Source organism: Oreochromis niloticus, linkage group LG1 (assembly GCF_001858045.2).
Source record: "Oreochromis niloticus isolate F11D_XX linkage group LG1, O_niloticus_UMD_NMBU, whole genome shotgun sequence".
Lineage (NCBI taxonomy): Eukaryota > Metazoa > Chordata > Actinopteri > Cichliformes > Cichlidae > Oreochromis > Oreochromis niloticus.
In genome coordinates this window covers 9,735,832-10,024,189 of record NC_031965.2, presented here as the reverse complement: position 1 = coordinate 10,024,189, position 288,358 = coordinate 9,735,832, and the positions used below count along the sequence as shown (strand labels likewise).

Genomic DNA, 288,358 nt, shown 5'->3' with positions numbered 1-288,358 from the left:
TGTGAAAATTGGGAATCTGCTCCTGCTGTGCCCGTTAATGGTGTCCCGTTGCAGGTGAAGAGTCTGCAATATTTAATTGCTACAGTAATTCACTCTCTAACACACCTTTAGCCTGGTGACAGAAACCCATCGTTAAGATCAGTAGCTGTGCAAATTGGCTGGAATTAAACTTTGCAGTCAAGGAAACCACTGGAAATGCTGCAACCTTCAAAACGGCCTGGTAACAGCTCTGACACAACAAATATTCATGTTTTTGTCAGCTGTGGTGCTCCTGTTTCAGGTCTTTAAAGTGTTTAGTCTCAACCATTTAGATGTGTTCCTTGCCTGTAAGTATATGGCAATTGAACTGCACTGTACTCTAAAGCAGATGGGTTTCGTCCTCTGCTTAACAACATGCATCTCAGCAGTGAGCCTCTCTCTGTGTGGTAGCAGAACTTGTGACTCAGTAGGTTCAGAGAAGAAGAAGCACAGTGTGCTCAGAGGCTACAGGTAAAAAGGGGTGGTGAGAGGATGAGACGGGGACCAATTTGCATACAAGGAATTGGTGTAGAAGAAGAAAAAACATAAGAAACTTCTTTTAAACCTTCAGCCTCAACCAAAAACACCCCAGGACCAAACCAAACCAACAAAAACAAGTATTTAGACAGTGGTTACCAGCAGAAGAAAGCAATACTAAATGTTCAGTATTGGTACTCTTACCTGAGAGTTTTTTATCACCATTATTTTGTAAAAATAAGAAATGCATAAGTTTCTCTATTGATATATTTTGATAATTCTTTGCATTAGTGTGAGTGCTTCAGCCTAATCAATGGAATATGTCTATGCAAAGTAATCCAGTGAAAAGGTGTACATTTAATAGAGTTGAAGTGTCTCCCTTCAGCAACTACAACATTTAAACCAGTGGTTTTTATTTTCATACCACTGACTACAAAGTAACAACATTCAAAAAATGTGAGCAAAGTCATTCTTCAGAGCTTTTTAATGTTACTGGAATTTTTATCCATCTGAATGATAATGTGCCCTCAGGTAATAGCAAAAAGTTCATGTGGTACTTTTAACTTTATTCAGGCACTTCTCCGTGTTGATGTAGTCCAATCACAAATAGTCTTTAATCGAATGCATTTTCTGAAGCACAATATTGTGGATCAGTTCCTACAACTGCTTTTTGACAATTCTCACCTCTTCATGTCTCTTAGAATCAATCCTTTTTAAAGATGATGGATGTTCAGCTTTTACTACAATAAAAGACTGCAGTTAGTAGTTCACATTTATCTTAATGTACCCCAAAATAAACATGAAATATTCACTCCCAAACCTACTTACAGTGCAAACTTAAATATTCTTAAATGTGTTAAAAACACTGAACTTCTAAATCTTCCAGATAAGGCATAGTGTTCTTATTTGACTTTAGCACATTAATATACATCAATCAGTAAATGAGCAGTTGGCTAAATATGCTCTTTGGTCTTGAAAGTTGAGCACCATCGAGGGGATCACATGTGATAACACGCGCTGGGGGGGTTTTTCAGTCAAAACCCCCCAAAAGGAGGATGTGCTTGGTGCTGTTCCAGCTCATGTGCTCTTTGAAGCTCAGAGCAGACTGAATCAACATACATGTGCATTTCAGGGTTGTGTTAAATTATAGGGCTCTCATGAGCGTCAACAGACACATCCCGTTTCCCACGGCACATCAGTGCAAGCCTACTTTACTGGATGGAAACAGCTCTATCTGTTTAATTACCCTCCTCTGAGGCGTCAACACATTTCAACTGCCACCCCCACCACTCATGAATTAATGATGCACATCTCTAGTTGTTATCAGTAAGCTGCACTGGGAAAAAAGACTGGTCCAAGTTCACTGAGATTCAGCTCTAAAAAAAACTTAAGAAAACTTTTGTTTATGTTTTGTTTATGCATATACATTTGATTTGTTACTGTAAGTTATGTTTGCCTTAAGGGTTTAGCAGTACATCTGGATACAAGGTCTTCCTAACTTCAAAAGTAATGTGTGGATACATGTATATGTTATATGAATAAAAATAATTATTCATGCTTGATGAGTATTGCAGATGAAGACGTATTTCTGAGTAATCTGAGGATTATTTCTGTGGCGTGTCAGTGTGTTACAGCAGCTACCTCTGCTCTCATCGATTTGCCTGTGTTGGCTCTGCATTCAGCAACGCTCTGCCTTGCACACACAACTGCATTTCTACTAACTCACTCAGTCCCTACCATTCAACACCTGACCACCAGATGCCCTCAGACTTCCCCAGTGGTGTAAATCACCTGCTCACCTGTTTCCTATTCCCCAGTCACCCCAGCATTCAGCATTTGCTCCAACCATTTCCACCTGCTTTCTGTTAGATTGTGTTGTTTTGTGCCCCGAGGCCCGTAGACTTAGATTCATGTGGGCCTTTGGTTTTTACATGTTTTATACCTGTTGTACATCATTCAGATGTAGCTGAATACATTTGTGAGCAGAGTGACAACAGATCTTTTTCACATTATATTAGTAGGTAAACAGAGATATTTACCTATGATTACTATTACCTGGATTTCTGTAGAAATGTATGTAATAGGTGTACCGTTTCATGTAGATGGAAATGTTAATATCAAACTAGTTCATTATCTAAGTTTTTGCCTTCCATAAGGAGGCTGTGACCCAGCCTTTTCACAGGTCAAATTCATATAAATATTACATTAAAGTCAAACATAAGGTCAAAGTATAAGATCCATTTGTAAACACATTGTTATCTAGAGTTTTTTGTAATCTTTAGTAAATTAATATATAGAGGATTAAAATTTCCCATTTATGCAATAATAATTCCCAGTGAAAGATAATAATTAGCAAATGTTACAGCTGAATGCCATTGGTTTGGTTAATTTCCTTATCTTCCAAAATGTTTTTTTGCAGTATAAATAGAAAATGGATGCATATAAACACAGGATGAATACATGTGTGCATGTCTTTTACATTACATTTGTGTTTCTTTATGTTTTTAGCTCTTGCCGTTGCTTTTAATTCCTTCGTTCTCATAGCTTAGCCACAGCTCTCTCCTAGAACATAAGCTTTAAGCTATACAAAGGCCAAGTTAAAGACTTTGTTTTATTTTCAAATAAAATATGTCTATTGTCCATTCAGTTTAGGCCCACATTATACTGTGGGCAGTTTTTCTATGATCTTGATGTATCACAGCAATAGTGAGGAAAGCCTTTGGCTGATGAAAAGGTGTGGGAGATAAATTTCACAGGATTACCTGGCACGTCTTAATGCAGGCAGATCAAATTCATTACAACTCTAGCACACTGTAATAAAGAAGTAATTACTGAGCAACAGAGACCTCGGATCTTTTTGAACTTTGCTGCACAATTTTTCAAATGATACCCAGATCTGATTTCAATATTAGTATGCAGAGTTCATTAAAGTGTTTGGTTCCTGCAGGGTTAAGCTGCTCTCGAGGTGCAGCATCGAGCCTCGGCTAATACATGGTAATTTCTGACAAGAGAGGAGTTCTGTGGCAATTTAGCTTTGTACGATAAATGGAAAATGTTTTCAGATTCAGAGTAAGATGTGATTAAAATAGCAGGCAACATACGTGTTTGGGATGCAATAACATGGAAAATTAGTTTATTAGCTGTTTAATGGTATCGCTTTTAGCCAATATCAAACAACTCTGTTATTCAGGCAGATCAAGGAGAGCTGTTGGTGGAACTCTTGATCACAGTACAGCTACAGCACAAGCCTGCCATCATCTTATCCTGCTGTCAATAGTTTGTCAAGAAAAACCTTAGAATTTCAGCCACAAATGTATCATTTCTATTTCTAAAATTGAACTGAAATTTTGAAGTGTGAGGGAATATCCTCTAAGATGACAGGACGGCTATTGAGGGCATGTTTCTGGAAGCAGCGTCTGTGCTTCCAGTCTCTCTGTGGGCATTTTCCATTTCCAGTTCTTGAACATTTGATGATTGGAGATGTGCTGTCAGTGCTCCTGGTGCAAATTAGCTCTGTATGGTCTTTGAATGTTGATTCAGATCACTTTCCATTTTTCAAAGGCTACTCATGGTTTGGTTTTTAAAAAACTTACACATAACAGACTTGCCCATCTATTTGGCAAACAAACAAATAAAAACAAATTATTTTATTCATCACAGGATTGGTTATTAATCTTAGTGATTAATTGACATGCAGTACTGTAACACTTATGTTTATGTTAAATTCATCTGATTTCACAGAGGTTTTTAAGACAAAACCATAAAGCTAAAATCTAAAATGTCAGTTCTTGGTCTCGGGGTGGTAATGGATGATGTCACCACAGAAAATTTGATGACACTTACATTAAATGTCTTCTTTTTAGTGCAAGTAATTTTTGACCAGGTATGTCACACCAAACACTAATTGCTACTGAAATATTATCTTCATTTCGTTCCATTCATTAGGGACTATTTTCATGTGACAATCAATGCTAAATTTATATTTGTGGCCTTTCAGCAGCTTCACACTGTACTGACTTCAAAAGAAGCTTCAGTATCTATTTTTCTTGTAATGCTGAAACATACCAGGCTTGTATCTCATGAATAGTGTGAATCATAACACCTACACTCATTATTTATAATACCATAACCCAAAATAGTTTTATAGCACTCCTTTATATGTAAAGGAGACGCTATTCTGCAAGGACAGATTATCTACACAGACAGGATTTCTAATTTATAAAGTAAAAATTGATATATATGACTGGCAACAACAGAAGCAAACGTTTTATTTAGACTGATGCACAGACTGCTTAAACTATGTTTGCCCCCATATTAGACATTGACTGTATGATAGTATACAACACTTATTGCTGTGAAATGTCATGTCTCTGCTACAAAGCTTCGAGAAAAGCTTGAGTGACTTGGCATTTTTTCCTCCTATCAATTCTCCCTGATACTGTAGTAAAATTAGCTGTGAGGAAAAAGGCTAAATTCACTCATGCCTATCTTGGAGCTGTGCGCAAAACACATTACAATTCAAGGCTGAATTGGCAGTCTGTACCCTTGATTACTTGTTCTCATTTAAAATACCCTGCAAAACCTCACAATTAAAGTGCACAAGCTGCACTTGAATATTAACAACTTGGTGACTTTCCACTCTTCCAGGTTATAAGAAGACATATATGAATAGCTCACCACCCGGCATGTCTTTGACTCTGTCTGGGTCACTTTAATAAACTCTTTATTTTGTCTTTTCTTTCACACAATAATGAAGCAACTTGTATAATGTCAAATGCTTATATGTAAAAGTTAACAAACATGACCTTTCTCTAACAAATTCCCCAGATGCAGATCATTCAGGGACAGACTGTGCCTGTGGAATGATGGGTAGATAAAAGTAAAGGTCAGAGCTGATATCCGTGTTGCAGATTTTAAAATACTCTGTTGCTTGTCGTTATAATAAAATTCGCTAAAGTTAACTCCCCACAGTGTAGACTTCTAAGGGGGGGAAGAAATCCTATTGATCGAGATAGTTGTGGGGATTCTCCCAAGCTTTTTCACAGCACATTTCTCCGCATCAGCATTGCCTCAGGGCATCATAGTGAAAGCAGCAGACTAGTGTAGCTCTTGAGAAGCAGGGTGGAGGAACTTGATACAGGTGAAGTGAATATAATGACTTATCTCTTGACATACCGGGGAGACTGGAGCACTTCAGGGCTTGGTAACAACATCCCAGTGCCTTGATCCCTTGTTAGAGCACAGAGTTTAATAGATATCAAAATACATTTGAACTTTTTTACAATCTGATTTTCCCAAATTGAAGCACGAAACCAGTTCTGATATTTTAATATCAGAACTAGTTTAAATAACAAAGGGATTCCTAAGATGGAATTTCTAAACAACTATTTGAATGAATGATAATTACCATTAGTAATGTTAAAGTACTAAGTACACCCTTACTGGACCTTTTAGGAAGTAAGTAGGTGAAGTAGACACCAGGTGCTATTAACCAAGTACAGCTGATCATCAAAAAAACATAAACAAAACATTCACACCAGCACTTTTTATATGTTTTTTCTATCTAAGTACTTTCTCTTGAACATTTACACACTTTTGTACTTTGATGGATAGATCACAGTAGTTTCTTGCCTAATGATGTTTGGGAGACTGGAGCACTTCAGGGCTTGGCATGCAGACTTGAGCACCCAGGGATCAAACCAACAACCTTCTGATTAGTAGAGGACCTGCTCCACCTCCTGAGCTGCAGCCACATGTTAAATGAAGTTCATGACAGCCCAATTAGAAAATTGCCTGAATGGGTTTGGCTTGTTTGGAGAAAGCCTCTTGTCTCTAAAAAGAACATGACAGTACAGCTTAGGTTTACAAAGTTGCATCTGAGAAAACCCAGCAGGACTTCTAAAACAATGGCCTTTGGACAGATGGGAGCAAAGTGGAGATGTTTGGCCAGAATGCACAGCTACACGTTTGTCTGACAGCTAAAGCTCTGCCAAGACTGGGTCAGGCAACACAACAGTGACCCCAAGCACAACAACAGAATGGCTGAAAAAGCAAAGAATCAAGGTGTTGCAATGACCCAGTCCAGGTCCAGACCTCAGCCTGATTGAAATGCTGTGGTAGAACTTTAAGAGAGCTGTGTCTGCAAACCTCAGTGAACTGAAGCAACTGATGTTGTAAAAAAAGAAGAAGAGTGGGTCAAAATACTTTTACAATTTTGTAAATTTCTACATATTAATCATTTAAACAATGATTAACATGTATTTAAAACAAACAAATCTACAATACAATGCTACACAATGTTATTGCATCATAGCTAGTACTAGTTTGCTACAGACAATAAAAATCAGAGTGGTCATATGCTCCTTGAACTCATACTAGTAATGTGAAATAACATACATTTAAAATATACATTTACACACACAGAGTACACTAATAATAATATCACATACAGAACAGAATATTAACAAAGAACAGCTTTCAGTGTAGCAGGATATATATTTCAGTTTATAATATAAAATTTTATTTATTTATTTATTTTTCCTGAATGTTGATTTTTGATTGTAAGAAGAAACATGGACACACATTCAAGATGTCTGCCAAGTAACGAGAGTTGCTACTAGAGGGTACTTGGTATTAAAGTGGTATCCAAATAGTTCTAGTAGGAAATAGCAATGGAAATGTTGTGTAATGTGTGTTTTATGTATAATATGACCACTCTATATGTCATGATCCTGGGTCCTTTTGACCCAGCGTTTTGTGTTTTCTATTATTGTGATTTTGGTTCTGTTCTTCCTCTGTTTAGTGTTACTCTGTGCTGCCCGTGTGTTCCTGTGTCATGTCCACGTTTCTTAGTCTGTGTCCTTGCATGTGTAAGTTCCTGTTTTATTGTAAAGGTCTGTGTCCTATGTGAGTGTTTTCAGTTTGCCTCCCTAGTCTCGTCACGTTAATCACTCTCAGCTGTGTCCTCCACCTGTGTGTAATCTCCCTTTGTTCTCTGAGTGTTTTTAAGTCGTGTCTTCTGTCTTAGTGGTTGCTGGTTCGTCTGCGTTAGTCCCTTCCGTCATTCTGTGTTGTTCCCCTCGGTCTCCCTGCGTCTCACCGTCCGTCTTGTGTGGATTTTCCTGTGGCCCCCTGCACCTACGTTTCTGGTTTGTTTTGTTAGTTTGCCCTGTTTAGGTTTTCCAGTTTCATGTTCACCCGCCTCTATTGTTTGTATCTACTCCGGTTCAATAAATACTCACCTGCACCAGAGCTGCCGCATTTTGGGTCCTATCTTCAATTCCACACGTCCGCCACACCGGACGTGACACTATATGATGTTAATAGTGTGCAGCTGTAGAACACAAATGAATACAGAAGACTTCAAAACATACTGCGTAGAGTTACAGTATAGTACATCATAGTATATCTCTGCACACATTCTGATTTTGTTTAATAATTCAAAAATAAGTTATTGTTTAAGATGAGGAAAGATGAAACAGTGCTTGAAAATGGTCGGGATTGCCGGTGTGCTTATAGAGCGGCCCTAAAAGCAGAAATGGGAGAACGGGAGACGAAGTGTAACAAAAAGCGAGCCATTTTATTGGGCTGAATATGAAAAAACAAAAACACAAGGTGAAACAAGAGACGGAACTAAACTGAAACCTAAAGAAAACTGAACAGACGAGGGAGACGGGGAATAATCGAAACATGAGCATGAACATGAATCTGAACCTGAACAGCTGTAACAAAACACTGTGACCTGACGTGACTTGACATGATGAAAACAGGCGACCCAACAAAGAACAAAGGAAGACAGAGGGCTTAAATACACAGGAGGGTAATGAGGGAAGTAGAAACACCCAGGGAAACACAGCTGACACAAATGACCCTGAACGCCACAAAGAAAATAGAACTAAACACACTGAACATGAAAACACTAGACCTGACAAAATAAAACAGGAAACATGGAGAGACACAGACATGACAACCAAACTTGACAACAGGACGTAGAACACACAGGCATAAATTACATGATAGACTGGGGGAACAGAAAAGAACACAGGGAGAAGAACATGGAAACAGATAAGGAGGACGAGGCCCCTAAAACACACACACATAGAGAGAGTAGAGAGACATAAAGGTGAAAGACACAAGCACAACCTGCATAGACAAAGAGACATAAAGGAAACATCAACCAGACTAAAACTCAACTACGACAAACTAATAGTAATACCAGAACTTAACGTCATCTTATTAGTAATCAGAAATACAAAATAACTCAACTACATCCTTAACTAAGAATAACACACAAATCTAACATAAGAAATCAACGATACAAAATAAACTCGAGACACTGGGTCACAGACCCAGCCCCTTAAAGAAAATAGATTTGCTAAGCTTGAAAGATTTTCTAAACATTTTAGTTTTTGATGAATGAATTTAAACGTTTAGCAAAGACTGCTATATACAATACATTTTTTTAGTTATCTTTATTGCAGTTAACTACATTGTCAGTTTTAGAGCAATCTGCCAACTCACACTTACAAGTTGGCTCTGAGGAGTGCTGGTGAAGCAGTTAAAAGAAAGTGCATGCTGACAAATACTACAAGACGAAGGTTAAACAAAACAGTTTTGGCCCCAGAACAGAGCGTGAAGATGCATAATCACCGATGGAGACTAAACATTTCCTGTTTGATGGGTAGAAGATGAGCCAGGCTTTCATGGCCCTAGTTATACCAACTTTATTCCCTAGTCTATCAATTACTGCATGATTAATCACATGTGCGGTGGGGCTTAGGTCAAGTAGCGCTAACACTGAGCACCTACTGGAGTATACATTAATCAGATGATAATTAATAACCCAGAGAATGGAGGTTTTGGTCCTGTAGGGCTTAAAATGTTTCTTCTTCTTCTTCCTCAACCTCTATATTTTGGAACGGAACATTTTTTGATAAATACAAAGAGCTTAATTATGCATCTCATTCCAAGTGCTTATATTCAGAAAAACAGTTTTAATGGGCTAACAGCCCTTTAAAACTCTTCTACATTTGTTTACACCATCATAAACACATCTCCACTGACCTGACAAAAGGTTGGTGGCAGTCTTGACTTTCCCAGGTTACACAGCAACAAGGGTAAGTCTTCATCCTCCTGTGACTCTCAAATTCTACCAGATCACATAAATGAGACGTATTTATGAACTACGAGCAAGAAAAAGTATTAACCACTTTTATGGTCTCTCATTCAAGCCGTTCCCTTGCTCGCAAAGATCATTCATCGCTTGCTCTGCTCAGGAATGAGATAATTGCTTTAACAGCTCTGTGCAGATTTGATATGACCATGTAGTGTGTGTACTAAAACCACTGAAGTAATTTCCCCTGTCCCGTTGATGATATAGGGAAATGCACAGGTAATTAAAGTGTAATTTAATTGTACCTTGAGCTGCCATTTTCTGAGCATGCAAGTCTCTAATCATTCTGGAATGCTCATCGGATACATTTATGTATCCGCTTAAGATGAATGACATGAATACGCGAATATGCAGTTAAAGAACGTGAACGTGTTCCATGAGTCAGCCGATCTTTCTCCGATCGATGAGTAGACCTTTTTGAAGGAGGAACCCGAGGTCTTTCAGTGGCATCGAAGATGAGCGTCTTAACAAGTGAGCTCTCGAGTAAATAAGCTTTAACGGGGGAACCGATGTGCTGATAATTGCACGGTTAATAATTTCTCTAAGTTAACATTCAGAGCAGCAGGAACACCTGTCAGGGCAACGATTACAAAGTGATTAAGGGAAGTGAATAAAAACCTGCAGAGGTAAGTTCACAAAAATTTAATTTAGGTCCAGATGATCTAATTGCTGATTGTTTCCTGGATGGAGCAATAATATGCACAGCTGGGTAAAATCATTAACAGATTCATTGTGGGGGAGACTGAGCCATTTGCTGCTCAAACTGACAAAGGAAAGACTATTCTGTGGGATGTTCATTAAAGATGTGATAGCACACAGCATGCTCATCATGTGTAATGGCTGTTGTAAAAAGGAATGAAATAACAATATACTTGTGATCAAAGACAGAAATGGATGGTGTCCCTTAGGGGCATTTAGAAAAAGACCAGACACACACAAAAATGGCATGGTGTTTGATTTAAACTAACAGCGATATATAAATCCAAATAAAACTTTCTAAACTAAACCCCTGTATTAAAAACCTTCAGCCCTGACTCATTGACTTTATGAAATCTGGCGGCAAGGCGACAGATAAAAATAAAGCAAACAGCTACATAAAACAGCCGGTGATAATGACATTTAAACAGTGTATCAGGATTCCATAGTAAACCTTGAGCCCACTGAACTTTCCAGCAGTCTTTGATGATCAAGAGGTATAAAGCATGGACAATGTGCAGGTCTACTCCATATATACCTCTCACACAAGGAGAATACGCCACGTAAAGAATACAAAGATGTTTTTGTTGCTGGCATATTGCCACCAAACCACCAACACCATCTAATTTTGCAGGGGCTCTTTGTCCACAATAGAAGAGTTTTACTTACAAGAACTAAACTTGCAAGAGAAATGGTTCACTGGCCTCTCAATACAGGCTGCTTCCTGTTATAACACTCCAACTCCAGCACACAATTTTCTAGCATCTACTTTCAGTTGTGAAACTTTTCCAAAACAGGAAGCAGCAAGCACTGGACCAGCAATCTTTTGACATGCCAGGGCATGTTCACACCAGTTTTAAGTTTATGTCCTGTATAGGCAAGAGATCTGTAAGGATGGATCTAAAGAACAGTCAACGTAAACACCAGTTGTTTCTTAGCTCATTTTCTCCAGGGATTGTGTAATGATGTGATTATTTAAGATTATAAAAAAAAAACTGTCTATTGGCATTTCCAGCTTTGCTCACCATATTTTATATGCCCTGTCCTGGCACTCTCCTCCTCTTTTTCCTCTCTCGCTCGCCTTCTCCTCCTCTGTTACCTTCACTCAGGTGGAAAAGCTTTCCTTATCCCATCTCTTCCCTGCTCGAGGCGGGCCTTCCAGTCAGCCGCAGGTTGCTCCGCCTGCAGGCGCTCACTAACCGTGCCTTCATCAACCTTGTGAATCGAAACAATGGTTCATTCTGCCACTATTCACCAGATTGTTGTCGCTTCTTCAAGTGATTACGGTTCAAGTTTAATTACTTACCCTGCCTCTGCGTCTCCTTCTCCTACACTCCTGTGGTGCATCTCTGGCGGTTTTGGTGGCTGGACTGGAGTCTGCCCTGCTGTAAATAAACTGTCTTAAACATTACTTGGTTTGTGGGTTTGCATATGAGTCCTCTTGGTTATGACATATTTGTTTAGGTGAAGGTTACTTCATAAACACACAAGACTAACATAAAATATTTGAAATATATACCATAAACTTTGATTGATAGTTTATTTCTATTAGTATGCAGGTTGTGAACATGATAATATTCCAGCTTGTGCTTATATTCTGCCACGGATCACACTGGAGGACCAGTTTCCTCTTTTCATGACACACTAGTTTGTCACTGCAGTATTTCACATGTTATGCCCCTAGGAAGAGTTTAGCTTTGCAACTTAAGAAGGGAAAGGAACTGTGAGTTGAATTTCAACTCTCACTTTTTCCCTCTCTATAAAATTTTCTTGGAAGTATTCTTTTAATGACTTTTATTATGTGGTGAGCTTTTGCTACTTTTTCCCCTGCATATTTACTAAGTTTACTTTCAACACCTTTTGCATAAGGAATGGCTTTTAAATCTCAGACGTCATGTTTGTATTGTCATTTCCAGTTTCACCTCTTATGCCGCTGGAGGGAACCTGCTCTGTACAATCTGATCCGTGCATAATTATTCCACTTACCATTACGTATCCTTGCCCATGCATTATTTAGCATGAGGATTTAGCATGAAATAACACTTGCCTTAATAAATACCTTACTTCTCACATTTCCTATTGTGCCTCACTGTCCTCACCAAAACATATATATATATATTTCCTTGGATGATTTTACTGCTGGCTTTAAAAATATCCAACCCTTTGACAAAAACATTATTTTTTCATGCTTTCCCTTCTGTTAGATAACCCTCATATAACACTGCAAGATCCCATCTCAGCCTGGTGCTCTGTCCTGTTATGGATCCCTTGAAAGTCCATTTTCAATGCAACACTGGTCAAAAATACTCCCCTCATAAAACGTGATGCTCTCTGAAGTCGGTGACTTTGCCACTCTCTGTGTCTGACAGATCAGCTGGATAATTGCAACCTGTCTCTTTCCGATGACTCTAAATATTGCTACTGCTTCTAATATGTTTTGCCAAATACATTTTGCAGGAAACTAGTAGATTGAATTTCTTGAAAATGAATTTGTTGTAGTTGCATCATTCCCAGAAATGAGCAATATTCCCACCCTTTGCCAAAAAGGGGATCCATTAGAAAGAAGAAATCCATTTCCTCATTTTGAGAGATGCTGTTAAGGGTTTTTTGTTGTTGTTGTTGTTTTCACCATACCGCTAAAATCGTTGTCATTTTGTTAGGGCTCTCTTAGCATCTCTCCACTGCTGTTAGCCATGGATTTGTCCATCACAAACATTCACCAACCAAAAGAAGCTGTGAAATCCGTGTCCGTACTTCTGCCCTGGCAGAGCTGGACTGGAGTATCACCTGAAGAGGAGGACATCACAGTAAGTAGTGTGCTTTTGGTGGACTCGGAACAGATGGCATCAATTACGTTTTCATCCACAAGTAGAATGAGGCTGAATCCCAGGAGGAAAAAATGCTGAGGATGGCCTTGCCTGCCATTAGAGGGAAGTCAATGGATTTTAAATTTATTTAACAGAAAGCCTGATGGTGCACTATTTTCCATTCCTTTTCCCCTCTCACTAAATCTATCATTTTTACTCAGCATTTTGTCTCTGTCGCTTTAAACTGTAAGTGTTGCCCTTAAACTGTCTTTATTTTTTTTCTCCTAATGTGACACTTTATCAGTTTGGCAAACAAAAAGGAAAAATTACAGTCAGCAGTTTATTCATAGAAAGTAAGACAATAAATTAATGGATGGCCTCAGCTGAAATTTCTAACCTCAAAGCTATTTTTCTGCCCCGAAGTGTAACGCGTGTAATTTATTCAGTTCAGAACTCGCTCTATAATTGTCTCAGTGAGATTCATCTAATGACTTCTGTGAATATTACTGCTGACAGCTGCTGAAAGACCAAGCAGAAACAATAACAATAGCAGTAGCTGATTGTAGGGAAAAGGCTCAGCTGAGGTTGTAATGGGTTTGCGACCCATGAGACCTGTAGTCAAGGCTGGTTTAACATGCTACCTAAATCCAAACTATGACAGCTGTGAGTTTGATGGTTACTTACAGGACTGCAAATGACATGAAAATGACCACAAATGTGGAGTAAAAGAAAAGTAGAAAAAAATATAACAGAAAACGTCTGCCCTTAGCTTTGTTAGAAAACAACAACCTGAAAAGACCTGGAAAAAAGAAGGAAATCTAAAGTCCTTGACCAAATCCAGACCTCACATCACAGCACCTTGTGAGATGTCAAAGATAAAATACATTCAAGTAAAGTGACACACAGCAAACCACACTGTCCATACAAATGAAAAGAAAAGTGGAAAAAAAGAAAAAAATGGGGGTGGAGAGTCAAAAGTTTAAGCAGCCAAAGAAGGAAGTGACCAGCAGGCAGAAACCGCCAAAGTAAAATAGCCTAGGGCTATACACGAAGGGGAATTGTGAAACAATGCTAGATTGGCTAAAAGAAAGGATGGGAGACTCGATAAGATGGAGCACGCAGAGGATGTCACACAGTGTATGACCCAGGAGAAGAAAAGGTGAGTTCACAGAAACAAAGAGGTGGCGTCAGCGAGGCAGCAGAATTAAAGTGGTATAAGTGACAGCGAACCATTGTAGTGTGAAAGAGACGCAGCTCAAAAATGCAGCGGAGAAGGGAGGATCAGACAGATCAGAATCCAAGTGTCAATAAACTACAAGTAAACAAAGATTTATTTGATACTGACAAGAGTCTTTGAGGGAAAAGAAAAAAAGAAGCGACAGTGAAGAAAGGAGTTATGACAGTATTTTACAAGCACCTCTTTAAATATGCAGAGCATCTCCGCAAAGGATCGGGCTGCTGTTTTCTTTTCTTTTTGTCATTAACAATGATTCCCCTGTAATTTTCTTTCCATTATATGTTGCCTGCATTGCCATAGCTTAAGTTTGATTAGGCTAAAACATAAAAAATGCTGCATTATTTGTGTTCTTTCACCGAGATTCATTTAGGTAGTGTAGTTCATCGGACAGTGCAAGGAAACTAAATAACTATCGTATCAAACATAACCTAATCTCTGCTTTGTGGAACTGTGCTTTCTATATTGTAACTGGGCGCTTATCAATGATCAAATGTAGATCCTTAAACAGTAGTTGTTCTCAAGCAGTGGGGCAGGGACACCAAGCCACTGGAGGTCTGGAGGTGGGCTGCAAACAACTGGTTGAAAAAAGATGATTTTCTTAAAAGAAAAATTACTAAGAGTTTTCAGATGCCATTGCCCTGACCTTTTTGCCTTTTTAATGTGAATTTTTGATAGAAAGTGTGGGAGTTTTCTCCAAGTGATTCATGCCAGAAAAAGTCATGAGGACTATTCGGCATACTTCTTCTGTGTTTAGTTTTAGCCAGTTAAAAAGACAAGATTCCTGACAACTGGTGAGCAAATCCTATACTAGGATTAAATAATGATAATAATAAAAACATGTACTGTCTTCGAAAAAAGAAACCTGTGGTTTTTCAGTTATGTTCTCATGAAAATTACAATCATACATGAAGGTAAAATTCTTGCTTTAAGTTGTCTTGTTTAGTGTAACATGTACAGCAAAAGCAGGTGTAGGAAAAGCCGTCACACTCAGGAGACTTGGTTAGTTAGTATCTTTTAGAGTGCATCCAAAAGACTTTTAAAAGTTACGTGGACATCCTTGAAAACAAAGTTTCTGTTTACATTCAGTGTTGTGTCCTTGCAGCATCTTTGTAAACTTACAATGAATTTTCTTTGTTGTAGAACATTTTTGAAAATACCGAAAACCAGCATTGTAGATTTACAGTTGACAGTGATCTTCTTACTGGGATTTTCACTGGGTTCATTGCGGGTTTCTCCCACCCGTGGAGTATCTCTGCACCTTAGTTGGGAATGTGTTTTGCATCACCTGTGTGTAAGTGCACCAGAACATAGCAGCGTGTTCCATTCAGAAATCCATCACAAAAGCTCCAAAGGATACCTTTAGGACATTTTTGAAATCTTTAAGTAAAGTGTTACAGTGGCATTTCAGTGAATTTATTCCTAACACTGCTTACTTATACTTTCATCATTCTTCATTGTCATTCAAAATAGAAGTAAGTGCTGCTAAATCCAAACCATTATGCTTGTAAATGCCTCAGTCTTTGTAACGTACTGTATAAATAAATTACAATGTATCCCTGGGAACACTGCAAAATTGAGCAAAAAATACAGTCAACACTGTGGCAGCTTGTTCCAGCACCTTGTTGCGGACTGGCACAGGCAGCCACTCTGCCACCCTTGAGCTGCTTCTCTGCCACTCTGCTATAGTACATCTTGTCTGCTGAGCCTCCACCACTCTATCACTGCTTCTCTGACACCCGTTGTGTGGTTTTCTCTCTTTCTCTCTCTTTTCCGCCAGTGCCAGACCACCATGAAGCTGTTTCTTTACACCTTTTTCTACTCTTAAAGCGAAGACTAGAAGCAAAAGCGAAATATTAAACACCCTAATGGTTTTCTGTGTGAAATAAGGACACCAGTGAATAAGATAACATGCTGTGAAAACACTCCAAGTGTTCCTGCTACAACCTTAGGATCACTGAAAGTTGCATTTTGCTTGTATTTGAATTTGCATGGTGTTAATTTAGTGAAACAAATGCTTTGATTTTTGTTTTTTAATCCCAGCCCTTAAAATGATTTTATATGGACTTATAAATATGCTACAATTGATGCCAATACTCGAATCCAGCAATTTCAAATTGAACCATCAGAAACCTTTCAGTATTTGGCAAGATTTGGGCACTCAAGGAACATAAATACATACTGCTAATCAAATAGCTTTTTAGGCAAACAGGAGCACCGAGGTCTTAATAGGGATAGTGAAAGACAAAGGTAGATAACAAGAGGCTGAAATGCCAGACTGAAGTATGCCACATAATCTCCTGCTTCTGTTTTTCTCTTAAACAACTAAAAAGGCAATGAAACACACCTCCACAGGCAATTGCTCTTCGCATACATGTGTAGGTGGTTCTGGAAGTTTATGTATTTTGCAGGTTTGCTCACGAATTCTGTCTTTGATATGTCAAAGTCCCTTTTTCTGAATATATTTGCAATATTAGAAAATAAGAAAAAATAAATACATAAAAACAAAATCTTTATTAACCATTATTTCTGGCTTAATGTGCTTTGAAAATAGCTCAAACACGTTTGACATTTCAACTGAAAAAAAAAAAAAAAAAAATCAAGCACACGGCACAGCGCAGCAAAGCTTGATATGAAAAATGCACAGTACTTCTTGACAGCTACCGAATCTCCTGCTTGAATCACCTGAAACATGATGTAATAATCATGCAAAAGGTATAAAAAGCAATGGAGAAGAGCCGAGTCTAAATGGAAGAAAGATATATGATGTGTTAAAAAAAAAAACTTATGTTGGCCCGTAATCATGCAGTCATATTCATGTTTCTCTAAATTAATCTCAAGTACCTGCCACTGCCCCAGGGACTTATTCCAGGCAATAAACATGATGGTCAGCCCACAGCCAGCAAAGGAAAGCATCCACCGAGGTACATGAACAGTTTCTTAACCATGTTAAAGTATATATATATATATATATATATATATATATATATATATATATATATATATATATATATATATATATATATGTATGTATATATGTATATATATGTGTGTACAATATTTACTAAACCCTCAGACCATTTTTCCTCCAAATCTTTCCTTAAGAAATTTACTTCTTTCTAATTTACTTCTTACTAATTTAGTTCTTACTAATTTCTAAATACGAGTTTTGCATTTACAGTTGGCCGTGATTTCCTTATAAAACACCATGAATGCTGTGTTGGCATCAAGGACACTTGATGAAAGGACACTCTCTCCTATTTATCTGACAGATTCTTGTCTGTCGTAATGACATGTGGCAGTCCCCAGGGCTCAGTTGTGGGTCCCAATTTATTCTCCATGTATATGCTTCTGCTGGGGCAGAAAATGCAGCATTAATTTTCACAGTTTTGAGGATGATATGCACCTATTTGTACCAGTAACAAATAGTAACATGCATACAATCTCAAATCACACAGCCCTTAAAAGCTGAATATTCTTTCTTTGGGCCCCTTGAAAGAATTTAGTAATTTGGAAAGAAAGCTGCAAATCTGTACTCCATATTAGGAATTTTTCTTGAAACTGGAGTGTAATCTTGTAATGTCTGACCTTTGTTTTCCTCAGAAATGACTGATTTTTTACATTCATGCTTTCTCCAATTAAGAAATGTTGCAATAAATTAATTTTTTTTTAACTCAAGCATTCCTTGTCTTCATACTTAGATTACTATAATTTCCCTCTACTTGGGTCTCAGCCAAAGTCTATCCCCTGCCTCCAGCTTGTTCAAAACTCAGCTGCTAAATGTTTAACAAAATCAGAGACACAAGATGACATCACTTCCATCCTTGCCACTGCATTCATTCCTCAGGTCACACACACCTAAGTGATCCAACAGGCCTCTCATCATGATGCCAATCACATCTTTTTTAAACACTTTTTTCCCCTAATGAAACAGTTATTATTAATATCTCACTGCAAAAGATGTGAAAGAGAGTGGAAGATGAATTTGTGACTGTGTGTGTGTTTTGATGTATGAATTTTACTGAGTAAAATTACATGTGAAATATTACTATGGTAAAATCATATTTAAAAGCATTATATGGAAATGCCAAGAGCCTTACTGCATTATGTCCCATTTTCTGATTTACTTTATATGACTTAAGAGTGAAATCAATACAGGAAAGGCACAAAGTGAAATAAAAGTCACCAGAATGCAGAAAATGTGACTGATGCTAAAACTAAAACATGGATTATACTGTAGGGACAAATATTATGCGTGTTTGAGCCCAAAGTGATGGCAGAGGGGGAGGACGTCAGCTCTGACTGTACACACCCTCTGTATTGCCCTGTGTTTGACATGCCCAAAATTGACAAAAGCAAAAAAAAAAAAAAAAAGCAAAAAAAAGGGGGGGAGGGGAGTATTTACATGAATCATACAAATCTTATTTACCACAATTTTAGTGCAAATTCTACCAATATTTGCCGGAATAAGTGCATAATCGGTGTGGGTGGATTGCTCAAAGCCCTGAGTGCAGTGCCAAAATTTTGGCTTAGTCCTGTAGCTCTTCATCCTGTATGTTTTGAGCTGCGCCCTGCATATTTCTGGTCCTCAATACTGAAATTTTAATGTAACAGAACAAAGCTTGACGTCAAGCATCAGAGAGAAGGGGAGAATAGCAAGAGAGAACAGGCCATACAAGCCACGGCGGTATCACAGGCAACAAAATAATTTTTTGCAGTGAGCAGAGTGGTTTGCAGTGCTTCAGAGATCACTCCATAATAAAATCTGCAGAGGGCACAAAAGTCTCAGTGTGTTTTTACTCAGCAGAGCACATTCCCAACACTCTGCATCATGACAAATGAACTTTATTTTTCTCTGTTATTAGATATATTACATATTGAAATACCTGCTAAATTACAGCTGCCGATGTAACTCTGGTAGATCATGGGCATGGTGGAATAACTTTGAGAATCAATACTACTACTACTACTATTACAACTACTACTAATGATAATAATATCTGGCAGATGTCTCTCTTTGTATAGAAAAATTGCAGATATTTCAGTTCAGACGTTACCCAAGGCATATACATATTTTTCAGATGTCACTGAGAGGTTTTTTTTTTATGGATTGGTCAGAAATCGTTTAACACCCACAGGTGGCTGTGTAATTTTTTTTTCACTGACTTCAATAAATTGAAGTAGAACTTGAATAGTAACATGTCGATAGGCCTGATTCTGAAAGTAGATGATGTTTTGTGTCCTTTTACCTACTTCACAGGTGGTTTATAGATTTATAAACAGCACAGAACTTCATTTAAGATTTGTCAAGAGAACAGCTGCACCTACCTCCCAGACCTCAAGTCATCTCCAATAATTTCAAGGAGTTCACACTCAGAGCATGTCAATTCTTCTTCAGCTGCCACTTCTTGATCTTAGTTGCCAAGTGTGAAGTCTGCACTTATACTGTGTTATTTTTGTTACTCATACTCTGTTTTGGACCTGACTTGACTTACTTGAGCTGCTGTTGGTAGATAGCATTAGTCATTGCTAATGAAATGAAGCTGCATCTGTGTTGTTATATTAGTAAGCTAATTGTTAGCGGATCACTTTCCGCTCCCGTGAGTGTTTTTGATTGCTGTATCATGCCCTGTCTGGTAAATCAGGCCACAAGTTTCAACAGCTTTTATATTTTTATCCTCATATTTTTTTCATGGACATTACAGTTTTGGATGCTTGAAAACAAAAGAAACAAACAAAAAAAACAAACAAACAAAAAAATATGGGCATGATTGCAGAAGCGTCTGAGCGAGGAACAGCTGTTTAAAAAAAGAAGAAGGAGACTTCATCATCCCACTCCAGAAGATCAGATAATTTTAACAATAAAGGTAGGATTTTGCAGGGGGGGCAAGAGATATCTGAAAATCAGTGTGAAGTAGATGGAATAAACACCTGTTCTGAAGGTAGACTGCACCCACCAGTCAATCTCTTTGCTATCCTAGCATCATCTGATGCTTAACCTGCAACCCTTGACTTCACTTTGGGTGTTCAGCTTCACACAGAGGCTGTCATCACTCTTCTGACAGGATAAGTGGCAAGACAGTGCCAAAGGTCAAACGTGGTGGAATAAAAGAGGAGTAGTAGGAGCATGATGGAAAATGAGATGGGTTTGTCAGTTACTTAGACCAACTGGGCAGCAGAGCCACACCAGTTAGCTGTTTAGCCATGAATGAATAAATGGGAAAAGTCACATTTACACACACACATACAAAGAAAAACTGAAAAGTGTTCACTTTCTGGTCAGATTAGAGCTGAAAATCTGTTACTGGAGTTGCTACTATGTGGCTACCAGCTTGTCACTCATTAGATGAGTGCTGGTTTAGTTTTCTTGGGTGTATATTAGTCCAACTTCATGAGCTAAAAATAGCCAGTGGAATGGATCAGGTCAGTGGTCTCTGCTTTGCCACTCAACAAAAATTCATGCTTTAATTTTCCCACTAATGGAAATTTTAATATTTCGATTACCTTACAGCTTTGATCTGGATGTTAATGCTGTTTTGCAGTAAAGCATCAATCTTCATTTATTAACTGTTTTAGGCTATATACATATCTCTGGTTTAACACAGCCCATGCTTACCCTTCATCTTACCTGTCATCACGGACACTGTGCTCTGTAGCTGTCTTTCTCTCATCCATGTGCTGAAACAGACTTCATGATAATTTTGGGAGGCTTGACTTACATATCAATTGATTGTTTGTGCTCTGGTGCTTATTATTATAATCATTTGTTTGTTTTACATACCAAATCTCTAATGAAGTTGTGAACTCAATCATATTGTCTCATTTAAAGAGATTTCTTAAATTCTTTGGCACAGCAAATGCAAATCTAAAGTAGTTGAACTTTACCTGTCACTCACAGCAACCAGCCATGCAAAACAGTAACATTGGAAAAATTTACTGTGACAGTCAAAATGAGTTAAGGTCTCTACTGGTTCACCTGCTTTTCATTTTTCATTTGCCAGGTAAAGTACATTCAACCAAAAAGTCAGAGACCCATACGAATATGTACAGAACTGGAGCTAATCACAGGTTACAGCTTCTGAGTGGAAATTTGCCTCCAACTTGGCAGATGTGGCAACGTGAATAGTCAGTGAAAAACTCATTTTTCCTTCTTTGGGTAGGAAAGTTTCTCTGGAATGCAGTTTTCTGCACATCTGTGGCAAATGCAGTATTCAGTAATATTAGAATATCTGCAGCTTCAAAGACAATTACATCAGGATTTAAATGAAAATATTACCATCAAAACTAAAACCTTTGCGTATATCATCTTTTCCCATTCATTAAAGCAGTGAAAGTCATGATATGCTTTCATGATAAAGGTATATGTACTATAAATGCATGTAAAGTGATGAGAACAAAATGGATTAAAAGCATAATAAAACCCACCACTGAGTTTTTAGATCTTAGAATCTTCCTTCTGGTGACATCCATCCTTCCATCCATTCAGCTTATCTTTTTCAGGGTCGCGCGGGGGGAGGTGGGGTGCTGGTGCCTATCCCAGCTGTCTTAGGGTGAGAGGCAGGGTACACCCTGGACAGGTCGCCAGTCTGTCGCAGGGCTAACACGTAGACAGGAGACGACCAGTCGCACTCACATTCACTCCCGCATTCACACCTATGGCCAATTTAGTGTTTCCAATTAACCTATCCCCACTAACTGCAAGTCTTTGGACTGTGGGAGGAAGCCAGTGTACCCGCATAGAACCCACACAAACATGCAGAGAACTCACGACCTTCTTGCTGTGAGACAACAGTGCTAACCGTCTGGTGGCACTGCAACTTTAATGACATTAGCAGGAAGACATTTTTTCTGTGGGCTCATTGTGTCTTTTTAGGGAATATTGAAGTCAACTGGCCTACCCTTTATGTTGAAATTGAAACTAATGGTATACCTACACAAAAATGGGATGCTAGGGGTCCCAATCAAGCTTAAATATAGTATGTGAATCAAGGAAGGGGCCTAAGGGTACATCTTTCGCCATCCTACAATGCTGTGATTGCAGCCATTCCCCAACGCTCTGTGAATAGTATGTGATGAGTTAGTTGGCCTCACAGGAGCAATCTCAACACCTATAATGTAACAATAATTATGAAAGAGTCAAAGACTATGAAACACAGAAAACAGAAACTAAAATAACTCACAGTTTTCCTGTTTCTAAATCTGGAACTATGTAACAATTACTGATTAAGAATCTAATGATTTTTTTACACAGTAAAAGCAAAATCAAAGCTATATTTGAATTCCAGCATCATGACACTCATGCAGGGGAAACACTGGACAAAGTGATACATCCCACCAGATTCTTGACTGCTACAGGCTCATCTTCAAAGTGCAGACACACACATTTATGTGTCTAATTCATATTCAGAGTATGACACTCGCATACTTCAGCCATATCTTGTCGTATACCACACTCTTTCTAGTAGTCACCTAATTTGTCATTTTGCCTTTCAAATAATGGTTTGCGGGAATAGAGAGACAGGCAAATCATTTGATTAAAGTGGGACATTACAGTGAGTGTGGAAATCAAGCTGACAGAGAAATGTCCCAGATGTTATGTTTTGGACAATGAATATGCAGAGGGGGGTGAGACTCTTGGCAGTTGCCACAGGTTTATTCCCTGCATTCGGATGGCCTCATTCCTGTCAGCCACACAATGTCCGTCTGGAGAGCTAAAAATAGTGACAGAGGCAAAGAACACCGGAGAACTGTGCTCTCTTAAGACTGTTCTGACCTGAGCATATTCAACTAAGTTGCGCTGTCATACATCACAACTTTTTTTCAGTTGAGTTCGTTGTACAGAAAACTGTACAAATGACCAGATTAGGCACTGAAAAGTACAATGTGTCTTCTTCTATAATCACTTGTTTTTTGTTTTTTTCCCCTGTCAGGCGCTCAGCTGCCCTAGATAGAAAAACATCAGAAAGTCCCTCGAGCTCAACTAGCTTCTGCTTAAGTCACAAACGGTCCAAAGATCAGTCCTCTCCTGATCATTAAAACGACTGCAGCATTTGAGTTTTGATGGCGCCACGCTTTTGTGCTGAAGAGATGACCGTCGGGCTGTCGACCATCTGCAGTCACGACTGCCTGGAGCTCCCATTCTTTGGGTTTTCATAGTTGGCTCTCCTCCCCATTGTTGCCTCTACCATTTCTCCAGAACAGCCAGCTTTCAAGTGTGAATGCTGCAGACAGCTGTAAAATATTCGGCCTGTCCATGCATTGTCGCTACAGTGGTTTTCAGGAATTTGCACAGCTTTCTTAGGTCAACTTAAGATACACAATTGGTATTCTTAGCTGAGGCAGCAGCTTTCCCCCCTGCTTTTCTCCCTCACTGCAGATAGTATCTGTTTCATCCTTCACTACCCGCTTGAAGAACCTCTTCTACTCAATGTCACTTTTGCCTTTCATCCAGATAATAAACTGAATAGTTGGGAGGCTGTTAAGTTCGTTCCCTATGCCACTACCTGTCCCAATCCACAGTGGTACAGTTGATCCTACTGAGCTGGCTCCTGAACCTTTTAACTTCCTACCACTCTTCACTTTTAAGTGAAAACTGTCAAACTTTATGCTTAAACTTAAACACTGGGATGGTGTAGAGTAGCTAAGTCATTCCTTAAAAACTCTATGCACTCTATTGTAATGCAGTAATTATAATGGCAATATAAGCCTGAAATTACCATCCAACAGGCATATCAGGAGAAAAAAAAAGAGCTTTGAATGTGACTGCATATGCCTTTTTACTGGATGCTGCGTCTTGTAGAAGAATAAAACTTGACTTTAACCCCGCTGGTTAATAGGATTGCTGCCATCTTGGTCTTTTGGCAGCATCACGCACATCGCTTCATGTTGATTATTCTTGGATCTACAAACAATCTTGGCATGATTAATTTAATCAGCTGTGACATATTGTTATATGTTGTTGTTTCTGGGCAGAAGACGATTAAAATCTTAGGAGATGTAAGACAGCATCAATTAGTAAAACGAAACCAACAAAGAAATGATTAAAAACTAGAGTTCTTTGAAACTGGCACTAAAATACAGGCGTTATATAAAAGATGGATGTAAAGTGATGAAAATGTGAAACGGGTCCATCTAATCACTGCGAACAGTAGGAAATGACTTCTCTGGTTGCAAAAAGAAATCTTTTGCATGGTAGTATATGGGTAAATGACTCAAAGACACAATATTCATAACCTCAATAAGTATCTGTCAAGTGTTCTTTGTCTGTGAAGTGCCCACACATGAAAAAGACCAGACTTTGAATTTCACTCAATTAATTTTTTTTGACCAGTTTCAGGTTCATTAAGTCAATCAGGTAGTTAGCCAGTTAGATAGCTGTTTGCTAGATAGGTAGGTGAAAAACCTTTAAACACAAAGAATAAAGACCATTCCATTAATCATTCAGATAAATTAAATGCATTATACAGAATACAAATAAAATAACAAAAATATATACACTTCAGTAAAGCCTACCTTGCATTTTATACCTTTTATAAACAATTACATTTTTAAAGTATACATTTTAAAGTTTGCAAATATTTTAATAGAAACTTTAACCAAGGATTTGGGGTAGCTGTTTTTAGTATTAATTAACATAAATATGAATATAAATATCTATATTCATTTTAATATCAATATGATTTGTTTGTTTCTTTTTGGGTTTTTTTTTTTTTTTTAACTTAAATGCAGTAACTATTTCCCAAAGCATAAATACATTTCCACAATTGAGCTTCCATAGTTCCCAAACATATAAGCAGAAAATATGAGTCCAAGAGCTTACCGATAGCCCGTCTAGCTCAAAATCTTCCTCACAGTGGAAAGTGGATTGTGCTTTGTTTGCTGTCCTCTCAGTATGTCGCACACGGGTCAAACGACTGCTGCATGCATTTTAAGGTCTACTAGGCACGCCAGCCCTTGATTGCTCTAATTCAGCTCACCTGGCGGAGCGGCGCGCACCAGGCTGCGCTTAGTTGTAGATTGCACACAAGGTCTAATCAGCAGCAGCACAGAGCAGGTAGCGGGCAGGAGGAGGAAGAGAAGAGTAACAGCCACACCTACTAGGTCAGCGCGACACCTCCCACTCAATCTTTGCTCAGCACTGCCTGGAAAGATTGCACTCAGGTGGGCTGGTCCCTGGCTTGATCTTCCACCGGCAAAAGGACCACAAGACGCCGGATGTCCCGATGTAAAATGGTGCTCAGCTCAGGACTTCTGGTAGCGGATTTTGGACTCTTGACTGCAATGCTGGAACTTGGAGAGACCCTCACATGCACATCTTGAACGATCCCTCTGGAATCAGGATTCACGCTGATGACTTTTACAAGTCTGAACTGCCCTCTAAGGGCATTTTGGTCGCAGAGCCAAACTATGTCTCCAACAGCAATGTTTCTCTCTGCAGTATGCCACTTACTGCGGATGAACAGGTTTGGTCCAGCGAGTTGGCTCCAGGACCTCCAGAAGTTGTTGACCATGGTTTGTACTTCTTTCAGCCTTTCGAAAGCGTAATTTGTGAAGTCGATAGTTTTGAAGTCCCCACTTTGCGTGGCTCGACCAAGCAACAGATTATTCGGCGTGATGTAGTCAATGCGATCTTCTCGGCTCTGAATTCTGGCATCAATGGGTCTCTCATTTGCAAGATTGGCAGCTAGCTGGAGTGCTGTCAGAAACTCACTGAAGGTAAGAGCCTCTGCGTTGCCAAGAGTATGAAGTGCTCTCTTGGTAACTCTGACAGCAGCTTCGGCGGCCCCATTTCGGTGAGGTGAGTCGGCGGGAAGAATCTTCCATGCCCAGGTGGTCTCATTTTTGGCAGAGTATTCTTCAAGCGACTCCTTGTTTTTGTTGTCTCAGGTAAGCATACATTTCCTCTAATACAGGTTTGGCGCTGACAAAGTTTGTGCCAGGATCTGACCAGATTTTTCGGGGATAGCCTCGGACAGAAGTGAACCTCTCGTAGGCAAGCAGGAAGCTCTCTGTTGATAGTGTGCTCGCTAGTTCGACATGAATGGCTCGGCTTGCCATACAGCAAAACACAACTCCCCAAACTTTCATGGTCACTCTTCTCTTGACATCATCCCTCACATGATAGGGTCCAAACAGGTCGACAGATGTGAATTCGAATGGTGCAGCAGGATTTGACCTCTTTTCAGGTAAGTTTCCCCATTACTTGCTTCCAGGTTCTTGCCTTTGCCTTCTTGCAGACGATGCACTGGTCAACGACCTTTTGGGCAATAATTCTTCCTCTGACAACCCAAGCCTTCGTTCTCATCTGCAGTAAGGTTCCTGCCACTCCGTCATGTCCCTCACTGTGTGCTTCTCTGGCAAGGAGGGTGGATAACCAGGCTTGGAATGGTAGAAGGGGAACGGCTCTGCGGTCTTCTTTGAAGGTCTGGATTCTGCCACCACAGACTAGAAGTCCACTTGTTTGGTCTCTGTAAACGACTAGTCTGTCTGTTGTGGTGCTTGGGGAAGTTGACGCCCTCTTGTGCTGCTAGGCAAAGGTCTTGAAAAGCATCTCATCTCTCGCTGACTGTGAGGACACCCGAAGATGGTACTACTTCCCACTTTTCTTGGTTTCTGGTCTTGGATCTCATAAACTTTCTGGCAACCCTCCAGACCCACGCCACGGTCCCAATCAGCCTTCTCAGGTTGCTGAACCGCCTTTCATCAATTAGCTGTTGGGTTGCTACTCCTGCCAGTGGTCTTCTCGACTCTACGTGTGCTGAGTCCTGAGCTGCCTTGGTGCGGATTCTGGTAAGGACCGCAACAAAAGCCTTTTTCTGTAGCTTTGTGACCTTTTCTCGAGCTTGGGCAGCGACTTCTCCGGCAGATTTCTTCAGCCACTCATCTTCAGGAAGTTGGAGAAACTTTGGACCCGACTGCCACTCGGAGTCCTTGGTTAGGGCATTTCGACTGGCCCCTCTGGTGAGAATGTCTGCAATGTTTGCTGACCCGGGAATCCACCACCAATCTTGGACATCAGTGCTACTCTGGATTTCACCAACGCGGTTTGCGAAGGTCTGGAAACCATAGCTGTCACGCTGGATTGCATCCAGGACAGTCTGGCTGTCGACGAGGTGGTACCATTTTTTGACCTGGATTCCGCAGTGCCTCTGGAAGTAGGTCTTCAGACGGGCAGCAAAGACGGCGCCACACATCTCTGCTTTAACAGGATCGCCTTTATGGTTGAGAGGCGTCAGTTTGGCTTTAGACTCTACTAGTCTCACGATGACACTATGGCTGCAGCTCCAGCGAAGGTACATCACTGCGCCATATGCGTGTTCACTGCCATCAGAGAATGTGATGGCACTGGGCTCTGCACAGGGATCTGGTGGAGTCAGGGCTCTAGTGAAATGCAGTTGCTTCAGGTCAGCATACTCTTCCATGAGCTTTATGGCGTCTTCTCGGAGACCTTCAGACAAAGCTACATCCCATGTGTCTTCAAGGCAGTACTTTACTTTTGCTTCTTGGAAAGCTCTCCTTACCAGAATGGCACCCTTCTGTTTGACAGGAGTCACAAGACCGAGTGAGTCATATAGGCCGGAGACTTGGTTTAGCAGTTCTTGCCTGGCGAGTGGATCAGGTGTTTGCTCTCCGACTTCTTCTCAGAGCAGGTCTTGACCAAGGTGCATTTTCCTCCTTTTCTTTGAAAAGTTCACTGCAACCATGACATGAAGTTTGTCATCATTGATGGTGTAGCCAAGGCCAAGGGCTTTGTTGTCATCATCCGTCAGCTGGTTTGGCAGGATCATAGTCTTTGGCTCTGATCGAGGCAACTCTTTCTTTGACTCCTCCCTCCCACTTTGACTGGAGTAGACCCAAGGCTTCATGTAGAATCCTCCAGCTCTCAGGATATGCTCGATGTTGGCCGTTAGGCGTCTTAAATGGTCGAGGTCATTGTGTGATGTCAGGATGTCATCGACATAAGCATCTTCTTCCAGCACACGTTTCTCTTCTTTGAAGCGACTGAATGAAGGTAGGTTTGCAGTTTCTCTCATGGCGACTTGGGCTACGCAACCAGCAGGTTTGTCTCCAATGTTGACTCTTGTTATGGCATAGTCTTCTATACCTGCATCTTCTGTGTCACGCCACAAGAATCTGTGCAAGTGGACCTCTCGATCTTCCAGCCAGACAGAGTTGTACATCTTGCGGATGTCACCAAGGGCGGCGTAGACTCGGAACCTCAGCAGAACAGCTCTTATCGGGTTCAGGACATCAGGACCTTTGATGAGGATGTCATTCAGGCTGAGGCCTCTGTACTTCTGGCTGCTGTTCCACACCAACCTCACTGGGGTAGAGACCGAGTGTGGATTTGGCGCGATGAGGTGGCTTATATACCATACTGGCCCAGTCCAACTCTGCAGGACTTCTTTGGACAGCTTCACTGCAGCTCTGCGGTTTACCATCTCATGAACTTGTGCAGCATAGGCCGTCTTCCACTCAGGTTCTTTAGATAGCTTCATCTCGGTTCTGATGAATGTTGCTTCTACTGCTTTCCTGTTATTTGGCAAGGTTGCTGGATCTTCTACCCATGGGTACTTGGCATGCCAATGCGGTTCACTGCTGTGGTCATCTCCAGCTGAATAAGTCAGGCCATTTCTCACGATCTCCATCTCCCTCTCTTCTGCGAGCGTCATTTCTTTACCCCCTGGCTGGCAGTTCCCACAACGACACCCTCCACATTTTGGCTGGCAAGCGGCTCAGATGCTTTCCCACCTCCACCACTTCAGAAAGTCTCTGCTGCTGGTAGCTGTGGTGGATAGAGTCTCAGGGTGATCAGGATGCTGACAGGAAGCTAGGTCTTTAGTGAACTCTTGGTACTTGAATGCAGCAGCTCTCATTGATCTTGCGAAGTGAGTCTTGGAGGTGTGGGCCACCAAAGTGACTTCCTCAAAGAGGTCTGGATGCGTGCCCCCGATTGTCTTGCCAAGTGGACCGTCCCAGAGCACCAGGTCACCGATGGAACGGATCTTTTGGGGCACCAGCTGGCCTTCTTTATGGCTGATTAGAAGCTGGATCTCCCTGGGTCTGATGAGGTCTTGGAGAGGGACGTCAGGGAAGATCTCCTGTAGCTTCTGAGGTGGAACATGTCTTTTCACTTCAGCAATCTTGTCAAGACCATAGCAGACTAACTGGTGAGGCTTTAAAGTTCCTCTTGAGGTGTTGACACGGATCTTGAGAAGGTAGCGCTTGGTTGCCACAGACACCTTCATACCTCTGACACCCTGGATGACAAGCATGATGTCTTCACTACGAAGGTTGAGCTTACTTGCAGCTTTATGGGTTATGTAGTTTGTGTCAGATGCTAGATCAATTAGTGTCCCAATTCTCTGCCCATCATTGGCGATGACATCAAGGAGCATCAGGATCACAGGGTACTCTTTTAGACCAGTCTCCTCCAGTAGACCTCTTTCTGCTGCCATGGAGTTGAAGGCTCGTGAGACGTTGCAGAAAGCTTCCTGACACTGCTGTGCTAGTTCTGGCGATAGTTTAGAGATGAACTCTTGAACCTCTGTGTACCTCCTCCCCTCAGCTCTCACCGGACCAGACTTGGACCTTTGTGATAAGGGTCGTGGCAAGGGACAAAGAAGGTAATGATGCTGGTCTTTGCATTCTGGATTTCCACACAGGTAAGTCATCTTTCTGCAGGGTTCGTCGTGGATCTTGAAGCACCTCCAAGTTGCTGCACTGCATCTTTTTTCTCCTGTGACTTTGTGTTGGTTCTAAACCGTCTGCAGATGTAGAGCTTTCTCTTGTGCTTCAGGTCCCCACAGATGATGCAGCCTGCTGGATCGGTATTGGATTTAACTAACTTGGTACGGGCGTACTTTATTGGGAACTTTGTTCTCTCCTTGGCAGGGTTGATGTCTCTCAGCTGGTCTAACTGCTCGTAGATGGACTCTTGAGATTGGAGGTAGGCGAGTAGCTTGTCAATTCGGTTCTGATGAGTCACAGCATTCTTTGGATCAGCAGCGTGGGTAAGCCAGTCTTTCTTTAGGGACTCCGGCAGCTTGCTTTCAATAGACTTTACTACTAATAGGTTCTTTATGGCATTTGCTCTATCCAGCTCATTCAAATCATAGAGGGCCTTTTCAACTGCTTGGATAAGCTCTATAATTCTTCTAGGCTGGTTGCTATGGACAGGAGGGATAGCTTGAAGCTCCTCAATGATTTCAATGGCGATGGTGGCTTGGTTTCCATAGCGGTTCTCAAGGACTCTGAAGATCTCATCTGCCGAGGTGTATGTGGACAGGCGCAGATCTTTAGCCACTTTATCATCGAGGCTATCGAGAAGTTTGAATTTCTTTACTTCCATGGACCTGGTTGGTTCACCTTGCTTTTGCAGAGCCTCCCATTCCTTCCACCATCTGTAGAACTCACGCTGGCTGCCGGTGAACTTTGGTAAGGCTGTGGCTTTCAGTTTTATGGCTGCGACCGGGGCTGCATTGCGGACTGTGACAACTGCTTGGTCGGCATCTCTTTTAATTCTCTCTGCTTTGATCAGGGCTGCCTTCCCTGACACCAGCTTTGGAAGGCAGGTTTCGAGCTCCATTAGTCGACGATCACAATCTCGCCTCTCAGCAGGTGGAGCCCAGCGGTTCCATGTCTGGTGTGCCTGCTTAGCTTTCTTCACCAGTTCTTCTAGATGGTGGAGCATAAAATCATATGCCTCCAGGGGCGTATTAGGCTGAGTGGATGAGACGTTCTCACACTCCATTTCTGCTGATTTTAGAGCAAGGGTCAATTCTCTTTCACCATATGATGTCCACAGTGTCCCACAGTGTGCTTCGCCTCCTTCAACTTCTGCTCACATTCTTTCTCCGTTTTCTCGGCGTCTGCTCTCTGTTGGCCCATCAGCTCCGGTGTGCCCTCTGCTTCACACTGCGTGATGTAGGCGGCCTCAAGCTCCTCATTCACATCAATCACTTTGGAGCCCTCTGCTGTGAGTCTCTTGAAGGAATCCTGCAGCTCCTCTACAGACATATCCATGTGGGTCCTTACTATATGGTTGGTGAGTCTGGAAAACAGTCTTTTTGCAGTGGTTCGCTCTATTTTCAGCTCTTCGAGTGACTTGGACTCAGCCATGCTGCTTTCTTGATTATTGGTCGGACAGGCAAATGGCAAGTTGCGATTTCCTCCAGGCCACCAGGTGGAGTCTTCTCCGTCTTTGTGGTGAGCTCTTGTGGAGTCTTCACTGGTCAAGGCCGGTTTCTTTACTGGCCAGGCCGGCTTTTCACTGTCAAGTGTTCTTTGTCTGTGAGGTGCCCACACATGAAAAAGACCAGACTTTGAATTTCACTCAATTTATTTATTTTTTGACCAGTTTCAGGTTCATTAAGTCAATCAGGTAGTTAGCCAGTTAGATAGCTGTTTGCTAGATAGGTAGGTGAAAAACCTTTAAACACAAAGAATAAAGACCATTCCATTAATCATTCAGATAAATTAAATGCATTATACAAAATACAAATAAAATAACAAAAATATATACACTTCAGTAAAGCCTACCTTGCATTTTATACCTTTTATAAACAATTACATTTTTAAAGTATACATTTTAAAGTTTGCAAATATTTTAATAGAAACTTTAACCAAGGATTTGGGGTAGCTGTTTTTAGTATTAATTAACATAAATATGTGGGAAACACTATCTACATTCATTTTAATATCAATATGATTTGTTTTTTTCTTTTGTTTTTTTGAACTTAAATGCAGTAACTAATTCTCAAAGCATAAATACATTTCCACAATTGAGCTTCCAAAGTTCCCAAACATATAAGCAGAAAATATGAGTCCAAGAGCTTACCGATAGCCCGTCTAGCTCAAAATCTTCCTCACAGTGGAAAGTGGATTGTGCTTTGTTTGCTGTCCTCTCAGTATGTCGCACACGGGTCAAACGACTGCTGCATGCATTTTAAGGTCTACTAGGCATGCCAGCCCTTGATTGCTCTAATTCAGCTCACCTGGCAGAGCGGCGCGCACCAGGCCGCGCTTAGATGTAGATTGCACACAAGGTCTAATCAGCAGCAGCAGCACAGAGCAGGTAGCTATGGAGGACCACAAGAGCCACACGCATCGAAATAAAAATTTCTGTGCTTTAATAATGAATTGTAGAATAAATTCTGCAATTGTAAATTCATTTTTGAATTCCAATTTAATAAACTGCATTTCAAAATCCTTTTTCCAATTGCATTTCAAAATCCTTTTTCCAATTGCACTTTAATAAACTGCATTTTAAAATCCTTTTTTCAGTTGCAATTTAATAAACTGCAGTTCAAAATCCTTTTTCCACTTGCAATTTAATAAACTGCAGTTCAAAATCCTTTTTCCACCTGCAATTTAATAAACTGCAGTTGAAAATCCTTTTTCCACTTGCAATTTAATAAACTGCAGTTCAAAATCCTTTTTCCACCTGCAATTTAATAAACTGCAGTTCAAAATCCTTTTTCCACTTGCAATTTAATAAACTGCAGTTGAAAATCCTTTTTCCACCTGCAATTTAATAAACTGCAGTTCAAAATCCTTTTTCCACTTGCAATTTAATAAACTGCAGTTCAAAATCCATTTCCCTTTCCTGTTCGCTCCGGGATTAGCTGCTGGATTAGCTCCTGGATTAGCTGCTGGATTAGCTCTTCGATTAACAATTTGCTGGAGGCTATTCAAATTAGCCACACCGTGGGATGTAAGGAGCTCTCTGATTGGTTGGTCAGACACAGGCTGTCTGCCAGCCTGGATTTTTCTAGCTCATAGCTTCTCCCTGCTAGGAAGCGTGTGTGCTTGTACAAAGGCCGTTCAGCCTCGGGATTTACACTCGGCTCGACACGGATATGTGAAGAATGAAGGGACCCTGCAGCGAAACGGAGAGCCAACCTCTGACTGAGTGCCTGTCTACACATTCTGACCACCTGTTGAAGGTAAGGTGCTAACGTGGCTAACGCTAGCATCACCGCACGTAGCCCCGTTATTTTAAGATCATCTTAGCTAATGAAAGTTTTACGTCGCAGCTGTACGAGCTCGCTACGTGTTTTGTAAGCTGCTGTGCTCTTCACAAATAAAGCTGGAAGCAGCTCAGACTGTTAGAACCAGCACTGAGCCCTGTTACATTTATACGGTGTTAGAGCAATGGCTGCAACCTACAGCCTTTAAACTAGCGATTACAATGCTGACAGTAAACTCGTCAGTCCAGATGTTACCACATTACTCTATGGTACTTAGAGTTAAAACAACTGAGACAGGCTGATTAAAATAACAGCTGTCAGTTCTCTCATTCAACATATAAAGACTGGAGATCACACTACTGATTTCAGTTCATTTAATATGTGAGTGCACAGATTCATTCTCAACTGGACATAAATGATGATCAAAGGTTGTTTAAATGATGAATTCATCAAATCCCAGCCTCTAACACAGTGCACTGAATCTTAGCTTTAAATGTCCAGTATATTCTAATCAGTGCAATGTAAGCATTCACCGAACCTATAGTATCTACACCTGTGTGGCAAATGTGTGGTAAAGATACAGATAATGAAATTTAATTATTAATACAATATACATCATGAAAAATGAAAGCTGAAATTGATTCAGTTTAGTACTTTTCTCTGTATGCTCTGTGATTATAAAGGCCTTAAATTCTGTGATATATACTGTAAATGATTTTCACAGAGGTCTTAAAGTACTTAAATCACTGCTGATAGTCTGGTTGTTTATATTTTCACATGTTTTTGTGTCTGTAGGGCTGTTTGATGACGATTTGGACTCCTCTGGGAGATGAGGACACACCCACATCTGTTCCATACTGCAGCCATTGATGGTGTTACAGCTCTGAGTCAGCTTTGGGCCATCAGACGCACACACTGGAAAACCAGCACCTGGACTTCATGCAGGAGAGACGGCCTCAGTGATGTAGGTTCATAAGCGAGTTCAAACATTTCTGGCCTCTTATCACTTAGATTTTGAATGCATTTAAAGCAGGAACTGCACATTAGGGGTGGGTTTTAATAATCGATTCATCGATTAAAATCGCCTGGCTTGGATAACGTGAAATCAATTAATTAAAATCCTGAATCGATTTTTTAATATAAATTTATTTTGCCCGAAACGCCAGAATCTCAGGTGAAACCTCACAAAATTTCAACAACCACCAAACAGCAAAGACAGTAAATGAGAGCAGGTACACGGATTCTGCACAAGGACGTAAACACACAGCGCGGACCCGCGGATCAGAATCAGTGAGATGTCGCCTTTCTCACCCGACGGGCGCTGCAGCTTTAAGCGTCTGCGCGCGTTCCCGCGGACGGCAATCACTTTCTGGCACAACAACTGCACGGACACGGTCGGTGCTGAAAGCCGACAGCACGCTGATTCTGATGTTTCGGCGGGTCCGCACTTTGTGTTCACGCCCTTTTTGCGCTGATTCTAAAGCTGTTAGTTTTATCTCTCTCCAAACAATATTGACTGAACCAGCAGCAAAAGAAGATCCAAACTACGCTTCACGTAAACATCGTCATGAATTCCTTCTGACTTTTACTGTTTTGCTTCATCCACGATAAAATCACACTTCATGCACAGCTCTCTCTCTCTCTCTGTACGTGTTACGTGCAACTCTACCGTTGTTTACAGCGCTGTCAGCCGCTGTTTTTTTCCCTTTTTTTCGTTTTACATACTTCCGAAAAGAAAACCTAATTTCTGCCGTTCAATACTGAACAAATTTAAACTTTTTAAAATTATGCAAAATGCAAAACGCTTAGCCGTGTCTCTAATAAAACCGCTGTAACGTCAGAGGTAACGTTCATATGTTGATTAATGGTTTTCTTTCGTTTTTGATGTACTGCAGATACATATTTTTATAAAATCCCAGGCCAGGAAAACCACCTTCATGTTTTTCTGTTTTATCTTCAGCTACTTTGACACAAAGGCATCTGCTGTGACGCTCACACCTTTGATAAAGTCTTGCGTGTGTCAGCTTCCTTTTTATAGATACAAAAATATGTCAATGAAATCTGAATTATAATATTTCTGACTGTCAAAATTTCCCAGATTCAAATCGAATTTAATCGAATCGTGGATCGATTCGATTCGGGACCTTGTGAATCGGAAATGAATCGATTCTAGAAATCAGTGACGATACCCAGCCCTACTGCACACCTGTCAAAAGTTTGGCAGTATGAGTACTGTAAAGTTTTGTAGGGTCCTTGTTAAAAATTCCACAAGCACCACACCACATTTGTCATATACAGTTCCATTTTGTACAGGACATTTTTGAAATTATATCTATATATATATATATTATATATCCTAGTTATCCACTTGTCAGTAATTTTTGAGTAAATGGATGTCAGTGATAAATCAGTGGTGATTCACCTGCAAATGTTTTTAACAAACTTTGTTTTTTGTAGAATTCATCAGCAGCTGTGGAGAGATGCATTTGAATATCTTCTGGTTCCACTTTTCCTTACCTGGAAGCTGAGTATTGCTGATTTCTGACAAGGACACAAACCTCAGTGCTTATCATGGGTGTTACATCCTCTGTGCAGCAATTCCAGAGAAAACGAGAGAGCAACGACCACTCATTAAGACCAGCCAGAAATCTGTCCCTTTCTGGCAGCTGTGGAAACTTCCAATAATAAAGTTTGCATTCTTAGAACAACGCTGGATCATGTGTGATGTGTCATCATATGAGGATATTACATTTTGCCTTAATTCTGCTCAATTAAGTGTTTTGATCGTTGATCCAGTATGGCAGCTTTGTGTTGTGCTGCAAGTTAAAACCCATTGTCCTCAAGACCACAGCATCTAACAACTCTCCTTAAAAAAAGTCGATTGACTTTAACTGGACACAATGGTTTCCAGTGGGAGATACATTCATCACTCATCCGTGACACTGGAGAAGTCACCTGGATGAGTGATAAAACAATTTTCCGTGGAAAATCCAGAGGAACTAAACTTTGTTGTTGTTTCTTTGGGCTCAATTTTGCCTGAGGCTGAAATTGAGCCCAAAATGTTTTCTTCTTTCAGAAGAATGTTTTCTGAAAGAAGAAAACATTTTGCCAATAATCAGATAAAAAGATTGTTGAACCAGGTGGTATTCTCTGGAGTTTAAGACCAAAACTGAACTCAGTGAATTGACATTAGACTGGAATTCATAAGATGAATAGAAATACTGCTGAAGCTGAATGATATGTGTGTGTGTGTGTGATCTTTGTTTTCTCCAATTCACCAGGTCTGTAAAGTTCAGTATGACTGTGGTACATGATACAAAAGAATAAATACAGAAGAATAACAACTTTATGTGAATAACTTTACTCTTCTTAAAAATAACTCATAAAACAAGTAAAAGTACAAATGTGTACAAGTTAGAGACTTCCTCAGTAAGTTTACACTCTTTTGGAGTGATTTTAATTGTGTGTTAAAGAAGAAAGAGATTAGAGGTAAAGTAGAGGATGCAGAGTCCATCACTGAGGCGGTCTCTCCTGCATGAAGTCCAGGTGCTGGTTTTCCAGTGTGTGCGTCTGATGGCCCAAAGCTGACTCAGAGCTGTCAATCAATGGCTGCAGTATGGAACAGATGTGGGTGTGTCCTCATCTCCCAGAGGAGTCCAAATCGTCATCAAACAGCCCTACAGACACAAAAACATGTGAAAATATAAACAACCAGACTATCAGCAGTGATTTAAGTACTTTAAGACCTCTGTGAAAATCATTTACAGTATATATCACAGAATTTAAGGCCTTTATAATCACAGAGCATACAGAGAAAAGTACTAAACTGAATCAATTTCAGCTTTCATTTTTCATGATGTATATTGTATTAATAATTAAACTTCATTATCTGTATCTTTACCACACATTTGCCACACAGGTGTAGATACTATAGGTTCGGTGAATGCTTACATTGCACTGATTAGAATATACTGGACATTTAAAGCTAAGATTCAGTGCACTGTGTTAGAGGCTGGGATTTGATGAATTCATCATTTAAACAACCTTTGATCATCATTTATGTCCAGTTGAGAATGAATCTGTGCACTCACATATTAAATGAACTGAAATCAGTAGTGTGATCTCCAGTCTTTATATGTTGAATGAGAGAACTGACAGCTGTTATTTTAATCAGCCTGTCTCAGTTGTTTTAACTCTAAGTACCATAGAGTAATGTGGTAACATCTGGACTGACGAGTTTACTGTCAGCATTGTAATCGCTAGTTTAAAGGCTGTAGGTTGCAGCCATTGCTCTAACACCGTATAAATGTAACAGGGCTCAGTGCTGGTTCTAACAGTCTGAGCTGCTTCCAGCTTTATTTGTGAAGAGCACAGCAGCTTACAAAACACGTAGCGAGCTCGTACAGCTGCGACGTAAAACTTTCATTAGCTAAGATGATCTTAAAATAACGGGGCTACGTGCGGTGATGCTAGCGTTAGCCACGTTAGCACCTTACCTTCAACAGGTGGTCAGAATGTGTAGACAGGCACTCAGTCAGAGGTTGGCTCTCCGTTTCGCTGCAGGGTCCCTTCATTCTTCACATATCCGTGTCGAGCCGAGTGTAAATCCCGAGGCTGAACGGCCTTTGTACAAGCACACACGCTTCCTAGCAGGGAGAAGCTATGAGCTAGAAAAATCCAGGCTGGCAGACAGCCTGTGTCTGACCAACCAATCAGAGAGCTCCTTACATCCCACGGTGTGGCTAATTTGAATAGCCTCCAGCAAATTGTTAATCGAAGAGCTAATCCAGCAGCTAATCCAGCAGCTAATCCCGGAGCGAACAGGAAAGGGAAATGGATTTTGAACTGCAGTTTATTAAATTGCAAGTGGAAAAAGGATTTTGAACTGCAGTTTATTAAATTGCAGGTGGAAAAAGGATTTTCAACTGCAGTTTATTAAATTGCAAGTGGAAAAAGGATTTTCAACTGCAGTTTATTAAATTGCAGGTGGAAAAAGGATTTTGAACTGCAGTTTATTAAATTGCAAGTGGAAAAAGGATTTTGAACTGCAGTTTATTAAATTGCAACTGAAAAAAGGATTTTAAAATGCAGTTTATTAAATTGCAATTGGAAAAAGGATTTTGAAATGCAGTTTATTAAATTGGAATTCAAAAATGAATTTACAATTGCAGAATTTATTCTACAATTCATTATTAAAGCACAGAAATTTTTATTTCGATGCGCGTGGCTCTTGTGGTCCTCCATAGGTAGCGGGCAGGAGGAGGAAGAGAAGAGTAACAGCCACACCTACTAGGTCAGCGCAACAGTATCATTTGCTAGTTTTCAGTCTTTTTTCGTACAACATGGTGCTCTTTTCATTTATGCTCCATTTCAAATAAAAGAAATAAATGAAGAAGAATGTGCTCAGGACTTCTAATTAACACGTTACTACCTTAGATGCAGTGTCCTTAGTTCCTCTGACGTATAGACCCCTTGCTCATGACATTTGATGCCATAGTTAAAATAACAACAAAGCATTTTTCTCCATAGCCAACCTCTTCCCTCTTTCTTAATTGGTTGCTTAACATGTATCATGGCTAGATTAGTGCCTTTTTTAAGTCACTTGCACCAGCAGCTAACCAAACTAGCTATCTGACGATAGTATTTGCTGACAGCTTCATAAACCAAAAGATTAGTGGTAAAAGTGCTAAAGTTGAACAATCATAATGAGAGTACAATAGCCAGGGTGGCATCCTGACATCTTTACGTGCACGTAATGAAACCACAGCTCATCCCTAACATGCTGTATATATTTAACCTTTTATCATCCCATTTTTTTCTTGCATTATGTTTGTATTTATTAATAACTACTAATAATTTATCAACAGTGGTCTGCATTAATGATCTAAAAACAGATAAAAGGGACACTGTTTAGTATTAAATTCTGCGGCACTTATTTAAATATAGGACATATTATTTAAATTTATGTGGAATATTCATAATTTGTAGCTGGTGTAGTAACTACAGACAAACATGTTTTAGTCATGACATTGTTTTCAGTGGCCAAACTGAATGCACACAACTAAAGCAGCTTCTTATGCTTCTTATCTTGTGCCGTTCTGTAATAAACTATTTGTTGAGGTGCAGCGTGTACATATGTTTTTTAGAGTTGTGACTGCAATCACCTGCTGCACACATTCGTTAATGGGCTTCTTGAGTGACTTGCAGCAGCCAATTAATGTAGATAAGTTGGAACGCCTACGTTGTGAGGTTGATGGATTTTTATGCAGGAAAAACTTGTATTGCGGCCATCTGGTGTGCATTATCGAGTCTACTGTGTCATCTCATGTTGTTTTTTTGGCAATTATTCTTTGTTATTGTTTTAGTTGAATCTGGACTTGCCGTATAGCCAGCTACAGGTGCTTATGAGTATACCCTTGCCTAAAAACATTCATGTGTGTATTTGTTAGTATTACGCTTGTGTTGCGTGTGCTTTGCCGTCAAACAGCACAGATTTTACAGACCACCAATATTAGGTTAGGCTCTCTGCATAGGCTCACAGAGCTCTAGCCCGCATCTGTGATTAATGGTTGCCTCATCTGTTATACCGTGTTATACTGGGACACTGCAGAGACAAAGTAAACATTAGAGAAAACAGAGATTGCATGTTTGAAGCTATACATCATGTGTATGCTCTTCATTAATATATATCCAAGATTCACGATCAATTGTTATCATTTTTTAACACAAGGTTTAACGATGAAATTGTAGACGTAGTTCCCCATACTGCTTAGCAAAAAGCATAAATCATAAAAGAAGTTTGGTCATTAAAAGACCAGAATTGTGAAGGATGAGCTCAGTAATGTCATTGCCTGAAGAAAGAAACTGCTTCAATGTCTCGTGATACTTCAGCAGGATACTGCTGTATGTCTTGCCAGATGGCAGCAGGTTGAACAGGTTGTGGCTGTGCTGGCTGGGTAATCTTTTAGTATCCTCTGGGCTCTGCACAGACACCTCACCTCACTGATATCATTGATGCTCTTAGTTTCATTGCATATACGTGCGTGTACGTCTGTGTGTGTGTGTGTGTGTGTGTGTGTGTGTGTGTGTGTGTGTGTTGCTACTGGATTCAGGAAAATCCAAGAGCCAGTATTAGCTCAAATGATGTCAAAGTTGTCTGTAATTTGCTCAGGGCAGTGTGCTGGACACAAGCAGTGATATTACAGCATTATTATTTTATTATAGGAAGTTAAAAAAAGGGGGGGAAATTGAAGACAGATTGAATAGAAATATGTATACGCTGTAAAATAATCTTTTCAAACAAAACACATACAACTTTTGCTGCAGTGAAAAAGTGGATTTGGGATTTTTAAAATTAGAGTTGGCAGAGCAGAAGAATTGCTGCTTTGATGTGTTCTGAGTTGTGTTCAATACTAATTACCCTCACTTCTCTACTGAACTAGAACTTGTTGCTAGTATGACCTCAATAATGGCTTGTATGAGTCCTCTTTTGAACTAGAAGTGGGAACATTTAGAGATTTTGATGCCAGGGGAAAAACTGTTGCTGTTGCTGGCAGAGTACTCTTGTTTATTGCGGTTTTCATAACTTATTTAAGCTGTGTTTTCCCGTTTTCTTTGAGACCAGGAAACAATCAAATCCTAAAAATGTTTTTCTAGGCACTCTCTTTTCAATAATAGTTAAAATGCCTTTATCTCATGTACTGTATAACCTGTTTAAACTAAAAGTTTCGTTTTGGCTTGAAAGCACTTATTCATGGAGCAAAAGGCTCGTTTCTAATAATGTTCCAACTATTAGGGCATGTAATAGGCCACTGATCTGTCTGATCTGTAATAGATAACATAACAGGTTTACACATGGACATTACAACATTACATAAGTTGTGTGATGAGATGAATGGATAAATGGTAAATGGCCTGCATTTGTATAGCGCTTTACTCAGTCCCTAAGGACCCCAAAGCGCTTTACACTACATTCAGTCATTCACCCATTCACACACACATTCACACACTGGCAATGGCAAGCTACATTGTAGCCACAGCTGCCCTGGGGCGCACTGACAGAGGTGAGGCTGCCCGACACTGGCGCCACCGGGCCCTCTGACCACCACCAGTAGGCAAACATGGGGTTAGTATCTTGCCCAAGGATAAAGATACAGGTGAGCACAGGGAGATAAGACACCTGTTTGACTGCCAGTAAATCACATGGCAGCAACTTGGTGCATGTAGATATGGTCATGATGACCCACTGAAGCTCGAACTGCATATCAGAATGTGGAAGAAAGGTGATATAAGTCACTGTAAAGGCGGTATTGTTGTTTGAGCCAGATGGGCAGGTTTGAGTATTTCTGAAACTGCTGATCTTGCTGGGATTTTCCTCCATGACCATGTTTGGGGTTTACAGAGAATGATCATAAAAAAGAGAAAACATTTAGTGAGTGGCAGCTATCTGCTGCTTCCAGCAGGATAACGCACCATGCCACAAAGCTCAAATCACCTCAAACAGGTTTCTTGAACATGACAATGAGTTCATTGTACTCAAATGGCCTGTACAGCCACTAGCTTTCAATCCAGTAGAGCACCTTTGGGATGTGGTGGAGTGGGAGATTCACAGGTCATATCAGCACGGACCAAAAATCTCTGAGGAATGTTTCCAGCAACTGTGCCATGAAGACTTATTAAGCTATTTCTTAAGGCAAAACAGGGTCCAAACCCAGAGCCTTTTGAAGTGGCCTGGTGGGTGTATAATTACAGCATTCAAAGATCACCTCAAACAAATCAAATTTAAATCCACTCACCTCACTCATATATTTCCTAATATCAAATATATGTCTTCTAAACAGGTCCACTTAGTCTATAAGTGAAGCTTCATGATTTTACACAACATAACAAACATGAAAGCAAGTTAGAAGTGAAGGCCGGGGGAACTTCCAAACCAGTCCTGATAAATTTTATAAGATACAGTAAAGTCGGTATGAAATACCTGAATTCTTTATTCACAAACGATTGAGCACAAAGCCAAAGGCGTTTCAGTATACATGAAATCATTCTGTAGCATCAACATGATTTATTACTCACTGTGGCGCTTTGGTAATGACATGCATAAAGCAAATTCTGTGGTTCTGATGTAAATCTAACTGGGCTTTTAGATAAACATCAAAGACTTCAAAACCTTGCATCTGTTTCTCAGACACGCAAACAATAAACACACACATGTGCGCACGCACACACACACACACACACACAGATCCTGCATTTTATTGGATGCTCTGAGCCACAGAGGGCCTCTTGCAGGGAATAAAAAACTTTAGGAAGGGCCTAAACATGAAGTGATGCAATTTATCTGACATATCCTTCAATTGGTGTGATTGGAGAAGCTAACAATTCACTCTTTTTCCCGGTTGAAACCCCGTGCTTGTGCCTCTTGCCTCTCTTCCAGTGCCTGACTGATGAGGGTGCAGTGAGCATTAAAGGGCTGCTTTGAACAAAAAGATTCAGTATGAAAAGGAATGGGATATTAGGCACCATGAAGGGATCGCAGAGCTGCAGCTCTCCCTCCCTTGAAGCTGTCATATAATTAGATAAAGGTAGATTCTCTAGAGTCCATCCCCACTGAGAATTTCCTGCGACCTACAGGTCAGCCTGCAGACAGAACGGCAGGGAGAATGCAAGACGTTTCTACCTTCATGTCAAGGTGACATAACCTCACAGGAAAGAAACACAAATGATTACTGTATAAGGATTATTTGATAATAAAAAAAAAAAATCAGAAAAAAGGACCCCTCTGCATTTACCTTACAAATGACATCTCTGTGAGTTAAAAGAAAACACGTTGAAGTGGTCTCACCACTGTGCTACATGCAGTCTGATTGCTTTACAGTCCAGGTCACAGTTTACACTGAAGCCCCAGCGGCATGAAAATGATTTTTATCATCCTCTCCTAACAATGAAGGAATGATTTATTAGTGGCGAGGCAACGCCACCGAGGAATATTTGGTCAAAAACTTCACTTGACGGGTGTAATCTCTCACTTGGCAATTGCTGTTCACTGCGAGCAATCGATGTAATGCTCAGTGAAATATCTTTATCTGAAAATCTCAAAATATAAATGTTCAGTGCCACAAGTCAGACACCCCGTGTAGTTCAATCAAACCAGAATGCTTGGCATGCTTTAATAAGCATAGGTGCACATTTTCCACTTTCAAGTCTTTTGCCTCATTGTGACCCAGTTTTCCCAAACCTAATGTGATGTACTGACAAATGAGCTCCTCTTCTGCACACAAAGTGCACTGAAACTTGTAGAATTGCAGGCCTTTGGGCAATCGTTTTCTTTTGGATATAAATTCCTGGATATTCAGAAAAGCAAACTAAAAATTTACCTTAACTCAGAATCGTTCATATATATGAACAACTTAAATATTTATTTGAAAGTATACCCTTGAATAACTCTAATTTCTTCACACTTTTGAAAGTTGTGCATTGCACAAATTAATTCATATCCCCAGTACCAAAGAAGAGATGTTTGATTTAATGATGTTCACCAAAAACTTTTAGGTAATTATATTATCTTTGGTCTTTGGTTTCTTGTTTCTGCGATTTAGATACTCTTAACTTCGTTCATTCTAAATTAGCTGGCCAAGATCACAATAATACCTGGATGTTTATTAGTTTATATACTGAAAAGGGTTTTTTAATCACAATGAAATAAGAAAGAAATATGAAATGGGGTAACCAGATTTTAAGTGAGTGCACAAAGTTAAATAAGTATATATCATCAAATATGGCTTTCACAGTTCATTAAAAATTAATTAACATGCCACAATTTTGGGGATCACAAGTTTAATTTACCCTGAGAAATGACAAAAGCCTTCCTTAGGCACTTGGTAAAGCATATTACTGAAACGTCAAATGACTGCTGACAGTTGCTTTACTGATCCCCAAATGTGCCTGCAAAGTGACTTTTTGGTACTTGTGATCTTTTCAGAAAATAAACAGTTACAAAAAAAGAAACCAGGCTAAAGATTGATGTGTCTTTTACCTTTAAAATACACCAGCAAGCATTAGTGAACAGGCAAATGTCCAGGAGGACAAGGGGACTACATCACCTAAAATGATTGTAGTTCTCGTTTCCACTTTATCTCATGCCTTCTGTAAAAAGATTTATAAGTATAGACTACCAAGAACCAAGGAGGGGGGGAAAAAAACCTCTCACGAACACGACAGTGCCACTATGTCTTTGATGCTTAGTCTTCTAATAATGATCAAAAGTAGACTGGAAGATCTCTCACGTTGGCAGGGAATTGAGTTGCATGACTTTCTCACTAAAGTCACTAATCTCCCTCCTTTTGTTCTTTAAAGTTTGCCAGGTTCAGACAGCATGCTGAAATTCAAGGCTCAAATAAAAGTGACAGCAGATGCAGTAATATTTTGAAATTATCTGGGGTTAACAAATTTTTTTTAAAGTTATTTTTTGGAGAACTCTGAGCTCTTATATAAGGAACTTATATGTATAACACCGCCTCGTGGCACATTTTATGTTCTTTTTCCTCAAGGTTGCTATATATCCCTGGTCAAGATTAAGACCTAGATGTGCTAATAGTCTATGCTAGTATGAAACCTTTTGATATATATATATGAAAAGAAAAATCCCACTGCCAGGACTTACATTGTCAGTTTTGGGACATAAATGCATGGACAGAGTTCTTAAGCTAGGTTCTCTTTCAGAGTACAAAAAGGGGCACCGTTTAAAACCTCCCTGTTGTGTTCGGGTCATATCCGACTGATTTACAAATTAAAACACTCATAAATATTGTGTTTTACATCTGATTGTCTCAAGGCCTTATGACATCCTCCAAACTATAAACTTGAACATATAAAAGTGATAAGCACCTCTTTCATAGAATTTTGAGTGTTTTAATCAACCTTGTTACATCTGTGATGTTCCCGGTCAAAAGTGACTGCCATAGGAAGTGAATGGGAATCCACCCCCCACCCTCACCCCACCTTTGGACTCTGACCCCCTGAATGGCCCACTGAATGACCCACTGAACGACCCACTGAACTACTCACTGAGCTGAATTTGGTGGTAAAAAATGTTTCTTATGTTAATTTAAGAGCTGTTAAAACTGACCGGTCAATTGTAATCGGGAACACTTAAGTAAGGGGGGTGGGGGTGCACACAACTGGAGGGTTAACTTAATCATACAAACTGACTGCAATTTAGACTTGAATAAATGATTGCAATCTACTGCAAATTGTTCCATCAATAGAAAAAGGTTATCAGAAAAGTAAGCGTATGCCATATTTTTGCCTGTGACATACAAAGCTGTGACTATTGTGGAATACCAGAAGGAGATGTTATCACACCAGCTGCATAACTGCTGTAAGTTGATGGTTCAGCGCTTTGGCTGTATCCTGTAGCTCTTCATTGAGTTTTCACCCAAAATATTTAGAGAAGAAATCTACATTTTCTGTTCCTTAATATTGCAATTGTAATGTGACAGAGCAAAGCTTAAGCTGAAGCATCAGAAGGAGCAGGCAAATACATGATGCACATAGTCCATGGATGTAAAACAAGCCATTAAACATGACTGAGACAGCTATGTTACTTCCCGGGCCACCGTTCAACACTGTCTGTGTTGTGATGGTAACCACTGCATCACAGAAGGCCAAACATTAAATTATTTATTCAAATGAAGAAAAAAAAGTATCTGTGTTTTTAAATATAATGTTATCTGATTGGCAGGTTTTTGGGTTATGATGTAGTTGTATTGTTTCAGGTTTTAAGTCACATCTCTACAGAGGTGAGTGACAAATCAACTATCATGTACTTCTACACGTGAGAACACTTTGGATCCATGAGAAAAAAAAAGTTCTATTTTCTGCACATCTGACCGATCAGCTGTAATACACACAAATCAGGTTTATAGCTTTTCGTAATATAGCAACCCTTCTCTCGATAAATCATGTGCATTCACTGAGCTAAATTTATCCTGAGAATAGCTGCCCCAATCTCCAAGACCTGAGATAGTCTCTATCCACTTCTAATGGAAGAGTTCACCCTTGTATCAGAACATATTGATTCCTTTTTTTTAGCTGCCTCCTGTTTATTTGAATTGCCATGCTGTTTCCAGAGAGAAACACAACATCCACACTTCAACTGTGTTTTGTTAGTAGTTACTTGCTCCCTCATCAGGCCTGCTTGTTTTTGATCCACTTATTTGATCTCATGTTGGTCATTTTTGAAATGAACTGACTGCATCTGTTTTCATAAATTTGTACATTTTAAGCAGATCAACCACAGAACTTTCCACTCCCATCATACTAATTTACCCTGCTTTGTAAATCTGGCCCCAAGTGTTTTTACTTAATTTTCCAGATGAGACCCCTTCTGTAGGGCTCTGCAATTATAGATTCACTCTTTCCTTATTTGATTCATGGCCTTTTCCATTGTGAATGTAGGTGAATGTCAAATGTTTCATTAATAAATCACACAATGTCAGGTAGTGAGGCAAATGTTGCAATACATCTTATTGTAACTCGGGCAGTTTGAAAAGGCTAAATATCAGATAGCATTATATGCATGTTAACACTGTATGTTATAGCTTGTGCAGTTAATGCATTGACTTTTGTACCGCTTGTAAGTCGTATGAAATCAGACAGTTTCATTGTTTAATTTGCAGTTAATACATTTTCAGCTTCTTTTGCCCATTTTTATTCTGTCATTATGGTTCTGGGTCGTTGATCCACTGCTTTGTGTTTATGAACTTCTTGACTAATCATTATGGTGTTTCTAGAGCGACTAGTTTAGTTTTTCTTATATTTATTAGTTTTTCTTGTGGTTTATACCTTGTGGTTCTGGTTTAGTTCCCTTATTGTTTTCCTTGTGTGTTGTCCGCAGTGTTTCCTGTGTTTGTCAGTCTTGTTGTCATGTCCCATCCATTATTGTCTTTGTCTCTGTGTTCTGTCTTAAGCACACTCCTTAGTGTCTCCCTTGCCCTCTGTGTGTCCCCCTCCTATTGTTAATCTTGCTTGTGGGGTGGCTGTAGCTCAGGAGGTAGAGCTGGTCACCTACTGATTGGAAGGTCGGTGGTTCGATCCCTGGGTCCTCCAGTCTGCATGTCAAGTATCCTTGGGCAAGATACTAACCCCAACTTGCTCTCCGATGCATCCATCGGAGTATGAATGTGTATGAATGTCGTTAGAAAGCACTGAGTGTAAATAAAGTGCTTGTGAGAATGGGTGTGATTGGGTGAATGAGGCATGTTGTATAGAGCGCTTTGAGTACTCCGTGAGAGTAGAAAAGCGCTATATAAGAATCAGTCCATTTGTCTTTGCCTGGGTCTCATAGTGGGGTCACTTCCTGTTTTATTTTGAAGCTACCTTGTCTCATGTGTGTTATGTTCAGTTTTGCTTCCCCTGATCTGTTACTCAGATGTGTTCCTGCTGTGTTTCTACCTGTTGCCCATCTTCTCATTATCCTGTGTATTTAGGTCTCCAGTTTGTCTCTGCTTCTTGTCACGTCGTCAGTCTTTATGTCCTCCCGCCATGTTTCCCACCCGTGCTGTGTGCTTCATGTTTTGCAGCTTAGTTACAATGCCAGAAATTTGTTTTGTACTTTGAGTTTGTAGTTCATGGAGCTGGCCAGATCTGAATAGTGTAAATGCTGTGTTAATATGGAACAAATACATTTCTTGACGCAGGATGTAGGATGTTTTATATTGTGAAATGTTGCGATATAAGTTGAGCCATTTAACCCCTTTTGTTGCAAGGCCTCCACAATTTATTTATATTTATAATGCTGCTAAGCTAACACTACACCAATACTTTAATAACAGACTAAAAACCAACACATCCATTGTGTCATAGACGAGTTGTGGAGTGGAGTGGAGATACGGTTTTCCTCTAATACTACAAACACTTATCCAATAAATATGGATACGATAAAATCGTATAGATATACAAAAAATGGTAATTGTATTATAATTGTGCTGAAAATGGTTAAAAGATAATAAAAAGCAAGTGTGCAGTGTGCAGTTAAGGTACAATGGAAAAAAAGATTTATTCAAACTAAAAGTAAAGTGCTAAAAGGGGCCACTGTGGCTCCTAAATGTAAAGGAGAAATCTGTTGAGGCACATCAATAACCATTCTCCTTTACACATGCAAACTGGAAAGAATAACATGCAATATGCTTAAAATTGCAAACCAAAATATCTGGAATCAACACGCCGCCGACAAATACACAGTATGATTAAGTACTGTGTGGTGGTTCAAGAGAGTTAAATGCTTAGCACAAACCTGTAGCATGCCACAAATGAAGAACTAGCAGTAAACAACTACACAGCAACTTAATGTGGAAGTGGGGAACCTACCAGAGCATGCTGAGACCTCCAATATCACAGCAGGAGCCAGAATAAAGCAGCATCCCAGTTGATCCCAAGTCCTAACCTGGTCCTTATCAATCAAGGCAAATTATGAGGAATTTAGGGGGTTGACCTACAGTAGCCTAAGATAATAATACTCTCCTACTCTAATAACTATTGAACAACTACTGAACAAGAACTTACAGCAATGCACAAAAAGGAAAAGAAGACTTTGGGTTCAATGAGTCTATGCACAGATTGACAAGAAAAGAAGAGAGCAAACGGCTGATAATGTACATTTGATCTTTTTGGTGTTCAGTCACTTCTTCTACCTATTCAGTTTAGGGTAATGAGACAGTTGTAGATTATCCCTGCTGTTATACAAGGCGAGAGCGGTCCAACCTGGACTGGTTGGCAGATTGTGGCACTGTACGTGTTGCACGTGTTTAATAAAATTAAAAAGACTAACCCTCATAGATCACTATTGTTAATGGACAACTATGGAACTGTCAAAAAATCACAAATGAATTTCATTTTAAGAGATTAAGTTCACCATAAATACATCTCTAACAATAATTCTTACACGAAAATCTGGGAGACTTCATACTGAAGGAATGGTGAAGTGCATGCAGACAAACCAAAAGGTCCAGAGAAAAAAAAGAATCATTGTTGTTACTTTCACAAAGAAAAGAAAAGCTGTGTTTTCAGTTCAGGTCACCTTGGTTGCATTTATATGACACCAAATCCCAACAATAGACACCTCAAGCCACTTTATACTGTAAGGTAAAAATCCTACAACATTAAAAAGAAAACCCCAATTATTATACAGTCCCCTATGAACAAGCACTGGGCAACAGTGGGAAGAACAATCCCCCTTTTAACAGGAAAAGGACGGAGTCAGACTTGAGAGGGTGAAGCCATCTCTTGTGGCTGGTTGGGGTTGAAGGGAAAGAGAAAAGGAGAGCAGGTTAAACCACAGACTATGTGAGAGAGAAGACAGAAGCATAAGACTGGTGTAGCTGGAAATTAGAATTGGGTGATGTAGCACCATAATTCACTAAGCATGTGTTGCACAGTCTGACATCCCTCAAATAGATTTTGTACAGATTTCATTTGATCCATCTTGCACAGTGTGACATGAAACGTACACAACTGTTGCTGTTACACAGTCTAAGGATTCGTTCAGGGAGAGATCACCTTCATGGTTAAAGGAAAACATTGTTAACTTTAGAAGGAATAAAATACCTTTTACCTGCAGTTTTTCAACCTAACAGTCTTTCCTGCGTTGGTACTGAACAGAAAGATTTAACCAAGTGGTCCCCGCTGTACAAGAAAACAAAAATAAAAATGATCATGTCAACATATCACATAAATGTTAACGCAGCTGCATGAGGAATGATACTAAATCTACTCTAATGCACTCTGGTAGAAGAATTTCTCAAGAAAGAAGTTACAGAATAAATGAAATTAAATGAAGTGAATGTATAAAATTACACAAGTGAGCAATACAGGCTTGTCCTCTGTTTTACTACCCGAAGAGCTGATTGCTGCTTACAAGTCCCTTCCAGTGGGATGTCCTTGCGTAAGAAGTGTAAGCTAACATGCACTGCATTAGCAGCTGAGTCACAACAACCCTGCTGGAAAAACCTTTTTGAATGTTTGGTGCTGTGCAATCCTACCCACTGATAACTCACTGTTCTAGTGACAACAGGAAAAGCAGCTGGCAGCTGTATAAGCTATGAAACAACAACAATAATAATGCAAATAATAACTGCAATAGATGCTTATTTTTATCATTTACTTTTACTTTTGCAAAAACTGAATTATGAAGCATGTCAGTGCAAACAAACCCTGTTATATTTATTTATTTTAGCTAAGTACAGTAAACATATGTTTTCTCTAGTTTTAGATCAGTATTTAGAGGATACTAAATGTGCTCTGTATTATCCTTATATGAATACTTCAGGTTGTAGATGTCTTACTACATTTCATCACTCATCCATGTGACTGCTTGTGACTGAAGAAGTCACTTGGATTACGAAACAGTTCTCCCACTGAAAACGCTACGTCCAAACGAACAGAATAAACTTTTGGGGGTCCAGATTGTAGAGTAACATGCTACTATTTAGTCCAAAGATGTGAACAGTGGAAAATTGTGGAAATCAGAATATGAAACTTATTATGGGGGTCTTGCTTCTACAGGGTTGCCTGAAAGGCAAAAAAGATAGTTGTCATAGAATAAACAGAATACAAAATATATATGTTTAATATTAGTATACGTGTTACAGCATGGAAATCTTGTTAAATAATTTGTTATTATTAATAATTATGATCAAATTATTTTTTAAAAAAATATAGCTGCCTAAGAGCTTCTTGACAGCACTTTTAATTATTTTGCACCAAAACAATAGTTTGGGCCTTGTTGCTCTTTTACCATGAACAGCGGAGATGAATATAGCGAGGTATTTATGATTCTATTACTGCTGGATCCATCCATTCAACAGGATATTTTAGTTTGTGAGGTTTATAGTAAGGCCAGCTTTTGCTGGCAACATAAATAAGCAGGAGTCAGAATACATTCCTTTCTTGCTGATGGCCTTTCAGCTCAATAAACAGGAGGAAGAGGGGGAGATGCAGAGGCTTGACTTGCTCTACTGTCCCCTTCCATCAAAACAGAATGCTAAATCAAAGCCCAAAGCTTTCCCTAACTTTATTTCATTTCTGTTTCCATCACAGAAGTTTTTGTGGGCTTTTTTTTTCATACCTAAACATCATCCTAATGGATGATTGGATAACTGTGCATGGTGAGATATGGCTAACCTTTTACGTTCCTATTTTAAATTTGGTTCAACCAGAGTATTTATTCACAATAAATAAATATAAGTCTCTCTCTCTGACATACGTACACACAAGTGAAAGTGCTTAAAACTAATACTGAAAAACAAGCCCTTTTCACATGTGTTATTATAACTAATCCCAGTATTTACAAATGTTGGTTTATTTGTAAGTGCCAGGAAGCATCAGCAGTAATTATCAAGAGGACCTCAAAGTGCACTATCAAGTATAGGAAAACACCAACTCAATGTCAAAGACTCGGAAGTACCAGAGTAGGTAGGTAGGTAGGTAGGTAGGTAGATAGATAGATAGATAGATAGATAGATAGATAGATAGATAGATAGATAGATAGATAGATAGATGAATTTGCATTAATCCAGGGCTTTTTAAGTAAAACAAAAGACATGACATGCTTTAGGAAACTTTTTTTCTTTTTGTATTGTCTTGGCCCTGAATGTGTGAACCACTAACATCCTGTTAATAATCCCTTTGTTTGGCCTCGTCAAACATCAAAGGATAAAACACCACAGGCGTAGCCTAGTTTTGGATGGGGGTTTCATCTGGGGAACTTTAACACTTACAACTGGGAGAAGGGTATGTAATTGGTATTGAAGGCTTGTTTTTAATTATGTCATTTATTTATAAAATTCCAGTCAACTACAAGATTCTCCGAAAACATGAACTTGTCTGTAGCTGGCTTAAACAATGCCACATTCTTGGAATACTGTAACAGGGGCGTGTTTGGTCTGCTGTAGGGCTGCAGCACTTTGTAAGGAGGCTAGAACAGTAGACTCCTTGTTTCCATGGTAACTGTGTGAGTGAATAGGAGGGGAACATGGTGGAGATGCTTTAGGTGAGTTCATTTTGCAAAATTATGTGACTGCTTACTTTTCCTTTCTTAATCACTGGGCGTTTGGCATCGCAGTGTGCATGTATGCCTGTGTTTGTGTGTGCATGTGTGTGTGTGTTGTTTTTTTCACATGATGTCACATGTGACTCACACTTACTGTACTTTAGTTTTCTCTTAAAATCATTCTTGAGGCTGAATAATGCTGATGGTACATTCAAGGTGGCAGACTGACAATCCTGATGAGGTTATCTTCACTATTTTTCCTTCCTCATTATTTCAGAAAGGAGAAGAGCTTTGATGTGTAAGAAAAAACCTCTGGAGAGTTGACAACTGCGTGTATAATGCAAAATATCTTTAAACTTACAGCAGCTTCTGAATATCGAAAGTCCTCTTTAAAATATTGTTTTTTATTCCTGACCTTTCTTTACAAAGCCACCATGTTTATTCCATAGTTTAGTCATTTGTTGGATATAAAACATCAACTTTAGAAACATCAAGGTAGAGGGTTTAAAAAAGAGCTGTTAATGCAAAGATGATTTCACCCACTGGCAGAGGGACATGCATCACATGAAACAGAATATTAAAGATTTTGTATTGTTATCATGCTGTTAACTAAATGCTTAAAGTACGAAGAAAACTGTATTTAATTGGTTTTGCTTCTGCAGAGCTGAGGCAAATACGCAGTTTTAATTTATCAGCGGGGGGGTTTTATATGACATTGTTTACAGTCATTTAATGTAAAAGTAGTTACAAACTATTGGGTTCAGTAACTGTGGTTTACACAAACCAAGGGGACGAACCAGTTCCAAATGTAACATTTCATTCCGTTCAGTTTAATTTTATTTAAATTCATCAAATTGCAACAGCAGTCCCTTCAATAATACAGAGAAAACCTCAACAATAAGACCACTAATAACACAATGAGCAAACACTTGGAGACAGTGGGAAGGAAAAACTCCATTTTAATAGGAAGAAAGCTCCAACAGTACCAGGCTCAAGGAGAGGAAGCCATCTGCTGTGGCCAGTTGGGAGTGAGGGGAGGAAGACAGGACAAAAACACACTATGCAAGAGAACCAAAGATGATTAAATGATTAAATTCAGAGTGGTGTATAAACACATAATGAGTGATGAAGAAACACTCCATGCATCATGGGAAGCCCCAATCAGCCCAGGCCTATTGGGGGAAAACTAAGGTTAATCTGAGCCATTAACTCAGCCCTAACTATATGCTTTACCATAAAGGAAACGTTTAAGCTTATACGTAGAGGGAGTGTTTCTCTTCTGATGCCAAGCCAGGATCTGAAGAGCGGTCTGAAAGCTGAAGGCTTTGCCTCCTATTCAACTTTTAAATACCATAGGAACCACAAAGAAGCCTGCAGTAGAACAGAGGTGCTCTTTTCGGTGATACGGTACAGTATGAGGTCTTTAAGAGAAATTTTCTAAAAGTGATAACCTTCCAATTTAAATGCAGTTAAACACAGTGACTCACTTGTGTTCTTGATATTTTCATCTTTAATAAAATGATTTAAGGTAAACAAAAAATTACACCTGTAACACTTTTCCTGTGCTTTTCAAATTTGTAAAAAGAAGTTTAAAAAGAATATAAATAATGAATCATTGTCTAATTAAAGGGGTCGTGAGCTAAAAAGGTTGAAAGCCACTGGAAAATTACCCTCATGCCAATCAGCTGTCAGACACCAACGGCTTGCCCTTCACGGTTCATTGAATTACTGCTGATTGTCCTTCCTCTTTCTGGAGATTTAGCTGCACCTCAAGTTTGAAAGAAAATGTAAGCACTGTAAATTAAGTGTGACTTTGTGTCCAGTCTTGCGCTCTTGCTTTTGTTCATGCTGTACAACAAATAAATATACTCATTTAGCATCACTGCTGGAGAGCATTAAAACCTGCTTCCTAGACATAAATGGGTGGCTTGGTGTAGCACCACAAGCCTGCGCTGATAGAGTTGTCCTAAAAAGCTTCTGGATTTGCTGCTGGACAGAGAGCAAAGTGCTTTAAAAGTCCATCTGGAGGCAAATATAGCAGATGATAATGCTTTGCAGTGCCATTTACAAAAATCATATTCTTTTGCCCAGATTCAGCCCTCATCTGGGCAGTTTTCTGTTTAATATTGTATTCAATATGTAAGCCAAGATCAAAGGGTTTATGATAACAGAACTCATTGTATTAGGAAAAGATGGCCACCCAGCAGTCAGAATATTTTACATGGATTAAGAAGAGTAGATGAAAGAGTAAAATAAACACATTTCTGCTTTTCTATAGCATCTTCTTTCTTTGTTCTCTTGAGAGTAGCGGGGATATTGCTGCTTTCTCACACTCCCACCCACTCCTATTACAAGATGTGTCTTATGTCGCTGTTGATGTTTATTGCTCTAGCTGCTGGCCATATACCACTGAAAACTGCAGCTTATCCCCTTCCCAACACAAAAACCTCACTTGGTGTTCCCACTAACATGCACCCATAGGACCAAACAACAACAGCATGTGCTACACCTTGAGGTATTACATCAAAGGTGACGGTGCTGCAGTGGGAATCTTATTCAGGATCGGGGCAAGGACTAACCTCTGGAATGTATTTGCTCGACATTTTAAAAAAACATTATGGATTTTGCAGAGTGATTTCATTACCCCTGTGACCAATAAACCGCTACATCATTTGAGGTGGAAACAAACACTTCGCCCTCAAGCAACTCTGCAATAGCTACTCCTTCCTGGTCTCATTACAGGGCAAACTCTTCTCCAAGGCTCCTCAGATAATAAGCTGATAAGTCAGATGAGAGAATATGCCTTGCATTAGTTAGATGCCAAGGGCTCACACTGGCCTTCCATGTTGTCCTTGGCCTCTATTAAGGAACTGCAATAAAGAGGCTGGTTACCACTCTGTAAAGGTCATGTTTATGGTAACGTCTTATGTGATAATTCATCTGGAAGACATCATAGATGCTTAAATGCTTATAACCATGCAAAACAACACACATGTGTTAGAAATGTTTTAATTAATAATTAATTGATTAATAATGACCATTTAGGGGCTTTATTTAAACTGACATTACCACAGACACTCATCAGCCACTTTATTGGTTACATGTTGCTATTACCTAGTTGGACCCTGTTTCACAACTCCATTAATTCTTCATGGCACAGGTTCATCATCCATGGTGCAAATCTTTCTTTCCTCCACATCCCAAAGATGCTCTGTTGGATTATGATCTGGTGACTGACTGTGCAGGGCATTTGGGTACAGCAAACTCACAATCATGCTCAAGGAAATCAGTTTTAGAGACATTTTCATAGAGGAAATTAATGCTTATACATACAATCATACATAACTTATTTAGTTTTTTAAAATTCTTTTCCATTCTCTGTAAACCCTAAAGATTGTTAGGGAAAATCCCACCAGATCAGCAATTGTCACCCAACAACTCATCCTACATTGAGGCACTTCCATGACTTTTCTCCCCGTTTCTGAGCCTCAGTTTGAACGCAGGTTTGAGCTCAGCAGGTCGTTATGGCTAAATTGAGTTGCCATGTGACTGGCTGAGATACTTGTGTTACCAAACAACAACAGGTTTACCTAGCAAAGTGACTGGTGAGGGTACGGTTATTAGCATTTTTATGACACAGCACAATGTTTATCGGGGTTTTGAGGAGTATTTCCTGTCTGCCAGTAAAGTGTAAAAGTTTTAAATCTGAAATGCACTGATTTTGGTTTTTGAAGGATTGATTTATTTGATTTATTTTACTTTTATTTACTCGCTGGATGAGCTCACTACGAGCACTGACAGCACATGCTCACATGTGAACTAACACCTTTGTACTGCCTCTGCTATGGTTGGGCAGTCAGCTAAACTCCTTCCCCACATCAAGACTCTGACGACACGATTCCCGGTTCACAGGTTTATTGACACAGGGAAAGGTGAAACTGTAACAAACAGTACAAGACATAATCACTGTACTTATTCACCATGTACATATATAACGAAGAAAATATATTAACCCAGTTTTTTAATATGTCGACATGCAATGTTCATATGAATTACTTCCCTTTTTAACTCAAATACAAACATCAAATTATGATTTTAACAAGTCTTGCTACAATGAATGCCTCCAATTCGTTTATCGTTCCCCTTTAACTAGCTCCATAAGCGATTGCTAGTGTAAACTGCATAAGATTGCATCATCATTAAACTTATAGAAAAATGAACTTACTTGAAAGAAAGTGGTCTATACATGCACATAAAATATAAAACAAGTTTGTACATACCCACAATGCTACCAAAGGCAAAGGATGTATGTGGATGCCACTGGATTTGTCTGACTAAGGCCACCATGCTGCACATGCCTTCTCCTTATTTCACAGACTTACTTCCTGTTTACTGACGACATCATGTCCTACTACCGACTACAGGTTTTAAGGTGGCACCAGAGAGTTACAATCGCATATTTAAACATTTAGCAAATCCAAGAAAACAGTCTAACTTAAAATAACTTTCAATATCAGAACAACCTTTCTAACTCGTGAAATTCACACCTGCACTTTGAGATTGCCCAGTACTACCTAGTCTTGTATCATTTGTCACTGTATATGGTGTGAGTTTTCCAGTTTTTGTTAAGATGAGAAATGATGTGTTTTAGAAAATAAAGACACAATTTTTTCTTTCATATTTCTTTTCTTTTTTTTTTAATTGAACATTATTTAGTATAGTGTATAAACACAAAAATTACAACACTAGAAACTACCTTCCTACCTATCATCTTATTTAGTTTCATCTCACGTCTGATTACTGTACACAGTGGGGCTTATGCCAACAGCAGCAGATAATTATCATAGTGTGGATTGCAAATTATTGGGGGACACTCCTCTGGTTGCCCTCCTTTCATCACATTGAGCTTTTCATCGCCCTACACATTAACCTCTGTCTGGACTTCACTGCTTTTGCACGAAATGTCATTGTCACTTTACCAAAGAGTCAATTTTGTGTCACACGTTAACGATTTTGCTGTTGCTGTGGCCAAACGTAAATAATTTTTTGCTGGTCTTTGGTCTAAATGCAACCCTGACTTATTTGAAATGCCTCTCATGGATCTTGATATGCTGTAATTGGATGCTGGTTTCATTATGATCAATTTATCACATTTGCCTGACTTCTCCTAGACATTTCTTTAGTATTCTGTTTGATCCAAAAAATATCGTTTGTACAAGGAAATGAAATGTTAGAAAATGTTTCCACGATTTTTAAAAAAAGTTTGGGTTAGGAGATAGCCAAGTTTCCTTAAATATAGAGTAGTGTCGTGCTGTGTAGACATGGTTTTTAACTTTACAAGTGCTTTGACATTTGAATGAGTCTATACAATAAGTACAACAATTTTGTAAAAATAACATTAGGGTTAGCACTAACGTAATTACTTAATTAGGTGGCACAGTGGTGTGGTGTTTAGTACCACAGTAAGAAGGTATTGGGTTCAAATCTGATGGTTGGGTCTGTGTGTTCAGCATGTGCTTGTATGGCCACTCCCACTTTTCCCCACAGTCCATAGATGTGTATATTAGGTTGACTCAGAGTTCTACATTGGCTGTAGGTGCGGTTCTTCTCTGTGTTAGCCCTCTTCTTCATTTTTCCACACCTTTCAGGACCATGTAGTCCTTGGATATCTTCATAGTTGTATTTGTAGCCTACTTTACCTGCCAACTGAGTATAACTTAAATCAATAAATATAACTTATACTCAAGAACATTAAACACACCTATATTGTGTCTGTGTAGGTTCTCAGTCATCACACCTATATCATCTGAACTTTTCAATGATTGGGTGGTACTTATACACAATATCTCAGTTTGAGCTCATTCTGACTTTGAATAGGCTTCCCGCCTTTGTCATTGGAGAATCCATTAATAAATGTTTAAAGAGTCAGATGTTTGATCTTGTTTCAAGTCACTGAGTTGGGAAAGCTGATGGCTAAATGTAATTAATGGCCCACGGTGTGTTTATGTGAGGATTCTGAAGCTGGATGTCACAAGGCTGACACAGTTACATGAAACATGAGGGAAAAAAGAGGTCCAGCAACTCAGGAAACCTTTGGATGTATTAAAAGTTTCAATGCACACATTTCCATATAATATAAGCATTGCATTTATTCTTATTATAGTTGGTTGCTTAGTTGCATAGTTGGTTGCTGGCACTAACCGTTGCTTGGTTAGAGGGTTAGTTTGTTTTTTGTTTTTTATTTGTTCCTTTTTTTACTTGTGTAGATAATGTGCTATTATCCACTTATGTTTTACAATGCTACATGGTTTCATTAACCTCTCAGCATCACCAGGACCTGTAGCTTAACTGAGCTGCCATAAAATGGCCATAAAAAGCTTAATGTAAACCTTTTTCATCCTGTGACAAGTGACATATTAAATATTAAATGTCAGCATCACTGACATTTATGTTAATTTTTTTCTTTTCAGTATTTATCATTTTTTTCTGACTAAAATGTTATTTTTTTCATTGTTATCAGTTTTTATCTGCTTCATCAAATACAAACTGAACCATGAATTTTGTCTTGATTTGCCTAATCACCATTTCTCTCGTCTAGGCAAAAGACTTGCTTTTGTTAGCTTCAGAGGTATAACAGCTTTTTCTGCAAATCAAGATTTTTTTTTTTCAGTAAGTGCTGCCCACACTTATTGAAAGAATTAATCTGCTACAAATCTGGTAATGTGATAGATTTATTATTAGTCAAAGTTTTGTGTCAAGTAAAAGTCGTGGTCAAAAGTGACTCAGTTTATTTAAAAAAAAGTTTGTAAATGTATAAATAAGGGTAAAACAAATCCCATTAAGTTGATTTAATCCAAGACAGGTTAAAACAACTAACAGAGTAAATAACTCTGTTCAACTGGATGAGAATGCTGACTGGGACTACAGCCTGTTTAAAATTCAGTCCACCTACTGAGACAGGAATAATCCATGTGATTTATTGATTGTGATTGATTAGTTATGCCTGCAGTTGCCTGAAGGTGGAGCTCTGGCCACGATGCCTCATTCACAATAAAGCTGCTGTGTCTGAGCGTCTTTAATAATTTATCCCTTTTTCAGGTATTTAATAAGCATTTCCGCTTTTGAACTGTACAAATATATATGTTAAGCTGCACTGACTTTGTTTGCAAATGTATCAATAGGATAATAGGAATGTTTAGTTAATTAATGTTAGTACTGTTAGGATACTGTTAAGCAGCTAGCTAAGCTAGGCGCTCTAGCTAAGCTACGCTACAGCATTGTGTGCATATTTTATTTGATTTAGTTAAAACACATGTTTTATTTTGATTGGAAGGACAAATGCTTTTTAAGATTTTTACATGAATGCTTTGTTTATTTTCAGTATTTTTCTTTACTCACCTGTAAGTGAAAGGAAAGGAAAGAAAACTGCCTTGAGATGTTGTTTTAGAACTAACAGAAAATGTGCATCGTTGTTAAGCTGTTTCATACTTTTGTATGTATGTAGGTCATTGGCAATGAAGCTGTTGATAGAGAAGCATCACGTCCAAGAATCTTTATTGATTTATCCCCTTTTCAAGGTGCAACAGTAACTTTGATACAGTCTAAGTCAGGAAACATACATGAAATGAAAACGACTACGCTGACTACGTTGCATCGATAAATGCATCAATGATGCCATACCGCAAATTACTGTACAGACTTACTCCAGCCAGAAGACAGCTGCCTATATATCTGGAGATCGTTGTGAGTACAGAAAAGCCCAGTACACTCTCAGAAGAGCAATAAAAGCGTCTAAGGGACAGTACAGTGAAAAGGTGGTGTGCAACATCGAGAAGGCTCCGAGCCTAAGAATTTCATTTTCGGTAGTGATGTGCCATTGTAACCTGTATATGACAATAATAGAACTTGAAATGCAGGAAGTTTGAATTGTTTGGTATGCTTGCATGAAAAATCACCTAAATGAACATTTAAAAGGGCAGTAATGTGCTTTGGCATGGTAATTATTTGAAAACAGTACTCCATTACTCCAGAGAGCATACTGTACTACCTGCTATAACTGCCCATTTCTGCTTTCTGTTCTTGTGCATGCTTGTGTTTAAATGACCCCCTCCCCCCACAGCATTCCCAGAAACAAATCCATTTTTCTGGTAAAGATGAGAAATCTGTTTGAACAATGTGTAGGTATCCACTCCCACAGTGGGCAGGACAGCAAAACTGGTTTTGTTCTTTGACAGACTACGGAAAATCAAAGTCTTTGTCGTGTCTTTAACAGATTGTCACAAAAATAAAAAGCTAAAAGCATTTTTTTTTTTTTTAAAGTGTGGGTGTCTCAGTTTGAGTGCTCAGTATGTTTACGTCTTCTTTGAAAAAGCAGGTGCAAGGTTTACTGATGAAAAAGGCTTGTGCTGGCGTGGCCTTAGTCATCTGTGCAAAATGGAGACATGCTGTGTATCTCACATAAATGTGCTGACGAAGGCATACATAGTGGGTCTCATTATTTCTGGCAACTGAAAATATACTGTCATATTGAAGGCAGCGAAGGTTGTTGGCTTATAGATGATCAGAAGAAATTAATATACGTCAAACTATGGATGCAGTGCCTTGCCCTGTACCCTTGCTGTTAAAAAACATTCAGGCATTTGATGTCTTGAAACTGCATCTCTAAAATGTGCGCTCCCATCCTAGAACAGAACAAAAGAACAAAAACATAAAAAAAGGCAGAAACTTTTGGTTAAATGTTTTCAAATCAGTTACATATATACTATGATTTTAAAAAACACATTTTAAAGATATAGAAAGAGTATTTGAGCCAGACACGGGTTCATCATCATAAGAAAAATAACAAATGACTGTTATCCATGAACATTTTCCCAGTGATGGCAGTGTGTTCTACTGTTATCAAATTACTGACAGAAATGGTGTCTCACTGGTGGCAAAAATGTGAAGATATCTGTGTGTGAGTGTGGGAGGTATTGTACAATTCTCTTTCAGCTAGTTCAGTGAGTTACAATACATCATTATAGCTTTTGCTGTTGTGAGACAGACCAGTAAAGGCATTTCATAACCTTTGCTGAAGCATAAACAGCTTGTGGAATAGCTCATTCTCCAGGTCATCTGCACGTTACCTCTAAACTCCACAAAAGTGGTTTTGGTTTTCAGGTAACTTGGACGTACGGACTGCGAGGCACCTTCATTATCTTAGTGCTTCAATTCTGAACGATGCTTCAGTTGAGAGCTTTTTAATGAGTATATAAGCTGAAATTAAATATATGCGCCTCTTTGTTAGGTGCACCTGTTAAATTGCTCATTAATGTAAATATCTAATAAGCCAAACAGCTGCCAGAAACTAAAGGCAGCAAGGCATGATCAAGATGAACTGTTGAAATTAAAACTGAGCATCAGAATGGGGATAAAAGGTGATTCAAGTGACTTTGAATGTGACACGGTTGATGGTACCTGATTGGCTGGTCTGAATATTTCAGAAACTGATGATCTACTGGGAGTTTCCTGCACAACCATCACCAGGGCTTACAGGGAAGGTTCAAAAACCTCTGGGTGAAATGTCGGAGGTGAATATCCACACTGCTTTGAGCTAATAGGAAGACAACAGTAACTGAAAAATCCCCACTTGTTACAACCACGATATGCAGAAGAGCATCTCTGAATGGACAATATGTGACACCCTACCTGCAATAATAATGTTTCCTTTTACTGTGTCTTCAGAATTTTAACTTCAAGCTATCAAGCCATCAATGTGGAAGAAGAGCTGGCAGCAGAGACGATGGGTCTGTTCCTTGAGCGTAATGAAAGTGGACAAGTCGGGAATGTGGGAATTGTCAACAAGTTACATTTTTAAAGTATTTCAAAAGATACTTGTTGAAATCACTCCTGAGAAGTTGTCAACAAAGGTGCAAAGAATAAAAAGTCTAATGACCTAGTTGACTGTTATGTTGATAAGCACAGACGAGACAGAGTGTACCCTCAGATATTAGTGAGTCTCTTCTGAAAGCATGAACAATCTATGGGTTAATTTAACCAAATCATCTCAAAGTGTTGTCTGACTGATTGTGTGATCTGATGTTCTTCTGGCTGCGCATTTATATTTTGCATTGACATTCATTTTTTCTTTCTTTAATCATTCCTGTGAGGTATGAATCGTCTATTTTGAATTTAAAGTTTTAAGACAGTTCACTCAAAGTTACTTAAATGTTGTACTTTCTAAGGAGAAAGTTGTTCTTGCATTTTCTGTGTCATTGTTAGAAATTCTAGTTTTTAAAAAAGCATATGATTTGTAGAGTGTATTTTAAGTATTTCTGCTTAGATAGTTCATTCAGATGTAATTGAAACTATTACTTAGATTTACTTATTACTCCTGTTTTGTTATTAGCTCAATATTTTTAAGTGTGAAAATGTTATACTCCTTAAATTAAGTAGTATACTTTTTACAGTGTAGATGCTCAGCTCCCGAGAACAGCAAATTCGTACCTGGCTGCTGGTATTAAAAAAAAATGAAGCAAGCACTCACAACCTAACTAACATTAGTTAGACTGTGAGTGAGTTTTTCACAATACTAATGCATGATAGGCACATTTTGGTACATGGCCTTTGTCATTTTGGTACCAGCTTGGAGCAGTGCTAAAAGCGTGTTTCCATCAGAAAAGCAACACAATAACTGCTCTTTTATTTGGAGTTTATTTGGAGTTTCATAAATTCTTGATTCAAATTAAAAAAAAAAAAAAAAAGCAATTCAGAATACATGCAAACAATGGACAAACAATTGAGTACTGAAAGGATGTGAATACATTCACATCCTTTCAGTACTCAAAACTCAAGTCAAGTCAAGTCAAGTGGCTTTATTGTCCAACCATGTGCAGTGGTACAGTACACAGTGAAACAGACAACGTCCATGGTGCTACATATGACATATAACAGACAATCAACACAGGGCTACATAAAGTGCAATGTGCAAAAATCGCAAAAAACCCCCCAACAAAGACAGCGCAACACCAGACAAAACAGTGCTATAGAAAAGTGCAATGATGACAGTGGGTTGTGCAAAAGACTGAGCACTGTGCAAAAAGTTACTTGGTTTATGAAGGTGTGTGTGTGTGTCAGTCCAGTCACTGAGTGTTCAGGAGTTTGGTGGTTTGGGGGAAGGAACTGTTTCACAGTCTGGCAGAGAGGGCCTGAATGCTCCGGTACCTCTTGCCAGAAGGCAGCTGGGTGAAGAGTGTGTGTGAGGGGTGCGTGGGGTCCTCCACAACGCTGGTCGTGATAGGTGTCTGTGATGGAGGGAAGTGAGGCTCCAATGATCATCTCGGCTGTTCTCACTATCTGTTGTAGGGTCCTGTGATCTAATACAGTGCAGTTACCATACAAGACAATGATGCAGCTCCTCTTGACACTCATCATAGTCCCTCTGTAGAAGGTGGTGATGATGGATGGTGGGAGACGGGCTTTTCTCAGCTTCCGCAGGAAGCAGTGACACTGTTGGGCCTTCTTAGTTATAGAGCTGGTATTGAGGGACCAGGAGAGGTTCTCTACCAGGTGAACACCAAGGAATTTGGTGCTCTTGACGACCTCCATAGAGGATCCATCCATGTTAAGTGGACAGTGATCTCTCTGTGCTCTCCTGAAGTCAACAATTATGTGTTCTTTTTTGTCCACATTCTTCATGAACTTGATGATGTGGTTCGAACTGTGCATTGCTGCACAGTCATGAGTCAGCAGAGTGAACAGCGAGGGGCTCCAGTCCCCAGTGTGGCGGTGTTGCAGATGCTGTTACAGATCCGGACTGTCTGAGGTCTCTCCGTCAGAAAGTCCAGGATCCAGTTGCAAAGGGAGGTGTTCAGGCCCAGCAGGCTCAAATTGACGTTTTTGTTAACAGTTTAATCAAGTAAGTCATAGTTGTGATATTGCTTTGAGTCGTGATCAACAAATCAGCAGGTTATCCACCAGAATATAGAGTATAAAAACTTTTCATACTTTTTATTTCTTTTATTAAAGAAATAACTTGCTTTCATAATTTCATTTACAGAATAATTGTTAGTAATTATTCAATCAGAAAATAATAACTTACAATAATAAAAGTGCTTGTTGTTGTTGTTTGAATTTGCTTTTTTTATATTTTATATTTTCTGTATTTGTATTGCAAGTTTTGGAAGTCAGCCAAAGCATGAAAGTTTCATTAGTGGCCTCCCCAAAGAGGAAAACAGTCCATCACAGTTGGCAATTACCGGGACAGTCAACACTAGTAAGTTCACCAAACAATAAAAGAGATAAAATTTATGTAAATGGAAATTTAGTTCAATTTAATTTCAATTGTTTTTTTAACTTCTCTAAAACATCACAATGTGTTTTAAATCAAGCAATCTCAAAGCTCAAAAGTAATTTGACAATTGATTGGCCAAGTAAGGTCTGTTTCCTCATAATTCAATAAAAAATTGAGAGGCTATGCAGATCTTTTCACTAGAACTACTGATATGAAGTCCAAAGAAATGTCAGTGTGAGTGAAGGAACAGATCATTAGGCTTAAAACTTTTTTCCTGTCTAGTCATGGTTCCTTATAAAGAATGTGTAGATCCATTTTATAAACTGCACTCTCACAGCAGTGCTTGACTTCTCCTGTGCACTCCTATACTCTCTAATGTCATCCTGTAAAAGCTCAGCCATCACCCTGGGGGTTTTAAGGGAAGTCACCAGACATTTGGATCCTTTCGGTTGTCTACTTCAATATCAGATATGGAAGATTATGGCAGAGAGAAGTCCTCCACCTTCAATGACCCCAAACTTGTAAAAGCACACTAAGACTCAGTGTTCTTCTCTATAAGCTTAACAAGCGATGAGTTATAATGGGAGTATAAGGTGAAGCTCACTACCACTGAGATGAACACACTTTGTCTTTGTTACTACTCCACATATTTCTATGATTCCAAACGGTTATTCATCAGGGGAACACTAAAATCTGTGCCTGAAAAGCTTTGTTGCATCTGGAGTAAGAGTGACATTCAGTTTATCAAAGTCAGATTTTTTTTAGCTTGAGTGAAGAAGTGCTTTGACATTTTGAGCATCATATCAGAAAGGCTGTACGCTTCCTGTGTGGGGACTTATTACAAGAAGGAAATAAAATGTCAGTGGCTTCTGACCAGGAAGTTTCTAAGATTTCATCTTGATCTTGTCTGATGCCAATAGCCATACCTCATCTAATAAAATTATTATGTTCTGTATACAGGCCTTAGTTACCATGTTAAATGTAAAGATTTATGAAAGTGCAATTAGAAAATTACCAAACAAGTAAGCCGGTTTGGACAAATTGCTTAGGTATGCAAAGTTGTATGATCCCGGTCTGTGGTGATCAAATGCAGTCCGATGAAGGATAAACCAGCAACAGGGTCACGGACAGCCAAAGCTCACTGATACAGCATCAGAACTGGACCACAGAGCAACAGAAAAAGGTGGTGTGGTCTGCTGTATCGTGTTTTCTGTTACATCACATGGATGTTCGGGTGCATGCGCTTACCTGGGGAACACCTGGGACCAAGATTCACCATATATATGTATATATATAGAGATAGATAGATATGCATATTTGATAATCCAACAAAGCCTCAAAGGAAGGTCAGATGGACACCCTTCCATTTAACAATCTAATTAACTTAAAACTGACTGGCTTTCCCATAGGGGAAAAAAGCATTTTATAGTACTTAGATGAGGTCACATGTCAATTTTTGCATTTCTCTAAACTCAGGTTTTTCTTATGAAATTCACTGTTGCCACAGCAGAGCAATATTGTGTGGTCGTCTCACACTTCTCTGTACACTGTGCTGTAGTGAAGTGACCTTCATACATGTTGACATGATGTCAGATCGATACATATCATAGAAGAATAGTTGGAAACATATACTAAGACCTTTTGACAGAAATAAATAAATGTGCAAAGACAAAGCTGGAAAGTCGAATCGAGATTTGTATCTTCTGAAGTCACTTTTCTGCAGGAATGGACCAGAAATAAGACTACATTTATGTACAGACTAGGCAAAAGAATGGAAATTCTGAACCTTTGACTCCTACAAAGGGATGTGGTGGTGATGCTGTGGAATGGCATTTTGCTTACATAGTTTGGGTCCACTTGTGCCTTCAAAGGATAGCGTCACTGCAATTCAAAACATCCTGAGAGGGCACCTTTTTTGTCCACTTCTGAAAAATTTCAATCCAGATGGCAGTGTTTTCCTGTGGGTTAGCAGTGCTCCCATCAATAGATACATGATTTGACTCATATTCTATGGACTTTACAGTCAGCCAGTTTCTTTTTTTCATGTTTGCAACAGCAGCTCTTGTTGAGCACTGTTATTATTGTTGTTATTATAAGTATTATTATTAACTTCCTTTATGTTGTTCATGTTAGGGGGATATATGTGCAAACTAGGTTTAGCACAAATAATTATATGTATTATAAAATCGTTATACAGTACTGAAATTTATCAATATTAAGGTTTTAAATTAAAATATTAAAGTCAGGTGATGTTGCAGTACATTTTTGATTAGTTACACCAGTACAATTAGGCTGATCAGTTTTTGAAACATAACTTACAAATAACAGTTTTCATTTAAAAAAACAAACATGTTTTATGCCAGTTTTCAGTAAAAAAAAAAGAAAAAAAGAAAAAAAGATTTACTTGAGTTTACAAAACAAAGGAATAATGTTCAGAAAACATAATTAATTTGTGTGGAAAAAGACAGCTGCATGATCACAAAGGCTTGGATTTTGATCGTTTCAAAATCCAAAGCAGACAGCAGCCCTAATTCCACCGCCTACATGCACCTGACCTCCGTTTCGACAGCACCTTTAAGCTGCTGGCAGTCAGCCATGTCATTAACCACCAGTTACTGACGATATTTGATTGGGCCCAGAATTTAAGGGAAGTATAGTAGATGAGATTGTCAATCTTTGGTTCTACAGTTTTTCAGTGGTATAAATTTTGCTTTACCATTTCGGGTTGTACAAATCGAAAAGCACTTTGAGTTCAATAGCCTAAAAGCCCCAATAATCAATAGTTTTACATTAACATTAAATCAAGTAACTTTAATAATGTTAACAGGGCTACTGACAGTGATGATCTCAGAGAGAATTAGCTTCCAGTGTATCTTTAAACAGCCTTTTAATCTTTTTTTTATTTCATTTATGTAGTTTTATGGCACATGTATTCTATGGATCAGTCTTATGATGTGTTTTTTTTGTGTCAACAATAAAAGCAGCATTACTGCAAAAGCTAGACCACTCTTTACAAAAGCAGGGGTAATGGAGACCACACCAGAGCAGATGATGGAAGAAATTATGCTCTTTGTTAAGCGAATATGTGTTAGTAGCCAACCACCCATTTTCCAAAACACTATCTGTAACAACTTTGACCATGCTCTGTGTTTCTGTCAAATTATTTGCTAGTGATTTCCCTTTTCTCATACAAAATGAACTGTTTCTATTTTTCAAATGCAACTAGTTTTAAATTTTAAATTTAGACCTTTGCTCAGACTGAGTTGACTTAAATCTGAATTAAAATTACATGCCACTATACCAAAAGTCCTTCTCACAGCTGATGTTTTGACATAGCAGGAAAAAAACATTTGAATGAATAACAATAAAAAGTAAGCTGGAAATCCTTGTATTGTGCTTTCTACCTCACAGTCAGAGTTTACTGGACTTCATACAGAAACAAAGTCCTTATTGACAACATTTGCCTGACTTGCGTCTTTTTTTGCCACATTGTCAAAGTCTGTAAGCATGACGACTGTAACTTTCCACAATGAAGCACAAAAAACTTGTCTGTAAAAGAGTCTTTATACCGTCTTGCGGAGGTGTCTAATGCCTAATGGACTAGAGTAACCTAAAATACTTCTGCAGTGAAGTGAAGCACTCTATAAAACTTCCAAATCTAATACATTATCAGTGACAGTGACATGTTTTTCTTCTCCCAGGTATTATCTAGAACACAGATTAAATGCTTTTTTTGTCCAGTTGGTGTATAAAACTCGTATTAGCGTCAGCAGAATCTTCAGAAAGAAAGGAAGGAAAAGAAAAAAGACATCTGTGCTGACCTGTGAGCTCCTTTTGAATAATCAGTATAAAAAAAAATATTACTCTCTGCCAATGTCTGATCTCAGAACAGCAGGCACATATATTTATGTCCATTTAATTGTCCAAATCAGTGGAGCAGATGAAAGTGTTTGTGTTCAGCATCGAGTAACATTTAGGTACTGGGTTTGGGTGGACGCAATGCTATTTATTATCTTTTTAACTGAAATGAGTTTTGCTGAGGTGGAAAGTAACAGAAAATCAGGCTTTTAAAAAAATTATTATTATTATCTCCCCAGACATTGTAACTAACAAACAGCTTTTTATGATCAAGATAAAAGTGCAAAAAGCAAGTTGGCTACTGCTTAATATTACATAAAACTGTTAGATTTGTATTGTTGATTGTCATTTATGCTTAAAAATATCTACTCATATATGCTTAGAGTTGTATAATCAATGTCATGTTGGTAGAGGTTTGATCCTTAATAGTCTGCAAAGACTTTGTGTGCATTCCTGAGTGCTCTGTCATTCACACCCACATCCTGGGAGCATGGGAGAGGTCGTACCTTCTCTTATTGTTTTGTGGTAGGATAAACGTATCTATGTCTGTTTTAGTCTAAGTGCCTTTTGTTTAGATGAACTGCTGGACTTCCAGACCAGCAGGTTTAGGGAAGTCATTTATGGGGTCACACTCTGAACCCCCCCCCCCCACACACACACACACAGAGGCAAGGTACTCTTTGTTTGTATGTAGACGTCATATGTTAATGAACCTATGTATATTCATGTAACCTCAATAAAAGAGCAGTGTTATGGGGGAGCGAACGAGAACGACTGGGGTCAAGCGAAGGAACGGCGCTTGTCGTGGTTCTCTCCCTCATATATGAGTAACACAAAGAACTTTTCCTACTTGGTGTTCAATGCTTTTGCTGTGTAGTTGAATTGTCTTGAACGTTCCAGCGAATAGGTTTAAGCTACAAACCTATCAGTAACAACATTACATATCTTCAAATAGTTCAATCCCAGCAGAACTGGTTGCACAGTGTGTAATACCTTTTGCTTTGCAAGTGCTAACTGGCTTGAAAGTTGAGAAAGATGCTTTCGACCATTACTGTGTTTTGTTCTGCATTAAGCTGCTGAAGATTACGCAGATGCACGGCTGCTCTGGGGTGTGTTTTTATGGTCCTAGATTTAATGAGGAAGTTAACAATAGTTATAAGTTTCTGACGACAGTGGGCTTTAATGAGTGTTTTTTTTCTTTCTGCAACCTCTAAGATTGAAGTGCACAATTTTCCACAAAGACATGTATATGTTATTTGTAAATAATTCAAAAAACTGTGTTTTAGCTACAGCCTATTTTTAAATGCTGTCTTTGGAGAATGTCTGCTCTCCATGAAACATGGTGTTCATCCAAACTTTAATTGTACCCAGTTCTTTACTAAAAATATTCAGGCTGCTCTCAGCACCTGATTGTATAACATTTTCACTGGAGAGTAGGACCCTTTGTAGCCTTTAGAGTGAACTGGGAGTTGTTCTTTTGACATTTTGTTATCTTAAAGTGTAGTAATACTTTATACAGCTATATCTATCTATCTATCTATCTATCTATCTATTCTTTCTTTCTTTCTTTCTTTCTTTCTTTCTTTCTTTCTTTCTTTCTTTCTTTCTTTCTTTCTTTCTTTCTTTCTTCTTATTTCCCAAATAGATGATTTTTAAATACTGTTCATCAACTGTAGATAATGTTTTAGGCCTGCCACGTCTTCTTTTGTCCTTTCCAGTTTCCTCAAATTAATTAGGGACACACGGCACACCATGACTAGAAGCATTTTTCATAGATTCAACTAAAGAAATTGTAACAAATCACACACTTTTGCTAGTAACAAAGATATAGTTTAAATTTGGTTCTTTGCTTAATTGTTAGTTATGTGTAGACACAACATTGGTTCAGCACTTTGATGAGTTTGATGACTTTCGGCTTGAATGATTTATAGACTGCTTTTGAGTGGCTCACCAAACAAAAACATCCCTCTAAAAATGGTCTGTTACAATGACTGGATTGAAAAAATGTATAAAAATTTTGAAAGGTTTTCAGAAAAGAAATGAAGCACGGCTCGCAATATTTGAACAGAACTGCATTTTTCTTTTTCTATATTGTCTTTTAATTTATTTCATTTTTCAGATACATAACTTAAAATCTGCTTTTTAAAGATTGTCGAAAAATGGTTGGGAAAAGACTTGATTTTACAAAAGGCTAATTCAGAATCCCCACAGGTTTAAAGGCTTGCTTTTGAAAAAGATTGTAGTTGGGGCTCTTTCAAGTGACCCTGAACCATTGCCTTGCTTTGCTGGTATGGGCCAAGGCCACACAAGTACCTTTTATGATACAAAGCACTTCTCCCTTATTCTCCTGTTTTCTACTTTCTAAGCGTACGTATGCCACTAATGCATGTCTTTGTGTCGTCTGTCTCCACTAGTTAGTAGTTTGTGCTATTTGTCGGCTATGGTTAGTGGGTGGAGGTTTTCTGCCCATTGATGCCAGTTAGATCTAAAGTAGTTAAACCTAAAGAGGCTTCTCATGTGACATCATATACACATTGCTTGAGAGTTCTCTGCCTACTAAAGGTGATACAGCATCACCAGTCTCGAGGGTTTCTGGCTGGCGAGTGGTTCCTGGAGGGTGCTTGATATTGCTCGTTGAAAATGGTTGCAACGAGAGTGTGGCACCAAAAACCTCCTTGTGATTACTTTTAATGATTGCACCACAAGTGTGGCCTTTCTCACCTGTAGGAAGTGCTTGTGTCTGCAGCGTTACATAACATAGAACTGAACACTGAACAGTCACTCCACTGATTGGGACAGGGACAAAGAAATGGAAATGAAGGAAAATATGTTATGAGATGTCAAAGAAAAAAAGAAACCCAGTTTCCTCTTTGAAAAAATCTGGATAACATAGGATAACAAAAGCTACAGAATCCCCGTGGTAGATAGCATTTTTTCCTTTAGTTTTGTGGTTGAATACTTTTAGGGCATGAAATAGTCATCTTTTGAGATACTTCTCATCTTATTATAATAAATATATAATATTTATGTATATATGTCTGCATGTACACTTTTTCCTCTTTAACAGCTGGGCAAAACTGAATTTTACAGGAAGGTTGTCACACATATAGCAGTTGTTAACATCTATATGTTTTAAAATACATTTATTCTAAGTTCTGATTCTTTTGTTTTTCCTGTATTTATGTTCATTTCATCATCCCCCTGCAAATGGGATGTTATGTTCTCAGATTGCATTTGTTTCATGTGCCATGTTTCATGTATGTCACCTGGAATTTGACACATGAAACCAGTGCATCTATATCACCTGTGTAACTTAATGGTGGCCCAAATTTGTTGTTTTCTTCAGTTTAAAATTAATGCTTTGACATTAAACCTCCATTTTCCTGGCTAAAGTAAAGTGTTAATTGATTTGAAGCAACAACAAAAAAGTGTCCCAACAACAACTCACCGTTAATTGATTCAAACTTTACATTTTCTCACATTTTAATCCAGATTAAGTGGAGTCCTCCCCACTGCTGTCAGACTCCACAACAAAGACTTCAACTGATCTAACACACACATGTGCAATAACACTAAGTGCAATACTCTTTTTCTGAAAAAGTTGTATTTTTTACTCAGTTGTATAAAGCATTTGCATTCTATTTTCATCCTATTGTATATTTTATTCTATTTATTCTACTGTATATAGTATTTTATTTTATTTTATTCTATTCTTTACAGTTGTGTACATATTTGTGTATTTCTATTCTATTCTTATTATATTCTAATTTTGCTATATAACTTTTGCACTGTCCACTTCCTGCTGTGACAAAACAAATTTCCCACGTGTGGGACTAATAAAGGTTATCTGATCTTTTCTTATCTTAAATAAAAAGATAGCATAATATATATTATATTGAGAATATCACCTACTGCTGAACAAATGCCTCTGCTAAGATACTCTAATACCAGTCTGATAAATTAGCCCTCGAACTGTGGTACACATACTAGAATTGGTGGAAATTGCATTGATGCTTCTTCTCCTAGTATATATTATGATTACAGCCTTGTCCAAACCACTTAACATGTTAGGCAACTAGTGAGCTAAGAAGGTTTTTCCAGCAGGGACATGGTCCTTTAGTCACTACGTTCTGCTCTAATAAATGAATTGTACATAAATGAGTAGAAAACACCATCAAAGCTGAGTACTCTGAACAGTCAGAGACATTCTGTGTATTAATATTTTTAATGGTAATTACTTTCTTATTTATTTTTCTTTTCATAGCTCATTTGAAAAGGATTCTTTATTGTGTGACAGAGGATATTTGCAAAGTGCTCATCACTGTAGCTTCAGAATTTGCCAAGGCTGGAATGTGTTTTACAATCTTGCTTTCACACTGGCTTTAAAATGAGAGTTTATATAACCAAAAAATGGGTGTGAGTATAAAGCATTTAGAATCAAAAGGACATTGGGGTGTTGATCTTCTCCTTAAAACTTAGTGTCCATTTTTTTCCAGTCAGATTAATATTTGAAATTAGTTACTGTTATTTAGTCTTGTACTCTTTGTCCTTTTCTTCGCATTATACTTTATAATTACATCAATTCTATTTAATATAATTTAGTGTAAAATTAGAGATCTTAAAAGTTAATGTAGAATGGTTGAGGCTTATGTGCTTACATAGTGTTTTTGACCATAAAATGATTATTGCAAGTGCTGATAAAACAGAGAGAGTATAAATTATAGTGAATTAAAAGAAATTAGGCTGAATATATTTAAGAGAGTTGATTTTTTTCTCAACCCAATGTAAGGCACCAAGACGGGCAGTACCTGCTTACTTGTGCTAGCTAGAGATTTCATATATAGAGCATTGCATGTTTATTTGCTTGTTTTATTTTTATTTCAATGTTCTATTTGCAATGCACAACAGCATTCTGCTGCTAGCTGATCTCTTAGCTCTCCGTTGCATAGTGCCTGAATCTAACTTCTAGTATAAAGGGGCCCTACTAAATACTCATTTTGGTTAATTCACTGCCAGTTGCACAGACTGAAATACCCCAGTAAATAAGGTTTTATCAGGTCCGTTAGCAATGAGCAATTAGCAATTAAATATTAAAAAAATTAAAGTTCACACAACTTACAACTTCTTCAGCCTTGTTTCTTTTATCTGAAGTGCTGCACTGTTTTCAGAGAAACCCATGTATGAAACCCATGCTTACATTGTATTATTTGCTAGTACATTACTTGCACCCCCCTGCAAATTTGTGCTTCTCATGGTAATAAAATAAACAACATTTGTTTGTTTGGATGTGTATACATTTTATATCTGTTATAATTGATCAAATAACTTGATAAATAATCAACATAATGATTTATTTTGCCTTACAGAAACTGTATAGTAAGTTTTATCTGAATTCTCACATAACATACACAATGTACTGCTCAGTTCAGATGAAATAATTAAGGTCTGCCTTTCTGCACTTTACATGGACATCTTTACTTTCTGCACCCCTTCCTGGCTAAATAATTGTAAAAAATATTATTATTACTACGGTTAAATAAATAACTACTGTATTACCAACAATTATTTATTATTAGCTGAAAATGACAATGGTGGATGAAAAATTTCAAGCCATTTCTTTGGGAAAAGAAACAATAAAAGACTATAAAAAATACCTTTTATTGGAAAATTGCTCATAAAATATCAAAACTAAAATAATTGCAGTATTCAGCAAAAAAATGTTCCCACCAGTGTTAAGTTGATTAATATCATTGCTGTTTTAGACTTCATATAAATACTTTATATGCCCACATAAGCGTATGTTGGCAGTGGTTGTCCTGTGTCTCTCTAAAAAAAAACACAACATAACCTCAAAAACACAAGCCTACATCCTGATTTTTCACAAAGTGTATTATTGATAGCAAAAAATGAGCTTAGTTAAAAGGCTTGATCAATATATGGCATGGTTAACTGTCAATATCTACAGGGAGAGTTAAAATATGAATGAAAAGTTGGATTATTGGCAAAACCCCTGGTTAAACTTATCTGAAAGTGCTGCTGAGTCTGCACCGGCTCAACTTGCCAGTTTTATTAGACCAGACATGGTCAGAGCTGCCGTCCCCTGCCCATCATCATTGTCAATGAGTTTTTTTGCTAATGTACTAAAGAGCTGATCACATTTTGCAGCAAAGACAAAATAGTCTTTATCTGATAAACTACAATTAGACCATCTAAATGGGAAAACTTTCTCAGACACAAAAGTTGAGTTCTGTGCTGGAAGCAACTTTTTTCATGGTATGAATGCATTCCTTAATCTCAGGTAAATCTCTGTCTGACAAGGTCCTTAATTTGGATGACATTGCCTTGGCCTTCAGTACTGTACAGTATGACAAACCTGAAGAGACATTCTTGAACATTATGTCCTAACTGGCACATGAACAAATATCCAGCCCTGCCTTTTTTCATCTGAACAAGAAGCATGTTGTCCCTGGATGGTCCTAAAAAACTACTATAATTCCTTTTTATCTGGTTCTCCTAAAAACTCACTGTAAAGCCTTCAATACGTCCAAAATATTTCCTAACATGGACTAGACAGAGAGATTATATTTTCCCATATTATCTTCTATTCGTTGGTTCACTGTTAAATCCAGAATTGAATTTCAAGTCTTTCTCCTCACAGACAAAGAAACTGACAGCTCAGCCCCTCAGGCTTTGCTGTGGTTTCAGCCCCTAGTTTGGATTGGATGACGTTGGGAAGCACAAACCCTCTCTACTCTAAATATTAAGTTTAAAGGTTTTTGATAAAGCTCAGCGATGGATCAGAGGACAAAATCCTCTCTGAGTCGTTATACAGTCAGACTGCTGGTGGACCTCCAACTCTGCTCTTTCACTCCCAATGCGATTGCATGTCGCTAACTTGTACCATTCCCTCTCTAATGCCATTTGTGTTTTTTAACCTGTCTGTTCCTTGTAGTCTCTCTGTGTTCCTTATTTCTATCATTTCTTTCCGCCTCACCCAACCCAGCAACAGATGGGACTTCTTTTCTCTTTTGTAGGCTCTTTCCTTTTCAATATCAAGCACCATGAGACTACTTTTATTGTGAATAACGGTTATATAAATAATTAAATCAAATGAAGTAATATTGTTCACATTTGGGTTGTTAAAAACATTTTTATTTTATAGTGCATGGAGAATAATTAATTGTCTAATTTAAGTTTTAGTAATTAAAAACAAACGATACACCTTGGTAATTCTATGTTCATTTGATATTCCAGATATTCTTCACTCATCTCATTCTGGCTGTAAGTCAGCAGACCTCTCTAACTGGAATCATGGACCTGACTACATAGTTTGCTCGTTTAACACACTTTATTCCTGGTTGCTGCTCTCAAAACACTCGGCTGCAGCTTTCCAGGTACAGCCACACACAACAACAACAACAACAACAACCCCCAGGTCCCTGCACACTCTTTTGAACGGGGGAGGCGTGATGAGCTGATGGAGCTCCGGTGTGTCTCATCCTCCCCTGCTGCCGTGCCCAAGCCACACCCTGCCACACCTCAGTGTCCACAATACATAATGAGTGACAGAAGGCAACTGAAGAAATAACAGGAACTGCATCTGAGACACCAGAAATTAATAGTTAAATAAGTACTTCAGTGTGCCTCCCTTTCTATCACAGAACTGACCTTAACGGTTTTATGTGTACGTGTGTGTGGGGGTGTGTGTGTGTGTTTCTGTGCATGGGTTTAATAACAACAGTACAGTCTGTCCAGAAATGTTTTATCCTTGACATATAAAAATCTATTCTGAAATAACAACCCAATATGAACAATACAATGAGAGTAATTTGGGAACTAAAAAACAAAAATTTTTAAACTTTTTTTTCATTTGGTTAATTCTGATGGTGCCGTTTGAACAAAGAAATTCAAACTGTTACCTGCAATTTGCTATCTCATTAAAAAAAAAAAATTGTACACACTTGTCCAAATATGGAATAAAGCAATAGGCTGTTGTATCGAGCAGTTCAGAAGAATTTATTTTTGCTAGTTCTTTCTCTGGCACTGCAGAGAAAGAACTAGCAATAGACAATAGACCATAGACTTTGCCTATAGTGGCAGCAGCCTCCCTGAATTGCACTGTTAAATAAAGTAGGTTTTGACCATTAAAGGATCAAACATAACACGTTACTTAAAAAGGTGTCAAATCAGAATGGAAAGAAGAATAGTCAGCAACTCCAACAGCGATTAACTGTTGAAATGTCTTTTTTACACTCCCCTGAACGTTAAAGACTGGTCTTAAAGAATGTTTCACACTCAGCCAGAAAGTAGGTCCAAGAGCCTGGAAGCTGCTGATATTGGCAAAATAGAGATGGACTGAAATGGAACAAGATAAAAGAAAAAAAAACACCTTCCAAGCATCAGCGTTTTTCTCATACATGGAACTACAGATAAACAAAAAGCTGGATCTTACAATAGTATAGCCCTGATGAATCTTTGTCATTAAACTACTATAACATACATTCTTAGGAGAAAAAGGCTTTTAGGTTTACATAGCAATAAAATATTGTACAAAATAATGGTTGTTGAGTTCATGGTTAAGCTTTATGTAAAACTTTGTTCATGAGCAATGCTCACAATATTCTAATTCACTGACACTGTTTGCATAGAATTCATATGCCAGTAATTGGATTTCCTAATTGGTTAGCTGGTGATAAATTGAGTAAAATTGAGGAAATTAACGCATTTTAAACACCTGGGGGTACAAGGAGGTACAAGACATTTGTATTTGGAAGTAGTTTCCTACTGCTGTAGTCTAATTAGCTGCCAAGTGGGTGGTGCTTGCCAAGTAGGAGTCCTGGTATTTATGGGTGTTTCATAGCAGAATATTAAAAGTCAAAACCATTTGGACTCCCTCACTGTGCTTATTCTGGTACTCAAAACAGGTTTAAAATAACTGCTTATAAATGATCTGTATCAGTTTTCTGACTCAGGGTTGCTTTCCACCATGCTTAGAATTGATGGGTGTGCAAAGCAGCTCTTCCATCACTACCCTGTACCTCATTAAAATCATTTACTCTCTCAGAACATTAGCAAGCTGAGCTTTAAGAGCTGTGGAGAAAAGAGGAGATGAAGTGGGCAATCTTGACATACTTGTGCACGCTCTATAAAGATTTTGCTGTCATTCGCATGTGTCTCAATGCGGTATCACCCCCAACAGCAGAATTTTAAAAAGAAGACGTGGTTCCAGGCTGCGTAATTAGAAGGAGTGTTTAATTAGGTTTCTGAGCTTAAGACGTGAGCTATTCACTGTCATAATACAGCTGACCTTTGCTGTCTTAAAACATATCTGTGGTCCTGGTAAGCCATTTATAATTGTATGAGAATGTCATCTTTTAACTTCCTCTTTTAAGTTGTTTAATTTTTCCCTCTTATCCATACCCTCAGATATTATTTAACAGATTCAATATAACATTTATTTAAGAATATTAGTGCTGGGAATAACAGAAGAATAATGTGTGGACCATAATGCGGTATAACTATTAATAGTGATTCTGTGATATGTAGTCATCTACAATGCATAACTTAGAGGGAATATATAACCCAAAAAGCAGGAATATCTGTTTGTAATTCATCACATGAATAAATGGAAATAAATAAAAATATTCTCAAGCTAGTGAAGGATAAAAATGTAAAAAGACCTCACACTCTGAAGCGGCTTTTCCATCCCTGTGAGCTTCCTGCCTACACAGTGAACTGCTCGCATCACAGCCTTTTAATGGTTACATCAAAGGAGTGGGAATGTTTGCAACAGTCCCACATGTTAAGGGCACCGTGCAACAAGTGAAGCAGAATTTACAAGTAGAGAAAAGATAAACAGCATAAAAGTTTTATTTATTTAGTAAAAAGAACAACAAAAAAGGGGCTTTGCTAATACTGGGTGGTGTGTGAGTGTTCACAACCTTTCAGTAACCAGATTAGCTGTCAGTTAGTCGGATGTCAACAAAGAAAACAAAAGACAGACAAAGAGATGTGGGTTTAATCTCTTCATTTCAGTAATCTGATTGACATTCCCTTCTTTTGTGTCACTAGACCTCCACTACATTTTGAAGTACTGCCAACAAATATCTGTTGAAGTTCAGTTTGTGCATCATGATGTGCCCAGTTTTGATCAGGCGGTTCTTCATGACTTCTTCAACCATGTTTGCAGGATTTCTTCTTTTTTATTAGAGGCAAGCTTCTGCTCGCTATTACTGCCATGCATTTGATAAAAAGGAGCCATCAAGTAATGCCTCTGGGAAGTCCAGTTGGTAAGGAAATTGGTTTAGTACCGTCGTATCAGTAACATATTGCACAAGAAAACCCATCTATTTAATCTATTATGTTTTGTCCGCCCTGGGTATTTGGTTAGGTAGCAAATCACCTATAAAGTCACTAACTGAAAAAAATAAGTTAATTATGTGCTCCAGTTTTGGTTACATGCTTTTTTTTTCTTGTCTGGTCACACATCTGTCACTTTACTTCCCAAAGTGTCAATGAATTCATCACCTATGGAAGCTGTTAAAGAGCATTTTGAGTGAAGAACTTGGATGGTTCATCAACTTTGTCTGGAAGGCCTTTGCCTTATTTCTTTGCCTTGTCATTGCTATTTAGTTCGAATGTTCACCATCATCACTGCTTGAATGCAAGCTCCTTGTACCATCATGCATCTGCACAATTATGATTATGAAGCTGGCACGTATAGAACCAAAAGAAAAGGTGGGGGATCGGGAAAATCTTATGAAGATTTATTTATGTGAAATGAAATGAAGGTTGAAAATAAACAACCACGAGAGAAATTAATGTTTTTGTGAAAGGGCAGATACATTTGTTGTTTGACACTTTCCCTAATACAGATTTTCATTGTTATTATTAATAACATTTTGCAGCACACATAAGTAACCTGCAGCTACCATTGCAGGAATGTAAATGTGCAGCATAACATGATGCTGTGTGTGAAGTTTTTTGAAAGCATTGCTGCTCTCAGCTTTGTGAGGAGTGAACATTTTACCACGTCTGCTGCAAACAGAAGTTATTGATTTAAAAAAAGAGAGAGTTTAGAGCCATAACAAAACCCTTTTATTTTGTTTGTACAGGATTGAATGTTCAACTGAAAATGCCCTTGAAGGTCAAATTGAAAGTTTTCTTGTGAACAAACAAGTCAGATTTTTATTCATTGTTACACACTGTATCTGTCATGGTCCTGGGTGGGTGACCCAACGTTTATGTGTTTTCTGGTTTTATTAATATTCTTAGATTTAGTGTTATTCATGGTTCTGTTTCTTTGCTTCCTCTGTGTCCAGATTTCACATTTAGTCAGTCTTGTCTTCATGTGTGTTTAACCCCTGTGTCCGTGTTCTGTGTTCCCTTTCTTCTCCAGTCGGCTATGTTTCCACGTCTGTTTCTCCCCTGGTCCCAGTATCAAGCCTTAGTCTGCGTCTTAGTGTGTTTCCTGTTTCATTTTGACAGTCTCTCATCCTGTGTTCAATGTGTTCAGTTTTGCTTCCTCCCTGTTTGATTAGTTTCAGCTGTGTTCCCTCCTGTTTCCCATCCTCAAGTCCTCAGTCTCTTTCTGTTCATTGTCGCATTGTCCACATTGCCGTGTGTTTTCCCTGTGCTTTTTGGTTTCCTCGCTACTCCTAGTTTTCTCGTAGCTATAGTTTCCAAGTGTCCTAGCTCTTAGTTCCAGTGATCAATAATCTGTGATTATTTGATGACATGGAAGAAGTGTATTGCCATTTGTGTAATGCACCCATACAGACTTTGGATGCGCTATTTAAAAATATAGAATAAAAAGTGTACTTGCCATGCTAGTATGTGTCCTCCAATCAGTTGCCAAAATATTCTACACCCAAAAAACAGTATAATAGTGTAGAAAATGCTAATGTTGAGAAAACAGGGTTTCACATCACAGCAGCTACACCCATCTTTTATAAGCAACTTATAAGAGAACATGGGAACAAGAGGACCTGAAAAAAGGACTAACCTGGTGAATATGGAACTATTTATTTACTCAGTGTTTGCCCAATAGTTAGCTCCTATTTATTAAAGACGAAACATTACACATTATTTCCAATCCTTGTAGAACTAAAGTATAGTGAGAACTTAGTTTGAACTGTCAGCAATAAGTCAGATTCACTCCTAGCGTATGTTGATCTCCACCATGTTCCCCTTTGTCAGTGAGTCTGTTCATAATATTTATAGGCAGAATTTCTAGGTTCCCTGTCCTACGGCAATGGATCAATTAGCAGCCAGTTGTAAAATGGTTGGGATGAGAGTCAGCACCTCTGAGTCTGAGTCAGCTCTGGGTCTCAGAAAACGAAGTGCCCACTCCAGATCGGGAATTAACTCGTACCGCAAGTGGAGGAGTTCAAGTATTCTGGAATATTGTTCACAAGTGAGTGGAGAGTGGAATAGAAGATTGACAGATGGGTTAACACAGCATCAGCTGAGTGTGAATGTGAACCTGTCAGTCTTACGGGTCGATCTTTGTTCCTACTGTCACTTATAGTCACAAGCTCTGAGTAGTGACAGAAAGAATGACACTGCAGATAGAAGCGGCTGCAATAAGCCTCAGTGGTGACTAGACTAAGCCTTAAAAACAGGGTGAGAACACTGGTAATTTGGGAAGGATACCTCCAAGATCAAAAGGACCCATTTGAGGTGGTCCAGGTGTCTCACCAGGATGCCTCCCAAGCACCTCCTTGGAGAGGTGTTTCTGACCTACTGGGAAGAAGCCCAGGGGTATTACCCTGGACACACTGGAGAAGTGATGTCTCAGGGCTGCTTGACTGTGTGTTTATTTAAGCTGTTTTATATTGGGTCAAAATGAATTACTCTAGGGGTCCCCAGGGACCCAAGTCAATAGTCCATGTAGTTTAAATATGCTGGCAGCTTATTTTGAAAATGGTGTATTTTTTTAAACAGCAAAATATGGAGTGACCACTGCTATTGCAGGTACAACAATAGGCCTGCTGCAGCCTCATTTGTTCCAATGATTGGGGACGTGTAAACAAAAGCCAGCAGGCAAATGGTATCTGCACATTTTCAACAAAAGGAGGAAAAAGAAGTTCCACAGACAGGCTTCTGGACCTGCAACCTGCATTATGGTCTCAGAGTTTCATTTGTTAACACCAACACTGGTGCTTTTAAAAAGAATTTCTAGGTTGGCATCTATAGCCTAGGAAAATCAAAGATTGTAAAGAGTTATATTTTAACAGCCTACAGACTGACTTGTCTTGCAGCGATGTGCTTTTTTAATTGTATAAAACTTTGTTAACTAGAAAGAATGTAGCGAACTCAAGGACAAAGCTTAATGCTAACACTGTGTGGGATTCCATTACCTTTATTTTATCATCTCTTAGAACATCTCTACCCAGTAAAGTAAATTTGCATTAACTTTACAGCAGTCGATACTTTGTATTCACATTGAACAGGTCTATTTGGCTGGATGTAAGAATAGGTCCCCTGTCTAGGTCAGCTACGAATGAAATCTGACTCTCTGTCCTTGAAAAATACATCATTATCAGCAGTGAATAGGAGGCAGTAAAAAGAATATGACATACAGACACTCCAATGCCACTTTGATCAAACCTCAGGCTTGTCTGTTTGATAGGAAAACTTTACAATAGTTCTTCTTTCCAATGCTCTGGAAACAGTTGGCTCCGAGGTGTAATGTCACCATTAGCAGGATGCACCCTGGGTCTCCAAATCCTGGCAGTGGTCCTTTTCTTTTCTTCACTTCTCAGCAAGACACAGAGACGACCTGGGAAAAGCTGTCAAACTTACAGAAAAGATGGATTGTGCATCTTAAAATAGCATTCTCCACCTGTCGGCTAACGTTTTCCAGCATGGTCACTGTTGAATTCGGTGATGATAGCCAAGTATCACATGAAGGGGATGCTGTGACCATAAAGCTGCTTAACACAGTTGTGAGCTTCCAAAGCTCTTAAAGGAGCCACAGATGTGTTTTTATAGTTAACAATATAGTCTGAGCATTTGAGAGTGATGCTTAACAATATGTGGAAGCTTTTGAAATGCTGACAGTACTGTAAAATGACACTGCATACCAAGACTGATGAGACAGTGGGATGTTGGTGGTGCCTTTTATAAAATATATATTGCATGTCTTAATTCTATTATTCCTCTTTGTGTACAAGCTTCTTTGTGCAACTCTGGCTGTTTTCAAGAACCTCATGAGAACTTTCAGTTTTTTTCCCCCCTATTTTCTGCTTTATATTGAAAGTGAAATCACTAAGGCTTAACGTAAGTATAGCTTTATTGAATTTGAATCCATTTTTACCCGGCCACATTTTTGCTTGAGACATAACTGTCCATGGCAAATTTACTTTTTAAAAAAAACCTTTTTTGGCTATGAGTAATAAAGCTGTAGGATTTCTTTGAAGAAAACCTCAAGTGCGCTTTTTTGATATAAATATGTTCATATTTATTATTAGATGTTTATAATCCAAAAAATACATACACTGTTTCGATAACCAATTAAATATATCAACCGGTGTCTCCCACGACCTCGAGCAGTTCATATTCACAGGGCGAAAAACCGGAACTTTCTTCGCGACAAGAAATGTTTTCTGCCGTTAATCACAAACATACTCACTAATTTCTTTCCCACAAATAACCATTTATTCTTCACACATTTACTGAAAATTACAATTTATTGAAAGGACACAGAAAGGTCAGATAACACAGATACATGTAGCTAGGAGTTACTACTCAGTGCATGGCACATTCTCAGGGAGACGACCCATTGTGAGTCTTTGGCTCTTTGCCTCTGGAGTGTTAAAGGCAGAAAGAGTGCTGAAATATTAAATGTTGAACAGTTGGCCAGCCAACTTGAGCCTCTATATTTCAAAATGTGGAGGAGTAAATTAACCTTGCTACAATGAGTGACAAACAATATTCTAAGTTGGGTAGTAGTAGTAGTAGTAATAGTAGTGGTAGGAGTACTTTTTTATTTGTCAATTGATATACTTATCACAGGATACAGTGTCAGACCTCACCAGTGCAAAGGGATTTTCTAGAAAGATCACACATTTAGAAAGCAGTGTCCTCACTCGGAACAAAACTCAGATAAGTAAACAACAAATGAACGATCATGAAACAAGTTACCAGTGCCATTGCTACCTTTGAAAAAAATTTCTAAACGCATGCCATTTTACTATGGAGGTTTTTTTAGATGACAGTTTGAAATTTGTTGACAATTCCAGTGTCTCAGCTCTTGCTAACGATGCTGATATGCGCATGTGTGCATGTGTGTCGAAAAAGTGAGTGTGTGTCTGTGTGTGTGTGTGTGTGCACGCGTTTTGTAGAAGTGTGCGAGTATGTGCTCTTAGAAAGATCCTTCAGGCAATGCAGTAGATCTGCGCTCCCGTTGATATGCCGTCCTCTCAGTTGTATTTATGGGGCTTTGTCTTTTTGCTGCTGCCTCCCTCTGCCTCGTCATTGTCGTGTGTGGGCTTTGTGTCGAATTTTCCACTCTGCACTTGGCTCTTTTCCTGTTAGGTTCAGAAGATAAAGAATAATAATGAGGCAAGACTGACACAATGGTGTTCAATAGTAGGCATATGGCGGTTTGTAATCTTAGCAGAAAATACCCCCTAAATCTATATGAAATACAAAGAAAATTAAAAAAGTAAAACACGGCAAGTCTTTCATATGATGACGGCTGCTATGCTTCTATATTCAGAGTGCTTCTCTCTACTTGTCCTAGTCCTTATGCTGTCTAGCATCTGTCCTATTTAGATGCTACCACAGTTGCATCAGTTGATGCAGCCAAATGTGTTGCCTTTGAAAGACTGATAGCTACTGGCCTGCATCAGCCCGTCCTCCCCAAACATAATAATTCACCGTAGTGTAATTGCTGGTTGTCACATCCACAGCTACATAGTCACTAAAAAGTGCATTTGGGTAGCTTTTTTGTAAAGTTGCACCAGCAAATTCAAACACACACACACACACACACACACACACACACACACACACACACACACACAAACAAAAGGCATATATTTAGGCTTTTTTTGTGAACAAAAGAACTTCAAAGTGTGTCCTGCAGTTTAAACCAGTATCTAGGTACAGGGAACCTTTCCTTCTCCTAAAATTTTTGTAGATTTTTAAAAAATCCTGGATTGTTTACATTAACAGCTGTCACTCCCACTGTTGATACGCAGATTAGAGCTGAATCATCTCCGGGATTTGAATTGCAAAGCCTGCTTACTTGTACTCGGGCTTTATCCTGTTTACTTGCAAAACAGAGGGGCTACTCACATGAGAAGCAGCTACACTGAAAAACTGGAGGTCGAAACTCTGCAGAGTACATTAAAAATTAATTGATGATACAACTTACTGTGTAATAGTGACACAGTTATACAAATCACAATTTGGTAATCTTCACAAAGAAAATATGTGATGGGGTTAGCATGATATATGCTTGGGTGCTATGCTAATATCAGAATAAACCCTTTTGTCCCATCACCATATAATTTGATGCTTGTTGAAAGTGGGTTTGGCCACTTTTAGACATGAATATCAAAGTATTTGTTCCCATAGTGTTTTTAAATTTGGGATAAAGAGTTTTTTTTTTTTTTTTAAATGTGGACATGAAAAGCACCTCAGCTTGGTATCTTACGTTCCCCTGACTCACAGGAGTGATTATCATGCTTCAGTTCACATAGTTTTTGACAACTCAGTGACTTTGTTTCTAGACTTGAGGAATCCTTTGACAACTTTTTTTAAGTGTCAAATGTAGCAACTTGTTTTGATAAACAACTGGGCATACTGCTTTGTTCTCGCTCTCCATCCACAGGCATATCTTGCTCTGTTCTATTCTGTTTAGTGGCAGTAAACTCTAAACAGAACTGTATTATATTTGCATGCTGTTATTTAGTCTGAATCTGTGTATTGTGTGGAAAGAAAATAAGAAAGAAATTCTCTTGTCTCTAATTTTCTCTTTGTGTGATCATTTTGACTTATGTGTATTAATTTTGTCAGATGACTTCTAGCTGTAAAATCAAACACACATCCTCCGCCAGTCATGTTCAGTCTCTTAGGACAGAAAATGCCATATCTGAGAATGGCTAATAAAAGGAGAAGATTAGGATGGGAAACAAACAGAGAGTGGGCAGGAGGAAAAGTGTTATGGGCAGACAAATCTAAGCTTAAGGTGTTTGGGTCAAATAGAAGATTGAGAGTAGGAAATGAAAAAATGCTGGAGGTGTGCTTGACATCTGTCAAGAATGGTGGAGAAATGCGTTGCTCTGCTGGTGATAAATTACAAGATTGATTACCAGCAAAGAGATGGGATAATGGGATCTTGAACAAGAAAAGCTACCACTCCATTTTGCAATGTCATGTCATACCCTGTCAGCACCACTTGATTGCAACCAATTTCCCGTTACAACAGGACAATGACCAAAAGCACAACTCTGAACTATGCAAAAACCATTTCAAGAAGAGCCTGTAAGCTGGCATTTTGTCTATAGTACAGTGGCTAGCATGGGTCTCTGAGCTTTTGTAGAAACAGGCTGTCTTCATGCAAGAATTGGCCATCAAACCAATTATTTTGGAGGCGCTTGAGGAATTAGAATAAGATTACCTTAACAGACTTACAGCTTGCATAAAAAACGTTCTTCATAATTTTAATATTGTATTCATAGATAGATAAATAGATAAATATTTTAGTTTTTTAAACTTTGTTTCAAAGCTTTTTTGATAGAATCATATATCTAATCCAGTGGCCGAGAATCAATCATGCTTCCTTTCATCTCTTCATCTGCAGGCAAGCATGATTCCTCACTTAATGCACTCTCGTGATTTCTTTCCACCCACTTTGATGTGAGATTGGGATTTTTTACTGTGTATATCTTATTTTTCACCACCAAGAACTCTCTGGAGAACATCCAGTAGTTTTAGTTGACGGTAGATTTTTGGAAAAACTTTCAGGAGCTTTGTCAGTAGCAGAACTAAGAATGTCACCCTACAAGCAGACATTCATAGTTCTGCTTTAAAGCCAATGTAGCCAACAATATGGCTGACGGACAGAAAAGAAATCTGAAATAATTTTCATGTTTTCACCCTTTTGAATTTATTCTGATTCATCCTGACTCTGTACTTAATAATAAATAACCCAAAACAGTCGTACGACAACATTTTTACATTGCATGGAAATTGTGAGATTTTTATTTTATTTTATTTTTTATTTTTTGCCTACAGATACATCCAACAGAAATATCACTATCTATATAATACTTTAAAATACACCACTGATTGAATAACATCATTATTAGCAAAATAGGTGAAAGCAGAAGGAATTCTTTGGAAGCCTAAAACATATTTTTGCTCAATTTTTCCTAAAATGACTTTGAATCATAAACAATAGCTGTTTATTTGAATGACTTCATAGCTGCCTTAGTGGATTTTTATCATTTCCTTAGTCACCCTTTGTGATTTTTATATTCCAGCTGGCGTGCTTCCACTTGCACATTTTTAATGAATTCAGGAATGTCAGACACAAACATTACTCATGCTGTTGTGCTTCTGAAATATGCTCTGTTGCTTAAGAATGTCAAGATGTGCTAAAATGTTATGAAGTTATATGTTTGACCAACAGGAACACAGAAAAGAAAAAAAAATGAACCAACTTTTTTTTCAATAAAGTTATTGATATGTTTAAACATAATCTGAAATATAGATACATTGTATTAAATTTAAATGGCACACTGGTGCAATTTTTTAAAATATTGCTCTGTCACTCTGTGCATGACGAGGCCACGTCAGTCTGCCAGAGGAGGCTGAGTCAATAGATGAGGGTTGTGCAATATATCTCACCTAAAGTGTAAATGTTTCCTTGTTTTTCTTTTTCATAACTACTGCTGCGCTGTACCAAACACAACAGGTACAAGACTACAAATACTTTTTCTTTCAAAAACATCTGAACATAAGGAGAAATGACACTTGGGTTCTCAGTCGCCACAAATCGAACATGAAAACACGTAATGAAGGTGGAGAAGTGACAGAAATACGGAGCACCTAAATGCAGATTGATCCACTGAGACTGGAATGCAAATTACTACTAATCAAACTGTTTACTACACCATGAATGGCAAGTGCTGTGCAAGAGGGATGAAAACTGACAGAAGGAAAAGAGTCTATTGTACATTTGGTACTGCAACACAATATGAAAATTTCCCAATTAGTGATCTAAGAAGGATGATAACTATATAACCATTATGACTTACAATGTCATTAGACCGACCTGATGGTGATGGCTGAAAACTTTGCTACTGTTTTCCTGCATTTCTTGTTTTTCAAAGAAAACAATACTAGGATTAAAAATGTACTTTGTGCCCTTACAAGGTTTTCTTTTTGCAGTTACATTTTTTTGCTAGTCTTACATCTCGTATAGATTAGAGATAGAAGAACAGAAATGCCTTGGGGAATTCTTCTGACTCCCCTAACAAGTAACATCCTAGATTAAGTTCACTATATTAAATCGAAATCGAAATAGCATTACATCTCATAATGCTATAAATCAGTGACATAGTCCAAAGCGTTGCTACACAAGAAAACAATTGTTAAACTTTCACTGAATATCTCTCTGGCACAAATAAACCTGTGAAGTCAAATAAGCCCATTTGTCTCCTTTGCAATATTCTTGTACTCGTTTGCAAATACTCTGCATGTCTAAAAATGGATTGCTGCCACTTGGAATGCAAGACAGTTGCTCAGTTACACAGTATTGCACTGCATTGAAATGAGATGCATTGTTTTGCTGTACCATCTGCCACCACCAAACAGGTGTGACTCAATTCAATAATAGGATGAGGGAGGCAGTTAAGCATGGACTTTGACAGGACATTGAATATCACATACTGTAGGTGACATTGGCACACTGAATAATAGATTTTTATGGATTGGTTGTTTTTTTCCCCCATTTTTTTTAGGAATGTGGTGTAGATGTTGTGTCTCGCTTGTGTCTTGATGAATCATCAACTGTGTTTCATTTGATGTCTTTGGGATGTACTTCATTATATACAGAGCTAAATCCGTTTGTTTAGTTAGTAGTTGTCAGGAAGTATGTCGTCACAATGTGTCAGCTACATCTGTGTTGCCTTTCTTTCCATATTGTCGTTTGAAAATGGCTTGTCATGCCATCTGTTTGATTACATTGCAGGATAATCCAAAAATTATTGTCAAAAAGCTATGACAGGGTAAAAACTGCTACACTATCTTGTCATAATACTATGTAAATACATATATATATATCTAGATATAGATATATATATATATAAATATAGATATGTATATATCACTTGCTGGTAATGAAAGTGCATTGTATACAGTCAGATTCATTAATATTTGGACATAATTGAACAATATCCTCTGAAAATGGGAGACTCTAGATAAAAAAGATGACTATAATTCCTAAGCAGTTAATACAGTACTTTTGTTAAATCCCTTGAATTAAAGCTGAATGTTTGCACTTCAATCACATCTTGGTTTTTAGGGTGAGGGTGATAGGGCTCTCTACACCACTGTGATGATGCACAAAGGCAAAATATTAAGAATTGTGTTTATTTTCCAAAAGACCTGACTGCATCTTTGACCAAATTTTAAACATGTATGCCTTCAATCTAAAGAAAATGGCATTAGGACTGAGATTGAATGAATTAACTTTTAAATGGATAAACCAATAAAATAAACTAACATAAAACGTCACTGTACTAATGAAAAATATGTCAGCATACAAAGTCATGTTTCCATATAAATCCAGTGACACACACCTGCTGTTGCTCTGGTAGCTTTCTGCTTTCTGGAGCTGATTCCTCCGTCTGATTCTGGAAGCAGTCACTCCCGGTCTAAGAGGACAATATGAGGACAATATGAGTTGATGATGAGATGAGAAATACTTTATTTACCCAGTCATCCTAACTTTATTTTTTCATTACAGTAACTAAAATGATGAAGAAAAAAAATATACCCCTTTGCCAGACAGATATATTGTATTACAGAGGGTGATAAGCTGATGTAGCAGAGTACAGTGTCCCAGCTTTATGTATTCAGTGAAAACAGATAAATAATCTCACATCAGTCAAATTCATATACCTCTCATTTTTACAAATAAGCTTCAAGGAATCATGGACTTCAACAACGACAGAGTAAGCTGCTTATCTCATTCTCATTATAAGAGCAATTTAGCCTTATATATGCACTTTAAATGTTTAAAAGTATTTATTTATTAGTCAATTAAGAAATTATTATTCAAAATATAAAGAACTGGATTGGTTGTTTAAAAAAAGAGAAAGCAACTATGTGAAGCTGCTGATTGTTGAAAATCAGTGATTGTTGTAATTTATAATAAATACTAAAATAGTAATTATTTACACGATCTGTGATGTTTTTGTTAGTGCTATCAGTGTTAATCTCGTTAAAATGACGTTAACGCCATACCCACATTAACACGGCAAATCTCCGTTACCAAGTTAGCGCGGATTGCGCGCGTGGGGCTGCACTGCGTCAACGTGTTAATGAGCTAATCGCGGTAACGTGTTGACACGTTGACGCCATGCAGCTCCACGCACGGGTTGATCCGCACTAACTCACTAATTGAGATTTGCCGTGTTAATGGAGTTATGGCGTTAAGGTCATTTTAACGAGATTAGCGCTGACAGCACTAGTTTTTGTATCAGCTGAATGTAAATCCTGTCTATAAAACACAGATAATTTGTTAAAGTACAGCAAGGCCATCACATTTAATTTTCAAACCAGGGACACACTGCAAGCTATACATGCTCATACAAATTGTCTTTCTTCATTTCCTCCCCACCCACAGAGAGAAAAGGACAAGGGGGAAATGCAGCAATGATCATGGGCAAACACGAGTCTCTGTTTCAAATATGTCTCCTCTTATCTGTATCAGCATGTTTCTCCCTTTTCACGACCCTGCCAAAATTATATAATCAATTATGAGACACCAGTGAACATTGTTTTTGGCACAATTTCATTAAGGAACAATCTCTTTGACACAGTTTCCACACAGGGCAATTTCCTTCCAGGGCAGCACTCCTCACTATTCCCCTGTCTCCTGTAGTCTATCAACTTATGCCTGTAATAGTTCTTGATAGCCACTTGTCAAAAATCCTTACAGGCTCTGTTCACTTCCTCTGCTTCTTCAGAGCCTCTTGATTTTGACATTGTTGGAAACAGTCTTTTGGAGCCCCCCTCATAGCTGACTGCTCACAGTTGCCCGGACCTTGGAGAAGCAAGTCTCTTGTCTGAGGTACCAAAGTCCTTCATGAAAAAAATCTGAACAGGAGAGGTCAGTGACTGCTCCACGCTCTCCTTCCTCAATAACTGCTGTCAAAGTGTCAATGAGGCTCTGAGTGAAGAGCTCTTTGAAGTAAGTGTGAATGTGCAAATTTTGTCTTCACTGCAACTACAGTATTTTCCCATGCAATAGCAGGTCAAATGAACGCACTACCTTGTTAGTGAGTTTCAAGGATGTAACAAAAACATTTTCCTTCTCAATTAATCTTTAAGGATTTTTGTATTCATTATTTTGCTTAAATGTACTTATACTGATGTACAGACATGTCTTACAGCCCAAATCAGGATTTCAGAATTGCATTTTGTTTGACCCATAGTTCAGTATGAATATCCAATTTAAAATGACAAACAAAAAGAAAAGCACCAAATCAATACTGCTAGTTTATTCAACTCATTAAAATGAACTTCTTATGCTCATTTACAAATGAACATTTTTATGGGACTCTATTCAAGAAGATTTGCACGATTCACAGATAAAAATAATCCTTATTGATTTTTCACTGGGCCTTGCCGCAATAGCTCAGTTCATCCACTGCCTGAAACAAGTTGTTTTAGCTCCCTTGCACTCATTGAACCAAACTTTCTCATGACAAGCTCCCTGTTGTAAATTGAAGGTTTGAACTGAAGGTGGATCAGGCTTCTGTGCTCATAGCTAAACCTCCGTGACTGAGGGATATAGGCAATAAGTGGGCTGATAACAGCATGTACCCATCTGGGCTGGTTAGTACCGGGCAAAACAACATTGATCATGAAGGATCCCCACAAAGGTACAAGGGCATCTAACTGCCAGCCAATTACCTGCTTCTCCACAACATGAAAGCTCTTCTAAACCATCACAGGAACCAAACCGAGAAGTCATTTGAGTCAACAAATGAGCATAGCTCAGAAAGCCTATGACTCAATACGCCACACATCGATATTGCTTGGCACAATGCAACACTAGTAGTACACTACTAATGTTCAACAGGAACTCAGCGGGACTGTGGAAGACCACTGGCAATCACAGAAGTCATAATCAAGAGTGGAATATACCAAAGTGATGCACTGTTAACACTACTCTTCTGCATTGGCTTCAAACCCCTAACCCAGCATATTGCTAAAAGTAGAAGTGGAGTGATCATCAGTCATCAGCTACATCCTGTACAAGGATGACATCAGCAGTGAGCAAGACATCGACTCACTGATCCATGTCACTAAGATCTACGAGGATATTGGGATCTCATTTGGACTGGATAAGAAAGGTAATCTAGACTGAAGTGATGGAGCTATAAAGAGTCAAGTGAGTTAAGCATGTCGGATCCATAATAAAGAAAAACATAATAGGTCACCTTCAATCTCCAAAGCCATGTAAAACTGTGTTATTAGTCTTCATGTAGCACATGGTGTTAGTAATGTGTAATTTCATTAAACCAAATTACTGCTGAGCTACACCAAAACTCCCAGCTAAAGATGCATCATTAAGTTGAACCTTGTTGCAGACCTTCCATAAAATTTTGTAATTCATGAACCCATTGAGGACACTTGGAGTAAAAGCGAGTTCTTTGATTTTTGATGAGGGACTTGAGTATGAATTTAGTGAACAATTGAAACTCAGATTAGAGAGGCCACTGTATTTTAATTACTCTAAAGGCTCACCTTTTCCATCTGGCACTCTTTGGCTCCACCGTTCTCTCTCCTCATGACACTGATGTTCATGGGTGATTTACTGGCAGTGACAATTCTCTGAACTTTGGAGATATCCTGCAGAGGAAAAGAGAAATATAAACTTGGAGTTAAAAACACGTGCAAATAGGTTCATGATATAGCGGCAGCTCAGAGATTCTTCAAAACCAAGTAGTTCTAATTCAATCACATATGTTTATTCGTGTAGTTATGTTCAATTTAATTTATTACAAGACAAAACAAACAAAAGTTTCTCAGTATTCCAAAATGTAGGTCTTATTTAATATCGCATGGTTGTTCATTTTGTATATTAGGGTTCTACTTAGACTAAAATAGATGATAAATCTGATGCATTGGTTTTTAAGTGTTCATATGTACAGTAACTGGATACCATCATACTTGCATAGTATTGTTGGGATCAGAATATGTTATGACACTAAATAAATAAATAAATAAATAAATGAATACACAGCTTTTACCAATCTTTCTGAGGTCTCAGATGTTGGACCTTAAAACAAGAATACCGCTGATGTCTGTATAGAAATACACAGACCACCTCAGAGTAAGAAGTAGTTGCAGTTCAGAAGGTAGATTTGGGATTCACTACTATGAGACCTGCACATGATCAACAATGATGTTTCAGTGAAGTGACCCACTGCAAACAGAGCCAAAGCAATTCTGAGATAGAGGAAGGAAAACAAGACGGACAGTCAGAGATGAAAAGGTTTTCTCTGGAGGTAGTAGAGCAATCCATATCGCTACCACCTGAAATGATGTCCGCATAGAAAACATGACTTTTGCAAGGCTGATGCACTTTAAATCAGTAGTGCAAGAAATGCTCTATGCTTGAGTCCAAAAAGCAAAAACACACAAAAACAAGCAAAAAAGTGAAATAAAAGTAAATAAAAATGGATATGGGTTTCTGGAGAGTTACATGACAGTCATCATTTTGCTATTGAACATAGGAATTTATTCAAATACTGACAAATAATGGTATAGTATTATGGGACATGACTGATAACTTCTCAGGAAAAAGCAAAAACCTAGACTAGAAACATATTAATGTTCCTCATTATCTCACTAAACGCCTAATGTCATTTGAAATCTGATTTATAGCCTGTTTTTGGATCTGGTGAACATTTAAAAATTTTACGTACTTGCTTTAAGTAAGAGGCACTTTGTACTGTTGTACTGTATTGTTGTATATAAATAAACAGACAGATAATTTGTTAAAACATCACTTGCATCACACTGTCAATGTGTTTAGAAGCCAGAAAATAAGCTTACAAGTGTAGATTCTTAGCTTTAGTTTGAGAGTACAGCACAAATGGACGAAGAGTTTCTGCATTACATCTCTTTAATATGGCATCCCTATTTTTTATGGGACGAAATATAATTTGACAGTCCACTCAAAAGCTTCATGGACAGTTGCAGAGGATTCCATTATTTCGTCAATAATTACGCAGGTAAAAGTTCTGGAGTTGAAGGAGATGTGGCATTTGGGATCCTCATAATTCGCAATATGAGGATATGACCATGGTTGAATTGCATGGATTCCAGTGACCATGGATCAGAGAAGCAGCTGCATGAATTCTGAAGTATATGCAATAAACAAATACATAAAAGCCTGACCAACTGCACTGAGCATCGATTTCATTTGGTGGAGAAAAAAACAAACAGCAACTGAAGACGGCTGCACTAAAGGCATGGCAAAGCATCACAAATGAGGAAATCCATTCTTTGGTCATGTTCAGGAGATCCAGACTTCAGGCAGTGTTTAACAATGATTCCAGTGCATCACGTTATAATATTTTCTTTCAACCCCTTGAATAAAAGTTCTACACTCTACACTCGTGTAGATGCAGACACCATCTTTTCACTCATCATACCATTTTGTCTGGTAAGGACCAATGGTTGAAATATTAATTAGGCTTGTTATACCAGATCTTTCTCCCAAAGTCTGACTGTCTTCTGCAGCTAGTCTTCTGCACAAGGCAAGTACACTTTAACTGGGTCAAAAGTGGTCTCTTGAGAGCATAAAGCAAGACAGTTGCAAGATGAACATAAGCAATCTTAACCTGTCAATGTCAAACGCCATTCTTATTGTGTCAGCTGAAGCAACATCTTTTTAGGCAGGTTCAGGAGAACTGACATTACTTGTGGAAGTGACCACATTTGGGTGAACATTTCATACACAATTCCCCAACTTTTGACAGCATCTGTCAGAACCAGCCACACTTTCCATTCTTACCATCTGTTTGTCTCTCCACAAGGCCCCTGATTTTTCAGCAGAGCCTTAGTGCTTAAAAGCAGCAGTTTTCCGAGTAACACTTCATAATAACCATCATTTATAATATTACACTATTACATATAATATTATTTGATAAGTTGTTAAACTTTCATAACATGTTAATTTGATGCTAGCAAACAGTTCTACAGCAAATACATACTAATTAACAAATTATTTCTTATTACCAATTTGAATTGATTAATTTTGTAACATATTCTATTATAACACCACGGACATACTTGAGTTATTTCATTCTGAAGCCATCTGGATATACATAGAAATATATTTATTCAATTATTAATAAAGCTTGTTGTGATAAAGGTTTCAGTGGTGCTCACTGTGAGCCTGCCTTTAACCAAACATGGAGTGAAATTAAGCAAAAGGTGAAAAGAAAGCTGAACAGTGACTGTTAAAGAACACAAACAAATATGCTGAGTTGTGATTATTTGCAACTATTATTGAGATTAACTTACCTAAGTGGGTTTTTGGCAACATTGTTTGTTTGTTTTTTTTTCCTTTTGTAGAACACAAATTTGATGCTATTGCAGTTTTTGGATTGCCAGCTCGCTACTGGATGGATATCCTGTATAATTTTTATAGACAAGGAAACAATCATAAAAGTAAATAGTAAGCGCTTAGAGCAGGGCAATGAAATGCCTGATTTTCCTCCAGCCCAGTACTCTGAGCATCTAAGACATCATCTCCCATTACTTTGATGAAAATTGCATACTATCAGACCACAAGACTTGGCTCTCTCCCCAAGACTGTTAAATATGAAGCAACTTCCACTCCAATCCTGCTGATCTTTGCATCCTGACACTAATGAATCTTTCACCAGCAAGAAGAGCTTTGTGTGTGTGTGTGTGTGTGTGTGTGTGTGTGTGTGTGTGTGTGTGTGTCAGGCAGGGTCTGGGAGAGTCTTATCTGTGGTGTCTAACAGAGCTTAAGGCCCATTACGGTAACTCAAACTACGAGCGTGACACTCAAAGTGGTGTCACAGAGTGCTTGAACAAACATCCCTGCACTTAAGCACTTTAGATTTCACAACACAAAGCAGATTTTAGTATAAATGTGCTGATGAAATTCAAACGCTTCTGATTCAATTTGTGAATCAGATCTACCTTCGTTGGTTATCCATAGCATTCAGGATACTCCATGGTATATTTTTCAGAACTATTCACATTTCTTTAATTAACGGAATAATCATACACTATTTAAGGTATTTAGGATAGATTTATTTTGTAGACATTCCTAAATTAATCAACAGGACACCATTATGCCAATGCTGTCAGTGTACTGTGCTGTAAGGAACTTTTTTTTTAACTTATCATGCTAATGAGTTGGCCCTGACACAGTTAAGCTGCTTTTCATTAGACTTGTTTTCTTTCTGAGTGGGTCAGATTCACACAATCTGTGGCCAGGCGTCCCTAGAATGACCCGTCCCATAACAGAAACCTCTTTAAATACTCAAGCGCATTAGCACTTGGTTTCCTGTAGGACAGACCTATAGTAACTAATGCCTATACCTTGATAGTGTAGCTGATCTTATTTTATTTGTTATTATTCATTATTTTATGTATTCTTCGTATTTAAAATGCAGAGCTGAAGAAGAGCTGGATTGATATTGCGAAGAACTGCATTGATGAAGAGCACCAGCATGTACTTGTGAACATCCCCAGGAAGTTATACAAACTTTTATTTGAGTAACCTGAGATTTACAGCTAATCACCTAATTCTGGTGAAGAGTGAATACTGACTATCTTGCGTCACTGTCACAGAGTACACACTGATGTTTTGTTTCACGGCTGCTTTTGTTGTAACAACTGCAACGTTATTATTATTATTCCACATCTTGAATACAGGATACATTATAATTTTGCTCTCTTATCTGTGTGGTTCAGCTAAAAATAGAAAAACCTTAGCTCAATTTGTAAGCGTCATGTCGTTCGCTTAAGCAGGTGTAAGAGCTGTCAATTACCGCCCTCAGTCGACAAGCCGCCAATGTTCGAGACAATGAATTTTGTTTTTGTTTTATTATTTTACATTTTTAGTGAATCTTGAAAACTCATTTTATAAACATTCAAATTTGGTTGGTTGTTTAATAACAGATTGTCTCTTGGAGTGACACATGTTTCTGCTTTACATGGATTAAAAGATTAAAAGTAAGTTGAGGAAATGAAAGACTTGAAACAGCTGCAAAACAACAGGGATCCCTTTTAGAATAAGTTATTTTATGTATTGCACTTCGAAGCTACAATAAGACAATCTTATACATGCCTCAAAACTACAAAAGAACCTAGGGTAAAATAAATAACAATTACACTAACCAAGTGCTTTCATGCTGTTAGATACAACAATGAGGAATGCTAAATTATTCTTAGAGCTAAGTTCTCGACATTTGTCTCCTCAGCTGTGGAACATTTGGCTCTTTTATGCCCTGTAAGTGCTACTGTATGTGTTTTTTTATTATTGCATAATATGAGTTAAATTTGGCACTGAATTAAATGGGATCTGACCCACCTCTACATATACAGGCGGAGTGGACAGATGGAGCACCCCAGTAATTTTCACTGTGAGGGCACGCTGAGATTTATCAGACAGCCCGTCAAGTGTACAACAGCAACAGGAGATAATGAAGCCAGCAACTGCTCACAAGTGAAGTGCTGCTATTTGTATGCTAATGAAGGGGGAAGTAAAAACTTCATTAGCATAAAAAAATCAACCCCCACCTTTCTTGAAATTCCTGTACTTGTCTTTTCTTTTGTACGATGCTGATTTTGCTCCTGTACTTGAATGTACTGGGCTGTATCTTTGTAAGGCAGATATTGGCAAATACATAGTCAGATGAGATCCTTTTGTTTTGACCAAGGAGGGTGTAAACAGGAAGTGTCAATTATAGAATCTTGGTTTATATGATGCCACAGCAAAGGTACTGCAATGGCACTGGCGTGGATGGTATTACTGAAGCATGATTAAAAAAAAATCCTCTAAGTGGCATGTCAAATCTCTTAGGCACCCACGATAGAGACACAGAGTAAATTGTGACTGCTTTGAGGAGAGAAAAGCCTCTTAAAGCCAGAATTGCTCACCAGTATCATGGCAGATAAGACACAGCGGCGCTGTGGCCGACTTGATGATTTCAAAGTGACTGCAGCGAGTGCTTTTCAGAAATCAGAACTAGCACAATCTCTGATTGAGGTTGACATGACTGCTTGGTAGGGGGTAAAACAGCCATGGGTAATAGAAAGTATATTTTCAAGAAATAAAAGCGATCTGTATATTCAGCTGTACGCGAGTTATATATCTTTTGGGGGTTTTTCTTGAGCACAGAGCCACAAAAATACTTGAAGGAATGTTTAAAGAACAAAATACAACTGAAATTTGACACTTGTCATTAGTCTTAAAATGTGGTTGAGTAGGAAAACAAGACACAATATCCTCACCGAAAGCATAATCCTACTTGTAGAATGAATCCTCTTGGAAGTCACCTTGTTTTACTCCTAAAAAGGATTAAATCCTGAGCCCTTAGTTGAGTCTGCTGTGACCCTGACTTTAAGAGGCTCCAAACAAAGACTGTGTCACATTGAGTTAATAATTTTCATATAGAACAAGTCCAACATCCAAAAAACTCCCGTAAAGCCCTAAAATAATAGTGTTTTTCTTCAAAAGCTATACAACAGAATACAAAGACTGACATAAATATTTAGATTGCCGCTTGATTTAGACATGTTATTATTCTGAACAACCTCTGGAAGTGTGTTTGCCCAACTGTTATATTTGGTAGTAATTATTTCTTGTGTTATTTCTCTCTAGAGAGTGATACTCGGGGCATCAGATTGACAAATAGCCACTTGAAAAGAAGGTAATAATCGCCTAACTCTTAAATTCATATTGCAGACAGTGCATTATGCGTGCTCTGATGTGCGGTGAGGTGAATATTTTGGCACAGAGTTATATTCCATGATGTCACCAAGTTGGGAGTTTCTGTGTGAAATGAATTTCAATTTGAAAGTGTTTACACAAAGGGAAGAGGCAAAAAACTGCAGCCTGCTTTATCTTATCTGGAAAGTCAGAGGGAAAATTATACTGCACCATTACAGAAGCATATCCCAAATCCAACTTTCTTTCCACTTTACTTTTGGCTCTGCAAAGCAAACTTATCTGATTTTTATCCTACTTTTCTCAAGAAACGGTAATAGCCGTGTTCGGACTTGGGTCGCTGACAATCAAACTGATTGCATACTGTAAGACAAAGTCTATGCCATTTTCATTACATACAGATACACTACATGGACTGTACTGTTAATCAACATATTACAGTGGGGAAAAGAATGATTTGATCCCCTGTTTTTCTATAAGATGGCAGTCTGGTGACTGGCTAGGCCACTCCATGACCTAAATGTGCTTCTTTTTGTGTTCCTCCAAACACAGTGGGATACAAAAGAGCTTGACTGTGGTTTCGTTTGACCACAGCACTTTCTCCCAAGCCTTCTCTGAATCATTTAGATGTTCACTGGCAAACTTCAGACTGGCCTTCTTGAACAGGGGACCTTGCTGGTACTGCAAGATTTCAATCCATCATGGCGTAGTGAGTGACTATCTGCCTTCAGATCGTTAACAAGCTCCTCGCATGTAGTTTTGAGCTGACCCACCACCTTCCTCATGATCATCTTCACCCCATGAGGCAAGATCTTGCAGAGAGGTTCAGACAAAGGGCATTTCAAATTTATTCCATTTCTAAATAATCACACCAGCAGTTGTCGTCCTATTATCAAGCTTCTTCTGACGGTCTGGTAGCCCATTCCAGCCTTGTGCAGGCCATATGGGCACATAGCCAGTCTGTGGGAGCCAGAATTCTGACTGAGTTATAGGGGATCAAATACTTATTTCACTCACTGAAGCGCAAATTTGTAATTTGCAACTTTTATGGAAAGTGTTTTTATTTCTTGGATTTCTGATTGATAATCTCTCTCTCTTTATTAAAATAAAACTACCATAAGAATAGGGACTGTTCAATTCTTCATGCAACAATTGATGTAACTAATAAGACTGAAAAAACCCCTGAAAAAACCAAACCCAAACAACAATTGCACTTCCCTTTGCTTGGCATGTTGCAGGGCACTATTATTTTGCATACTGTCTCTCTGACACAGTCTGGTGATGTATTTAAATGGAGCACAGCCATTGTTAATGGTATTAATTACACCTGCGCCTTTCCTAATATGGCAAGTCAAAATGTCAGCTGTGAAAAAGGCCCATTGGTCATGCTTCTAGTAACATGAAAGGGCCGTAGAATTACATTTTGTATTCAGCCTGAATTATTCATTCAAGACCACTGTGAATGAAGCTGCCTTGGGAAAAAAGGATCGTTCCAACAATGCAATCAGCCATGATTAGAACATGGCTCCATGTTACAAATGTTGTTGCTCTGATTTCTTTTAATTATAGGTGTAAAAACTGTTCACTGCTAGCACCATTACCTCATTAGAACACTGTGATCCTAGTTGAATTATAATAGTAGAAGTGGAAGCTTAAAATACACTTTCAAGACTATGCTGTACTAAAATCTGTTTAGAAAGTCTCAGAGTAACACAGATAGTTGATCTAGCAGTTTGATTTTATAACTTCTGTCAGGACTGAATTCATATCAAAACATAAAAGAACAACTGACAAAGATCAGGGTTGATTAGCAGCAAAATCGGGAAAAAAGAAAAAAAAGAAAATATGAAAAAAAAATGTTTTTGTAAGTGCAAGTTTCCTCACTAGACGATGTAAAATGCAAGCAATTAAATACAGGAATTTTTCATTTTGAGGGAGTTTAAAATCAAGAAAAGTAAACATGCACTAGTAAAAATTAAAAGTAGGATAATGAAAGTTACCATTGTTAATCATTCCAGCAAAGAGGATGGATAATAATGGTAATAATGGTAATGGATAACAGTGGGGAAAAAAATCTGCAAATGTGATGGTACTTGTTTTGTTTTTTTCAGTACCGTGGACGGCATATGTACCGCTAGCACCATTACCCAGTAGGATTTTCAAGAAATTTGATACTCACACACAACTGATATTAAAAATTGTTAATGGGTTGGATACTAATTTGTAACAGTATGACAGCAACAGTGCAATCTTCCCCTCTTCTAGATGACACACTGCAGGTGCCTGCAGTAGCACAACAAATCTGGCAAAGCATCTTAACGACTGACATCGCGGTGTTAATGAAGAATTTTGAGAAGATTTGCATCACTTAAGTATTAAACAGTTATAATAAATCTTGACCAGTGTACACATTGACGTTAGCCATTTATTTACTATTAGCCATCTGTTAAGTTATCATTAAAGTAGCAGCTAGTGGCTAATAATAAAACACAAGGTTAATGTTGGAGCTAGGCAGCAAACATTATCAGTATAGCCCATCTGCAACTTTAATAGATGGTATTAACTTAGCTGGACAACACAATTACTTGTGCTGTAATATTGTTCTAATTTTTAGATGTTTATTTCTTAAGTTGTATTTTACAATATCTAGTCCATCTTTTTGAAAAACATTAAATAAATAAAATAAAGCAGCACTGCACTGAATTCTAAATTACCTTGGCATGTGGCTGTTGAAAGGTGACTCTAGAGCTGTTGATGAGCGATGAGTATCTGAACAAGTGGGTGGGGGAGGTGGGAAATCTGTGACTGCTGCTGGGCTGGTTGTGCAGGACGGCTGAGAAGCAGATGTGAACTGTGTCCTTCAACGCCTTCATCTGAGATTCCTGTCCCCAAACAGGATTACACACAAACAAGACGGTTTCTGAATCACTCATTCTGCGTTCCATCCACATGAGAAATTTACTTAAGCATTAGAGCTTTAAAGTGATTTCAGAAAAGCTAGAAGGCATCGTTAGGCAAGACGTAAAGAGTAAGAAGTCAATAGAGCAATATGAAGTAATGTGTATTTAAAAATAATTTGCTTTTCATCAATAATAATAGACAGGCAAACTATTGGCTTAACTCTGATGTCAATATCACTTTTATCAGCTCTTTTCTCCCCGTGCAATTTTCACTCATTCAACTTAGCACATCCATAATAATAATAATACCCCCACAAAATAAATCTGGTGCATGTGTTCAGTGTGTTGAAGCTCAACACTGTGATGGGAAAATTGCTATGACAACCATGCTATTAAACTTCTGCACTTAACCTTCATAATCAGATATCCACTCTTTAAAAAAGGTCTTTATGCAGACTAATATTACTTCACATAATATATTCATTCGATCATCATCACTCATCGGCGATACCCCGTCCCCTGTGTTATTCACCTTATCCAGCGCAGTCTTCTCCAGTTCTTCCTTGGCCACAGTTAACTTGTGCTCCAAGTCCATTAGCTGCTGCCCCTGCAGAAACACACGAGTTTTGAATCCGCTGAACTCCTCTCTTTGTACTGTGCAAGTGAAGCATTTCTCCAGCTCCACCCCATATCTTCAGCAGTATCGATAACAAAAATCTATAGCACAAGGGATTGAAGCTCCTCTTTGTTATTTTGCAGATCATCACTTTTGTTCTTACTTTTTAAAATATGTGTTATAAAACCTGACACGCACACACAAGGACACACAGATACACACACACATCGAATTCAATGCATTCAATTTAAGTTTTATACATTTTATTATATCCTAAATTGACCTTGGAATGTATATATTTAATTTTTTTTCCATATTAACCTACAAACAAAACTCCACAATGACAAAGCAAAGATCATTGTTTTTGGACTGTTTTGCACACTTTCCTAACAATGATCCATGGGATGCTTGATCTGAGTCCACCTGTGCCTAACTGAATTAATGGGATATAACTATATAAAGTTTCACAACTTATTATGTATGTCAGAGTGAAAAACTGAGCCATGAGATTGAGAGAATTGTTTACCAACATTGGTACTGCTCCTCAGCTATACACAGTTTTTCGTAGTAAAGGGCCTTGATCAGGTAACCAACCAGGAATCACCGTCAATGTGATAGGCATCCCACCACTCCTTTTGTGGAAATATTGGTTCTTTTTTATGGATGGTAGGAAGCCAATCTTCCCTGTATCACAGCCCACGAGGAGTTTCCCATAAAGCCCTTAAAAAAGTCTCCAACAATAAAGGTGAGATCCTTTAGTCAGATGGCTAAAGGTTCCTAAAAGCTTGTGTGAGCATCACTTCATTACTATTATCCCAACAGTCATCGCAGTGTCAGCAACACCACACTGTAGGGATGTTTTTCCACAATATGGACCAGGAGACTAGTCATAAAGGGAAAGATTAATGTAGAACGACATAAAGTGATTCTGAAGAGACCTGAAAATACAAGTGTAGGATTCACTCTCAAAAATGCCAAAAATGTTTTAGCCAGGCACTAAGTGAAAGTGAAGGATCTGAACTGAAAAGGATACAACTGTCCTTTAGATTTAATAAAACACTAAAAAATCTGTTGCTGTGTTTGTCATTGTAGAGTATTTTGTGTTGACTGGAGCTGAAAAACAAAAACAAATGTATTCATAAAATGCTTTATGAGCCTGAAACATAAAGATATCAGATACAGTGGACACAATGCTTGAGCACTAAACAACATGTGGATTGCACAGTACTCAGAGGACTCCTTGGGATTATTAAAACTGATCATAGGGATCTCAGTAACCTCCTAACCAGGGATAATTAATTAATTAATCTGACAAAATCTTGGTTAAGTTAAGTTTTTGGTAAAACGAAACCTCTAGTCTCTTTAAAGCATTTTATGCACAACCTAGAAGTTATATGAAACCATATAAGCATGAGTTAATTCGCAGCAGCACTGAAAAGGATTGAATCTTCTTCTTGGATAGAAGTATATTTTAATGTTGTCATTTATAAAAACAGACCTCTTGAAGTCATCAAACTTTGAAAAGGAATTTTTTCTAGGCATTAATCCTAGGACTGAACAGCACACACAGAAGGGCTGGCTATAGTAAATGAACCAATGTAACTCCTTATGATGATCAACAGAGCTTCTTCGGAGAAGTCTTCTATTATTGATAAACTCATCCACAAGAAAAAAAAAAGAAAGCCGTGTTGGGATCATTTGCATGCAGTCTGTGTAAAACCGGCCTTGGTGATGGACTTTAAGCCATAAACTTTTATCGGATGTCTTTACTTGCGTTCAGAAATGATAAACTACAAAGGCTTATATTCTAAGATATCCAAGGCCAGGTAACCCAACAAACAGCAACTATAATCTCTGGGTACCTCTCAAGTGTATTAAATTTGAGCGAGTGGTGATGTGACTGATTGATAGCTTTTGGTAAGCATTATCAACTTGTGGTGTGTGGTGCCTCGATGAGTGTTCTGAAAAAGCTGGGATGCTTGGCATGTTCACTGATTTCATCTCATTTTCATGTCAATTTCTGCCAGCAAAGTGGTTATTTTAATGATGAACATGTCTGTCAGTTCTACCACTCAATGGGGCGGTAGAAACTCTGTTTAAATCCTTTCTGACAGATGAGTCATATAGTGACTCTCAAGGACAGAGCAACAATCAGTCCTATGGGTTTTCACTGAAGCCAGAGAGTCAAATCTCACCTTTAGAAGTTCACAGAGTGGGAGTTTTAGTCAGATGGAGTCCTAAGGTAATCAGGCACAGTTCACGGCCACAAAGCTTTGTAAAAGCCTCATAAAATCTCTTTGTGGCAAATGGAGATATTCATTAATACACACTGAACCACACATTTTGCTCACAAGTACATTTTTTAAAAATGAGGCTCAATATTAGTTTGTTGTCAAAAAAGCTCTAAATCCATGTGTTTGTATGTGCACAGCTTTATAGTAAAGGCCATTACATCCATTACAAAGAGCATCATCAGTGGATAGTCCTTTGAGCACTGCTGGCGCAACGGCACTGACCCAGAAATGCTGACTTTCAGGGTTAGTGCCCCCAAGTCTAAAGCTTCATATTTCTGTGCTGAGTCCATTATAGAGGTGTGGGGTCAGTGGGGTGCTGGCCACTGGGCTAGATGAGGCGTGTGACGACATCTGTTTTTTCTAAGCTTAAAAAGAAACAGCTCTGGGGGTAATTTTAGTGTCGCAATGAAGAGTACACTGTGAAAGCTTGAATATGGCTCCTCTGCCACAAATACTGTCTCGTAGGGAAATGCAGGGAAGTCGCTCTCTTTTCTTTTAATACTTTTTTTTAGTAACATGGTTATGAAAAGCGAGGGAAACTGTAAAGTTTATAACTGAGACAAGAGTTACACTAAAAATGCTGGCTTTTTTCCTGTTACTCTAGGTTTCTCATGAGACGTGCTGTATCATTTAATCAATCTGCTTTTTTTGTATTTTACTATTAAAAACAAGAAACTAACTAACTAACTAACAAAAAAGTCATTCTTAAGCTTTCTCAATTGTAAGTTTTGGGGATTCTGCTGTATCTAACTTTGGAAATTTGTTTTCTTTCATTTTTTTTTAAACCAAGACATTGTGTTGCAAAAGGCACTTTGATAGGGTACAACAGCTGTCATAACCAATTCAATTGCCTCCTGGTCAAGGTGCCTTGACTGACATCCCCCCTGTGATGCTGATGACATTTCTGTATCTTGAGTGACTCTCCTCCGCTTCCCCCTCCTTTGGCCCCTGCTGGGCTTTTGATCACAGCACATGGGGAATACAGATGAGTTTTTCAGGAATAGCCAGAGGGATTGGACGTGATGCATTTCTCCCTGACCTTTCCACCAGAGAAAAAAATGAAGCCATTTCTGTCATCTTCGAAAGATGACTGTTTTTACAAGATAAAGAAAATGATCAAATTAGCCTTATCTGTCTAATGCTGCAAATCACTACAGACCGTCATGTTTTAAAGGCCCACATGAAATGTTTGGTGACATTGAACAATAACGTTTTTGTTTTTTTTTGGATGACTGACTGATGCAATTTAGAGACAACGATTTACGAGCAGTGACACCAAGCAAACAAGTCGATGCATCCATCATTCAGAGACTAGAAATAGAACAAGGAACAGGACATCCAGGGACAATATATTCAAGTGTAGGGCTAGAAGCATAAAATTCTATCCTCGAGGACAGAGTCCTTTTTTTATTCATTTATGTCTAACGTAGCTTTAGCAGTGATACGTTTAAAGCATCAAAACATACATATAAGAAATGGCATTACAGGGCATTGTGGCAAAAATGTCAAATGACATTTTAACACCACAAACAAGGCCTGAAAGGTCAGTCCTTGTACCAGTAAATGCCAATAAATATTATGTGCGCGCTCAGATCCCAGAACGTTTAGTCCTCGCAATTCACAGGGCAATGGAGTATGTACGGGTGGGCAATAATACACAACACTGCCACTGTTTTTATTGCGCTTGCAGAGGAGGTACGTGAGGAAGAGGCACATATCTGATTCCCTGAAATGGGTGTTACCCCTTGAAATGTAGAAATACATGGTGTCATCAGTAATTTTTGTCTTGAAGGTTCCCTTATATGATCTAATGCATAATTCTGTATCAACTTCATCCACTGCTGTCCAAACCATTTATCCACATACCACGGAAGATTAAAGAGGATGGGGTGAATCTTGCAGAGGTGGAAACAGAGGACGAAACTTGGTATGTTCACTAAGAGCTGGCTGATTGACTTTGCCGTGTGCTGCTTTTGCTGGATGGGAGTTTATAATTGCAGCCTGAATTAATTAGAGCCCCTTCTGTGATGGGATCATCCTTTGAAGGCGGTATGAAGCACCTGTTTACCCCTGGTCTGGAGCTACTATAAAGCCACCCACCTTCAGTTTGAGCTTACCTTAAAAATTAAATCCTTTTTCCCGTACCGCAGTTCTTTCAGTTGAGCCTGGATTTTTTTGGACTGCAAGAGGAAGATAAGGAAATAAGTGTTAGCTTATTCAAATAGCGAAATTGGTTTTAGATCACGTAGCAGGATTCTGCCAGCTGCAGCAGAAGACTCCTTTGTGAGCATTCCCTAGGCAAAGCTCTGGCTTAAAGGAAGGCCCTACTGAGAGGGAGAAAATATCAAATCTACCCTTCACTGAACTGTATAGTCCACACAATGATGCCGTCATGCACTGGATTCTTGCCCACTGTCTAAACCTGAATTCTCACTCCCACTACACACATTACTGCCACCATCGCCACACACGTGCGGGTTCCTCGGTTGTGACAGCGTCTCGCCCGCCTTCAGTTAAGCCACTCACACAAACAGAGCACTTCTTTACTGCCACCCCCAAACATGCACAGTGACCAGCGCTGCCTGACATTCAGTCTGCTGCTCCACATCAGTGGGCACCTTGAGCACAGAGACTGTACCCTAGATAGCTTGATACATGGCCATCCTCAAAGCTGCTCATGATGTGAGTGTGAACACTGAAAGCCTCCACACGGGATAGAACAGAGTGTTACTCTGAGAGTCGTCAGCGAGGCTGAATAATGTTTTCAGAGTGCAGGTATTGTAAAGCCTTAGGTGATTGGAACCAATACAGCATGCTATGCAAACAGAATTGCTTCAACTTGAATCCTAACGAATTGAAGTTTTAAACGTAAAGATTATAAGGTTAATAACTCATTTTAATTAGCCATGCTTTAAAATCCCAGATCCAGAGAGCTTTTCTTTCTATATTTCTGTCTCAGCCTTATTTATCTCTACATTTCCTTGGCACAGGCAGGTGAAATGTGACATGAGGTCTAATTTTCTTTTACCAAAGCACACTGAACACAATGCCGAGGGACAAATTCACTTCACAGGGTTTTGTGTAGTTTACAAACACCTGTGCCTGTATATATGAGATTCTTTGTCTTATTTCCTTCCCAGGGTGACTCCATGTCCCAGGACACCTCTCACTGTTTTGTGTAACTGGATTCAAAAACTGCATCCTTGGGCTCCACATGAAAACAAGACGTTAGGTTAAATAAACACAAAGCAAACTTTAAAACTGCGTCTCACAAACGTATGTAATTTGAAATTATTCACCCCCTGTGAACCGGGTCATTAAATAAAATGTTAGGAAATTAATTTATTTGCATCGGTTAAGTGGAGCTTTTTGAGATACTCACCGGTAATAGGATGAATCACTTTAAAAGGCCACAGAATCATATGCTGTGGAGTATTAACTCATAAATGCAAATATTTGAATGCACTGCACTCTCTGAATTACCAAAGCAATTCTTTTTTTTTTTTTTTCAATTTTCTTTTACTACAAATTAACTATGTAAGTGTCTCCTGTGGTGCAATTCTGAGCCTATTTTTAGGGACACTGAAACATTGAAAAGCCTGTGAAACATTGTTAAGCTTTACAGTTAGCAGGCTAGTTTAGTGGTTTAGGTTACCTTGGCTACTAAGTAAGGAATCCTGTAAGCCACAGTAATGTGACAGAGCTCTGATATAAATGAAAGAGACTTTTCAAAATATATTTCCATTACCTGCCTTGATGGCATCTAGAGCCCTGGTGAATGTGGGAAGTTATGTGCTTGACAACAATGACCTTGAAATAAAGCCAAAACTCAGAAGAGGAGCTGGAGCCCATCATTCACTATTTAATGAAAGAAAACCACACACTTGTTTGATTCTCAGTGTAACAGTATTTTCAGTTATACAATAACTATTCAATATTTTGAAAAGCACATTTCCCAGCAAGCAGTTTATCCCTCATATCATCAATTGAGGTTAACTTTGTCCAAACTGTGTGTTCAGTCACTTCCATAAATGTTAAGATTTGGACTAGTGGGAGGCCACTTTAGAACTGTCAAATACTTATCTATTATAATGTTAGCTAATGTGTTTTAGCTGGAATAGTATGGATTGTGTGCATCAGGTTGGGGATGACTTGATGTCTCCAGTGGAGGAGTATCTCGAGGGCTTGTTTTCAGGTGGGGGTAGAACTGCGCTAAAGATTGACAAGTAGATTGGTCCTGTGTAGGCATTGAAGCAGACCCTACACTATTGTGGGGACTAGAGACCTGAGCCTGAAGGTAAAGTTGTCGATTTACTGGTTCATCTACACTGTTATCTTCACCTATGGCCATGATCTGTGGGATATGGCTTAAAGAACAAATAAGACCCATGCAGCAAAAATCAGCTTGTACCATGGGATTCTGGGATACCCCTTAGGGATGGGGTCATTTTGAGTTGGAGTAGAGCTGCTGCTCCTCCGCTTTGAGTGAAACCAGTTGAGCTGTTATGGTCGTGTCCAACTGAGAGAAGACCCCAGGGCAGGCACAGGACAACAGATTACATCTCTCAGCTGGCAGCTGGCCTCGATACCCTTACACCCCACCCAATAGAGCTGGAGGTGGTGACTGGGGAGAGGGAGGCCTGAGCGGCTCTGCTTAGACCGCTGCCGCAATGAACCATAAACAGATAAGTGGTAGAAAATGGATGGATGGCTGGATGTTGTAGCAATGACCTGCGACTGAGACAGATCCTGCAGACCCCCAGGCAGTATGTTTTGCTCCAGTATGCTTTGATAATTTTATGATTTCACTGCGCTCTGCACAAATTCAAGCCACTGTGAGCAAGAGACAGCAAATGAACCCCGCACGGATGACTATGCTTCCTCCATTCACACTAAGGAGATGTCCTTCTTTAACTGTCTAATTTTTTGTGAAGAGAGATCAGATGAGTAAGCAAAAGAAATATGTAATTTTGTTACAGCTGTCCAAGAGTAATTACCAACAAACACTGTGAATTGTTGATATGAATATTAGCAAACTCCAGTCAGTGTGTTTTATGTTTGTCTTTCAAAATTGCTGGGCTTTCTTATATGGAGCCCACTTTTATGTGTTATTTCTCGGGGTTGGCTTGAATACATTTTGAGCTTTTGCTTGTTCCAGTCACCCAACATTCATACAAAAAAACCTTAAACTTGATTAATGAATTAACATTCTAGCTATTCTAGGTTGTACCTTGACCTCATGACTGTTATGTTCTTTTCTTTTTCATCTATTTTGCTTTATTCTGTGGCAAATTTGAGCTTGATCCCAAATGAAAGCACATATTTTCTCATTCAGCCATTTTACTAAAGCAACCAAAGCACTGAATCAAAAATGGATGGAAGGCAAAGTACTTTTGATCCGCTTGATAATAAAGTGGCTAACTTCAATTTAAAAGTAAAACCAATGACACTGTCTCTTATCCATAGTTGTATAATCCATTAGATACTTTTATGAGGTATTATATACAAATAAAAATAAGGTTACAAAAGACTCAATAACATCAAATGGATGAAATTTTAATTGTATTTTAATCAATTTATTTTAATCTCTTCTGCTTGTTCACTGTTTAAACATAGTGAAGTGAAGTCATCATGTTTATCTTCTTTTCTTCCAATAACAAGCTGCAACCAACCAACACAGAGCTACTCAAAATTATCCACTAAGAAAAGTACAGCTCAGTCTCATTTGCCTTGTTTTTAACTTTTGATGGATAGTTTTAAGGAAGCAATTGGTTTATTTAAGAGTTCGAACTACAGAAATGATTTAACTTTTCAGATTTTTTAAGAATCCATGGACTTCTTGTGGGGGGAGCAGCAGAGCATGGTGATAATGTTCCATGGATTTATTAGTACGAGGAGCATTTTTCTCATTACACAAAGTCATTTAATCTGTCGTTAATATAAAATACTTAGTGCAGCTATAAATAATGTCTTTTTTTTCTTTTTCTTTTTTTTTTTGCCTTATCGGGCAAATGAGAAAATGTGTTTGTATGCATGTCAGTATGCTGATGTCAACAAACAGCTTTTACTTTGAAGGTGAACAATCACCATTTGTGGTTTGCATCTATGGTTAGTTAGTGAATGTTTGCAGAGAAATCAACATCAATGGGGAACCACAACAATTTGCAAACAACAGAAGCAATCACAAGGAGGTTTTTGGTGCAGGCTCCTCTTCTGACCCAGTAACAACCCCCAAGAAGCCACTCCCCACTCCCCTAGCGACGAGAAGTTGCCAAGGGGTTACTAACCAGGAATTCCTAATCACTCTCTAGGTGTGTGTGACTGAGACTTAAGGCACAAAAAAGGTGAAACGACACCAACAGATGACAGATAAAGTGTTCCGGCATCATCATCATCATACATTGTAAGTGCAGTTGCAGCAGGAACACAGCAGCGGCACAGATTTGTCTCCTCCTGCATTGAAACAGATTGTCCTAATTGTACAGTTTGTATGGCTGAAGCATGCTAGCTGGAGCAGAACGGAGAGTGGCTCTGAGCCAGAATCGTACAGTCTGAAGCAAACATTTTACTTCAATCCTTCCAGTCAAGGTAATCTGATTTATTTAGTGCAGATATAGAGATAAAAATTTATTTTTTTATTTCAAGATTCTGCTCTTGTATGCTCCCTTTACACAAATCAGTTGTATCGTAGGATATATCACCGAAGCTAAAAACACCCATCTCCCCAAACGAGGTTTTATCAAAGAAGCCAAACAAAACTGCTTTCATTTCTAATTTGGGGAGGAGGCATTCTAATATTGTATGGAATTTAACTTCATAAATCATGGCCTTAGTGCTTATTGAGAGGTTAGAATAAAAAAACAAATATTTTAAGACTTAGAGATGCAAACAAGGAGCAACAACAAGGATGTACATGATGAGGCATATGTGAGTGACGCAGCTATTGATATCGCCCCTGGTTCCATATGCATATAAGGTAACTGGTTCTGGCCATAACACAGTTCATTCCTGATTACACAACAGTTTAAAACATGGCAGTGATACTGATAAATGCCTATCACACAAACATGGTAACATCAACCTTAAATCATGTAGGAATGGCCTGCATGGACTTTTAGTATTGCTCATGTCAGAGTCGCGCACACGTTACTAGAACAACTGCACAACTCCCTCTCTCACACACACAACCAAAGTCTAATAATGAATGGAAGCAAAGAGCATTTATTAAAATAAGGGATGCTTCATTGGGAAAGACTCTGATATGTTTCCTAGCTCATTAACTGCCACAAAACACAGAAGATGACGATGGCACACTGCTCTATTCACAAAGCCCCGTAGAATTAATTACATGAGGCCATTCACCTTGAAATCCTTCATTACAGGAAATCCTCCCAAATCCAGCATATTATATCTTATCTGCATATGTGAGGTTTGGGTTACTCAGTGTTTCCATTAATCCAAATGCAACAATGAAAGGTAATTCTGATGATAACAGGGCGGAAATATGGAAGTGTAACAACATCCGTCATCCAAGTAATGACACCATAAATTTGACAGAATAGGAAAAAGGTGACAAATTCGTTCTGGTGAGGAAAAGATGTGCAATGGATTAAATCGCATCTCTAATGTTATGTGTCAGACTCCTTTACTGAATGGTCTTAACCTTGACACTGACTCAAGTTTCGTAAGCTATCAGATGTTTCCCCTGAGGGTATCACTGTCTGTTTGTGGGAAGGTTGCATGACATTTTTCCAATGAAATGGATAAAAAGCAAATAAATAAATAAATAAATACATTTCTAGCTATATATAACAGCCAACAGAAGCTTCATCAGCAGTAGACATGGCAAGTTTTGTTTTGAACTAACACCAAGGGCTTTGTTTTTGCTATTGGTGAAGTTAACCCACTGTTATATGACACACCATGACAATAACAAGAATTTAATTATTGCATTTTCAGTGTTTTTGAAAATCAACAATAAAATAAAATCGTATTAAATTCAATTTAATTCTATAAAGGTTTATTTATATAATGCAAAATCACAACAAAAGTCATCTCGAGGCACTTTATATTGTAAGGTAAAGCTCCTCTTCTACAACAGTTCAGAGAAAATCACAACAATCACACGATCCCCTGTGAGCAAGTACTTGGCGACAGCAGGGAGGAAAAACACCCTTTTAACATGCGGAAACCTCTTACAGAACCACACGTAGGGAAAGGAAGTCATCAGCTGTGACTGTTTGTAGGTGACACACTGTTTTAGGCCTAATCTTAAAAGAAGAGAGGATGTCTGTCTCCCAAATCCAAACTGTGAGCTCGTTCCACAGAGGAATGGCCTGAAAATTGAAGTCTCTGCCTCCCATTCCACTTTTAAATATTCTAAAAAACCACAAGTAAGCATGCAGTCTGAGGTTGAAGTGCTCTGTTGGGTGATATAGAAGTACGAAGTCTTTAAAATTAGGAGCTGATTATTCAAGCCGTTGTATGTGAGAAGAAGGATTTTAAATGTGATTAGCTTACAATGAAATACAGTAAAGTCAGATTTACTGAAACTATTCTAAATCAATTTAGTGTAAATGATAACACATCAATGAACTGTTTTTTAATGAAGCTCAGGCAAATTGAGTAACACAGCCAAGAGCCTTATTAGCCCTATTAACCCTCATAATATTGAATGGAGTTGTCTGCTCCTTATGCCCAGATGGAAGAAATGAGTTTGAATTAACTGATCAACCGACTTGGCAGCACTCTCACATACTCTGACAATTATATTTGTTATTTCATAGCAGAATAATATTAAATATAAAGCCTGGTGTCTCCTCAATATTTAAGAAATGCATTTGATGGCAATATTATCTAATATAGTGCAGGAAGCCTCAAATCCAAAATTCCAAAATCCAAAAAATTAAGAAAACAAAAAAAGCCTATATTTGTTGAGAAAAGTATGTTCCCCGGTGCTAAAGCTGCAAACGTTAATCAATTATTCTCTGATCAGAGTACTAATAAGCTACTGCTTTGATGAATTATTAAATGGCTTAACAAATTTTTCTTACAAAAATGTACACCTGGCACTAGCCTCACCACTCAGTACTGCTATGTTTTCATGTTATGCCACAACTCAAAATGCCAAAAAGAAGTATTAGTTTCAGCCATACACCACACACACACACGTGTTCTCAACTCAAGATCAGATACAAGCCTTTAATCAAGAAAAATGAACAGAAGTATTTTGTTCTTAATCAAGGGCTTACCTTTTACACTAAGAGCAGAAAATACATTGCTGACCACTTTGTTAGGTACACTTGTTTAACTACTTATTAGATATTTGGTAAAGCTAATATCCAATCACTGAATCACATGACAGCACATCAGTTGATTAAGGCACGTACTGACATGGTAAAGAAGATGTAATGATGTTCAAACTGAGAATGGGAATGTATAAAAGTGATTTACTGTAAGCTACAATGAATGTGGCATGGTGGTTTGTGCCAGATAGACTGGTCTTATTGGTTTGGAGTATTTTTTACAAACTGCTGATGTACTGGCATTTTCCCACACAGCCATCTCTAGGGTTTACAGAGAGTTTACTGTGAGCAACAGCTCTCATATTTAAGATGTCAGAGGAAAATGACCAGATTGCTTTTAAGCTGAAAGAAAAGAGCATTTCTGAATGCACAACACATCAAACTTTGAAGAAGATAGGCTATGGCAGCAGAAGACCACACTGGGTGAAACTCATGTCAGCTAAGAACAAGAAGGTGAGCCTAATAATTCACAAGGGCTCACTAAAACTGAACTATAGAAGATTGAGGGGGAAAACATGCTACAACCTACCTAAATATTGCTGCTGACCATTTATATCCTTTTATCTTCTTAGCCATCTTCTGATGGCTAATTCCAGCAACATAATCGTGACACAGATTCACGTCATGGATGTGGAGTCAATAAATCTGCAGGAACTGTGTGCTGCTGTCAATCATGGACCAATTGCTGAATTTATTCCACAAATAATTAAAACAGTTCTGAAGGTAAAAGTGAGTCCAGGCTGGTACTAGCAATGTGTACTTAACAGAGTGGCCAGTGGAGTGTTTTTTTTTAAATAGATAATTTAATATCTATATTTTTTCCTTTCTCATTTCTCATTCCTTTCTTTCCTTTCTTAATACCATACTTAGTTTGTTGATGAGTATTAATGAGTATATAAGAACAAAATCAGAAAATTTACAATAGGGAAGGATCATGGATGTATGCATGTAAGATCATGCATATCACTAAAACCCTTACGGTGCTGTTAACATGTAATTTGAAGTCTTTTTGGCTGAGTGGTTTTCACAACAGCACATGGATTAAGAGCATACTGTAGCTCTTGCTATGTGAGGCTGATCCTCCACCTCGCATAGCAAGAAAAAACCAAGTACAAGTTAAATCAGCTTTGTAAAAACGATTACCACACCAAATGAAATGTATTCCAATATACAATACAGTCATTCCCAAGACTCCCAGCTCTCAAGATGAGAACAATCACACAAAAAGCCATGCTCCTATTTACTCACACAAAATCCCAAAATGTATCATGTGCAAAACAAATGGAATTTGTTCCTAGAAAGTTTATCTGAGACCAGCTGAAAAAAAGGCCTAATCTCGCTTCTTGGACATTGCTTCAAAGAATTGATTTAAGATTCAAAGATGCTATCACAGCAAGGAAAGAAAATGAGAAAAAAATCTCTGACTCAGTGCTTTGGAAAAAAAAAAACCTTAACTAAAAGGGTCTTTGAAGATAAAACCATCATTTCTAGAGAGAAATTACATAATGTTTTTCAGTGTTTAGTGAATGTTTTGATGTTTTGGGTGGGTTTTCAGATTTACGTCTTGCATGAAACGCTGTATTGTATAAAGGCAACAATTAATACAAATAATCAATAATAGAATAATATAATTATTTTCTATAGAAAAAAAAACAATTCAGTATTGTTCAAAAGTCATGAACCACACATCATTTTACTTGTGGTCTTTGTCAATAGTCCTTCATTCTTTAGAAGGTCTTTCAGAGTTTTTCTTTGGACAAGTCCTAGTACCTGACCATTTTTGAAGAATGTATCTGTTGTTTGTTAAGCCACTTAACACTGACCTATGAACCTATTAATCATTCAAGCAAAAAAGACACTTCAAGCTTTAGACACTTTGTTACTAGAAGCCTGTCACAATAACACCAAAGACAACACAGTATGGCATACATGAATCAGTATTTTTACACCCACAAGGTAAATTCCTAGAGCTATCAGCTGAAAACTTGGTAAACGTATCTTTGCATGATATGCACTGTATCCTCAAAAAATCTGAGGAAACTGGTCAACGGGAGATGTGGGAGGCTTAAGAAACTGATCTACAGCAGATGTTCAGTATCTAAAAGTCATGTGCTTAAGAAATACAGAAAAAATGCTTCAAAGACTTGACACAGGCAATGAGAGATGTATCTGGCCCTTCAGTTGGTCCATGTACTGTTCACTGAAGCCTAATCAGACGTTGCCTCAGTGAAAGAGTGGCTGACAAGAAGCCATTCTTAAGGAAGAAAAACAGGGAGGAAAGGCTGAGGTTTGCCAGATCACATAAGAACTGGACAGAAAATCAATAGCAACTAATCTTATAGAGTGATGAATCATTGTCAATATGCATAAAGGAGGATAGAAGAGAAGTATAGCAGTATCTACAGCTATTTACAAAACAGGAGAACTGTGATTTAGTTATTGGTGTTGGGGACCTTGTCAAATATAAATTATGACCCCCAAAACCATTGGGTTTTGATCCAGCATGGGGAGCAGCTTAATTTTTCAGCGCGACAATGATCCTAAAAAAACCACCAATGCAATAAAGGCATACCTGGATAGAAAAACACACAATTAACCACTATCAGTCATGGATTGGCCTCCCCCAGAGCCTGGCCCTCAACATAATTGAAGCAGCGTAGGATCATTTTGACACAGAACAGAACAATAGGCAGACAACATCCAAAGAAGGGATTTAAATGTCCTTCAAGAAGTCTGGAGAACTCTTTCTGAAGACTACATAAAGTCAGACTGTTGAGGGATAAAGGTGATTACATCAAATATTGTCTTTGAATCTTTGACAGTAGAATTTTCAAAACTCAATTGTTGTCAAATGTACTGTATTACTGTGTATCCCTGCTCAGATCTTAATAAACTGATGTTCCTATTTCCTATTTTTCTAGGAAAATATAGTCATAAGAGCCTTAAGTCATGGCTCAAGAATTTTGCCCTGCACTGTATATCAGAATTTAAACTCTCTAAAGATACATTGTGTTTGAGTAAGCATAACTTTCTTGCCACAAGAAAAAAAACTTTTAATGATGTTGTTCGCAATTACCTGTGGCAATTTGTTTTGTAGCTTTAGAGTCCATCACTTTCTTTCACTTCACAATCATTACAGTGTGATTGCAGGCTCACTCTATAACCCTTTTAAACATAAATAACTTTCTGGGATGGAAGAAGGCACATGGAACAATGTTCTTCTCTCTGATTTACTCCTCCATTTAAAGTCTCCCAAAGGAATTGAAGACAATGACCTCCATCTACCTGTGGTCAAGAAAAGTCTAGTAGCTATTTGTTCCCTAAAGATCTCAAAGCCTACCAGCCTTGATAACAGATCTTCAGAAAAGAAATCAGGCTGGCAGAGACTGGGACTCGGAATTAAAAAGGACTGAGGATGGGATATTATGGTATATTAACTACAAGCACATAATTTATCACCATTTTGATGACTGCCTTTGGTGTTGCATGAAAATTCTGGCTCAGTATAGCGAGTGACCCACAACTTCAATCAGTATCTCTTCATTGCATTTGTACTCTGTCCAACACTTCCCTGAAGTGTTATAATCAGACAGGCTGCATAGTCAAATGTGCCATCAAACATCTCAGAGTTTGAATATGTGATGATGGCTTGGATAAGCTTAACTGGTGAAATGTCAGGGAACTTCAGCTGGAAGATTTGTAGAAGGAAAAGGGCCTGTAATTTTCAACACCAATTTTCTATGTCTCACTAGGGACTCGAGAATAACCTTAGTCTTGGGGCTGACTTCGAGGTCAATCAAAAGCTCTTCAGCATGTAACATTGTGCAGTACGATCTTTTAGTCGGTTACAGCTGATGGTGTTCAAGACATATGTGTTCTGCCCCCCAAACAACTCTGTTAAGCTGTGTCGGTTTATTATGTGTTAACCACATTGCAGGATCAGAATTTAATAATTCACACTCTCAAGTGACTTCATTCAGTCGGTCAAAATAATAACACTCAGTCGTGTTGACAGAACTGAGGCATGGGAAAGGCAAGTACTTCATGCTAAGCTATACTGTTCTAGCATTTGTTTAACTAAATGTACTCTGTTATCAAGTATACTCACTATGCAATCCGACAGCCTTGCAAATAAAACACAATTTTCAAGAAGGTTTTAATGTTCAGTGTTTGTTGAATTTGCTCAATGTCGGACAGATTGACACAAGTTTGGAGGAAGCATAGTGCAGTGCTATGGAGCTTTGACCTATTATACAGACAGCTGTCTTGCTTGTGAAATAGAAACATTAAGATCAGAAACATTTGTGTAGAAAAAGTAATTTATGTTTTTTAGGGGTAGAGATTCTAAATTTGGTGGACTAATTCTTCTCAGTTTCCATAATCGTACCTTCCAGGGTGGATAGCTGCCCTGCCATTTTTACCTGAAATTGCTCTGTCACTCAAAAGGCTTCATAAAATCATCTACAGCACTGATCAAACAAGTCTCATGCTGCCTTTAGGGAGGTTTAGCCTAGGGTCTTTTTCTCAAGAAAGCCTCCATCCCCACACAGAGTCATCTGTCAAGCTGTCCATATCACCTCAGTGCACTTGGTAGCAAAAATCTTAAGTCATCCTACATACTGTAGCCTGACTATAGGAAAAGCATGGAATCACCAGCTGTACAACTGCATAACTATAAACCCCATAATTACACAATACCAGCTGCACTGACTCGAGCATGTCATCAGGATGCCTGTAGGATTCGCTGCCTTGTAAGATCCTGCATGGCTAGATTACAGCGTGTGCACTGGCCATCAGGAAGGCAAAAGTGACAGTTCAAAGCTCAGCTCAAGGGCTCACTATGGATGTGGACCTGATGGACACTGCTGACTGTAAAAAAAACTGAAAGCAGAGCTGAAGAAGAGGAAAAGTGACAGCAAAAATGACACAGACCAAATGCACTCAAAGATACTCTCACCACAACCTGAGTTTCTCAGATTGCACTGCACAGCCATCAAAAAGCTTGCACTTAGAGACAAGTTGTTCTGAGATTCACTGGACTGCCAAAACAAAGATTGTGTGCTTGCACGCGCTTGCATGTGTGTCTGGGTATGTGTGTGTGAGGAAGTGGGAGAGACATAGAGAGGGAGACAAAAATGGATCATTTCTAACCTTTAACTGGTCCTTTATAAATCTTTCAGCACACACAGGTAGCATCAAGAGTTTTCTTATTATAGCAGCAACTAATGAGCTAAATGATGAGCTAAGCCCCGTATAAAAAACAAACAAACATGTTATTTTTTAATATACATAAATATCTTAATATTTTTGCAAGAAATTAAAAGTAATCACATTGCATTTCTCAGTTATACCACTGTTTATGCTTTGTTAAGACTACTTGCTCGCACTACGTCTGCAATATGTTACAAACTGCACTCTTTACATGAACACTAGACAATTAAATAGCTGGAGCTGAATATTAACTATGCATGAGGTGAAGCAGAATGTACTAATTGAAAATTCTTACCTCCTCAGCATAGGCATCACAAAGTTTGTTCCCCGAGAGTAGCTTGTTTTTCAAGCTCTTGTTCTGAAAAAGAGAAAACACAAAAGAGGTAATGACATTTGCATCTGCCCTGTAGCCTGCACTGCATGTTGCTTTAGCATTTTTGGTGCTGTATAAAAAGCACTATTGACTCAGTGGGCATCAGTTTCTCCAGCTGGGCAATTGACTGTATAGGAGCCCTCGCAGCAAGTGCTTGGTTGCCTCTTGATTTCAGACTTAAAAGCAGCCAGGAGTGGCCTGTCTGACGATCTAAGAGCGCACTCTGGCTTGCAGGCCTCTTAAAGGTCAGAAACGTAGCTCAGGGCACGACCCCCGCTGAACTTTAAGCATGATCAGTAATCAAGAATAATAGGAGATTGTACTGTGTTCTCACCTATGCGGCGAGGAAGAATATACTACTCCAATGGATTAATGAAAAAGCATCAACTATTAAAGGTTGGCAAAGAGTAGTGTTGGATCTAGTGCCATTGGAATATCTTACATGTGTACTGCACTCAAAAACAGATCAATTCTTTAAGGTGTGGGAACCATACTTGAATTATGTGGAACCTGATGTTTCTAATATTATGTTACAAGGATTCTCTTGAGTGGTCAAACTGCAACGTACTACTGGGACTACAGGTATTGTACTGTATTGTATTCTCTCTTTATTTATTTATTTATTTTTAGATGGACCTGAGCTGGTGTTTTGTGCTTAGTTATCAGTCTGTTTATTTGTTTGTTTTTGTTCTGTTTTGTTTATTTGTTGTTGTTGTTTTTTATTTATTTATTTTTTGGTTCTGAATTGTACACTTTATTATGTTATGCAATTATGTACTATTTGTGAAAACAGAAAAAACTAATAAAAAACATTTATAAAAAAAAAAGCATGATCAGTAAAGTCTTAAAATCATTTGAATGGCAGTGGGTGGAGAGATGCCAAAGTATGGGTTATGAGCTGTTGACGCCAGTTAACTTCTAAATCTGGAAACAAGTGAATGATTCTGTCCATACACACAACGCCTGTAACATCAACTTAGGTTTGAACAAAAGAAAAAACATAACACTTAATTGGACAACTTCTGCAAAGTGCAAGGGCAGCAGAAATTATGCAATATGCTTTGTCTTGCAAATTCAATTTCTTCATTTCAGAAACATGGTTGAATCTAAATAGCAATTAAGAAAAACATTTATAGTATAACCCCATAAGGTTTGTGGTCACAGGCTTGCTGTACCCAAGAGCTTTTTCTGTGAACTGAATCTGAAAAAAACTATAGATGTATTTATGTATACACTATACTCTTATAGATGTTCTGGAAATTTTGTTGCAACATACTTGAGCAAGAAGATTTCAAGAGAATCAGATTCTTGATACAGAAACATTTATTGCAGCCAGCTTTGAAATAAGGACATGTGGACATGTGTTGAGAGTGTTGTCATCCAGTGCCAATGCCGGCTTTTTTTCTCTCTCAGAGGACGTATTCATACTGATCATACACATTTATAAAGTCTTCATGCCTGATCATATATTCAAATAAGGTTAACACAGCTCCTTTGCCGTAAGTATTGAGGAGGAGTATGAATGCTATGTATGCAGAGCCTACCTATTCTCCCAAAATTAGAGGAGAGAGTCTCCGCTCAAGCCTTAGGGCCTAAATCATTACATTCTTTTGAGAGATTCCACTCTCAATGACCTTTGAGACCTTTCTGAATAGAGAGTTTCACTTTAGTCAGAAAAATCCTTTACAATATGTTTAAAAGGAAGTCTGCACTGACACAGTCAGGGGACATGTAAAGACAGACGGGAATATGGCTGGTAAGCAATAACAGCATTTGATAAGGAGGGAATTTCTCTTTTTTTAATTGGCACTGACCTGGTAATAAGATTGGTCCTAAACCAGCTTAATGCTTAACTCAAAGTAACCATCACGTTTTCTAGATGACCCAATCAAACAGCACATTCGACCATGACAAAAGCTTACAAGAACTAAAATTGGACTGTGTCCAGCATCTGCAGATAGGAGAAAATTCAGAGTGTTTTCATGTGATTGTAAACTAGACTGTCTCCAAAATGTTACTGCGGAAAGCTACTTGGTAAAGCCAGTATCATGTATACTGCGCCATACAACATAATGATTATGTCCTCCTCCCACAGTTTAGGTTAGATTTAAGTGTCGTTCACTATGTCTCCGTATTAGCATGACTGGCAACACCTTGCACAGTGTCAGCTAGGACAGGCTGCAGCTTCGCAACCATAGTTTAAGAAAATGGATGGATGGATATTTGAGGCTTTTGAAGATGTGTGTGGCTTTGTTTCTCAAGGAGAGAAACTAAAGAAAGATAACTGAGTTATATTTATAAGTGTATGCAAGCTATTAATTGGTTCATAGAAAGGGAAGACTCCAGCTTGAGCTTGCTTTGATAAAGTTAAGTAATCACGTGAATGGACCACAAAGCCTTGAAATATTCAGAGAAAATATGTCACCTCATTGAGTTGACCATGAACTCCTCTGAATATGTGAGGACATGGATCTGACAGCTAAAGCTTGGCCTAAAGTACGTCTTGCAACAGGACAAAGATCCTAATGACAGCAGCAAATCTACAACAGAATGGGTGTTGCAATGACCCAATCAAAGTAAGACCTCGACATAATTGAAATGCTGTGGCAAGAAATTTTTCCACAATAATGTGACAGAATAATGAAGTTGTACAAATAATGATACTTTAATAATACTTAAAATTATTGCTGCTAATGATGGTTGTATAAGCTACTATAAGCCCTATTATATAAAATGATATATACTTTATTTATTTCAATAGTTAGAGCAGCCAAGTTAACACAGCTTAAAAGAATAAATACTATATTAGAAATGTAAATAAATACACAAAATAATGAGCACAATAAATTAAGACATAGGAAAAAGTGTAAAAATAAGTACAAATGGATATTTTTGCATGACACAGGTAAGACTGTATCTGTCCTTGTTGAAAGGAAGATGAAAAAGGAGATTAGACTGTCCAGATCCATTTCTGATCCAGTGCCATTCATAACATTCACTTGACCTCTGCATCAGTTGACTGAGTCACCCAAACAGTGCGCTGATTCAAACTGAATTAAAAGGGAATCCAAACAGCAAAAAGAACGATGGAAGAAAATTTCCTCTGCAAGTAAGAACACATTCCGCAGCTAGCAGCCCACTACACGGGCCACAGCACCCTGTCTCTGACATGCCTGGGATTACACCACTTTTCAGTCACATCTATCACAACCACATTTCTTCTTACCTCTCAGATTAACGTCCCTGTTCGCAATCCCTGTCCTGAAGCTATACAGTCACACTGTGGTTTTGGAAAGTGTGAGTCTCGATGAAACACATCAAAATAGGCTCACTGTGTTCCCTCTGGACTCAGAACTGCCAGCATGATCAGCTGGTGAAAATTCAAGAGTATAATACAAACAAGGCAAAAAAAAACAAAACATGGCTAGACATGCTAAAATTGAAAAGACTTGCAAACCAAAAAATAACCATGACCTCCATGAAAAAATGACTTTACCCCGAGATAATCATTAAAATGAACCATAATGAAAACTACTGTGAAAGGCTGTAACTTACCACAGTGCCAGGAATAAAAACAAAAATATATATAATATAGTAAAATATAGTTACAGAAGTGTGTGGTTATTTTTTCTCTCATTTCTTTAGTACCAACAGGGCTGTGGGCATTGTTTTGTTGATCTCAGTGCAGCACCATAAAATGCTTGTTTAAAAGTGTCGAGTCTCGGGTAATTGAATTGTTCTAATAAGAACATCATTGTGGAATTTGTTTGGATGGAAACTTCTATATAACACCGACTGAGGATGTTATCCAGCAGTCAGATTTGCAAGTAAGTAAGCTATGGGTTTAAATAGTGACCTTCATGGTAAACATACTGTACGTATGTATTATAACCATTTAGTGTCCAGTGCCCATATAGAAACACACAGAGCTGTCAGCATGTAGATTCTGAATATTGCGTCTACTTGAAGGAATATCAGTGTCAAATTAGCCTAATGTCAGCCCCAAGCAGAAATTGCCCTTTGACATTACATATAATTATGTGACTGCATCTATTGTCATGAAGTTCAGTTCCTGCAGTTTGGACACATGTATCACCAATAAAACTTCAATCTGCAATTTAAAGCTTTAAAGTCTGAACCATAAAATTGCCAGAAAATTCAAACTGTTTTTAGAACCTTCTGACAAAAATGTTGTGACATCAAAGTATTTTAATTTTTTAAAAATGTATTTCTTGAAAATGTGTCATGTCATGCATCAACTATGATATGCTAGGCATGAAATATTACTAAAAATCACAGACGCAGGGCATCAATAATTATCTGGCCCAATATTTTCACAGTCAAACTACACTGTGTACCATAAATACTATTGGATAAAATAATTCCCTAACATGGTGCTGTATTCAGTTTGAAATTGAACACGCAGTACATTCTGGACTTTCCTTTTAATTTTTATTTATTTATTTTTAACACCCACACCTTCACAATGTACTACACACTCCACTGCAGACATAAGATGCACTCTTAGCTGAGGTAATGAGTTGTTTTGTGACTCGGTGAAGCAAAGCTGACCGAATATCATTTCCACACAGTGGCACCTCCTTTCACCACTACAGAGGGACCACCTTTTGAGGACATGTAGAACTGGCAGCCATTATAAAATGTGACGTAGTTAAGCCCCAGGACACACTCAGAGAGAAAATAAGATTCTCTGGAGCTTATACTGTATGTCACAGTGCATTAGACGAAATGAAACGCACCATGCTGCACATGGCATAACGTGTTATTCCCGCAGCATTGTCAATCTGCAGGCCTAAAAATAAAGTCTTTTTTTTTTTTTAACCTGTTCATGTTGTTAATATTTTAATTTAGAAAAGTGCAACAGCATCCAAATAAGTGTATTGCTCCTTGACTAAACAATCACATTATGTTTCAGAATTTGCTGACAAGTTTAGTGCTTTATTATTGCAAACAATTGTATAGTCAGTGATAAAATGCAATGCATCAGTAATATAGGCTATCACAGCAACCTAAAGGACTTTAGCACACAGACACATACACACATAAAATAAATTCCCATTATTCAAGTTAAAGTTATTTTCGCACATTATAAAGTGCTGATATGCTCACGGGCACTAAGTGCTGATATTTACTGTCCATCTAGGTCAACTTTCATACTACTCAACAGCCATCAGTGCAGCATCCTTTTAGCCTCAGTGCGAAGCATCAGAAACCAAGTCTTCCAGAAACACATTTTGTATTTCATCTCAGTCGAGTTGTTCCCAAATTTACACTATGGAGTGTGAATGCAGTGTGCATAATAAACTGGCATATTTCATATTTATGTATCAAACTCTCCCACGCGGTGCATTCCACCCAGCCCTGCAAAGTTTAAATAAACTATGAAAAGTGCATTGCATTTAGGGCTGACATTTTTATTTCAAACTGGCCATGGCGTGCGCATTGCTTGACACCACTTACAAGTGCGGCGCTGTTGTCATAACACATTTCAGCTTAAAAGGTCAATAAGATTCATTGTTAATGGCAAAAACAACCCAAAAGGACAAGATGATTCTGTGGCATCACTGCTTTAACAGGTTACATGTCATGAAAATATGCCTTCATTATTTATGTTGATTACCGTGCCTGTAGAAAACAAAAATGCATTCGCTGGCTCTGTCCATCTATTAGTTATGCACACTCTGTCCTGTAGAGGCTCATGGTAGCTGCAGCCTATTTCAACAAGATGTGAGGTATGCCCTAGATACTGTAGATAGTCAGTCACATGGCTAAGATGAAGAGATGGACAACCATTAACACTCAAAAGACACACTAATGGCCGTCTATAATTACAAATTAAGCTGTCTTTGTAATGGGAGAAGAAGCTGGAGCACATGATGAATAAACAAGCTCCATTAAAAAAGTGACCCACAACCCTATTCTGGTGGCGACATCACCAGAATAGGGTTTTCTTAAATATAACTAATCTCACTTAAATGTTGTCATGAAGCAGTACCTCTAGGATTTAATGAAAGCTTTAAGATTAACAACCACTTCACTTTATAAATAATAACTAGATATATATTATGTTTAATGTTAGCACTTACACTTACTTGGCTGGACAAAAGAAACTCAACCTTGTTGTTGTGTTGACCTTCCTGTAAAGCCACCAGTCTCCTATTATCTTAAGAGAACATATGAACACTTGGATTTGAAGTTAAGGAACTTGCTATTGTACATCTTAAGGAATTATACTTTTTTTGAAGTCCACTACTTTAATTATAGATCATTTAAAGCTTTCTGATTAAGTGAACAACAAAGTCATTTGATAAGCAAAGTCATTACTGCTTCCCCTGTGCCTTTGGTTGGCTCCCATAGCATAAAATTAAATAATGTTTTCTTGTTTCGTTTTTTCTTTTTGCTTTCAAAATAATAAACAAAAACAAACTGATAAAATTGTATATTTTTATTGTAAGGTTGTAATTATATATAAAAGGCCTATAAACACCAGTTGTTTAAAGTCCATAATTAACGCACGACACAAAGACAGTATCTGCAACTTTTCAACTGTATGTTTTGCCACATTCTACAATATGTTGTCTTTTTCTCAACGACTGTAATTTTTCTTCCTGGATTTCAGCCTCTTGTAAGTTAAAGAATGCATGCATATTATAAAATGAAAACTTCAGTTTATTTGACAGCCTCTGTCATATATTAATGAACGGATTCCACACATAATGTAGCCAATTCCAATCACTGTCAGTACAGAGCAATAATCTATGTCAAAGTATAATAAAAAAAAGAGAAACTCACAATGGAAGAAAATTAAGGTGGGGCCTGCACAGGAAGCCGTGTTGCTGTCAAACACATCCAATATAAATTACAGGCATTAGCAAAGCAAATATTTGCTGCTGATAAGCTATTAAATATAACATAGCCCCCTGATATCTTATACCGGCATGCTTGACAGCTTGAGTTGAACTTGTCTTGGCAGATCCTTAAGGACTCTTGAGGGGGTATTATGCATAAGCGAACAGACTGCTTTCTTGTCACTGGCCTATTGTTTTGCTGTACAATCATAAGCATGCAATACATAATCTGTGCATTAAGAACAGGGCAGTCTAGGGATTTTGTTTTCCCCATAGCTGTCTGCCATTTTAATTAACTTGGTGGACACAAGTGTTGAGCCCCCACAAGAGGGCAAGAAATAGAAAACAAGGACAGAAGCAAACTACAAGAAAAAATCATAAATACTTAAAGCTTGTGTTTATGAGTTATCAATCATTTTAGATTAGATAGGTTTTAATTTACGTTGATGCGAATATTGTCCATATATTCATGTGAGCTGACCACAAGCTTCATTTCAGTGCTTCTTTATAGATATTGCCTCTCTGCATTTCTCATCAAACAGCTGTTGAGACGTGCCATACGATGCCTGACAAGGCTTCAGGCTATTCGAAGAAAGGAGATAAGATGAACTCTATTGATCCTCTCGGGGAAATTGGGAAGGCTTGGTGTTTCAAAAAAGAGCTGAAATATTCCATGTGATGTGGCCTGAATTACCACTGGCATAATAATAAAGCTGCAGTTCATCCCTGAACACTAATACGTTCTGGTCATTTGATTCACTGTCATTCCTTGTATTTTTTTCAAGCGGAATCAAAAATGGCTCGAACAATCTGATGAATTAGATTGGGAATTAAGATAGTGAGCCATCTGTAATGTAGAAGGTGATTAGAGATGAATTCAAGTACCCCAGCTCTAAAATATGAATAATGACCAGACAAATGGATGTAACTTCTAAGCTGATCAGCTTAAAGCTGGAAAGGCACAACGGTCCAAAAGCATTCTGGCAGAAACAGTTCTAAGTGATCAAAGTTTACTTTATGTGACATTCCCTCCAGAGCTAATAATTTAATTGATGATGGGTAGTCTAGCTGGGATAGGCTCCAGCCTCTGGCAACTCTGAACTGGATAAGTGGGATGGATGGATGGATGGATGGATGGATGGATGGATGGATGGATTTGTAGTCTGTGCAGAGTGAGCACTGTAACCACAAATGGCTCAACAGCCAGGCTCAACTATCTTTTGCATCTTTAAAGTTTAAAACTCTCAATAACAAAATATAAGAAAATAACACATATTGAATGATTCCAACGACTATGCTAATAATATTCAAGATCAATATAACCTTAACTGGCTACACAAACACATGATGACACAAGGGTTATAGTAGGGCAATTAAACCCACCCAGCTAGGGTTAGTGAAAGTGAATTAGAATTATGGCTAACCCAATTGACACTTGACCTAAGTTACCTATTGGATTTTGCTTGGGTAAGACACTACCTTTAGTATGTAAGTGTAGGAAAAATATTTCTGAGATGGTTAAAAGTGTTACTTGTTCCAAGACATGACACACACACGCTTGCCATGTAATATTGCCACATGCCAAACTTTGTATACTGAATTGTTATGACACAAGGGAACATTTAGGACTTTTGGATAAGAACAGATTTTTAGTAATAAGGCTGTCAGTGAGACAAAAATGAGGTACTCTGTTTAATTGGATCCAATCAGATTTAAAAAAAAAAGTGAGCATACGACACTGCATGAAGATTAACGGCTAGATGTAATGATGTGTGAAGTGATATTTTACAGTGGTAGAAAACTTCCTTGACTCCTGCCAGTTTGCATTTGGCTGTAAGGCTGCCATTGTGCATTGCATGGAGAGTAAACTAATTCACTGTACTTTTGTATTACATTGCTAAAGATGTGACATTTTCTGTAGCTGTAGTCATTATGTAAATCACACTGAGAACTAACGAGTTTGTTTATGAGTTACATTAAACACCTGCAAGGAAAAATAAAGGAGTCCTCAACAACAGAATCAATAAAATCTTGAGAAGTTGCCAGTTTGCTGCCTACAATTATCATCAGCTAGAACTGTTTAGTATGACAGGTATTTGTTTGTTATTACACTGTTTTGGACGCATACAGTTAAAATTATCAACATGCATATAAGGACAAGTTTAAATATGGGGAATAAGAGGAGACTATACACTAGATTGAGAGCAGTGAGAGCAAAACACTAAGGTACAAAGAGATTTTCATTAAAAAAACCAAGAAGATAATGTTTTGTTTGGGGGTTTTTTCCCCCAAAGAAGGCCCTTTTGAGATTTAACACAGCCTATCCCCTTAGTTAATGTCAGACCATCAGATTTTTTTTCCTAAACAAGCTAGAACTGGTAAAAATAAAAGGCAATATTAGAGCAGCAGTAACAAAACACTACACATAAATAAACATGCACACTGAGACAAGTAAATGGCAGAAAACGCTGGTTCAGACCATCCCCGCCCGTTTTCTATCCGATTTTTTTCTTGTTTCTTCAATAGTGTTTACTCTCTCAGTGAGCAACATAAATTGTGACTGAAAAAATACTCTTCTGTTCCTGAAATTGCCTCATATAAACAGAAATAAAAAGTAATGGATAAATTGGAGATGTGATTACAGTTGTTTATTTTGACAGACAGACATGGGCATAATATCTATTCTCATGTCTTGGAGGATACACTTCAATCAATAGATACAAGTGAGCCTTATCAAAAATAATTATCTCCTTTTAAAAAAAAACAACTTTTTGATTAAAAGTATTTTTATTTTTATATGGTGTAGTAGTCCTGCAAAATATTGATTAATGCCTCTGTACTGTAAGTTCTACCAAGAACTAAATGGAATTCTTTAATTCACACACATTAGTCATTAAGGTGGTAAATTTACACTGGAGAATAAAGGGAGGCTTTGATGGCAAAGCAAGGCAAAACGTTTCCATGTTGAGTACAGTGGAAAGCACCGCCAACTATCGGAGTTGAAGAAAGATGCGATGATGAAGGTGCCTAAGAGGTCAGCAAGCTGTCCATACCTGAGGCCTTGGAAACTGCCAAGCAAAGACTCACAACCTTGGCCAGCCGCTTGAAGAGGTATACCAGAGAGATAGGAGCCAGGAGAATAAACCATCTGTACTCTACTGAACCATCCAAGGTGTACTATCAATGGCAGGGAAACAATATGAAAACAGCATCACCAAGGCTGGAGATGGCGCAATACTGGATGAGCATACAGAAGAAGGATGCAATACATAACCACAATGCTTAGTGGCTAGTGGTTTTAAGAGCAGACCACAGCAACCTCTCTGAAAAGGATCCAGTAACTATCACAGTGGCAAACATCCAAGAAAGGGTCTCCAGTATGAAGAGTTGGACAGCACCAGGCCCCAACATGATTCATGCCTACTGGCTAAAGAAGCGCACTGCACTCCTTGAGCATCTGGCAGCACAAATAAGCCAGTTGGTAGTTGGTAGGACCCCTAGAAGGGACCAGTCCCATCCAACTACTGGCCAATAACCTGCTTCAGTACCACATGCAAGCTCATGTCGAGCATCATAGAGGTGAAGACGAACAGGCATATGACTCAATACATGAGCGAAGCACAGAAAGGAATTGGCAGGAATACCAGAGGGGCAAAATATTAGCTCCTGCTAGACAGAGCAGTCACCTGAGACTGCAAGACCAGACTGACCAACCTGTGCACTGCCTGGATTGATTACAAGAAAGCCGATGACTCGATGCCCCACACCTGGATCCTGGAATGCCTAGAACTTTACAAGATCAACAAGACCCTGAGAGCCTTCATCGGGAACTCAGTGGGGATGTAGACAACAACACTAGAGGCCAACTTTAATCCAACAGCACAAGTCGCCATCAAGTGCAGGACCTACCATGTAGATGCTCTGTCCCCACTGCTGTTCTGCATAGTGCTAAACCCCTTCAGTGAGATCATTGACAATCCTGGCTATGAATACTAACTACAGAATGAAGCAATCGTCAGCCACCTCCTCTACATGGATAACATTAAGCTGTATGCCAAGAGTGAACGAGACATTGATTCACTGATCCACACCATCAGGATCTACAGCAACAACATTGGAATGTCATTCAGACTGGAGAAGTGTAGTCGAATGGTAACAAAGAGAGGGAAGGTAGTCAGAACCGAGGGAATCACACTACCAGAAGGCCATATTGTAGACATTGAGGACAGCTACAAGTAGCTGGGAATCCCACAGGCAAACGGGAACCACAAAGTGGCCGCTAGGATAGCGAAATACCTGCAGAGGGTCAGGCAAGTCCTGAGGAGTCAGCTCAATAGTAAGAACAAGAACCAGGCTATCAACAACTAGGCCCTGCCTGTGATCAGGTACCGTGCTGGGATAATAAGCTGGCCACAGGAGGAGACTGAAACCACCGACATCAAGATAAGAAAGGTCTTGACCATGGATGGAGGTTTTCATCCCAAGTCCTGCACCCTGAGACAAACATCCACGAGTACATCAGGAAGATGGCTACAGCTGACCGTGTGCTCAGTGAATACCTCAGGTAGCAGAAACACAAGAAAGAAGAGGAGCAAGAGGAGGAGCAAACATAGAAGGACAGACCCCTGCATGGTATGTACCACTGGCAGATAGAAGTGGCTGACATCCAGAAATCCTACCAGTGGCTGGAGAAAGCTGGACTGAAAGACAGCAAAGAGGTACTAATCATGGCAGCACAAGCTGTAAGTACAAGAGGAAGGGGTCTACCACACCAGACAAGACCCAGATGCAGGCTATGGAAAGATGCCCCTCAGACAATCCAGCACATAACAGCAGGATGCAAGATGATAGCAGGCAGGGCATACATGGAACGCCATTATATATACAGGAACATCTGTGCCAAATATGCCCTGGAAGTCCATCCATCCATCCATCCATCCATCCATCCATTCGCTTCCGCTTATCCTTTTCAGGGTCGTGGGGGGCGCTGGAGCCTATCCCAGCTGTCATAGGGCGAGAGGCGGGGTACGCCCTGGAAGTCCCAAGGGAAAATGAAAGATGCTTCCTAGGGTGGTCGAGAATGACTGAGCTAAAATTCTGTGGGACTTCCAGATATAGACGGACTGGTGGTGGCTAACCAACCGGACATAGTAGTGGTAGACAAGCAGAGGAAGACGACTGTAGTGATAGATTAAGTTTTATACCAAACGAAGTTGCGGAAGTACCAAGGGTTGACAGAAGAACTCGAGAAGACGTGGAGGGTGAAGGTAACAGTAGTCCCCATGGTAATCTGAGCACTCAGTGCAGTAATCCCCAAGCTAGGTGAGTGACTCAAGCAGATCCCAGGAAAAATATCCAAGATCTCTGTCCAGAAGAGCGCAGTCCAAGTAACAGCAAAGATATTGCACAGGAACCTCAAACTCACAGGCTTCTGGTAGAGGAACCGAGCTTGAAGGACAGACCGCCTGCATGGGTGATCTGGGAATTTTTTGATATATATATGATCACAATCTTTTTACTGTTCAGCAAAGAAATGTAGCTATCATTAAAACTACAAGGCCTCCTTGAGTCCAGCTTCCTTTCAAAAATTATGATATAGAAATATTCAAACTCCTTTTCAATATTTTCCTTTAGAATAAGCCTCTGTTTTCACTATTCTCTGATGTCTCGACACTGTCCCATGGTGTCAAGACATTTTGAAATTGAAAGTCGTGTGAAGTCACAGTGTTTGTTAAAACAGCCTCTAGCTACAATAAAATAAGGGGGGAAAAATGTAATTTTCTGAACATCTCAGAGAAATATCTGCAGTCACAGCCTTCATCAGTCGTGAAGTACTTGGATGTATTTCTGTTAAAAAAAATAAATAAAAAATAGACCATCCACTTTATAGTGTCACAGCTGAATACCACAGAAAACCGGTCACTTGTCTGGAAGCTGAGGGCCAGAAATCAATATCCATGGCAGGGTATGAGGAATAAAGCAACGCTGCTAAGTGACAGCATGGCACCAGCCCTGTGCACACATGCAGCCTCTCTGGAACAAGTTTCTATCATCTGAGTTCCGTTCCAGTGTCCACGAAGCCACACGCAGCAAAATTTTTGTATTAAGTGCAAAACAATGTGGAGAGTGACACAAATATGATCGCACTTGTAACAGAACGTCTAAGGCTTATGCATAAATGCAGGAGATGCCGGCAGGTGGTTGAGTTACCCAGACATACATCCCACACACTCCAAACGAGGAAGTATGATTTTTCACTTCAAGCTGACGGAAAGCTCAGACAGAAGTAACACTTTGATGGCAAGGGTAACTTTGTGGCTGATTGTTACTCTGCTTCCTCTGTGGAGCAGAGAGTTGCAATGATTCATTCATTCCCATCAGTCTTCTGATGACTTATGTAATGCAAACATATATATTTTAGCTTAGAGATATCACAGCTGCCACTAAATCAGCCCCTACGGCAGTGTCTAACTTTGGGGTGTAATTGTTCTCAAAAATTATTCACAAAATCCACTTTTATTTGTTTTTAAAGCAGAGATGATGAAGGAAAAATAAGGAAATAAATACTTTTTACCCAATGCATGATCTCCTGGTCTGGATAGGATCCTATTGTTATGTATTTGTATTTTTTTTACCTGAATAATCTTTAAAAATTATAGTTTTCCAAGTGTCCAACAAGCATACGTAACATGATCACATAGTTAATTATTTTACATATAAACAGTAATGTAAATTTTTTAGGTCATGAAGCTATTTCTCAATCTATATTTTATACACATAATGTTCACATCAACTTAAAATTAAGCTGAGTATTTTACCACAAAGGTTTACATACTAGTACTGTCCTTGTAGTTCATAGCCTACATGTTGATACTGTTAACTGATAATCATGTGACAAGGCACCAGATGCTGTGTCACAGAGTAAATAATGTAATGAGCAATGCAATGAATTGCGCTCACCAGCGAGTTAACCCCCCCCCGAAACATAATTCATTGCTTTTTAAAACATAAGATAAGCAGATTCGTCTGCTTTCATTTCAGTAACTACCTGGAGTGGCTACAGACATGCATAGCTCAAACAGTCGGCGCTTAGGAATTGTTTTCTTCAAAAATGCAATGCAATGTTTCTGACTAATTGTTAGTTACTCACGTAATCACAAAACCTGGAATGTTTCAAATATCCTGATATTTACTTTTAGTTACACTGTTCTTAAATTACACTGTATAGCTACATAGAAATTGAGTGCTTTCCATCTGTGTGGATAGGACCTAAAACCTTCATATTTAGGCTTTAGGATACTTTGGGTACTGATCCTGAGTGTTCACATCACTCTACATTTTGGAACAATCAGTGCTTCTAAATGTGGAGATAGTTTGGACATACACAATTCATTATGAGCAGAATAACCCTCTTCTGTGCAGTACCGCAATAGATTACACACTTGTGATTTCCAGGCCAACTAATTGCACAATCTCAGGCTATAAGAAATAAAATATTGAGATTCTGAAAGTAATACATATCACCTGTAAATAAAACAGAATTGCTGTACTGGCTATTTCACAGACGGCAACTGCAATTTGTCTTTTTGCATATTACAGCACTTCAGCAGTGTTGGGAAGAAATGCAGATTTAATACAAACCGCCCTTTGGGTCCCAGATGGAACACGCCCTCGTGTTAGCATGAGACACTAAACCCACACACTGTATTTTCTGATTTACCTGCCACTCCAGATTTCATTACAGACAAGCAAGGGCAGAATTACTGTACCTTATGATTTGCATATTCTCTAAATAGCCTTTTTCTCCTCACAGACTGTGCTAGATTAGTTCATTGTGTTGATATACAAATACACTGTCTACCGAAGACAGCCTTCGCACAGGCGCTAAATAAGACTTCACTGTCTTTGCAGTTTCACCAGGTGTGGGTTATCAGTTTTTAAATAAACAACAACAACAACAACAAAAAGTATAAGGAAAGTGAGTGTCATATATTTCATAATGTTACTCATTCTGACATCATCTAATGCATATGACTGATAATAGACAACACCAACAGTGCAAGAAAGCATCTTTAGCACAGCAGCCACTGCTATATGTGTACCTTTTGCAGCCTACATTGTCCACAAAAATACCACTGCAGGTATTATCAATTCTGCTGACTGCATCAAAATCCCATACACTTTCATTCTTGGCCTTTATTTGAATACCTTGTCCCATTTTTCTTGCCTCATACATACACATCTCAAAACATACCCTGCTTAACACAGGATGCAGTTGAATTTATTAATATTAATATTCTTATTAATTAATTTTCCATGATCCTACCAAAGGTTAAATAAATAAACCGACAAACCTATGCCAGATAATTTATGCTCTCTGCAGAAACCCCTATCAAGACAAAACCGATGATGTTAACCTAAGGAGGCAGTACCATTGCAGACACTGGCTTGTGATGCACTTAGGGCTGGACTGAACTGCTAAAATCATATCTTGATATGCATTCTTACAAGAAATCACTATAATAGCATTTAATTTTACATTTATTTTTTTTTCTAGAATTTATTTGCTCTTATGCCAGGAACAGTTACATAAACTCTAACGTCTATTTGGCTTATTTTTCCTGAATGCTTTAGACACCGACTGAGAGGAAGCGACAGTCTGTTAACCCACCTGCTCACCCTGAGCCACATTCTATTGAACTCCAGGCTGTCCAATGAACTGAACTGTGTGTGTAGTTTATGGCAAAACCAGAGATTCAATGACAAGCCTCCTGGGTTTTCCTCTGATCTCAGTGGAGGAAGAATCAATGCTGCGAGTGGAGAGTGCCAAGGTCAGAGCTGTTTTGGTAGTGGACATTGTGTGAAATGGGCATGGCATCATAACATAAAAGCACTTAATCTCTGCATGAAAAGTGAGGGAAATTCAAAGAGAAACAAGAAACAGGCTCGACACTGAAACGATTAACTTCATCTGCCCGTTTTTCATTTTTGTCTTTATATTTTGCTGAAGTTTGAACCCGTAATCAAAAATATATTTTCAAATTCAAAGCCTTATTTATTTGATTCATCTTAAAGGCAACAGGCAACTAAAACTGCAAGTTTGTTCCTCAATATGTGCTAAATGTGTGGGTGGTCTTATATCAACTCTTAGAAATGTCATCAATGGCTGCTGATTACTCATACAGTATGTTGTTTTTGCTGCTTTCTTTTTGTTATTGTCATCGTTATTTCCTAGTCTGCATGTTAGACTTTTTTGTAGGGATCCAAAGAGTAACATCTGCTCTCCCGCAGTGACCAATTTATGTGTTTTGATTAATTTGCATCTAAAAAGGTCACGACATCTGGACTATCATAGAAAAATCTGACTAAAATATGAAAGTTGTTACTTTGTTTGAACAATAAATGATGTATCTACATGCACTGTGACTATGGAAAATATGGCATTTATCGTTATATGTTTATATATAAATAAACATAATTAAAAGTGTCCTGCCTGTATCATTATTGTGATAAATCTATGCTGGGGGAAAAGAATACGCAGAATGTGTTATGTGATTAGTCAACTCACAACACAGTAATTACTTTTCCTCCCATTGGGTTTGAATATTCATTTTATAAGTAGATAATATATGACATTATTGATTTTTATGGACTTCTTCTTCTTAATGTATGTAAGTGATCACATGTGTGAAATGAACTCTGATGAAGCCTCATCAATACAAGTGAGGTTGCTTAAGAATGTTCTTCTTAATTTACTTTATATTCACTTGACTCACTTGAAAGCATGATAACAGTGACTTCTGATGAATTCACTATCACTTTCTGCTAATGAGGAAGAAGTGAGTTTGTGCCATCAATCTAAAGAGAAAGAAAAAACTGCATGTTTTGCTAGAGCATAGTATAAAACCTCTGTTAGTTCTGCAGTTTCATCTGTTTTGTCTTTGTCCTCCTCAACACATAATGATGCAGTTTCCCTTATCCGCCTACTTCAGTTTCTTGTCACTCCTTTCTTTTTAAGGCTATCATAGAGAGATCCAGTAAATGCCCCGATGCATTATTTTTTTCTTCTGCCATTTAGCTGGTGAAATTACATCGGGAAGACATGAAAGGAAGAAGACAATGTCAGGAAGCCATTTTAAACTAGAAAAAAAAAATCAGCATCAGCGGCAAGGAGCTGAATGTGTGGCTGTCTATTACAATGCTCTGTGAGAACCTGATGAATCCCAGCAGGATCCAAGTCAGCCTGCAAATCACTCTCCCTCAAAATAGTCATAATAAGCTCTGAAAGCAAATCATTGATAATGACTTCACAGTGAATTGCAGCCATAAAGCTTCCCCTCTGACACCACAACACAATTCACAGTGATATGCAACATAAAACAGATTTTAAAACCCAATACTGTTGTAAACAAAGGATATAAATGGATTTACAGATGTTCCCTTCAGCTTTGTTAGGAATTTTTATATACTTTGGCCTCAGAATAACAATGCAGAAAATTGGTCTAAAATAATACTCATACCAGGCAGTTCATTAGGTATACCTGTTCAAGTGCTTGTTAACATAACTAATCAGCTGATCACATGTCAGCAACTCAGTGTATGACTTTCAGACAATTTGCTGAAGTTCAAACTGAGCATGAGAATGTGGAAGAAAGGTGATTTAAGCGATTTTAAATGTGGCATAGTTATTAGTCTCTCACAAACTGCGCATCTACTTGGATTTTCCTGTAAAACCAACCCTAGGGTTTACAGAGAATGGTCCAATGAGGGGCAGCTCTCTGGGCTACAATGCCTTCTTGATGCCAGAGGAAAATGACCAGTCTGTTTCGAGCTGATAAGAAGCAAACAGTAATTGAAATAACCATTCGTTAGAACCAAGGTATGCAGAAGAGCAGCTCTGATTGTACCACAACAGGTTCCACTCCTGTCAATCAAGGACAGGAAACTGATGCTGTAATTCGTACAGGCTCAAACAAATTCAACTACAGAAAACTGGGAAAATGTTGTCTTGTTAGTTTCTGCCGCCACATTTGGGTGGTAGTGTCAGAATTTGGCTAAACAACATAAAAACATGACCCCATCCTGCCTCGCATCAACAATCCAGGCTGCTGCTGGTGGTGTAATGGTATAGGGGATATTTTATTTGAACTTTTTGCTCTTCTTGGTCTTCAGTGCCCATTGAGCATCATATACAGTAAATGCCACAACCTACTTGGTGTTGCTGACCATGTCCATCCTTTTATAACCACAATCTATTCATCTTCTGATGGGTGACTCCAGGATAATGTGCTATATCACAACTCTTAGGTCACAACTTTGGTCATGTTTCTAATATTTAGATAATCAATAACGATACAAACGGGGTGGATAATGTATTACAAACACCTCTCAGCAGAAAATGAATCAGTTCAGCATTATTGAAAACTGTAGCCTTGGTACTTCTCATTTACGTTACATAGCTTTGATGTTTCATTTATTGGTTGTTCAAGTATTGTTCATATACACATTTAAATAATGTTTTTATTTATACATTATCCCATAGTAATTAGTTGTATTTTCAGTTTTAGAACAACACTGGTGGAATAACCACTATTAATGCATATTGAATAGATTGAAATAGATTGATGATTATTTTAGCTTATGTTTTTTTTAGCTTAAAAACCACATTTCCCTATCTGAAAATACATCTGAGGTGGCTACACGTAACCAAACGGAAAGAGGAAGCAAAACAACAAGAAGAAATTAAACAATACTGTGAAACAGTGGTTATTGGTTCACAACAAACTTACACCAAACCATCCCACCTGCCACTTTATATGTTTTGCAAAGTAAGTAGAAAACCTTGGTATCCCAGACTGAATTCAATGCAAGTGCAAACCTTTTGATTTATATGGTGTGCATATAAAATGTGCAAGAGCAACTGTTTTGTAACATCTCATTTCATTGAATTTTCATGCACTGTCTAGCCTGTTTTTCCTACTCTTTGTTCTGGCTCATTTATACTTAAAACAGTTCTAAATCCAGTTACAACTGCTGAGGTAAAATTGTAGTGGTTTAAAATTTTTGACTTTTGCCTTTCCGCAAAACATTTTTATGTAACTTGAGACTATGTAATAGATGGGAACATATATTTTGATGTATAGCACAGACGTTAAAGAAGTTCCCAGATCTCTGTAGCATGCACATGGCCCATTCCATATGTGACTATAAAAGTTATTAACCTTCTTGACTATTTTCCAAAAAATGTAATCAGAAATACAACATTAAAACCTAAAAGAGCCAACAATGAAGCACTCTGTGAAACGGAAATGGTGGGCCTAGAAAACAATCATGTTATCTGTACTGCTGCTCTTTGCCTCGTTCAGCTGATTGCAGTGAAAATCTGAGTAAATAACTGGTGTGAAGAAGCATTTCTCTGAAAATTGTACCACAAAGCGCATTTAAAGTCTCAAACTCTTATTCAAGTCCTACATTTGGCAAAGCTTTTTGCCAGCTCTTTGGTTGGGAAGATTGGTGTGTACAATGTGTGCAGATAGCAATGGAAATATAGCAGGAGTCCTGGGATTAAAACACGTAAAACCTTTAAATTACACATAAGCTGCAATGATCGTGACCAGCTTTTGTTAAGTCATGGTTCTTTGTCTTTGTACTCCCAAATCAAGATGTTGTTTAAGAGCAAAGCATTTCTAATTGTTCATTACAAAGTCAAATCATGGCCGTCTTTATGGGTCATTTACCCAGTTAAACTGATCTGCCGACACGTGGAAGCTCTGGCTGTGAAAATCACTTGATTGATTATAGAAGTGCTTCTAAATTTACCTCTGATTACCCCCAAGAGGCTAAAAAAGTAGCATTTAACAGTAGCCCAAGGCAGCATTATTTTTATACCTTACTATAATGACTGTACCATACTGACAATTCAGGAGGGTTGAAATGTGCTGAATGACCCAGTCACACTTGTTTCTGCACATCAGTGGGCTGGACAGAGATTGTGTTAGGGTCGCAGTGGCAGACTAGTTCAGTCTGAAGTGCTTCCCTCATTAGCCACAAAAAGGGAAAAAGTGCACATCTGTCTTTGACTCACTCATCTTCCACTCACAGAAATCTAAAAACTCTCAAACAATAGAGTTTCTTAATGTACTAATTTCTTTAACAATAATAATGAAAATAATCACCACTATGGAAGTCTAAATGCCCTGCATGTGTGTGTACTACAGTACACCAACAGTGGATCAGGAAAGTATTCATGGCATGTCGCTTGTTCCATATTTTGCCATGTGATATTTTTTCCAAAATGGATTAAATGTATTTCCCACCACAAAGTTCTAAAGACAATACCCTGTAAGTGAAACAAAAGATAGCTGGACAAAAAACCAAAAATATAACAGTATTATACCTATAAGTGAATAACTATAAGTATTCACAGCCTTTGCTCAGTACTTTCTTGAAGCTCCTTTGGCAGCAATTACAGTGTGATGTTTTTTTGAGTGTGATGCTACAAGCTTGGTGCACCTATTTTTGGGCAGTTTCTCCCATTCTTCTTTGTAGAACTTCTGATGCGCCATTTCCAGATTTCTCCAGAGATGTTCAGTCAGTTTCAAGTGTGGGCTCTGGCAGAGCTGTTTGAAAATGAAGCCACTCAGTTGTTATCTTGACTGTGTGCTTAGGGTCATTGTCCCATTGAAAGATGAACATTCACCTCAGCCTGAGGTTCAGAGTGCTGGGGAGCAAGTTATCACCAAGGATGTCTGCACATTCCTGCATGTATCTTTCCCTTGACTATAGTCCCAGTTCCTGCTGCCAAAAAACACACACAGACCATGATCCTGTCACCACCGTGCTTTCGCCTTTCCAAATCATGTCCAGTCAACTGAATTTACCACAGGTGGACTCCAATCAAGTTGTGGAAACATCAGACAGATGATCATTGAAAACAGGATGCAACCGAGCTCACTTTTGAGTGTCATGGCAAAGGCTGTGAATACATGTGATAGTTTTGTTTTTTATGTTTAATACATTTGCAAAATTTCAAACAAAGTATTTTATCTTTGTCATCATGGGATGTTGTGTAGAATTTTGAGGTGACTGATGAATTGAATTCATTTTTTAATAAGGCTGTAGCATGACAAAATGTAGCGCAAGTGAAGGCCAGTGAATACTGCACTTTCCTGTTTAATAGATTAAAAGTGTATCTCTAGTTATTTCTATTTTTTTATAGCATTTAAAATTGAAAAGTGGTAAAATGGTATGCTATAATAACATCCAAGCCAAAAGTATTCATTTCAATTTTCTGCTACAGAAAATTGCAATTGTTCACTTGCAATAATTAATAAGATTATGTTTGAAATAGTTAATACCTGAACTGTGCTTTCTACTATTAACCAAAGAATTTCTGCATTATTATGCAAGGACCATTATCTTTGTGCCAGAACGGCAGTATTAAACAGCCTGAGATAAAATCACAGAAAAACGCTGTTTCTCAATGATCCTTTGTTTCTAAATGTACTCAGTAGGTGGTAAAGTTAATTTTTCAAAGAATAATGGTGCATCAGAGTATCCAGGTACATTTACTCCAGTATAGATCAGTGGAACTGTGTGAAATATCGTAAACTGGTAAAATTAGATATTCTGTCGCTTGTGAATTCACGTGACAAGAACAACAGTGACCTTGGGAAAAAAAGAAAAGAAAAGCAAAACAAACATTGCTCCATGATGTTAGAGGTCAAAAATTCCACAGAGAACAATTAAATGCAACCGTTACAGGTTTACGCACAATTTAAGATCAACCTTTACAATCTCTATAAAATTGCAGACTGTGAAGACGCAGAAATTTTAGTACCAGCATCTTTAGGGAGGGCAAGATAACGTGAATCCTGCTCCCTGAAAGATACTTCTTAAAACAGATTGATCTCAGTAAACTGATATCATTATGTGACTGTTTGATTCTTCATCTGAAGCACTTGATCATGTTACTGAAGCAAAGCTCAGTAAAAATGGTCTCAAATTAATTTGAACATCTGGCAAAAATCACTTTCCTCAGTGCAACAATGAGCAATATGGTGGTATAATTTCCAGTATCTCTTCATCATTTCCCATGATCCTATGATGTATTTAAATAGCTTTCTTGCCATTCAAAAGCACTTCATGGCTTTGTGATCATAGGTGGCAAAGTAAGAGTTGCCTATGTAATCTGTCCAGCTATTAAAAGAAACTCTTATTTGCTCCAAAACATATTTTTTCATACACATATGCTCATGTTTAGTAGTTTATTAGCCAATTTATTATTATTAGTAGTAGTAGTAGTAGTATAAACTAGTATAAACTATAGTAAGTAAAAATTAATTGATGAGTAAATCATCCCTATAGCCTATTCTTTCTCTTTTGCATTTGAATATATTGGAGTCGAATCTGCAATATAGGAGAATTCAAAATCCAAACAGAATTGGTATAATATCCCATCGTCACAATTCGCACAGAAACAAATTTATTTTATAATTTTTTTCGGTGATTACTCAGTTAAGGACTGTGCGCTATAGCTATAAAACACAGTAAAATCAGTTAAGTGGATGGTCCAATTTTGTTTCATTTGTCACAGCAAAGTCTACAGATGTTTCATTTTTCTTTCATGTCACATTGCTGACAAACAAAAAACAAAATATTAGAACTGTCTAGTGGTCTAAACACCCCTAAAGGCAGCTTTTACTGATGTTGCCATGTTGTTCTGATTCTTTCTATTGGAATATATAATTTGATTGTTTTTTTATTCATATAGAAAACAAACCAAATTGCAGATATCATAGAGTCATATATTTTCAGTAAGGCTACAATGATATTTGCAAGCTGAACTTTTTTTTTTTTTACGCTGTCTAAGGCATCAGCAGTAAGTGTTAGATGTTGTGTCAGAGCCTTGGAATCAAAGAGAAAGAACTTCTTTTTAGATGCACTACTTTGCACAGATGTTGAACAACCCTGCAGAGAGAAATCCATCACAGACGTTGGAGAGGAAGAGAGCCCAGATTCTCAACCAGTGGAAGCCATGGCAATCATGATTGCAAACATGATCAAAAACATTTATTTTATAAAGCTGTATTTCAAAGTACTTGTTGAAATGAAAATGTTTACCCCAGTGCCAGTGTTTGTCCACCTTTGACTGAGACAAACACACTTTCCTCTGAGTCCCTGGGGATAATCTAATGGCTTTTGGCAAACACACATAATCAAGAAAATTAATCACACACAGACAGAAAGGTGGAATCTTGATCATTTAATTAGAAAACACTCAAGTTACCTACAGATGTGTAAGAAAATAAAGGACAATCTTAATTGCTCACCCCTGAGGGGAGCCAGTGTGGGGGAAAATTTGCTGGGATGATCTAATTTTCCCTCCAATAGAGAACTATTATATTGTTATGAGTGACCATAGTCATTCCAAGAGTAAGTATTTATATCTTGTGAGTTGTCTACAAGGGTTACTGAATGGTTTGGTAAGGAAGAAAATTCAGTAAAACAATAATGTAATTATGTAAACCATGGTCAAAGCACTCACAGGCTCTTAACGGGAGATTTTTAATTCGACATTGTGAGCGATAGCACTGTCAAGCCTCACTAATTTGAGATTTAAAATGGAAAAATAATATACACCAACGATGATATCATTATATTTGTTTAGATAACTGTGTAGAGACAATGCAATTTTTCCCTTTTATTTGTTTCTGTCTGTATATACCTTATGAATGTGTAGTGTAATATTTTGATGACTCACCTCTTGCTGTAAATCCTTGATGATTTTGGTTTTTTTCTCCATCTCCACTTTAAGAAATTTAATCTGAAGACAGGGAAGACAAAAAAAAGATAAGAAGTCCAGCTGTATGCACGTGTGCTTTTTTCCATCAGTGAACATATTTAATGACCGTTATGGATGATGAGTTTACCCATTTAAGCAGTGTATGTTTAAATAATTTCATTCAACAGATGCAATTTTGTATGTGAATAAAAGCCAAAGCCTATTTGTTCCTACTGACAACATCCTATAAATCTTGAAAAATAGGTCTCATATGCTTCATTTCAAATAAAATATTAAAAAAAAAAAAAAAAGTGTTTTCTACATTTTTTAAAATCAAATAAATGCAAGTCAAAGTTTTTTTTTCCACTTTCTACCAAGACATCCTGGGGAACTGTAAACTAGACCACAGCAGGTGACTCACATCCCCAACCTGACCATGATAACATCAATATTCAATCATCGTCACTGTCCCTGAGAAGACTTAGAAAAAAAGACATACAGAATAGAGAAGGAAAGAACATTCTGGTTGACTAATTATGCCACTGAATAAAATTAATTTTCACACATCATCCATGCTTCTATGCAACAGCACACTGACCGTTTCTGAATATTCCAGTGCCAGCATTAAAAAATAGACTTAGCCTCCAGTTAAACCTATATGAAAAGGCTTCATATAGGTAGGTTCAATCAGGCAACATAAACACCATACCTTACCTTAAATTGATGCAATTAGATATACAATGACAGTAGCAGAGGGGCGCTATAAGTTAGTAGTTACATTTAAAAACACAAATTCTCTTTTTCTAGCTGTCAACCACAAAGGCCTAAAGACCTTTAAACAAAAAACTCACATTACATTTTTCTTGTGCCTTGCAGAATTAGTTAGAATTAGGCATAACAAGTGTCCCTGAAGACTCTTTGATTGCACCATATAAGATAAATTGAGGTTTATTCCTATAGTGAGTGGCTGTTGATTTTCCACATGATAAGCCGACATGTTTGTCATGTCACTAAAATATCTTTGTTTATCAAAACCCTTTCATCAAGAGCTTGGTAGGTCTTTCATTTTTCAGTTAAAATTGGAGTGTGCCTGTGGCATGTGCGTTTGTGTGTGTGGTTGTATGGACTTGTAGCCATACAGAGCTTGAAAAACCAACCAGCAAACTGCTGCCATGGGCTACTATATATCTAAGCGAATGAATTCAGTGTGTAAGACAGATAGGTTACGGTTTTGTCTCCGAGTTTTCAATTCTATAATAAAAAAGCTTTTTAGCAAGGTGCGTCCTTGAAAGAGGTCATCAACATAGTCCTGAGGACAAAGACGAAAAGATTCATGGGTCTGGTGCCCTCATGTCAGGTACATACCCCGGGGAACAGTAAAATAAGCCTCACCAGTTGACTCACATCCCCTAACAGGGCATGATAACATCAAGGTTCATGTCTGAGGCTTGCAGTCACCACCAATGCCCCCAGGAATGGTTAAAAAAAAAGAAGAAAAAAAGAAAAGAAAAACAACTTTTACAGTGCTTAGGTATTAGGATAAGGGAGTAACAGTCAGTTATAGTTCTATCTATCTACATATATAACAATAATAACAATTGATAATAATTAGTAATTGTATATTGTTTCATAAGATATATCTGATATATCTCTGCTTATGGCAATATACTGTCTGATGTTGAGATTGGCTTGAATGCAATTACCCATATGTGTAAACAAATATTTAGCAACTTTGTAATGTGCGTTTTTTTGTGATTTTGCAATGTGCGTCTCCTCATGTTTTTATTTTTCTCTAGGAACTTTTAGAAGCCATGTTTTCTACTAGATTATTTGATTGTTTTGTTGAACATGTGTAGCATTTGCATCCTGCTGAGGTATTATTTTGAATCTTAAATCCTAGAAAGTGGGATAAATATCATTTTTCAGAATGTAAATGTCAAACCACAAAAACCAGAAACTGGGATTTGTCACCAGGCAAAGGAAAATGGCACACACGTCATTGGAAATGTTACTGTACTTTTGTTTATCTCGCTGGGAGTCCATGATTTGATTGTCGATTGTAATGTCACGGTGCCCATTAAACGCTGTGACTGTGCATAAGAAGCCTGCACTGTTACAGGCCAGATTTTCATTAGCATATATTGAAAATCCTAGAAGCATTCCAGTACTGTAGCTGTCAGTGCAGCTAGACAGGATTTATGCTGATTTGTTGATAAGGAGTAAGTGGAGGAACAAGAGAGGGTTTCTCAGAACAGTATGAGAGTAGAAATGTGGGCCAATACAGTAATGCACAGCACATACAGTGTATTAATGCAGCATCACCGCCGATGCCAAAATACATTTTTTAATCTGAATTTTATAAAAAAGCTTCTCAGAGCAAGTACATTAAAATGAGTACTTTTTAATGAATACTAATCATGATGAAGAAATTAAAGTTTGTCTTAAATTAAGGCTGCTTTCAACCTTACCTGTTACCAAATGCAGTAAAGCTGCTGAAACTAAATATAGACTTCTCCACTGTGTAATAATTTAAACGTGTAAATACTTATTGCTTCTCATATTGTTTGGTAGCAAAGAAACATTATTTGATATTAAAACTGGAGTTAACAGAAATGATGTTTTCCACTGACACCAAAAATCTCATTACTTCATTATTAAAATTTAATTAATTTTCACGTATCTTGTAACACAGGTTGCATGCTTCCATGGTTGCATCTATTATAAATAATCACAAAACTAAACATGCTTTTGTTGTGTTTTGAACTAAAATAGGCATATTTTGCATCTTTAGTAACGCTGACAGTTAAAGCAAAGTATCATCTGCATATGTTGTTATTTAACATGATGCTGAAAATGATTTGTTTACTTGGTGATAAACAGAAAACTAATCAGCTGACTATAATAATTTTAGACCTTTGCTTATTTATTTTTTTAAATGATAATATAGTAAACTTTCCATCTTTGAACTCTGGATTTCTGTTCAAACAAATAAATAGCTGACACAAAGCTTTTGTTCACTCTGAAAGTTTCAATTATATGGTGAAGGATAGAGGTGGGAGCTTGCTGCTGGGTAATGAGTGTGGATCAGTGAAGGCCCCGTGTGACAGGTGACAATGCTGGTTAGACAAGACCGGATGTTGATGGTCAGGTCAGCTCTGTCTTACCGTGGCCTGCTGCTTCTCCGCTTTCTCATTTGCCTCATCCAGCTGCTTCTGCAAGGCTGCCTGGAGGGACTTCATCTCCTCTCTGTCAAGTGAAAGGGAAGTGAGAAACACTCTGTTAGCACTTCCTCCTTACATTTTCAGAGGCCTTGACTGCTCTACCACAGAATGGCCTTCTTAGATATATCACTCTTAAAAGCAATTTTTTTGGACAGAAGTAAATTGTACTAATGTCTTTGCCACCAACTTACATCTGCTGTCATCTGTGATCAGTTGGACGATTTTTATTATGAATCTATGAGCAGGATATGAACAAATTCATGAATTTGAATCAAAAGGAAATATTTTGTTTACACACATATTTTTTAAGATAAAAACATAATTAGCTTAATTTGTGGATGGATGATGCAATAATGGTCCATTTAACTGCAATCAGGGTGGAAAATATGTTGGCATTTTTTAACTGGTGCTTTAAAATGCTTTTAAATTGTTCACGTTCACACTTTGGTTCATAGCAGCCACACATCTTTCTTCGATCCTAAACAATTTCACATTTATTATTTAATGATTTTGTTTGAATTTAAAAGGCCTGACTACAGTCAGTTTTATTTTCTATATATATGATCTTTAACAAATATAGAATTTAGCAAACACTCCCATGAAGCCAGCAGCAGGAGATGGCTGTTAGGTTCAAGTAGAAAGACGAGACACAAGAAGACCAAGTTTGCTGCAATGCACTGCACTGCTATATTGCTTCTTGCAGTGTATTAAAATTCCCTGAATTTTGATATGATTCATGTGGTGTGATGACTAATGCAGAATGAATTATGTGTTTAACATAAAATTAAACTTTTATGCATTCGACTGTAATTTGTAATTCAATATAGTTTGGTGCTCCTGAGCACAGATAACAGGGAATTATAAATCAAGGAGGCAGGGGATGTGGGTCAGTGGTATCAAAAACGCTTGTAGAAATCACTTCACAAGGTAGCCCAGTTAAAATTAGAAGGAACAGCCTATTTACTGTTTCCAAGCATGGCTGAAGTATATGACATATGTCACAGTCACCCAGTAGTGTAGTTAGGGGACATTATCTTTCAAGGCAGTACAGCAACACTCAGAGTGGAAAGGATGTCACTGCTCAGCAGTCATATACTGTTGTACTTTATATGCCAGTGGTCTTGTCTCTTGGCATAAGTTCAACCTAAAAAACATTTTTCTTCACAGTGACCAACCAACCACCCCTGCTTTGGTTTTTCATTTATATTCACATCTACTGCATCCAATACTTGGAAGTGTTTGTACATAATATATCAAAACTGTCTAAACTGCCAAAAAAGAGACAGTAAATGTGACACTGACATACCTTGAAGAGCCTGTGATAAGTAAATACAAAAAGGATTGAAAGTAAGTTAAGCTATTTTAATTGCTATTTAAAAACTGTTACATTTTAACTTTTTTTTTTTTTTTGCATTGTCGTTTGGACCAAAATTATTTTCAGGAGCCAATCAAATTTCTGTTAAGACTTGACAAAAATAAATGACCTGCAATGAATCACCTGTCTGCACTCACGATAATGGAGCCAGCTGGTAATCACACTTGGCAGACACTGGAACTCTAAAGGTGGATTAATAACACATTGAAAAAGTTGTGGCTCACAAATGCTAGGTAGGCAACATTGAGCCAAGCTACTGCTTTATAGTTTTTTAGCTTGATGACATGTGAGAGCTGCCATGGACTGCTGATAGGCTATTGATTGGCTATCAAGATACTACACACACACAGCTGGACTTCAATCAGGCTGACATTTCAGGGAGGATGAAGGCCATGAATGACTCCAAATCATTAGCAGTCTCATTACACACAACATTAATCAGACAGTTCTAACTGGTAAAGCACTTAAGTTAAACACTTTTTCAGCTTACTAAAAAAAAAAGAAGCTCTAAATCACAGATACTTGCTTTTTCGCAAAATGAAAGCAGGCATATCAATTTTAAATACAGAAGACAGGTTTGTGATTGAATTATGAATTATCTACCTGCTCCTGTGTGTACTGGAGACACACTGGCCAACACCTGAAAAGTACCATCTTCAATAACAATGAGCAAGTCATTACTTATCATTATGTATTTCCTCCTTTAGATACCTAATGGACATGATGTAATTACGCAGACACTGCTTTTTAAATCTTCATATGACAATACAAACAGTGTCATGACAGAATTCTGTTTTTCTTATCATCTATATTCACTAGTAAATATTATCCAGTGTGTAAATACACTGCAAAACATAAAAGAATCAGATCATCAAAAAATTCTAGAGGTTTGTGCAACAACCACCAGTCTGCATTCCTCTCGCTTCTTGAACCACCGTGTGATTGAAATGTTTTGTGATTTCAGACAGTTCAGTGGACTGAATATTGCACAACTAGCTGTTGGAATGCATTTGAATTTCCCAGGGCTTATCGTCATTGCTATTGTTGCTGTTGGTTTCTATCATCAGCTTACATAGAAGTCATCCAAATAACTGGGTGTGAATTAATGGTTCTATACCATCCACTACGCCACAAACTGGACACACCTGCCACCAGCCACAAGGACAGATACAGAAACTCTTTACCAATTAATACCAGATATTCGTATATATTGTATATTTAATCAAGCTTCTTGTCTAGTATATATATTTTTGTCCTTTCCAACTTATTTTGTTCTGTGATATTGTGTTTATTGAGCTATGTTGTTTTTCATGTGCTGGCAGCTGAAACACAGCAATTTCCCAAGCTTTGGGATAAATAAAGTATTTCTTATTCTTATTGTTATTACTCTTATTTCAGCAGAGAAAATGTGCTGGCATGTCATGTTGGCATGGCGGGTGGCTCAGATGATTACTATACTCATAAGCTTTTGTGGGTGCTGTTGCTAAGGAAGAGCAACTAGTCACACAAACAAATCCAAATGAAAGCTATTTAAACTCTTTGTGGTTGAAATTCATGAACAAAACACATCTCAGTTGTTAAAGTTCACCCCGAGTCCGGGATCGAAACGCAAATTGGGTGTCAGTTTTCTCAGAACTGTAAAGTTTGGCTTGCACAACTACATGTAACAGAATCTGAGGATATCACTGGATGATTAAGACTGAAACGTGGTGTAATCTTGGATATGCTTCTGCAGCTTGAACCTTAGGAACGTATCTGTGGGCTATGAATAACCAGTGGACCTTTTTTATCTTATATCTTCATAAAAAGTGTCTCCTATAATTTTAAATACACTTGAAAACAAATAAAAATAAATAATAAAAAAGAACCTGTTATTATCTTGTCAATCTGAATACCAGCTTAATACAAGACATTCAAGAGAGGTTCGCAACAACAGCATAACAGGAGTAAGCGCATGATTTTATTTATCATTATACATTTTTTACTGATGGTTATTAATTTCTAACCTAATTTTTGATGGCAGTTTAGTGAACTGCACAGCACTGTTGGTAGCTCATGTCTAAGTCATGCATGATGCCCCACTTTACCTCTGTTTGTGGCTCAGCTCCAAAATCCTCTGCACATCTTTCTTGGCTACTCTGTCATCATTTTTCAGTGACTGAAAGAGAACAGAGACACTGTGTTTTTCCAGGAAAGGCACAATTTTGTTTTTTACGTGAAAAACTTCTGAAGGAAAATTACTTCATATCACCATCAACAGAAAATGGAAACAAATATACAGTATAAAAAAGCATGTGTATGCATTTACTGTATGCGTTTACTGTTTGTTGTGACATTTATTCTACGGTACACATTACAGAATCTTGCCAGGTTTTCTGAGGTGGCTGTTAGAAAACCATGCAGCAGATGTAAAATGTTGAGACACCCCTATCCCTCCTCCCAAATTATATGGCTTTTAACAATCTGCTGATGAATGTCCTAATGAGAGTACATGCAGAAGCACAGATTGGGTTCTACTGGTGCCTCAGCACCTGCCTGATGGGTAATTATGAATTAGTCAGGTCTCTGATTGCCCTACAAGCCCTCCAAGATATTTTTATTTGTTATGAACAGAACAGAAATTTACAGACTTGTAAGAAAATGTGGACTCCAAGGGAGAGATAGTTTATCTTTACTTGTGCTTGAAGGTGATATCTATGGCAATTAACGCCACATTTCCATAATGCCTGAAACAAGCTCCTCCCCAGCGCCTGACTCCCATTTCATGTTAATCTATGAAGAGAAATAAAGAAAAAAAAAGAGCGAACAGCATCTGCTTACAAGAGGCAATGCATTTGCACTCAAGTAAATAAACTAATGGTGTAATAGAGCTGCACATTTAGTATATCTGAGTGGCATTTCAGTGATTTGTATGATTTGTCAAAGAGTCACGAGCTGAATGGACAGATTTAAATTCTTCAAATTTAGTTTCTATTTAGTTTTCTATTTATTTTGACTTCATGTTTTGTCGTATTCAAAATCAAATGGCAACATGTTCGTGTTTTGCTTTATTGTAATTATATAATAACAAACACTCATCAGCCACTTAAGCTACTTAGATACACCTGATGAACTGCTTATTAAAGGTACTTTAAAGGCATGCAGACATGTTCAGGATGACCTGCTTAAATTCAAACTGAGTGTCAGTGAACGTGGCATTGTTATTAATGCCAGATGGGCTGGTCCGAGTATCCAAAACTGCTGATCTACTGGAATTTTCCACAGAACCAACTCCAGGGTTTACAGCAAATCGTCCAAAAAAGAGCAAATATCCAGTTAGCAGCAGTTATCTGGATGAAAATGTTTTGTTGATGCCAGAAGTCAGAGGAGAATGGCCACTTCTTTAAGCTGATGACTCGATAGATGAATGAAATAACTTTATTATAGGCAATGTATGCAGAAGCGATTCTCTCACAACAACTGAGAACATGATAAAAAAATATTACAAAGCTGTATGGACCTGTCATGGAAGTCATGTATTTACAGTATGGTTTCACAGGTATGTGCCAATATTTAATAAAAGATACAGCATAGTAACACTGTTTTTAATTGTTTGAATTCTATGTCTAATACCGATCTCTCTTGGGTGGATTGCTTTAAAGCAAATGGGCTACAGCAGACACCACATCTGGTACCACTCCTGCCAGCTACGAACAGGAACCCAAAACTGAGCAATAGAAGAAAAATGGAAAAATGTTGCTTTTTCTGAGAAATCTTGATTTCTGCTGCAACATTCCACCATGGAAACATGGCTCCATCCAACCACCCATGCCACTGCTAGTAGTTTAATGAGGTTTCCTTTGCACACTTTGGGCGTTTGAGCATCGTTTCACACTACAACCCACATGAGCATTGTTGTTGACCATGTCCATCCCTTATTGACTACAGTGTTCCCATTTTCTGATGGCTGCTTCTAGCAGATTAACACAGCATGTCACAAAGCTCAAATCATCTCAAACTGGCTTCTTTCACATGATCACTTTACTGTACTGACATGGGCTCCACAGGCACCAGATCTCAGTCCAATACACGACACTTTGAACAGGAAATTTGCATCATGGACGAGGAATGTTTCCAGCACCTTGTTGAATCGATGCCACAGAGAATTAAGACAGAGAGACTGGCCCGCTACTAACAAGCCGTAACACATGAAGTGGCTGGTGAGTATATGCAGTGCCTTTCTAATTTCTTAGTTTTTATGTGTTTATTTTTTACAATTTTGTCACACTTGGAGTTTCAGGTCACTAAAATGATTTTAATATTAGACAGCAATAACCCATGTAGACACAAAATGTTGTTTTTTAAATGATAAATGATCAGTTGACCAAAATTACTCCAAGAGCACATTGATGACTCAGGTCCCATAAGAACCACCACCAAATAAAAACCAATGTTTTTATTTGTGGAGAAAAAGAATAGTTAGTATTCAGTAATCGACTCTGTAACACAAACAACAATAAAAATCACTGAAAGACTCTTTTTGTGTGGCAGCTACAAAATGGGCTTACATTGTGTTAAATGTGCAAATCCTCTCAAGTTATGTGGTCACGACGTTAAATTTAAACAACAAAGCAGCTACTTAAAGCCCACAGTTAACTGCTTCTTAACATCCCTGGAGCTGCAGCAAAGACTAAAGTCCCAATCACAATAGGTTTAATTATTAGGGTTACCGAAATGCACCTAGAGGGCAGCTCATTATGTTTTAAAACACTTCACATGGTCCATCATTTCTTTCCAGAAACATTAAATGATTTATCCTGTTGACTTGATTCTCTTTTAAATGTTGATGATGTTTTCCCCCTTGAAGAATAGATTTTTTCCACTACACAGAAATTCGAATCCAACACAACCTCTGCCCTGCCCAGCACGCTGGCACAGGGCCCACGGCGAAGATTGATGCCAAACTAGCTAGCCTGGAGTGAGTAGACATCAAAGCCTGCCCCAGGGAATAGTGGTAGACAGACTACATGAGCTTTTTCCAGACACATGGGACATCTCTTGCAAACACACACCACTGATGGAAAACTGGGCATATAATTCGTTTGATTATTGATTTTCTGACTATTCCAGTAGACGACAAATTGGCCTAAAGCGGCAAAACGCTGCTGCACAGAGGAAAGTATCACTCAGACAGCAACTTTATAAGTGCTGGATAGAAAAAGAAGGGCATCTGGCTCCCCAGACCTAACCATCCAAGTGGGAGGCATGTTTTGTAAGATTGCCGCTGCATATCCTGATGCGACTGAAAAATACCAAGTGATTAAAATATCTGAATTTATAACTGACTTTTTTCTTGTTACTGCCAGAAGCCATAATGAAGTTGACCTAAACTGACTGGTAAGAAGGGTTTTGCAGTATCCAGCACTGTGGTAATTGTGTTCTCACAGCATTATAACATCTACTGTCCAGGATAATAAGGTACGTGAAATGTTCAAGACTGTTATTTGGCAGAACCAACTGATACCCGTCTTTGCGACAAACCAAATAATCCTCGTAATCACTCAAAGTTGTCTTATGAGCTCATTTAAAAAAAAGAAACTTTCTTACTTCATGCAAACCACCCTCACTGCAGGAGGTGTGATATATATTTCCCAACCTTGTTTTCAAGCCAAAATTTAATTAGGGCAAGCATCCTCTAAATACACACACACACACACACACACACACACATCTATCTATCTATCTATCTATCTAGAGAGATAGATAGATAGATATACTGGATAGGTAGAAGTGAGTTCTCACAACTACAAAGCATAGGTCAAAATTTCATATTTAAGTTGTAACAACTTGAAAGAAGTTTGAATCCTTTTGTTCTTTGCTACTATAAATTGAAGTAGCCTGTGGATTTTTTTCTGTATGAACATCTGATTGAACATTTAACCTACAGTGTCACTGCAGTGATACCAACGCTAATAAAAAAAATTACTGTACTTAAAGTTTTAGTAAATGTAATTTGAGAAGATTATCAGTGACAGCTAAAGGTCCTGAGAAGAGAATGGGACCATGTTGAATCCATCTTTATGTTGAACTTTCCCGATAATGTTGGATTTCTGGTCGTCTACTTCTGTAAAGCCCTGGGTTTTTATTCATGCAAAAAAATGACTTACACAGTCTGTGATCTACATTTACATTGTTCAGCAGCTGTAGAAACAGTAACACATCACGTATGTAACAATGGGTGGGCTTGTTGAACTTAAAAACATTTCTACCTTAATATTTAATAACAGGTTTGCAGCAAATTCACTAAAAATGTGTGCAAGGACTCATGAATCCAGCCTTCAAATGGCTGAAAACAGGGATTAGAAAATGACTGTACCCGCGGCCCAAAATTCACAGCCGAATAAACTTTCAAACATTGCAAAGAAAAAAAGAGAAACAGTAAAAGTTCAACCTGAAGGTTGCCTTTTATGCTGTCCAGTTCCTTTGAAGTCTTGGAGAGCTGGTGCAGAATGCTGCTTCGTTCAGTGAAGACTTCCTTTAGCTTCTTTTCCAGCCCATCGTAACTTTGTCTGTTGAGAGAATGAAGGAATGAAATTTCACTATTAAGTGTCTGCCACTAGCTAAAAAAATCCACTCTTTATTGGCACCCTTAGGAGAACGAGGTGTTTCAACCAGATTAAGAGCACCATCGTTAAAGCTAAAGGGTAGAGCAAAAAGAGAGAAACTTAATATCTACTCGGCACAGTCTACGACAGAAAGATGGGGAAAAAAAATCTTCTATTCCTTTCAATCAACCAATTTAGTGAAGGCTCGTTTTACAGAGATAGGTCTTTTGACCAGAGGTATAACCCTGCATTTCCATTTAAATATTCATGTAGTCCAACCAATTATTAAGGAAAAAATTCTGCAGGGCACATTTGTCAAATCCTATGTTTCCCTTTTCCAAACTCTATTGAATGGCAGTGCAGAGGCGTTCTTGTCATTTATTACTGAGCTTCCAGAGAGGCAAATAATATTTCACAGCATGTTTGCATGAACTATAGCCCTAATAAAGATATTATTTTTCATTCTTAATGACACACTATAATCCCCACTGAGAGATCTATTGAAGATCAGGGCACAAAAAAGTGATTAAGAGGCCATGGTGAGCAGATACAAAATCAGCGATAGCCCAGGACTTGACTAAAATATGATGTGTTATATTTGGCTTTTGGCAGCTAAAGATAACAACTTAATTTCCATCTTGCTCCCTTAATTGAGTTAAAAGAGTTCTAATTTACTACACGTTCACTTTCACTGTTGGAAAACAATCTAATAACGGAAAATCTATTTTTCATTTAATCTAACATCCTTGTTTACTGACTCAAGGACAGAGACAACTCTTCTGGGAGGTGTTTGAAATTAAGCATATCTGAATGTAGTTACCCTGCAAATAAAATAGCCCAGAGGTTCTAAATTCCCCCTAAAGCCTGCACATTTGATTACAGTGATGACCTCTTGAGTTTAATTGGGATGGTTTAAAATAACAGTCACAAAATAGCCTATCCGCCGTACCTCTGGACTTTGGATAGGTGCTGGAAAAAAACACACACACACACGCGGAGACATTAGTATATATACTTTTAACATATTTTTTCCACTTTTGTGGAGCAAAATCTCCCAGGGACCCCCTCATAACCCTAACATCTATTTCTCTGGGCTTAGCATTTCTACAGCGTGGGCTGTCTCAAATACTTCTCCATGCGTACCAGTTAGATAAGTCAAGTTATGCAGCAGTAGCAGCAGTAATGGTTCCTTGGACCCTGAGTGAAATGAGTGATTTGTAATCATATTGACATAATGTGTCACCATAATATTAGAGTTGAGGCTCAAAGATAATGTATGAGGCAGTAATGCGCACAGCATGTTTGATTTATTGGTATTAATGATCCCAATCTGTATATCTGCATTGTTTTTGTGATACAGTACAATTTAAAAATTTCTGACAAATTATTTTTTGGGGACCCAAAGTCTCTGGGTCACAGATCAACTTTATTCTAACAACATGACAAAAATGAATAAGGAAGAGAAATGGAAAAAAAAAAGTTTGGATGGCATTTTTTTTGATGCATTGCATGAGATAGGGTTACTTAAGAAAGAAAACCAAGTTAAAAATCTGAACCTTCATATACAGAAAGATATTTACTTTTCCATGACACAATTCAAAAGACCAAAAGAATTTTCTCTGCTTACTTCCTTACGTTATCAGAAATGCTAAATGACAGCAATGGCTTAAAGCAAAGATATGCACTTAACATAGATTTTTAACTTAACATAGATATTTGTTGCTAAATACTTGCTGGGTAGCCACAAATTTTCTCACTTGCCCTTCTCTCTTTACATGAATCACTACGACAAAATGTTGCTGACCATTCCCTATTCCTGACTGTCCTAGCAGCATTCGACTGCTACAATATTCTGTACCCATGGCTGTGTTTCAACTCGGGCCGTCTTCCAAAAAACCCTCCACAACCCATGTCATAGATCCCAGACGGAGATCACACACAATAACACATAAATCACTAACAGAAAAGCAACACCTGGGAAATAAATAAATAACATGGCATATTGAATCCCACACATGACTTGGTACCATATGGCAATGGCAGGAAATTTATTACAGGTTCAAGCAACAGGGGGAAGATGGGGTGAGCGAGCCCTCCCTGTCTGCCATAATATTCATTACCCAATGGAATAGACCCTTGGGTAGCTGTGAAATGAATAAGACCCATAATTTGAGGCCCATTGACGCAGAAACATGTATATTACAAGCTTCTGAGATGAAGTCTGATTCTTAATTCTTCCCAATCTACTATAAACTGCTCATTAGAGAAAACAAATGGTAACAGCTGCATGATTGTACCATGACCTCCCGAGAGTTCAGTGTTCTAGCTGGGTTCTGTGAAACAAAGATCGCCCTTTTTTGCAATTCAGTGACGTTAATGACGATAATGACAACCAGAATGCCTGACAAATGCTTGACAAAAAAAGGCTTATGGTCAGAAACGGCACCACCAAGCACGTGGTCATAAAGTCATGGTGTTTGAGATAATGAAATCTTTCTTTCCAGGCATCTGCAGATTGAAATCAGTATTTGGCTGCCTTTATGATACTCATCAAACTCCTGAGATTGCGTGGGAGGCATCTCTTATAGGATCTGATTATTGAGGACAAATATTTCTTTGCCCTTGGAGTCACAGCAGGTCTCTGAGTTATATGAGGCAGACCCCGCAGTATGAAATGGAACTGCAGAGGCTAAGGGAGACAACACTGAACATAGAGTCAACATCCAAGCAATGGCTCAATATAGGTATCCAAGGTTGTGTTGTGCTCTCATAGAGAGCTATAGTACAGGAGCTCATGGTCCACTGTTAATAGGAGATGGACTATGAATATTTTTCATTTTTCAAGTCCCTCAAGTCATGCTTTATAATTGGTTTTCTACTAAGTTGTCTGTTGTGTGTGGAAACAAAACTGTTTCATCCTTTGAGTTAGGTGCCTTTATATGCTTAAATGATTTATAAAAACATTCCTCTGGATATAAAAAAAAATTCAAAGGCTAAACTGAAAAAGTTCGTGAAAAAGCAGCCAATGTCAAAGGAAAAAAACTTTGAAAGCCTGAAGCACAAGAATACTTAAAAACACAGAAATTGTAAAGAAATTTAGTCCTTGTAAGCAAAACATAAATAAATAAAGAATGGCTCAAATCTGTACTGTATATAATTAATGAGTAATCTATATCAGTTATTCATAGTGCTAAGATTTGAATGTAATACTGGACAATATTGCCTGCTATACTGTGTTGTGTGACAAGCATCTGTCCATTGTCGTTACCTTATTTGAGCTTTATTTTAATATTGTGTATTGTTCAGAAGTGGATAAACTGTGGAATTATAAACAGCTTAAAACCTACTTTAAAATATTTTTTTTCAAGTAAAACTCAGTAAAACTCGATACAATGACATAGAGGATATTTTCTACCACTGTCTGGTTAGAGATTAGCAGCATTCCTGGAAGATATATGAATAAATACACAAAATATGATAAATAAATAAATTAAAACCTCTGTGTGTAAGCAGGTCTCTCCTTCCCCAACAGGAATTCAGTTATTTACGGAAAATCTGTAGGAGGGAGTCACTGGTTCAGACAAGGACAAATTAAAGGATCCCTCTGGGCTTAGTGTCTTTGGATGTTTCTTTACTACCAGATGTTTCAACACCCACTCACAGCTGAATTGGGTCTCTGTCAATCTTTCAGTTCACCTGTCAACTATGCAGATAATTCGATGATCAAAATAAACACCTAGCCAAAAGGTTTCTTAAACTCTGTTTTACCTTGAAGTTTACTCCCAAAGTGCTGCTGGGAAGCCTTGTGGTGTATTTCTCCCCAGGTATTATTTAGTGTCCCCTGCAACCTGGCGTGTCAATTGATGTGTCAGAGGGATGTGATATAGCACCCAGACAGAAAACATAATTACCCATCAGTTGTGACAGCAATCTTGATATGATAAGTTGGCTTATTTGCAAAGGCCTCATTTGTCAGCAAGCATTCATAATTACTAAATGTGCATGAGTACACCGCAAAAAAATGTTCAATACTTGGTTAATTTCTGTGTGGATGAATTAAAAGCACTCTGGAGAAAGATCTAAGTTGCCATGTTTTCTTTTTCAGTATAGAAAACTAAGATTAGCTAACAGCACTTAGAGGGCTAAATATGAACAGTATGATATCATAAAAACATAAGGGTGTATAAAAATTGTCAGTTTTTATGCATACACGTCACAACTATCTGATTAATATGTATATAAAAAAATAGTCCATATTCATATGGACTCAAGTCCATATTCATCCGTGACCATTTCCTCCAGTTCTTGGACTAGAAAATAAAACTACACACCAAAAGGAGACAACCGTGCCAGCATGCTAATATAGCATGCTATGTCTCTGACTGCAGGACCAAACTTAAACATTTAATATTTTACAAGGAAGCCACCACAGAAGCCAATAGCTAGCATAAAAGGAGTTCATTTGCCGTCATGCAGATTATGGCCAGACAGCGGTTTATGTGGTACTACCAATTTCAGGCTGGATTAATTATGCCATTAGAAGGGGGTAAATAAATAGTTTTAATAGCAGGGAGAGCCCAGGGCCTGTCAGCGAATTAATATATTCCTCTAGCAGAGCATGACCACCATCCAACATCTGCAACAAAAGTCAGTCATGTTTACCAGCTGTTGTATAAACAATGCAGACAGCAGGGAATATTAATTGCATGCATGTCAGGGATGCCTGACACTACCATCTTCGTTAACTGTTTAGTTGGGGGATATAGTGAAACAATTTGTGATGAGGAAGTCAATTTTTGCTTTGTCAGGAAAGGTCAAAGCAATTCAGAGACCTCAATCATCTCAACATTTCAGGACATGAAGATTCTATATGCATTTGACATTTCACTAAATGCAACACAAAAACACATAAAATGTAAATTGAATTAGCACTTAGAGGATTTTACAAAACAGATGAACTGAAACATTTAGATGCAGGTATAGACCTTGTAAAATAAAATAGTTATTTTTTAAGAGTTCTCAACAATTCATTTTATTATTATTTACCTGGTATGCAATTCAATGCTGGCCTCAGAATATAACTGAAAACCTTGAATTATTAACGATATCAGGATATCAGTGGTATATACTTACTACTTAACAATTCTCACTAATATTTGATCATAAACAGCAATAGATGCCTGGATGAACGAATGGTAAGATGATGGATGCCTATATTAGGATATAATATTTAATGCACAATTCATTTTTTTGACAATCTAAATAATGTTAATCCCTTTTTACAATACCACAAGCATGTGTTGTTTATGAGTTTTTAAGATGAAATTCAGATATCATGTTTAGTTTAAAGTTTAAAAGGTGATGACTCCAAATAGTTTGGAACAATGGTGCAGTGCTTGATAAAAAGCAGAGTAGTAAGCCAATAGTGATCTGAATTTTAAAAAAAAGAGTCAGTCAAATCACATAACTCAAAATAATCACTTTTAAACAATGATTTTCAAAGCAAGTACCACTGAATAATAAAGCTTGGATTAATCTGTTACAAAACAATTAAGTAAAGAGCAATTTGCATGTAAGTATTATATCATTTCGACAGATGAAATTAAAATAGTGTAAACCAATTTTACACATGAGTAATAAATGCAGATATTCTGCATCTCACTCTCTCTTTCTCGTACATTACATCATCTAAACATCTGAAAAAATTACATAATTAGCAGCTTTCTGCTCTGTGTGGCCATAAAGATGAAGTACTTGATAACACTCTAAGAACTGTTGTTCATAATTAAATCACATATTAGTTAATAGATACTTTACAATATGACTACAGTTAATAATGCTGGTAACTGGTTACTAGAATTATTAATACCACAAATAAACAACATTCATCTAGAAGATTCCTGTCATAATGCAATTGATGTTTATAAAATTTTATTGATGGATGATAATATTGCAGTGCATCTATAAACATCATTGTACTTTTTCTTATTTATTTATTTATTTTTAGCTATGATCCCATAAAAATAAACACACATATTTCAACTGCCAACCTCTGGTCAATCATGTAAACTATCCAGCATATCTATATCTATATATATCATTTTCCAAGATCTCATCCTTGAAAGGTGATTTCTTCTAATTTGCTCATTACTTAAGTTATGTAATTTCCCACCGGTTGGAAGCTTTAAGGCATTGAAATAGAAATATTTAGCATATTAGATGAATAATTCAATGATTACTGGCAGGCATTTTCATGCATAAGTAGATGCCAGTTACTTTCCCTCGACACGGCTACATGCACTTAGAAACAATACTGTTTCCAGATATGTAGAAGTTTTTTTTGTTTGTTTCTCACAGTGTATAATGTTCATTTTTCAAATTAGTAGGATATACCTTCAGTGAAATGCAAAGGAGAGCTAAATCCTGTAAATCCTCAGTGTATTTCTCTATTTTCTGCTTGGGCTGAGCTCATCAGACAATCCACTGTGCTCTCTTCATTGTCACATACAATCCAAATCATTTTCACAGTGACATGATATCCTCTCAATCAGACTAGCTCCATGCCTGGTAAAGCTGCATTTGCTTTCAAATTAACCAAGTCAAAGTCAAGCTCATTTTCTGACTAACTGCATATCGACACCCCTGTTTGTTTTATGAACATTCCTCTTGTATCTTTGGCTTTAGAGAGCTGCCAAAGTTCCATTACTGTGTTTTTCTTCAGCTTACTATATGATCTTGATGTGACTCATTTTGTCTATAGCACAACCTCTAATCTACAGACTTCTATCACGCAAATCATTGCTTTTAAAGCATCCCAGGAACCTCTTATGGTTGCCAGATACAATTAAATCTCGAATTTGAGTGTATCTAATGCAATTCCACCCATTCTTGTTTTTCAAAGCTCTACAACACTGTGATTCCAGCCTCACTAATTGTCGTGTTATAATCAAGCTGGATTGAGCTTAGACTTTTTTGTTTACTTTAAAGCCATACGCTGCCAGACATCAGTGCCTACTGCTCTTGCTTATGATAAAGCAATTTCATACATGTGGGAGAGCCTCACCTTTTCCCTCAGAGACGTCATATGACAATGTCTAATCCAGCTTTGTTTCCAGCCTTGTCAGAGAGTGGCACAAGGAACATGTTGTTTATGCACCAGAGGCAACAACCTCAGGATATTAACACTACCACTATAATCCTGAATTGATCTGACAACTGAAACACTCAGTCTTTCAGTAGAATATTATTAGAGGCCAAAATAAAGTAAAAAAACAAGATTTTGAAACAACCTGTTCACCAAGAATTTGATCAGCATATATTTTAAATGATTAGTGTAAAGGTTCAGCCATAGGATGAGGAGATAAAATCTTATTTGTTGGTTAATAGAACACCTCTATGTGTTCTTGAAGCACAACTAAAAAACAAAAATAAATAATTAATATTAACAATGTTGTTTATTTACATATAAATGGCACATAGCCTTAATAAATTGTAAAATCTTATCTTATGATACTTGCATAAATCCACAGTTTTTGTGAAATGTAATCACCACACTAGTGAAAAATAGCACTTATCTGAAAGATAAGCCTCTCTCTATTAGTATTGCTCTGTGTCTTGTTTCCTCTCGTCTGACCGATAGCTAAGAAGTTGAGAACTGGCAACAAGCAGACAGATGCATCTGATTCACATCAAGGGCAATCAGTGAAGCCTCTTCCCAACTTCCAAGTGTCACTCAGGGAAAACACAAGAGGACGAGTTAAGCCAGCCAGCAGGGAGGGAGGAAGGGAGGGCGTGTGAGGTGGAGAATTTGGAATTGGATGACGGATGTGACTTGATTACTGGTTAACTACCCTGCTGGTGCACCACTCTGATCTGGATGAGAAACCCGCTGGCGGATGGATTCTCAATTTGGACTATAGGCGAGACTCTATTTGAATCTATTGTTTGACTGCAGGTAGACTGACAGTTACAGAGGCCTCATCTTTGACTGAACTTACAGAAGCTTGCTCTTTGGGTATGTCAAAAGTATTAGTGTTCTGTTGTTGTGGTGAAAAACCTGCACCGTGTTATAATTTACAAGCAAACCTATTGGCCAAACTTAGGACTAACATTATGAAATGATAAGCAAATTTACATGTGCAGAAAGAGGTTAGTCAGGGAATTAAGTTGACTGCGACATAGTGGCGCTGCGGTTAGCATCGTTGCCTCAAAGCAAGAAGGTCCAGTGTTCGACTCCATCATCTGGCTTGGGCCTTTCTGTGTGGACTCCCCTTGTTTCTCGAGTTCTTTCTGAGTTTCTCCCACAGTCCAAACACATGCAATTAGTGAGGTTACCTTAATTAGTGATACTAAATTACCCATAGGTGTGAATGCTTGTCTCTATTCCTGTGTTATCCCTACAGCACTGTCCATTGTGTACCCTATGGTAAATGGGATGGGATCCTACAACCCTGATAAGGATAAGCAGAAAAGAATGGATGAATTAAGTCTTGTCTCACAACTTAAGAGCAGAGAGTCAAAAACAAGCGAGATGACTCACTTGATGAGCTTGTTGATCTTCACTGAATCACACAATAAAACTGAATGGCAATGAGTTTGTTTTGCTTTGATTTATTCTATGATCCACGACCTGCAACCTAACACTAAGCACGATCATAAAACTAGAGAACATAACATGGCAATACTTTTAGAAGAAAAAAAGATAACTATTCATATAAGTACCGTGATTATTGTTTATTAATTTCATTTTATCATTTCATTAAAAAGATATCCTTTACAAAAACTTTTGCACAAACAGAATTTGATGTAATGCACTGCACTACAAAAAACTGCAGTGTATTTGTTTTTTAATTTATGGAGTTTTTGAGGGCACAATGTATAAATATCTAAAAATCACTTAACAAGTAATGTAGTAAATGTGGCAAATTCCATATAAAATTGAGATATCTGTAGGTCTGTAAAAAAAAAAAAAAGACAACATTCAGAGTGCAGAAGGTTAAAAAGTGGGAAACAAAAAAGGCATTTCCAGCTCCAATTATTAAAGTGTGGGGATCCTATGTTGTTGTTTTTTTAACTTTAATAACCTTTAAATCTGCTGCCTTCAAATGTGATCACCCCGTGTTATAGAAAAAATGTATACTGGCCTATTTACAGCTATCCACTCACTTTCAAAAGAAAATATTCTGCTGCACATATTTTGCTTTACTGTTTTGGAATTGAGCCATTATCTGAAACTCCCACATCCATGCCACCCTGGAAAACATCGCTCCTGTGATGTCATAACCTTCTGCCTTTCCTAAAAACCTAACTACCACTGTGAGTTGTGCATTTTCATTCCTCCTCTGTCTTACAAATCATATTAAATGCACAGTTTATGAGCTCAGGAATGCAGCACTGTCTCTGGTGGATATTTGTTTGGGTATGTTGTTTCTGATGTTGTTGCTAGTTTTGCACAGATCATCCTGAGGCAAAGAACCACCCACTCTCAAGTTGCAGGACTGTGATTTTTCTACACAGCTACAAGCTGTGTTTTTTTTAATGACCTTAGCAAATAATTTGACATAGAATTCTCAATTACCTGTTCAGCCTAAGTTTACATTTAGTGATTTCTTATAAACCGTCTTAGGAAATAATTCACTGGTTTTTCATATTTAGCCACAGTATAAGACACTGACACATTTAGATATCACTTTACTATTCAACTAAAATCAGTGGTAAGCAGCATAAGATATGCAAAAGCAAGAAAAAAGTGCAGCCAGATCACACTTACATTAAACAATGTACAAAGGGTTAAAGGTTTGCCTCCTTTAGAAAAAATATATATAATAAATAATAATATGTGTAATGTACATATATATATATATAGATATATGTGTGTGTGTGTGTGTGTGTGTGTGTTCTTTGAAAACAGCCCAAAGGCTAAGGAATCTGTCTCTCACAATAATATGTTATGGGATCGAGCATATTTCAGGTGATGGTGAGGATGATGACAGAGTTTCCCAGAGTTTGCAGTGTCTTTGATGCACAGTCTTTTGTACGTACTTTGCAGGCACTCAAAGGGGGGTGCTATGTCGACTCCGGTTCATGCCAAAGGGTTTCATATCAAAGTGTTGTTGTAAACAAGAGAACAGTTTGTTTCATAAACGCATTGATTTAATTACAATAGTCAGACAAGCTTTTACCTACAGTCATGGTGGCAACAGTGTTATTCCCTCACATTTAATTTCCCAGCATTTTGGAAAAGTATTACAGTATTTATTTAAAGTATTTCTTATAATATGTGAAGTTAAGCTACGTATTTTACAATAAATTAACTGTTAATTATTTGCAGATATTAATAGTAGCTTGCCCAGTTTGTTTAAATAATGAAATAATCTAAGTTGAGTTGAAAAAACATCATGTTGACAACATTCTGTTGTTCCTTTGAAATGTTTCAGCTTTACTGCCTGGTGGTGATAAGTACACACTGTTTCTCTTTAACAGGGCTCTTGGCAGTTTGCAGAGTGTAAGTATGCATACATGCAAAAAGTCATAACAACCACACACTCTGAATAAAGTGGTGACCAGGACAAGGTTCTGTCTAATGAGTAAGATGACAGATGGCAGCAGGCTTTAAGCACATAAACATCGGACATAGATCTCCTCCACCTTCAAGAATCATGCTTTTCATGGCATGTACACATTGCTGTAATGCACAAAAAAGAGAAAAGATCTGATCTGAATCTGTCTTCAGCCAAATTCCACAAGAAGTGAGAAGCTAACAGTGAGACACATAAACTGGGTGATATATTACAAAGTCAAGGCAGAGATTCTCTCCTTGATCTCCATGAATTTCTTATCAAAATTATAATTACACTTATTAGCATATTAAGTATAGAATTCAACCCTAATCTGCAACCCATTTACTTTGCTTTTCATGAACTGTGCCACATTATGCTCTATTGGAAGGAAAATTATCTATCACGCCTACAAACATCACCAATATTAAAAAAGACTGAAATGAACCAAGGTTAATAGAGGTCTTCACCCTTGGTTGATAAGAATGAATATGGCCATCTGTGGTCTTCCTTAAGACCGACAGGAAGAGCATTTAAAAATATGTGATTTCCCTCTACACCCCCGTTTTGAAAATTATTCAGTTACCACTTTTTGATAAGTTTCTTCATAAGACAGTGCTGCCTTTGCCTTGTCTAATAAATATGAGTACTGAGTGCTGGGTGCTAAAAGCTGAATACTGGAGCGAGGCTATTTACAGTAGCATGAGCATAGAAGAAAATTAGGCTTTTCTAAATTGATTATTTTATGAGCATCAAGAGCAGGAATAAGAACGTACCACATCACGGCTGATCATCCACTAACGGTCTGGTTTTTAACTAAATCATTTGTGAACATACTTCAAACAGCATATGACGGAGCTATTTAATGTTATTTTATATGGCATCCAGAAAATGATTACAGGGGTTTAAAGAGACCTAAATATTCAAAAGAATATTTGAATATTTAAAGAATAAAGAAAAAACATGTGATTTGGGTCATGCATAATTAAATCCAAATAAATAATGCAAATTAAAATAGTGTCATGGTTTTTTGTTTATATGAATCCCCCTGTGAAATTTCCCTTCATATTTGGAAGTGCATTTCGAATGTCTCATTTCTTTCTGGAAATTACTCGCAAATATTTAATGGAACATTACTGAATGACCACTTTGGGCCCGTTTACTAACACGTCGATATTTAATGCCGAAGAAAAGCAAGTCTTACATCTGGCACTTGATATGGTGGCAGTTATTACTGAGTGGGACATTTTTCCGCTCGTGTTCCTCGGAATGCCAGATGAAGTGATGTGATAAAAACGTACAAATTACTAAACCACCTAAATCTAAATTTGCTCATCGAAGAGGATGACTTCGAACCTCCAACCAAAATGAGTCACGCAATATTAGCGACAAGAAAACCTGGAACTCTTCAGGTTTAGTGGTAGGGTTCTTATCAACATGTTATGTCAGGAATTTTACAGCCTGTACAATGCAATTCAGTAAAATGGCTGGAGCGTAGAGGGAAAACAAGGTTGACTTGGGACCCTATTTTAAAAATAATGAGGCCTTTAGTTACATCAAACACATAGGAACCCATTTTTAAATTGAATGTTTCGAATTAGTTTGATTGTTTGAAGGTTCTATATGTTTTTGTTCTGATCGATACATTTACCTTAATACACATTTTTCTTTCATAGTGTTTTATTACAGTCAAATAAATAATCTAGCTTAAAAAAAATCTTGGTGGTATTGTTAGCGCCATTAATCAACGAGTATGGAAATAAACTTTTACCAATCAGGCATTTCTAGTACATTTTATCCCTTGAAGGGATGTAAATTCTCCTGATATAAAAACTCGACAGAACACAATGTCAAATTATTGTTGTATGGCTCACAGGTCTATATCAGACCTTGTCAACTACTAAAACTTGTTACCATTATAAGGACTCTATCTGCCAGACTGCCACATTAAACGTAGCCTACATTTAACGTACACATGACCTATGTTTATATGCTTTTTGATTACAATTAACAAGTTGTGTCTATCCTGTTAGTAATCATTAAACCAAATTGCATGGCTTTTGGCAAATTGGGCATATCATATTGAAATGAACTGCATTTGGAAAACAGCACAATTTTTGTAAATTATGCGTAAACTGAGCACACCCATCAGCATTATTTGGGGATTGGCATACACTCCATTTTCATTTTGTTAAACTGGCCCTTTGTGTAGAACTACTTCTTCTTTAGGTAGAAACAGTAAGGTAGGTACAGCATACTTTCAAATCCAAATCCGGTGGTTAAACAAAACACATTTCTGCCTGCCTTCCTCTTGGCACAACTCAGCTTCTATTTATTGTGCTATTTCAGTGAAACAGTCAATCAAATGGTTTGTTGCTGCGCTCTTGGTACCTGGCCTCTCAAGCTTTGCCATCTGTTAACATGCTTAATGTGCTCGATTCTCTTTCAGCTTGACCCTGTCTCACAGCACATTTCTGCATTGAAACAGCAGCCAGCTCTTTATATTGTACTCTGCTGGCTCAGTATCTTTTTCACTTGGTAAACCGCAAAGGGAGTTTTTCTCACAAAGCTTGTCTGAAAGAGCAAACTATTTGATTATTTTTGCTAGGGGAAGCCACTTTACCTTAAGCCAAGGGACACTTTGAAATAGGTTCATCATTCATTTCTCAAATCTTCTGCAATAGGGGTACATGTCTATGAATATTAATGGCATAAAAATAGTCATATCTTGCAGCTTAAATGCTGATGAAAATGCAGTTTTAGTGGCTATTTGCATAACAGTGAGGTAAGATATGGGCATCAGCTGCATTTAATTGAGCATGAAACAGGATTATACAGACTTCCTTCTAAATGTTAAGATTATGGTCACACTTCTTTCCTGGATGAGATTAAAACATTCTAACCCATATATTATATATGATTTCATGAAATAGTCTCCTAAACACTTAGTATTAGCCAGTGTTTTTCTTTGTAAAGGAACGTAAATGCACTGTGTGGTATTCCAAACTTGTAATGTTAAAATCCATGTTTGATACCTGTCTTCTTTTTCCATCTGCCACTGCTCATTGCCATGTTTATGGGTAGGTAAGCAACAGTTATATGTAGGTGAATGATTATGTGTCTATATGCAAAACCCAAAAACACAACTAAAGCCTGTATGGAAACAGAACACCAACTCAGTCATTAAAGAATCACTCTGTAGTCCTTTGAATGAGAAAAACTTTGATCATAGTCAATTAAATGTGTGTGAAGCATTTGGTTATTGGAGCCTGGTCTGTCAAATTCTCTAATATACTCACCACTTATTAGGTACATGCTGCACGTACTGGGTCGGACTTTTTTTTTGTCTTCAGAACTGCAATAATTCTTTATCCCATAGATTCAACAAGGTGCTGGAAACATTGCTGAGGGTTCACACTGAAATGATAGCATCAGCAAGTTCCATGCGACAAATCTGTCATTCCATCACATCCGAAAAGTTTGAACTGGACATGTGTTGAGTGTTCAGACCATGTGAATGCATTGAATGCATTGAAGTCATTGTCATTTTCAAGACACTAGTTTGACACTATTTGAGCTTTGTGATATGGTTTGTTACCCTACTGTTAACAGGAAGAGGGATGGACACTGGCAGCAACAATACCCAGGTAGCCTGTGCTAATACAACATTACACCACTGGCAGCCTGAACTATTGATACAAGGCATCACAGAGGCATGCGTTCTTGTTGATAACTACACCAAATTTTGATCCTAACAAACAAATCACATCATAAATCAAGATTCAACAGATCAGGCAATGCTTCTTCATTCGTCCTCCATCCAGTTTTGGTGAATGTGTGCAAACTGTAGCCTCAATCTGCTGCTCTTAGCTGACAGGAGTGGCACCCAGTGTGGCCGTCTGCTGCATAGCCCATCTGCTTCAAGGTTTGCTGTGCTGCGAGTTAAGAGATGCCTTTCTACATACATTAATTGTAGCAAGTGGTACACTACAGTTACTGTTACCTTCCAATTAGCTCAAAGCAGTTTGGCCATTCCCCTTCATCATCTGGCATCAACAAGGCATTTTCATGCAGAGCAGCACTGACGCTCATTGGAAATTTTCTCTTTTTTGGATCATTTTCGACAAACCCGAGAGATGGTTGTGTGGGAAAATCCCTGTAGATCAGCAACTTCTGAAATACTCAGATCAGCCCGTCTGGCACCAACAGCCATGCAACATTTCACTGTCACTTAAATCATTTTTCTTCCCATTCTGATGCTCAGTTTGAACTTAAGCAGGACGTCTTGACCAAGCCTATATGCCTAAAACCTGCCATGTCATTGGAAAATTACATTTTTGTATTAACATGGTCTCAAACAGGTATATATTGCTTTGTAAACACCGCAACTCTTCTTTCTTCACAAAGTGTGAAAGCAAGTGCTATGGTTTCAGAATTTCTTCATGCCTGTTATGGTGTACCTCAGGGTCTCAAATGTGCTATTCATTATTTATGTTGGTTATGTTTTTGATGATCTACAAAGCATGAAAGAATCAAATTTAACTAAATGGCACTTTTTTGTATCACAGAGCTCTGACCACTTAGACGCTTACAAGAAAACAAACTAAGATTGTTTTTTAGTTGATTTTGTTAAAGCGTCATCCTGATGGCCTCGTTTTCTCTTTTTTTAAAAAACACCTTGTTGGAAGGTTGATTTGTTAATATTTTAGGGATAATCACTGCAAAACAAGTGATTATTCTGTGTGTGTGTTGTCATTTATAACAGGGTAGAACTGATACTGTCATTTTTCTACTTGATTTGTGTCTCTAACCTTTAAACTTATTCTAATTAGATTTTTTTATAGGATATTTATCCTTCTATTTTCCAGTAATTTTTAATTTAATATGGAGGACATCAAGTCATATAAGACGACATCTAAAACCGCTGTATTAATCCTCAAAGAGCTGTTAGTGATTTTAGGATTTGGAATGGTACGATTTTCATATTTTTTCATGTTTTTCCCAGATCACATTTGAAAATGACATTGGAATTCACTGGAATTCATCAGCTAATCTAAGGGGTATAACACAAATATCTACAAATTGACATATTCAACAAATTCTAAAATACAAACTCTTAAAAACTCCACTGACTTTAAGTCAGTTTAGAGTTATACATACAAAAGATAAAATAATAATTAAAAAATTCAAAATGATAACAGGCAAAATGGAAAATTCACATTTATTTAAATAAACGGTGATCTTGGCAATGTTGTGCAAAAAATGGCTGGGGTAAATTTACATTAAGAGGTCATTTTTCGACCGCCTTGCAGATCAGTTTCCCAGTAATAAGATCTTCAATTTAAATCCTGTCTGGGACCTTTGTTGCACATCATGCTCTCTCTGTCTCTTATAGTTTTGTCTCTCTTCCCTGTAAACTGTATAATAGAGTAGAAATGCAATAAAAATGATCTTTAAAAGGGCACTTATGCAGAAATGGCAAAAAGGTCTGAGGCCATCAATCTGGCCCTGTGCGACCTTTTTTGCAAGTCTACGTTTCTTGTGAATTCTCCAAAAGCAGCATGCAGATAGAATTTGAATGGGTAACCGTCAGACATGGTTTAGTATTACGTTTCTGATTAAGCTAAGCTTTTTGACAAACGCACAGCCATGCCACAACATCTTCTTTGTGTCTTTTGTCATGTTTCATCAGCTAAGAACCTAGATGAACGAATAAAGGATAGAAATGATGAAAACTTGCCTGTGACCTTCAAGTGCTTATCACTTACTAATGTAAGCTCTTCAACTAGAGTGCAGCGAGTCTGAAAAGCCCACACTCTGTATTAAAACACTGCTTACTTAAGTTTTCTACAGACTGGCCTTTTCACCTGTAGCTCTTGAGGCTTTCACTGTTAGAATGACTGTTAGAATATCTGACTGTTCACTGAGATGGTTACTGAAAGTGAAGCTGTTAATTTGCTGCTGGAAAAATCATGAAGGATTAAAGGGGGTTGAATAAAACCAAAACTGTTATTAGCAGTTGCAAGCTTCCCTTCAGCTTAAAAACACAAAACAAAAATGATTGAATTTCAGGACTGCCAGTTCACTGCCTTCCAAAGCAACTCGCCTCTACCTCCACTGTTAAAGGTTGAGACTTTTTTTTTGAGGATATTAAAAGGACTTGCTTAAAGAAAGGGTTCACACATTTTAAATCCATGCCAGGCATAGATTTAAGCACTGCAAAAGTTTTGTTCTTTATGTCCTCCCTGGTTCATACAGTGTCTTAAATAATCTCTTCCTAATACACTTGAAATATAAGAGATCGGATAACCTACTTGTTAAGTTCTTGTTCTGTACAAAAAAAATTGATCTGAGGCTAATACGAGGGCTGAGCCATCCAATTAGTTTAATCAAGCAGATATCTATCAAAGTTAATGCCTTTTAAGTAGGAATTCCCTGCTGCAGCTCAACAGGGCTGCACCGTCAAGGGAAACACAAAGAACGAATTTCATGGTAAAAGACATAACGTTAGACGATAGCCACTTGAACTTCCCAACTCAGATTTAAATAAATGTTTGTTGACTAAATTTAGCTTATTTTAATGTTTTCATAAAGACTGCAAACAGGAGGTATAATTACAGCAACCAAACTTTTTTTTCAATGAATTGGAATTCATCAATTAACGTGTTCTACCACTGTATTCAAGCCTTTTTGTTTGTATTTCTACATCAGTGTTACACAGTATCACATTATCTTGTTCACCATTTTTCTGCACAGAGAAACAATAGGTGACTCGAGGACTACATTTTGCCATGATTAGACGCACACAGCAAGACGTGAGACAGACAAGCTCAAAATAACAGCAGCTGTGCTGTTGTGGTTGGTAATTAAATATCAAATATTTTCCAAAATATTTTTCTTAATCTGTCACATGCCAAAAATAACAAACGTTAAACGAGGCAAGTCTGTTTAAACACTCTGTGCTGTCAGTGACTTGTTCAGAGCTTATCCATCCTCTTCAATGACATTAATTAACTGAGCATGGATTGGCAGTAGCTAATCCGTTGCACTTGAATTGTGCACACAAGTTAAGAAAAGAAAATGAGAACACCATTAGCAACTGTGTGATGTAGCCAACAGACAATGTTTTCTACTCAGGTTCACAACGTATTTTGTTTCTTGAGGTTGTTTTATATACAGTTATATACAAAACAATATATATATACATTTATTTTGACATTGACATACCTCTTTATTTGGGAAGTATGTGGGAGCATGCTTTGGAAACTAACGTTAAGGATTTCATATGCAGATGCCAGTGTGGCTTCAGCTCAGTGAACATTCATAAACACTGAATATGACAAGAGCCACTGCATTCTCAACAAGCTCTTAGTGCAAAGGAAGTGAAAGTGAAACACAGTTCATTTTCAATGGCTGAGTAATTTATGTTTAGTCATAGAACTGCTCTCCACTTTATAATTTTATGACAATTTTCCTCTTTATACTTTAGTTTTTTTGGACAAAAACTTTGCTGCATTGGATTTTCTGCAGGACCATGCTGTCTTTTTCACTAAAATCAAAATAGCCCATTGGTACAAATGGAGCAGGGATAGGCACAAAACAGCAAGAGGGGGAAAAAAGGAAAAAAATTCAGTTTCATCCATCGTAGTAGCCAAAAAAGGAAAAAAACCCTGTAAAGTACAACATAACAAACAATGATTGTATACTGGTTGTCATACAGAAATAAGGAATTTTTGGCAGCACTTTTATCACCATAGTACTGATTTAAACTGTCATCTTACTTCAGAGACCGACGCAATGTGGTTCTACCGTGAATAGCAATAAATTTGACGTTTGCTTGATGAGGGCCATTTTTCCTCTCAAATTGGACAAATGGAGGAAGAATTACACACTGGGCACGAGAGACAATTTCATCACAGACAAGTCTTTAATGATGCCTCATCTGCATTTTTCAATTTGAACAGGGCCAAAAATAGATCAGTGGCCAGACTTTGTTGAAATGAGTCACGTTAAAAGGATAGCTGTGAGACAGTCACTTATTTTACCAGTGTCTCATTGCCATATCAAAAACCAAAAAAATACGTAATAATGATAATGAATATTGATGACTTCCCATAAAACAAACGATATACTGTTTATATTGATGGATGAATTTTGTTGTATAATCTTTAATCAGAGAGCGAGAGACACCATTTAGTTTAGCTTGGGTGTTGTGTATATTATATGACTGGAGACAAGTGCTGTTTTGAAGAAACAATTGTATATATTTGATTAAAACAGAACATAATCAGCAACTATCACAATACAACTAATAGTAATAAACACGACGCATCAGAAACAGTTCAGTTTTCTAGTCTACTACAAACAAAATAGAGAAAAAAAGAGTAATTCATCAGAAAAAAGGCCGATGTATTCAATCCTATTTTTTGCCATCTGCAAAAAAGAAAACAAAAAACCTTTTGAAACTAATTGTATTCATTGTAAAGTCAATCTTATGAATATTTTAGACAGTTTCAGCATGCCAAGTGTCCACATGGAAACACCAGATTGTGTTACTGTGCTGCAGTGTATGGTTTTATATTCCTTAAAGGTCATTACTGTATGTTTTCAGCTACAGATATCAGATTAATACAAACCTGTTCTACAAATTCAATGTGACCAAACTTGTCAGTATAATCTCCTTTTGTACTGCTGAACTGAATTTACTTAATACAAGCATGATATTTGAATATGTCGTGAGCCTTTTATTCAACATGTGCAGTTTTACTTTCCCCTAGGAGTCATTTGCCCTGCTTAAAGCTGGGGCAAAGGCTTGCCCCTCCACTTTAGATACTGGCAGAGCCAGTGACAATACTCTCTCTCTCTTGTTTGGCACTACTAGGCAGCCAAGACCATTAACATTTGGGTAGATTCTGCTGTGAGACTGAGAAGAACGGGATCATAAGCCGATGCCTGTGATGAAGTGAGAAAGATAATGGCTCAAGCTCACGCTACGTTAGGGGTCAAAATGCCTTTTTGTCGCTCTGAATTTTGCATTCTTCTCTCAACATGGCTCAAGCTGTAAGCTTCTCACAGTGTCTACACTTCCTCACAAAGGCAGAGCAGGGAGAGCAGGCTTAGGCTCAACACTCCCTCCTTCCCTCCCTCTCGGCGCTTATGTCTCTTTATGTGAGTGTCAAAGTCAAGGGAATCTCTTATTCTTGTTGCTTTGGCTCCTTGGTTCATTTATGACCTTTAAGATTAAAGATAAGCCACAAAGTGTTAGCTTCAGTTCACCAGCTCTTTTCTCCTCATTTTCTGTTGGTTGGGTTTTGATTAAATATTTTGAATAGCATTTCAAGGGGCTTCAGAGTGGGCAGATGTGCAAATGAAGCATTGTGTGCTGATGAATCAATCCTGAGAAATAGGTGTGAAGAATAAAAGGCTGGCTGATGCAAAAAGCCGTGATGGAAGGATTAAAAAATACATAATGGCATATTCCCCTTTGGCAAGACAAACACATCACACAAATTCCAGCAGGTTTGTTGTTGTTGTTAATTTGCTGAGTAATTAAGCATAGATTTGTTATTCCCACCAGCTTTTCACTATTAAACGCCAACAAAGCTCTCATTATGGTAACCAATGCCACTGACGGCCTTTTCTTTTTTCAACTCTTCATAAAAGTAGCCCTGGTGAATCTCCTACAGTATGTGTAGAGAAATCGATTTCTCTTTTGCTTCATAGACACACGACTACTTTTACAGTTAGCCATGAATCAGGCTGCATTTGTAACACGCAATACACTATATCTCAGCTGCTGTGTGTGCTATGAAAAGCAAAGAACTGAGCAAACAATTTCAAACAGGCTGTAGGAATTAAATATTTCATAAGGAAAATAAAAGCTTTTAGTTCCTGTCAGCCGAGGTTATAGCTAGCTCCCAAAAGAGTCTCCTCCATAGATCATATTATATTCCTTATATGCATGTTTTGATTATATCAGCAGTTCACATCCATCACAAAAGAGAACCCTGAAAATCCAAAACGCAAGGCATCAATTAACCACTTTTATTGTTTGTTGCATGACAACAGTTTGGAGTGTTTTATTAATTCAATTCATTAAGCTTGTCTTCCTAATTAATGTCCTCTATTTAATTGACAGATGGACATTTTGTAAGAGTTATCAGTAAGTGTTTCCCACTCGCTCTCTCCACGCTGCCAACATTTTATGCTCATATGCCTACAGGCTTGGTTGTGTAATATTTTGTCAGCCTGGAAACATCTACATAGTTAAACGACATATTAAATATCTTCCAATATCACTACACTGGATTACCGAGACAGTGCAACTCGCCCGAAATAAATCCCGCACGAGAGCTTTTGCAGCTTTTACATGCATGCAGCTAGACATGCAAAAGTCGAATCATATTTGTGGAAACCAAGGGCAACTAGAATGGGGGTGGGGGGTCAGAAACAAGATTCATTCATTTATCCAAAAAACAAAAAATCAGTTCCTGTCTGAAGACACTGAGACTGTCAGTCACTCTGCTGTCATTATGATGGAACAACATATCCCTTACCTTCTAACCTCAAAGCAACAGTGCAAATATTTTCACTGGGTGTTGGAAATTTATCATGACCTTACTAGATTGGGGACAAATATGTGAAATGGTATGTGAAAGCTTAAATACAGTGCAGTGACACAGTAGCTTACCAGCTAATATATTTAATATTGAAGCTCAGTTTGGAAAACAGAAAGCAAGCTTTGGTTTCAAATTTTTTAGATTCGGCCACAATGACTGAAACAGGGATCAACATGTGAGCAACAACTCAAAAGGTGACAGTCATAACATATAGGGGGGATGGGAAGCAGTTATGTAAAATTATCAGTGTTTTTGACCATTTTAAAGCAGGCAACAACACTTCTGGAATCCATCCATCCATTCGCATCCGCTTATCCTTTTCAGGGTTGCAGAGGGTTGGAGCCTATCCCAGCTGTCTAAGGGCGAGAGGCCTGGACAGGGCTGGACACCCTGGACAGGTCGCCAGTCTGTCGCAGGGCTAACACACAGATAAAGACAACCATTTGCGCTCACATTCACTCCAACATCCACAAACATCCACACCTATGGGCAATTTAGTGTTTTCAATTAACCTATTCCCACTAACTAAATGTCTTTGGACTTTTGGAGGAAGCCTGAGTCACTTCTGGAATTATATAAAATTTAAAAATGTCATGTAAACAACTCTTAGTAATCCAGTACCCATAAAGCTTGAGTCTTTAAAGTGTTGTTCAAATAACAAATTGCCAGACAATGAAGCAAATTACTTTTTGTGCCCTCTGCTTGACAAGCTTGAGATGTGACAGCCACCAGTGATAATTACACTGCTCCACAGATTTATGAAAAATAAAGAGATCCTCTAGAAAACCGTATTGGGGATATTCCACTTTCGCAAAATTTGAAGACATTTTTCAAACTGCACAAACTGTTTTCATTTTTGCAGTAAGCCTATTGACGTCTCTCCAAAGAATGAGAGCAGTATGCTGCCAGCTCACCAGTGCTACAATTTGTAAAGGAGCCTCAGCGGAGGGTGGCAAATAAAAAGACAGAACAAAACAGCATTCATGATTAATTCCTGTTAAAAATTACATTGTCAGGTTCAGCCAGTAGTAGTGAAAAATCCCCCAAAACAAAAATAAAAACAGAAAACTTGCAAACCAAAAAAGGAACACTATGCAGTGTCAAACGTCATATTAAATCTCTGCATTATAATCAAGCTCTAGTCTTGAAAGTACTGTATATAAGAGTGTGTGCTTCTTTGCAGGTCTATGGTTAACGCTAATTGGGAGGGGAGGGGAAAGTTGGGACATAAGGAAGGCTCACAGGAAGGACGTAACAACATATCAGATGAGGCTGATGAGATAAGAGTTGTCACACACAGCAGAGTCCACACTGAGTTCAACAGCAGCCAAGCTATGCTCTTTGCAGCAAATCCTCATCATTTTGTTTCATAGCAGTAGTCAGTGGTATTAGTATTCATAGAAGTATTGATGAATACAAACTCGTTTTGTGCTCAAAAACCACACTGCAGCATTAATGCACTATGGGAACCACTCTACACCACAAATGTGGGGTACACGTACAACAGAGCAAATGTGATCGCTAACACAGGCATGGCCATTAAGCACAGTTTTTAACTTTCAAATCAGATTGATATTATTTACCAACAAATACCATTTTGGACCCTTAGCTGATTGGAAGGTCCCGACTCTTTAAAATCACAGCAAAAGAAAAATAAATAAAGATAGACCTCCATCGGTGGTAATAGTGGATGTGAGGGTGTTTTGGCATTCAGCTTGTAAAAATAGATGGCTTAAACTGCCTCTGTTACTATGGCAAAAACACAAAAAAAAACTTTCATGTTATTGGAAGCTTTTGGTGAGGGTTATTTTAATCACACTCACAAGAGCACTGACTTCATGACAGGGTCAGTAGACAGTTTGATTTTGAAGTCAATGCTTCTCTGTGTTTTTGAGTGTATTCAGTTTTAGTTATTTTGCCTGCATCACGCCGTAACACAGAGATTATGCCATTCAAATACCAGTTACCGACATACACACTGTCTTTCATAACTTGACATATTATTCATCCAAGTTATTGATGCATCAAATGCTTTCCCAAAAGACAGTTTATAATGCATGCCAGCACACGGCACACGGCGGTTCTGTGAGAAGAGGACTTTTTTAGAGCAAACGTGGGGTTTTTTGTCGTTTAAAATAGATCTTGTAAACGCAGATGGACAGCCTCCCCAGATGAAAGGTTATGTCATCTGTGTTTGCTGAAGTAAGTACTTTTTGTTGTTCAGCATGTAATTTGCATGACTTTATAGTATTCAGTCCACAGACTAGTTAACAACTGACAGTGAAGCCTAAAAAATTAATGAGCAGAAAAGCAACAAAATAAAGGCTCAAACTCAAACAACTCTTTTTACACCGCTAAAGACAATACCTTTTTCAGACAGCTGCACAGTGACTAATTCAAACCATGGTACGACATAGCATATAATTTGCAACACTCACTGCCTGATGGCTAACGAATGCTAGCACAAGATGCTATGCAAGATGCTCTGAGTACATCAGAGAGACATCTCAGACTCATGGCTTTGGAGACAAAAGCAGAAAAGAAAGGTTGAGACAGTCTGGGCATGCACAGAGGACATATAGTGGCTATATTAGACAAAGGATGTTGAATATGGAGCTGCCAGGTAGGAGGAAAAGAGGAAGACCAAAAAGAAGATTAATGGATTTAGTGAAGGAAGACATGCAGAGGGTTGGTGTTACAGAGGAGGATGCAGGGGATAGGGTGAGATGATGCAGATGATCTGCTGTGGCGACCCCTAAAGGGAGCAAGCTGAAAGAAGTAGAAGACTAATGAATGCTAGCACAGGTGTTCATCCTCATTTTATTAATTAAATATAAGACATGCCAACAATGTAGCAGCCTGCTCTAATAAGAAACAAACCAAAATGATTGGGCCCTATGAGACTGTCTGGGGAAGGAAACCTCCATTACAAGACATGAAGTCTATTAGATTACCTAATGTGGTGTGCCAGGTGGATCTCGCTCATGCATTACAGTAGTCACATGGATAACCTTGTGTTTGACCATCTTTCACATCCAACACACACACGCACACAAACACTTTGTTTGTCTTTAAGACAAATTTATTCAACAAGTTACAAGCAATTTGTTGCCACGTTGTTATGATTTTGTAAGAAAATTCACGGATGTCCGCTAAAAATGACGAGCCACTGATATTTCAAGAGTCAAACGTTCTGTCAGCAACGTCTGTCTGACTAATGCTGCCCAACATATTGGCAGGATTCTAATACAAATAAAATGTACCAATGATGTGACAAATACCTTTTGGGGGATTCATTGGCAAAAGCATCTGCAGCTGTTATAAATATACTAAGAAGTCTAGAAAGGTTTGCTCAGCTAGAATGCAGGCTCGTTTGCTCACTGGAAAGTTTATGATAAACAACACACATGGAGCTCTGTTCATTTATTATATTAATAGACTACAATGAGGTCTAGACCATGTAGTCCTGCCCATTTGTAACCTCAAGGGAACTGACAAATGGTATGCATATAGACCCAAGCCCTGCCTTTTCTTTGCTGGCTTCTCCAGTTGCAACTACTGAATGCATTTTCTTTTATTACTAAAAATAAATCTCAAAGCAGAATTTTACTGGAGCCATTATACGCTGTCCTTTGGCCTCGTTGGATGACTTTTCCCTGTAGAAAAAAAAGTATTAATATCACAATTGCTGCACACTGGGTCTGCCTCTTAATGTAATAGCAGACAACAGGGGGAAAAAAATAAAAATGTCAATCATGATTGAATACCTCTACCTCTGTGTGAGAGGTTGAAAGCATAACCAGTGTTGCATTAATCAAGTAGATACCCCTGCCATGTTGCTGTTGACCAACCATCTTTAGAGTAGGTCTGTGGTCTGCACATGTCCGTACATCAGCAGGGATCATTCGTCACTCACTAAAGAAAGGTGGGAATTCAATCTAAAGTACAGGTTTAACCATCCGCTGTTAAATACTACGAGCAATGTCACTGGGATTTAAGAAATTGTTTGTTTGTTTTTTAAAAGAAGTATTGATTAATAATTTAACAAAATTCTAATCTTGGCTTTACCCCCAAAAAGTATGAAGCTCATCTTGTTTAAGTAGGTGTGTTTGTGTCATTTTTAATCTTCTGTTGACACCAAGCCACACAAGAACAAGCCAAATAACGTACATATGGTGACTCAAGTCCTCAGTAGGAAATGATGCATAGATGTTTCACTGGGTGATACAGGGAAGTAATCCCAAACCTCAGAGACAGCCAAAGCCAAATCATTATTTAATCTCATTATTAGCTTAACATAGAAAACATTAAGACATCATTTTTTTTTATTTATTCAGTCCACACTGCAGACACAATCTGCATTTCTAATCACACTTCAAATCATGCTATTCACATTATGGAAACATTACGGTAAGTCAACTTACTTTACTGTGATAAAGAGCAGATGAGTCTGCGACTACACAGTTCAAACAGTTGTGAACCTCAGCTATATTTTAATTAGTCTGACATGATTGGCTTTTATGTTTCCCCATTTAACTGTTATGAAGCAAACAGCACTGTCATTTTTTGAGTGGCGGAGGGGGATTAACTTTTGGTGTTACAGAAATCAGAGGTATCTTCCTTATTTCCTTATGCGTTCCTGCCAAAGTACCTGTTATTAGCTGAGCCATCAACATTACTGTGCAAATCCCACTGACTAATGAAGACTGCAGTGTAGTCATGAAAAAAGAGACTATAATTAGACCATGAGTAATTGTTTTTCTGATTTTTTTTATTTTCATTTTTCCCCCAGGTCAAGACTTCAGATGTTTATCTTTAGATTTGTATCTTGTAAGACGTAGGAAAATTAAACATGGCAGATTTAACTTTCTACAGTGGAATTACTTGTTTCACCCTTGCTAGTTTGCCTACCAAATTATTATTTAACTCATGGCCAGGATTAGGCATTTCCTGCTACTTAGGAGTTGATTTAAATAAGCTGATACACTTTTTTTAGGTTCTTAAACTCTCTGCAAAACAGCAGTAGACTAACTGTCAATTGCTCTTAAAACAGACAAGTGGAATCTAGATTAGTATCAGTTATATGCCCGCCAGTTTTATGAATCTCAGTAAATACTGTTATCCCTGAAAGCGTGCAAAGAGTTGTCTTTTTTTAGATTTATACAACACTTGAATAAAAAATGTTCTATTCAGATCACAAAAGCTTTGGAGCCGAATTCTGCTCTGCCTACAATAAAATAAAATGTTGAAAATGAAACTAGGGAATATGGTAACTGTCATTACTTATGCTCAAATGCTGTCCAACAGCATGCTCAATAATGTATATTTATGCGTTGTGTCCAAACACACAGATGACTATTCATTTTCAATGTAAAATAATACAAAAAAGGCAAATATTTATTTCAAATGCTACAAAAAAAAAATATTGCTCTAGTTTTACAATGCTAACACATCATGTTAGTGACTCCCCCACAGAAAGAGACAAGTGCCAGGTGTAAAGACAGAAAGAAAAGGAAGCAAGAAGGCAAGAAGTGGCCAGAGGGAGTATGCTTTTATCCATCTGGATAAAGACAACTACAGGTGACAGGTAGGCAGTCAGAGATGTACGCCTGGGCCTGGTATCTGAAGCCAAGTCCCAGATACAGCATGGCTCTGGTCTGGTTCAGAGGTGTGGCATTGCTGTTCTCAAATAACTTGATGGTGAATAAGATGATATTAAGAGTGACAGAGTACAACAGTAAATACACCGCTAAACTCTGAATGTCAGCTAGTGAAGGCAAGAGTGGCAGACTGAAAGACATTTTATTTTAATTTATTTTCAAAAGAAAAAAATAGCTGGAAGAAATGTCTAAACATCTCAATCACCCAAACCAGCAACACAAAACCAATTTACTTTTACATCGCAAAATATTACTATGTTTGAGTAATTAGTCAACTATTCAGTTAACTGAAAGCTTAATCAGCTATTGTTTTACCTCACATGAGAATATGTAACAGAGTGAAAGTAAAAAAAGATAAATAAATAAATGAGAACCTGGAAACAAACAGAGCAACGGGACGTGTTTATGACAAAGGTGACAGAGGCCGGGATTTTGTGAATTCTAAGAAACGAGGGTAAAAATGGGGCTTGCAGCTATTGCTTTGGCTGATTACCTGATGTCTTTAAACCCGAGACATGCTGTTCTGCATATGCTGTTTTCAATTTGCATAATTCTGACGGGTAAAAAAGAAATCACTCATGGTAGGAAGGAAGCCTTTTTTCTGGTCTCATTACTGTTCTTATTACAGAGTAGGGTTAAAGAATAATGCTGTTTTTGTTCTTTTTTTTTAAGATTTGCAGAATCAAATTGGTGCCTTTCCTTTGTATTCCTGCTTGTGTCTGCGTGGACTGTAGTTGTATATTAGAGCTCATTTTCTTGCTCGGAGAAGAAGTCATTTCCAGTCAGTCATTTTTTCTGTATCGTTCCAACAACTTCGAAGACTTTAAAGTAAGATAATCTCCTGCAGTTAAAAAGAAAGAAACTTTATTTTTCTGTATTTCTTTTTCTGCTTGTAAATCTGATCTAGCAAGGATCTATTGCAAGACTCCTGAAATATGTTCTCCTGTCTCAAAGGTGATGATGCTTAGCAGATGCTTAGTGAAAAAGAGTCAAGACTGCAAGTTGAGTCTTGATTACAGAAATCCATTAAAATAATTAAAGTATTGAAACAAGACTAAGAATCCACAGCCACACGAGCACCACTGATCCTTTGGGCTAATTCCTGTAACAGTCCTCACAGTAGTTCAGCATGTTTGAACAGTAGCACTGGCTGATTAGAATGGAGCAAATTACGAGTGGGGCTGATAAGAAAATGAATACTTCAGCAGATTTTTTGTGATGAACAGAAAAAAAAGCAACTTTGACCACATGCTGCAGAGAGATATTAAAAGGATAAGGGCTTTTTTTTTATTATGAACCTCTGTACCAGATGTCATGTAATAGTTGTCACAAATGTTAAATTATATTCCCCATTGTGCTGCTGTAAAGCCAAGCAATTATAAAAGCAGTTATCATACTTTTCTGAAAACCATGAGAAAATATAAAAAAATATGAGGTGTGCCAATCCTTCGCAGAGATGGTGGGCCTTTTCATGTCAAGTCAGAGAATAACTCAAGCATTTTGAATTAGTCCCTTGGGAATTAAGATGTGTCTACGATGGTTATCTCTCAGAGAAATCATTAGACATGCATTGATAGTGTTTGCTAGAAATAAAAATTGCATGAAGTAGTGTAGATTGGTTTTCAGTGGTCAGTAACTAAGCGTGACACTGGCATTATTCTTGAAAAGCAGGAGGTTTTCTGTAAAAAATATCACCCGTGGTGTAGCAAAGAAGATTCCATGGCATATCTAGAATGCAGCATATATTGATTTTCCACTTCTGTAACAGTGTGTGTGTGCGCTGCCGATACCCTTTTTTCCATTTGAGCCAATGGCCTTCAGGTAGTTTCAGAACATTCATGGTATCGTGAGAGAGCAGATGGCTACATCAGGAAAAGAGACATAGTGCACGCTTGTTCTCACAGCTGATTTAAAACGGAAGCTTTCACCCTGAGATGAGACATCGTGGGGCACTCATGAAGAGAGGCACTGAGTTATGTATCTGTCCAATTTCATCAAAAACCACTCATGAGATAAGACTGTAGGCTTTAAAAACACACACACACACCATGCCCGCACATCTACTGGTCAATTCTTACCTTTAAAAGGATAGTTCAGTTCAGGTTCTTTTAAGTGGGGCTGTATGAGGTACTTATTCACAGAGTGTAATAGCAGATCACTCCCAGTTTGGAGAGTCAGACTGGAGTACTGACACGGAAGCTTTTTAATGTACTGCAGCGGATGGTGTCAACAGCAAAATATAAAATATATATATATATGCCAATTATAACCAAAGCAGTTTAAGTGTGTGGTATATTTATTATGTATTTATTATTTAGAACATTTGAACTGCTCTACCTGTCATAAAGCCCTTTCCACTGTAGAATTGTATGTCCATTCATTCCCTGTGGTGTTTTAACATATAAGTTTAGATTTTAGATTTTTTTTTTGGTCCATCAGTACTTAAAATATCAAAATACTTCCTTACTTAAAGAAAATAAATAAGATTACAGCCACAGTAGTTGAACTCTTGAAGAGGCTTTTTAGGCTATACGGGCCAAACTGAACTTTTCTACAACACTGAGAGAGAACTGAGCTCAGTATCAGGAGCTGTGGGCCAGTAAAAGTTAAGCAACATTAACTTTCACTGTGGCCATTCATTTTAATTGCCAGTGTGTCCAAAACACTCAAGAGTTGCTGTCAATAACCTGGAGAAAAACTACACTGTGAAACTGGTAGCATTAAAATCCAGTATGGGTCATAGGAGAGAGCAAGACAACACTCAGTGGAGGTATAAGCAGAGACTCAGAGGGACATTCTGCAGAGTAACAATCACAGTGTCAGAACAGGACGGGATGCCTGGGTGACAGCAAAGTTACATTTTTTCCACATGTAATTATGCTTTTTATTGTTATAGTCAGTGATATCACATTAAGTTTTGTCTTATTTTTCTGGTAGTAGCAGTAATTTTTACATACCTGGCATGGGCAGAATTTTGTAAGGAGTTGAACGATATGAAATTCAAACCATTTGATGGTATGCTGTTTAGTAAAGGGTGTGATGTGATATTTTATTCACTGTACTACAACATAAACTAAACTTTGCCAGAGGAGCTGTTGATATGACCGTGAGAAGTCAGATTAGGCTGTGAAATTGAATGGAATAAGCAAAGTTCAACTGAAATGAAAATATTAATTACAGTTGCATTAAAATGGCCGTTGATTTACGTTCCATGTTATTTTAAATCATGTCATGCCACCCTCGTCTACTAGATAACCTCAGACAGACACTTGTCAATCGTGAGTCCTGCTGTAACCCCCCACTTTTTTAGCTACTTTACATTAGCTCATTACTCATTAATATAAATAGAACGGCCTTTTGTAAATCCGTCTAAGAACCTTCCGTTCTATTTGGCCCTAAGACTTTTTACCTCCATACCTTTGTTTTCTGCTGTTGTTACTGAGTCATACCTACCTGCTAAAACTGTAAAGCTGCCTGTAACCTGATCTACTTGATGGCCATGTGAGCATGCACTCCTGAAACAACCACTAAAACAATTACTTGACAGCTGACGTATGGCCAAAACGCAGAGTAAAGGTATCACATGTTCATTTTGTTATTATCTATGACTGCAGCATATTAGTGTAAACACATCTTCTGTGAATTATTTTGTGATGCTATAACATCAGTGATGCCAAGAAGTCAGTCTCTGAACACACTTCCAATATTTTAATAAAACAAATGCACACATTTGTTAGTCCTAACACATATTCATTAACCAAATGAGCCTCCGACTCTGAGCACAAAGTGCAAATTGTATTTTTATGCCACTGACACGCTGAAGGCTCACAGTGTTGTCACATTTCACCAAATTAAATTTGAGGGAAACTTTTAGAAAAGGTCAATACACCAACACTGCTAGAAATCCACAGTGAGCTCTTATGATTATGGAATTAGGTACAAATTGAAGGCTTTTGTTTCAAAAATGTCAGGTGTCCTTATGAAGTATTTCTTTTTGTTCCATTTTTTAACATCCCCAAATCCCTCAAGGACTTTTGCCATCAACCTTGAAATAATGACAGACATTCCTTCGATTATCAGAGAAGCTTCAACAGCCCATATGGAAAAGAAATAGTAAAAACTTATAGTAAAAGACTTGCATAAGATGTGGCCTACTTCATATAGTGAATCATATAAGGCTTAAATGATTTACTCATGAAAGTGGCCACTTCTTCATTACTTTCATATATTGTTTTGTAAGTATCCAAAACATACGTTTCACACAAGACAGATACAAACTTTATAAGATTTATATATATCTTTTCCATATGGGGATTTTTCAATGCTTACTACTTGATGAAAAAGAGAATTACCTACATTCCTACATTTGTCAGTATGTACCAAAAAATGTCAGAGGAAGAATGTGAGGAATGCATGAATGTGAATATTAGTTGTAGGTTCTCAGTCTTCACAGACAACTAATAGGAATGTGAATTATAGTTCTAACGAAATCAAGTATAACACAGAAGTGACTCTACGAGACCCTATAATAATTGAGAGAAAAGCCCAAGAATCAGATGATCCCTATGGGAAGCACTTGGCGACAGTTGGAAGGAAAAACTCCCTTTTAGCAGAAAGAAACCACAGGCAGAACCAGGCTCAGGGAGGGGCAGCCATCTGCCAAGACCAGTTAGAGTGAGGGCTTGCTTTTTACTATCATCGCTATTTTGATGAGTGACTCAATCATCCCTGGCACACAGAATATGAGCATTACACAAATTTATAGAATAAATTTATAGAGGTAACATGTCAGCTCTAGAGTTAGCTGATCTACTGTAACCAGCGCTACCCTCTGTGACCAACTTTGTTTTCAAAGCATCCAAGATGGCAACAGCCAAAAAGCCTAAATTAATACTTATTTCTTATAAATGCTTATTTCTCCCATTGGTGCTCTTTTCAATTACTTGCCTCAAAGTTTAGAAGACTATGCACACCAACTCTGACTCTCCAGTTATTTCACTTTTTGCTAAACTTCCCTGAATTGCACTGGCGTGGCTTCTGAACTGCATGTTTTCCATCAGTGTTGATCTTTTCTGTGTGTTTGTCCTTGAATTACTGCAATGCAGATTCAAAATGTTATGATTGGGGGTGTTTCTAGCATATTGGCTTCATATAGAAATAACAGGCATAACTGAGCTTAGAGTTTCTGTTGTACAAACCGATTTACATTGCACAGCTTTTTAAACTGTTGTAGACTGTATGTTAAATACTGAAACATAGCGGATCATGCTGTCTCCACAATGCTGCTCTGGAGTATTTTTTATTTAAATCTTTCTTTGGGGACCCAGACAGAATACATTACAGTTGTTTATAATAGTGGTAATCCTCAGGACAAGGCTCTCTGTGTAAAGTCATCCTTTTTTATTATGTATTGCAGGTTTCTAAACTATGTATTTCTTTTCTTATGTATATATCTAGTAACATGAAGCATCAATCCTTGAAAATGCTCCCAGTCAAATGAAATTAGACAACTGTCTGAGTCTGAGTTCCTCTGAAGGTCAGTCTGTGAGTCAAGTGATAGTCTGACCTTCACGACTGCCGGAGAATCAATAAAGAAATCTAATCAGGGAATGTTTGCCAGGGTTCGAAATGAAATTAGGTCAGAAGAGAGGGGCTTAGGATTTGTGGCCAACCTGTTAAATTGTGGCATTATGTTAAGTATAGTTTAATTAATTGGCTAGCACATCAGTGTTTGCTTTATATGTTATACATCAGAAGAATCCTCAAGGCTTTGTGAATGTTCTTGCTAATAATCTCCGAGCAATGCACGCACTGAACATAAAGATGGACTTTGGAAAGTCATTTTCTTGCTAAAGAATAACAACTGGTTCTCTACTTTTCTCATTTTATATACAGATTCAACAGAGTTCTTTACAAACACAAATTAAGAAGGTTTAGCTGTATTTACTGCAGCTCATGGCATTGATTAATCAAGTCAACTGGTATATACAAGGAGTGCAGAATTATTAGGCAAATGAGTGTTTTGTCCACATCATCCTCTTCATGCATGTTGTCTTACTCCAAGCTGTATAGGCTCGAAAGCCTACTACCAATTAAGCATATTAGGTGATGTGCATCTCTGTAATGAGAAGGGGTGTGGTCTAATGACATCAACACCCTATATCAGGTGTGCATAATTATTAGGCAACTTCCTTTCCTTTGGCAAAATGGGTCAAAAGAAGGACTTGACAGGCTCAGAAAAGTCAAAAATAGTGAGATATCTTGCAGAGGGATGCAGCAGTCTTAAAATTGCAAAGCTTCTGAAGCGTGATCATCGAACAATTAAGCGTTTCATTCAAAATAGTCAACAGGGTCGCAAGAAGCGTGTGGAAAAACCAAGGCGCAAAATAACTGCCCATGAACTGAGAAAAGTCAAGCGTGCAGCTGCCAAGATGCCACTTGCCACCAGTTTGGCCATATTTCAGAGCTGCAACATCACTGGAGTGCCCAAAAGCACAAGGTGTGCAATACTCAGAGACATGGCCAAGGTAAGAAAGGCTGAAAGACGACCCACACTGAACAACACACACAAGCTGAAACGTCAAGACTGGGCCAAGAAATATCTCAAGACTGATTTTTCTAAGGTTTTATGGACTGATGAAATGAGAGTGAGTCTTGATGGGCCAGATGGATGGGCCCGTGGCTGGATTGGTAAAGGGCAGAGAGCTCCAGTCCGACTCAGACGCCAGCAAGGTGGAGGTGGAGTACTGGTTTGGGCTGGTATCATCAAAGATGAGCTTGTAGGGCCTTTTCGGGTTGAGGATGGAGTCAAGCTCAACTCCCAGTCCTACTGCCAGTTTCTGGAAGACACCTTCTTCAAGCAGTGGTACAGGAAGAAGTCTGCATCCTTCAAGAAAAACATGATTTTCATGCAGGACAATGCTCCATCACACGCGTCCAAGTACTCCACAGCGTGGCTGGCAAGAAAGGGTATAAAAGAAGAAAAACTAATGACATGGCCTCCTTGTTCACCTGATCTGAACCCCATTGAGAACCTGTGGTCCATCATCAAATGTGAGATTTACAAGGAGGGAAAACAGTACACCTCTCTGAACAGTGTCTGGGAGGCTGTGGTTGCTGCTGCACGCAATGTTGATGGTGAACAGATCAAAACACTGACAGAATCCATGGATGGCAGGCTTTTGAGTGTCCTTGCAAAGAAAGGTGGCTATATTGGTCGCTGATTTGTTTTTGTTTTGTTTTTGAATGTCAGAAATGTATATTTGTGAATGTGGAGATGTTATATTGGTTTCACTGGTAAAAATAAATAATTGAAATGGGTATATATTTGTTTTTTGTTAAGTTGCCTAATAATTATGCACAGTAATAGTCACCTGCACACACAGATATCCCCCTAAAATAGCTAAAACTAAAAACAAACTAAAAACTACTTCCAAAAACATTCAGCTTTGATATTGATGAACAACAAACTGGACTGGACTCATAATTCAGACGCCCTCTACAGGAAAGGGCAGAGCAGGCTGTACCTGCTGCGGAGACTCAGGTCGTTTGGAGTGGAGGGCCCACTCCTGAAGACCTTCTATGACTCTGTGGTGGCCTCAGCCATCTTTTATGGTGTGGTCTGCTGGGGGGGCAGCATCTCTGCTGGGGACAGGAAGAGACTGAACAGGCTGATCCGAAGGGCCAGCTCTGTTCTAGGATGCCCTCTGGACCCAGTGGAGGTGGTGAGTGACAGGAGAATGGTGGCTAAGCTGTCATCCCTGTTGGACAACATCTCCCACCCCATGCATGAGACTGTGAAGGCACTGAGCAGCTCCTTCAGTGGGAGACTGCGGCACCCACGGTGTGGGACGGAGAGATTTCGCAGGTCTTTCCTCCCCACTGCTGTCAGACTCTACAATAAAGACTTTTGCAGCTGATCAAACACACAAACCCACACATGTGCAATAAGACTGCTATACGTGCAATTCTTCTTCTGACGAAGTTGTGTTTTTGTATTTTCCTACTCAGTTGTATATAGTATTTGTATTTCTATTTTATTCTATTGTATATATTATTCTATTCTATTTTATTCTATTGTATATAGTATTTTATTTTATTTTATTGTATTTTATTGCATTCCAGTGTTTTCTAATTTCTGCTACATAAATTTGCACTTTTGCTGTAACAAAACAAATTTCCCACCTGTGGGACTAATAAAGGCCATCTTATCTTATCTTATCTTATCTTTTTGGGTTCATTGAGAACATGGTTGTTGTTCAATAATAAAATTATTCCTCAAAAATACAACTTGCCTAATAATTCTGTACTCCCTGTACTGTATCAAATCCCTTTGCCAGCAAGCACTATCAATCTCGTTCATCCTGTCATAAACTGCAGTCATGTTGCTGCCCTGAAATTTATGTTACATCCATGTAACTTAATCACAATTTGTCAAACAGACGTAAAGCATTATGGTGAGATATAAAGAAAGATAGCCTGGTGTAAAATTTAACAACCTGGACATACCGTGTGTTGAGTGGACCAAACAGCAATTTTGTGACCAGACTAATTTAACAGGATGTTGTCTTTTAATCACAATATGAAAAACACAAATGCAACCTTAACTGGATGAACTAACTGGGAAGAGAAAATTTTGATGGTAAACTACTGTAAAAGTGTTTGCTAGTCACTTTGCACAGTCCAGTGTTTCCCACTCTGCAAATATAACTAGACCTACTTTGTGGCCCATACACAACAAAGCAATAATCAGATGCCACTCCATGTAGTCTCTCCAGTTCAAGATGTTCAAGATACTGACATTGTACTGTAATTTGTCCAACCCTCTGGAGAGGAAGCTAATTAATACTGATGACTGCCACACAGGCAACTTGGTCAACGTGTTTGCTTGAAAGCCCCAGTCACTAGCAACTAAGTTTAGAAATATTTCAAAATATGATAGAGACCGATATTTTGGATATTTTCACTATGGCTGGGTAATATACTCAAGAATCTGATTGGCCTTTTTATCTCCCTGTGTGTTCGCTACAAAACAGTACCATTGCTCCGGGGCCAGATGGGTTAACTAATGTGCCCAGTAGAAAAAACAAAAAACTAAGCTGTAATTTACAATAAAGCCAACAGACAGGAACATCTTTCTTCTGTTTTCTCTCCTTTAATGACGATGATGATGGATCAGGGTAGATCTCTTCACTGACATTTTCAATTCAACGAATGGGGAGAAACTTCTCTGTACATTCATTTGCATTGAGTCATATCTGTGTGGTAAGTGTTGGTCATACGCGGTCATACGAAGACAAGTCTCCTGGACGCATGTCCTCATTTTAGGTTTGACTGTATTTTAGTAGATAAAGGTGAATGGCTTAGACATGAATTGAGCTGCGGTTTGGGAAAGGCCTCGAAGGGGACTGGCAGCAGCTCCCGGGCCTGGCAGATCCCCATGTACTAAATAGAAGTGAAGAAGTAAAAGAATTGAAAAGGGGACGGAGGGTGGGGCATGTAAACGAGGACTAACAGCTTGTAGAACTGAGGGAACCTATATAGATGAGAACCGGAAGGAGCGTGTTTGGAGGAGTGGTCCCGCTCCTGAAATTCAGATACTTTATCTCTAATTAATATTTGCTGGAAAACTCCCAAACAATCAGGAACTGAGCTACCAAAATGGCCTGATGGGTACAGCTTAGCAATGACTAAAATTATAGACCAAACAACACAGTAGCATAGGCACCAGTAATATCAGTTTAATGTATAGTGGAAGATAAGTTTAATGAGAAAGCAACTGATGATATCTCTGGTCATAATAGTTCACTGATACCATCATTCATCAACATAAAGCATAGTTTGGAAAAAAAAAATTTAAAATGACAAAATTACATAATTACCAGAATTAAATTTTGGTAGTCATTTATATACCAAGTGCCCCTCACAAGTAAAGTCTGACACAGAAAAATAACTTTCTTTACAGTAAGTCTGCAAATTCCTGTGCTTTCAAGGTTAAAATTTTAAAACTGCTATAAAAATTGTATTTAGTTACTGCATTATATTTTTCAGGGATACATTTAGAAGAGCAAGAGGCAAGATCAATCTCTCTCTTGTGGATGTTTTTTATCTCTGACACTGGGAACATGGTTTTATGAGTTAACGTTGACTTGGCACAAAATAAAGTATTAAAATAAATTACCAGCTTTTGATGCTCTTACAACAAAACAAATCAGGGCTGCTTGAAAAGTAAACAGCTTCCCAATTTAAGTAGTGTGCATGTGCCATAATTAATTACTAAATTGTAATAGGTTGGTTATGAAAGGTTAAAAATAAAACACTGCAGGAAAGAGTTGGCTTATAAACAAATACATTTCAATCTTGTAATGCTGAAATCAAGCCATTATGGCTGGTCAAGTTGGAGGGGGTTGTTCTGTTTTTTAAGCCAGTGTTTCAATAAGTAATCCTAATAATTAAATAACGAACACATTAACCACACCAAGAGAATTAAAAAACAAAACAAAACAATATTACAACTAACAAAAGACTGATCAAATAGACTGTATTCTAGCACAGAGGGTAGATAGCAGCAGCTTTAGTGACATTATCCCCTGTGGAAAATCCTTTACCTCATGTGGCAGATTGATTTTAGGGATTGGTTAGGTCAGGACAGTGAACGTTTCACCTCAGTAATGCACTCCTAGGTGAGCATTTAGGTGTGTATTGGATCGGACTTGGTATTCATAGCTGGCTCTATTCCCATGCATGATAACATGGTGAATGTGCATGAGTTACAGATGTGAGGCAGTGCTCATTCAAGACCTCTCTCGATTCACCAGTCAGCTTACAAGGTTCCAATTTTCACACAAATCGGCCTATGACCAGGGGACTGGGCCAGTGAGTTGGTATTTTGATCACATTCAAGGCATCTCGTCTTTCTCATCAGTTTTCCAACACAGTCACTCTATCGAGTATCTCCTTTGCTGCATCTCTCCAGCTCCTTGAACAGAACTCCTCTATTAAGAGATCGTTACTCCAGAGTTCTTAACTAGGCTGAAGCATGTCTGGGAGATAGTCAACACACTATAGTCAATACACATTTTGAGCAGTGCTGAGCATCTGATCACGGTTATCCACGGTGTGTAGCAACTCAATGCCGGAAAAGACAGCAAAGGGGCAATGATTTCAAACCTGAAGGCCAATATGTGTATTTGCTGACCAACAGGTTTTCATTTTTACAGTTCAACTGTACAGTTACTATTTTTCTTTTCATCCAAGTTCAAATTTTTTCCTCTTTCTCCACCAGCAAGTTAGTCTTTGAAGTCACAGTATTTCATGTACTGGGGCCCAAATTTCCTCTCTGGGTAGAAAGTGTTCACATTGCAGTTCTTGATATTTGCGTGCTTTACTTTGTTCATTCCCATCTTATATTAGTCACATATTGTTACTGAAGTTTGTTTGCACTATAACAAACACATAATTAGGTCTTAAAAGCACAAAATTGCCATTTGCACCACTGGTTAATTATGCGTTCAATGATTACACTTAACTATTTTTGATTGTTAATTCTTCATTTATTCATTATTTTTTAGCAAAAAACACCCTGATTCTATTCAGCTGAAGGCACAATCCACATGAGCCTCAGTTCACTGAAGTTGAGGCTGCATGAGGGTACACTGCTTTGAATTGTGGGACAGAATCTATCTATTTTTCTTTTATGAAGCAAGAAACATTACACCAGTGGCATTCTCTCAGGGAAAGCAAGGCAAGACCTGCTTGTCTAGTAAAATCTAAACATAGACATCATTTTAAAACCAATGTAAAGCGATGTCTCTCCTTTCATTGCAAACAATGTTGTGTACTAAAGTTTCTCCGTTGCCTGTTTGCATCGATCTTTTACATTACTGTCATCTTGTGAATGCAGTCGGCTCTTGTGGCCTGAAGTCTAATTAGTGAGCTTGATAGCTAAGCTGGTTAAATCTGCATGGAGTAGGTTTTCTAGGTTTTCTCATGGGTATAACCAGTAGTTGGAGCTTGTCAGATTGAGAGGCCAGTACCTTGCATTTAGTTATTTGCTCATGCGCATTGTAGATCAACGTTTTCTTTGATGTGAGCCTGATGGGATATTAGCATGCTAAGCCATGCTGACACTGGTTCCACTTTCACTGCTGTGATTTCAGCTATGAGCTACACTTAGTGTAGAGCTAGCATTAGCAGGTAAACAAACACTCTCATTTATTATTATTATTACCAATGAATTGTCCCAGTTTATCCACTTCGACTAACATGTGTGATGTAAGAAAATCTTAATAGCTCGTTCTGCATATCAGGAGATGGGAACTCCTGCCATGTCTATTTTAATAAAAGCTTTTTGCGTTAACTGTGATTTTTCAAAGCAGTCCAAGCAGCCCATTTGCAGAAAAAATACTGATCCATATAACACTGATGGGGAACATTTTTTTACTGAATAACTTACTTTTTTTGATACTTCATTAAGAATTTGCCAATAATATAGTTTTATATAGAGTGATGTGTTTTCTTAGTATTTAATTGCTGTGGTTCTAAATTGTTCTAAAAAAAATCCTCAACCACTTGTCAATGTTAGCTAACAGTGAATATTTAGATAACTTTAGTAGTAATACAATTTTTTATTCAAGATCCCGGAAGGTAAAAATGCAGAGGAAGAGTGCAGCAAGAGTTTTTTAATCTGGTCCAATTTGGGTTATTAAAGACTAACGGAAACGTTATTTAGTCAATTTTTTTTTTTTTTTTTTTTTAGAGGGGATCCCATAGTCTCTGCTTGCCTTCCTGTAATTGTTACCGTATGTCACTGTATCACACTACACTGAACAATATAATAAAGAAACCAGTGAAACACATTTCCGTAACATTTACAGACATTATAGCAACTGTCTAATCGATCCTGGTTCCAGTTCCTAAGAAAAGAGAAGAATTTTCTTAAGTAAAATGTATCATTTGCTCTTTGTCTACTTGCAGTTATGTTCAGGTGTTATTAGGGAAAAATGCAGAAAACAGTGGGTATGGACAGAATAAACATGGTGACACCCAATACAGGTGATTCATGACTGGACCTTGTGCTAATTTTCAGCCAGCAGCACTTGACTTAAACCAATTTTAGGATTTAATTTAAATGAAATGCAGTCTAAGAGATTTTAGCACACATTTGTTTTGACTGAGTATATTAGACATATTCTGACAAAGATAAACAACTTTGATGCAAAAATAGTTTTAGAAATAATAAACTGGCAGCATTTGTAAACAAAAAAAGCATTTATAACCGAAGCCAGCATTTTTAAACCACTTCTCTGGCTCTTGACTTTCTATTCAGAGTGCTATGAAAATAAAAATTGAATTCAACTCGTGTTTAATCGTAAGAAGAAAGGATCTTGAAACTCCATTAAATTATAATAAGTCTGGGATATCATTCATCTTTTAAAATGACTTTTGGATGTCATTCATTTTTAGCAGTGGAGCAGAGTAATGGCACATAGATTGCAAAGGACTAAGAAGGGAGTAGCATTTCCAAGCAATGCAGCCTTGGCAAATCAAACAAGCCTTTGGGCTGTTGTTGCCCCAAAGCATTTAGGATTTTTAATATAAAATGTATAATGTCAAATTTTATGTCTCTCGCTCTCTCTCTCTCTCTCCACACACACACACACACACACACACACACACATATACATATATATGTGTGTGTATATCCTGTTTTTTGTGTTTTTAAACTCTGAACCAACGTAAAAACAAACACAATAGAATGCAAATACTAAATGGCTATGGGGGATTTGCCATTATGCTATTACACCTTGTTACATACATTGTTACGTTGTGACTTTTTATAAAGCAATAGTTGACAAGTATGAGAATTTTGTTATTGGCTTTTTAAACAACAATTTCTGCACACTTGAGTCAATCACAGGTCCACAGAGGGAAAATAAATCTTTGTAAATAGATATAGTATAACCTCTGAACACTGCCCTGCTTACCTGTTTTTTTTTAAATTAAATTACAACGCTTTGGTCTGTGCAGAGGACAGAGAACAGTGTTCAGGTAAACATTTGCACATACATATACATTAATTAAGATTCAGCCATTAGGGAGTCCTGGCTGTTAGACATCTCACACATACTATCAATCAGGCAATGAGTCCACTGAACATGTCAGTCCAGTGATCAAATCTCCAAAAATAAACGTTCCACCAGTTCCACTTATCATTTTATACCACCCTATGATCCAAAAACGGACCATCCATATCTATTTAATATTCTAAAAGCATCACTTGAAAATATATGTTGCCACAAGCATAGAATTAACTTACTACAATGCTTGATACATTCTTCAGTCAACTCAGTGATGTACAGTTTTCTGCAGTTTAAGAAAATCCAAACATCATCATTTATACAAATAACCTGTCAACCCATCCCAATCCCAACAACAGTCACATCATGGCGCTTTGTATTGTAAGGTAAAGACCCTACAATAATACAAGAAAACCACAACAATCAGGCTATTAAATACACTTTTCCTTGTCCTGTGAAAAGATAACATCATCTATGGTGACACAGATGGTTATGATCCATTTCTAGTTTCAGGTTTTTGTTCATTTTTTCTTATCTTGCGACACTGTGTGACTTAACTGTTAATAGACTTAACTCTAATAACAGCAGAACCTCGTGTTTCTGGTGTTAATAGAGGTGAAGCAAAATGAAAAACTGCAAACTGGAATCCTTGCAGGCCCTTCTAGTTAGTTCTATGAAAACAAGCGAATGCTGACAGCTGGAAATTATGATGGATTCTTTTGATTTTTCCATCCCCAATCCATATCAATCAATCGTGGGCCAAATCAGGTCAGAATGCTCCCACGTCCCCTTTATTCAATCCAGTGTTTTTTTTCCCCTTCTCTCACTCTGTCTCTCTCTCTCTTTCTCTCTCTCAGGATTATGAGCCAAACCTAACAGTCTCTCTGGGGAGGTCTAGATGATGTGCCAAGTACGGGCTAGGGGATAATTAACTCAGCTTTCCAATTAGGACAAAGCAATCCTCTGAGGATACAAATAGGGAGCAGATAAATACTCACGCATCAGTACAGGGCAGGGACACGCAGACGGATAAATATATTGAGGGGGATATACTAGAGCTGGACTCAAATATTGACTATTTTTTATATTTGTTTGTTAGGTAAGTGTTCGGTTTTTAATTTGGGGATATAAACAATATTTGTATATGAGTGGAAATGGGTATGCCATATCAGCTTGGGCACCTGGAATCTTTCTCCCTCACATCTCTAATCTGTATACATCAATTCACCTCATTGTTGCCAGCTTGGTACTAGATTTAGCCTTTTCCTCAACATTTTAAGCAACTTTTTAAATGCCTATATTATCATTATCAGTTGTCAGCACTACAAATTGCACTACAGAATACATACACTGCAGTCGTTGCGGGGCATTGAAGTGAGCAACCAAGTTGTTGTTGTATTTTGTTACACAGATGGAAGCAAATGACTGTGAGGTGTAAGCACATATGCTAACCTCAATCAGACAGCACAATATATAAACAATGCTAGGTTCTATGTCTATTCCAGCTCCTGCATTTTAGGACAAATTCTTCTACACATTATCACTGTAATTTTTTCATCTAAATTAAGCAGCTAATAGCTGGCATTTTAACATAAAACAGTAGGTAAATACAATTACATTAATGGCACTAGTTAAGGCCGTGTACCAAACAGAAAAGAACCTGCTCTAATGTCATTAGCAACACCTTTGTTTAGCCAATACATTATGTGAAAATGACTGCCGTGTGTGATAATAATATTAAAACTTGCTGCAAAGGGTAGTACATACTGAATACAAAATGCAGGCACACACCCACACACACATATGTATATATCTGTGCAATATTGGGGATTCAAGTTGTAGATTTTAAAGGATGCTACAGTAATGACATGAATAAACCATTTTCTTTGTCTTGTATAATGATTTTCCGGTGAAGGTTTAGCTATGGTCAGTTTCTTACAAAGGAAACTGTACTCTTAGGAATAAAAACATTTTGCATATTTTTGCCATCGCTCTTTTCTTCTTCTTAGCAAGATGCCAAACAAATCCAGTCTCCCTGTAGTGCGAGGGCAAATTAAAAGAAAAAGAAATATGCTCGACAGGATTCATATTGTTCCAATCACGTTAAACACCCCAATCTTCTGCACAATTACTGATCTGTTGGCAGTGAATGTGAGTCTGGCATGATAAAATGAACATTTGCCATATTAATTGCTTTACCCTTGAAAAATATTTAGTGAAGCCTAAGAAAACATTTTGGACACCTTTTTTTTTCTTTTTTTACAAAACCAGTCATGCCATATTTAGAGACTGAAAAGAGTGATACAAAAAATGGTGATGAAACAAATCATGGCTTTACCTGGAGCTGCCGATTACATACGGTTCTCCCATCTCTATGAGAATCGTAAGTACAGATTAATTTGAGATGCTGAACTTAGAAGTCAGCTACTGTCAGCCTGAGATATGTTCAAGACATATTTTACAGTTCCAGTATTTAATACTGACATTGGAAATAGGACTGCTGTATGATGTATGATAAAAGACCATTTATATCCATCTGTCTATGTATCTTAGCTTGACTTATAAAGCAGCCAAACCTAGATTTTGAAAAATCAACGAAACAAAATAGAATATGCCAGTGTGGCTAGAATGTGGGTGGAACATGACCAAAAGAGAGGTGAATAGCATGTAAAGTTCTCTGAGCTGCCATCATCGTAATGAGACAGCCACCTGCAGGGTATTGTCTTGCTGGGTAGAAGAAAGAGCATCCATGAGAATTTCATGAGACATCTAAAACAGGTGTTTATGGAAATAATACATATGCAATCAATTATTTAATTATGCTCAGTATAATATTTATTTAATATTTGATTACTGTACACCAAATGTAGATCCTTTTTCACTGAACCTTACAGTGAAGCAGGATGGCCATACCTGCAATGCATGTTAGAGAGGGGTAAGTCATAGACAGCAGGGTGCTACATGACAGTGAGACAGCCTGAGAATGGAAGTAAAAATCTATCTGCCTGAGGGTTTGGTGTTCACTGACAGCCTGTCAGTGTCTTTGAGTCCCACTTTCTCAGTTGACAGTGCAAATCAGCTATGCTTCATTCACAGTTTGTCATCATCCATCATTAAAAAATGAAGAGTCTAATTCTGAAGGCACTTGATAGGTTTACTGCAGACATGGGGGAAAACACATCAGAGGTGTGAAATAAAAATTGTAGGATTTAAATAGTTAGTATGTCAAAATATTCTGTGTTCTGGAGTTTATAAATGTTTCAGAACCGTAAGAGCCAAAAGTGTTTATGGCAAATGCTACATTTTGCTTAAAATTCCCTTTGAGTTTCCCATATTTTATAGATTTTTATATATACACATCTAGTCAGAGCTATGCACTTTTTCTATCTATCTATCTATCTATCTATCTATCTATCTATCTATCTATCTATCTATCTATCTATCTATCTAAAGTTGAATAATTCCTTGAAATTTAATAATAACAAAATGTTTGCAAGTGTCGGGGTGACTTGTGACAGAAGGATAGTAGTAAGTGTGAAAGGGAAGGTTTATAAGATGGTAGTGAGACCTGCTATGATGTATGGTTTGGATACAGTGGGACTGACTGGAAGACAGCAGGTAGCAGAGTTAAGGATGTTAAGGTTTTCATTGGTAGTGACCATGATGGACAAGATTAGAAATGAGTATATCACAGGGACAGCTCAAGTTGAATGCATTGGAGACAAAGTTGGAGAGGCAAGGCTGAGATGATTTGGAAAGAGGAAGCCCACAGATTCAAGGATGTAGTGAAGGAAGATATGCAGAGGGCTGTTGTGACAGAAAAGGATGCTAGGGATAGGGTGAGGTGGAGGAAGATAATCCACTGTGCAACCCAGTATCATGGCAAAACGTGTAATAGACATGCCAGTCCACCGTGTCCATTTCACTCTTTGCCTCTCCAAAAAGTGAAATGGACAAGGATGCAGAAGTTGCATTACCAGCAGGGGGAGATATACATATGTTTAAAGCCACGAAGTCAGTAGTGAGCAAAAAACGTATGAAGTACATTTCAGGATCTTTAATCATCGGAAATGATTAGGCTAGGTGGCTCATATGTATTTACATGTAAATGTAACGTCTGTTTAACGTTTTCCCGTCATTTTTCTCATGTTGGTTTAATATCTTCCTCTGCTGTTACTGCAGCTTACTGCAACTTCTGCATCCCTGTACGTTTCACGTTTTAGAGAGGTAAAGTGTGAAATGGACACGGTGGACCGGTTTGTCTATTATATGCTGTACCGTGATATCGGGTTGCACTGTGGCAGCCCCTTAACGGGAGCTGCCAAAAGAAGAATCCAGTTTTACTAGAATCATGTGTTCCGCACAGATGTAAATCCATCCAGCTGAATGTTTTTTGTCTCATTTATGGGTTCACTCGTTACTTTTTCTGTATTACACTCACTAAAGTTTATTAGGACTCAAACCTGCTTTTTAATCCCAATAAATAAACAGTAAAGAAATTTAAACGAGTTTCAGTGTCCCTGACTGATCTGACTGAGCCCCAAGGAACCATTCTCAGCTGTGTTGTGGTTTTCAGTGACCATATGGTGTTGGTAAAAGTTTTGCTGCATAGTGGCCCAAAACAGCCTTTTTTCCACAGTCTTTTGAAAAAGACGTCACTGTGTTTTCTGGGAGCATTCAAATGAGTAATGTCCCATTCACTAATCTGATATCCACTTCTCCCTAATGTATCCTCTGCTCGAACTAAAGCCAGCTGTCATTGTAACCCACATTAGTATCAATATGGAGACTTGGGAAGAAAGTTTCCATAAATTATATCGATGCTAAAACAACAACAAAAAATTGCTATTTGAAAGCAGTTACTTGCAGTGAGAACATAGACAAAACAGACTCAACAGACTGTTGCTGTCTTGCATACTCCATCTCCTCTAAATTATATATCATCATGCAATTACCAACAATTCATAAAAGACATCACAATTTGACCCTGTCTCCAAAGTGATCTCAAACACTAAAAACCCCAGAGGAGTGGCTAGATTTAGTTCATCATTGCTCCTCAGAGTAGAAGACGGTTGATTAATACAATGCCTGGAGTATGCCTTATGATACTCCTGTCACCCTAGTGTTGAGAAAACACTGAAATATAAATATATATATATATGAATGCGTTGCAGTGACATAATCAGACTCTCAAGGCGCACATCTCTGTCTCACAAGTAGTGCTTTATTGTGTGACAATTAGTCATTGTACTGCGAAGACATGTGGAAAGTTGAGTTGTCATGGTGATGATGAGTATATATCCTCAAATGTGTGCGAAACAGTAACATTTGGGACACACACTTACATTTCTGAGACGGAAACTTCAAAATCAAGAGTAAAAAACCAAGTAGCTATAAATTTTTCACACTTTTTATATTTTACATTTATTTGATTAAAGTACCGTGTTTTACCAGCTGCTTTGCCAATTTAATGCTTTAAGCCTTTAATATTAACTTCAAAGCCATATTTAATTTATCTTGGTAATACAGCTTGCCAGGGACAGATTGCCTGACCTCTCTGTGTCAGGTATGTATGTGAAACTGCACAAAGAAATGTGTCTTGTCATGTTGTTGCAAGACAATCTTTAAGTGGTCACTGCTCTGAGGTCAATCAACTCAGCAGGTACTCTGATATTCAATTTCAGCCCTTAAAATGAAAATGAGTGTTTCTAGATACCAATAATGTTGAAACCAGTATTAATAACTGTGGACCCGACTAAAAAACAAGAAGAATTATTATAGAAATTCCTGGATTTAGCATGCTTTTAAACATATATCATTTTCTCAGCTTATGTGTGACCTTTTCTTTTTTCCAGCCCTGAGGCATTCTGAATTGGAGAGTAAATGCCACACAAATATTGGGAAAATTTGCCCTCAAAAGTTGAACTCTTTTTTTTCATATAAAATTCACAACTGCTTTCCATCTGCTAAAATGTCACTTTATCTGACGTTGTTTTTTAAATAAACTGGTTCTGTAACAGATTGTATCATTCACCTTCATTTTGCAGCAAAGCACATTTTGAGATAAAAATGTTTTCTTGAAATAGATTCAAACAGATGCTCCTTGAATTTATACACATATATATTATATATTATTGATTATTAGTTTGGCTTATGTCTTACCATGGCTTTCCTTTGATTCATGTGCCACTATGACCTCTAGTAGTTGTGCTAGTCCTCACTTCTTTAAATAATTCCTTTTAAAAGACAAGCAAAGGGCAGACTATATTGTTTATCCTTTATATTATACAGCTACATACCTTATAGCCGCATAAATATTAAATAAGGCTACAATTGCTGTATATGACATGCTGAATTTTTGTGTCACCCTTCACCTCTGATGTCTCCAGGAAGGCATTTTGGAAGAGCTGTCTTTGACAAGCCTTTGGCATTGTAAAACTCATTATGTAAATATGATTGATTGGGGGCATATTTAAATCATTGGGGTGGACAACGAGGTCGAGCTGATAAACTAATCCAAAGTGAATGTACATTTTTTTGAACTGACGAGCATGATGACGCAGGCAGTTCAAAGCCCCTGGTGGCCCCACTATTCAGTCTAAATGCCGGTCTCAGTGGCTTTTCATTACGTTACCCTTAAGGACAGCTGTCTATTGCAACATAAATATGTACCCCTTTACTTCCCTGGGGTCACTGCAATCAATTTTCCCCTTAGGAATGGCTGTCAGATTAGATGTAAGGGTAAAAGAATACTTAAGTGAATGAAGTGGAGTGGTTCACGTAGGTGCAATAGGACTCCATGCTGTCTGAAGGACAAGACAGATGGTGGCTATTGGTGCTGAAGCTTTAAAATGTTGTTTATTGAGAACATACTGTTTGTGTCATTGGGACTGGAACACACACATGTCAAGTACCACAGCATGAGACACCTTGACCAGAGTAGTAGCAGAAATCTCCCCAATTGTAACAAGGGGACTCTTTTGTCTGACACTAAATACTGGTACAACAAGTGCATAAAAACTGTATCATACACTGCAAGCATCCTCTGGAAAACAGACGTTCATGTTGGAGGCGCCTGCAACAAGGCACCATATGTGCTTGCTGAGATAAAACGGAAGGGATGAGCATACCCCCTGTAGGTAAATACTCATCAGACCAGAGTATTGGCTGCTGTGTTTTCAGATTATTCCATCATTTACTAGCAGTGCCAGGCACTGTCCTGCAGTCCTTGATATCCTCTGTAGAGTCCAGGCCCTAGTGGGCTGAAAACTGACTCAAAAGAAATCCTTCCACATCCCTGGAAGCTTCACATATGTCTTACTTTTTGATATGTGGACATTTAATTGTTAGCCTTGGCTCTTCTTACCTAGACAGACCTAACTACCTAGCTGTATAAATGTAAGCACACTGTATCTAAATTATCATGGCCTGCCATCATAAGACACAGCTTTAACATCTGGATTTGGAGATCTTATGGAATGAGATACACTGTCAATTCTATCTTCTTTTATTGATTAGGGTATAATTGCATTGGAACCACTGATCAAATGTAAGTACAGAGCACAACATTCACTAAACATGATATTTTCTGCCTGCATGCTGTGGAGCAAAAGTAGCTCTGGTGTTTACATGGCCCCCATGAAAAAGGCAATTAGAAGCAATTCCATAGTCTCACACAAAGTACAATGGAGTGTTCAATGAAGTTCAATACAACCCCCTTGCATGCAGTGAGTTTTTATGCCCCAATGAAGATTTAATAATAGCAATTCAATAACAGGCTTTGGTTTAGTCTTCTTCCTTGCAAAGATAAATACGGTGCTATAGTTGCAGCAAGATGAGATGAAACTATCTGCACAGATAAAGCATGTCCACACCCTTCAACTGGCCATTTCTATACAGTATCGAATACAGCATATTGTTGGCCCTTATGGCTCCAGCATTGCAGCTCTAACCCTTTATGACTGTCCGGATTATTTTTTCACCTCCGTTTCTGCTGCTGTGTGTTACAAGTAATCACTGCCATAATTCAAATCATGCGTTGTACTCCAGGATGACCTAGTTGGCATTTCTCTCAGATTGTTCAGAATTTCTAGAAATGAATCACACCAAATCCAGCAAAGACCACTGCCTTTAAAGCTAAAGCAAAATTGCTTTTGAATTTAAAGGCAGCAACATGTTTCAAAAACTCGAGACAGTGGTACGTTTATCACTGTGTTGCATCACCTATTTTTTTAACATCTTTTTGTAAGTGTTTGGAAACTGGAGGGCCCAATTACTGATTGGCTTCTGAAGGGAAAATATTGCTGAAAGTGGATGTTCAAATGTTCAAAAGTTCATGGCTTCCTTTTTTCAAAATGTTTTATATGCTGTCTGATATTTTCAGTGGATAACAAGTCTAGACTGCAGGCAGGCAAGTTGAACACCCAGAGCCACACTATGGGGACATGATAATTGTAATCCATGCAGAATGTGGTTTAGCATATTTTTAATTGCTTTCCTTGTAAATAATTTCTTTGATTGACAGCATATGTTGCACCAGCATTACTGGTGTCTTCATAGTTATGTAAGTTAACCATGGTGTGTGATGCATTTTAGAAACACTTTACCTCCATCCATCTTTCATTAGACTGGGCCCATAGTTACTGCATATTTATATATGTTATTTGTCTCTACTTATGTGGAGTTACAAGAGACTTTACATTTGTCAATGCACTGATGGGCTCCAAAAATCTCCTACTTCGTCTGTCTTCTCACTACTCATTCAGCTTCTTTACACATTCTTTTGCTTTTTGCCAGATAAATCTTTGATAGGCTTAAACTTGCCCTGTTCTTTCATTTATTTCCCGCTCCTTGTTTAAATATTTTTCATAGTCCAGCAGTTCAGCTCTTATCATTTGTATTCCCTCAAACTGTCTTTGTGTCCTAAGCTGATCTTTTGAGCAATAAAATTTCATCTCTGTGCAACTTTTTGCAGAAAAAAAAAAATCATAAAGCTCTAGATGTTTTAATTATGCTTCTATAAATGGAGTACTGTCACTGGCTGCAGCTGACAATTCAAAATAAGATAAAAACAACAGAATAAAGTGGTGCAGCGACTAATTGTGGGGTGAAATAGCTGATAGTGGTGCTGGGGAAAAAAGGCATGTGCTGAGGCTTCCAGTATGTATACTGTCACTCAAACACTCAAAGCATCAACTTGGATATGTGGTGATAAAATATGATGATCTATATGAAACTGTATTACTGTCAAATAACACAAGACTAATTAAAAAAACATTCTGTAACAGTCTATGACAAAAAAAAAATTCAGTAATGGAGAGACTCTTTAGAATAAATCATAAATTTGTGAAGTAAAGGGCAGTGATATTACCCATGTATTCAGAAAAAAGTAATAAAATTCATGCCAGATGGCTTTATTAACATCTTGGGATGTAAATGTGCTTATAAATGTGATATGTGTCTGTAATGTTATTTTTTTGAACTTGCATGTATTTTTATAGCTCTATTGAGACAATGTTGCTTTTGCGTCATTTATTAAGTCAACATTTTAACTACTTATATATTATTATATTTCTACATGCACCTGTAGAATGAGTTTGCTGTGTGTGTGCTGAAGGAATGCAAGCAAAACGTTTTACAATAATTGCTTTAATATGTTCAACTGTTGACTACCATGTCACAAACAGCAAAATAAAACAATCTGCTGCACGTACAGCTGGAAAAATCAAAAGTTTTTCGAAAATAAATGAGCTTTCTGTGTAGAAAAACAGTCTTTGAAGACGTTAATATGTCCATCTTTCTGCTTTGTGTTAGTCTTTATTGATAAAAGAGCCGAACTCTCGAAAGAGCAGGAGCAGTAGCACATCTTGAGCAGTTCGTTGATGTGAATCCTCATAAGACCGCATGACAGGCTTTCTATCCCCCTCACTTTAATTAATTTCACAATCTAAAATCAATACACACATATTATCAAGAGCATTATGACGGTCCTTTCACTTCAAAATTTGCAATCTCCCAGTTAACAGTTCTTTACAGAGTCACCTATACTGGAGTGCTAAGGTAGCCACTCTTCAATAAAAATTACTGCACTTCTTGCTTAAGGTATGGCTCTGTCTCAACTGTTGGCCAACAGGAGGGCTGTGACTGGAATGCAAAATGTGTATTTCTGCAGTAGGAAACCCAGTTATAATTCTGCAGTAGAAACATAACTGCCTTTACCTGTCAAAAGTATATATTCCAATCCCTGTCAAAATATATTACCACTGCATGCTAGGTGAGCTTATATCCATTAATTAATACAGAGGATCATGTATTAATCATGTGTGCTATGAAACTGTAGTTTAAAAGGAAGCAAAATGTGATATGAGAAATATAGTGCTGTGGAAAAGTTTCCCCTTCTTAGATTTTTGCATATTTGTCATACTTTAATGTTTTAGGTCATCAACCAAATTTTAATATTAGACAGAGATCATGCAAAAAATTACAAATTGCATACACCATGAAATTATGAATTAACTGTGACTAACCACATTTTCTTGGGAAGCTCACTAGGCACACCCAATCCTGTTTCCTGACAGACTAATTAAGTAATTAAGAAATCACTAAAACAGCAACACATCATGCCGTAATCTACAGAAACAGCTGAGACACAAAGGCAAGGCTTACAAAACCCATTTCTAAGTCTTTGGGACTCCAGCAAACCATGATGAGAGCCATTTTTCAACTTGGAACAGTGGGGAACATTTTCAAGAGTGGCTAGCCAACCACATTACCTTATGAGGGTGTAAACGATTTATCCAGGCGGTCACAAAATAACCCAGAACAACATCTCCTGCTTTGAGTACGCTGGTAGAGGACAGAAGTGCTATATAAGAACCAGTCCATTCACCATCTAAAGAACCGCAGACCTCACTTGTCTTAATTAAGGTCAGAGTTCCTTAGTCAACAATAAGAAAGAGACTGGGCAAAAATGGCATTCATGGGAGAGTTCCAAGAGTTTCCAGGAGAAAACTACTGCTGACCAAAAAAGAACACAAGAATTCGATTTACGATTGTCGATAAAATCCCAATGATCCCCCAGACTTTTGAGGAGAATATTCTGTTGATTGGCAAGACGAAAATTTTACTTTAGAAAGGTTTGAGTCCGTTATGGTGTAGAACGAACACATGCATACCAACAGTCAAACATGGTGGTGGTGTAACGGTCTTAGGTAGATCTGGATAGCTGTTTTTGAAATCATCATTTAACAACTGCATTTTGTATTTTTTAGGTTTTCTTTGACTGATATTAAAATGTATTCTTAAACATTTAAATGTAACCAATAAACAACAAACTAAGGAAGATGGCAATTTTTTTTTATCCTACGGTGCATGGTGGAGGATATTCTGCTTTTCTTTATTATTATTTTTATTAACTATTGTAGTAGTAATGGAGTATTATATTAGAGTAATAGAGTATATCTACATGTACAGCTAGTACAGCTATGTGGCTAGTATAGGCACACAGTACATAGTTGTGTGGCAAGTCTAAAACTATCCTTGTACATGTACATAGCTCTGTTTGGGTCTCCACTTCCCCTATGGATTTGCAATTTGCCTTTCCCTTTTTTCTGAAAATGTGCATGTTTTACTTATTTATGTGCCACTGGGATACATTTTACAGTTAATGATGATCTAATTTTAAAGTAATTTGGCATTTTTTACAGTTGACATTAGCCCATGACATCATACTGTAAAGGATCATTTTTACAGGTCAGGTTTCGTGTAATTGAAAATCGACCAGTGATCATAAATAGTATTCCAGGCTGTTTGCTAAATCTGAGTCTTATAATTTTCTTTCTTGCATCGTGGAGTCTACAGAATGTTTGCATTTTCTAATTCCTAGATGGCCTAACTTGTGTGTGCTTGCATTAATTCAGCTATACACTGAGATGCAGCAGTAAGCACATAAACCAACTCTTTAAAGAGCCCTGCCATTTTTCCTCCTTGTTTGTCCAGCATGCATGTATTATCCCTCCTCCAATCCATGAACACAAAGCAGCAGTGAAATGAACTTGCTTAAAAGCTTTGTATGTAAAAATGGTGTTTATGTAGAAAAGGCAGCTCAACAAATTCCCAGGAGCACAAGATCATTGTTAATCCAGTTAGGTTGGAAGTAATATTTTATTAGTAGTCCTATCCTTTTAAGTAATGGGATTCTGCTCGCCATGCAGCCAAGCACTATCCAAAGGAACCTGTTGTCAACACAGGTTGGAAGGTGCTGAATTAATGTATGTATGGTACATTATATATTACACACATTTTAAAGACTGCAGTTGAACACGCAGCGATATGACACTCCAATATGCTTCATTATTTTTAGACTGCTAATTACAAAAACATAGACAAAGAATATTTTAATGAATTCATTTTAATGGTTGCAAGAGCTTAATTTTTCCTACACTGAAAATGCTCAGTGTGATTTTCAAGCCTCTGCAGAAGATGGCTTTACAGTTGTATACTTCAGCACCTTTAAGCTATAAACGAAAAAATGAAGTGTGAGGATTTTAAGCATCTTCAATGACTCAAGGACACTTACATATGAAGAGTTGTTCCCGTACTGAGTTGCAGTCAATGCCCACAGCAGGTGACACTACAGACCCTTTGTCTGAACTGAAGCTGATAAGGAGAAGACTGACAAGGTCATGTTCAGCAGGGACAGTTTTTAACTCCCACAGGTGACCAATGTTCGTGTCTTTTTAAACCTGTCCTGTTTCCAGCTTGACACTTCCCTTGACATTCTCCTCCACATTACAGTATGTGTAAGATCCTGCAGATGGTCTCTGTTTCTTTTTCTAACGGTTTTAATTGGATTGTTGCCTATGATATTACACTTTGTAAGTCCTGGACAACAAAGAAAATAAAACATATCAAAACATATAGCGCAGGGTCAATTACTTACTTTTTTTTAGCACTTGGCTGTCTTCATGGTTTGTCATTTAGCCTGTGAATATCATCAAACTTTAAAAAGAAAATGCTGGATATGTTCCTAGATGTTATGGTAACTTTGGTTGGTAAATTCACTTTATTTATCTCCAAGGGACAACTGTTTGAGCAGCAAACCAAACCAAATATGTTCAAATTACAATCATAGCAGTGTGTGAAAATCATAAAATATTAACACTTGATTTTTTTAAACTTTTTGCAGAGAGATTAGTAAGGGAAAAATAAATCGCTGCAGCTCTAATTGAACAATAAATCTATTCATCGTCTAATCCTGATCTAGATGCCTTGCAACAAAATCTGCATCTCTTTGTTTATTTGTAAAATCATCACCAGCCTCTTTTGGTAGTTTGGGATTCACACCACCAGTATGCATAATGTGCTCATGAAAGTGAACACATTAAAACACTTCTAGCAACAGAGAAAATTATTCACAATGCCTGCAGGTGGGCAGACTCGATGTGCTTTGTTGTGCAGATTTGCACTAAGTGCAGACACTCACAAATGGACTCACAAACACACATGCACAGACGCGTCACTACATCCCAGCAAACGTGACTACGATGCATTTAATTAGGGGCTTTAAAACTTTGTGCGCATACTAAAAATAATGCAACGCCCTACACACTTGATGTAACTCGCTTTGTTTAAAGACGACTATTTCAGGTTGCCACTCAGCAGGCAAGATAAAGAAAAATGCTCTCATCCTCACTCTCATCAGAGAGTGAAAGCTTATGAGCTGCTCTAGGGATTTGGTAATTTAAACTTTAAGTCTAAGAGTCAAACATTATTAACAGCGCCATGTCTTCAAGATTCAAAATTCACAGCTTTATCATATTCATATGTGAATTTCAGTTTGCATTATGCTTAAATGTGATGACGGGTAGCAACACATTTTTAATAGTAATATATCCATAAATTAAAGTTAACTAACAACTGTGTTACAGCTTTGCCAAATGAGAAAAAAATTGTTTGTATATTGCCCCTAAGAAAATATACTATGTTTAAATAGATTTTTTTTTTAACTGTATATAGATTTAACATTATAGATTGTATAGGTTCAACTGAGGTTTTAGATTAAACTGAAACCCCAGGCAGAATCTCACCCTGAAGCTGTACCTAAGACCTTGCTACACAATGTTTTGCCTGCACCGTATTATGTGTTTTTTGTTTTTTTTAAAATGAGGAATCATTTAAAATATATATATATATAGAGAGAGAGAGTCATATGAAGTATACTTTGGTTTTTGTGTCATACATTATTTCAAATAGAATCAAAGTAATAATGGCCATCTGAACCCACTGTGTGCACTACATTGTTTCACAGTGGGGTGCTTACAGACGCCGATTAGCCTGGCCTACAGAAATTAAGCCAAAAAAAAAGCTCTTATGACTGTAATTGCAATAATAAATAATTAGCACAGAAGGTGAGTGAAAGTTATGGACAAAAGCCAAGTTCCAAACTTGCATGATAACATTTAAAGCGTCTGGGCTGCTTTGGAGACTGCTGTCGTGTGAATGACCTTGTCTGTGCTTTTCTATCCAAGCGTCCCATTGGGATAAAGAACGCCACTATGACAATCAATTTACTGTTTAAAGGCACTTAATGTTTTGGTGCACATATTGTGAGATTCACAGCTGTACAATAAAAAGCATCTGCTTGAGTTGTACACCGGTGAAAGTGGTGGGGATATGTTGTGATGCGTTCCTGGTGGGATTTGTGCAGATAAGGGCATGGAAACATTTATAATGGATTTGGAAAAGAGATTTTCCATTTGCCTGTCTTTAACAGTATCCTGGAAGTAAGTAATCCCAAAACCCCACATTCATCCTCCAGGGACTTTCATAAAGCTCATTAAATCAGTGTTAAGCCAAACACCTGTCATCAAATGCTAATTTGCTAAACATGCCAGGGGAGTTTGCTTGGTATAACTTATTTAACATCTGAGGTGAATTTTGTAAATGCATCTCCAGATGCTTAATGCAGTTACAAACAGAAATACTTGTGTGAATTCTAATGTCAAGCTTACAGATTCAGATCTGTACAAAATGTCCCCTGTAACCTCCACGGTCCCCCAACTCAATCTGTGTTTATATATTAAAGGGCTGCTGTGAAACTGTGCCCCTATTAGAGAGATTATAAGATTAGAGACACATTAGAATGCATCTCTAATCCCACCAGTCAAGTCGGGACAGTAAGCAATGCCAGGAAAAGCTCCGAGAAAGAGTAAGGACTGTGCGGCTGTATGTTGTTTATGCATGTATGTGACCCTGTATGTTCTTATGTAAATAGCCAATTCTCTGGGGCTTGCCTTTTTTATACTACAGTCATCTTCTTTTTTTCCTTTTTTTTGGTGTGTGGGAGCTTCAGTGCTCCTGGGGAAACGGTGCTTTAGAGCCAAATTGACATTCACTGGAGTGTGCCCCCCTCCTGTCATTTTGTCAACACCATCACCGTGTGGAGCTCAGCCAAGCAAGACATCTGACAGACAGGCAAATGGGAGTGGTGGACTTCAGCAACATAACACCCTCTCACTGCCCTCTCTGTGCCCGATGGTGAGGTTCAATGTGCATACATCCACACACAAAGGAAGAAAGGCCATATCCCGTAACCTGGACTTCCTCTTTGCTCTTCGCTAGTTTGCCGTCTTGTTGGAGGAAAAATAAAGATAACAAAAGACGCAGACGGACACAGACTGATGAGAGAGATGAAATCAGAAAAAGAGTGAGCTGCATGACTGGGTTTCCATTTGTTGCCAAATAGTAAATCTGACACTAGAAATTGATTGGAAAGTGACAATGCCCTCTTAATACTGGAAGCACTATCCTATGACTTTTTCAGGATTAGAATTTATGGCTAGGTGTGCTGCTCGATGGTTACGACTTTAGTTTTTGCAATGCCATGTGCGTAAAGGAGATCTATTAAAAGCTGTACATTTCTAATTTAATGATATAAATGCACAATAAAAAGAAATATCATCAGAAAATATAGACTTCATTTAAATCAGGCATTCGTTTCACAGTGGCCACAAATTCCTGCAAAACCGTAGATCCTTTTGACCCAAGCCTGTGGATTAATGACATCCCCGACACTTCACATTTCCTCAAGACACCATTTTTCTTTTGCTGTGAATAAACGCGAGTCTCCAAAGTGCCATCACGCGCTGAGGTCTGCGGGCATAAAATCCTCAATCAAAATATAAAACAAAAACATTTATGAGATAAACTGCCACCGTGGGCACTACTGAACAGCTTCTGGGTGCTAAATGCCACGTGTCACTGCCGCAACCCACCCCTTCTACATACACACTGAACAACACACTTATCAGTCAGGTGTCATGGCAAAACACTGGAAAAACAGGGCGATAGGGGACACAAATGGAACCAGCACTTGTCAGCCAAGATGGATCCTGACACCAGAATATGCTCGGGAAATGATTAGATAAAAATAACAGAATCCGCCCCGGTGTCTTCAAGGAGGTGTGTTGGCGGCTGATAAAGGATTCAGATTTATGTAGCTTTCACCAAAAGAAGCAGATATTATGTTTCTTGAAAAATGGTACATGGGAGCTTGGCTGTGATGTACAGTATATCCGGCAGAGAGCACAGAACAAATTTCAGACGGGTTAATAAAAGGCAGGAAATGAAAAACACAGGACTCGTTTGGCAGTTTTATGTGATAGCTTTAAAAATTATTTTCAATTCTGAACAGGAGTTTGTGGTGTTTGTCCTTGAATGTTGACAGTACGTCTCTGTCAGAGATTGTTTTTCTTGATGTGCCTCACACAAGCACATAGCACACAAAGAGTCCCTATGTCGATATTGTAGTTGGTTTGTATATTACAGATAGTCCAATAATCAAGTGGGAAACTCTCACATCAGAGATGCTGTGTTGAATTATTGTACAGCCAAGACCACTGACAGCTGTGGAGTGAATTCTGGCAGCTCAGACACTCATCCAATCCCTCCGTTCAATGCTGATCAGACCTCAATTACTCAACGGCATGATACCTACACAAAGGCTTACAATGACTTCCCTGTACTGCACCAAATTAATTTCACATTTGTTTGGGACAACTGTCCCAAAAGGGTGTGAAAGGGTCCGCAACACTTTAGAAATCAAACTGGATCCAGCAGAGACTAATCCAAGAGCTGACTCTGTGTTTGCGTGAAACAGCCTGCTCAGCAATAATTCTACAGAAGGGGGAGGGGGCACGAATCCCCTGGAAGAAAGCAAATCTCTACCTTTGATACAATGTTGTGTTCACATGACACTGAACACAACAGCTGTATGTGCCAGGTTTGGTTCATTCAGTTGTCTGATGTACAGATATTTACAGCAGAGTATAAGAAAAAGGTTAACCAATAAAACACTGTCTTACTGTTTATACTGAGTCACAATTATCTATTACTTAAAAGTCTACAGTTTCATAGATTTACAGGATGTTTGAATCACTGTCTTAAAATAGCTGAATTTAATTTAATTTATTCATTAAAATCCCTGCTTCAGAAGATGAAAGTTTATTAGATTCAGGAGAATGTACTGTTAATTGTTTTTATATGAGAATATATAATTAACTACAACCTGAGAGAAGTTTTTTTTATTAACCATTTGACACTGAACTAACCAATTCAATTCAGTTTTATTTACAAGTAAAACATTGTAAATCTATGAAAAGAGATATGAATGCTTGTCTGTCGTGTCTCCAGTGGGTGGCAGACATCCTGTTTGGTATGGTTTTGTTTGATGGATCAAAATTATTTCTGGATTTATATTGAGATCAGTTTTGACAAGATGCCTAATAACACTTGCTGCAGTGCAGCCTCAAACTATGACAGAGCCTCAACCATGCTGTCTGCTTCTTCACGGCCACCATTCCATGGAGACCACTTCTGATGAAGCTTCGGTGAACAGTAGGATCAACTTCGGTCTGGTGACTGGTATTTTTTCTGAAGAACATAACTTTTGGATAATGATCATTTGCTTTTGATGGTTCTTTTTAGGCCAGCGACTTATTCTTTTGACCTACAGTTCTCTAGGTTCCTCATGTTTCTCAAGGACAAACTACAAATCATACCAACATGTGTCAGGTTTTTAGGTATTTGCTCTTTGAAATCACCTTGTTTACTATTTTGTGGCTATCAAACGTCCCCGTTATCTTTGGCATTTTTCAAAAATTCAACTAAGGAAACATGAACAAGCCATGTGCTGTTGGCAATAAAGTGTCTGAAAATATAAATTCATTCACTGCTAATTTGCTTGCTATGTGTAGACATAACAGTGGTTCATTCCTTGAGTTAGGTACTTTTTTATGGTTGAATGAGTCAGGTCAGAGTTAATCGGCTTAACAAAAAAGAAAACATTCATCTGGAAACGGTCAGTGAAACGAAGTGACAAAGCAAGAACACGTGAAAAAAAAGTACACTGTCACACATGTACTGTCATTTACTATGAAAAACTGCATTTTTTTTACACAGTATCTTTCTAAAGAGATAAAGATTTAACATGAAAATTAAGAAAAATACCACAAAAGCTTAACCTTTTAGTATTTTCACAGTTTTTAGGTTGCATTTCCGTAGGAGCACGTCTTTGCTTAAAAATTATTTTTGTATTCTGTTTCAAATGGTGTAACATGGCAGGTGTTGTTTCTCTTCTGTTCTTAAGAAAATTGACTGCTGTGACCCTAAATTCACAGCACAGCTGTCTGACTGGGCTACATTTTTTTGAACAGGTGTCCCTGGTATTGTGCCTAGAACTTCAGCTGGAATAGATTCCATCTCACGTCTCCATTTGTTTATTTACCACTTATTATAATCAAGGTCTTTGTACATTTGCATGTATTCATAAGGTTTCAAGTCTCCAGGCAAGTTTTGTTGTTAGCATCAAGTAACTCTACTTTAAACTTGCCAACAGACTAATTCTAATTTGGAGGCCGCAGTTATGCACCAACATTACCCTTTACTTCACAGCCTTAGGTGGTTATTGCTCAAATAAATAAATAAATAAATAATAAGCATATTTTATGGCACCACTTGCTAAACAAGGGTGAAAAATATAAAACACGAGGCTTGAATGACAGATACTTCAAATACCATGTCTTAGATAAATCAGAACAAGTTTTAATAACGAATGAAAGAAGAAAAAAACGGAGATTAATGACAGCTTTGACAAAATAGAGCCGTCTCAATAGGCAGCCACACAACTAGAGTGCAGACAAATGATTTAACACAATAAATATATTGATAAAAAGGCCAAACCACTAAACTCTCTCTGTGTATCTTTTACATGATCTAAGCACTTTGTGTCAACCTGTATTATTTATGATCTGTGTCTTTTGTTCACGCCAAAACCAATACCTCCATCCTCCGGTCGCTCTAATATTCTGTGAATAATGCCTCTGAGCACATTGCTTCATTTCTTAGTGAACCAATTATGGCCCATTTAACGGTGGAAAAGAATGAAACAAGGGAAACGGTATTATGGTAGATTACTGGTGGCAGCTTAATGATTAGACAAGTACTCTGTGACTAAGAGCTGAATCCCAAGAAAGGCTGAGAAATCAGAGTGGGCAAGATGAACGCGAAACCCCCGATCCCCTGAAAACTACCGCAGCGGTAGTCCAGATCAAGCACTAAACCGCTTCAGTGGAAGAACATGTGATCTGTGAGGGGCAGCACCCTGGTGTAAAGGAGTATCGCTATATGAATGTGAAACATGGTGTTACTGAAAAGACCAGATCTGCTTAGAAACTGCTCTCCAGGAATAAATAAAAGCATAACCTTAGGAGAGATGGAAACCAAAACAGAATTCATATAGCTGGTTGTGTTTTCATCTCCCTCGGTTCGAATGGCATTTCTGTTTTATGTGCTATTATGTTCCTTTCCACCTTTATATTTTTTCCTTTTTACTCTACTACAGTAGCTCTGCATGATTTATGAGTCAAAGTTATTTTTATTTATCCTCCTCAGCTCCTCTCCCTTTAAGCCAACTGCCCCTCGCAGAGAGAAGAGTTGGACAGAAGGTGGGTGTGGCTTCTGAGATGGCTGTATTAAGTAAGGTTGTTGACTCTTTCTGATGTCATGCAGAGCCAAGCCTAGAAAAATCTGTTTAAAATAGTGTGCACAGCAGCTGTGCTAAGTATTACTTTTGTAAGTAATGCTTTTGCTAATGGGGTCTTACAACCAGAAATAAGTGTGGAAAATGAAAGATGAGACACAGAAAAAATAAGAATAACAATTTAACACTGGGGCCATAGAATTGGGATTTAATCCAGTTATTACCTAGTGTTCTGGACTTTAGATTTTCAGTTAATAACACTTATCGAGCCAAGCGCTATGGCAATCAAATTTGTTTTCAAAAGCTAATTAAAATAACATTGCCATTCATGCTCTGGTTCCAGTAATTCCAACACAAAAAAGTTGTGCGATTCTTGGCTCAACTCTGGATTTTGGACCACTGGTCAGACGAAACAAGATATTTTATGATATCAAACATCAATCCATTGGGAAAATGTAAAAGGGCTGCACCCAATCCTTTTAAAAAAAATCAAAGAATAAGTAAATAATTGTAATGGAACCATTAGCACATTATTAAATACATTAATCACTTCAAAATATTATCTAAAAAATTACAAATGTTACCAGTTGCAGCCCCAGGTCTACCTGGTATAAATAAATGCAGTCAGACGTGAGTGGCACAGATGTCAAACAGCTCAAAATCACATATAGCAAGGGAAATATATACACTATGTTTAATGTTGTGACTGACAGCTAATACATGAAAGTCCCTGAATCTCAGTTCACATACGTGAGCAGATAACTATATGCATACATCTTCCTTAGCTGAAGAGAGAATTGACTCCTGGCTGCCCGGCAACAACCAGCTGAAACAACATGGGTCTTTCATATGCAGTGCCATTGTGAGAAAGGCTGGCGCTCAGCTTTTGTTTATTACAGTTATACATCTTGCACCTCACTATAAAACAAAAAAAAAAGCAGGCTGCCCACTAATGACTCGTCACTGAGAGAACAGCCATCATGTTTACAGGGACTGTGCAATTAAATGCCTGTCAATTACAAGAGTGACTAATATCTGTGCTGACACAATGATGAAGATTCACATCAAAGGTATGGCTCCCAGCAGCTATAATGCAAAGCTGCAATAAGATTATTTCAAATTACAACACGAATGCAAGAAGACAGTGAGAGGGTGCACTTACAGTCAGCTCTCCTCGGCTTTGCAGAGTTTCATTGCAGTTAGCATCCAGTGTACACTACTGTACGTGTCCAGTACTCAATGGCAAATACAGAAAGAACAAAAAAATGATGATGAATTCAGTTCCTAAGAAGCAGGGAACTACATAATAGCTAAAAACAATTCACATAGTAATAATGAGCTTATTTGCAATACTCTTCAATTAAATAAATTGTGAAAATAGCCTATTGTGTAATAGCGGATGTCCCAGTATCCTTGTAGGTCATCTGTAGTTCAAGAAAATTCATCATACCCCATCACATACACAACAGCATCACACTTTCCAGCTCTGACAAATATTGGGCAAAGCAGCACTTTATAAAACTTCAACCAGCTCTGGTGGTGGAAAAGCATAAGTGAAATGTTCTGCTCCATTTCATGAGACCTGTGCCCATACCGTGTTATGGATAATAATGACTTTCCCTAACATTACAGCAGAGAGGGTGTTCACCACAGTTCAAGACATAGCATTAACAACAACACAGGAAAGCACAGCTTTTTATCTGAAAGATGTTGCACATGGTGGTGGAGTCACAGAAAATTATCACTTGACTCTTAGTTCCACAGAACATTTTAGCATCTTTTTTTGGTTTTCAGTCTCTGCTCTCTGTTGCAGTTGCTTGTTTCCAGTCACAGTAGGAAGCTGTTTTTATTTCGACTTTCAAGATACTTTCCAACTGTAGTACACAGTTACTTGATGTGTATTTTGCTTATGGTTTTGCTTAACCATGCTTATAGCTTTCAGGGTTAAGAGAAACGGTACTTTCATTAGTGTTAATTTTAGTGTCAGTTCAGCAGTACTACGATTCCAAAGCTTTTGGATTTTCCTACTTATATTCCTAATTCTATTTCTGATATCCTGTAAAAAAAAATCTATTCATTTTAGATACTTGACAAAAGGGGAAATGCTTTACTGTTTGCCAGTTAACGACACAGCCTTAAACTCTATGCATTCCACATATCAGACAAAATTCCTGTCCTAATAGAAGAGGCACGAACAAGATCTTTACACTTTACAGTCACATTCATCTCCTTTCATGCAACAAACTGAAAGAAATGTGCATATCTGCACTGGTTCAAACTTGTAGACTGCTATCTGCCATTGTTGTCTTTTCTCCCAAACAAATGGAGACCAGGTGACAGTTATGAAAGCACAAATAAAAGGGCTTGTTTGTTGATTTCTTTTGTGGTCTGCCCATTTTACAGATAAATTAAGAACTTGAGGAACTCAAGTGGCATAATTGCTAATTAGCAACCATAATTGTGATCATTGAATTCAGGAACAATAATATCCCCCAACACTGAATCCAACACTGCAAAGGCAGAACACTAACGAAACACATCATTCATTAAGAAAACACTGTGTTAAGTCTATTTTCCTTTACTGGGCCATTTTAGATAATTAGCATTTGCAATTCATTTGAAGTGCAGTCATCCATCAGTGCTAAATGCAGTCATGCAACAAGCATTTTACCTGATAATGTCAAGCCACATTTGTTATTTAAGGAGAATGATAATTGCGGTAAACCTTTTAAGATCAAGATAACGGAAGGTCGGGCACCGGTGCACCAGTCAAGCTCACATTTTTCTCAATATTTATTTGATCCTAAATTTCTTTTAAAGTTTCAGCAGTGTTTTTGTTGAAAAAGAATGATGCCATCTTGGTAGAATTTTTAATCTTTTCGTCCACCGTATGTCCAAAATCTTTGTTTTGTTACATCAAGCAAATATCCAGGTTGTCATATGGCACACTGGATAATGTGCCGTTACATGATAAAGCTTTTGAAGTGTTTGAAGAATAAACACTGCTGTCATTGCAGATGTCTTTTAGAGAACATAGTACCTGAAATGTGGCCTTGAATATAGAATGCCTAGCTACTCTTCACCCAGCACCAATCGTGGTCCTTTTAATTACTTTCTCATTTGTAGGAGCCACCCAAGGTTCTGTTTATTGTAGCCCACTTCATTACTGTCATGTGGCCAGTGTGGTTGCCATGGTGTGACCATTACGCCATGTCCTTTGAATTTCAATTATCATTCACAGTCTGATTTGTGCCGAGGACATAACCAAGCTGCACAAATATCATTTTGTCTCATCTTGAGGAGTCCCTGAAAGTCATATCTATAATCATGCCTCTGCTATAGATGCTGTTTGATGCTATGGCAAAACGGGAAAATAGGAAATCATGCTTATTTTTTCTCCAAGCAATTTTCATCTATGCAAATTACGTTGCCTTGGCCAAATCATGATACAGCTGTGTACTGCTGTACATTAAAAAGTCACTCAGAGGTTGCCACCTTATTGTAATTACACAGATCAGAGTTGGCATGCTTTCAGTATATTTCCTACGCATTTTGCTACATTGCAAAATTCATAAATGTTTACAAAAAGTGTGTCAGTCCAAACACGCCACCATACCCAAATGTCTTTCAGTACAAACAAAAGGACCAGTTCATTTAACTAACGATCTCGCTCTTAATACCAATTGAGAAAAATGGCCACACAGCTAAGCCTTTCTTTAAGAAAGAACATAGGTAAGCTCTGCGTTCCACACTTACTTAATAGAGCCTTATTTTTAAAAACAACTGCCCTTTTATCACTCAAGTAGTAAACAATGTTCAGGGTGGATTGTTTCCATTTTGTCATTATCCCCGCCAACCAACTGAAGTCCCATCAATGTATAGCTTTATATTACCATCGCATCCTCCTCAACAGTTAGATCTAATTCCACATCAGCTCCATGCTTGACTAGTTAATTCTTACTCTCCCCATGTGCCAGACGATGTTTGTGAGCAGCTTCACTCTGTATACAGCTTGTTTTATCCAGAAAATTTAGAACTGCAAAGTCGAAAATAAATCAAACTGTGAGCGCTTGTTCAATGAAATGTCATGTGGAGTTTCTCTCCACTGCTGTACATCTTGTTTGAATATGTTTATTGTCACTTGTAACAAAATATTGATTTGATAGAAGTATTGGTTTGCGGACAATTTTTCAGCTCCGTACACGTGAGGCGAAGGCAGCATCTGCGAGCACATTTCTGAACTCTTTCTACTCAACTGGATGAGAAAACAGTTGGACGTTGAGATGTTGCTTTATACGAGAAAACGCTCTCTGCGATGTGAAAATGCAGATGTACTGAACCATTTCCACAAGGACCAACATAAATTAAGACAGAGCACAAAGTTTTGATGCTTGAGGCAAGACATATTTTTAATTAACCTAACAGATGTCACAATGAAGTTCCCCAATTGATTACTTCCATATTTAAACATGAATCAAATGGCATGTTTAAATATGGAACATAAGCTAAGTGAACAGGAAATGAGAGACATTAAATTCCAAAAGAAATGCAGTAAAATAAGCACATTAAATTGTATTTTGTGATATTTATTTCCATTTCCCTGAAAGAAGATTTATTCTCAAAGCTAAATATGGAAGAGCATGGAGAAGAGAAAAGAGAAAACAAACAAAAAAGTTCCTACCTGCCGTTTCCTGCCTTCAAATTGACCTATTAATGCTCATTTCCTGCTCTATATTTTTGTTCTTGGACTCGACTAAAGCACATTTGTGTGGGTCAAAGTTCAAACTAATCCTGAGTTATCTCATACTGTCCTATAGCTACCCTTCGCAAACAGAAGGATTTAACAGCAGATGGATGGGGCCGCTATGCTCAAAGCTTAAACTGTGTGCCTGAGATGACAATATTAATAATATCTGCACTCTCTGACATCATAAAGATCTAAAGCTTTTGATTTGTCAACCTTTTTTGAATATATGCTGACCATGATTTGAAACTATGGCCATTGTAGCAGCAGGAAAAACAGAAAAACCAAAGAGGTCCACTTTAAAATGTCACTGATGGAATGAAAACAGTTTCAAAAAGAAAAAAAAAAGCTTATCATTACAGGCAAAATGACCAAAAACAGCAATCTGATGATTTTCCTTTGGGTTTTTTTTTTTGTTTTGTCTTTTTATCAGATGTAGGAATGACCCTCCTTTTCATGTCTGACCTTATATAATGTTAAGGGCAGACTCAATTTAAAATAATAATTTGCAATATGACCGGTAATATCTCTATTACTAGCTATTAATATATAAAGCAACACTGTTGTACTCTTATGTACAATCCAAGAATCTGTAGTCCTTTTAATTGCCGTCCAAAATACTCATAAATATTTGATATTGTGGAGATCCCACCAGATATCCCTGTTTCCAAGAGGAGTCTGCTAAGGTAAGAGACATCAAAGACAGTGTCAAAGAAATGAGTCAAATATGTTTCAAGAAATGCTCTGAAAGGGAATATGTGAAAGTTTAAAAAGGTGGAGCTGTTTGATCTGTATAGAGCAAAAAAAAAAAAAAAAGCCAAATGCAGAGGAGACAAGCTTACTGTAGTAGCCCCCAGTGCTGACCCAGAAGTGGAAAGTCATATCTCATGGGACTGATGTCAATGCAGCCTTGTGTTCTGCCTAAGTACCAATTGATTTTTGCAATGACACATGGCCCTGCACCACTATTATGTGGCCCGAGTAACCCGCTCAATTCATTAAAACACCATAATTCTTTATAAAGGACTTAAATGAGCGAGAACTGGCAACAGCATTTTCAGTTTTACAGTTTTTACAAAGATGACGTTAAAATGTTAACAGAATTCTTATACCTACTTTTAGTTAGTAAGCCTATGAAAAGTCTTAATACAGTAAAACAGAACTAAACATGGTTGTAGTGGTATCTAGTGGCAAACCTTACTCCATAGTTCCCTTGTGGCTTTAATGACTTTCAGTTAGAGTTTGCTTTGGTTTAGCCAACAAAACTATTTGATTAGGTTAAAACAACCATTACCCACATATTATAAAGTCTGTCTGACAGAAAGTCATGAAGGCTTGTGCCATATGCCTCTATGCTCATCTGGAAGAAGGGTCTTTATAACAGCCTTGAAGTTTCAAAGTTTTCTTCTTTATTTATTCATTTTTTTTTTGCCATTGTTTGTTAAGGATGTTTTGCCTTTTAAAACCTCCCCGCAGCACCTTTAAGTAGACCAAAGGCACATCAAAATGCAGCCATCACGCATGAAAACTTGACACAATTCCTATTTGATTAATTCTCACTTCTTAAGGTGACTCTATCAGGTCGCAGGATAGGGGGTGCAGTTAACATATGAAATGGATTCTCTCACACACCACTGATGAAATGAATCAAGCAAAGCCAGCCAGAGCAATACACAGACTAGACAGTCACAGTCACAATTCATTTTACTGGTGCAGATACACCTCGCAGTCAGTTTCTTCAGTGCCACACTATTACAAGAAAAAATGAGGATGTCACAAATGATAAGCAATGTTTGGACCCATGACCTCCAGGATAACAGCAAAAATGTGACAGCTGCTTGAAGAAGCAATCAGCTATTGTTTGGAGTACCAGCTGGATCAAACAACAAAAATCCACCCGCGGCACCAACGTCATTCCCAGGTTTGGCATGTGGCTTTATTAAAACAATAAGAAAGGAGCAAAAGGAAATTTTAAGAATTTGAATGAAAACAGAAACAAAACAGGCACAGAAGAGGTTCAAAAAATCTAAACGTCTGTACCGCTTTAAACAAGCTCGGAAAACAAATAAATATGACAACAACAATATAAAAAATTGTAACAGTCATTACCACAGCAGGATCACTGTAGAGGGACGCTAGATTAATAGTTTAGTAGAACAACACACAGCTGGCTATTGAAATGCATAGCCGTATATCTGACATGTCTACCTTTAAGCATATCAACCACAGCAGGAGGACTAAACCTGCTCAGTGGAGACCTTTAATTGAATCCATCCAAGGATCCCTGTAGAGGTGCCTTTATGCTGTCCTTTTCATTAACATTTAAAACCATGGCCATCTGTAGACTCACAGTCCTGAGCAAAAGTGTCACCACGTTATTGTTAGACAAAATAATAGAAGCATCTTTCACTATGAGCGAAAAAGTTCATTGGCGATCGTGGAAATCTGAGCCTGAAAAAAACAAGCATGCAATTGTTTTACTGAAGTTGCATAATTACCACAGAGAAAAAAAACTCAAGTTAAAGAAAACTGAGGCTCCAGAAAAAAAAAAAAATTGGATATTTGGAAATTAGGAGTTTATTATTTGAATTCGCCAAAATGATTGTTTTGGGGTTTCTTTTTATTCCAGCATTATAAGATTAGCTAGTCGTATATGATCGTATACGTATATGTAAATCTATTCAGGTGTGAACATTTTTTTTTCCTTTTTTTAACATGACCTGAAGTTCAGAAGGTCACAATTGACCTTATTTCTCGACCAGCCCTCCGCTCTTAACCAAGCAGAGCCTTCCAATCCCATTACTTTTTTTTTTTAAGTGCTAAGTCTGGAAACAAACCGTCTTATAAAACACTGATTACATCTGTGTGTTCTGGTAATTACTTTTCATGACTTTCCCCCTCAAGAGGTAGCATACAATCTGTGCTGACCTGCCAAATTACCACCGTAATGCCGTGCTCTCCAATTAGTGTTCAAAAGATTACCTCTAAGACTAATAATGGTATACACGGTTTAAAAATAAATCTTGGGAGACAGCGTATATTTTAATTAATCAAAGTCAAACAAAAGCACTATTAGTTTCACAGCTTAGAAAATAGCTAAATGAGTCTATGAACTCAAAAAACCCTTTAAAAAAACCCAAACTAATAAATGATTAAAAAGTTGTTACCTGAAGATTACTTGTATAGATGACTTAAAGGGAAAATCTAATTGTAGGTGTGCTAAACAAAAATAAATAAATAAAAATGTGAGAGTGTTTGGATTGCTGACTGCTAAATGCTAGAGGTTAATACATCAATATAGCCCCTAGTTATATGACTCATACATCATCAGTGCTACCTCTCTGCTATTGACAAATATGTTGGATGTGTGCAGTAACCTTGACTTTCTCTACAAATCCTCCTCTGTTGTAACCCTTGAGGCAAAATAAATAATTGGTAGCCCTGATGGTGTTTAGCACGTCACTAACAAATACACAGGCATGTGTCCATTTGTTTCAAATCAACAGCAAAAAACACTGAGTTCAAAGCCATCATTCTCCCCGTGGATGTATTCCCCAGAAACCGCATTCCACTCACTCACCACTAAAAGACGGGATGTTTTTTGGGGGGCAATGATGGGGAAAAGAAAAGAAAAGGCGGAAAAGGCAAGTTTTATAATGCATGCCTTCCTGTGCGTGATGTCTCTATGGTATAGTCAAAGCCCTGAATTTCCCCTCTCACGGCTCTCATTAAGGCAGTGGTGTCAGGCAGTGGCAGAGAAGAAGGATGATTTTATCAATGATTTAATTAATCATCAAAACTCTCCTTATCTACACATCGCTCTCTTCATCTGTCCATCCTTCTTGTCTATCACTGTTCCTTGAGCTTTTTTTTAAATATTGCAGATAAGCGAAAGGAAACGCGCACACACCTGCTCTTTCTAAGGCACTGCAACACAAGTCGCCTTGTCCTTTCTCTCAGTTCCCCTGACTTCAACTTGCTCCCTCCCAGACCAGGCAGCAAAAGTCCTCAAAAAAAAAAAAGAAAGAAAAAAAAGCAATGTCGCCACTATTCAGGGGGAAACGGAGGAGGCAAATCCAGTGAATTACCTCCACAAAAGGACAACTGTCTCTCATCCTGCTTCAGAACTAAAAAAGATAATAGCCCAGTTCAACAGATAAGCCCTTCCTTCCTCCTTTAAGTCTCTCAGTTTCTAACATTCTTAGCACACACAGAGCCACTGCCGGGACGAATTAACGCTTCAGTATTTGGCAGGACTGAGCAGTCCTCCAGAATACCATGCTTTGAACCAAGACACCCCTTTTGTTTCAGAGTCTCCGGCAGGATGAAACTGACAGGAGAAAAAAGAAAAGAAATGTCCTCTTGTTTATCTCTTACCTGGTGTTGAGGCTCAGAGCTGGACAGAGAAGCAGTAAGCAAATAGCTTGGATGAATTTCATAGCTGTCTCACACTCCCGTTCCTTCTCCCTTCTTGGATGATTTTTGCCTTTCCCCCGTGCCTCTCTCCCTCGCTCTCTAGCTCTCCCACTGGCTGCCTGGGTTTTTTAGCGCACTCTCATCCACACACGCACCCAGACACACAAGCGGCGAGGCAGACAGATGCAACACAGTGGCTCGGCGAGAGGGAGGATCTCTGGCTTTAAATAACACGAGGACACGGACCGACTTGGTAATGGAAAGGAGCGGGTGGGGCTGAAATCAAGAGAGGGAGATGTGGGAGTGATATGATGTCAGCGCCAGTGCAGCTATAGCTATTGGCGAAAGGCTTTCTTTTCTCTTTTTTTTTTCGCATTGTTTGGTGTTGGTTATTCCTGCAACAGTACACCTCTCCATTCATTGTACTCTCTTTACTACCTTGTATTGTGATAGGTGGAGATACGAGCAAAAAAAAAAAAACATTTAGTGGAAACGGAGCAAGCCACGTCGTGGCTGCAAGTAACAGCAAAGTCACAGTTTAGTGAAGGTAAGGCATGATCAGATTTATAGTGCAATTATTAATGAAGCTCTGCACTTCAAGCAGAAATCAAGGTCTGGTGCCAAATTTTAGTGAGCGAAAACGGAAAATGAAGACCTGAATAAACTGAAATAATAAACTCTGACGCCAAGATACCATTAAAGCCTTAGCACAGTGTTGTTTTCTTTTTTCCCCCGTATGTGTAATTTCAATAAAATGTTAATAGAAAGCAAACTTTATAGAAAAGAATGTAAAACCTATGTATAGGTAAAATATAAATCTTGGAGAGGTTTGTTGTGTCTAATCCAGTAAATTAAATGGTTCAGAAACAGTTCATCGCAGTAAAGCAGAAATTATGTTAAAACCCAATACTGCCAACACACACACACACACACACACACACACAACTCATTTATTTATGCCACTGCTCACAGTAACTCTATTTCCGTCCTGACCACTATAATCAGAAGAAGAATGTGATTTCAGTACGCAGTAATGTATACTGGGCCTCATAGCTCTGAGGTGGGACCTCCCTTATTGCTGTGGTCACTAGCATATTGCTACACTCGCCTGAAGTTTGCATGGAAGATGCTAACTTGTCTGCAAACACTGACTAACTATTAGTCATTAGTGATAGTAAAATCAGAAAACAGGAAATACTTCCTGTTTTCACATTTTATGCTTTCAAAGTAAAAGTTGTCCCTTACGACTCCACCCAACAGAGTTTAAAAGGTGCTTTGTTTACTTTGAAAGAGAATGTTCTTGGTTTCTGGTTTGTGTTCTGCTTTTCACAGTTTTGGACATAAGTCGTAATTTTAGAGTGTTCACAAGCAGGCTTTTGGTGCCGTGCCGTATGCTACTTTGTCACATTGCGACCACCAGAAACAATTTTCCAGTCAGTTATTGAATACACATTGTTTCCTTTGCCTGTGGACTGCGGCCTCAGGCACAACATGGAGAGGAGGAGCTAAAGAAGAGGTAGGTTGCAAAGAAGCTTGCAGATGGCAGCAGCTGTACAAGTAGTAATATGTATGTCTTACATTTGTTTTGCCAGTTGATTCCGTAGCCATCAGCTGATCTGGGCTTTTGTCGGCTGGTATGGTACGATTGCAGGCTCAGTATCTAAAGCAGCAAAGTTATCGCAATCCTCTGTGTTGTACATAATTTTATAACAACTTGTAAAATAACCAAATAAAAAAACAAAAGTATTTTAGCAGAAGAAGCTGAAATAGGAATAAAGTTCATTTACTGTTGGCATACAAGATAATGTAGACCTTACAATATAATTGTTCAAAGTTAAACCAGATGTTCTCCAGTATGGCATGTAGGTTTGATTATTTAAATTAACCACACCCGAGTCCTACGTCAGACTTGGACAAGGATAGGAAAAGATAGAATTGTCTTGTAATTCAATCATCTTGCCACCCCAGTCTCACTTGCCTTGCAGATCACTTTGATACTTCAGGTTAACCTTGTGAAAGTTAGAGCAGCTCAAGAACAAAATGTTGAGCACTGAGAGGATGTTCAAAGTGAGATTCCGAGCCATGTAATACAGGTAGAATATTAAGCAGTCCATACAAAAGGTGGGGGTCACACACCATAGGCATGATAAATGATTTCCATTACAGGTTTAATAGAGTTTGGAGTCTATTGTACCCTAGTAGTAGCTCATTTTCCATACTGAAAGATTTCCAGCCATTTATTTGGTGTAATTATAAGTTCATGCTTGGAAACCCATAGTGACCAGTTGTAATGAGTCTGCTAGACCGCAGCTTGCCATGGTTACTGCGGAGATCATCCTCATTGGACCTCCATAATCTGTCTCAATCATGTGTCACATCAGCCTGAAACTTGCAGTCCCACTGCTCTGAGCCGACCTGTTGAGCATCTTATCATAATGAAGAATAATTACCATAAAATGAGCATGAATTGTTGATATTATGCAAGATTACGTTTAGATAATTCCCATAGCTAAGCCTGAATGTCACATCAATTGATTTGTGTATTTTGTTTCCAAATGCTTCATTTGAATTTTGAATTTAGCCTAAATAGGATGCTTTGATTCAGTTGGAGCCAAGAACTGTTTAGTCTTTTTGTTTTTTGTAGGAATTCTGCTTGGATGAAAACACATAGTTTGTTTAAATAACACCTAAACAGCCATCATGACATCACAATACAGTTTGTTTTATGTTGTTAGTCCTAAAAGCAATTTGTAAGGTAAAAAAAAAGGCTTTTAATGTTAGTTTACTTTCAGCACAATGATTTCTTTATATTTGCAAAACACAAAATCACCCCTGACGTCAACCGATTTCAAGTGTTTTTCCTACAACCTGTGCTGCTTGGAATCCCGGGGATTCCAGCTGACTATGTTGCCTGAACTAAATAATTAAAAAGGTTACTGTGGAGCTCTGTAAGCCATGCAATATATTACTATTAGTGTATATTTTTCATCTTGCACTTTCTCCTTCTATCTATCTTGTAATATTGCCTATGTGCAAAATTCCAGTCATAAACTGGGAGAGCAATGTTGCAACACAAATCTTACACAAGCAATTTTAAAAATTCTGGCTACAAAGTAAAAGTAAATGTTAATATACCTCTGCCTCTTAATCCCACTGAGGTCACTGTGGAAATAATGATGAAAACGGGAATCAAGCAGCAAAGTCAGGCTTTGGTGCAACAGAAATTTAAAGTTGCTAATTCAATGATTTGGGAGAGCTGTTTTGAACTATTAATTGCTCAAAAATCTGTGTGTGCTCTAGGTTTGTGTATCACTCTGTGAAACTTTTTATACCTTCCTAGATGAAAGAATTGATTCTCAAAGGTTTTCTACGATTTGGCTAAAAGTTAAAGGAGTTATAGTTGGAAATAGAGTAAGACTATACTTAGGAGAAAAGTCAGGCCATGAATGGAAAGTGTTATAGGGTTTTGTTTTGTTTTTTAATAAAAGCACTTTGAGCTGCCGCCGTTTTGAAATGGGATTGAGCAGACGTGTGTGAGTTTAGATCTTCAAATTAAACATAAAGTACAGGAAGACCTTATCTACCCACTGCCACTGAGCCTTGGGACTACGTACTATTTAGCTGAATTCTGAGCAAATGGTTGGCAATGCCAAAATACTTTAATAATGTTTTCTTTACAAAAGTGAATATTGTACAATAGTCTCACATTTTGCACTTTTCAACAATTTTCAGCAGCTGCGCTTGAAAAATGCAACAGATTCTGTTAAACTAACCAGCTGAATGGGCAAATGGGTTAAGCTCCTTGCTAAAGAGCATTTAATGTTGATATTGGTTCTTCAGGGATTGCACAATAATAGCTTTTTTAGGGGTCCACATTTCCCCCATCCAGAAATCCCATCTTTTTGCCTTCTGGTCACAAGCCTCATTCTTTACCTTCAGGCTACAGCAGTCCCAGCAGGCAGCATTTCCACTTGTCTTGCTATAACATATCCAAGGGCGGCGATATTGACTGACAGTTGCTTCAGTAAATCAAGATATCCCTCTTCTAAACTGGCTAAAATAATGGTCTGTCAGCAGTGCTGTTGCCTTTACTGAAGACTGTTTACTTTCTGAAGAAGGAGTGCCTCGTTGCTCTTCTTCTCTCCCCCCACATGAATATTAACCTCAAAAATATAAGTTAGCAAGTACTGCAATCTCCATAGTCCATTATGTATGTTTACAGAGAGTTTGCAATGAGGAGAGAGCAAAAAAATCAGCATTCCCTTGCATAAATTTCCATCCTCAACATCCTACAGTGCCATTCAACATTTTGTGTGGAAAAGGAAAGAGAAAACAAAAAGAGAGAGAGGAGTCTGGCAGCAAAGCTGAAGCTTAAGGCAGTTCCCTGTCAGTTGGTTCTCTCGCTCAGTGCAGGAGTATGGAAATGTGCTTTCACAGAACTGGTGCTGAAATAAGCTCTGAACATCTTGTCTGAAATGTTTAGTTTGTCAGCACATGTTAACAACAAATGAATGGAGATAGCGGAAAACACAGCCTTAATCTCAGTAAAGCCAAACAGCCATTGTTGGTTATACTACTAATAAACAAAAGGTAATACAGCTTCCTGTATGTTACAGTACAGAAAGCCCCCAAACAAACAAACAAAAAAACAAACAAAGCATCGCAGTGTGCAACAAAACAACTTAACCCTTAACATCAAAATCCACGAGGAGGATCAGAGAAGTTCCAGCTGTGTGTTGGATCTGAAGACTTAAATGTAAGGAAGAATAACATATTGTAACTGATTACCATGCCTTAGAAAATGCTGCATAGAGCCTTGAGACTCTTTGTAGTTCTTGCTGTTTTTACATTCGGGTAAAATGACAAACGAAACAAGCCCAGTGTAGCTGTCTGGTTTCTAAATGCTCCTGGAAGTTTCAGCTTGCTTTAAGTTTTTGAAGTTTTTCTCCACCTGTCTGCCTCAGCGTTTTTTGCTTCGTGCTAAGAAGCAAGAATGAAAAAAATGTCTCTGTTTTCCAGGAAATTCTGCAGTGATTTCTTCAGAGACTTCCATTTGTATAGTGGACCGACTTTTCAAAATTAGTTGACTGCCACTGTAAGAACAGCTTGTCGACAGCTTATACTCAGATTAGACTGGATGCAGACCTCTGAATCTAGCCACTCCAGCGAGTTGACTGATTTGTCTGGCATGTGACACGAAACAGCTGTTTCTCAGTTTAAAAAGCAAATGGCCTAGTGACTGCTCTGGCACTAAAGATTAGCCAATTAGAGCCATGGGCAGGGCTAACACTGTTGTCAAGCTGTGTGCCAAGAGAGATAACAAAAGAAAAAAAAAGACAACATAGTTTACTTCTCCATTCTCTCCTAAAACGAAGACAAAACCAGTATGTTGGCAAGGCTTAAAATGACACTGGACCGAGGCGGATACGTTGGTCTACAGTGATTGTTTAAAAGAAATCAAATCCCCCTCCCCTGCGGAAATCAGAGTCAAGGCAATGTCAGATTATAGATTGAATCGAAGTGTAATAAGTCTGATATCAGGCGGGAAAGAAGGAGAAGAAAAAAATCTGCTGGCACAACTAGACGTAACACGATGCAACAACCACAACAATTTAATTATGTCAACATTTTTTCGGCCTTTTTAAGGAATATCTCAATTCATTTGAGATATTCAAATGAATTGATGCTGCTGAGGAGAAAAGTAAAAATGCACAATGAGTATGAAAAGGAAATGAATCAGGTAGAAAAGGTAATGAATGCCAAGCAAGAGACAAATCAGGTTCTTAACGCACTAAGACTCCGCTCTGCAAAACAAACAAACATAGAGTATTAACTAATAAATATCTTATTTTTCAGGAAATCTCACAATATTTTGCAGATATTGTTTAAGCCAGTCAAAGATGCCAAGGCTGAGATACCAAACATGCCAACCTGAATCATAGTTTTCCCTATGACTCAGGTTGGCATGCTCCTACAAAATTTCTGATGCAATAAGGTAGCCCGTGCATCTTTGTTTTGAATATTTCAGTCAGTATAAAGGTTCTTGGAATAACCTAGGGTACGCTTTAGTGTATTATAAAGAAGAAGGGTTCAGACTGGCTCTCTTCAGACATATGAACCACTAGGGAATTACGGTCACTGGCTATAAAGGTAAAACACCAGGATAGACTTTCACTTGATAAAGAAGCCTGGTGATGGGAGAAAATTCTGAGCTCTGTGCATTATTTCTCCAACTTTAGGATGTTGTCACTGAGGGGAAAATAGTCTTCGAGGCAACAGTCTCACAGCATCTGTGCTAATAGCTGCAGGACAGCTAAAGAGAGACGAACTGTCTATACAGGATACAAAACAGGCTACAAAAGTACAAAAACTGAAGTCAGTAGCAAGACACCCACCATCAACAGCAAGGCGCCAGAACAGCCACCCACATTTAAAGCTGGTAAACTGGCAGGACACCAACATGACACTGTAGCAAGATGCCAGGACACCCACTTTAAGCAGTAAGACAGTGGGACATTCATGTTTAGTAACAATGCAGCCACGGATTTGTATTACTGTACTGACAAAGGACAGGATATTTTAAAATCATGCACAATTCAAGCCAATAAGGAGAACCTTAGTTATTGTAGTCCAGCTTTGTTCACTCCGGTGCTTTGTTTTGTTCCAGCAAGACCTCCCAGAGCAGAGCCTTGGCCTTAAACCATGGTGATGCTGCCACTGGAGAGGAGCATTTGTGGGGGGATTGTGCCTCGGTTTATTGCGATTCTGCGGGGTTGTTAGCCAGAGAGCTGCTTACCCCGCATCCTCAGAGTGAAGGGAGAGGCAAAAAATGGCTAAAAGAATTTCCTTTAAATTATTCACCCATGTGATCATTGTGCGAAGACTATTATTAAGTTAATTAAGTATAATCAAGTATAATTAAGTACTGATTATACTTTACATTTTAGAGCTTTAGCTGATAATACTACTTTGAGCAGCAGTAGAACACCAACATCAGCAAATTACATGCATTTAATTTTCAGTACTTGGTACAGTGTGGGCAAAACTTTATAATAATAATAGGTGGAAGTAAAGTTAGCACTGAAGGAAAGACTACGGGAAGAAAGAAAAAGAACATTTTACTTGCATGTAGGAATTTTTTCATAAGATGGAATGAAAGAGACTGAGATGAGAGATATACAATTTGCATGTTTCAACAGTACTCACTTTGTCCATAGCCTTTTGGTCTTAGGAGGAGTAAAGGGATGACCTTTTGCAGCTTGATAGTTGCTGTACCATATTTTCCATACAGCCAACAAATATATATGTATATATATATATATATATATATATATACATATATATATATATATGCAGCTCTATAAATGTGTTGATTTCTAGGTTGTATAGCATTATCAGAAGTGTATTGTGTAAGTTCTAGTTTGATTGGTGTTTTAGCATTACATGAACATTTCTGGGACTGATTTTTTTTTTTTTTTTTTAACCATTTTACCATCTCTCATTCTCAGTGGAATAGGCTCTGACCTTTACAAGAAGTCTAGACAAGACAAATATTGGGCTATAAAGGACTGTATAGAATTAGTCTTCATGAACACCATTGGTTTGAAATGATTGTAATGTTTTGTCTGATTTAACAATAGACTCTTGGAAGTGTGGTATAGTCATTATTTTTGTGCAAAGTTTACAAAAACTACTGATCTTCTCACATTCTTGATGACTGTTAATCTCCAAAACTCATCACAGTGTTTCCATTAATAAAAAAGCATCGCCCAGATTGTGTTTATTCCCCCCATATTTCATGTAGATACAAACCTTTCAGTTTGCACATAATGACAGCAGTTTCAATTTCAAATTGAAAAAAAGGGGGGGGAAAAAAATCCCATCTGTCACACTCCAAAATATAAATTGGATACACAGAGAATTGTGCGAGATTGGATTTGTGAATGCATATGATATTGATTTGAACACCTAGTTTGCGATGAAATGAAATGTCCCTCTTGGTAGAGCTATTGCCGTAAAAAAATAGAAACAATAAAATAAAATAAAATAAAATAATAACAGAACTTCACATTCCTTCTGAGTAATTGCGGTGATATCTTCACTCCACTGTGCCATCACATGGGTGGGTGTTCGTAATACACTACTCTGGAGAGGAGGGAACAGTGAAGTACAGGAATACAAACTGAGCTGTCTGGAGCGGAAGGATTAACGATGCTCATAATTCAGAGGCGAGCAGCTTTTTGAATTCACTGGTGGATTTTTACTGCCACCTTCAGGTGGAAGCTTTAACTGCAAATATTGCCTGTACTTGGACCTTAGAAAGAATATTGCACTTTGGTAGAATAAAATACGATGCGGTAAGACTGAAAACTGAGTGTGAAAGTGTACAGATTTAAATAAAAATTGTACCAATATCAACCGTGCAATTTATTTTATTAATACTGCTCGTATTGTTTGTGCGTTCTTGTTTATTTATTTATTTATTAAAATACTGAGTTCTCTCTAATAGGTGGTGAGGCGTCTTTAAGATTTCATGCAGTTGCTTCTGTTACACAGCTGCTGCCTGACCTGGATATACAAAATGCTGCAGAGTGCCCTATTAACACCCTATTTTTGTTGTTATGTCAGGCATATTCAAAAATGAATTCAAGTTTGTTTTGAATGCTTATTTTGCAGTCTAATTATTTGCAAATTACAATATATATATATACATAAATGGTCTCATTTGTTTAATTCCACTCTTAAACACATGATTAGATGCAGTTTCGGACCACAGTCATAGAAGAGCAACATGGACAGGAGGACTCATTAGGATTACACTTGAATGGCCTGTTTAAAGCCCATGCATACATAATGAACAATGAAATGGGCAAATGAGAAAAGAAAGGGTCAAAAAATGTGACCCAACAGCTGTTGTCTGCAGGAGGAAAAGGTACCACGGGGGGATGCACAGCTAATAAAGAATTCACATAAATAACCGCAGGAAGAGCTCGGGCTGCAACATAAACACAGGCCTCCAGTCAGTCAACCGCAGCACTAGCCGGGAGGACATAAACATGCAGGTTTATCGGTGCATCTCTGAGGCAGCTGCACCACTTGACAAAATGATAAAGACTGACAAAGTGCAGCTGCGCCGCCAGTAGGGAAGATAAAAGACTCCGCCGATGGGAGCCAACAGTTATAACCAGCAGAACCGAGTTAATATGCTGAGGTGATTTTAACTTGTGATTGTTTTTGTCAGATTCTGTTGTTGATGGTAGCACAGGGGGAGTGCTGAGTGTGTCTACTGGGAGCTTTCTTCAAAGACAAACTGAAAGAAACCAAAACCACTGGGAACATGAAGGCTCTCTCCTGAATAAGTATTTCGACAGCCTGAGCTGTGCTCCTATGTGTCTTGCAGTCTAATATACCATTCTCTTTGGTGATGGATGCTAAATGACCAGCAGCTTCTTGGGATGCATGAGAAATAGATTTTGCAGAGCTGGTATATATTGTTAATTATGCAACAGTGTCTATCTGTGTATTTGTCCAAACTGAGAAGTTGCCAAGTACTGCACTTAATAACACACTTAATATCGTTTCTTTACTTCAGCTGTTTGCAGCTTTTTCTGTTAAAAATTAAAAGTGCTTCACAGAAAGAAAAAAAAATATATAGGTAGATACCAATACAGCTTGAGCTTACTTAATTTTGGTCAAAATCAGGTAAAGGTCAGGGTCACAACAAAGGTGAAAATCAGTAAAAACCTTTTGTGGATTGTCTTCAAAGTTAAAAACAATATCCTAGGCCCTGGAAAACATGAGTACTGTAACTAGGTTGGTTAAGCATTTGACCCTTGCAACCAAGGTCAAGGTTGGCCTTGGAAAAAGTATTTCAAGAAACCATATTGTGCATAATATATCATATAAAAGGGCATTTAGAGAGCTGTACAACATGCTTTTTATTCCTCTAGAGTGGAGCTCCCAGAGTGCTCTTGTTTCCAATAAAACACATTTCAGTTGTATTTAATTACACAGGAACTACACTTATTTATGGGCCTTACTGGGCAAATATTGAAAATACAACAGAGGGATTAAAAAACATATCCACATAATGAATAAATGAAGGAGAAAAACACAAACAATTGCAGCAGCACAATTCATTTGCCACACCTATTATCGTGCTTAGGTACCAGAATGACATGTAACCCAAATTCACATCTTTTTTTTGGTTATTTTGAGTATTATATTTATATAATTGACTCTGTATAACAAGGTTTCTTGCCACAGGCGAGAAGCTTGGATTTCTCATTAAAGAAATGGAAAGGACACACCAACATGATTCTGACTGTTATCTGACTGTCTTGACAACCTACTGCTGTGTGACTATGGCAGGTCTGAGTAAATCTGGGCTTGGCCCTCCAGGGTCCCACACAGCTGAACTGTTCAGAAAGCATGCAGTTGCCTACCATGGTTCTCTTGAGGAATCACGGGCCCATTTTCTGATGTGGGGGGAGGAATACTTATAGCAAGTATCCCAAAGCAGTTGTCACGTAATTCAGTTGGTGTAAGATACTGATGGTGGCTTGCAGCTCTACTTCAACCATGCCTTTTTCAAGAGTGATGAAGCATTACAAAAGCCCTTTGTTCCAACTAAGTAGACAGAAAAGAAGTCAGCAGTCCTGTCCTACTTCATCAACGCACTCAGCTTTGTTAAATCTTGGTTTAGCTCATGGATCAGCAGTCACACCTTGCAGGGCATTTGAGGTGCCTTTTCTTACTACTACATGATTAGGCAGTGTGCTTTCTAAGACAAAGACTATAGTCATTTGAGCACAGTACTTTGTATTTTAGGTAGTATGAATAAATATCCTCCTGAGAACTGAGGAAAAAAACTCTTTGTGATTTGTGTGTCCGATAGGCTGTTTCTCAGGAGGATAAGTAAAAAACCTCTAATAATTAGCTTGAATTTAGCAATTAATTTAATACAAAACATAATAAAGATAAAAAGAGAATTTAAAAAATTAATGTACAATGTCCTTGGCAGGTAGGATTTTTCAGGCTTCTTGGGGAACTTACCACAGTTTCTTTGCTGATTTAGACTGTCTCAACATCTTCTGTCTTCTCATGTAATCCCAGTCTGTGTCCATGATACTGAGATCAGCACTCTGGCAACTACCCATACCATCTGTTGCAGGATGCCTTGTTCTTCTTGTCACTGTAGTTCCTTAAGATTCTGGCTGTATGTTTTTTAGTTGTTATCGTACTGCATAATTAATTTGAATAGATTAGATGTCTTCCTGATGGTACAGTGGTAAAACTATGTCAATATGTGAAATGCCTCGAATACTTACACTGCCATATTATAATCTACTGGCTTTGTTTTGAGGGAAAAAGATTTATCACAAGTGTAGCCACCAACTCACTGTACATTCTCATTTATGTATTTAACATTATTTATTTATTTATTCATTTTAGCTTAGCAGAGTGCACTTTTGTCCACACTGCAGTGTCATAAGAAGCTACTAAATAGATAAGGAGCATTTTGCAGATGCCATGAGTTTTCCTCTAGCACCTCCATTAGGTTGTCATTTGTAGTTTTAAGTGAAAAATATTCATAGATTTCAATCACATTATCAGCATAGAGCCTGAGAGCAAAACTGCAGCAATAACATGCTGACCTAAACTGGACACACCATATCCTGTCACTGTAGCAACCGCAACCTGTCAAAAACCAATCCAGTTTAAACTACTAATATTTAGAAAAAAGATATGAAGCAACAGTATGGGGCTCTTACAGTCCATAGCACATGCTACAATTCAGTAACAGGGCTTGACTTACACAACATATTATATACAACATGTATCTTGTGGATAATACCACCTTTTCCACTGCTGCAGTGATGAAAGCCAGCACATGCCTGTATTTTGAAAATGACGATGGTGAAAGACAAAAGATGTTTATGTAATTTTGCCTCTGTATGGCACTACAGTGGATTTGAACTCAGACAAGATGTGACTGTGCTGTGTGATATGAAGTGTAGACTTTCAGCTCTTTTTGCATTAACTGCTAAAAAATTGCTGCCACAACACTGCTGCCAATCAACAAGGTTTTGACAATGAAAATATGATTACTTATAAATAACCAATAGAAACACAGGAAATGGGAGCCTCAGCTAAAACAAACAAGAGAGGAAGGAGACCATGAAAAGCTTCTCACTTAGACTCAGGTTTCCTCTAGTAGTGGTGAGAGAAGAAGACAGAGAGACTAAGTTGCCTATTTCCAGCCTCCATGCTCTGCCTTCCCTGGGTTTGTATTTAATTCAGTTAATTTCAGTTTTATTTGTATAGCACAAAATCAACGGAACAAAAGTTAAATCCAACATGAAGAAACAAAACAGAGAATCTGAAAAGAGTAAAATGAATTAGTGCCTGACAAGTGTCAGGCGCTTTTAGATCTGCTAAATTGTAATCTGACCTTTCTGTTCTTGTTACCTTGTTGTAATTACATCCATGAAGGTGCCTCTTGAGTGTAGACTTTGCCAGTGATACTCATACAGTACCATGTCAAGAATATCAAGAGCGTTCTTGACATTCTAACAATGAATAGGTGACCTCGCTGAATGCCAAATAATACAGGTTTTTAATAGTGGCAATTTGCAGTTTTTGGCCATCTTATTTCATCTAGCTATCTATTTATTTTTGAATAGCATTTTCCACACACAAATGATATGCTATTGCTGATGTCACAGGCAACAAAAGCTAAATGGTAAATGGGCTAGTCATACTCCGCAAGACAATTGCAAATTATGAGGTCACAGATTGCTCTGAATTTTCACATAATAGGCGAACAATGAAAAGATTATTTTTAAGATCATGCTCACCATATAGTGCTAGCGCTGTTCATGGCTTCCTATCTTTTACAAGCAATACAGCAGTGAGATCTCTGTTAAAGTCCCTGTGTTTGGATACTTCAGATGTAAAGGCAAAGGAGGCCATGTTACAGTGGGGCAAAAAAGTATTTAGTCAGCCACCAATTGTGCAAGTTCTCCCATTTAAAAAGATGAGAGAGGCCTATAATTTTCATCATAGATATACCTCAACGATGAGGGACAAAATGAGAAAAAGAAGGCCAGAAAATCACATTGTCTGATTTTTAAAGAATTTATTTGCAAATTATGGTGGAAAATAAGTATTTGGTCGCCTACAAACAAGTAATATTTCTGGCTCTTCTGTAAGAGGTTCCTCTGTCCTCCACTCATTACCTGTATTAATCGCACCTGTTTGAACTTGTTATCAGTATAAAAGACACCTGTCCACAACCTCAACCAGGCTGGGAAGACTGAATCTGCAATAGGTAAGCACCTTGGGGTGAAGAAATCAACTGTGGGAACAATTATAAGAAAATGGAAGACATACAAGACCACTGATAATCTCCCTCGAACTCAGGCTCCACACAAGATCTCACCCTGTGGGGTCAAAATGATCACAAGAACGGTGAGCAAAAAACCCAGAACCACATGGGGGGACCTAGTGAATGACCTGCAGAGAGCTGGGACCAAAGTAACAAAGGCTACCATCAGTAACACACTATGCCGCCAGGGACTCAAATCCTGCAGTGCCAGACGTGTCCTCCCGCTTAAGCCATTACATGTCCAGCCTCGTCTGAAGTTTGCTAGGGAGCATTTGGATGATCCAGAAGAGGATTGGGAGAATATCATATGGTCGGATGAAACCAAAATAGAACTTTCTGATAAAAATTGAGATGAGATGAGATGAGATAGCCTTTATTTGTCAGTTGCAGGTCTTTTGCCCGCAACCGAGATGACAGACCTTGCCGACCGTACATACATTACACAACATCACATTGGGGAGACAGGTCAGGCTAGGTAGCGAGGAAAAAACATCGAAATGTGTAACACAAAAGGATAATACAGGAATGGACAGATATCAACACACCATAGCACAATAAAACACAGACGAGCAACATGGGAAAGAGTTCCAGTGTGTACATCTGATCTGGGACCGCTGCAATCGTTCGACTGCGCCTCCAGCTGACCCGATGTCCACATCAGAGGGGAGGTAAGCGTTGGAGGTGGCGTTGGATCCGGGGTAGGGAGGGTGATGCGTCGGTGAGTGCTTATCAGTATCAGTATATGTATGTGTGTGCGTGTCCAGAGTTCAGCTGAGACAGTGTCCTTCGCCCTGCCAGGCTAAGTAAACAGTCTACCAGCCAACCCAGGTGGCCTTGCATGGGATGGGAAGGAACAGTCTCAACATAGTCGTTATCAGGGATTGTTTTGATCGGCTCCAGCCTTGAGCCCGCAGCTGGCGCCGGAGGGGTAGCCAGATTATGATAGCAATTGTCTTCCAACCAACTCATGAGAATTTCGAGCTGTTTCTTTTAGCACTCCGACACTGGTCCCTCCATCATCCGTTGGATAGCTGCGAGTTTTTCCATGATGTTATTTACCTTCGAATCCGAGATCTTGTCACTCTTTTGCTCACAGAGCAGATTCTGAGACCTCGCGACCACAGCCAACTGATCCGTGATGTATTCCAACTTCCGCCCATAGTTGTTGATTTGAGCGGATTCTTCCCTGATGTGTCCCAATATCCGCTCAGAGATGTTATTCTGAGTATTCACTGCAGCCGCAATTGCCTCCAAGCTCTTGACCATGTCCCTGTCTGTGAGCCCTTTCTCAAAACCCGCACCTCGTCCCATCAAGTCAATCTCAGCGGGCAGCTTTGTGGCGGTTTGGACAGCCGGTTCCGCTTTCTTAATTCTCTGATAAGCCAGGGCCAAGCCAGCTCCGATCAGCAAGAACCCTGTTATCATGGTTCCGAATAGGTAGATATCTTCAGCGTCCTCGATCGACAGTCCCGCCAGGCACACGATCCTCCATGTCTGCCACCCGTCCATCGCGTATCCGGCAGGGAAGGTCCCTCCAGGGCACTCTGGCTCTCCCGAGCCCAGACTTCTCGTGGAGAAGAGGGTGTCAATAGCATTCAGAGACCAGTTGATCAAATCCATAGTTCTCTTTAGGTTTTAGATACAGACTGTGAGAGAGTGTTCCAAGGAGTGGAGTGGAAAATTCTAGTTGTCGTGTTTGGAGGAGAAAGAATGCCATACCTACTGTGAAGCATGGGGGTGGAAACATCATGCTTTGGGGCTGTTTTTCTGCAAAGGGACCAGGACGACTGATCCGTGTAAAGGAAAGAATGAATGGGGCCATGTATCGTGAGATTTTGAGTGAAAACCTCCTTCCATCAGCAAGGGCAATGAAGATAAAACATGACTGGGTCTTTCAGCATGACAATGATCCCAAACACACCACCTGGGTAACAAAGAAGTGGCTTCGTAAGAAGCATTTCAAGGTCCTGGAGTGGCCTAGCCAGTCTCCAGATCTCAACCCCATAAAAAATCTTTGGAGGGAGTTGAAAGTCCGTGCTGCCCGGCGACAGCCCCAAAACATCACTGCTCTAGAGGACATCTACTTGGAGGAATGGGCCAAAATACCAGCAACAGTGTGTGAAAACCTTGTGAAGACTTACAGAAAACGTTTGACCTCTGTCATTGCCAACAAAGAGTATATAACAGAGTACTGAGATGAACCTTTGTTATTGACAAAATACTTTTCAAAGAGTTTTTTGAAAAGTACATGTTTGCCGTAGGGTATGGAGTGACACATCAGTGTCCAATGTAGTGGTTTATGTGCAAGTATACCATCAACACTGACACAAATACAAGAAAGGAGCCTTTGAATAGCTGTCCACTGTAGTGATCACTATGCGTGAAAGGGTTAAAAATCAGACAGTTTGATTTTCTTAATTTTTTTTCCTCAGTTTGTCTCTCATAGTTGAGGTATACCTATGATGAAAGGCCTCTCTCATCTTTTTAAGTGGGAAAACTTGCACAGTTGGTTGACTAAATACTTTTTTGCCCCACTGTATGTGGATGCAGGTTGAGTAAAGAGTTTATTCTGCTTTAGTTGGTGGTGGCAGTTTAGTGGACATGAAGACTGGCGTAGTGTCAGAGGGAGATATAACAAGAAATGCAAACTCCAAATAGGAAGGCCCCTGCTGATTGGCAGACTCAAAGCCAGGTATGAAAGAATGGGTGCTAACAAACCTTACCACTGTGCCTCCCAGTTTAAAGAGCCTGAGGAATTTAATTGGAGATGGCTTTTAGGTATGTAGACTATTTGCCAAGTAAGTGAAGATGGTAGCTGTGTCCTACAAAACTACTATTTCTTCAAAAGAAGAAAAAGAAGTCCTTACACAGATGGTAGAGCTCCTTAAGTCAGTTTAGGATTACATGAAGACATAGAAACAAAAGACAAAAACTATGGCAGTTTTTCAAGTTGTTTTAAGACTACCTAACAAAACGTGACAGCATACCATGGAGAATTGGTTGCTTATCTAGTGTTATCACATTGCATATTAATTTGATACTTGTACTTGCTGTTTCTGGACACTATGCAAAGGTTTTAGAAATAAATAATAAAGTTCAAAAAGTTCATTGCTAAGTTTGAAAGATAACCACATTTCTTTAAGAGCGAACAAAAGTCATTTAACACAGCAGCACAAACTGGACATTTTATTGTGTACAGCACTTCACCTGCTCATGAAAACAAATTTCTAATCATCCAATTGCGTGGCAGCAACTTCGTGCACTAAGGCATGAAGGCATGGACTTACTTGCTGAAGGTCAGTTTAGAAGAAAGGTGATTTAAGTGACTTTGAATGTGGCATGGTTTTTGTGCCCGGTGGGCTGGTCTGAGTATTTCAGACACTGCTGATCTACTGGGATTTTCCCACATGGCCATTTGTAGGGCTTGCAGAGAATGGTCTGAAAAAAAAACCAGAAAATATTCAGGGAGCGACAGTTCGCAGAAAAAAAATGCCCTGTTGATGCCAGAGGCCAGAGGAGAATGGCCAGACTGCTTCAAGCTGATAGGAAGGGTAGAGTTCACACGGGCTCACCAAAATTGGACAATAAAACGTCATCTGATCTTATAAGACTCGACCTCTGCTGCGATATTCAGATGGTAGGGTCAGAATTTGGCATAAACAACATGAAAGCATGGATCCATCCTGCCATGTGTCAGCTGTTAAGGCTGGTGCTGGGGGTGTCATAGTGTGGGGATATCTCCATAGCACACTTTAGGCCCCTTAGTACCAAATGAGCAGTGTTTAAATTCCACTGCCTAAGCGAGTATTGTTTCTGATCGTGTCCATATCTTTATGACCACCATACCCATCTTCAGATGGATGTTTCCTACACGGTCGAAACATTTACAACAAATGTGAGGTTATCATGTCAGTATGGAAAAAGGAATATTACCAGCACCTTGCTGAATGCCAGAAAGAAATTAAGAAATTAAGGCAGTTGAGAAGGCAAACAGGGGTCAAGCCCAGTACTAGCAAGGTGTAACTAACAAAATGAGTGAATGTATACAATCTATTAATATAACACTAATAATATTATAAAGCACCGATTGCAGTTTTTTTTCTTTTGACTAAAGGCGTCTTCAAATTCTCATATTAAACAGTTAAAGTCAGAACCACTTTTAAAACACTTTTCCCCTTTCAGACAGGATTACAAAGAAGCAGTAGTAGACCCAGCAAAAATCACTTTCACTAATAAAAGAAAATTTCACTGTCATTATTATTATCATTATTATTATTATGCATGGCAGAAAATAAAATGTGGACAAAGGAAAGGATCTAATGCTATTCCACATGTGCTTTATAAATAAAGGTCATTACCAATGTTCCATTTAAAGTGACGTTTGCATTGTAACTCCGCCTGCATTGGTGATGTCTACTTCAGGTTTTAGAATTTCAATATTACCAGCTTGTAGGTAATTCTAAAAACTGGAATTTTTTAGCATTACCTAAATAACTTTTGGATATATTGCTAATATTAGCTCACATTAGCAATATAAATTTGTATAATTACCATAATTTCTGATAATTCATATAATAAATTAATATGACTTGAGCTATCACGTGAGAAACCTTTTTTAATGACTTGGAAGCATCAACAAAGGCAGTATGTGGATCGTATCTATAGCAGGATAAACTAGTAATCTAATCTTTTTGTTTTTTCCAACCTCTGTAATGAAGTGTTGTGATTAGAACATGAAGACATGAAAATATGGAACAACTAGGATAAACTTTCATAGCCCATCTTTGGGGGGAGTTGTGCTATGACAACAGCATCTAATGTTACCCAGCAGCCTAGTTTGTGCAGGTGGATACTCTGAGCACAGCAGTTCTCTTTTCCTAAAGCTTTATGAAGTCTCCTTCACATCTTGACCTTGATGCTTTCCACTGAAGTCAAAGAAAATGATTAGAAAAAGAAATAAAAAAGTTGTTGGGGGGAGTTTTTTAGTGACTTTTTAAATGTAACCTTACACCACCTAAGTTAGCTAGTTGATTCACTCAGCATTCAAATGGTTTCCCGGCTCAGAGCGTAGGGGCGCCTTCAAACCTGAAAACAATGAGCAGCATTTTTCTGTTTTCTGAATTGAAACAGTGTACACCAGTGTGCAACAGTATGCAGTAAGCTTAGAGGCAGGCTTTCATTTCTTTGGCAAGCTTTTCAGCAGTGTCATCCAATCTGCAGTAATGTGTACATAAATCTTGCAATATTTAAAAGGCAGCATGCACATTGAATCAGCTGGCATCAGGTCAAAACATGGCTAACATGACACAGTGTTCAATGCACCATGAACATACACATGCACAAAATATATGTAGTATGCAATTTCAATTGGCCTCACCTGCTTGATGAAACTAGATATAATGAAATTATTTAATTAATTAAAGTGTTTTTTAAATTTTGAATATGAATTTGAAGTGTGAATAATACACTAACTGCTCCATAGTTATTTCATGTGTTATCACAAAGCAACTGCTGTTGACATTGTTGATTTTGGACATGATTTAGAGTGTATTTGAAGGAAAACAACTAGATGGTAGCGAAGATGCTTTGAGAACTGATACTGAATTGCACACTTAAAGATTTTTAGATTAAGGCCTCAGCTCCCCTGCAAAGATTCCTAACCTTACCTGTAAAAATGACAAACTGAGCATTTACCATACAGAAGGTGGCATTCCCAATCACAAATGTATTTCTGTTGTTGTTTCCACAGTTTATCTAATCACAATAAAACACTGTGCCGCTGCAGCACCAAAACTCCTCTATCTCGCGTAGACACCGACACACAGCTTCACACACATACAAACATCTCCTCATCATCTGACTCTGTGTGAGAAGCTAAAACAGCATCCGCTCTCTGGAGAGTCCCATGTCAGCGCAACAAATTTGTATGCACAGCAAACAGTGAAGAAGACTGTGCCAAATCAATACAAATTATGTGTTTAATAATGTTTCTGTGAGCAAAACACATTAAAATAAATATACAGCGCTCATTATTATGTTAAAATCAGCTATTGCTTTTAAACCTGTTATTTATCTGAGCATACATTTCATTTTTAGGATACTGCTTTATTAGTGCATTCCTGAAAATGATCATTACTTATAAATGTTCACAATTGCTTGACTTCTTTTTATAGTATACATATATATATACATATATATATATATGTGTGTGTGTGTGTGTGTGTATATATATATATATATATATATATAGATAGATATATATATATATATATTGTCAAGTTTCTATTAATATCTCTGCAGTCTCCTGGACAGTGACCTCACACACTTTACCTGAAATCCTCTAAGCTCCTTCTCCCAGTTTTGGGGTTAAATTCTATAACGTTCCTTTTAAGATGTTATTTTTTCACATCTGTTCTGGTTGTTCCTTCACTCTACAGTGCTTCTCAGTCCTTTTCTGCTTCTTCTCTCAGGGAACTGGCATTATCACATCTATCTGAAGTGCCCTTTTCTTATCCTTGTCAACAACTGTTAGCTGGTTAGCCAGCTGCTTGTCTTGAGGTCCCGCAGGATCTTAATTCTCCTGCTCAACTACTTTCAGTGGTGTCTTCCATTGGGACTTGGGGAGTTCTAACCCATATTCCACACAGATGTTCCTGTACGCTATCCCAGCAACTCAGTTATGCTTGTCAGTATATGTTGTCCCAGCTTGCATCTTGCATTTAAACATAGAACCCACTTGACTAAGACTCGATTCTAGTAAATCTAAGCACAAAGGCAAGAAAAAATAGTGAACCGAGAGCATAATTTTACTAGAGAAAACGAATACTAGAGAAATACACTGAAGCTGTACGTTTTCTTTCATGTTAAGCAAGGTCACAGGAAATGGTGCGTGACTGTCAAGCATGGATGGAGGACTCAGTTCACTGCTTACACAATTACAGACACACAATCACGCCTGTGCTCACTGGCATTCTCTCTAATTCCAGGGACAGGTGTTCTTCTTTCTTCTTACTGCCTCGCTGCAGAAAACAAAACAAAAAAACACATCTTCAGCAGATATGTCATGCTCATGCAGCACACACATAGGCTGTTCTTAGACATGCTCCCACTGTAGTCAGCACCATGCCAGAGGAATTTGGTCTGTTTTTGCTGTTCTGAGGGTTATTCACTGAACAAAAGTGCACGTGTCCTGGCATACATTTCTTAGCTGTGTGTTATTATATCAGCAGTGTCGGGGCTTTTGTTTTTGTCTCCGGCTGTGCAGCTGGTATGATTGTTTCAAATGATAGGACTAACAATGACAAAGTCATTGCTGGATAAAATGTGTGAGTAACGCTCTGTGAATATCTTGTTATTAATGCGTATGCTAAGTACTTTCAGCGTTTTATTCATGTAATACAAACAATAATGAATGGTGGACAATAAGGGTCTCGGTTTTAGGTTGGAGACAGCTGCAGATAAACTGACCTATTCATAGAAACAAGCATCTACATGCACAAGATAAAAATCATAAATGAGACACTAAATTAGAGAAAGGTGTTCCATAATTGTCATTACCGCTCTGATCCACAATGTGGCGCTCTTTCATAAGGTAAAGCAGCTCATTACTTCTCTCAGTAGGCTCCCCTTGATTCATAAAGGCACTAAAATGCAGTGTAATTTTAAACATATACCCAGTTGTTTTCACAGCTAGTGTTAGTTGAAAACAATTTTCTCAGCTAATCATACCTGAAAAAGAAACCCTGCTTATCTCCCGTGATTATGGATATCACTTGTGTACACAAACCATTCACGCCCATCATATTAACATATTAAGAGCAATATGTTTTGGGATGTGGGTCGTTATATATGTCGTTATATAAAAAGACAAATGTCTTTTGGTTTTCATTTTAGTCCTTGTAGATGACTCATTGATTGTACCACTAACTTAATGAGAGGCTACTATAAATTAAATCAAGCTGTGGCCTGCGTGATTTACAGTACCTTGTTTAGTGAGTCACTGTGGATTTTGCTATGCTAATGGTTTGCAGTTTATCATAATGATTTGATAAACCATAAAGAAAAAGCAGAAGGATAATGGGAAATATTGTTCCTGTGGGAAGATTCACATCAGCTGTGTTACTTGGATGCTTTAACCTGGACGCTCTCTACCGTGATGCTTTCACAGTCCCCACCCAGCTATTTATTCTGATCATTAGTCCTCAGTATATATGTTCCCCGATCAAAAATGCAAGCTAATGACAAATTTACTCTCATGGCCTTTGTGGCAATGCTGTGACAACCCTCATCAAACAGAAATGTGTCACATCCACTGAGTTCAAAATGCATCCATCTATGCAGACAAACTGTCAGAGCTAAAAAATGTTCTGCTGATCTTATAAAGACAACAGAATGTTTAATGCGCGCAAACCTTAAGTGATAAAGCGGACTCTTTATTGATCGTCACTTTGTATTTGACTATCTTGAGAAACGCTTAATTGAACACTGGGAAACATTAGCCTCCTTACTTCATGCATATGTGACTGCCAATCATCCGTCTTCCTTTTATAGTGGTGCATCGTTGCCATTCTTCACACATTCTTAGTCGCCATCTGTCAAAAAATGAATAATTGAGCATAATATCTTCTGCTGTTTAACATTTGCTTTACTTGTAGACTGACATTCCTTCGAGGGGTTGTCCTTGTGGGTTTTTTTTATCTGTGCTTTGATACTATTAATGAACCACAATGAGAGGAGCTGCACTGGTGTTGTAAGCAGGTCAGATTTGTGTTCTGTAATGAGCGTTTATGCACTGATTGAACAGTTAGTCCTACTCCTACTCTGCAGCTCTGCACTCATATGTTGGCACATGTCTGTTAAAGACATTTTATGCACCAGCATTTACTTAGCAACCTGACTCGTTCTCCTGGGAAAATGTGACTTTATGTCCACTAGCATCATCGCTATCAGCTGCTGATTTCAGCATGTCACTATTTCAGTTTTGTAGAAAATAAACATGAATGTGATGATGATGAATAACCTAAAACAACAAGATTCTCACAAAAAGTGGCAGGTTTCTTTTCCTGTATTAGAATTATAAGTAGGTAAGTAGTAAGTAAGTAAATAAATGTAAGTAATTATTAAAAGTAATTAAAGACATGTAATTAATCCATGTTCTAAACAGCCTTTTAAAAGAATGTTGGTATCACTTTAAAAACAAGTGTTTTGCTACATCTAACTTATACTGAAAGATTTTGTTGATGACTAAAAAGCTCTGCATTACAAAACTGACATGACTGATGTGGTATTGGTGCAGAGCTGCTTATTTACACACCATCAAACATGAAACAAGAGTAGCATTCATTCTCAGTCATGCACCTGACCACTTAGCAAGTGCTGGCACGCTGTCCACTCTCTTCTAACGCTTTCTGTAGGGTAAGAATGATAGACGTTTACGTCAGCAGGATGAAATATCACCTAGCTAACTATATAGTCAATTAGCTTATCAAAGGTTAATAATGAGTTAAGTATTACCCCAGATTTTTTTTTGGCAAACGGTTGAAGGCTTTTAATGGTCACGATGATGAGGATGGGGAAGCTAAATATGCCAAACTCTGACTGGCTCTCATTAAAGCTTGGGAGAAAGTCTTTGATGTTTTCAGACTCAGTCACTTCAGTCAATATTAGAAGTAAATATCCCTCCTGCTGTTTCTATTGGATGCTTCTTGTATATTAATTTTTGCACACACACACACACATATATATAAAAACACAGCTTTAAAGCTGCAAACAGAGGATGCCTGTTTCTTTTCTCAGGCTTCACATTTAACTTCTTGTTCTCTGAGGCTCAGCGTTTAACTCATGGCCTACCGCTTCCTAATCATCATGACTGAACATGACATAAATGAGTCAGTGTGACTCTTAAGGCGTTCGGGCCTCCACATATGCGGCACTGATTGCTAGCAGCAGAAGTCTCTTCACAGCTGACCACTCACGCTCTCTGAACAACTTGGTCCCTCGTTAGGATGTGATAGTTTTCCAGCAGAGGCAAACTTAGGGGGAAGCTGCTGCATGCATTTGGAGACCTTGTTACGTAGGTCTTAAAATGCATCCGCACAGTCGTCACGGTTTGGCATTAAATCCTCACTAATAAGTCTAATTGGAGAAAACTCCCCTCAAACACTTTTAACACCAACCGACAGTTATTTTTTATTCCATTATGTCGTTGACTGGAGATAGCCACAGACTTAAGAAAACCTATCTGTAAAAATGTAGACTAAGTTATGTCACATTGAGCTATTTCCAGTGATTGCTATAAATTTATAAACTACTTCAGCTCTTACAGGATAAAATTGGAAAAAGGAAATCCCGTCCTTCTTCATGTTAAAATCTGTTAACAAGATATTCCTCTTTTATGGCTGCTAAAAAAAAGACTGTGTGATATTAATATCAATGCAAATAGCAGCCCAGATTCCCAAAATGTTCCGCCACCTAAGTGTTGATGCAGTGAAACTTAACTACTCCTCTTAAATTAAACGTTAACAACAATCCCAGATTTTTTTTAAGGCTTTGTGGTATGGCTCAGGAGGAGGCAGTTAACTTGTAATTGGATGAGAAGTAGAAAGAGCCTTCCAGGTTGTATTTTCACCGTGTTTTGTAGATTTACTCATTCAACCGATCATGCATGTGTAATGTACTGACAAGTGCTCGTCTTCACACGTAGCGTAGTGTTACAACCAGATTGACAACAAAATGCTGCAGATGTGTGGAAGTAGTTTTAAATGCAACTCAAGAATAATGTCTTTCATAAATATTTTATTAACAAAGTGACAATAGTGTCTCTGAGAGCACGTTTATGCAAATGTAGTAGCATGAAAGCACAGATTTGATAGTTTTATTCAGTGATTCCTTTATTTGCAAAAACACATTATATCATTTTGTTGTTGCCGCTGTAGCTTTTATGGTAAAGTCAACTATTTAACATGCTCATGCACAAACCCCAGAGCCCACAAAGCCTTGGCGCATGTGTTTACAAGCTTATAGCACAGCGGTTTTGTGTTTCTACGCAGTATTCACACAGTTTCTGAATTAAATATGCAGGGTTAAAAAGCATCAGCTCATCACTTTGCAACAAGCCCTCAGAGACAGAGCTGAGTCCTGCACTACTGTTGGTATTTTGGCCAAAATGTGAACTGTAGATCATCTAACACCCTAGACTCAAGAAAAGAAGGTCAGTGACACTCATTGCAAAAGTGAGAATCGCAAAACAGTGTAGGAAAGAAAATCACGATCATCACAGCGGTTCAAAAGCTAATCCTGGACTCACTGATTGCTGAACTATTATCCTAGAACAGCATCTGTCCAATAGCAGACCTGTACTTACACACATACTGAAGCAAATGGTGCTTCTTGTAGAAACAGCTTGAAAGGTGGTCTTTTTTCAGGTTTACCAAAAATAAAAGCACCAGAACAAAAGTGTAGTATGGCAACACTGGTTAGTCCTCATAGTGCAGAAAAAGCTGTTTCTTTAGTAACACTGAAAGTGAAAGAATACTGTTCACAAGGTATTCAAGCTTCCAAGCTGCTGTTATGTTCATGGATGTTGACTTTTTGCCAGGAACCTGCAGCTTTGGCCTCAGTCTTTTAGCACAACATCGTGCATACAGACATCAAACCATGTCAACACCCCATTTTTACTGGGTTAACAAATTCAGTCAGCTAAAGACCCTATTAAATTAAACAGCTAGCTAGCTGTAGCAAATCAAGTCTACCATCAAGGCACTAAACATCCTGACAGTTATTGTCCTCCATTTGAAATAAAGAACCCATTTTTCATTATTCATTTTTTTCCCTGCAAAAATATCAGTTTCAACTGTGCAATCTGTGCAATCTGCCACAGTTATCACTGTTAACTTAAGGTAACTTAAGGTAAAGCTTGAAAGATGTAGCAGTATTAAGGGTGGGGTTTAAGCAAATGACCACTGGTTTATCCCTACCCTCCTTAGGGAACCGGCCAGTCTGCCAGGCAAAACCACAGACAGACACTAATGCAACTGCAAGCTAAAGGAGAGCAATAGCAACATTTTTTTCCTATGAAATTAATGTGCTGCCAACAGACGGTACTACAGCCAAAGAAGTAGCTCATACAGTATCTTTGTGTCCTGCACTCTTTTAAAAGGATATTGCATTTATACAGATATTAATTTGTGTAACAGAATCCTCTAAAATCATATATATACATATATATACACACACATATATATATATATATATATATCTATATATACACACACAATTATTTTATTGTCTCAAGAACACTACTGTCTCTCACTAATCATAGGCTGTGAGCGACACAGTTCTTCTGCTAGGAGACAAGAATTCATAGCACCATTGAATAGAAATGCAGATGTCATCAATCAGCTGTCCAATCTTTTTTTAAGTGGCCATAGTGGGTGTCACACTGATCAAACTATAAAAAAAATGAAATTAATTCACCCTCCCTCCATGTCTGGTGGCTCTTATCCCAGATGTCATCCAAATTTCTTCAGCACCACCTTTCATTTGGTTTTATTTCTTACATGGGACATAAGTCATTTCTTTTAGATTAGCTGCTAGTTGGCAAAATGAGCCATAAATTTCTTTTATGTTGTATTGGTGTGGAGTGCGTCGCCTTTTCCAACTGTCTAAATAATTCTCTCTCCCTTCCGTATGCTTTATTGTACGGCCGAGATGTACCACAGTTGGCTGTCTACAGCTCCGTGTACTGCTGTTTGTCTAACAGATTTAAAGCAAAAGGGAGGTTGAGGCCCTGTTTTGAATCCACCGGCTGGCTAGGGTGGTGTCCTCGTGTGTGCGTGGGCTCTCTTGGGTAATCTGCCTGCTTCCCACAGTCCAAAAACATGTTAGGTTAACTGGTCATTCTAAATCGGCCATAGGTGTGAACGTGAGAGCAAATCTCTGTGTTAGCACTTGCGACCTGTCCAGGATGTACAGTGACAGCCAGGACAGGCTCCAGCCCAACCTGACTAGAAAATTCAAGTATTTGAATGGAAACTATATCCCTTTCATACAGAATCAATGTATACAATAAATCATAAGTCTCCTTTTCTAACACTTACAGCATTTGTCACACAGTTCATTCAGTAGGAGCCCTTCATGTCCACCACCACTCCACTAAATCCTGAGCCTTCTAATCTCCCGTAAACACTCCCTGACTGTGGAGCCTCCTTGGCACTGCCAGCATGTGTGTGCCAGCTCCATATACCCATTAGCACCGTTAAGCCGCTGCTTCTTACCCCCAACTCTCAGTGCTCACAGCAAAGGTGAGTTTGTCTGATGATTACCTCACTTTGCATTGTGGGTGGCAATAATCCTCGACTTTGGCAAGGAATCCTGAAAACAGAAACTTATCCATCCCTATCCTCAAAAGTCTTAAGTTGCCTGTCATTACAGGAGAGATTTGCATATACTGCTAAAAATGAATTCCTCCTATGTCCCTGTATTTTTTCCCCTCCTCCCCTTCATAACCAAAGCCTCCCTTTTCCCCCTTATTTTCATCCATATTTTTAAATATATACTTTAACGCTTCTCCCTCTCCAGCCTCCTCTTCTGTCACTACTACTCTGAATTTCTGCCTCTCAAGCACCACCCTGTAATTCAGTTAACCAGATCATTCCGATCGTTCCATAAATAGGAAAAGTACGGTAAACAAAAATCAAAAGGAGATGCTGCCAGTGCAATCAGAGAACATTTCTCTCCATTTCTTTTCAACTCCCCTCACTGCCTGTGCTCTGAGCCTCTCATTCTCCCAGTGCACTGCAGCTCCTCCTTCCACCTCTCTCATCAGCTGCCCCTCCCTCTTCCTCTCTGTCTCTGCTAGGTGCAGCATGTATGTGAGCGTGTGTGAGCCAGCAGAGCTGCCTGTGTGTTTACATGTCAGCCTATCAGTGCTGCCGGATTTAGCGCATCTGGAGAGGACGGAGGCATTTTCTCAAATGCCCCTCAGACAAGGGATTCACATCTCTGCATATATCCCTCTTTCCCATTTGAATCTAGCCTGTCTTGAATCCTGCATCCCTGTCTCCATGCTTTCGGAGGCATTTTGAATTTCCTTGGCAACATGGAGCTGCCTGAATTAGAATTCTCTGCATGACAGTCCTGGTAAGTACTCTGTCTCTATGGTGGGCTTTGAGCACTGAGTCATTGGATCAGATTTATTATGGTGCAGTGGTGGGGCCAGAGGATCGCCAGGGAGCAAATTAATGTCAAGAATAAAACTGTGTATCATATGCAAATGTGGTGGGGGATATAAAGAATAAGAATTATACTCTTAGGAGAAGTCCAATTGTTATTTGTGCTTTGTCATTCAGATGGATTTCATTTTGCTGTTTTTCTGTTCAATCTGGGTTTGTACTGAGGGAACACACACACATATGGTGTGTGCTTATAACATCTCACTGTTCAATATGAAGCTCAAATATCTCCCATGGTGTGAGTATATGAATGTGTAGTGCACACTGAACACATTATACTCTGAGAGTTTGGATGGATCCATAAAAAAACCCAAAAAATCCAACTCATATATCCTGGCTTCCTGGCTCTTTAGAGCCCAAATAAAGGTGTGAATCTGAGCAATAGAGTGTGTGTTGTGCTCTGCCAGGTTGGTTTCTTGCTGCTTCCTAGTCTGCTCATTTGCATTCGTGTTCCTTCAAATGCCAATAAACTCATCCAGACTGACACTTACACATTCTCGGCAGCAGTTTGCTGTTGGCCATTTCCAGTGGCAAAAGAGGGATCCTATGCAGGTGCTTGATTTGCTACAGGTTACATTCAGCAGATGGATGGCGGGCAGTGTTGATGGAGAGGGTGGGCGTGGGATATGTGTGTGTGCGTGTGTGTGTGGGGGGGGTGACTTTGTTTGATTATTTATGCAGGTCAAACAAACGATCGCTCAGTTTTAATTTTTATTGCCTGTTTTATTTGCATCTTCGTAATCATGGCTGCAATGCTTCAGCAGGCAGACAGCAATGGTATGGGGGGGGGACTCTTCCTCTCTGTTTTCAACAGTGCTAACAACCTCTCCGAGCCACAGACCCCCGACAATCTCTGAGTGATGGGCTGATAGGCTCTGCTCTTCACGTCAACATTTTATGAGCTAGACAAAGCTTTTAATTGGGTCCCTGTAATCAGGTTAGAGTGGCTGATTTGAATCTCTACTTTTGAGGTTGGGATGGGGGGTGTTTGATATTTATGCTTGTCACTGTGTGCACGGCCGCAGCTTCAAAGTAGTCAAGCCTAATTTGACGAAGTGAAATAAGCGAGGCACGTTTAGGACTGAGCTGTCTGATTATAGCTGGTGAACAGCTGGGTGATTGAATCTGTCACTGCTACTGTTCACACAGTTATTCAGCAATCCACGCCACATATTGTCAGTATCGGTTTTGTTTTGTTTGCCTGAGTATTTTGCTCCGTGTTACTGTGCTGTGAAATACACAGATTGCGTATCATATATGCTCACATTCTATCTGTATAGCAACACTTTATTATTGTCCTGGATTCCAGTGAAATTAACAATGATTGGCAAATTTGCACATTTCAGAATGTTTCTGTAATACCTCAGTGCCTACATTGTGAAGCCCAGATATGAAACAGCTGTAACTGTTAACTCTAGGCACCTGCGTGTGTCAGACTTGCTATTCAAACCATCTGAGTAATGGCCCAGGCTTTAATGAGAGACTCAATATTTCAGCCACAAAAAAAATGGCAACACGACAAACCAATGGAAGCCAGTGGCACTGAAATAATGTGTGCTTCTTTTCAAATTAGATGCTAGCTAAGCATCCAAAGCAACAGTTAAAGCAGAAAACAATTAGCTGCCTTGCTTTAGGAGTCTAAAAAGATAAGGCACCAGAAAGACATTTCCAGACAGTTTCCTTACTTAGTCAAAAAAAGCTTTTATTTACTAGGATGGTGAAAATGGAAGGACTATGACATGACTAAGAAAACAATACGACTGCAGGCAAACCTCTTTGTAACTAAATAATAAGGATTTGATGGGATAATAATGTGACACCAGTCTTCAAATCAGTAACTATTTTAAGCATTGTTTACAGCTTAGCTGCCATTAACAGGTTGTATTGATCAGATCAGTCATTTCATTTAGTTGTTCATATTAACTGTAAACTATATTCCTGTCTCTGAGTGTTAAAGGCAGCGACAGAGTACCTGACAGACGTATGCATGCGTATGACTTAATGGGTGAAAAGAAACATAGGCTCTGAGAGGATCATAGCTCTATCACAGCCACAGGGAACTTGGATTTACTGAGCAGGGTACATTCAGCAGATATTTAACATGATTGGTATGAGATCAAAAAATGTGGATGGAATTTTTGGATCTTCTTCTCAAACTTGCAATGTTACTCTGTGTATCAATGCATTCACAGAATTGTTAAAATTGAAACAAGATGCATGCACAAAGAGGACTCTAAACTTGCTCTATGGTGACATCTCAATAAAAACACAATCAAGTGCTACCAAGAAACCATGCTTCTAAAATTCTCCAGCATTATCTAATTTACTTCTAACTGGCAAAATAGCTGGCCGGATTCCTTTCAGGGGCAATGTTTTAGTGAGTGAATGAAGCGCTCCCACACTGGTTTTGCAGAAGGGTGGATAGAGTAGATGGTGGAATCCAACAGCTTGACTCCAGGGACCACGGTTTTGATTAGTTTTAGCCAACAAAGGCACTTTGGTTGCAGTGAAGTCAGAGGCAAACAAGCCAAAATAATCATTTAGACCTACAAGTTGGCATATTTTATTGGTAATATATATAAATGTTTTCAGGGGAACATGTTACTGATCTGCAGCACCTCCTTAAAATTATGATCTCATACAAGTAAACAGCTTCAAGGGAGAGATATCCTATGTTAGTTTGTGATCCGCAACAAATACATGTGTAATGAGCATATTTTCTTCTTTTCCGACTATTTCTCCTTCCCAGGCAGCTACTGATATATTAGATTGGGCAGTACTGGCTACCCTTATAACCCATAAAATTGCCTTAATAAAGACAAGAGCAACACACATGCTACAATCAGCTCCATTCCAAACAAAATATAACCCAGTAAGCACAATCAAAGAGACTCTGCTTTTTCACACTGCTTTGTTCCACGTTATCACATGTTTAATAATCTGCGATGTAGTCATGTGTATATAATCCTGAAAACACTATTTTTCTGACAGTAAGATCAAGAGCAGATCATCAAAGCTAAGGTGTTTGTTGTATAGTGAATTTACAGTTTTCCCCAGTTCAAATAAAATACTAAAGAAGCTGAGAAAACATGTAGGATAAAGTTATAATTAAGCTATATTTGCGAGCACATTCAAAAGGGACCATTGTGATTAAATGAATGCCACAAATGGCCTTGCACTTTGTGAATGGTTACATTTTTATTTAAAGCCTCTTCTTTCTGATCTTTGATACTGGGTTCAAAAGAAAGCCCGTTTCACTACAGCTAAAATCAGGGCACTCCTCCACATAACAGTTCATTTGTGATGTCCCAGAAAACAGCCAGAAAACATCTAGGGTGTTACTATTAAAACATTTTCTAAAGCAAGATCCGTGTTGAATGAAGATGCTGCTGCATAACGGGCACCATCAGCTACACTGAAGACGAAATTGCAGAAGTGATTGTGGTGAAGACTGTCAGACTATGTGTTTATACAGTGTCTGCTGGATGGAGAGGTGACAGACAAAGGCAGATCTGTCACAGGATAGTCAAATTTGCGTTCTACAAATATATTCAGAAGGTCACAGTTCTGCTGCTCTGCAGCAGCCTTCCTCATTTAAATTTGATAATAACAGCTTTATGCAAAATATGAGCCAGTCAGGGGCTAGTAGGATGGAGGACGGAGGTTGTTTCATCTTCTTGCATATTGGCAGCCTCAAGCCCAAGTATAACATGGCTTACAATGATATGAAGTCGGAATTAATGGAATTGATCACAGAGAAAATCTTTCTTGTCTGAAACCAGTTGTCTTTTTTCTACATTGTAAACAGGACAGTGGATTACTGATCTATATTTCTGTAATCTTAGAATTGTAAGGACTAGGGCAGTGAAGAGATAAGCCTCTGGAATCTTAAGGCACTCTAACTTCATATTTGTACTGTAGCCACTTGCCCAAGTGATTTTGTGAGAAAATCTCTCAAAATCTCTCATTGTGCCTTCTATGATGGCCTATAAGAGGCTTGTCTGCTGTAAAATGCCTTTAGCATGGAACCTAGCCCTTTCTTTTCAGTTTCATCCCAAACATCTCATATTCCCAAATGGCGGGTAGGGGATAAAGGTTTGTGTAATTTCGAGCTCATCCTACTTGACTTTCAGGATGAATGGGTGTTAATGAAGAAAGAACCTCTTTTGTAGTACTACTGTTAGACTGTCACTGAACCAAGAAACCCATCTGCATGGCAATACCATGTAATAGGTTAAGTATATTCTAGATTTCTTTCCTGGAAAGGATCTTTTTTTAAAATCAGCCTTCGCTGTGGATCTCGCTGATTTTGCTATTAAGCCAGAAAAAGTCAAACAAGATGTGATTAGCTCTTAACGTTATTAAATAAAAAAATGAAATTAGCAATTAAAATAGTGTGATAAAAAATATAAGGAAAATGTCTTTAAGTAGCAAATTAAATCTCTCTTAAATGACATTTTCCATATTAGCACAAAATCAAATGACACTGTAAAATGAGAACGAACAGCGCTGTCTGCAGCTTTCATTCTCTTTCAGTTAATTGTATTGGTTCATCAGCCTGTCTGCCTGTGTGCCTCTGGCTCTCACTGGCCTGCCCATAAAGCTGTAGGCAGCTGTTCACAGCTCAAAAGCTTCTAGCACAGAAGTTCCCACACACTGATTTTAAGGTACCTGACCAGAGTATGCTTTGGAGAGTAGAGTGGTAGGTAAAGCCAGTCAGACATATAGGTACCCAAAGACACTCATTAAAAAAAGGGCAAGCCGACTCCAGAATGAAGGTACGTAATGGACCATTTAGAAAAATCCAAGTAAAGAATCCAAATGCATACAGAATGAGTAAGTAACCATGGGTCAGCCTTGGGCAATGTGGTATTGGCTCACATTACTCATAGGAACACCAAAGTACTTGAAGGCTCTTGAGCTATGACTTTGTTTTTAAGTCTACTTTCTGAATCCAATGGCTGCTTCAGATAGCAGCTTTATTTTTAACTGACTGTAAACTAGCAATTCTGCAAAACAGTGTGTTTTTGTTTTGTTTTGTTTTTCAAAAAAAGCAAAATTCAAATCAACCCCTCTAGCAATTGCAGTGTTGGAAGTTAATATATTACATTTCAGCCTGGTCTCATGGATATTTGAGAAATGAGCTGTTACGTTTTTTGGTGTCAGTGAGCATGATTTTGTAAGCAATCCATTTCAAAAGGAAACATATTTCGCGACAGGACCATCAACACAGCATCACGAGTCAACATGCCAACCAAAAATACAAAGTTTTACAAAATGTGACAATTGCTGTATTTTAAACCAAGCCCTATTTTATTCTAAAATGAACCAAATGGTAATTTTTGATGCCTAACACAAACCAAGCAGCATATTTTTCAATTAACAACATGTGAAATGTTTGATTTGAACTTGGATTGCCTAAAGTCAAGAAAAATTGCTCCTCTATCATCAGACTTCAGCATGCAAATCCATACCTTTTCTTGCCTTGTAATCAGTACATACTGCATGAGGGCGGACTGATGAAAAATCATTTTCAAGGACCCAATATAATGTAGGAAAATCAATAGATTAAAGGAACTCACAAACTGCTGTGAGACTCGGGTGTACAATAACAGTTGATTACAATTCAGTGTATCTATGTTTGCCATCCCGATCTCATGTTTTATGTCTTTAATCCGCAATTTCAAATGAAATTATAAATCTATATCATGTGTTTCAGCCAAGTCATTTTTTCCATAACCGATCATGACCCAGTTATTTTTAGTTTTCCTATAAACAGCCCTGCTCCCTTCTTGTACACACTCCAGTGTAGGAGTTTAACATTTTGGGCAATGTCTAATGGTAATATTTAAAAGCAAAGTCTGACACCACTGTTGCAATATCAGTCAGATTAATGCAAACCTTGAGGTTAACAGAAACCAAGACAGTAAAATTTAAGCTTTTATTCACATAGCTCAAATAAAAGTCATGCTTGAATAAAAGCATGGGAAAAAAAACCTTTTATTCAAGCATGACTGACACCCACATGTTTCAGCAGGAGTCTTCTTCAGGGTGTGACATGTAGGTGGAGGTTCAGAACTCGCTTTAGATTTCCATTTTTGCGCATGCCTCCAAGCCTGGACTCCAAACAGTAACTCCTAAATGAAAATAAACTGAATTGAACTCTAATCATTAGTGCTTGTTACACTGTGATGGGTCAAAATGTGGTCTGTGAGAGGCTCAATTCATGTAATTTCATGGGTTCAAATCGGCATTAAGCTGAAAGTGGTTTTATATAAAAATTACCTGACTTAATTCATTATCAAGAAAATACTGGTACCAGTAGACAAAATAGTCTTTATCCGTAGGTGTTTAACATAAAAAAAGGGTCCACTGAATTGGGTTCACTAAGATCAAAAGTGATAAGGTTAGTCTCGTCCACTGACCACACAGGGGATGACAGAGGCCTTATAGATGATTACTTCCACACCAGCAGTGTAGTGGATGAACATTTGCAACGATGCAATTTATGCAAACTTGCTACTGGCCATAACCCTTGGGGTGCCTTTGAGCATAGTGGTGGTCCTGATGAGGTTCTTCAAGGGGCATCCCTTTGCAGCAGTAAAGCATACATGATCAAAAGCACCACGCATCAAAGTGAGCACTGTTAAAAGACTGCATGAATTATTGGTTTATTGTGCTGCAAATGGAAAGGTAAATGTTTGCTTTTAGTTTTAGGCTCTCATACTATGTCTGATTGAGCCAAATGATGACACAAACAGGATTTAGAAGTGTGCATGTATTAAATATATATTTATTGGCTTGCCACCACTACTGCAAGCCACAGTCTGGATAAATTCTGTGTTGGTCAGAGTGTAGTAAAGGTACCCCACAATAGACAGAGTTGGATGGAAAGCCTAGACATCGTTATTTTCTGTTCTATTAGGCACAGTTGCTGGTAGAGAACATGCTGCTGTGATCGCTTTATGTCCCTTGCCATCTTTAAGGCCATTAATCTACAGTGTCACCTGTCAAACTGAAAATTACAGTATTCGTCATGAATGCTTAAGTGTCAGTCCCTGCTCGAATTTGTTGGAGAAACACATTTAGGTTTTAGTCTAGTATAAAGGACCCAGAATATCCAAAATTCCACGAAAGCACTCCATGAAACCAGTTGGCTGAGAAAAAGTTCCAGGTGTTACTGTCATGGATTTTGCAGTTGTTTGACTTCTTATTACTTGTTATGATGGATTACGGGGTAGATCTGGAGTAATGTAGGTCCCTTAGGAATCACTGCAAGGACTTTTTGTCTTGGGTTTAGCAAGCAGTGGGTGATTTACTGTGCATTACAAAGACATAAATTTGGCACAGGTTAATACATACTCTAAATACACTTTACTTTTTGCATGAACCGTTGCCTGGAAAAGTTTTTGTGCACTTTGATGTCCCGCTCAGTGATCACTATAATTACCTAAACTCCTCCTGGGACACTCTTTTACCAAAATTTAGCGCAGGAACGTCTTCATTGAAGCAACTTCTGAGGCAAAAATGCCTTTCTGCCTGAAAATCTGAGACCGAGAGTACACTTCTGTCAAAAATAGAAAGCTCGAGTTTGCTGACCCAGGTGTGTTTCTGCATGTCAACAAGGGTAGTTCCCATGCACTGAACTATTTTGTCCTTCTTTAAGCATTTTTTCCTGGCATGGTGGATAATCAGGCTATGCAGTTTCTTTTTAGGTTTGCAGGGAGTGTTACTTTTAACTTTCCGTGGGGGATTTGTTTTCACAGGATATCTCGTATCTAACTCCTTCTGGAGGGTGCTGATTATTTGGCAACATTCACTCTAAAACACTTTTGAGATGTTTATGCTCACCCAGCAAGTATTTATTCTAATATTATTGCTGGTCAATGAATATCATGTCAGGCTCAGTGCTGTCAGCGTATGCTTCCATTTAAACATTTCCATGCTAATCATGAATCACTGAACTTTGGGCTATGTGTAAACTCATTAATTACAATTAATTGTAATTCATTTTGATTTTGTTATACAATTAATGAAAGAAGAACCTTTGGTCTCGATAATTAAAGTATGCAACAGAACACAGAAGGTATCACAAACTGAACTGCAGGTGAAGTTCACACTCCTAAAATACGTCTCTGGATAGTCTAAAAGACATGTCTGCTTTTATCTCCCACAAACACTTCACTTCCACGTAGCCCATAAGGTTCTCTTATTTATTTGCTTTTTGGCATCTAAATGTTTGCTTTCAATTTATTGTCAGTTGAACACAAACGCACCAGTGGAGGCAATCTTTATTTCTTAATCCTACGTGTTTATTTTATTGCTTCTGAGCTGTAGCTTTTTCTTTTATTCTTGCTGTTCTTTAAACAATTGCAGAATAGCAAAAGTTGTTTGGGATATGTTTGCCACTAAACAAGTTATATATAAAAAGGATGCTAATAAGCAGATTGTTCACAGCAGTAATAAGCAGAACCAAAGCTATAGGTAACCCAACAGTAAAACACTGTTAAGAACACGCACTGAAAAATGACAGCTGAACAAGATAAATTGTGTTTAATTTTAAAATAAACAAAAGTCTTTATTTGGCTTTACTAAATACAGTTTTACATGAGTATGGTTAGAATAAAAGTACATCAAACTTTCACGGAAAAGGACATTAACTCTAATTTAATCACAGTTTCAAACACTTCTACAAAAATGGATCAATAAACAGCACTTCTCTGCTATGTTGAAAATATAGACACATCATCCGTGTCCATAATGCAGGTGCATCAATAAGTGCAAAAAGCAAAATCATCTATTATATTAAGGAATATAGTCTACAAACTCAAGCTGTATTGGTGATTCAAGATGGCAGCAAAAAAAAAAGAAACTCAAGCAGTCCAAGACTGCACACAGACCTTTCTTATAAGCTTATCCTTATGGATAAGTTAAGATAGCAGCGAGCTGGAGATAGCTAACCACCACCAAACCTGCATCCAGGTTAGTTAGGGAAATTTTGTTGAGAATATACAGACACACAGACTCAGGGCCACTATCCAGGATGAAACGACAAAAATCTTAAAAAAGCTTGAAGACCCAAGCTTATATGCTTAAGGATTAGAAACATGGAAACAAACTAGCAAATCTAGCCAAATACACTGATGCTACAACGGACAGTATTTTACCCACCTCTAGTGAAGAAAAAAAAGTAGAACAGGTTTAATAACCTTTCTATTTAAAACACTGAAGCATCCTTTCAATGTAAATACTCCAACAGACCTTCTAACATTATGCCACACAATAGGTACTTAACAATAACTAAAAACAGCTAAAGGGCATGTATGCACTGATGCATATAGGTCAATTTTCTGTATGCTACTTGGAGACATTCAGTGACCCATTAGCAGTGCACACCTTTCTCTCAGTTTTCCCTATATCAAACCACACAGCACCACAAGAGAGGAGATGCAGCGATTCAAGGCAACAAGAGACTAATGGTGAGCCCAGACATGCTTTTGAGAGAAGACTGTGACAGGGTGAGAGGTCCGCAGAGAAAAATGCAAGCAGTCATAAAAGGGCAGAAGAGAAAAGGCTTGTCCACTCATATTCTCCTCCTACACAATGCTTTCAAAAAAAGAATGGAAATAATCAGGGTCAAGACAAAGACTATGTGAAATAGTAGATCAAGGGATAAAATTCTCTCAAAGGAGAGAGTATTTTTTAAAGCTCACGCTAACATGTAAAGACTATAAACTACAAACAAGGATTGCAGATGAAAGCTCATTTCCCAGCTTTTGTTTCCAGAGTTCCAGCTCAAGGTCAAAATGAGGTGGTGATACAGTGAGTAGATATGGACTGTAAGGCCAGATTACACAGATAGTACCCTTGCCCTTACTACACGCTGAATCATAAATTATGCATGATACTCTGGTTAAAAAGTAAGAAAAAAAAACACCACTGCATTCAAGCTTGCTTGTTTTCAATCAGCAGTGACATCGGCATACCTCATCTTCATTCATATTCTCGACAAGATTAAAATCATATTTGGGGCCAAACAGATAATCGTGTTACGTCTTGATAATATTTCACTACAATCTAAGGTTTAGAAATTGACACAGTGGATAAAAGTTTAACACGTGCTTACATTCTAAATGGGATTTGGGGGTTTAAATGCAGTGGAATGTAGCTTGTCCATATTAGAACATATTTTGCCAACTTTTTCTAAGACGCTACGTGCAGTCAATTTGTAAATGCAAGAAATAAGCGTCCATTCTGTCAAGGATTAACCTATTTTCATTTCAGTTATTTATTTATTACTTAGAGCTGTTTCCAGTATCAGTTTTTAGTAATTAACACCAATAACTGACGTATTTGCTGCAAAATATTACAGTCTTGTCAAAATGTTGAAAAACCGAAAGCCCAAATTAATTAATTTTGACATTATAGCAGAAAAAGCTGTCATTCAAAACGAGACTAATAATGATTACTTCATCTGGATATGTGCATGCTGTGCTAACCTGAAGAAGTGTCACACAAATTGCCACTGCTTATGTCATTTTGTCTGTGCTTTTCTATGTTTTCTTCAAATATTTAGTCAGTTTATCAGCGAGTATAGCCGTAAATGATCATGTATGTTTAAAGTTTGCAAAATTCACATGATGGAACATGTGATGGAAGTGGTTATGTTCATTAATGTTCCGTGTCTCTTCCTAAATGACTAAACTATGGCAGAAGAAATGTGAGACTCCCAGTATACTAAGGCTTATCTCTAATTCTCTAGCAGAAGCATTTGCTTTTCTTCTTGATCATTTACTGTTCTGATGCTTTTATTGCTCATTAAACGCCATGTTTGTTGTACTGTGTTTGGCTCATTGTTCTAGAAAAGCATGTTTATCTTATTCCTTAGCATATGGGATACCTTGTGCTAGCTTAGCAGCTAGCATAAGCGTAGCATAGAATATTCCATTGTCTGCTGTGTAACCCACAACAATAACAGATTTCCAATGTGTGGTGCTTTTTGTTCGGTTTGTTTTAGATACCAACTAGAAAAAAACATAAAAACACAAAAATACTCTTACCTCTCTTCATTTAATACTGCAACAACTCAAGTGTAAAAGCACAGATAACATTGTGCATATCTTTGTCATATCAGTGATCAAAATAACAGTATTTGACGCCCTGAGATAAGAATGCACTGCTATACCTGACATCTGCATCGCTATACTTGATGGCTACGTACATTTGTGAAGCCTACCTTCACTTGCTCTAGTCTGTGCTCTTTGCCCTTAGCCATCTGTATGGAAAGGCTATTATTTGGGATTCGTAGCCAATCAAATAGAAGACAGAGCGGTGACTGCAGAAAGAGGCGACTGCACGAAAGCCACTTTAAAGTAATTCACTTTATCAAGAATAGTTTTTTAACAGCATAATAGTGGGAAAAAAAATATGAATATCAGATCTGATAATTGGATGACCCCTATTTCTGACAGCATGTTTTTTTCTTTATTTTTTACAAATCCCCATACACGCTGGACTGGCGCCCATAGCGTCTGACATAAGCAGCCAGCAGAATGAACAGTTCTGGAGGAAGTGAAAATGGAGGCTGCAATTATTTTCCCATTGGAACTACTCAGACCACAATCCAAGCCGCCTCAGATCCATGATTTTAATTAAATAAGAGGTGTAATTTGTATTGCTACGCTGAAAAAAGAACTTCACTAAAAAGTTGGATGTTTTTTTAAAAACTGTTACTGCATGGTAAGATAGTCAGGCAGGTCCCAAAATTCACTGCACAGAAAACCTGAAGCATTTTAACATTACATTGTTTTGTGGTAAATGGCTTTGAGAACAGGATCTGGAATGCTTATTCATCTTCCACATCTTATGACAACATGATGAATATCAAGACACAGACTATTAACCTCTCATAATGAACTATCCTACTTTTTGAGAAGAAAAAACCCCCCACAAAGATATTTCTCTTTAATCATTTGATAATTATGTGAAATTTTATTTCCTACTTCAAATGTATTAGAGATATACTACACGGTGTATCACATAGTACACAGTGATATTTTATTCATATATTTACTGTATATCACAACTTTAGGCACTTAGATGCTTTTTCTTCCCCATTCAAATATAAGGGATTAATTATCAACCAAAATAGAGGTGAGGCCACCAATGTCAACAAAATGAACTGACAAAATCACTTTATTTCAAGCTCTTTGAAGATTGTATCCCACAGATAGAGCTGTGACTTAAATTGCGTGATTGATGTGAGAAGTAGAGCTTGAAAGTTTTACCAAGTTAAAGTGCCCCTGAGTCAAAATCAAATAAGGGTTTAAAGTCCTCTGACAATCCTCCTCTCTCTATCTATCACCACTTGGCAGCAATCTGTGTTTTATATCACTTCAAGGTCAACAGCTTAGCAACAGCATGGGATGTTTGGGGGAGCCATTTAAAGATGTACCACAGCATTTTTGTCTGATTAAAAAAAATGTTTCTACGTGGAGAGACAACGTGTCACTGATATTTGCAGTAATTGTCTTCGGCGCACACTGAAGACAGAAGCACAGCAGGATTGTTACACTGTGTGACCAAGCCCTTTTATTGATTGGATAATTCCATTACTTGTGAGGAAAGTCACTATAATGAAATTATACGCAAGGAAAAGGGGTAGGCGGCTTATATCTTTGTGAAGCTGTGCAGATAAAATCATACAAGTGAAACTGTGATTTCCACTGACTTTGCAAAAAGGAGACAAAATATGCCCCACATAGTGTGAATGGGATTTCAACACTTCTTTTTCTATATAGGAAAACATTTCAGTGTTGCTTTCTTTATTTTTAATGAAAAGTAGACAATTACTTTAAGAGAAATGTAAACTTATGTAAATACACATACCTTTTAATTACTAAAATCCATTTTTCCCCCCATGTTTCTACAGGTAAGCAGTAGGATGGTGTTTGGAGAGGCAGGAGGGCACAGCTACTTGGTGGCGTGCTGGCAGCCCATCCTGTTCCTGATGCTGGGCACCGTCCTTTCTGGCTCCACCACTGGTTGCCCTTCCAGATGTGACTGCAACGCTCAGGAGCGTTCAGTCGTGTGCCATCGACGGAGACTGGCAAGTCTTCCTGAGGGCATCCCCACTGAAACGAGGCTGTTAGACCTCAGCAAGAACCGTCTGAAGACCCTGGGGCCTGAGGAGTTCATTAATTATCCTCAGCTGGAGGAACTGCAACTTAACGAAAACGCAATTTCTTCCATTGAGCCTGGGGCTTTTGGCAACCTCATGAACCTTCGGACGCTAGGTTTGCGCAACAATGAGCTAAAGCTTATTCAGCTAGGGGTGTTCACAGGCCTGAACAACCTCACCCAGCTGGATATAAGTGAGAACAAAATTGTCATTCTGCTCGATTATATGTTCCAGGAGTTGTACAACCTGAGGGCTCTGGAAGTTGGTGACAATGACCTCGTTTTTATCTCACCCCGATCATTTCACGGACTCAGCAACCTTGAAAGTCTCAATATTGAGGGATACAATCTGGCCTCAGTGCCCACTGATGCCCTTAGCCATTTGCATAACCTGTTGTCGCTTCGATTACGCTATCTCAACGTCACTGTCATAAGGGATTACTCCTTTAAGAGGCTATATCGACTAAGAGTACTGGAGATATCTCACATGCCTTCTCTGGATACCATGACCCCAAAATGCTTGTTCGGACTCAATCTCACTTCATTATCCATCACAAATTGTAATCTTACTGTCATCCCCTACCAAGCTGTCAGTCACCTGAGATATCTTCGTTTTCTCAATCTGTCTTTCAATCCCATTCACACTGTGGAAGGGAACCAGCTGTTCAATCTACAGAAGCTCCAGGCTTTTCATTTGGCTGGTGGAAAATTAGTTGCCATTGAGCCCTACTCCTTCAAAGGCCTCAACCACCTCCGTGTACTCAATGTATCCAGCAATGCCTTGAGCACTCTGGAGGAGTCTGTTTTTCACTCAGTTGGAAACCTGGAGACACTGGCATTGTATGACAACCCACTGGCCTGCGACTGTCGTTTGCTCTGGGTCTTCCGTCGGCGATGGAGGCTCAACTTCAACAGGCAACAGCCCATGTGTGCTTCACCAGAGGTTGTGCAAGGAAAAGAGTTTAAGGATTTTCCAGACATACTCCCTCCTGACTATTTCAACTGCAAAAAATCAAAGATCGAGGATTACAAGGTTCAAGAAAGCCACGTAGACGAAGGAACTACAGTTCATTTTGCTTGCCAGGCTGAGGGTGATCCAGTTCCTGTGATAATGTGGCTGTCCCCAAAAAAGGAATACATCAGTACCAAAACGATGAGGTCAAGACTTTCTGTGTCTAATGACGGTACTTTGGAGGTGCGTTACGCCCAAATCCAGGACAATGGCACCTACACGTGCATTGCAAGCAATGCGGCAGGCAACGACACCAAAGCTGCTCACCTTTTTGTGCATAGCTACTCCCCGAATTGGCCCCACCAACCAAACAAGACATTTGCCTTCATTTCCAACCAGCCTAGCGATGAAGGTGCTAATGTGACCCGGGCCACAGTTCCATTTCCATTTGATGTAAAGACACTTATTATTGCAACCACCATGGGATTTATCTCTTTCCTTGGAGTGGTCCTCTTCTGTCTTGTAATATTGTTCCTCTGGAGTAGAGGGAAAGACAATACAAAGTCAAGTATAGAGGTTGAATATGTGCCACGTAAAGAGGAAACAGAGGAGGCCAGCCCAACTGAGGCCCCAGTACAGTTCAACATGAAAATCATGTGAACCTCAAAAGGACATCATGTAAGCTTACAAACTGCAGTCGAGATGCATACTATACTTGCTTCAAATATGTACTCTCTTTATGAGCGATAGAAATTGCACAGCAGAAACGCATCTTGACTATATACCCTAGACTTTTTTCTTTCTTTTTTTTACTTCAGGGACTGAACCTTTCAAAACAAAAAATGTGTGAATTTGAAATATTCTAATTTCTGTAAATTTGTATTGGCAATACTCAATCAGTATGTTAACATGCACTCATTAATTTTGTGTGTCTAACAAAATTGAGGCAATATTTTAAACAAAGCACATGGACTACAGTTTACAAGATAGAGGGATTACTATCTGGAAGGACTGGGAGATTAACCTGCAAGTCGTTCTATCTGCAGAAAAAAGACTTGTTGTTAGCATCTTGTTCCTGTTTGCTGATTTCTGCTTTGATGGATAAACAAAGCACAGTAACCAATTATTAGAGCCCAGGTTCTGCTTCTTACAGGGCAAAGTTGAAAGCTGCTTCCTTTTGTCCCATCACTAGCAGCTGACAAGTAAGACTTGATATTTTTAATTTTAGATATCCAGAAAAAACAGAAGAAAGTGAGAATAGTTAACACTGCTAAATTTGACAGATAAAGAAGCAAGTCATTTTTACACACAGTAAGTATAAAAAAAAATCAGAAGGTCATATGAGGACAAAGAAGTTGTAATTTTACCAGAAAGCACATTTTTGCATCCCGTTTCTCTGAAATTTAAACATCATTAAGAATCAGTTGGCAGGTTAGAGACAGAGGAAGTAAGTGTTCTTCACCACCTGCTGTGTGTCAGTGAGCTGTGGCCTTTTAACTATTTTCCAAAATCATTAAATTGTGTTTTGAAGTTTTCTCTGTGTTCTCTGCTATGTTTTTCCTTTAGAAGCCATGTCTAAACACTTCAAATGCTAGGTTGCATCGCAATTAATTGTCACAGACAAGTCATTTTTGTGAACTGGCTCATTTTTACTGTGTCATGAAGTTTCAATACCTGGTGTGTTTCCTTTACCAGGTGATGGTCAAATTAGAAGTGTGCATGTTAACACACTGAATAAGAAAAATAAGCCACAGTTTGTGCTCCTTTCAGCCAACAAAAGGAAGTTTGTCATTAAATGTATTGACTTGTTGCGGTATACATATTTTTTCCTGTATTTTATTCTTCCTTGTACATTACGCTATGGCACAATATGAATGCTTTTGATGGCTGGGTTTTGAACATATTAAAATCTAAAGAGCAGATTAAATAACCAGTTTTTAATTTAACTAAACTGAAAAAGAATGGTATTTGACGACTGTCTTCACATTACTCTAGTAACAATTTATCATCAAATAATAAAAAGTGTATTCGTTTACCTATTTGGCAGCTTAAGAGTCATGAGCACTTGATCCAAGTCCTGAGATTTTATTGTCACCTTAGATATGAAAAGTGGTGGCATTATTAATTTGTTGCCTTAAGTACCCATTTTCCAGCATTCAGCTGAGCAATACTCAGTATTTTGGTACAAAATGGAGTTTTATGCCTCATAAGGACTTTACATTGTCTAATTCCGTTCACAGTTGACGTCTGCTCTGAAGATAATGTGTTCATTAACTCTTAATATACTTGACTGAATGGATGGAGAGATGGAAATTCTATTAAAATAAAGAACATTTTATACTATGGAGTGTTTATTTTATCCTCATGTACTATAAATGAATTCAAATGAGTTATATCCTATGCTACAAATAATCTTTACAGAGTCTCTGTAGGAGGCACACAGTAGAGCACACTTTTAGATAATAGAATACAACTTCATTTTTAGGTGTTTGATGTTGGTGGGTGCCAAAGGCCCATAAAATCTTACAGTGCATTGAGAACTAGTGCCATATCATGGCCTATAGATGTCCAGTTTTCACAGATATGGTATATGTAATTGTGCACTGCTAATTAAAAGGCATGCCACAGCAAGATCATGTCTAAAATCGGATACCCTATTAAACCATGGTATTCAATTTCTGTCATCCTAGCTCACTCTTTTCAAGCAGACTTTTGCCTTTTTGAACTTCATGCTAAGGCTTGCTGTTAGCATGAATAAGTGGCAAAGCTCCAAGTCATACGATGCACAGCTACACGAAGCGCAGTGAAGAAGTTTACTTTGATCAAAAGTCGCAGTTCTAAATGTTAAGCCGGTCATAATTTTTTATTTGTTTAAGCAGTCATGAGCAATTATTTTTGATGATTGATAGTCATCACAACAGATGCTCAAAACAGAAATTTATATGAGTGTCAGTTTGACAGAACATTACACTCAAAACCTGAAAACATCAAGTTTTGTCCGATCTGATCAAAATGACAACCACTTCAAAGTCCACAAGCATCTTTTGTTTGCTCGTGGAGGGGTTCATAAAAAATACAGTGGTTTAAATTGATAATGACATGAAATAAAAATTCCACTCATGTGATGCATCTTCAAAAATTTAAAGAGGGTATGTGCTTTATTCATTTATGATCATAATGATATCCAGGCAGATGTAAAAATTCAGACAGAGGTGCTAAAGGCTACTGAGTAGAGTGATACTTTCTGAAGAGCTGAGAGTGGTAACGAACTGAACTCTAACTTTTATGGTTAAAAAATACAGATTACGCTTTGCCTTTGCAAAGGATAAAGAAGACTAAGGTTAAAATGAGGCTTTGGCAACACAACCATCAGCCCTGCTTGTTCCCTGGAGTGGCAGTGCTTTCCTTTTATGACATCTATGCATGTCACTGTAGCAGTTCGAGGGCAGTCGGGATTAAAATACTCCAGAAAGCATCTCAATAACTTCTCCTTGCATTACCACTTCTGTAAGGAGGGATTATGCTTGAAATAAAAGTGCAGCATTTCCTGAAGGTGCATATTTAAGATGATAATTCTCGTTGATAATCGTTGCCATTTGCACAGCGGTGCATATCATTAATGGGCACGTTACAGTGCTTTAAAAGCTTGTTATGAGATAAAAAATGAACATATATTTTTATGCTGCATCTGTGCAACAGATTATAAGCCTTTGACTTGCTTCACAAAACTCAGTGCTACCCGTTCGCTATAAGGCAGCAATACTCATAAAAGCAAGAAAGCATGAAGATACGGGGGAAAGGAATTTCCAGGAGGCACAAAGCATCCCAACATAAAATAGCTTTGTTGAATTCCTCTTGATCTCAGCCGAAACCCCCCCCCCCCCCCAAACCTCGCTGTTCAACACCAGTTTAAAATAGTGTGTCTGTAATGGAGCCCATTTTCTTCATTTCTGATGAGCTGACACCAAAATTGGCTATCTACTATGATTGATGAAAATTTTATTCCACTTTCACAGTCTATTGCAGCTGCACTAGGAACATGACAGCTACTGGAAGCTGTCCAGTAGCTGGTTTGAAAGAGTGTTTAAAGGACAGAATTTTATTTATACCTCAATTTCAAGCAAGAGAAACTTGCAGGCCCGACTTTATAGAATTACAACTCCACTGTGGCTTATAAAGAGACAAGTAGTAAACAGGCAGACATTGCTGGACCAAGTAATCACTGAAACTTAAAATCGACTTACAAATTGTGGAGAAGCAGAGAAAAATGGATGATGTGGCTGAGTAAACTGTGAATGAATGATTTAAAGAAAAAAATTATTAGGGATGCACCAATCCAATTCACTACACAAAGTTTTTCCAGTACAGACTGAAATAGCTGCAGCAGGTGGATAAAGTGAATGTTATTCTATAAACTGTCAGCGGGGCACTCATACACCAGTTCATTTTGATAGGAGCAAAGCTAATATAGGAAGAAGAGAGCAAACAGAAAAGGGTCAACAATGTGGAGGTATATATCGTGCTTGTTGTGTCAAAAAGTTCTGTTTGCTCGCTTGCAATAGTTTAAATTATCGCAACATAAGTGTAAATAGAGGACCAAGCTAGCTGAGAATGATGGGAAAACGCTTTGCTTTCTCTCTCGCTCGCTGCTGCTTCTCTGTTACCGTCTCACTTTTGATTTTTAGTTTTATCACATGCTGGGAAGCTTTCATTGCACCTGCAGCAACATAATAAGTTGCTCCTCCATCAGCTCCATTAACATAATCTACACTTCAGCTGTCGATCATCTGCTGTGCTCCTGGTGTGTGGGGAGGGATATAAATAGGAAAAAAAAACAGGGTGAAACAGAGAGCAGAGGAAGAGAGGAGGGAGCCTAGCAACTCTCAATGACAGCAAAACAACAACAAGAAAATATTTTTTTTAATAAAAAGTTATTTGTTTGCTATTTGAAGCCAGTGTTTAAGTCGAGCCTGATGTGACCTTACACACGAAACAACAGTTCCTCCTCACGGCGATGAATACAGCTTATTAATTTAATACTGGTATTGAATTGGTACTTTGTGTGGTCGTGGTATAAGAATATGTGCCGTACTCCGGGAAACAGGTATATCTCCCGAGTTTGTTATCCCTCGGATGAGGGAAAACTCAGAGTCAGTTATCTTAACAGAATGTGACCCTAACCTGGTGTCTTTCAGGTTTTCTTCAGCAAACTCTGACTCAGACTAACTCTGAAAATGTAAAGTATGTATCTATATCACTTAGTCTTATTCTTTTCTTCTTTTGGCATCTAAACATCACAGTCTACATACTGTCACACACATGTCCCTTGGTCCACTGGATTAAAGTGCCATCTCTGCTTTTCATTTACCTCTTGCCGTGGTCAATCAAGATATTGGAGCTCCATTTGCTCACTACTCACACATAACTCTGGGTGAATGTACTCAGAGCTGAGTAAACCAACTCTGATCAGCCTTTCTGAATCAAAAATCCAGTGTGCCCCCGTTATTCAGAGTTTAAAATTAGCCTCAAGTTTGATGAACTGACTTTCTATAACAGGGCTCTGGACTCTAAAAATTGCATGACTGAATGTCAGATTATTATCAGTAATATGCAACTTATGCATGTGTATTTATTTTTAGAATCTTTAATAAGTAATCCATGTCTGAAGTAAACTCTAGATTAAAATCTGACAGACAACATTACCAACCTGATGCAAAGTTTAATGTTATGAAACCCTGTTTCTAGAGAAATGTTGTGCTCATCGATGAAGGCTGCAGTTATATAAAAGAAAAAATAACAAATATGTCCCCACTGCTTGTAGGAGAGGAGATTAAGATTAATAACATATTCAACAAAATAACCTAAGGGGAGAAAAGTAAAGCCACTTCACACTGAAAGATCGTGGCTCAAGAGTTGGCAGTTCGTCTTGTAATCCGAAGGTTGCCGGTTCGAGCCCCGGCTCGGACAGTCTCGGTCGTTGTGTCCTTGGGCAAGACACTTCACCCTACTGCCTACTGGTGATGGCCAGAGGGGCCGATGGCGCGATATGGCAGCCTTGCTTCTGTCAGTCTGCCCCAGGGCAGCTGTGGCTACAACTGTAGCTTGCCTTCACCAGTGTGTGAATGTGAGAGTGAATGAATAGTGGAATTGTAAAGTGCTTTGAGGGTCCTGAAAAGCGCTATATAAATGCAATCCATTATGAAAAATGTACACAGTCACTGACAAAACATTTTAAATTTGACAGGTAAGAATGGAGCTAAACTGATGGGTATATGAGACTCCTAAAAACAAACTACATTTAAAATAAAGGGATCTTTAATATTCCATTTTTTTTTTTAAATATCCAGCTAAAATTCCTGTAACATTTCATAGTAATACTAATGCACTCCTCCAGCCTTGTGTCTAATTTCTGTATGCAGTTACAATGAGCCATGACATAGCTGGGACTGTCAAGATGGTGAAGCAATGAAAAAAGGAAAAGCCATTACCTGCCAAATGTTCTGGATAACTCGTTTGTTTTGAAAGGAAAACCAAAGTCCGAAAATCACAGCAAGTCACGTGGGAACAAGACAGGTGGAAGCACACATGGATGCACAGAACAAAGCAGAACGTTGACTGGAACTTACACGGAACTAAGTAAAAGCTGGATAAGGAAAGAGAAAACTACACACACGCACACACTGAGGGCTGATAGGGAGCTAGACAGACTAGACTAGTGACCATAGCTGAAAATTATTACCACTGTTCCCTCTAAACTGAGCGCGTGCGCAATTGCACACAACTGACGTGGTCTCCGCACACAGAAAGTCTGCGCTGCGCTGCGCAAAAAAAAAACGAAAAAAAAAAAAACCCAACCTGAAGTGAAAATAAAATAAACACATATCAATTCTTTATGTGCTATTTTGCAATGTGAGTCAGTGAGTGACTCCAGCCAATGATGCGATTCACATACATATTTATGCAGCTAATCGACGTCATTGACAGGCTATGACGGCATCCTTATTCGTCGCCACCGGTGTTTTAGCTAGCAAAACGGTGTGGCCGATTAGGAGTGACACGATAATGACAACGTGCACAACTATTAGAGGACACACAGGAAAAATAAGGTGAAATTTAAGTTCTTAATCAGATTCATGCTCATCTACTGTCATTTATTTACAATTTTCATTTATGGATATTGATCATTAAATACTGTCACTAGTTTGAGTTGTAGAAATGCAAATAATCATGTCATTGAATACTGTATTTTGCAGAAAAAGTGTTACAGGATTCTCTCCCAGACCAAAGTAGGACAATCTCACCCAGTGCACAGCCGGAGCTTCGCACACTGGCTTATACTCATACTACAAGTCACAGCTTTATAAAAAAAATATTAAGTTTCAAAATTGGAGTTTATAGTTGGCTTGCTTTGGTTGGCAGTTCATGTTTTGCCATAGTTAAAATTAAATATTTATACTTCCAATAGCATTAACGTACTACACAGGTTTGTCATTTTTACTTTACTGTTTACTTAATTAAAAGTATTCTAACAGAAATTTAAATGCTGTAATTTGATACTTTTGATAAACCATATAACTTGGATGGATGCGATGCTGGCATGACCACAGTGCTCACATCTGATGTTGCTCACAGTGCTCCAAGCGACCGCTCAGGAAGTTAATTTGAGGGAGCACTGTAGGTGACCAAAATAATCATAATAAATGCAAAACTCACTATACTGGAACAACAATGGAAGTATAAACCAAAATGCAGTCTCAAAAAGTAACAACTTATTACTTGGAAAGCCATTAGGAAAAAATAGAAATCAAATTCACTATTAGAATAATACACTAATTGAATCAGAATCCAAAACTTCAAACACAAGGCGAAAAAATCCAAACAGAAACCCAAATATATTTAACAACAATCCTACACTCAAATACACAAAACCCACAGAACCATGAAAAACTGTGTATGTATTGACTAGAAGAGTATTGGCTAGTAACAAAATGTCTATTTCAAATGATTTGATATAGAAATTATTTCCAAAATAATGTGTAGCCAACAAAAAGATGCAAAACAATGTTACTTTACAGCATGTTGATGGCAAGATATTGTTAAAATATTGCTAGCAGAATGGGAACCTTTCGCATGATAAATGTTTGGCTATCATAGGTCTTGCCAACATAACTGGACAAATAAATTACTGATCAATTAAAACTGAGCAGAGACAATTTGCTCTCCACACGATAAAATGATGTCTCTTTATAACAAATCTGAAGCAAAGGTTATCTGAGGAGACTTAATAACACAAAGATATCTCATTGGTTAATATTGTATACAGGGGTTGGCTGCACAGCTGGAATCCCAAGCTGCTTTGGAACCACAGCGCATACATCCTGATAAACAACATCAGGAATCCAACTGTTTGTCTGGCAACTTTTGTAACTTCTGAGATATTTATAAATAAAGTAATAGTATGGTTTCTGTTCAGCCAACCAAAAATGTGCCAAATTCTGTACTGTGAAAAAGTACAGAATGTATTTTATCAGGAAATTGGAACATAGATGTGGCAATTTGTTGAAATGTGCAAAAACACATGGAATTACACAAGGCAAAAACCGAGTTTTACAATTCTAACAAGCACAGCCTGAACTTTCTTAGGCAAGCTTTCTTTAAGTAAACTTCAGGAATAGTTTTCCAGGCTTCTCGAAGGGCATTCAAAGCTCTTCTTTGGATATTGGCTGCCTTTTGTTCTGTTTTCTGTCAAGATGATCTCACACTCCCTCAATAATGTTGAGGTCCGGGCTCTGAGGAGGCCAGTCAATGACTGAAAGTGTTCAACTGTATGTTTTTCTTCTCAGGCAATCAAATGCTTTCCAGACAAAATCAAAATGATGATATGTACTGATGGTACTTTCTGCATTGATAACTCCATCTGTTTTGACAAGATCCTAACACCACTGTCTGAAATGATGCCCCAAACCAAACCGTGACAGCTTCCACCATGTTTTACAGATGACTGTAGTCACACACTGTTATGCTGTTGTATCTTGATGATGATTTGAAGCAAAAAAATTTGATTCATTATTTTATAAAATCTGTTGGCACTGATTTTCAGTCCAGTTTCTTTTTGTATAATTTGGCATGCCCCAGTCTTTTCTCCTTGTTTTCAACCATTAAGAATGGTCTCTTGGCAGCCACCCTTCCACTGGGATCATTTCTGATGAGGCATCCCCAAACACCAGATGGATCAACTGAAGAGCCATGTGCATCATTCAGGTCTTGTGTCTTTTCTGGATCTTTTCCTATTTCTTAAGCAAATCACCTTCAGCTAAAGTTTGTCCACATAGATTGCTTTTGGGCCTGACACTTATTTTATCCTATACTTCACTAGTATCCTAAAATGTTTTAATGACCCACCACACACCATGCTGAGATATGATATAATACATTTCCAGCTAATACTCTTTGGAAATTACCTTGTTGGTGCAAAAAATACTATTTATGCATGTCAAACTGTGTGAACCTTAAGATTTTTCAAGTGCCCTAAGATACAATTTAACATTGGTTCCTCGTTAAGTTGTCTGTTTTGTGTAGCTACAGGATTGACTGGTACATTTTTATAATTGAACAATTCATAGATCAGTGTTAAGTGGCAAACAAAAAAAGACTGGACTGAAAATGATTGAAAAAGCAGCCAAAAGAATGTCCAAAGAAAGAAAAAGGAATGTTGCCCAACATCATTTTTAAAGATAAAGAAGAAAGTCTGACTCCTTGGAAACAAAATATAAGGAAATGAGGGGTGCCTCAAGGCTGTTACACAGTACTGTATGTGTATTTAATTATGCTAGTTCACAGTCCTTTAACTGTCTACTAAGACTGTATTTAGAATATATTGTTCATTCTACCTTACACAAAATAACAAAGGTAGGCTGTTGTGAGCCCTCAATGTTTAAAATTTACTTAGAGTGCGGTTACTTTTTGTGGTCAATGCACTTTATTATATTCTCCACTCAAATATGCTCTTACTTCATCTAAGCACCCAGTGTGCTTAAAATGGCATCTACATTACCATATAGATAATATAATTTGAGACTTTGCCATCAGCTTGTGAATGCAGTGTGACAGCTTTGGATGGAATCCCATCTCAGCCAAATGCATTTCGTTTTAATACAGAGGTGAATATATAGCGCTCTTCTTTATTGGTGAAAGAAACAAAACCCGTGCCAAAGCAGCATTAACCAGGTCAAATTATTATATTTTTTTTTCATATTTCAAAATCCATATTTTTTAAGGTTGAGGTTTTTCCACAGCTTTGCGTTTGCTTAAAAGCCAAGAAGTCCCCAAGCAAAAATCTGTGGCATATAAGACACCAAGGAATAAAAATTTGATCTGAGAGAAGCAGAGTGTGTGTGGGAGTTTGAGGAGGTTGGGCTGCATGTGGACTAATCTGTTATGACATAGGAATGGCCGACTCCGGTTACTTTCGTTTCACACCTCTTTCTGGTTTTAAAGCATAATATTTTGGCATAGGAGCAATATTTTTTTTAAGCAGTATGTTTTGTTTTCTGTATTTACTGACATAAACACGGCTGAAGCACTTTCCCACGTAAAATAAATAAATAAATAAACTGATATATGAGTGCATGCTACTTATGGCACTACAGAGCCCACTGATGTGCCTTTGTTTATCTTCCGTTCACTTTATTAAATATGCTTTCTACTCATTAACTGACTGTCCTCTTGATGCATAGAGTCATAATGCGGCATTCATTTTTGCCATTTACTGTCAGGTTGGTAAGATGCCCACATTTCATTCATCGCTAAAGAATGGTTTAAGTGTTTTCGTTTGAACTCGGCATTTAATATGAGCAGGATATTTTTAATAAGTAATGTTGAAATATGAGACATATTGGTCATTGTTGTTTCATCTAATCATTCATAGGATACATGCTATAGAAAATAACATGGTATACAGTCGATGCAATGTCAAAAAGCTAGAAGTGAACAGTGACATGTTTTTCAATGGTCGGATAAGAAACTAACAGTTCAGGGTGACATGGGACATGTTCTTTATTCAGTTATGTTTAATGCTTATTTGAAGATAAATACTGTAAGATTATAGTATTATAGTAATAACAGGAATCAATGTGTATCAGAATTCATAACAGAAAACTGTTAAAATTATTGGATTATTGCCATGTTAATCTTTGTGTGTGTGTGTGTGTGTGTGTGTGTGTGTGTGTGTGTATGTGTGTGTGTGTGTGTACAGATCAAAATCTAATTAAAATTCAACTACGGTAGAAGGTGGCCTTATAACTGTGTTTGACATTTCTGTAGGGCACTGATATTTTAAAGTTTTTTAGATTTCCAAACACAGTTTTAATTAAATCAGTGGTTGCTCAATGAGACTGAACTAATCCAGTTTTGGTCTCTATGTAACAAATGTGTTTACAATTCAATTTTTTTCTTTTTCACACTGTCGAAATTATGTCACTATGACAAAACCTGCCTTTCTGTTAAGCAATTAAACCATGCGATATCTTGTGCATAACATGAATATCTCATGGTGAATCATATATATATATGTATACAGGCCCAATAAAAGGTTTAAGACCACTTGAAAAATGGCAAAAAAATCATATTTTGCGTGGATCGTAACAAGGTTACAAGTAGAGCTTCAACAGTGAGACAAAACATTACTTAGAGTGTGCAATTTATTGAAAGCAACGCTTAAACTGAAACACGCAGTTTTACAGCTGGTCAACATTTTAGGATTTTTTTTGCCATTTTTCAAGTGGTCTTAAACTTTTGAATCCGACCTGATCACATATATAACTTTGTCTGGCCAAGCAAACTGAGCATGGAACAGTTTTTTTGTTTGCACTAATTACTCCTAACGTTCTTACTGCTCAGCAAGTAATTCCTTTATAATGAGCTTCCAGTCCAAGATCCACAGCCCTGTCTGTGCAAATATGTTTTTCCAAAGTGTATCTAAGGTTGCTGGGCTTCACTAGTGTGACTTAAGTCAAGTCAACAGCTGCCAAAGAACACTTTGGTATACAGAAAAGTTCAACTCAATGACTGCAAAGTGCCCAGGTACTGTGGAGGTTTCTTTTTGTTTAGGGAGGAACATTTGTTGAAATATCATTGGACAACATACAGGCCAGTAATGATTGAGGATTTAACCTTTTATTATTTAATAAAAGACAGCAGTGTGAAATAAAATTTGACAAAATATTGTACAAATAAATGAAAAAAAGAATTGATAAAATGCAGCAACATAATCAGAGCAGTGATGTTAAAATTTCAAGAGAAATTGACATGCAATCTACTTACGTGTATTTTTATCAACAACAGTGCAGATTTTTTTTTCTTTTGCCATGTAAGTTCTTCCCAAACGGGACACGCAAAGAACATTTTAAGTTCATTGTGCAGCAAGTCGACCAGGCTGGAGTTGACAGACTGCCTCTGTCTGTGTGACCATATTCCCAAAATGACAGTGATGGAATTCATTAATCATTAGCAGCCTGCAGGCATCTGACCCACACCCAATATGCCTACTGTGAAGCCTGTTAAACTGAGCCAGTCAGCTAGTGCTTTCACACATCGGTGCCGAGATTACTGGGTTATACAAATATAGATGTGCCAAAAGGAATAAAATGGTGTTATTAGGTTTTCAGGTTTGCTCATCTTGAACATCTTTTTTTTTTACGTTCCCTCCCTAGACCCATGGTTGCAGACCAATCCCTCACTTCCCCTTTGGCACATGGTGATGTGTGGCACAATTCGTAATATGAGTGGCCCATCTCAGAGCAGCAGAGCAAGGTCCGTGAGGGAGCAAACCATTTTTAATGGAACTAAAATGCCCTCAAGCAGGCTTTATAATTGGACAATTGGAGAATGATATAAATGATAACACTTAAACAATAAAAGGAGAAACAGTTCTTTACAAAGTAGTATTTTTTATGTAGATACTATGTATATATTTTAAGTGATGTTTGTTTGTGCACACATATATATCATTTGACATTCCAGTGCCCTGTGTAAAAGGTTTAACAAAATCAGGAGTTATTACAGTGCAGGTAGATGCATATCTGCTTTTTGTTGCTATGATACTGAACTGTAGACACTGAGGAGACTGTCTTGCAAAAACATCTCTGGAGTTTTCAAAGTAACTAAATAACGTGTGTGTGTGTGTGTGTGTTTGTGGCATGAACAATGTGTTTAAAACTGTTACAGGATTGCAAGTTGTGGTTCCCAAACAAGATCAAAAACACTACTCTGGTACCGGGCAATTTTGGTTTTATTGCTTTAACAGAGCTGCCAGGATATGATAGGGTTATTGATCAATCCCTGTGAGTCAAAAATGGCTTCACTCAAAATCTCAGCTAGTGAAATATCTGTCTAAAAAACTCTGTAGCGCTCTACAAAATGGTATCACATATAATCCTAAACCCAACAGTCATTCCTCATCATGAATAGTGAGCAGCATTGCAGGGTGTTAATAAATGTAAAGGATGTTTCATAATGTAAATATGCAAATGTTCAAGATCACAGGGAAACTGGAGCGCATCTTTGTAGCATAAGCCTGCATGCTACCTAAGCTACATTTATCTGGATTATGAGAGAAAATCAGAGCTACTAAAGAAAACAACACAAAGACTGACAGTTTAGCATTCAGTACTGCAAGGACCACGAGCTTCTGATAAGGAATGATTTAGTGAGAGCTACTTGCTTATATATGTTTACATAACTGACTCTACCAGATTTTTAGCATTCAGACAAAAACACATTTTTTTATATATACTGTGCTTGGGGAACATGGTATTCCTTTACTTCCATGCTTTAAAATTTTTATAGGGCATTGCTGAAAAAGCCAATTTTGATAAACACAAATAAACATAACAGGAGTTTTTCATGCCAAGAAGGATAGTGGGCAGGCTTTGCAAACCTGAAAAATACAAGTGCCATACAAAAGAACTGATCAATAACAGATTAGTAATCAAACCGGCAAACTGATTTTCTCACACATGTATAAGAAGAAAGTTATTCTTTTTAAGGAGTGAAAGACTTTTCATTGGCAGAAATCTGACTTTGATCATTGTCTGGTTGCTACAAATTAATAATGATGTTCATTGTCTTTATGTATATTTTTGGGTGCAGTTGGAGGGCTGGAGTCAGTGACACCCACCTGTAAGATAAACTTGTAGATTTCACTAACAGTTCATAATCATCTGTTTGCCTCTGGCTGTCTCTCTGTCCGTGATTTTATTTCTTTTTAACTTTTCGCCATCAAACAAAGGTTTGCTTCCATCTACCATCTTTTTTTTGTATGTCATCAACAACTCAATGCAAAAAAAATGTTCAGTTCAGTTTAGACAGGTTTGTCAATAAGCCCTGTACGTTTGCATTTGTAGTGTAGGTAACTTTGACCCTTAGCACTGATAAAGCTCAGGCCTAGGGGTGTAGATATATGTCACTGCTGATAATGGCCATTGTATTTCAGTTGCCAAAAACCAGACAAAATACATAAAAAACAAATATTTTTTAGCTCTTTTTTAAATGATCTAAAGATGTTAGTGGTTTTTTTGCTCACAATAATGATAACATGTAACAGAATTTTATATTGTGACACCCTTAACAACATATTGTCACAGTACTGGGTCTATTTCAGACTTGATTATATTATTTGATTATTGTTGTTCATAGTTTTGGTTTTCTTTAGTTCTTAGTGATTGTAGTTCTTCCTCCCTTAGTAGTTATCTTAGCCTGTGTTTAGTCTCTGTTCCCATGTTTACTCTATGCTTTTCCTGTATCCCATGTTTCATGTCTAGTCACCCTTGTCGCTATGTTCCCAATGTCTCCCCAGTTACTGTGTTAAGCTTAGGTGTCCTGAGTCTGAGTTTCGGTCTGTGTGTTTCCTGTTTTAGTTTGATAGTCCTTGTCCAACGTCAGTGTATCTAGTTTTGCTTTCCCTTGTCTTATTATGTCTGATTAGTCCCAGCTGTGTTCCTCCTGTTCCCCATCCTCTCGTGATCCTACCTGTGTATTTTAGTCCCCAGTCTTCCCCCCACTTGTTGCCGCGTCGTACCCTCTCCATGCTGTGTGTTGTCTCTGTGCTCCCTGTATCCTAGTAGTTTTCGGTTCCTAGTTTCCTAACGTTAATTCTTAGTTTCCAGTTTTTCACGAATTTCAGCAATAAAGTTGCTGTTTTAAATCACGTTTACATGTTCGAGTCCTGCATTTGGGTCCTTCCTCCTGCCTGCCACACAGCAAATCATTACACATATATGGTTACCCTACAGAACTGGGAGTTAATTATTGACCTCTAATATTGTTTCAGTCTGTCCCCAACTATTTATTCCTTTGTTTACTTATTTATTTAACAAAAAAAAATTAATAAATACTTTTTAAAAATAGCCTCTCTGTTAAATGCAGTCTTTACTTTTTTGGTGCTGTTGGTGGTGATCATGAGACTGGACTCCATGCACTTATGCTGAATCTTTAAATGCCACATCCATTCATGTTCAGCAGAGGTGTTTGTCTCTTGAGTAAAACAGAACAGGTCAAAAGTGCAGTTTCTTGTAACTTTCTGTTTTTCCCTTTAGAATTCATCTTTTTGTCAGGTTGCCAATCAGTCTTTCCAGGTGTGAGGTTAGACATACTCAAAACAAGTAGTAATACAAATTGCAAAATAAACAGGAAATGCAATGTTTACTATAGAGTTCAACAGCTTGCATAGCCAGGTACTTGCCCCGAATCGAGGTTTGTAGTTAGATGGGATGCATTAAGAATTAAAAGCCCTGAATTGTTTTTTCCCAGTGACTTCAACAACAGATGGTGGGGAATTTGGAATCACCTTGACATGGCAGGGTTTTTTTTGGACTGAAAACATCTGTCAAAAGGCCCAACAGTGATCCTCTCTTAAACGAAACAACTTGAGGAACAGCCTACTAAGCTTGAAATTAAAAAAATAAATCTTGCTTTTAAATAGGGCAAGGCTGCCTTGGAAAGTTAACAGCAACTTCTGACTACGAGTCCCTGGGTATTTTATTAAAGGTTTGGCAGGAAGCAGGAAGCTAATGGACCAAATTCATTGAATTAATGGTTTATCCCTAACCCCCAAAATTTCTAGATTGTGCCTGGCTCTTTTAGAAAGCTGGAACTGCCAGGCGAGATATGCCGTTGAGAGCAGAAAGACAGTGTGATAAATTTGCACTCATGACAAAAGAAATACTCAGCAGTATATCTATTGAAGTTTCACAAGACTCTTTGCTACCAAAATTATTGAGTGACAAATTTTCATACTAAAAAAATGGAAATTCACCGTTTACATATTATCAGGAGCTAAGGAATGGGAAAAAAAGGATCCTCATCACCAACATTTTTATCAGTGCACATATGCAAGTACTATACAAACCTGTTATTTGGCTGCGTTGAAGAGGGATTTGCCTGGTGAGAAACCCTATGATCTGTGACGGACTGGACACCTGCTTAGGACCTACCATGCCTTTTGCCATATGACAGTTGGGACAGGCTAAATCGGAAAAGTGATTAAGAAAATGGATGGATGGATTGATGGATGAATAGGAAACCTGGGATCTGTAGCAGTGCAGTAGAGAGAAATGACTCACTCAGACATACGTCACAAAAAACTGTGCTGCTTGCTCTGAGGTTTAGTGGTCTTTGTGGGTTTCTCTAACAGCCTTCTGCAATATATAGGCAGATGTTTCATGAGCTATCATGGCTGATTTCCAACATCCATTCAGTATAAATGTAGTATAGCAATAACAGCAGGTGATGCTAAAGTGCATCATTAGTCGGCCCTGCATCACTCCAGCAGTTTGCTACTGTAAGCTTTTCCATAGTACTTCTAATTATCCTGTTGTTGTTCAAATTGTCAAGTAGCCTAGATAGATAGATAGATAGATAGATAGATAGATAGATAGATAGATAGATTTAAACAGTTGCTTTCTTTACTTTTACTCGCCACTTAAGAAAAAAGTGACACATTTTTCGCTCGCCACCTTCTATAGCATACAGCCCCAACTTTACCAACATCTTCACACATAGATCATTAAGGTAATGAGAAGGATAAAATGGATGTGACTAAATAGACAGGTAGAACCATATATTCCTTTCTAATTTTTTTCTAGTTCTCAGTGGTTTCAGCTAAAAGGAATGACATGCTTTAGCACACAAAAAACCCTCACTTTATTACAACTGCCTGATTTAATTATTCATTGATTTATGTTGCCAGAATGTATTTGCAAAGCTTGCTTATTTGTCAAAAATGTCACCACCTCTAAATTGCTTTAATGCCCTCACAATATTTTGCCACTTGGAGGAATTCTTTCAGTGAGCTTTCAGTGCACTTGGAGGGAAATATCAATTTTTACCACAAAGTCACTTCTTTGAAAGTAAGAGAAGATAACACTAAAAATGTCTGCAGCAAATTTCTTCCAGTTCAGGTTCATGTTTCATTTCCAAAACAATGCTTCACAGCAAGAAGGTCCTGGGTTAAAATCCCACCTGGGGCCTGAGTTTGCATTTTTTGGGTTCTCTCTGGCTACCCCGTCTTCCTTTCACAGTCCAATTTAGAATCACCAATTAGATTAAATGGCAAGTCTAATTTGACCGTAGGTGGGGATGAGAGTAATTCATAATTCTGTATTGGATATATCAGAAGAAAATGGTTGTTTGATGATGGAAAATGGAACTATATTCACACTGTCTAAGAAAGTGCTACACGAAGATAACGACTATCAGACTTCTAACAATACATGCAAATTGATATTTTACATGATGTCTTGGTCAGCACCTTTTTATGTTGTGTATGTTGTCCTAATGCCTTTTTACATCCCTTGGACAGCTTTATAAATTGCCTTGTTAACAGGTAATATGCATTTAAAGCTGCTTTGCACTAAGCGATCTAAAACTAATGCAACAATAATCTTGGCTTGTTTGTTTGTGTTTTGTTTGTTTAAACCACTCACGGTAGTGAGTAGACTTATTAACAGCTTCCCATTTACACATCCAGTTTCAGAGCAACACTTATTCATTTACAGTTCTACAACTAGGTGAATATAATCTTCTCTCTCCATACGCTATGTTTTTGGTCTCCACTGTTTCCCCAGGGAAATCTCTGTCTCTTTAGCTGCTAAATGCTCCACTATGTTCACCAGCTCATCACCGCCTGCATCTGTCTGCTTCTTGGTGCTGAGTAAGTGCTGTGCAGTGGGGGTTTTTAAGCTTTGTTGCCAAAAAACAGCTGCTTGAAAACAATGCAATTAAAGGAGGGAGAGTCAAAAAAATAGAGCTGCAGGCAGGACACCTCAGCGGTAAGCTAAAACTTACTGTGAAGACTTTGGAGAACATCTTTTATTAATTTATGCTGCGCTGATACATTGTTAGCTTTTATTTAAGTATTTTTAAGTATTTCTCTTTTTTTTTGGTAAATGATTATGAAAATAAACTTTCAGTGGAAAATTAAGCAGTTGTACTCTGATTATGATGACAGTTCTGCAGTGGAAATGTGCAATGCCTTACCATTTTCATGTCTTTACATTAACAATTTCTTAATTAGAACACTAGCTGAGTTATTGATTATTGATATGATGATGTTATTGTTTGTTAGGGTGGGGTTTTTGCACAGTGTGAAATTAAGATGCGTGAGATATGTGCTTCTGTTTTCTCAAAAAAGCAGAAACAAAGAAACAAGAACAACAAAACATTGCTAGCAGTGAGAAATAGTATAATCACTACTACAAAGAAGCTGTCACCATGTCATTGTAGTCCCTTCTTCCTACTTTGAGCTTTGCCAGTCAAAGACTTTAATAACGGTAGCATCAACTGACAACAAAATAAAAAAAAGGAAGCCATATTATTTAGTAATATCACAATCCCGAGTATTAGACAGATATTGGGGGGGAAAAAAAGTCTTTGATGTTTGGGAAAACTTTGTAACTCTGTTCTGTTCTTCTTCCATCTGGAGGAAATTCCTTAAAATATTTTCTGCTTTACTAGTAAAACATGAAACAAGGTAAAACAAATTTTGTAAGGTTATCTTGTTAATCGGTGCTGTGCCATCACCCTTCTTTACATAAGAGTAGGTGTGCGAAAACAATGCGATTATAATCAAATGACAAAAAGAAAGAAAAGAAAAGAAATGAAAAAAGAGGAAAACCAAGTTAAGTTAACCAAACTAAATTAAACTTCAAGAGAAAAGGGGGAAAAAAATCCTGCACCCTCACAGCAAGCTGCCACATCCCTTCTCCTTCTATACAATGGGTGCTTTTCATTATGCTGACATGTCTCCTCACTTCCCACACTCATGTCTCTTCCTCATGTCTTAGCTGCTCCCTGTGAGGATGTGAGGGATCCATTAAAGAGACAAAAGGAGAAATCCCAGGATTGTCTTCAGTTTTATGTATAGATCACTGTTAAATGTTATTATTATTTAGTGTATTAATTTAATTCTTGTTAATTCTGAGTGTGTTCATTGTATTTTTAAAAAACACAAAATAAAAAATAAAACTGTTGCTTGTTGTTGTTGTGATGCTGCGATTAATACATTTTTCAAAATATTAAACACGCAATGTATTTGCTATAATAAATAAAATGGGATTTTAATGCATGCCGCCACTGAACTGTATTCTCGTATACTTTCTGTGCCTTCCTATTCAAAACGCTATAAACCATTAAGCCATGTCATATATATTGAGTTGTTTATGTGTCGTACATTAGATACATGGGTGCTTCCTCACATAAGCTACACCAGAAGCCTCCTCTCCTCTTGCAACTTGTCTGCTCGAGCACGTTTATGGGATTGGAAGAGCGTCCATGATGCCGCAGGGGGAACGATTTCTGGGTCATGCGAGGAAAGAGGATGCAAGGCAGCAAAAGTCATGAAAAGCGTTCAATCACTGACCTTACGCCTCCTTGGCCTCACCTGGTTGGCCTTATCACCTGCACAGGCCTCATTTAGAAAACAGTGCATAGGATCCATACTTATAAAGTAGGGGTGCATATGCCCACCTGCAGGCAATGTTCCCTTTAAAATCCAAATGAGCATGTGTGGCTCAGCCTCAGACTTTGCCCTTTAAACACACACATTCAACTGTAAACGTTCAATACAAAGCACTTCATGAATGTTGATGAACAGACGTGAGTCTGGTGGTCAGTGGTTCTTTAAAATGTAATGTGCAGAAGTCTTGAGCCACCTCTCGTTTCTTTAGATTTTCCCTTTTCTTTCATTTTTTTCTTGTACTTTTTTTTTGAAAGTAGTCTTGAGCAGGAATTCTGACGATCTTTATCTTCATCACTCATTTGTGACTATTTTAAGAACAATGTCTTTTTTTGTTTGTTAAGCCATTTTACACTGACCTATGAATCATTCAAGTATAAAACAGGGACCTAATAAGGGATGAAATAAGTGGCAACAGATCTGATGGAGTGATAAAGACAAATTAGAATTTTTTTCTTTCAAATGATTATCAGTATGTATAGAGGAGGTTAAGAGAGAGGACTTCTGTTAAACACAGTGAAGGCTCGGTTGTGGTTTGGGATCAGTAATGTTGGGCATCTTGTCAAAATTGAGGGAATTATCATAGCAGAAAAGTACTAAGAGATTTGGATGCAATGACAATGCAGTGAAGGTATGTCTGGACAGATAAAATCTCAGTGGAACACCATCAGTCATGCATTGGTCTTCAGAGGCCTGCATGACTTTATGCATTAGCATTATGCATTAATATTACTGAAGCGGTGTGGGATCATTTTGACAGAGAATTGAACAAAAGGCAGCCAACATCCAGAGAAGAGCTTTGAATATTCTCCAAGATGTCTGGAAAACTATTCCTGAAGACTACTAAAAGAAAATAAAGAGACTGGAGAAGGCAGATTGTGAGAATCAGTCTCCCTGCTTTGCGTGCCTGACAATACAGTTGCATTTAAAACATGATTCTTGGAGATATTAGAGGTTTATGAAAACTATTTGTGTATTACTCTTTAATATTATGCCCAAAATATTGTTCGGGATGATTATTTTATCCTTCCTAATGTGCTTTCTTTACTTTTACAATCAGGGAAAAGTAAGTCACACTGTGCTGAATCTTGATACAATTTTAATATTTCAGCTGTGAGTCAGTAACATACAGCCCAGCCCTTTCATCTGTGCTTCAGGCAGCAGAGAATGTGATGGTGGCAGCAGTGATGAAATGCTGAGCAGAACTGGATTTCAGATTTTAGTGGATAAAAGCTTCTAAATAATGTCTTATATGTTTAATTATCATTAAGCCTATAATAATATATTATTATATATAATTAAATGTGAATACATATATACATTTAGATTTGATCTGTATAGTATGGTTTAAATTCTCCACCTCACCATCTGTGTTGGCAGAGCTTTGTCACAGTTTTGCACCTTCTCCTGTCAAGTTTCTTTATTAAATCCCAACTTTTGCGTGGGAAGTGGCCTTTGCATCTTTTGTGTGTGCACAACAACAATAAATTAGGCTCCTGGTAAAGGAGGGACATAAATCACAAAGAATGTGAATAAATGACAAATGTATCACCTGGTTTCTGCTGATATATTGTAGAAATATGTGCATATTTATGTCAAAATGAGAGAAAAAAAAGTGCCTAGCCATAGTCTCTGAGATGGAAGAAAATTCCACTGATATAGCTATTGCAAAACTGGTGATGTGCCAAAGACACTTAAAATTGTCAACTATTTGAAAAAGACTGTAAAGGATGCTACTGAGATTGCAGAAATTAGATATCAATATCACTTATGTTCCATAGCTTAAGAGATTAAGCAGAGCATATTTACCAGACAGTTGCAAAGGTTAGAAAGAAATAGACACAGTTAATGATTAGGTACTTTTAGAGCTGCAGACACTTATGGACACCTTTAACAAAAGAAGCCCAGAGCAACAAAGACATACCTGCAGAATCAATGTGTAATTGTTCTTTCCAGCATGAACTGAGCTCTCAGGATAGATTTGTTTTCAGGGGAGGAAGATCTGTTATCCCCGACACATTCCTGGAAGACATCCTTCAACGTATATATTCTTCACATCTGAGCAATAGTGAATCCACCTATTGGCAAGGACCGAATGTAACACACACAGACATTTATTGCAAAAATGTGACACTGCTTGATGTCAAGATTGCAAAGAGGCCATGGGCTAAAATAGGCACATAACAGCTCAGATCTGATAACTTTGGA

The 288,358-nt window shown here is 38.1% G+C and overlaps 2 protein-coding genes and 4 long non-coding RNA genes across 7 annotated transcripts; 4 read left to right on the top strand and 2 right to left on the bottom strand.

Moving 5' to 3' along the window:
* Window positions 1-34,279: 34,279 nt before the first annotated feature.
* On the top strand, window positions 34,280-36,159 carry LOC112847387 (uncharacterized). Its single transcript, XR_003220906.1, has 2 exons — window positions 34,280-34,339; window positions 35,833-36,159. It is a non-coding gene; the product is annotated as an uncharacterized LOC112847387 (long non-coding RNA).
* Window positions 36,160-52,388: 16,229 nt separating this feature from the next.
* LOC112842909 (uncharacterized) lies at window positions 52,389-62,503 on the top strand. The gene is made up of 3 exons (XR_003214954.1): window positions 52,389-52,423; window positions 61,906-61,992; window positions 62,147-62,503. It is a non-coding gene; the product is annotated as an uncharacterized LOC112842909 (long non-coding RNA).
* Window positions 62,504-83,190: 20,687 nt separating this feature from the next.
* On the bottom strand, window positions 83,191-224,638 carry luzp2 (leucine zipper protein 2). Of its 2 annotated transcripts, XM_005455740.4 has the most exons (12): window positions 224,349-224,635; window positions 154,123-154,240; window positions 149,780-149,850; window positions 146,261-146,342; window positions 143,076-143,138; window positions 119,367-119,429; window positions 106,673-106,735; window positions 102,178-102,252; window positions 101,460-101,627; window positions 92,550-92,654; window positions 89,372-89,446; window positions 83,191-84,085 (listed from the first exon to the last, which is right to left on the bottom strand). In XM_005455740.4, the coding sequence occupies exons 1-12, from the start codon at window positions 224,408-224,410 to the stop codon at window positions 83,978-83,980; spliced, it is 1,053 nt and encodes a 350-aa protein (XP_005455797.2). In that variant the 5' UTR covers window positions 224,411-224,635; the 3' UTR covers window positions 83,191-83,977. The 2 variants fall into 2 exon arrangements, with proteins under 2 accessions (XP_005455797.2, XP_013130162.1); XM_013274708.3 differs by lacking the exon at window positions 106,673-106,735 and having other exon boundaries at window positions 224,349-224,638.
* A 20,043-nt stretch (window positions 224,639-244,681) lies between these two features.
* On the bottom strand, window positions 244,682-272,879 carry LOC112842884 (uncharacterized). The gene is made up of 3 exons (XR_003214927.1): window positions 272,628-272,879; window positions 246,285-246,368; window positions 244,682-244,796 (listed from the first exon to the last, which is right to left on the bottom strand). It is a non-coding gene; the product is annotated as an uncharacterized LOC112842884 (long non-coding RNA).
* lingo1b (leucine rich repeat and Ig domain containing 1b) lies at window positions 251,608-268,477 on the top strand. Its single transcript, XM_003450796.4, has 2 exons — window positions 251,608-251,916; window positions 264,940-268,477. Exons 1-2 carry the CDS (start codon window positions 251,905-251,907, stop codon window positions 266,797-266,799), a joined length of 1,872 nt encoding a protein of 623 aa, XP_003450844.1. The 5' UTR covers window positions 251,608-251,904; the 3' UTR covers window positions 266,800-268,477.
* Window positions 272,880-273,082: 203 nt separating the features above from the next.
* LOC109202772 (uncharacterized) lies at window positions 273,083-279,056 on the top strand. Its single transcript, XR_002062705.2, has 3 exons — window positions 273,083-273,245; window positions 275,303-275,400; window positions 278,850-279,056. It is a non-coding gene; the product is annotated as an uncharacterized LOC109202772 (long non-coding RNA).
* Window positions 279,057-288,358: the final 9,302 nt, after the last annotated feature.

What these genes read in the sequence shown, in the direction of transcription:
- luzp2 (XM_005455740.4), bottom strand. Translation starts at nt 224,410, where the DNA reads ATGAAATTCATCCAAGCTATTTGCTTACTGCTTCTCTGTCCAGCTCTG. An exon ending in TCAAGGATTTACAGCAAGAG is followed by an intron (nt 119,430 to 143,075) that starts GTGAGTCATCAA and finishes TCTCTTTTTCAG; the next exon opens with AACAAGAGCTTGAAAAACAA. An exon ending in AGAAGACTGCGCTGGATAAG is followed by an intron (nt 101,628 to 102,177) that starts GTGAATAACACA and finishes GTTTGGGGACAG; the next exon opens with GAATCTCAGATGAAGGCGTT.